General features: G+C 41.3%; 2 protein-coding genes across 5 annotated transcripts; one reads left to right on the plus strand and one right to left on the minus strand.

Moving 5' to 3' along the window:
- Positions 1–700: 700 nt before the first annotated feature.
- On the minus strand, positions 701–204,689 carry OSBPL3 (oxysterol binding protein like 3). Of its 4 annotated transcripts, none has more exons than XM_081244979.1 (24): positions 204,383–204,689; positions 102,834–102,945; positions 90,071–90,308; positions 67,574–67,690; positions 67,068–67,121; positions 65,413–65,526; positions 62,879–63,046; positions 62,166–62,289; positions 60,232–60,335; positions 59,939–60,031; positions 58,719–58,875; positions 51,408–51,538; positions 47,955–48,062; positions 41,085–41,219; positions 40,139–40,232; positions 36,330–36,580; positions 32,557–32,694; positions 17,399–17,462; positions 14,074–14,152; positions 12,499–12,643; positions 8,930–9,074; positions 5,498–5,624; positions 4,063–4,185; positions 701–1,058 (listed from the first exon to the last, which is right to left on the minus strand). In XM_081244979.1, exons 3-24 carry the CDS (start codon positions 90,164–90,166, stop codon positions 962–964), a joined length of 2,664 nt encoding a protein of 887 aa, XP_081101105.1. In that variant the 5' UTR covers positions 90,167–90,308; positions 102,834–102,945; positions 204,383–204,689; the 3' UTR covers positions 701–961. The 4 variants fall into 4 exon arrangements, with proteins under 4 accessions (XP_081101105.1, XP_081101104.1, XP_081101103.1 ...); XM_081244978.1 differs by lacking the exon at positions 102,834–102,945 and adding an exon at positions 124,637–124,687; XM_081244977.1 differs by lacking the exon at positions 102,834–102,945.
- LOC308623093 (alcohol dehydrogenase class-3-like) lies at positions 70,993–74,507 on the plus strand. Its single transcript, XM_081244981.1, has one exon. It carries the CDS (start codon positions 72,861–72,863, stop codon positions 73,983–73,985), a length of 1,125 nt encoding a protein of 374 aa, XP_081101107.1. The 5' UTR covers positions 70,993–72,860; the 3' UTR covers positions 73,986–74,507.
- Positions 204,690–288,358: the final 83,669 nt, after the last annotated feature.

Consider the following 288,358-nt stretch of genomic DNA (forward strand, 5'->3'; position numbering starts at 1 on the left):
GCCTGGGATTTCATTTTGACATTTAATTAACAGGGGTTTCTCGGATTATCAACAATTTTTCTGAGTAACGGTACAATTGCACATAAGGCAATGAAACTATAGGGAGGGATGAGTTCGAGTGCTTCCTCTTTGAGAAGCTGCCATATCCATCTTATATAAAAGCATACATCCCACTAATCGTATACCATTCCCCCAAGCACTAAAACGCAAATGCAAATATTCTTCAGACTCCAGTACCAGCAGAATTGTTCTGTGTGAGCAATTCAAAAGCTGTCTGAGGCAAAAAGATATCTGAGCTACCAAATTAAACCTGGGTAGTGGGGCTTCCCTGGTGGCGCAGTGGTTGAGAGTCCGCCTGCCTGATGCAGGGGACACGGGTTCGTGCCCCAGTCTGGGAAGATCCCACATGCCGCGGAGCGGCTGGGCCCGTGAGCCATGGCCGCTGAGCCTGCGCGTCCGGAGCCTGTGCTCCACAATGGGAGAGGCCACAACAGTGAGAGGCCCGCGTACCACAAAAAAAAAAAAAAAAAAAACACCTGGGTAGCTTGCACACAGGTGAGTAACCCTTCGTATTCTTATTTCTTAACGCACCTGGGAAAGATGGATTTTTTTCCAACATAATTTTATAAGGCATACATTTAATTAGAATTTTCCTAACCTTTGGAAAATTAGTGTTAAAGCTTCTTTTGTAACCCACATGTTAACATTCAATCTTTCATTTTTATTAAATAGTTTATATATAAAAAGAAATATCAAGGTGTTCTACATTCATATAAACAATTGCGATAACATTTGAAATTGTAAAGAAACCTACTGAAGAAAATATATACTTAAATACAACACTAAGCTAAGAAGCACAAGTGATTGTTCTAGATGATATTGTTTAAATATACAGACACAGGTTTGTGGCTTCAGAAAGCAAACACGGGAGAAGTACAAAGGTGTATCGCTCTTTCCTCTTTTACCACAAGACAGGATGGTCCAGTTTGGAAAAACCAAGATCTTTCCTAAGTTCCAAATAGGTGCCACTGCTCACCCAAGAGTCATCGCTGGATTTCCTGTGAAAGTGAAAGAATTTGCTGAAGGCTTGTGACAAGACTGTCATAGTCTCTGTCTCCTTTTCACCCCGTTCCTCCCGCGCCCGCCCTCCCCAGCTTATCACTGGCACCTGCTCCCCTGTCCCTGTGGTCCAGTACTGGACCAGCAAGGGAGCAGGAAGCCTGGAAACCGTTTTGCTACTTCTGACTTTGACTTCTCCAACTTAGAGGCTGTGAGAAATGGGTGCTTCTGAGAGAAGTGGGTGAGGGTAGAGTCTGTCGTACAGAAAACAGGGCTGGGATGACAGCCACCACCTGGGGTATGGCCACGTAAAAGTTACAAATCAATCACGTTGTTCAAATCAAGTGATCAATTAACAGTAAAAAGGAAAGGTACTGGAAGGAATTGGAATCACAGCCTGGAGTGAATAGCCTTGGTTCACTATTCTATGCATAGATAATATATTACATAGATCTAAATTCAAAAGGTACCAAAGAGTGGAGAGCTGAATGTTTTCTTCCTACTCCCAGCCTCCCAGTTCTCTTCAGAGACAATGATCTTAGCAGCTTCACTCAGAGAAATTCCACGTGTGTGAGCATGCACGCATGCACACTCACACTCCACTCCTCTCCTATTTTTCATTCAATGGTAGCCCTGGATGGTCTCCCACCCCTTGAGTTTTTGATATAACATATATATTAGAGATCCTTTTCCACTGTCACAATAAGGTCAGCACACTACAGCCCAAGGGCCAAATCCAGCCTTCGGCCTATCTCTGTAATACCATTTTACTGGAACACATCATGCCCATTCATTTAAGTATTGTCTATGGCTGCTTGCACATTGCACAGCAGGGTTGAGTCATTACTACTGAGGCCTCATGGCCTGCAAAGCTCACAATATTCACCATTTGCCCTTTGCAGGAGAAGTTCGGTGACTCTGGCAAAAAGGGCTTCCTTTTTTTCTTTTTAAACAGGTGCGTGATAGTCCATTGTGGGGATGGACCATGATTTAATAAGTACCCTACTGGTGGGCCCTGAGGATGTTGTTTTCAACCTCTAGCTATTATAAACAAAACATATGTTATTTTGTATGTGCAAGAGATGAGTTATATTAAAAACTCCTATAAATTGAACTTCTGAGTCAAAGAGTATGCGCACTTGTAATGTGGACTGATACTGTCATATGTTTTAGAAACAAAAGGGAGGAGTGCCTATTTTTCCACATTCGCAGGAACATAGATTTTTATCACAATTGTTTTTCTATTCCAATAAAGGGATGTGTTTAAAATAAATCGATCTGCATATCAGATACTGTACTATGAAACAAAGACGACTATCGCTGCCAGAGCTGTAGTTTCCCCTTGAAATTTCCAGTGATGTTTTCGTGGCTCCTCAGTGAGTGTCAACGGAAACGTCCAAGTCCCCATGCTCCTCTGTCATCTCTGCCAGCGTCTAATTGGAACAGTTCCCGGACTGCTACTGCTGAACAATTCTCACCTTTTCTCACAGTTTTACTTGCCACATCTAATACTCTGATAATTTTACAGACAATCAAAAGGAGAAAGAACTGCAGCTGTGTTCAGTCCTTGTCCATTCCAGATGTAATTCTTACATGGTTCACTGACAGCCCAGATAACATTTTATATTTCGCATTTACATGTTAGTTCACTTCCCACAGAGATCCACAGACTATGTGAAGTCATTTTTGAGGTTTTTACATCAGATCAAGTTGATAAATCTCCTTATCTAGTTCCTGAGACAGTCTGGTTATCCACAATGTTTAATGATCCTAAAAATACTTTAATGAACCTCTTTAACAGATATTACCAAAATCAATTGATCAGTCTGTTGGTCTATCCATTTACCTATCCCTTGCCTTTATAAAAAAATAATAATTTAAGGTGTCTTATTTTTTAAATGTTTAAATGAAGTTATGAATATTCTGGGATAAAACTCTGGCCTACTGATCTTCAATCACTCATATTCTAAGTTTGTGAAATGATCAAAATCCACATCAACTTTAGGGGAAAGGACATAAGACTTTGGGGATAAAACATAACTTGTTGCTATTTTGCTGTTTTGGAAATATATAATTTTATTGATGCAGCTGATAGATTAGTTGCTAAATCCTCCTAAAAGTGTTTCTGTTGCCCATTAAAAAATAATAACAACCAAAAAATCCCTGCAAACAACAACAAAATCCTGAAAAGAAGACTTGGGGGAATAGGTAGGGCAGGAGCTGGCTGCTTTTCTACCTGTGATTGTTCCGTTGCTGATTTTTAAAAAAATGAACAAACTAAAAACCCCTAAAACCATATCAAGCCCTGGCCTGTAGTCAAGAGAGCCAGCCCCAGTCTGGTACATTCCACTGGGTCTTTCCACAGATCACCTATGTCCCCTGGGCCTTCATTTCTTTGCAGTTAAAATAAAAGAGGGGGTGAAGGGCGGATGATCTCTGATGCCCCTTCTAAATCTTTCAGTCTGTTCTTAACGAGACCCTCCTAGCAAGCTATTTTTAAAATAATACTAAGTGTTCCAAATTCAAGCCCCAGTATATTGGAACTTCTGCAATTCAAGAATTAGATTACTTGGAAGTTCTAGTTTGGTGAAGAACAGGGTGATAGCTAATTATCTCCATCACTGTGTAGAATCTACCCGTTTGGGGGACCAACCTTAGACAAGGCTTGAATAAGCCGGCCTGGTACTGGGAGCTGGGTTTGGTTGGTCTCGTTGCTTCTCCCACAAGCACTTACTGAGCACCTCTCTGCAAAGTCCTGGGAGAGGCCCTGGGAGAGACCAAGGAATGCAACAAAGGAGGGCTGAGCGGGGCAGCCTGGGGGCAGTGTCCCCACAAAGTCGGGCCTTCACAGAGGAGGGATGTCACCACTCTGAAGCAGGAAAAGGGCTGAGAACACTCTCTCGTGGGGAGAGGACACCCCTGTCTGTTCTCTTCACATCAGAAGCATCAGGCATCGCCAGTGCCTGCCAACAATGACCCACACGACCCCAGCTGCACACATACCTGAAAAACCGAGGCTGGTGCTCCACCTTATTTTCTTCCAAGACCCGCCGCCTTTCTCTCTGCAGCTGTTCAATCCTCTGCTTTTGTATTTCGGCCTCTTCTAAGCTCCCTTCTTCTAGAAACCTGAGGCATTGAGGAAAAAGATAAAGGAATAGGAACACCAAGGAAATGTAACAATCATTACTATTAGAACTGCATGTGCGCAAGACTGGATATTCAGAATACTCTCCTATACATAAGCCCCCTCCTCAACCCTTAAAACATTATTTGGAGGTAATGAGGGAAAATATTGTATTCTGAATTGGTGATACAGACATGGTTCAAAAAATTGTATCTATGAAAAGGAATTTGGGGTAAAATCTTGCTCTCTCATTCCCGTCTCCAGTTCTACCTGTTTCCTCCCCATCCCACCGACATTCAGGCCCCCCACCGCAGGTAATCCACCGTTACCGGTTTCTTGTGCATCCTTCTAGAGATTCCTGATTTGTATATAAACACACATTAATATATATTTTTACCCCCCTCCCTTTTAAGAACATAAACGGAAGCAGGTGACACATACTGTCTATACTTTGGTATCTTGTTTTGTTTTACTTTTTACTTAACCATATATCTTGGAGCTGATTCTTGGTAGTATACAGAACTTTTCACTTTTAATAGATATATAATATTCAATTGTGTGGATATACCTGCATTTATTTAAACAATTCCCTATTGATAGACACTTGGGATGTTCCCAATTTTTTACTGTTAAAATTAATGCAGCAGTGAAGGACTGTATATATCTGTCATTTTGCACATGTGTTAGTATATTTCTAAGGAGACAGTTCTAGAAGTGGAATTGCTGGGTTAAAGGGTGAGTCTGTAATATATCTATTACCAAACTGTCCTTTATGGGGATTATAGCAATTTACATTTCCACCAGCAATGTTACTGAAGTGCCTCTTCCCCGTAGCCTCAGAGTGAATCAAACTTTTGAGTCTTTGCCATCTGATAGGTAAAGAAATGGTACGACAGCGTGGTTTTAAAATTTTGTGGGTTTTTTTGAGTAAGACTGAGCAGCTTTTCATATGTTTAAGGGCTACCTGCATCTCCTATTTTGTGAACTGTTCATTTCCCTATGTCTATTTTTTTTTAATGGATTGATCTTGATTTCTAGAACCAATTCATGACGTGAGCTGCAAGTATAGAGTTCTCAGTCGCTCATCTTTTGACTCCGGGTATACATTTTATTTACTTTACCATGAAGAAGGGTGCTGGGTTTTTTAAAAATAAAGTCAAATTCTATCAATTTGATTTTATTTTTTGCCTTCTTGGTTTTGAGTCTTAATTAGAAAGGCCTCTTAGGCTCCTTTGGTGGCCTGGGAGATGTTACCAAGACTTTTTACAAAGAGTTTCACATCTCTGGAGATAAAGATCTGAAAAAAATCCTTACCTTTGGTCTGGCCTGAATCGAGTGTCAGTAGGTGGTAATAAAGACTTTAACAATGGATCCATTTCATTTAATTCCAGTGCAAACTGTGTGAAGCCATAATATTGCTCATAGCCTTTTGGCATGGGATCTAAAAGGAAAAGAAATCATTCATCTCTGACTTGCATTGCATTCACATTACATCTTAATTCCTTCACCTTTTTCATCTCAGACCAGCTACAATTTTTCTCTCTCAGCTCTAAACCCTTCCATTTCTATTAAAATATTCTGGCTCACAAAGACGTGCTGAATTTTTCTCTATAAATTTTCTTCTCTATAAGCTTCCTTCTACCTACAAGCATAAGGTCTTCTTTGTGTGGTCCTATAGCAAATATATTAAATACCAAGAAGTTTCTATAGAATTTAAGTTATAAAAATAATTTGTTACTAAAATAAACATGTTAAAAAGAACTCTAGGTCCATTTTTCCTGACTAACAAGACTTTCACTCTAGAGAATCAGTTTTTCATTTAAGAGATGTCAAATTCTCCTGAAACTCTGTCTAGTACCTAGAATAGTGTTGGACCCATACCAAGAGGTCAATAAATATTATTCTTTACTTCCAGTCCTGCTCTTCTTTTCACCAATACTTGGCCCCTCCAAATCTTACATATTTTAATTTTAAACCACCTCAGCAGAAGCCAGGAATAGAGATGGGATTATAATGGCAGAAACACTGCCAGCTGGAACCAAAGGGGACAGAGAAAATGGGACTGAATGAAGCAAGGCTGCTGGACTACTGTTATTTTACAGATGGAACCAGAGAGCTACGCAGCTGGAAACATGCATTGCCTTCAAGAAAAGGGAGGAATTCTCTGAAGGTGATTCAGAGATCATCAGGCTGCCACTCCCACCACAGGCCCAGACTACACAGATTCAGGGGGCAAGGCTGCCTCTACCGCTCAAATGGCCCGGCCGCTGTGCAGCTTCAACATGCCCGGCTGCCACCACCCAGAGCCTTGCGGGGCTTGGGAGCCAGGCAAAGTCCCAGTGGTCCCGGAGGGTGGGGCATCGAGCCAATGAGGATGATCTCCAGTTTTTAGATCAACAGCATTTGCCGTGCTAGGTCTTGGACTCACTTAGGACCTGTCATCCCTTTCTTCTTTCCTCTTTCTCCCTTTGGAATGGGAATGTCTATCCTATGCCCATCCCACCACTGTGTTTTGGAAGCACATTTTGGTTTCACAGACTCACAGCTGGAGAGGATGAATCATACCTCAAATCTCACCCGTACCTGATTTAGATGATATTTGGATGAGACTTTGGACTTTAGAGTTGATGCAGGAATGAGTCAAGACTTCTGGGGCTGCTGGGGTGGAATACACACATTTTGCACGTAAGAAGGACATGATTTTGGGAGGCCAGGGGCGGAATGTTATGGACTGGATGTTTATGTTCTCTCAAAGTTCATATGTTAAAGCCCCACCCCCAGAGTGCTGTCTTTGGAGATGAGGCCTCTGGAGGAACGAAGGTTAAACGGGGTCAGAAGGGTCGGCCCTGATCTAGCAGCCAAGCCACGAAGAAGACTCCCACCAGAATGCGAATGTGCCAGCACCCAGCCTCCAGAACTGTGAGCAAATGAATTTCTGCTGTTTAAGCCACCCAGTCTGTGGTGTTTGTTACAGCAGCCCCAGCAGATTAATGCAGGCATATTGCCCTAACTTTAATTGTTAACTTTAATTTAATTGTTAAGTGCATAGCACATATCCTAATGCTTTAAGCCATTATGAAGGTTTGACTTCCTTCCCCCTTTTCCCCCCAGCTGCTTCAAGCACTTAGCATCACTGTACACTCCCCAGGGGATGAATCCAGCTAAAAGTCAAGCTAAAAATACCCAAATTTACGTATTGGATAAATCAAATGTAGACTAAGCCAATCCACTTGTAGCCTTAGCTCTAGCTGTCCAAATATACAAATGCTTTCCACGACTTTTCTGAAGATCCATTTTCTGAAGATTCAGAAGTCCACTTTGTCTAATTCTAATTCTCTGGGGATCCTAAGCATAAAAATAATAGCAAACTTCCTACTATGCCTTCAAAAATCCAGCCCAGTCTCCCAATCACCAGAGTGGAGACAGTGGTTTTTCTTGCAGACAGGCCAGTGATGCTCACAGCCAAGGCAGAGACATAAAGTCAATGAATAACAACAACAGCAACAAGAATAACAGCTTACACACTGTTGTCAAGGTACTACTTTAACTCCCAGAGCCGATGGTAGCTCTCATCTGTGATACCTTCTTTAAGCAAAGGAGAGCAAGGGTCTCATTCATAAAATGCCATGCGTGCCTCTGAACCTCTGAAGCTAGGAAGGCGGCCATGGTGCTAAGTCATTCTAGCTTCGTGGCAACCTCTGCGACGGTGGAAGATGTGGCTGCTACCCATTGAAAGAGACATTTTTGCTTGCCCACTCTACAGTCATCTCCCTTTCTTACTTGCTAATAGCAAACTCATCTGTTTGGGTGTCACTGTACACTCCCTAGGGGATGAATCTAAACTCATCTGAATCTCTCCTGCCGACCCAGTTGCCCAGGATCGGTTAAGGGATGGGTTTGGACCCACTTCAGGTTGATGAGATATGAAGACACATTTACTGCAGGATCCTAGGAAGTATTTCATTCCTGAGAAAAGACAGTTACAACTGAAGAAAGCTCTTCTGTCCTCCCTTCTCCCCTGCTTAGTGAGCTGTCACAGGGGGATAAGATATTGAATCGAGGCAACCATTTTGCATCCATGGGAAGAAACACCACCACCATATTGGAAGTGGCAGATGGGCCCTCAATGACCTGTGTTCTTGACACAGGTAACCTGCCTGTGTAACAACCCTGGGGCCACCCCCTGCCATTTGTTGTTAAGTGCATAGCACATATCCTAATGCTTTAAGCCATTATAAAGGTTTGACTTCCTTCCCCCTTTTCCCCTCAGCTGCTTCAAGCACTTAGTATCCTTCTAGAATTACAGGAGAGACTGGAGTGGCTTATGGTATTGGGAGAGTCTAGGGGACCCCTAACTCTTGTAGGTCATTCTACTTTTCCAGTAAGAATTTTCCCTGTATCTTTACTCTAGAATGACTTCTTGTACCTCACTGATACTCTTTCATAGTGCCCAGTATAGGCGAAGGAATGATGTGTGTTGACTGGAAGGCAGAGTGACCACAGATTAGCAATGGCTTTGTTCTGGAATTAAGAACCCAGGACCTATCAACCCAACAGAGGTGTTGTTAAGCTTGAGGATGAGTCTGAGATATAACTAGGTGAATGAAAGATGGGCCAGTAGCTCCAACATAGTTCAAAGCAGGTAGAGGCTAGATACATCGAATGGACACTGACGCCCACCCATGTGCGGTTCCTCTGGCCACGTCCCGCCTCCTTTTGCTTGGGGCTGATTAACCAGATACTAACTTGCTCTCCAGATACAAGTGGATGAGGAGGAACCACCGCAGTAGATGCTCTCATGCCATTTCCCAAATAGCCGATGCACTGCTTTTCCACTCTTGTCAAATACTGTACCTTCAATCTCATGGGCATTAGTGCTCCAGTATTTTGCCTAGGAGTCAAATGAGAGTCATCTGTTTAGTGTTTTGGGGTCAATTTATTACAGATATTAAGAGGAAACAAAAGAGGAGAGAAAAAGTACCATAAGAATGATTCTATGCTACATATGGTTTGCTGGTTCTGTTTTTTTTTTTATCATACTTTTAATTATTTAATGAAAAGTAAAAAGCTAGCACTTTATTTACAGTTTGTAACTCAACCACCAACATTTGTGTAAGACAATTTTCTTCGACTTTCACTACATGCATAGTAGAAAGGAAAGGCTCAGTTCTCACACATCCACCAAGCAGGGGCTGGCCCTTAGCACCCCCTCCGGAACAGCTATTTCCTGGCTGTCACTGTGGCTCTGACTACTGCAGTTTAAAAGAAATGTAACTCATGTAATTTTTTCTCTGAAGGAACTAGACAATTCTTTGTAAACCAACGAATTTTTTTTTTTTTTTTTTTTTTTTTTTTTGAGGTACGCGGGCCTCTCACTGGTGTGGCCTCTCCCATTGCGGAGCACAGGCTCCAGATGCGCAGGCTCAGCGGCCATGGCTCACGGGCCCAGCGGCTCCGCGGCATGAACCCGTGTCCCCTGCCTCGGCAGGCGGACCCTCAACCACTGCGACACCAGGGAAGCCCACCAACGAATTTTTTTAACCAAGCTTGTAAACCCATCAATTTTCAGTTCCTCCTATTAGTTTCCGCCCCCCACCCCCGACCAGATCTGTTCACCTAACTTACAGGAACCTTATACAACCCGTATTCCCACTATGAATTGGTCCTGTTCTGAGACCAACTCATTTTGGCTCAGCCTTGTGCGTTTTACATATACAGTACCACACTGCAGCCAGCAGAGGGAGCTCTAACTCCCTAGTGTTGATTTTTTAAATTCTCCCAATTACCTGGCTGCCCTAAAAATCTCTGCAAAAGACCAGAAGGCATTACTCCATAAATCAAAAAATCCTACTACTATTTTCAGCCAAAACAGAATCCACATTTGGAAACCAATAAAGTTGAGTGACATTTCCAGGCCATATCTGGTAGACTGGCTTCCCCATGCCAACCAAGTCTGTGGTAAAAACAGGAGCAAGGGCAGAGTACAGCAGTACCCCAGAGCTGAATCGGAAAGGTAACAGTGAGTTCTCTAGTCAGGTAAAGATGGGGGACAGGGAGACAAACACTGCCCAGGCTCTTCAGTTTATCCTAAAGCAGGAGTCAGACTTCCTCTTTAGAGATATTTGCCAACAAGTCCAATGATGGGAAGCCACAGAGGGAGGCAGTCATGTTCCACAGGCAACGGCTGCCTCTGCTTTCAGATTCTCTTTCAACATCAGAGGCACGTCCAGTGTTCTAATTCTGTTCATCTCTCATCGCTATGAAAATTTGTTCGCTGGTCCTCAGTGGACGAGCACCAAGTGGTTGGTAGAAATGGGAGTGGAGCACACTTCCTTGGGGAAAATTCTGAGAACAAGGCAGCTCTCACCTGGATTATCTATCATCTATCTATCTATCTATCTATCTGTCTGTCTGTCTATTTACCTATCTATCTATCTCCCAGTTATATATGTCCCTGCCCCAGGTTGCCTTTGCTTCTTTTTTTTTTTTTTTCTTTTTTTTGCTGTACGCGGGCCTCTCACTGCTGTGGCCTCTCCCGTTGCGGAGCACAGGCTCCGGACACACAGGCTCCGCGGCCATGGCTCGCGGGCCCAGCCGCTGCGCGGCATGTGGGATCTTCCGGGATAGGGGCACGAACCCGTGTCCCCTGCATCGGCAGGCGGACTCTCAACCACTGCGCCACCAGGGAAGCCCGCCTTTGCTTCTTTTTGTAGAGAGCTTAGATGAAGCTTTCACGGCAGGGTCATTTGTATTTTACGCCAAATCACTACCAGCTTTATGTCTATCTACAACCCAGTTTGACTTATAGGATATAATAAAGATCCCCATCCACCTCTCCATAATGTCCCCCACCTGCTACAAGTGGTGCAGAGAGGTACCGTGTGACATTCCACAGTTAGAACCTAATCTTTTGGCTTATGATTTTGATCTTAATTAAATGCAAATATTCCTTGAGGAGGGTAGCACTTGAAGGCCATTTTGTAACATGAGAATTTTAAGGACATGAGGAAATTTCAGGAGGAAGAGAAGTTGGGGAGAGGGCTCAAGTCAAGGAATTTGGAAAGCTGGAAAGGTAAGCAGACTATTCCAGGCTCTCTGCCCCAGGAGAATCTGTGAATGTCCATGAGCCTCTGCTGTGTGCCGGGCACCACTGCCAGGCATTGGCCACAGCAGTGGGCAAGACAGACCAGGCTTCTGCTTTTCTGGAGTCAGGAATGGCAAGGAGGGTGTGGGGAACAGAAAAGAAGCAAGTAAAGCAACAGCGAGCAAGCTACCTGCAGATGGTAATGAACACTTTGAAGAAAATGGAGTATGATAGAGGGTGACTAACAAGGTGGATGGAAGGATCTGGGGAGAGGGGCCCGAGCAGAAGGAAATGGAGAGAGAAAAAGAAGGACAGTGCAGCTCGAGGATGGTGAGCCAAAAAGGGAACGTGGGGTGGCAGGAGTTGAGGTTGGAGAGGAGTGTGTGTGTGTGTGTGTGTGTGTGTGTGTGTGTGTGTGTGTGTGTGTGTGTGTGTGTGTGTGTGTGTGTGTGTGTGTGTGTGTGTGTGTGTGTGTGTGTGTGTGTGTGTGTGTGTGTGTGTGTGAGAGGGGTGGTGGGGGTGAGGAGTGCAGACTCTGTAGGGTCTCGTGGGCCATTGGAACGATGCAGGCTTCTGCTCTGAGAAAGATGGAAATTGTCAGAGAATTTTGGTCAAAAATGGCATGACTTGCATTTTTAAAAATTGTGGTTAAACATATATAACATAATATTTACTGTTTTAACCATTTCTAAGTGTATAATGGAGTGGGTTTAAGTACATTCACAATGTTGTGTAACCACTGCCTTATTATCTCCAGAACTTTTCATCTTCCCAAACTGAAACTCTATACCCATTAAGTAATGACTCCCCATTCCCTCCAGTCCCCAGCCCTTGGCAACCACCATTCTACTTTGTCTTTATGGATTTGGCTGCTCCAGGTACCTTATATAAATGGAATCATATCTGTCCTTTTGTGTCTGGCTTATTTCACTTAGCATAATGTGTTCAAGGCTCATCCGTACTGTAACATGATGACATGTTTCAACAGGGTCCCTCTGGCTGCCACACTGAAGACAGACCATAGGGGAGTAAAGGTGGAAGGAAGGAGGCCAGGAGGGGCCATGGCCCTGGTCCAGGTGAGAGAGGTGGGGCTGGGACCAGGGAGCACCTGGCATTGCTTGTCTACTGGAACAAAAGTGAAGGTGACAAACTTCCCAAGACACCCTGTGCCCTGAGGCCCAGCTCTGCTGAGGCCTGTCCAGCGCCACAGCTCACAGGCCACCCAGGTTACCTTTATAAAGTTCACTTTGCAGTGGCAGGAATCATCATTCAGGTTCTTGATAACAATCTCTCCATAGTGCTCGATCCACCTCTGCCCACTTAAGATGTTATGGATGCAAGAGGTCACTTTGTTCCACTGAAAATGATCTCCAAAACTAAAGGAAGAAGCAGTGAAAGTAACAAAACTACCAGAGCAGCCAGCAGCAAATGCAAACAAGCACTGCTATTGAAAAAACAAGTCCTGTAATGAATTACTCATTCCTTCATTAATGGAACCAACACCGATTGAGCCGTGCTGGGCAGTCTAAGAGCTTTCACCCTCTCAGGAGGCTGGGAGGTGGGTGAAGGTCAGACCCTGGAGGCTGCCAGAGGCTCCACTAGAAGCTGGGGGTCTCCTGGAACTACCCACTCTGTCCTTTGCCAGAGGAGATGTGTCGAAAGTCACCAAACTATGAAAGGAGAGTGGCAAGGGGAGGGTAGAGGGGTTTTCCACAGTGTGCTCTCTACACACATACATATATGTGCACACACATGAATGTGTACATACAGGCACACACATGCACATATATACTTATGTATATACACGTGTAGGTGTGTATATTTAGGGACATATGTATACAGGCAGATCTCACTTTATTGTGTTCTTTACAAGTTGAAGGTCTGTGGCAACCCTGTGTAGAGCAAGTCTATTGGCAGCATTTTTCCAACAGCATTTGCTCCCTTCATGTCTGTGAAGTATATAAAACATAACTTTCATAAGCAATGGGAAACCAAAAATTTCATGTGGCTCACTATATTGTAATATTTGCTTTATTGCAGTGGTCTAGAACCAAACCCGCAATATCTCTGAGGTGTGTCTGTATACATACACACACACATATATGTTTTACACATTAATCTTAAGATACATATATCTTAAAACTTTTACAATGAGAAGGTATTCAGATATGACTTATGGAGTTAAATAATAATTATGAGGATAATGGTAACAAGACCAAACACTTAAATGACACGTAACATGTGCCAATTACTATTTTAAGTGCTTTCCGTAACTGCTTAACCTTCACAACAGTCTTATGAAGTAGATGGTTCATTATCCCTGTTTCATAGATGAGAGAACTGGTGATCAGAAAGGTTAAGTAACCTGCCCAAGGATTTGCAACTAGTAAGTAGTGGTGTGAGCACATGAGTCCCAGTAGCCCAGTTCCAGAGGCCATAATGATTACCATTTTGCTTTATGAATAAGTATCAATAATCCCTGAAGATCAAGGCCATAGCTTTCTTAAAAAAATTTTTTGACAGTGAGGCAGGACAACAGTGCTAAAGAAATATTATCATTCTTAATTGTGTTAGAAAGTAGAAATGTATTTTTTAAAGCCCCTACTCGGGAACTTTGCTGTCCAGGAAGCATTTCCATTAGAGAGAACAAAAATGTGAGACTGTCAAAATGAAGAACATTTGAAGCTACTGTCAAACACATTAACAGAAAAAAACACACTCAGCACCACGGGGGACAATGGGCATCCTGTTCCTAAACCTTGGCCCTAAATTCTATAAAGTTCCTAACCATAGAAGGAGAACTTACGCTGGCAGAGTCACATGGGTTGTGCCAATGGGAACAATTTCCATGGATTTGCCCCAGAATTTGTTCTTCCATCTCATGTCTGAAATGAAATAATACCAAATATTACATATTTAGCAGGAGAGCTAGGTAGATCAAAGCGTTCTTAGACTGGATAAATGATCAACCACAATATAGGACAATCTCTTCATAATAAAATTCATTATTATTCAATATAAGTAGCAACTGAGTATCTGGAACAGAATCAGAGAAACTAAAATTATAAAGTCCCTCCCTTGGAAGAACTCACAGTGGGAAAGGCATACAGAAGTGAAAACAAGTAAGGCCCCCCAGAGAGGCACGGGCCATAACTGGGTATGTTGTAAGGTGAAATGGAACCAGAGAAGGAAAGCCCAACATGCTTGGGGAAGGCATCAGAAGAGGCTTGTCTAAAGGGGCCGCTTAAACTGGGCTTGAAGAATAAACAGTTCACTAGGTAGAGAAAAAGCAGTTTAAGGCAGAAGACATGAGAAGACACGAGAGAACAGGGTGTGGTTCTGTCCTCTGGGTCTCAGACTGTTTAGAGAGAAGAGTAGAAAAACAGCTTGAGTGCAAAAAACAGCAGGCTCTACAAGCTTGGCTAAGAAGTCTGATTTGGGTGCACTGGGGGAAATAAGGTTTTGTTTAGACAGAGAATTGATGTGATGAGATACAGACTTTGCCAACATAATTGGCAGCAGTATGGAGAATGGAACAGGAACAGGAGAGATGAGAAGCAGGTGACCTGTATGCTCAAGGGATAAATGAGGATGAAGTGAACCAGGACAGGGGTGGTAGGGATGGAGTAGAAGGGAATGATCCTGGAACCATTAAAGAAGCAGAGATAAAACTGGGTGACAAATTAGATGCAGATTGTGAAAGATGGGGAGAATTTGTGGATGACCTCAGATTCTTCCAACTTGCATGAATGGTAGTGCCATCAGGGAGACAGGGAATAGAAAAAGAAGGGCAGAGGCAGACGATCCCTCTGGCTGCTGGGTGACAATACACAGACCATAGGGGAGCAAAGGTGAATGCAGGGAGGACAGTAGGGGGTCATGGCTGTGGTCCAGGAGAGAGGTGGGCTGGGACCAGGAAGCTCTTGAGCACATATTACATGATTCTATTTATATGACATGTCCAGACTAGACAAACCCATAGGGACAGAAAGAATATCAGTGGTTGCCTAAGGATGGAAGAGCTTGACAGAAATTGGAAGGCGGGGGTGGGGTGGGGGTGGGGAGCCATTAAAAGGTGGGAAAAGAGGTTTCTTTTTGGAGTGATGAAAATGTTCTAAAATTGATTGTAGTGATGATCGTACAGCTCTGTGAATATATGAAAAACCACTGACTTGTACCTTTTAATTAGGTGAGTTGTATAGCATATGAATTATATCTCAATAAGCTATTACCCCCCAAAAGATAATTGGTTGTTTAAAGCAAATTAGTAACAATGTATGACAGGGTTTATAACATATGTAAGTAAAATGTTTGTCCACAATAGCAAAGGTTGGGGAAGGGGAAACAGAAGTACACTTTTGTAAGCTTCCTTTGTTATATGTTAAGTAGCATAATATCACTTGAAAAGAGACTGTGATATGTTAAAGATATACAATATGAATCTTAAAGTAACAACTAAAAAATGAAACAAAGAAGTACAGCTAATAAGGCAACAAAGGATATACAATGGAATCACAGAAAATAATTAATCCAAAAGAATGTAAAAAAAGAAGAAAAGAGGAACAAAGAACAGATGCAACAAACAGAAAACAAATAACAAGAGGCCGGATTTAAATCCAACTATGTTGATAATCACAATAAATGTAAGTGATCTAAACAACCTAATCAAAAGGCAGAAAAATGTCAAAGTGGATTAAAAAAAGCAAGATTTGGCAGTCGTGGGCTTATGGAGACATGGGATTGCCCAGGAAGAAGCTAATGAAGAAGAAGCAAAGGGAGTGGAGGAGAAAACTCTGACTGATGTAAGGAGCACACAGGACGTACTTGAAGAAGACCCCTCCCATTACCTAATACCTAACTTAAAAAAAAAATAATAAAGTGCTAACAAGGTCAATGACACAGCAATTAGGAGGTTAGAGATCTTATGGGAATTATTTCCAGAGGGTTTTGGTGAAAGAGAAGTCTCCAGTCAAGCTTCAATTTTAAACTTTAGTAGCAAAGACTCAGAAAGGAAACCATGGTACTTGTAACCTAAACTGGTAATATTGCGTCCAGAGAGAGAAACTGGATGGCTACGAACTGGAATGGGGGAAGGAAATTTTTTCACAAAATACTCTTTCTTATCTTTTAAATTTTATAGATGCATTAAAAAAAGGCAGTGTGGGGCTTCCCTGGTGGCGCAGTGGTTGAGAGTCCGCCTGCCAATGCAGGGGTCACGGGTTCATGCCCTGGTCCGGGAAGAATCCCACATGCCGCTGAGCGGCTAGGCCTGTGAGCCGTGGCCGCTGAGCCTGCGCGTCCTGAGCCTGTGCTCTGCAACGGGAGAGGCCACAACAGTGAGAGGCCCGCGTACCGCAAAAAAAAAAAAAAAAAAAGGCAGTGTGGCAAATCAGGTGTTAACCAGTTAGCAGAGAAAAATCTTTAAAAAAACTGACATGTAAAACAAAAATAAATTAAAAAATAAATAAATAAATAAATAAATAAACTGACGTGCTCATTGTTCAAAAACCTGGGATGCTCAAATTTTCTTTCTATAGCACCTTCTGATTTTGGAATAAATAATTTAACAAAATTAATTAATCCATTTAGGAAATATTTGCAGCCTTATTTATTCTTCAGAGCAAGCCATCCCTTCCCAAATTCAAAATATAATGAACTGAATACAGGAACAACCCCAAACTGAAAAAAAGTCAGCAACGTAAAATTTCAGAAATAAAATTTAAAGCTTTCAAAGGCAAAAGAACCCTCTGCTGTCTAGAATCTGATAAATAACTGTAAATATTTAATGTCTTGAAATACATGAGGCATTTCAAATGGCCATGGAATGCACCATGGAATGCGATAAAGGAAAAATTATAGCAATAAACAATGGTGGTGGCCCAGACAAAGACTGAGGATTTTTAAGGAAGAGAACAACTAAATTATCCTCCAGAATCTTGAATTATGAAGTCGACAAATGGCAGTTATTGTTCAGAGGTGAGAGGCAAGAACATCAAGTGGTACAGTTTCTTCCAATAAGGCCCAAGTCCAGGGCCCACTTTTGATCTTAACAAGCATTTACAGTAGTTCCTGAATAAAATAAATTATACCATTACACAAAATGACAGAAGTCAAATATATGAGCACATTACCTTGCCAGAAAACAAAATTTCCAGACTCGGCGTGACATGCAGAAATAGGTGGATGGTGGCTGACCTGATGGAAACAAAGGCAAAAAAACAAAAAATTAACTTTTGTGTCTCATGAAATCCATTCTTTCTCCCTTGCACTGAGATGTAATAAAATTGCAGCGTCTTAACTGAATGGAAACTTGTTTAGTTTCCCTTCAATAAGTCTGTCCTCAGGAGGGTGCTCCTGACATAGTCAGCTCTGTCTTGCTCAAATTTGTCAGGAAAACCCTGTGAATGGAAGCCTCCAGAAGCCTGGGGAAAAAGCAGCCAAGTGATGAGTGATGAGGGTAGAGACGTGTTTTGAAAGACATGAAAACAAAAGCAGAGATGCAAGCGCTGCCCACTTATAAATCATCTAATCTGACATTAGCTACCAAGGTCAAAATCAGTGCTATTCTGAAAGTACCCACAAATGTTTTAATTAAGATGTCAAGTAGTAGAACCTTTTAAATGTTACGTAAATATTCCTAAGCAACACACAAATGCTCTTTGGCTCAGCAGATTTTACTCTTTTGAAAACTCTGCATCACATAGTCCAGCCACTTTTTAAATCACTGACGAGAAGACGAATCCAAGAGAGTTTTTTTAAAAAAAGAATGTTTTTATAAAAAACAAGAGCTAAACAATTATGGAAGAAATGTTAGTCAACTGCTAAGAAAAAATTTTTGTTCATTCTTTGTTCATAAAAATATCTTGAGTAAATATGCAATTACATTCTAGAAAAGAGAGTCACGTGTACAGTAGCTCATTTCCCTGCCTTTTATCACTGAGGTCATTACTTCTGTTTTATTCACTAATGAAAAAGCTAAAGAGAAAATGACTCCTCAGTTAATTTCCTCATTATCTCAGTAACATGCAAGGCACGAGAGCAGTATATGTGCTGTTATCATAATTCGGTATTAGTAAAACCAGAGTAATGCTGCTAGTGGCGTTTACAGAAATTTCTCTGACTTAGCTGGTTCTTAGCAAAGGTATCTTACATTTAGGGCATTTGGGCCAAAGCCATCATATTACACATGAAGAGACTGAAACTAGAAAGACTAAGTAACAGTAATGTTTCCCAAACACACTGATAGGGAAGAAGTAGAGGTGAAACCCAGCATTTTTGGTTTACAGATGGTTTTCAAAAAAGTTTCACACACAAAAAATCCTTAAGCAGCCACACCCTGTTTTCAAACATATTTTATGAAGAACTCAATATACTCAGAGCCCGGTTTGAGGTGAACAGGTGTGGCAGGAAGTGGGGATGACCAATCCACAACCACTCGCCTTGCTCTGGACCCTGGACTGCAGTGAACACAGAACAGTTTAAGAACCACTTCTGTGGCCCTCCTCCAGGTGGAGAACGGCAGGGACAGGATAATCGTGAGTCACGCCACACACACGTTCAACTGATGGGAGTGCAATGGTACCAGCCTGGCTCAGAGAAAAGTAGGGACAAAGATGTCAACAGGGCAGGCATCTTTCAGGTCTTGATGAACATAAATCCCAGATCCAATATGAGGTGGGAGGTCCACATTTACCGTCCCTTGATGGTCTTAATTCTCAGAGGTCTCTTGAGAATGTGAGCCCCCTCCCCGTGCCTATGGGCTTTTCAGCTCAAACACTGACTTAGAAACCTCACTCCTAAAATGCAACTCTCTGCTTTCCTTCATCGTCTTCTTTTTCAATCCAACCCCCTGAAGATACTTTATATCACAAACCGCTACACCCCTGTTTTCCCTTCTTTTCCCACTAGCTCTCAACAAAAACAGTGGAGTTAACTTTTAAACCTCAGGATCATATAAAACTAAACTAGGGCAACACAATACCAACCCCTCACTTCTTCACTCAACCTGCCCTATCCACCCCCCAGTGGAGGGGAGAGGAGCTATGGAATGTTCCCCTGCCCCATAATGTAGGCATGTTTTAAAGTAGATTATTATAAAGTAGATCATATTCATCCCCACAGAAATTATGTAGTAAAAAACGTAAAGATCACAGTCTTTATCAAGAATTTGGCATTTTATAAGTCTGGCTAAATATAAACATCAAAGCAAAATACAATATATAAAAACTATAAACTCTTCTGTAATAATTTAAAATCCCATAATACAAGGATAAATATACTGTCCATATGAATTATAAAAAGCCTATCATACCATAAAGTATACATATGTCCCATAAAATGCTAATTTGACCTTTTAAAATGATTGTGTCAGGTTAATGAATCAATGCTTAACAAAGTGCCTTTAGATGGGGTCCAAGGGATGTTTTCTGAATGCATTAGTCTCAACATTGAAATATCAGTGATTTCGCTTCTTTCTTTCTGGCTTAAAAAGGCCTTTGGGAGTGATTTATTTGGTGCACATAGCTTTTTGGAAGTTTACAGAGCTTTCCAGGGAAATTAAATTGATGCCTTATTTTTCTTTGATATATTTCCTTACAACAGGTTATTTATTCATGAAACATTTCTGAAGCCTCTGCCATGTGCCGCATGAGTGTCAGAGAGTGAGGGAGAGCTTCTGGAGTCCCACAGATCTAGAACCTAACTGTGCAATATCATCTACTGGCTGTATGACCTTGAGTGTGTTTTAAAACCTTCTGGGCCCCAATTACCTCATCTGCAAAATAGGGCTAGTACCACTGACTTTGCAAACCCAAAAAGATAACACATGGAAAGTGCCAGGGTCATATGCTGGTATGGAGTAAGCAGAGATTAAATTTTAACTTTTTGTCATGAGTGGTATTTCCACTTAGCTCTCACGGTCACCTTGTGCCTTCACTACCCTTATTTTATAAATCAGGAAACGGGTTCTTTCCAGTGAAGAGCCTGCCCAGTGTTACACAGTTAATCAGTGATGAGGGTAGTGTTTTAAACCCAGGTCCTCTGACTTCAAATCCAATGCTGTTTCCTGCGATGCCTCAGCTGCTCCTCAATGACTGCTCTCAAAGTTGGGCTCTGGTCCCTCCCCAGAGCCTCGGCACACCATTAAGGTCCCATCTCATGGATACTTGGAGAAGGAATCTTCTGAGTCTGACCTTTCCAACCTCTCATTTATTTCTTTGTAAAATGAGGTCTGAGAATCCCTCTGGCTTCAAAATGCTATCATTCTAACATCTGTTTTCTTTGAATCCTAGCATCAGAGGCGGCAGTGGATGCCAGCCGACTGGAGAAGATTCTGTTAAGTCTTTGATTAATTTTAATACCCATGGAAAGGGGTAATTCACAGTTAATCATTTAATCTTTGTTGACGGTAATCTCTCTAAAATCTACTGGAATAGAGAATGTGCACAATCGAACCTGTGTTTGCTTGTATGGGATTTGGTTGAGTTTCTCTTCTCATTACATTGTAACCCAGGCATAGAAAGGCACTAGATTTTGAGTCTGAACTGATTCAGCCCCGCAGTAGACACTGTCTGTTAGCCTGCTAGCTAAAGCCACTTTAGACTAGTCCTTTAGTATCTCTCTCCATCACTTCCTCTCCATTCCAATCAAATAAGAGCAATTTCTGACTGGTAAGGAATCTCAAACATTCAGGAAATTAGTTTACATGGTTTTTATTGTGCAAATATTTATATGTATCTTTTTTTCTACAATCCCAAAGTCAATGAGTTCCCATGGTAGTTAAGAATTCTTGTAATTTATTTGTATATCTGAGGTCTTTCTTCACCCTGACCTAATCATTTGTGATTTATGCTTTGAGAATGCACTTTATAGGAAGTGGGTGGTAAGGAGAGGAGAATATGGATCAAGAGTGTATTTCAATATGTGTGTATTTTGTAGGTTTTTCTTCTTCAGATTTAGAAAAATAAACCCTTAAATACATCAATTCTGCAGCTGTCCAGAGACATAACTATAGAGTCCTCCTAGTTCTGGATGGGTCTCTAACCATGAAGCACTGCTTGTGGAAAAGAGAACAAGTGGCAGGTCAAAAATCACCCACAGAGGGGACCAAGGCATTCATCAAACATTTGCTGATTGCCTGTGATGTGTCAGGCACTGTCTTAGTCACTGTGGATACAATGAGAAACAAAAGAAACAAAAATCTTTACCCTCCTGGAGTTGACATTTTAGTGCAGAAGTGGGTGAGACAGACTATTAAACAAATAAGCACAGAATTTGTCAGTAGTAAAGGAGAATAAAGCAAGGATGAGGATGGAGGATGGCAGATGGTGAGTGGAAGTATCATATCAGACAGGGTGGTAGGGGCAGGACTCTGTGATAGAAACCTCTGAGACTAAGAGAAATAAGGCAGTTAACCACACGGATAGCTGAGGGAAGTATGTCCAGGTCAGAGGACACAGCCACTACCCAGGGCTGACAAATGCCCGATATGTTTTAGGAGAAGCAAAAAGGCCAGCATGGGGCTTCCGTGGTGGCGCAGTGGTTGAGAGTCTGCCTGCCGATGCAGGGGACACAGGTTCGTGCCCCGGTCCGGGAAGATCCCACATGCCGCGGAGCGGCTGGGCCCGTGAGCCATGGCCACTGAGCCTGCGCATCCGGAGCCTGTGCTCTGCAACGGGAGAGGCCACAGCAGTGAGAGGCCCGTGTACAGCAGAAAAAAAAAAAAAGGCCAGCATGGCTAAAGCTAAATGAGTCAAAGTGGGAGGAGGCATGATATCTGGGGGTGGCATCTTGCAGGGCTTTGTAGGCCACAGCCAGGACTTGGGATTTGATTCCAAGTGACTGGGGAAATCGTGAGAGCAATCACTCTGGCTGCTGAGTGCAGAATTGGCTATGGAAACAAGGGACCAGTTGATGAGTCTATCGCAACAAGCCCAGTCATTGAGGCTGATGGCTTGGGCTTGGTGGCCAGCACCAGTGGGGTGGCAGTGAAAATGGCTGGTTTTGGAAGGAAGATCCTAGGATTTGCTGATGAATAGGACGTGGATTATAAGAGAAAGCTATTAAGGAGGATGCCAAGGATACTGGCCTGATTTGGGGGAAAATACAGTTGCCAATTATTTTCTCTTTCCCTAAGTTCAGAGTTAAGCATTTATTTGATAAATACATGGTTTCTTAAAAAAAAACAAAACAAAACCAAAAACTACATTAAATAATGACTTGACCTAGAAATGCAGAAGTACTGGTTTAGTCACCTTACAATTGATTTACTGCTTATTTTATTTGAACAGCTTGAATTTCCCCTGATAATGTCTTTAAACAAGCTGCCACTTTAATCAGAAGTAAATAACCCTGACTACTAGTACATGAAAGAACTATTCAGACGGGTGATGTGGGTGTGCAACAGTGGGGGTGGGGAGTGATAAGTATGGTATTTTTAAATCCAGCCAAGAATAATGTTCGTTCAGAGTTCTGATGAGTAACAGAAAAGGAAGAAGGGCTGAACCCATGAAGCAAAAGATAAAAGACTTCAATTGAATCTCTTACATTTTAGTAACTCAATAACTGCTCAGCTTTTCTGTCAGAAACTCAACAGTAGTGGCTGGGTGGGTAAATGGTGAAAAGGGCTTGAACAGTGACCTGACAACTGAAGTTCCAGGTAATTAGGAAAAGCCACTTTTAGACAATAGCTTAACTGCTTATCCTTTATAGACACCAACTTTTGTACTTTTGTTCCCAAAGGTACAAAACAAAGAAGCAAAGCAAACTGGAATGAGTTTTCTGACCCGTCCTGTCCCTGATGAAGCTCCACCCAGGCTGCCCGAGAACCAAGGAAGAAGAAACTACCGGCAGGATCCTCGGTCCCTGACAAGGGAAAGAAGTCCTTTCCTTCTGGATTCCCTTGGAAAAAAAGGAAACTCCTCCCCTGAGAAGGTGGAACAGTCACAGGTTAGCACATATGACGGGAATGTTTATGATTGATTCCTGAATATTCCTTGTTCACAAAGGCCACTGCCCAGCCCACAATGGGAGTTGAGAACAAAGTCCTACGTGAGTTTGGAGGATGGAAGGTTTATGTGACAATGAGAGGCAAAACCCCAGTCTGAACAGTGTACAAAAGGCTGTTTTCACTCCGGCAGCTGATGACTCCGGCAGCTCTGAGCACTAAACCCACACAAGAGACACCAAAAAAAGGTGAGGGAGACAGGATGCTGGAATAGAAACAGAGGGTGCAGCTGAGGGCCACTGGAAGGTGCTGATGGGCCTAGGCATCAGTTTCCTCACCTGTAACTGATCCTCACCCCACTTGCCACACAGGGGTATTGTGAAGATCAAATAAGGGCCTGCACAAGTTTGAAAAGCATAAAGCACCCTGCAAGCATAATACTAGTTAATTGTTAGGAGGAAAACTTGAACAGCAAATGCTTTCTCTCGTTTCTGACTGCACGAGTCATTTTGCTCCTGCATTTTTGGGTCTTCTACATGAGATACAAGGTAAAGGGGGCAAGCTTCCACATAGCTGAACTCTGCGCAGTAGTACTTACTTCAACTTCCTTAATCACCGACGACTCCAAACATCCCCATACCCACCAAAACCACAAGCCACAAAACCTAAGGGCTTGGAGGAAAGGGATAGACATCACTTTCCAAATCACCTGACTCTGCTGTCTAGAAATCTCAGTAGAAAAGCTGAGTTAGTTTTGTTTCTTTCCAGGTCCTTTCACTTGGAGATACGATTTCCATCAATGTCCTCCTCAGAATGAAATTCCACCCCAAAATCTTAATTCAGGGTCCTGTTCAGTTTATTACATTAATCATTCAGCAAGCTCTACTTATTGTAGAGAGATACAAGAAACCAAAGAAGCCCCAAATTCTGAAAGCGGAAGTCCATCACCTACACCTAATAGACAAGGGTAGAGTCATGCTGTCTCTGTAACAGAACATCTCCTGGGTCAGAAGCGGAAGGAGCCAGACTGGCAGGTACCAGCATGAAACAGAATAAATGCTCTGGCACTCTCTTTAGATGTGTTAAATTAGAAAGCCTTCATGCACAACGGGTCGCCAGGCCAGCATAACCAACAGGGGCGAGAGAGGGAGTGGGGGAGGCTGAATTGATGTTTCTCCTGCTGGCCGGGAAAGGAGGGCCCCGGTCAAAACCCTTTTCACTTCTGTGGCAGTGGACAGCCTGCCACACTGAATTAAACAGCCACCTCTCCTTCTCACTGTACACTTACGTGATGACTACAATTCTGTCTTCCTAAGTAGTCTATGGGGAAAGCATCACTGTCAGGCTGACCAAAGGCATCTGGTCCCCATGGCAGGTCTACTTTTCATGCTAAAGGCATATAGTAGCATTCTGGTTTACATATGTCTCTTATAACCTTAGCTAGTGTGATTCTGTCCCTGAGAGGCTCATCCATTCTCAGGTATATTTAAAGAATCAACTATCTAGCCCATAAGGCTAAATTCAAGACAGATGAAGTGGCTCCCTCATGATCAGGACTGGTGGTATCCCCATGGTGAAGCCAGCTGTGAGGACTCCTGGGTGCCTCATGGCTGGCTTTGTGTCAGAGACTCACCAGTGACATTATGCCACCTTCAAACCACTTGAATCAGTGCAGTAGATATAGCACATCTTATTTCAACACTCCTCTAAGTGTTCTTAACACTGTGTATTAAAAAGCATTTTAGGGCTTCCCTGGTGGCGCAGTGGTTGAGAGTCTGCCTGCCGATGCAGGGGGCATGGGTTCGTGCCCCAGTCCAGGAAGATCCCACATGCCGCGGAGCGGCTAGGCCCGTGAGCCATGGCCACTGAGCCTGCGTGTCTGGAGCCTGTGCTCCGCAACGGGGGAGGCCACAACAGTGAGAGGCCCGCGTACCGCAAAAAAAAAAAAAAAAAAAAAAGCATTTTAAAAGTTGCCTCTAAATATAAGAGCAATAACCAGGTACTGAATGTGCTTTATATATCAATGTGTTATTTCACTTAGCCTTCCTGCAACCTATGAGCTAAGCATGATCATTCCTATTTTACAGATAAAGAAACAACTGAGTTTCAGAAAGTTTAAGTAGCTCATACAAGGCCACACACAAAGTGGCGGGGTTAGGATTTTAAAGCAGGTCCATATTACACCCAGCACGCCCTATGCTACTAACAAAGACCAGACCTCTTTCTTGCTTATTTCCCTGAGATCCATTTCATGGAACTAAAGACTAACTTGTGTAATGCTCTTTCTGTCTCTGTGCACATGCGCCCAGGAGCTCTGCTTTCTCTCTCCCGGCCACCACAGTGGAACGACATGCAGATCCTGAATCAGCCCTGCCCCATCAAGGGCTTGTGGGATTGAAGCTCAGCTTTACACAAGCTCACGTTACTACTCTTTTCTTCTACCTATTCATCCTGTCCTGATCGTCTGCTGTAGTTTGGAGCTATTTTTGGCCTTTGTTTTTTCACATGAGTGCATGTAATACCATGGTAACCAAATTATATTTTCATTTATTCACATTCCATTTTAGATTTAGTATTTAAATAACCCAGTTGAATTTGAATCAGATTATCTTACCCTTTAACTACTGATTTAATCCCCTACCGCCCCAATATCAGTGTTTAATTTCTTGTTTTAGCTGCTAACTGGAAAGCGATTGAAAATGTGCTTTGGGATTATTGTATAGTCATTTTCCTTTGAGTTTCAGAGAATGGTGCTCATAATTCACAGTTAACACAACCACCATCTTCATAAGTCTCTCAGCCACACCACCCTCCCCTTCCTACTCCCATAATACCAGTCCACTGATAAAGAAGGCAGCAAGATAACAGAAGGAAAATAATGTTTTAGCAACCCATCCCTTCTTCCTCAGTTTTCTAAGAATTGAGAGGCGAGAAATGTATCAATGATGTTTCATGTTCCCAGGCTGACATTTAGGGATATACAGAGGGTAGACATAATCAGGTGCTGCCTTAACCAGATGGGAGAGAAATGCTCTTTATTTTCAGGCAGGATGCACTCTATTTTAGCTAAACAATTCCTTACTGACAGAGGTTTTTGATGTCCCCAACATCCCACTAGGGCAAACCATGCTGTCATACGTCAATAATGACAACAAACCTTCATATAACACTTTATACTTCAAGTATAAGTGCTCTAAGTGCTAGTGAGAGGGAGAGCTGAGATTTGAATCTAGGCTGGCTGACTCCAGAGATACTGTACTTGAATATTATTCTCTGTTAACTCAGGTGGGAAGGGTCTTGTGGAACTTCCTCAGGGAACTCAAGCTGCGTAAGCATAAGGTATGTCCATCCACTGGATGAGGGACAGGCGTTCTTGTCTGCCCCCAGTTCCCACCCACTGCAGTATCCCAGCACCAGGAACAGTGACAGGCAGGTGGTATCGTCTCAAGAAATATTTATGGATGGAATGAATAAAAACACGAATGAAGGATTCCTCTTAAATCAAAATCAAGAATAATGTGTTTACTTGGTGCTGCCCCTCCTGATGGGGGTGCTCCTGCTCTAAAAGGATGATTCAGCAAGCTAGGGTGCACACTTCCAATCTCTAAGTTGCAGTTGGGCAAATGCTTCATGCTTTAAAAGTCCCTCCCCACACACTAATACCACAGAAATCCACCCACTGGAGTGAAGGTTCTGAGCCCCACATCAGGCTTCCCAACCTGGGGATCGGGCAACGGGAGGAGGAATTCCTAGAGAATCAGACGTTGAAGGCTAGCGGGATTTGACTGCAGGACTTCGACAGGACTGGGAGAAACAGAGACTCCACTCTTGGAGGGAACACACAAAGTAGTGTGAGCATCGGGACCCAAGGGAAGGAGCAGTGACCCCATAGGACACTGGACCAGACCTACCTGCTAGTGTTGGAGGGTCTCCTGCAGAGGTGGGGGTGGCTCTGTCTCACCGTAAGGACAAGAACACTGGCAGCAGAAGTTCTGGGAAATACTCCTTGACGTGAGCCCTCCCAGAGTCCCCCATCAGCCTCACCAAAGAGCTCGGGTAGGCTCCAGTTTGGGGTCGCCTCAGGCCAAACAACCAACAGGGAGGGAACCCAGCCCCACCCATCAGCAGTCAAGCGGATTAAAGGTTTACTAAGCTCTGCCCACCAGAGCAACAGCCAGCTCTACCCACTACCAGTCCCTCCCATGAGGAAACTTGCACAAGCCTCTTACATAGCCTCACTGATCAGAGGGCAGACAGCAGAAGCAAGAAGAAATACAATCCTGCAGAAGGTGGAAAAAAAAAAAACCTCATTCACAGAAAGATAGACAAGATGAGAAGGCAGAGGACTATGTACCAGATGAAGGAAAAACATAAAACCCCAGAGAAAGAACTAAATGAAGTGGAGACAGGTAACCTCCCAGAAAAAGAAATCAGAATACGGATAGTGAAGATGATCCAGGACCTCAGAAAAAGAAGGGAGATCAAGATTGAGAAGATGCAAGAAATGTTTAACGAAGACCTAGAAGAATTAAAGAACAAACAAACACAGATGAACAATACAATAAGTGAAATGAAAAATACACTAGAAGGAATCAACAGCAGAATAACTGAGGCAGAAGAACGAGTAAGTGACCTGGAAGACAGAATGGTGGAATTCACTGCTGCAGAACAGATTAGAGAAAAAAGAATGAAAAGAAATGAAGACAGCCTAACAGACCTCTGGGACAACATTAAATGCAACAACATTCGCATTATAGGGGTCCCAGAAGGAGAAGAGAGACAAAAAGGACCCAAGAAAATATTTGAAGAGATTATAGTCAAAAACTTCCCTAACATAGGAAAGGAAATAGCCACCCAAGTCCAGAAAGGGCAGAGAGTCCCATACAGGATAAATCCAAGGAGAAACACACTGAGACACATGGTAATCAAACTGGCAAAAATTAAAGACAAACAAAAATTATTGAAAGCAGCAAGGGAAAAATGACAAATAACATACACGGGAACTCCCATAAGGTGAACAGCTGATTTCTCAGCAGAAACTACACAAGCCAGAAGGGAGTGGCATGATATACTTAAATGATGAAAGGGAAGAACTTACAACCAAGATTACTCTACCCAGCAAGGATCTCATTCAGATTCCATGGAGAAATCAAAAGGTTTACAGACAAGCAAAAGCTAAGAGAATTCAGCACCACAAAACCAGCTCTACAACAAATGCTAAAGGAACTTCTCTAAGTGTGAAACACAAGAGAAGAAAAGGACCTACAAAAACAAAGCAAAAACAATTAAGAAAATGGTCATAGTAACATATATATCAATAATTACCTTAAATGTGAATGGATTAAATGCTCCAACCAAAAGACACAGGCTTGCTGAATGGATACAAAAACAAGACCCATATATATGCTGACTACAAGAGACCCACTTCAGACCTAGGGACACAATCAGACTGAAAGTGAGGGGATAGAAAAATATATTCCATGCAAATGGAAATCAAAAGAAAGCGGGAGTAGCAATACTCATATCAGACAAAATAGACTTTAACATAACGAATGTTACAAGAGATAAGGAAGGACACTATATAATGATCAAGGGATCAATCCAAGAAGAAGATATAAAAATTATAAATGTACATGCACCCAACATAGGAGCACCTCAATACATAAGGCAACTGCTAACTGCTATAAAAGAGGAAATCGACAGTAACACAGTAATAGTGAGGGACTTTAACACCTCACTTAACACCAATTGACAGATCAACCAAACAGAAAATGAATAAGGAAATACAAGCTTTAAATGACACAGTAGACCAGATGGATTTAATTGATATTTATAGGACATTCCATCCAAAAACAGCAGATTACACTTTCTTCTCAAGTGCGCATGGAACATTCTCCAGGATAGATCATATCTTGGGTCACAAATCAAGCCTCAGTAAATTTAAGAACACTGAAATCATATCAAGCATCTTTTCTGACCACAACACTATGAGATTAGAAATCAATTACAGGGGAAAAAACATAAAAAACACAAACACATGGAGGCTACACAATACGTTACTAAATAACCAAGAGATCACTGAAGAAACCAAAGAGGAAATCAAAAAATACCTAGAGAAAAGTGACAATGAAAACACGACGATCCAAAACCTATGGGATGCAGCAAAAGCAGTTCTAACAGGGAAGCTTATAGCTATACAAGCCTACCTCAGGAAACAAGAAAAATCTCACATAAACAATCTAACCGTACACCTAAAAGAACTAGAGAAAGAAGAACAAACAAAACCGAAAGTTATCAGAAGGAAAGAAATCATAAAGATCAGAGCAGAAATAAATGAAATAGAAATAAAGAAAACAACAGCAAAGATCAATAAAACTAAGAGCTGGTTCTTTGAGTAGATAAACAGAATTCATAAACCATTAGCCAGACTCATCAAGAAAAAGAGGGAGAGGACTCAAATCCATAAAATTAGAAATGAAAAAGGAGAAGTTACAACAGACACCGCAGAAATACAAAGCATCCTAAGAGATGACTACAAACAACTCTATGCCAATAAAATGGACAATCTGGAAGAAATGGACAAATTCTTAGAAAGGTATAACCTTCCAAGACTGAACCAGGAAGAAATAGAAAATATGAACAGACCAATTACAAGTAATGAAATTGAAACTGTGATTAAAAATCTTCCAGCTAACAAAAGTCCAGGACCAGATGGCTTAATGTTCTATCAAACATTCAGAGAAGAGCTAACACCCATTCTTCTCAAACTCCTCCAAAAATTTGCAGAGGAAGGAACACTCCCAAACTCATTCTATGAGGCCACCATCACCCTGATACCAAAACCAGACAAAGATACTACAAAAAAAGAAAATTACAGACCAATATCACTGATGAATATAGATGTAAAAATCCTCAGCAAAATACTAGCAAACAGAATCCAACAACACATCAAAAGGATCATACACTAAGATCAAGGGGGATTTATCCCAGGGATGCAAGGATTCTACAATATACACAAATCAATCAATGTGATACACCGTATCAATAAATTGAAGAAGAAAAACCATATGATCATGTCAATAGATGCAGAAAAAGCTTTTGACAAAATTCAACACCCATTTATGATAGATAAAAACTCTACAGAAAGTGGGCATAGAGGGAACCTACCTCAACATAATAAAGGCCATATACAACAAACCCACATCAAAGATCATTCTCAATGGTGAAAAACTGCAAGCATTTCCTCTAATATAGCATTCCTATATACTAAAGATGAAAAATCTGAAAGAGAAATTAAGGAAACACTCCCATTTATCATTGCAACAAAAAGAATAAAATACCTAGGAATAAACCTATCTAGGGAGACAACAGACCTGTATGCAGAAAACTGTAAGACACTGCTGAAAGAAATTAAAGATGATACCAACATATGGAGAGATATGCCATGTTCTTGGATTGGAAGAATCAATATTATGAAAATGACTATAATACCCAAAGCAATATACAGATTCAATGCAATCCCTATCAAATTACCAATGGCATTTTTTACAGAACTAGAACAAAAAATCTTAAAATTTGTATGGAGACACAAAAGACCCCGAATAGCCAAAGCAGCCTTGAGGGAAAAAAAACAGAGCTGGGGGAATTAGACTCCCTGACTTCAGACTATACTACAAAGCTACAGTAATCAAGACAATATGGTACTTGCATAAAAACAGAAATATAGAACAATGGAACAAGATAGAAAGCCCAGAGATAAAGCCACACACCTATGGTCAACTAATCTATGACAAAGGAGGCAAGGATATACAATAGAGAAAAGACAGTCTTTTCAATAAGTGGTGATGGGAAAACTGGACAGCTACATGTAAAAGAATGAAATTAGAACACTTCCTAACACCATACACAAAAATAAACTCAAAATGGATTAGAGACCTAAATGTAAGACTGGACACTATAAAACTCTTAGAGGAAAACTTAGGAAGAACACTCTTTGACATAAATCACATCAAGATCTTTTTTGATCCACATCCTAGAATAATGGAAATAAAAACAAAAATCAACAAATGGGACCTAATGAAACTTCAAAGCTTTTGCACAGCAAAGGAAACCATAAACAAGACGAAAAGACAACCCTCAGAAGGGGAGGAAATATTTGCAAATGAATCAACGGACAAAGGATTAATCTCCAAAACATACAAGCAACTCATGCAGCTCAGTATCAAAAGAAAAAACAACCCAATCCAAAAATGGGCAGAAGACCTAAATAGACATTTCTACAAAGAACACATACAGATGGCCAACAGGCACATGAAAAGCTGCTCAACATCACTAATTATTAAAGAAATGCAAATCAAAACTACAATGAGGTATCACCTCACACCAGTTAGAATGGGCATCATCAGAAAATCTACAAACAACAAATGCTGGAGAGGGTGTGGAGAAAAGGGAACCCTCTTGCACTGTTGGTGGGAATGTAAATTGGTACAGCCACTATGGAGAACAGTATGGAGGTTCCTTAAAAAACTAAAAATAGAACTACCATATGATCCAGCAATCCCACTACTGGGCATATACCCTGAGAAAACCATAATTCAAAAAGACACATGCACCCCAATGTTCATTGCAGCACTATTTACAATAGCCAGGTCATGGAAGCAACATAAATGCCCATTGACAGGCGAATGGATAAAGAAGATGTGGTACATATATACAACGGAATATTACTCAGCCATAAAAAGGAACAAAATTGGGTCAGTTGTAGAGACGTGGATGGATCTAGAGGCTGTCATAGAGAGTGAAGTAAGTCAGAAAGAGAAAAACAAATATCGTATATTAGCGCATATATGTGGAACCTAGAAAAATGGTACAGATGAACCGGTTTGTAGGGCAGAAATTGAGAGACAGATGTATACAACCAATGTATGGACACCACGGGGGGAAAGCGGCGGGGGTTGGGGATGGTGGTGTGCTGAACTGGGCAGGTGATTGGGATTGACATGTATACGCTGATGTGTATAAAATTGATGACTAATAACAACCTGCTGTATAAAAAAATAAATAAAATTCAAAAAAAAAAGTCCCTCTCCACTACAACTTTCAACAGAAAGGGCTCTGACGATGCATATGGCCAAACAAGCCTCAGCCTGGCTAGCGCATTTATGCCCATGTGTGGCGGAGATGTTTCAGTAGAAGGAAACTGATCCCTCTCTTTATGTGTAAAGGCACTGTAATTATCTCAGTTGCTTTGAAGCCAGTGAAAGGTGGAATATAAATATTTCAAAAGCACATTTAATGGGAGGCATAAGCAACTTCTCCCAACAAACAAAAAGGGTGTATACCCACCTGTTCTGAAAAAAACTGGAAGCCCTTGTCCTCACGAATACACTCATACGTTTCTCCAAGAACTGGATTAAAGGGCTTGCTCCCAGCGCGGAAGTAGCTAGATGCATATGCGGACACGGCGAAGGCTGCCACGTACACCTAGCGAGAGCGGAGAGAACCTGGTTATTTCTCCATCACCAAGAAATTTATTTTTACGAACAAAGACATGAACAAAATAAAACCTCTCTTTCTCTCTTTACAGTTTATCTCAAAAAGCCAAAGATTTGTCCCTGGTTTAAAGACACCCAAACCGACTTTGGTTTCAAGTTGTAGGTTTAAATAGTGTTCATTTTGGCCCAGGACGAAGTGGACCAGACCTTTTCAGATTGTCCATTTGGTCTGATGCCTACAAGTGGGAAGAGGGTTTCAAGATGGTGAGTCAGTCCCTCTAAACCAGCCACTATCTGAGAATCCTGAGGTCGTGCTAAGGCTTTTGAGGAGGAGAGGGACGAAGAGTATGAAAAAAGCTAAACTTCTCTCAAAATTCAGGAATAAGCCACAGGGAACTCTGCTCAATACTCTGTAATAACCTAAATGGGAAAAGAACTTAAAAAAGAATTGATACATGTGTTATATGTATAACTGAATCACTTTGCTGACACCTGAAACTAACAGAACGTTGCTAATCAACGCTACTCCAATATAAAAAAAAAATTCAGGAATAGCACCCTAAGTTTAATCATTCACAATTTGATATTGTAGAAACCAAAAAACCCCCCTCATTTTGACCAAAGAAAATCTGTGGGAGTCATTTCCTGAGCCTGGAACAGAGCACAGTGCCTTTTAAGAAGTTCTGCTTTTCTGAGAGGAAAAATGAAAACTCAAAAAGGAAAAGGAAGGAAAACTATAGGTGAACACGAAATGAGAAAAATCCTTTAATGGCCCTGGCTGTGAGGGTCTCAGCATTTTCCACAGTTCCCCTTTCAGGGCACCAAAGAGCCACAGTACAGGCACACCTCGTTTTATTGTGCTTTGTAGAAACTTCGTTTTTAATAAATTGAAGGTTTGTGGCAACCTTGCATCAAGTAAGTCTATTGGCACCATTTTTCCAAGAGCATTTGCTCACTTCATGTCTCTGTGTCCCATTTTGATACTTCTCACATTATTTCAAACTTTTTCATTATTATTATACTTGTTATGGTGATCTGTGATCAGTGATGTTACTACCACCACTCAATGAAGGCTCTGGTGCATTGATGGTTAGCATTTTTTAGCAATAAAGTTTTTTTTTTTTTTTTTTTTCCGGTATGCAGGCCTATCACCGCTGTGGCCTCTCCTGTTGCGGAGCACAGGCTCCGGACGTGCAGGCTCAGCGGCCATGGTTCACGGGCCCAGCCGCTCCACGGCACATGGGATCTTCCCGGACCGGGGCACGAACCCATGTCCCCTGCATCGGCAGGCGGACTCTCAACCACTGCGCCACCAGGGAAGCCCCAATAAAGTATTTTTTTAAGTTAAGGTGTATACCTTGTTTTTTTAAGACATAATGCTATTGTACACTTAATAGACTATAGTATAGTGTAAACATAAATTTTATATGCACTGGGAAACCAAAAAATTCATGTGACCCACTTTATTGTAATATTTGCTTTATCGCAGTGGTCTAGAACCAAATTCGCAATATCTCTGAGGTGTGTCTGTATCCTTTTTGGTCTTTTGAGGGGCAAGGGCAAAAAATTAAACCTAAGTAGCAATAGCAAATTTTCCTTTCTAATACAGAAGAATAATCTCAATATTTCCTCTTCTCAGCTCATTTCATGAAGTTTCTTAGATTGGAAAAAAAAAAGCTGTGTGCCTTTCATAAATGTTCACCAGTCACATAACTTTCAACAGCCTTTTGAAAACTGGTCCCTCCTTACCACCTCACAACACTCTAGAGCAGCTGGAGAGCCTATAAAGATCAATTTGCTGTGCTCAATTCAGTCTGTTCTTGAAACTTGGGTATGTGTTCCTCTCTTTGCTTCCTCAGATGTCTGTTACCTGATAAACAGCAAGGTCACACGTCTACATGGAATGCTGAATCAACCCTGAATCACCTTCACAATTTAACATATAACACATTTATAAAAGAACCTGGTATCATTCATGATGTAGGGGGAGAAAGGAGGGAGGGAGCAGGCAAATCAAAGCATCCTCCTTGTGGGCTGACAATATGAGAGAGAATCTCTGCAGGGGTAGAGCTAACCTTCATACTCAGAGCAGTGAACACAATCCATGGGCTAGGTTCATCCTCAATTCTTACCTGAACTTTCCCTTCCTAATGTACTGATGCCTTTCCTCAAACTTCTTCTCAAGGTCAATGACACCACTCAATCAGCTGACATCCTAAGGGTCTCTAAATTGCTACAAGAATGAAACACCTTTTAAGAATGCTTTCATCTTCAGAGCCAATCACTTTCTTTAAAGAAAAGTACTGTCCACGAATGATAACTTTTAACACTTGCCTTGGCAGCTATTTGCCTCCCTTTGTTCACAGAAATTCTCTGGGGAAGAGTAACAAAGAAGACAAAAAATAAACAGCTTGTTTTTCTCTCCTACTCTGATTATCATTAGTATCAACAAAGAAAATCTCTTTGATGGGAGAAGTCCCAGGAGACACTATGGGATGAGACGGGATGTCTCTTTCAACCAGTAGTTAAGATTTTCCCTTAATCCTCAAATCACTGAAGAAATTGAAGTTTTAATGAGGGTTTAAACTGCAGAATGTGTACAATTTAGAAAACAATGGCGTCCTCCAACAGTGAGACAGTGATGTATAGCTGGGTCCCTGAGGCTGGGGGCGTGCTGTCCCACTTAGCCAATCAGCAAATGTCTAGGGCAGAGATGCTGCATTTGGCGGGAAGACACTCATGTCCCAGCATCCCACACAAACAATGACCTTTCTGTTGAGCAGGTAACATACCAGGAGGCAAAAAGAGGAAGAGACACTCAGTTTTGAAGAACAAATAGCCACAGTCACAGAAAGGGCTGATTTGGCCAGTCTTGCCACTAAGGTACCCCTAACCCCATCCCCACAAGACAGGGGAAGGATGAGAAATACTTGGAGACCCCTACATCAGAAGCCCCATCACTTGATTAGAATTGATACTGAGTAGAAAACAGAAGGTTAATCTTTCTAGGATGAGGTTTTTTTTAAAAAACTTATTCTATAAAATAAGAAGTGTATATGTGGGATCAACTATACTGATAAAAATTAATTCAAAAAAAAAAAGAAGCGCAGGGGGGAGAAGAATCTTTCTGATGTGAAACCTGTGAGTGAATGATATTTTCTAAAAATTTAGGGGCTGATAGGACAATTCCAAAAATAAACAAAAACGTTCTCAAGGGAAATTTACCCTGGATGAAACAAAACAAAACAAAACAAAACAAAACAACCAGCTCCAAAAATTAAGTTCTATCCACTCAGGGTAGTAAAATACTCAGACAGCCCTCAAGACATGTCTTCCAGCCAGGCAATATCAGAACAATCCCATGTAAGGTTCTGGAGAAAGAGGAAGCCCGAAACCACAGAGCAGAACTACCCCCAGGCCGCAGCTGTCACAGGGAAGCCGTGCCCAGTGGCAATTCCTGACCAGGTGACTGAAAACAGCCAGACGGAGGGGAAGTGGAGGTGGCTGGGAAATGAACCTATCTGACAGGCAATCCAGATGGGAACCGGAGGGACAGGAGCCCTGGCTGTGCCCATCTTGGCTCTGCTGGGTCCTGTGAGTGGCCACCGTGCCTGTGGTGCTCACCATCCTCTCCAGGGCACTGGGCGTCTGGGCAGCCTTGTCCAGGAGCTCACTGTACTCCAGCTCCTCACACAGCCTCTGCAGAGTGTTGAGGGGCTCATTGAGTTCCACTGGCATGGCCACCTTAGACAGGTCCTTCCCGATGTTAGTTCTCAGGATGTTCCACAAGCTGACGTTACCGGACTTGGGGCACGGGGCTGGCAAGCACGTTCTCCTTTTGGACTTGGCTTCCCCTCCACTTTGGAGAATAGGCCCTGAAAGGGAAATAAGCCTGGTTGCCTTATAAGGATTTTCATTTTATTTTACTATTAAAAAGGAAAAAAAAATCCACCTTACTGAGCAACTACGCCATGATACTATTAATCTCAGTTATCCAGATTATGGCTGAAGTCAGAAAATAAAAAGAATTCTGAGCAGCTAAATGAAGTACCAAAAATTATAAGCACTAAAACTCGCGGACTTTATTCATGGGGAGGTCTTCATACTCCTAATCAAAGGGTAGTTCCTCATAGCTTATATGCACTTAGAATAAAACTGGAAACTGGATTGCTATGCCCAGAGCAGTTTACTTTTAAACTCTTTACACTCTTTTTAAAAGCACTTCAAGTTCTGATAAAAACTTTTAAAGTCTTTTAAAAAAATCATTTCCAATTCTGGTAAAACAATTGTGTTTATTATAGGAAAATTATAAAGGAAACAAAAGTCATCAGTTATCCCACTACCCAGAAATAGTAGCCATTTATATTTTGGAGTATTTTCATTTAGTGTTTTCTCCATATAGCTGACAATGTTTGTATAGTTGAATGCTTTGCTTAAACAGTTAACATAAATATTTTTCCATGCTATTCAAAATTCTTCTAAAACATCATTTTTAATGACTGTAAAACAATTCCATGCTATGGCTAAGCCATAATTTATTGAATCATTCATCTGTTGTTGGACTTTTAGATTTGTTTCAATGTTTTGCTAAAAAAAAGTAGTGAATATTCATATTCTTAGATATTTAATTATATCTGATTATTTTCTTAGAATATACAGAAGTGGGAATCATATGATCATACTGCTCTTCAAAAAGGCTGTTATCAGTTTCCCATTTATCAGCAAGCATATACTAGTGTCCATGTTCTGAGACCATTCCAGGCTTGTCAGCATTCGTTCTGAATTCTTGGCAAATCGTTAGGTGGACAGCGCTATCTCCTTGTTTTAACCTACATTAAAAAAATTCCTAGTGTGTCTGGAATGCTTTCATGAACATTTCTTCTTTTCTGAATTGTCCGCTTTCCTATTTATATATTCAGACATAATCTTTTGTTTTTGTATTTGTTTTACAATTTAATCCCCATTTGACATTTATCTTTACATTTGGTCTATGCAGTTTTTTAATGAATGAAACATTTACATCTTAGGTTCTTACACCTATCAATCTTTTCCTTTGTGACAACTTCCATTACCTCATGCTCTGGAATTCTTTTCCCACCCCAACATAGCCTATTTTCAAATGAAATCTTTTGCATTACGTCAACATATGAGAAAGGGGTATTTTATTATAAAGCCAATCACTCTGAATAATGAGGTTGCTTTGATGAACAGGAGAATATGAAAGTGAGGTCATACTTTGAAGTCTCATGTTAATCTAAGCAACCAATTAAATTCTGAATTTGTTTTAATTGCTCAACACGGGCAAAAATCAAGTAAATAGCTGCAAATGATGACAGTCTTTAAAAACAGCATTCCATGTAATCTCAAAATACTTTCTTTGATTACACTAAATTTTGAAAGAATATTATACTACTACTACTAATAATGACTAATACATACATAGCTTTTACTTTGTGACAGCCTTTCAAGAATTTTACATATATTATCTCACTTATCCTTTGCAACAACCTCTTGAGATAAACAGAATTATTGTCCCCATTTTACAGATGAAGAAACTGAGGCACAGAGAAATTAAGTAACTTGCCCTAGAACACATAACCAGTGAGTGGCAGGGCTGGAGTTAACCGAGGAAATCTGGTCCTTGAATCTATATTCCTAACCACTGAACCTCCACACAGCACCTATCACAGTGACAGATCCTATTATGTGCCTACTGATTTGGGTGGGGGGGGTAAATTAATAGGAAACATTCTAAATACCTACCATTTACTAAGGGCTCAGAGAAATTCTAGTGTGGTAATTTATCAAGACCTGGATAAATCCTATTTCTTTCTGTAGGCAATACTGTGTCCTAAGATGCAAAGTTTATTTCTACATACAATCTTTTCAGTAGAGTACTGATGTGCAGAAATCTAATCTTCCAAATACTGCCAAAGAAAAAAGCTAGGCTTGGCCCAGTGTTTGTTCAAGCTAAGAAAATGTTGGTCAGTAATCTAGCAAAATGGCTGTGGAAGAAGATAGAGAGAACCAGCCTTCACCTCTTATATGCTTTTCCTGGCTGGTGTCAACTCAGCACAGCTGTGGTCTTAGGTTCGGGGACAAGTCCTCTGTTCCCAACTTCGACCTCTGAACCTCTATACCTCTGTTCCTCTTGGCCCCCTCCCTAAGGCCTCAAACAGAAGGAGGACTTCAGCATTTGTTCGTATTCTTCATCCACAATGAGAGTTCCCATTTAGTATGTGTGTGTGTGTTGTTTACCAAGGGAATAAGTGATGCCTCCTCATTTCTCTTTCAATTCGCCTCCTTATTTTTCTACAAAGACAAGGAGTGCATGAACTTGCTCCTATATTACTCTTTTTTGCCTTTAAATCACTGGTTCTCAGGCTTTTCCACCAAAGGATTAATCTCTCCAGAAACAATTCAAGGAAGATACAGAGCATAATGAGCTTCTGACTTCTAGCAGGTGTGATGCTGAAAGGATACTCTTTCAGAGAACAGTAAATTTACCTGCCTTTTTTGTAGTCCCCCAAAGAGTAGGCTCTTTGACATTCAGATAACAACTCATCATCATCGTATTTCACATACGTACTGAGCTGGCAAGCACTGATACATCAAAAAGGAACTGACATGGTCCTTGTCTTCCATGTTGATATAAAAATATGTGGTGTTTTGGCATAGATAAATCTAGAGACCTCAAGCATGCTGAGTACCAAGACTGGGAGTATTTGATGCTGCAGGACTCATACAGAGACCTGTCCAATGGGCAGATTCTTCTTAAGGATAGGTCATCTTCCTAAACAGGCTTCAGTCTGCTTACTGAACGCCTAAATCAGAGCTGTTTGGAGATAGCAGACATTCCAGGTACCCGCCACGGTTCCAACTAACATTTCCTGGGCATCATTTTCAGTCTTGGGATCAACCAGTAATAAAGGGACATCTCAGGGTACCTTAAGCCCTACCACCACAGGCGGAGCAATTTGTTACTCTCAAATGTGTTATCTTGAAGAATTGGAAGCTAAATTACCGCTTAGAGCAGACCTTTTACATTATAAGTGCTATTGAATTCCTAAACTATAAAAACCACTAGAAACCTAAAGGAAAAAAGCTATATTCTAATATGTTTGCAGAGAGAATGTTGAACCAAATAAGGAACATCTGTAGTATTAATTTTTGATATTTATATGATAATTGGTATAACCTTACTTTATAAAATAGAAATTTGCACTAGCCAACAAATGTATTTGAATGAATAAATTTTTCACATGTGAGTGCCATGTTCCACCTAGATTATAAAACTTTGAGGGTGGGGACCATGTCTTAAGTTTCTGATGTAGAACTTGCTAAGTTCTCTGTTTGCAGCAGGTACCCTATGTATGCTTACTAGTATTCTGTAAAGATCCAAACACTCAGAGGTCAAGCAATTTAAATCTTACCCAAAGTCTGTCTCTCATTATCTAAATCATTACTGAGATTATCTAAGGAAAGGTTGTCACTTATGTCACTGACATATGAATCATCTTCAGAAATCTATGGGAAAGAAGAAATAATATACATTAGAGTAGACAAGCCAGATTTCATAAAGCCTCTACTTCAAATGATCAAATATTTTAGACCACACATTATAAACCTATAGAAATGATTTTGGATGCTGTTTTCATAAAGGCCCATACACCAATCTGCCTAGGGGTTGTTCACAGAAAATATGTTATTAAAATTCTTATACATTCTTGATTCATTCTCACAAGGAAAACACATGTAAACCCCAGATTTTAGTTATTATAAAAATTCTTATTAATTCAGACTGCTTTTTCAGAATTTGTTAGCGTTTGACTAGAAAGAGTTACAAATTGTCTTTTAACTATTTGTGAATAAAAGTATCTTCTATGGAAATTAATAGATAAAAAATATTAGTATTTCTATACCGAAGGGGTAAAATGATCAGTACTCACACTCAGAACATAATTGTAAATTAATTATAACAACCATATTATAATAACTATAATAACCATAATTATATTATAAATTACTATAGAGCAAATTCAATGATGAGAAAATATACAAGGTGCTAACTTCTGACCCTGTAGTGGAAATAATACATTATCAAACAGCTAATAGTCAAAATCATTAACCTATAATTGAAAAAAGGTATAACGAATCAAGTAACAGAAACCAGGATGTGCCCAACACCTACTTTCATAATCTTTTTTCCCTAAGATCTTATATCTTTTTATGCTTTTTGAGGTATGAGTTATAAGAAGATCCTCAGAATGTAATGATAAAAAGGAGACATTGAGTTTAGTGTTTCTAAATATGGGTATTTACTGAATGGGTAAAGCAGCAAGAGATTTGGAGGCACCTAACTGAAAACAGTGGTCAAACCTCATTTTCTGAAGAGCTTGGAGACAACAGAACTTCCTGTGCATCAAAAAACTCTGAAAGAGAGTCAGTGATGGAGAGCCTGCTTTCGTTGGAAAGCTGATGGACCAGAGTTCGATTGTCATCTCTGGAGTTTTCCTATTTGAAACACAAAACCAAAAATGCATATATTTAGAAACAGTCTCAAGAGAAGCAAAATAAACAACTGATTTTGCTGCACAATACACATGGTCACAGGCCCAGGCAAACAAGCAGCTCAAAGCAGAGGGCAGGTTCAAAGTTGAGGAGAAGCAAACTTCACACAAAACACGGTGAAAAGCCTAGATCTCCCCCAAATGGGCACCTTGTTTACAGGCATTATCACAGCTAAGGCACACACAACAAACCTCAAAGCAAAAAAAGACTGTGCAGGTCAGTTTTTCTTCCACTTAAGACGGGAAAAATTCCAACACTCTCTGAATCATATCCTCTTATTCTCTACCACTGCAGGATGTTTCTTTTCATCCTAAAATTTCCTCTGAATTGTACTCAATGCATGTGCTTGCATGGCTGGTTCAGAGCAACACAGCTTTCTTCTGCCTCAATTCTCTCGCAGAGGCCTGTGTGCTGCTCATGAGGCATCCCTTGACAAACAAACAGTGTGTTTCGGTCCAGAAGTGCCCCTGGTGGTAGATCATTCATTATTCATGGATGAATGAGATAAATTCTCTTTGTCTGTCTCTCTCCAACCACACTGGCTGCAAGGGAAGGAAGTCCCCAATCCCCTTTCCACCCTCTCTGCAAACAACACAATAGAATATTGGGATTTTCTCCTCTTGCTGGCCCTCAGTCACTGAGTCTGGACTTTTCCTTTGGAAAGGACCTAAATACTTTGGGAATATGTTTTGTATGCTATTTGCAAGTGAAAATTCAATTTAACTCAAGAAATTGAGCAACTGCATTGTGCCAGTCATGGCGGGATAGGATGATGAATAAGACAAGGTTTTTGGCCCGAGTAAGTGGTGTAGAGGACACATCCAACACACGTGAGCCCAAGACTATGGAACAGAAAGCACTACAGAAGCGGACAGGAAGGAGAGGTTGGTTCTATTAGGGGGACTTTGGTCGGGGAGGGCTTCACAGAAGAGGTGATGCCTAACTAGACCTTGAGGAACGAGAACATACTGAGGACGACATGATTTGATTCCTTTGAATCAGAGAAGACTGTCACCTGAACTTCCTGACAGCTCACATTTCTCACGGGGCTGATAGAGGAGCTGCTTATATATCCTTATGTATTTGATAAATGAGTCACAGAATAATTTGGGAAACGAAAGTTAACGCATATTATGTCTTTCCCAGAAGTTTTATGAGTTCAGGACACACTCCTCAGCCTCATAAAACGGAGATGCTACAACAGGAGGGCCCCAGCAGATGTTCATAATTAATAAAGGTCAAATGGTCTCTTTATGGAATGTTTACTTCAGGAACACATTTAAATGTGTATCCCTTTCTCTTCTAGCCAAGGTATTCATTGAAAGATCCTACCCATTTTAATATCCCTACAGCCTTTTGAAAAGCAGGCTTCTTCTCCATGCTAACAAACAAGATAGATCACTTAGGATCTATAAATAAGCATCACATCTGTCATCTTTAAAGGAAAGGTCTCTCTCCTCAAAAGAGGAGACATGGTAATGAATAACTGAGCTCCCTTAATGTTCACTGAAACAACAGAACAGTCCTGTGTCTTTGCTGTGTCACTGACACATAAGACTCTAATGATTTATTTACTTGTTCTCCTCATTAATTTATTAATAGTCACTCCGGCTCTTTCTGTATTTCTTCTTCCTAGGCTGATGGGTCAGAAGGATTTCTTGCCTGATCAACACTGAAAATAGCACACCTGGCCCCAGCCCTTTCTGCTGTTCCATTACTCCAGCAACTTCCTATTGATAGTCACCGAAAACTTAACAGGACTGCAGGAGCCTCCAGCCCTCAGCCCAGTGTCCTGCACAGCCTAGGACCTCATGTATTAAAATATTAATCTAGTCAGTTCAATTCAATCATATCCCCTCAAGTTTGTAAGGTATAAGTGGTTGTTTATCTTTTTTTACACTACAAAAAGATAGAGAAAAAGGAGGGAAGGGAACACGCATAATCCCATCACACTAAATCAACCGCTACAGGCATTTTGACACATTTCTCTCCAATCCTTTTTATACATATAGCTTTGCTTTGTTTTGAAATAATTGTCATCTATCTATCTATCTAATTTTATAAATTTCCTCCAAACAACATTGCACTATAACTTCAGTGACATGGACATATATACACTACCAAATGTAAAATAGATAGCTAGTGGGAAGCAGCCACATAGGACAGGGATATCAGCTTTGTGACCACCTAGAGGGGTGGGATAGGGAGGGTGGGAGGGAGAAGAAAGAGGGAGGAGATCTGGGGATATATGTATATGTATAGCTGATTCACTTTGTTATAAAGCAGAAACTAACACACCATTGCAAAGCAATTATACTCCAGTAAAGATGTTAAAAAAAATTAAATTAACACTTGTTCTGAGGATAAAGGTAGTATATGCTCAAAATAGAAAATACAGAAAGATGTAAATAAAATAAATATCACTTAAAATCCATCACTCAGATGTGGCCCCTATTAACCTGTCAGTGTATTTTTTGTATTAAAATATTTGTATATAGATTTTTTTTTAGCTTGAAAAACTGGGATCACACTGTACATAGTCTTTATTTAGTCTGCCACATTCACTTAACATTATATTGTGAACTTTTCCCTAGGCTGCTAAAATTTCTCTGAGACAATGAACTTTACTTGATAGATTTACTATATATGTGTGTCACAGAGTAACCATGTCATTTATTGGAAATTAAGGGTGTTTCCAAATTTGTAAAGATGGTGAACACGTTTGCAAATGTGTCTTTGCTCGTATGTCATTATTTCTTAGAATCAGTTCTCAGAAGTAATTATTTAAAATGTTTAAGGCAAAATGTATATTACCTAATTACATCAAGTAAAAGAACCTCTATTTTCTCTATATCTTTACTGCTACAGAATACTATAATTTAGAAAATTTTTTTTACTCTAATTGTTTTAATTTGCATTTCTTAAGAATTAGGTTGAACTTTTAAAAAAAAAAAAAACTACCTCTATATGTATAAATGAATAGTTGTGCTGTACACCCAAAACTAACATGATATTGTAAATCAACTATACTTCAATTAAAAAAAACTAGTTTTAGAGATGGGGGAGGCTAGGTCAGGATGCATGGGACCTCCCTCTGCATTTCTTTGCACCTTCCTGTGAATTGATAAATATCACAAAATAAGAAGTTAAAAAAAAAAAACAATTTGTATTTTGTATTTTTTTGAGAATTGTGGTGTCTTTTTTCCCATTTATTTGTTGAGGACTTAAGTTGCCTGCTCTTACTCATTAATTATTTACATATTAAAGACATTACCACCTATTTAGCATTATCTAAGTCTGTCATTTTCACTGAAAATATTTTTTCCTAGTCTTATCATTTGCCTTATTTTTTCACCATCTTTTTTCCTTTCAAAAAAAAAATCGAAATCTAGTCAACGTTTCTTTTGTAATTTTTTCTATTGCTTCCACATTTAGAAAGTCCTGCCTACTCTAGCCATTTGTTAAACATTTAAATCAATATTTTTCAGTTTGAATTTAATTCATTAGTGATTCATTTTAGTGTGCAATGGAAAGATGGATTGATTGATTGATTGATTGACTGATTTTTAATTTTTTGGCTGCGTTCGGTCTTCCTTGCTGCCCACGGGCTTTCTCTAGTTGCAGCAAGCGGGGTCTACTCTTCATTGAGGTGCGTGGGCCTCTCATTGCGGTGGCTTCTCTTGCTGTGGAGCACGGGCTCTAGGCACGCAGGCTTCAGTAGTCGTGGCACGCAGGCTCAGTAGCTGTGGCTCACAGGCTCTAGAGCGCAGGCTCAGTAGTCGTGGAGCACGGGCTTAGTTGCTTCGCAGCATGTGGGATCTTCCCAGACCAGGGCTTGAACCCACGTCCCCTGAATTGGCAGGCGGATTATTAACTACTGCGCCACCAGAGAAGTCCCAATGGAAAGATTTAAACTGCTTTCCAAATTGTTTTTGAGCTGTGCCAGCCTAACTTATTGAAAAATTCATCTCTTTCCCATTGATTTTTCAGCGTCTTCTATCATACATTTATTTCACTCTTTTATATATAAAATGGTGCTATGCCTGAGATAGTTATTCTGTCCCATTCTTACCCCATCACTGCCATATTTTCACAACTGGAGCTTCACCATGTGTTTTATTTTCTGGCTTGACCTGTCTTTCCTCTCCATATAGCAGTATGATGCTGCTGAGAAAACAAGTGTTTGGGACTCATTAGAACTGGACTTAAATCCCAGCTCTACCTCTTACTTGCTGTGTGCCCTAGAGGAAGTTACTTAACCTCTCTGGGCTTTAGCTTCCTTGTCTGTAAAATGAAACTACCATCACCTACCTCATAGAGCTGTGGATAGGATTTTGTGAGACAATGCATTTAAGTGCACATGGAATATAGCAAACGAGCAATTAAAAGAATCAAAAGTCTTGTTTTAGAGTTTTCTTTCAAGTTCTTGCTTGTTTGGTCTCTTAAATGGACTTTAGATTTAGTAGGATATTATCCCCAAAGTCACTTGGCTTTTCATTTGGAATCTAAAATAACATAAAATAATCTAGGCACTCATAACCTGATAATAGTAAATGTTCAGATTCAGAAATTTAAAATAGAAGGACTTGATAGGATATGAGAGTAATTTTTGATAAGAGGGGAGATTTTAGAATCCAAGTAGATTTTAGAACACCAAAGATGGGTAATTTGTGCAGCTAAAAGGTAACAGAAGGGAAGCAAAGAAAGTAAGAGGGCCTAAAAACAGAGCACCCTGGGCTGACCCCAGTGTGGGAACTGTCATTCCCACAGTGTTTGAGGAGCCTGGGAGCTACCCAAGGAAAGGGCATTGGAGTTGAGCTTTCAGGCTCTGGGGCGGCCATTTCCACTCACTCTCTTATTTCCTGAGGGCAACAATGGCTTTTCCCATACTGGGAAAGTCAGCCTTTCCTTTTCACACTCTGTGAAAAGCAGGATAAAACAGGAAAACAGAAAATCACTGAAAGAGGAACTAGATCAGTGAGACAAGCAAATCATCAATTCAAGAGTCTAGCAGGTTGTTTTGGAAGCTGTGAGCTCGAGGGATGTTATCACTCCTCTTCGAAGACAATGTACAGCATTTAAGCCTTCAGGTGCATTACTTGTGAGATCAATTTAAAAACGTGCATTTTAAAAGACCTGTGATTTTGGTTTCCTTTCCCAAATGCAAATAGCCCCAAGGGTACGCATTGAATATAAATTTACAGAACCATAAATGAAGGGTCAACTTGCCATTTATCTATTTAATGGCTTGTTAAATAAACTAATGTAATTAGGTGATAATTTCAAAGGTAAGTGCTGCCTGGAAGCGGGCACCAAACCCCACAGAACGCCATGGCGTTGGCAGCAAGCCACCCTGAGTGACGGCTGGCCTCAGTGACTGAGCCCTGCTACAGCAAACCCGCAGATTCAGAGACAGCCCTCCTGGTAAGCATGTTTCTTTGCCCAGGCCTGAAATGAAGGCCCCTTTAGGTAATGTTTAGGTGCTCAGTCTTGGAGGGGACTCAGTTTGGGTCTGGGCTAAAGGATAGATGTATATGTACAACTGATTCACTTTGCTGTACACCTGAAACTAACACAGCATTGTAAATCAACTCTAATAAAAATTTAAAAAATAAATAAGGTGACTGAAAAGATCTCCTGGGGACAGGGAAGATGCAGAATTTCATGGTCAACCACTGACATGTATCTCAGAAGTAATAAGAGGCCCTCCAGTCCTGCTGAGAGAGGGTATCACCCTCATCAGAAGAGGGTCCCATCAGCTCAGGACACAGCCTGTGCTTCATGTGAAGGTGGGTGCCTGGGCCTTTCAGTCTGATTGATTCCAGCATCTAATCTTCCCGTCGCCCGACACAACAACTTTCCAAGGAGTAAAGGAATTGTGTCAGGGTTTTGTTTTCTTTGAGGACAGAAAAAGGAGGAGGACGAATTAAGATTAAACATTAGAAACTCCTTTAAAAAATTTACAATGCCCACCTCTTGTACCTGGCCTTCCTTTTTTTTTTTTAATGCACCAGTCTAATACATTTGTTAATGAAAAATTTAGCACAATCGAGGCAGGCATATAAACATAAGAGATTGCTAAAAACAATTTTGACCTTCATTACCCTTTTCCACTGATTTTTTCAAGTAATCCACTTGTATTTTTCTGAACTTTCTCATTTTAAACACAGTCAAAGAATATTTTGGATAAACATCCCAAGTCTTGAGAACAGACATTTTTAACATACTATGAACCGACCAAGACACTCAACTGTAATAGTTCTCCCCCTCTGAGGGTAATCACAGGAAAGGGAGAAGGAAATAGCCACATGGAAATAGGAGAGTGGTTCTCAGAGAGGGAGCAAAAGAAGCTGGCTGGGAACTGGGATGCTATAGGTTAGAGAAAGTGAGGTTTTTTTCAGAAGTAACAGGAGAAAACATTTGTCTCTGTACAGTCCCCACTCCAGTAATATCAAGAGAAAAGGGTGATCCTTAGGAGGAAAATGGGGTAAAGAAATACAAAGGGAGGAAGAGTTCCAGGGGGAAAAAGCAGTTTAGAAATGCAGCTAGCAGCATACTTTCAAGGAAGCCTTGGGAATCCTCAGCCGTCCATAGTGAGGGGAGCACCACTCCCAGGGGCAGCAGGGAGGCCTGCGGGGACAAGGCACGGCGACATCACCAGACGAGAACCTTACCCACCTCTGCCAGACGATCACCCGACTTGGTAGCAACTGGGCGGTCGAGGAGCAGAGACTCAGCATGGATTCTGCGTAAGCGTTCTTTAAGATCTGTGTTTTGTGCTAGGGCCTGGAACACGTTAAAAATAGTGGGGCTCCGTTAATAAATGGATGTTTCAGAAAAGCACAGCAGCGGGCCCAGTGTGGCGGAGCCCTTGGGGGCACTTCCTTGACTATTTTTCTTGAATGTTATCCAACAGGATACTCCTGAGATGCCTGGCAGATACAAGATGTTAAACACTGGAAACGGAGGCCCTTCTCGAATCTCATTTCCAGGGATGGAAGTGGGGTTAGTAAGGCTTTCCTTTCAGTGGAGAAGGACATCACAAATACCTACAGCTCTTATTACTCGAGGTTTCTCGGCCCCTCCTCCTTCCCAGCGGCCTTTAGACTCTGACTAGCTTCCTCTAAAGATCCCAAGCTTCTCTCTCTCATCTTCAATAAATATGATGCTCTTACCCCTTACGATTGGACATATTTTAATGTTATTTAATTATCACACTAGTTGAATTGGATCTTAGGAAGTGTGCTGAGAAGATTTTGTGGAGGATTAATTTTACTGTTTTACAATATAGGTATTGATTGCTTTATATTCATTCTTCATAACTAAGATAATTAAAAAAAAAAAGAGCTTACTTACGTGGGTAAGGGCTAAGGACCAGGGCCCTGGGAAGGGGGCTGTGAGATGTGACCTCATGTCAGCCCACCCAGATCTCTTATTTCTCCCTGGACAGGTGTGATTCCCTAGCCCATCCTCCCAACTAAGAAAGTAAAAGGTGTTTCTTTCATGCTGGTATCCCCTATGACCAACTGTTCTCCAAATGATCTGTTTTTAGAAAGGAACAACTTCACCTGATTCACCCACACACACTCCCACAGTCAGCTCCCCAGGTGCTTGTACACAGATCCATCCTGTCTGTCTGTCTTCCTGACCCTCTTCTGAGAAGCTCAGAGCCTTTCCCATCCATCAGGGCCCACAGGGTCTAGCTGCTGAGAGCATAGAATGATATCTATATTTAACCCACTGCCTAGATCTCGAACAAGAATTTTGGCTTTATTTTTTAGTACCCACAGATGGAAAGGGTTACCAGGAAATTCTCAAGGGTCATTTAGGAAACAATGAGTAGATGTTTCTTAAATCACACAACTACATCTAATAACCTCTACCAGGCACTCACTTTGGCCAATATGTTGCTGGTGTCTTAGTGTAAGCGGCTAGAATCTATACCACTGGCTAGAATTCCATATGGTCTGAAAAATGTGCTATTTTAGTAGCTTCTCTTTCCTTTGTAAGCCACAGGCAGAAGAAAGAAAAATACAAAGATTGCACATACGGCACAAACGTATTCATTCTGATGGCCCTGAGATAACTCTAAAATTCTTATTTTTAAAAAACAAGTCTTGAATCTAATCAGGAATCCAAGACAAAAAGGAAAGTATCATTCTGTTTTATCTTAAGTTTCCAAGATCCTTACCATGGATGAGGGAGAACTCCTTAAGAGAAGGTAATGACTCTGGACTAGGATACCATGGCCAGGTGGGTCTCATGGCCTCTCCCAGACCAGCAGATTAACAAAATGAGGCCAGACCTCCACAGGAGGAGGGCAGGGGACAGGAAGAGGACAGTGAAAAGGATTTGGGGTGCCCACCAGAGGTACCTTCTAAGTGCACTAAAGGCCACCCTACTGGGGACAATAAGAAATGCTTTTACCACTAAAAAATAAACTTAAAAAAAAAAAAAAAAAAACCACCTGCTTCCTTCAAACCAAAGCAGCACCCAGTGTGTGGCTGGCTGTCCATTACAATCCAAAAGGGGCGTTTCTATCTCTGGGTCTACAACATTAAGACTCTAAACATGGAGTAAATCTATGTTATTTTTAATTTCTTTCAAAGATAACATACTGGAAATATTCAACTGAGCGAATATTCCGTAAGTATCTTACAATGACAGTATGTACCACTGGTAATGTATTTACCATTAACGTTACACCAAAAGCATTGCTTTACTTTTCTCAGTAATACGATGAGTAGAAAACACGGGTGGGTATTTTCTAGTTCTCTCACTGCCTGAATTGGCTTCTGAAAACAAAATCCTAAAATTCACCTCCCCTACCTGACCCTACATAGAAAGTTCAGTATTGCTTCAGATGGTAGATGGTAATTTCACATGTGTGCACACACTCTCTCCCTTTTCGCAATAAGTGTTCCACATACAAGCAAAGAGTAGGAGCAGATAAGTATGTTCTTTTAAAAGTTCTCCAGATTTCTGATAGGTACAGAGATAACAGCCAGACATTGTCAGCTATTCAAAACAGAGTTCTAGGATATTGCACTTCAATGGAGTCCAGCTCCTCTGAGGAGTAAACGGGAATCGATGAAACAAAAGGAGAGAGAGTGAATGACAGGGCGGCTCACTGAAAAACGTTTGGGGCTTGGCAGTGATTCTTCGGTTGTTGGGAAGGCACAATAGATTGCCTGACACTCCTTAGGACATCTCTTTGCGCCCATGGGGGGAGCAGGTGGGAGCTGAATGTTTGTATTATCAGATCAAATCACTTTTCTGCCTTTGAAAGAGACGTGGTATAAACAGGTAGACAGGACCAATGCTGGGCAGCAGAGAAGAGTGTGAATTCAAAATTTCACTCTGTTGCCTGTACCTGTCAATTTGGAAAGTCAGTCTAAGCTTGTGAAGTCTTAGGTATGGAAATCTGCAAACTGTCAGACTTTGTAAGCATTAACAAACAAATGTCAACACAAACATATAATGGGAGCTTCCCTGGTGGCACAGTGGTTAAGAATCCGCCTGCCAATGCAGGGGAGATGGGTTCAAGTCCTGGTCAGGGAAGATCCCACAGGCCGCGGAGCAACTAAGCCCTGTGCCACAACTGCTGAGCCTGTGCTCTAGAGCCCGCAAGCCACAACTACTGAAGCTCGTGTGCCTAGAGCCCATGCTCCGCAACAAGAGAAGCCACCGCAATGGGAAGCCCGCGCACCGCAACAAAGAGTAGCCCCCGCTCACCGCAACTGGAGAGAAGCCCGCGCGCAGCAACAAAGACCCAATGCAGTCAAAAATAAATAAAATAAATAAATAAATTTAAAACAAAAACATATAACAAAAGCCTTACAGAAACAGAAAACTCAAGATAAATAGGAGGAAACCAAACAGAGTATCTAATGCTCAGTGAAAATACTAGCTACTAAGATTTCGAGTAGGCTCAGCTTTGGTGTTTAGAATAAGCAGATCTGATGAAAGGTTAGAATGTAATTTGGATAATGTGTTTGGTTTTCTCATGAATTTTCAACACAACCTTGGAAATCATGAATTTTCAACATAACAATGGCAATGGAAAATATAAAATGTTCATGAGCCTGGACAAACTGTCAGGCATTTCCATGACACAGACGTGTAACTTACAGATGACAGGGAGTGCTTCAGACCAAGGACCTGGGCAGAGGAGGAGACGGAGACATCCTGCTCCATCAGCTGCTTCAGTTTCTCTCTCTCCGTTAATATGGTATCAAAAGCTGACCTTAAAGTGAAGTAGACTATAAAGATATAATCATTATAAAAAGGAATAAAAGAAGACTCATAATTAAAAACAAGATATATAAGAGATGTATTTCTTGTAGAAGAACTTAGAAAAGTAACAGCCATGAATATTTTGTATCCAGCAAATGTGCACCTAATTGACTTTAAAAAAATACATCTGAAATGTAATACCAAGAGTGAACCCTAATGTAAACCATGGACTCAGGGTGATAATGATGTTTCAATGTAGGTTTATTGATGGTTAACAAATGGACCACTCTGGTGGGATGTTGATAGTGGGGGAGGTTATGTATGTATGTATGGGGGAGCGGGTATGGGAACACTGTACTTCTTGTTCAATTTGCTAAAACTACTAAACTAAACCTAGGTTTGCTAAACCTAAAACTACTCTAAAGAATAAGGTCTATTAAAAATTTGAAAATCACACATATTTGTCAATTCCAAAGTCCCTATCCACTATAAAATTCCATGATTTTATGACCTGTCACCAAGATATTTTGACACTTGAAAGGACTATACTTCTCAATTATCAACATTTAGTTTTGCTTGTATCTCCAAAGACTGGAAATGTTTGAAAACAGAACTTATTGGTTGTCAGAAGGAAAACGGTAACGATGCAGAGGAGAAACTAGAGAGCACCTTAACTAGGTGCCCAAAATTAATCACTAGTGAGAGTCAGATGGACTTCGTGTACCTTGGGACTTTGTGTGATACCCTGAAAAAGACACAGTATTGTTTTTGTGGTACACAAGCCAGAGACAGGCCATCTGAATCTGCTCAGGAGGAAACATCAGACAACCCCAAAATGAGGACCATCCTATTTTTTCAAATTGGCCTGTATTCTTCAAAAGTGTCAATTTCATCAAAAAGACAGACTCAGGAACTGTTCCTAATTATAGGAGACTAAAGAGGCATGATAACTAAATGCACTCTATGACCACGGACTAGAGCCTGTACTGAAGGGGAAAAGAGCTATTAAGGGATGTTAATTGGATAATTGACAACATTTGAATATGGAAGGCAGAATAGGTAAAAGTACTGTTTCAATGCTAAAATTCCTGAATTTCATAACTAAACTGTGGTTAAGTAACAGAATACCCCTATTCTTAGGAAATATACACTATAGCATAAAGGCATAAAAAAAGACATGATGTTTGATTCCTATTCTCACATGGATGAGAAAAAATAAATGCACACACATCTGCATGTGTGTATATGTGTGTGTGTGTGTGTGTGTGTGTGTGTGTGTGTGTGTGTGTGTGTAGAAAGAAAGAGATAAATGCAGCACAATATTAAAAATGGTGAATTTGGATAAAAGACATATGAGAGTTCTTTGTATTATTCTTGCAACTTGTCTATAAGTTTAAAATTATTTCAAAAAAGGTGTTACCTACCCTCTTCCTTGTTAGTCCTTCCAGCTGCCTGACCCAGAATCCCCCACCTCTCAACGTGGCATTCCACAACTGGTTCACTTTAGTGAGCGTTCAGGTACAATGAGAGCTCAGTGTTACTAGGCACTCAGATGCCTGAACTGAAGTTTTAAAAACCGTTATTAGGTGCAGCAAAACATTCACCAAGTTTCGATCACATAATGTACAAGTTGCCTCCTAGGGATAAGGCAATTGTCATCCGAATTACTGATCATGGAAATCACGTGTGAATATTTCCAATCTCCTTTAATTCTATTTTGTTTTAGAAAGGCAGGAAGAAGGAAGAGGCTGAGACATACTTCTCCTCCAATGGCCTGGCATAATACTGAACTGCCTGGCGCTGCACTTTTTGAGGTACTGTTACTCCAGAGTGGCCGATTCAGTATCACAGAAACTAAATATGCACGACTGAATTACTCCCTTCATTCCACAGCCACGCAGACAACTGAACCCCTCTCGATAGGCTGTCCCTAAATTGTCTGAGGTTGTGGTGTTAAGCCATAGACTTAGAGCATCTTCACAAAATCACAGGACAAATAAGCCATTTGTTTAAATGCACACACAAATGATGGGGCTTCTGTTGACAGAAGGCAGGGGTCAAGGGTCAATAGGTACTGAATTTTCTAATAGTGTCTATGGAACATGCTTAGCTCTTTGATTTAAACAATTCAATTGAGCACAATAACAGGCAGCACAACATAGCCACCAATAGTGTGAGTTCCCACATCAGCCCTGGATTCTTCCCAGCTCCATCACTTACTCACTGCAGGACTTCGGACAGGTATATTATGCACCTGGACCCCAGTTTCCTCACTTGTAAATAGGGATAATAATAGCATTTACTTCATAAGATCGTTATGGGGATTAAATCAGATAATGTAGGTAAAGCACTTAACCCAATGCATCGCATATAATAAATAATAAATGCTACTGCAATAATAATAGTGGTGGTGATGAAAGAAACATACGAGGCTGAAAGTGGTGATGACTGCAGTCTTTTGAAATATGGGCAGCAGTTTTAGGATACTTGAGTCTCTTGCTGGAACATCATTTATAAATAAATGCACAGGGTAGAAGTTCTATGATGGAGAGATTGACCAGAATCTACTGAGCAGTAGAAGCAGTGGAAGCTCTCACCCAGAAAGCAACAAGCCCTGCAGTTAACTCACTCACTGCATTTTAGGTCCTTTTAGATAGGCAACCCTACCCCTTGCTACTCCACAGGATACCCATGCCCATCTGAGTGGGTCCCTGGGGGAACACCTCGTCACTGTCATTTTTTGGTAAGTTTACTTAGTATCTTACTACAATTCTTTTCTTAATTGAGGTATAACTGACATACAACATTATACTGGTTTCAGGTATACAACATAATGATCCAATACTTGTATACATTTGGAGGTGAACACCACAATAAGTATAGTTAACATCTGTCACTTTACATAGTTACAAAAAAAATGTTTTTCATTGTCATATTTATTGCTCTAAATTAAACAGATATGGCACTCAGCTGGCTGCCACTTTACCAAATCAATTCCCGTGGCTTTCAGATGGCCTTCAGTAAAGCAAGGCATTCAACCAAACTAGAAGATTACTATTACTATTTGTAAATGAAGATTTCTCTCACTGCAAAGATTTTCCACAGGTTGCAGGAGGTGTATCCCTAAAACCTCACTTTTTCCCTTCCAAGGCAGAATGTGAATATCCACTTCTATCTGGAGTACCCTGACCCCAGTCCTATACTAGTCCTTGCTTTCCCATCCTAAATCTGCTCACCAAATATGGTAATTTTTGCTTGTATTACTAATAGAACACTCTCTCACAAAATCTCCTTGTAACAAGAAGCAGCAGCATGATTTCTGTTCAGTGGAAAACAATCATAGAAGATAATTACAGAATTTGAGAGGCCAAAGAGTCAGGACTACTTTAGGACATTTAACAAATGAGGCAACTGAGGCCCAGAGAAGTTAATCAATGAGGTGAAAGTCCCACAGCTAGTCATAACAGAGGTGGCCTAGTTGAATGCAAGTTTTCTGACTTAGCTTGTATAAAGGGTTAGCTCCAAAAAGGCTTATTATTTACAATGTTTGCTGACATATGTTTCCAGGAACTTTAGTTCCAGAGTGATAATAGCTGACAGCAGTTTGGGGACAAGGGAAGAGATTTTCCCTAACAACTTTGAAAATTTGAAAATCATTAAGTTAAACAAAGCTAACAGGCTTCTCTCCTGCAGGACTTCTCAGGGCCTTTAATATTTACTGCTTCTTGTGTAAATGCAAAGCAGACTATAGTCAGCAGTGTTTTCCAAACATTTTAAATCATGGAATTCTTCTGCTTTTTAAAGTGTTATATGGGCAAAGTGTTCCATGAAATACATTTTGGGATATGTAAAAGCCAATATATGTAAGGCAAATTACTTATGACTTTTAGACTTTAGTACATTTTGTTCTCTGTTTGCTTATATGTATGTCAACACAGACACAAAGCCAGACACATGAACCACTGAGAATTAGTTCAATGATACACCATAAAAATCAAATTTATAGCCTAAAATACACAACAAAGACTTTTTAGGATGGGTGTATATTAGTTGCCTACCATTTGATCCAACTTCTATGAGACAGGGAGAATTCAGATGCATTTAACAAGCTGAAGAAAAAGTAGGTAATGTAAGACTATTTACAACAACAGTGGAATTCTTGCCTTGAGCTCAGCTGCTCTGAAGTCATGGTCAATAGATTAGTGATGCAGTTAAGAAAGTACAATAAAAACTGTCAGTAACAAAATCAGGCTTACAAAGGAAGAAAAGTCAAGATGCTTCAAAAGTTTGAATGGAAGTGAGAAAGCAGGCAAGGTCACAGGACACAGGGAGAACCTGAGAACTGTCTTCATTGCATGAGGCCTCTGAATTACAGCCTCTGTCAAAGGGACTCCCCGAGATCTTTCAGTCTCTGCAAGTACGCTCTAAAACCACAGGAATGAAACCAAGCTTGTTGGGCTCCCTGTGGAATTCACTGTTCTGTTCGCAAGCCTGTGGGGCATGGGCTATAGTTGAATAGGTGTTCCTGGACTTTTCTCGGAGCACAAATCTTGACCTAGTCTAGGTATGTGGCAGCCCTGCAGCCAGCTGGTTTTCACAAAGCCCAAAAGACAGAACAGCTGGCTGAGGCCCATTATAAACATTGCACAATGTCAGGCCCTCTGCAGGAGGACAGGATCAGGGGATCAACTCAATATAGCAAACTCTGTCCTCGTGAGGAAGCAGCTTCTTCAAGGCAGGTAAAATCAGGATAGTTCCCTTCTGCAGGGAGGCACTATCTTCTCATTTTTAAAAAGACAGTGCATATTATTAAAAAGTAATGGCACTGTATAGGAATTTCCTCCCACGAAACCTAAAATGAAACAACCTAATTACAAGTGGTCCTTTAATACTAGGGAACCACACTGGGGTGTATGAAGATCTTTAAAGGGGTGGGGCAGGTAATTCTTCCCATTTTACAGATAAGTTGTACTGCCAAACATGGACAAGGTTCTAACGGTCACTTGGACAAGAGTTTGAGGTAAGAATCTGTAAAGAGCATAAAATGGTTTCCTCATAACCAACGTGTTTTATTTTAAGTTGATAGGGTAAGGGAAAAGAGCCAAAGGAATCAGTGATGTAAAGGAAGAAAAATACAGGGTGACGAGAGAAAAGCAAAATAGGAAACGTCTTCTCTCCTCCCACTTCAAGTACTGCCCTCCCATTTAAAAAATGTTAACTCATTTTATCCTTTAGAAAATGATAAATCTATGATACTTTTTTTAAAAAAGCAGAATAAGTACTCCCAGTCTCCATCACTAAAATGCTGGTTTGTATCATCTCAGACTTTTTTAATATACCTATATATGCCAGATTTATATAGTTTATTTTTTCTAAAAAGAAAAATGGGATCATACCTTATATTTTTTGCTCAATATGTTGTGTCAATCTTCCAATACCTATAAAAATAAAAATAACCCTGGCTACCCCATCTGTGCGGGCAGTGAGACAGCAAGTGAGGAGCACAGACTCTGGGGTCAGGCAGGTTAGAATTCAAGTCTCAGGTTGGCTACTTTCTACCATGTGACCCTCACAAAATTCTTTGGCTTCTCTAAGCCTCAGGTTTCTTACGTGTGCACAGAAAAGAGGTTACAGTCATACACACTCTGCGGGTTGCTGCTAGAATTCAATGAAATACTGCATGTTAAGTGCTTATTAGCAAATACCTGACATGACACTGTGTTCGATATAAGGTAGATATTATTATTGTAGCTGTTGAGTATTCTAGTATATGATTACATTGCATTTTAAAAATCCAATCCCTCTACTGTCAGGCATTTAGGTTATTTCTAATTTTGTTTTTAAACTTTCTATCGTGAAATTTTTATAGACTCACAGGAAGTTACAAGAACAGTACAGAGAAGCCCTGGGTGCCCTACATCCAGTTTCCCATGGTGGTAACGTCTTACATAACTCTGGTACAACATCAAACCTGGGAAATTAACATTGGTATAACCTACAGCTCTTATTCAGATTTCACCGGTTTGACAGGCTCTCACTTGTGAATGTGTGTACACGTATGGTGGTCAATGCAATTTTACTGTATGTCTAGATTCGTGGACCCACCACTAGAATCAGGATATAGAGCTTTCCATCACTACCAGGATTCCTCTTACTAACCCTTTATAATCATACTTGCCCTCCTCCTTGTCCCTGACCCCTGGCAGCCACTAATCATTTCTCCATCTCTATGCTTGTATCACTACAAAAGTGTTAATAAGTTCAATCATACACTATGACACCTTTTGAGATTGGCTATTTTAGGTCAACATGATGCCCTTGAGATCCCCTCCACCGTGGCGTGTATCCACAGTTCGTTCCTTTTTATTGCTGAGTAGTGTTCCACTGCATGGATGTACCACCTTTTGTTTAACCATTCATCTGCTGAAGGACATTTGGGTTGTTCCAGTCTTTGGTTGATACAAGTAAACCTGCTCTGAACAGTTGTGTATAGGATTTTCTGTGGACTTAAGTTTACATTTCTCTGTGATAAATGCCCAGGAATGTGAATGTTGGGTTGTATGGTAAGTACATGCTCGGTTTTATATAAAACTGCCAAACTCTTGTCCAGAGTGGCTGTACCATCTTGCATTGCCACCAGCAATGGATGAGAGATCCAGTTTCTCTGCATCCTTACCAGCTGTCAGTTTTTTAAAAAAATTTAGCTATTCTAATAGGTGCATGGTAATGTCTCACTATGCTTTTGACTTGCATTTTCCTAATGATGGTGAAAATCTATTTCTAATTTTTGATATGATAAACAATGCTATGATGGATATCTTTGTTTGGATAATTTTTAAATTAATTCCTATGAATGAATTCTTCAAAGTGGAATTGCTAGATAGGCAGACTTTTTAAAAACTTGAAACATGATGTCACATGCCCTCCAGAGAAGTAGCAATTTTACACTCTCATCAGCAGCATATAAATTGCTCAGCCTTTAAAGTATACTTAAGGCTCTCACCTTCTCCCCTACAGAGTTAAAAAGAAACTTCTTGCCAATACACTCTGTACTACCAGGGAAATAAAATAAAAATTAGATTGTCTGAAATCCTAATAGAGCAGAAAACGAACCAACTAAGATTCCCCTCTCCAAGGACATCCCACATTCGGACGAACATTTAACATTTTCATCAAACACATTAGGAAGAAAGAAAACTCATTTACCTTTATGGGCAATATGACACAGATCTTCTTGCATTTTAGAAAACTCTGATGAGGTTTCAGAGCCATCGGAATAATTTTTTTCTTCTCCAAAATCTAGTGTTGACAAATTAGGATTGGAGGAATGCAGTCTTACTGGGCCAGAAAAAGGTTTTGGGACCTGAAGTGACACCAAAGGGAGATATTTCTTTTTAGATACGAATCGCTTAGAATATTTACTTGTTTCTAGGACTGGAAAGTACTAAGAACATTCTATAGAAAAGTCTTTCTATTGAGTGATAACTTATATGAAAACTCAGGAAAACACTTGTCACAGAAACTTTCACTGGCTTCTTGCAAAATAAAAATGGGTGAGAAATCACATTTTCCTTTGGAGGTGATCACAGCATTAAAGCTACAGGTTGAAAATGATAGCTAAAGCAGTTGGGCTGTTTCTCGTTTATATTCATTTCCTTTCTCCTGGCAATAATCACCCAGCATCTAGGTTGCTAATAGTTAATGGGGTAGATTTAAAAATGTTTTCTTTACTTGCACCTGGTGCTTTTTACGAAACAAACCTCCTTCTCACATGTTTATATACAAATCACTCTTTGCTTTCAAAGTATTTAAGTTCAACCCATAAAGTGCTTTGAACCAGAGTTATTAATATATGAGTATAACAGTTTCTGTAAGTTTCTGATTTATTTTGACCCTGACAATGCTGCAATTTAATATGCAATGGCTGAGCTGCAAATCGTGGCTTCTGGCTTAGCCGCGCATTGGGAAAAGTCAGCGGCTAGCGTTATGCAGTGAACTTCTGATGGGGGATAGGAAGGTTGGAGACAAGAGGCAAGAGAGAGTCTGTACAATGTCCTGCTCCCAGAGACTCCAGCCAGTGGGCTCAGAGGGATGGTGAATCCACTGAGTTGCAGCAGAAGAGGTGAGTCAGAGCACACGACCACAGCAGCCACAAATCAACGCACACACCGAAGCAGGGAAGAGAGCACACAGGCTAAGCATTAAAGAAGGGGAAACCAAAACCCTTTACCCAATATTCATTACATGCTTATTCTAGTATTCAGAAAATCTTCCAGAAAACCTAAGTGACTGAATTCCTCTCTCTGCACAGGGTATTTGAGAGAATAACTACAGAATATTCACTTGTCTATTCTTCTCTTTGAGTCCAAGGAGTCCCCAGCATATGTCCATGAGGAAACCAGCCCGTGGAGGGAAGCAAGGGTTACCTGAAGCGTTCCTTTAGCGTCTTTGCCAACAGCTCTGGACCGCCACCTCCTATGTGATCTTTTTTCCTTTTTGGGACTTTCAAAAGCTCCACCCTTTGTTTCAAAACAGGAAAGAGAGCACAGACAGTAAGGTCTACCAAACCAATAGGGAAAGACACACCAAAGCGACCACCTCCATCCCCTTGAATCTGGCTGAAGCAACCAACAAGACAACTTCCCTGTTAGTGAAAGGCTGGGAGGAGAGAGGAAAGCGGAAGAGTGCCAGAATGAAACAGAAGCGGGATCTGGCTAACCTGGGTGACATTGATAGCTGGAGCCGAATATGTCCGATGCAGGACGTCCATACTTTGCAGGAGCTGGCTCATCTCCACCAGGCAGGCATGACAGTGTGCCAGGTCTGTGGGAGAAAAGCAAGAGGATGAGTCAAACACAGTTATCTTGCATTCAAGCTTCCCTATGCTAGTGCCAGCTACTTTTCTCATTTATCTCTATTTGCTTTTACATCTCAGAAGGATAGGAAACTTCCCTTCCCTTCTTACAGGAGAGGCAGTAGACCACTGTGGTTAAGGGCATACATCTGGAGAACCACGCTGCCGCAGTCTGAATGTACTTTACGAACTGTGAATCTTGGGCAAATTACATAACTTCTCTGTCTCAGTTTCCTCATCTGGAAAACGGGGGTAATTATATACCTATCTCACAGGATAATTGAGTTAAAAATGAGGTGATAAATGCAGAGTGCTTTTAGAGTACCCGGCATACATATGGTAAGCACTAAATAAATCAGTCTTCACCATCATCATCATCATTATCATCATCATCATCACCGTCACCATCATAATCACCACCACCATCATTGTTACTTCTAATCTTTCAGGAACAGGCTGTCACTATCCGATTGTAAGGACCCAACACAACTTAAATGAATGAAATTAAAATGAAGGGTGTATTGGTCTCTAAGGATAACGTTGTCAATCATGGACCTGCAAGAGGACCACGATGGTCCTCCACAGATTGACCTGAGAGGACCTACGAGCATCCTCAGTCCAGTTCCTGGGTCACTAACTCAAAAGCTAGTCCTCAAGGTGTTGTTCACTGGATGACGGTGGCTGTTTCTCCTGAGAAATCAAGGTCCAAAAGCCTAAAGACGGTGGCTCTCAAACTTTGGTATCATCAGAATCACCTGGAGAACTTGTTAAATCAGATTGCTGGGCTCCACCGCCCAGTTTCTGATTCAGTCTATCTGAGTTGAAGCTGAGAATTCGAATTTCTAATAGGTTCCCAGGCCAGGCCAATGCTGCTGGTCCAGGGAAAACACTTCAGGGAGTACTGTCCCAAAATGTCACTCAGTGAAGCTCATATTTATTGGGAGGGCAACACTTATATAGCTCCAGGTGTGATAATATCTGCATTCAACAGGTAAAAATGCAATTTTCAGGCATCTTTCTCTGATAGTGGTTCTCAATTGTGGCTACACTTTAAAAATCAACTGGTGAAATTTTTAAAATCACCTATGTCCAAGTCCCATCTCCAGGCAATTAAATTAGAACACCCCCAATCCCACTGGTGACTTTTTTTTTTAGTTCCTTGGGTGATTTTTAGCTAATTAAGGTTGAGAACACAGAGCTTCCATACGGTAAGCGTTCTCAACCCTGGCTCCTTATCAGAATCACTTGAGGAACTGTGGGAAAACTAGTGATGCCAGGGCCCCATCCCACACTAATTTAAAAAGATTCTTTGGGACAGGGGCCTGGGCACGCGTATCCTGCATTTTAAAAGCTCTCTTGGCGATTCTAACATGCAGCCAGAGTAGAGAACACCCGTTTGGTGGGGATCTCCATTTGGTTCACCCACCCACCTCTGGAACCGTGAGTTAAATTCTTGGATGTGCATCAGATGCATTTTTGGCACTTAAAAAAATATAGCGAACTGTGCAGACCCCATCCCTGGATTCTGTGATTTAGTAGGCCATATGGAAATCAGGCCTCGGTGCTTAAAGAACAGAAAAGGAAACCTGTCTGCACGCACACCCAGGGGAAGACATAAAACTCTAAAGGAAAGTGCCTTTTGTTGATCACGAGTGCAGACTTCATAAGCAAAATATGACAGGGAATGTAGACCAGTGAAGGGGGAGGATACAAATTCATCTGGGGTCTGAATACCAAACCAGTGTAATCTAAGGGCAGAGGTTTTGACAGAAAGAAGCAGAGGTTTCGAGTCACTCTACCTTTAGAGCATTTTTCCATGTCCTCTGAAGACTGTAACCATAATGGAACTCGAGTCTCACCACCACAAGAAAATGATAAACTGCTTCCGGTTTGAAATGAATTCTGCTTTGATATACCGCTATGCTGTTCCACAGATGACAAAAGCACATTGTAAATGAAAACAGAGCTCGGTGGGAACACTTTAGGGTAAAGGATAATAAAGTGGGCTCGTAGCTAATGGAAGCCATCTGCCCATAATAAGGAAGAAGCTTCTAGCAAAGCACTCCCCTGGAGACCCTGAGACCTCCAGCTGTTACCCGCATGGCCATACCATGCTACGGGCCCCTGATTTCTCTTCCTGTCAAATGATAACCACACTGAAATCATGGCACAAATGTTGGGAAGGATTTTGCAATTCTGTATGACTGTAAGTGCACCTCTTGCATGTTACAACCAGAAAGCCAACTGAAGTCAAACTGGTCAAGAGAAAGCTGGAGCTTTCAGGGATATTAAATCCCTCCGTACATGCTGTTCTCCAGTTACACTCTCAGCATTAATAGGTGCCCTTCTGGCCCTCGTTCTGACTGAGTGGACACACAGACTAATGAAGTCCCAGCTCAAGCTTACCCTGTTCCTCCCCACAAAACCTTCCTTCCTCAGACACGGCCCCCGAGAGCAGACTCCACCCCGACAAAGCCACCTTCCTTCAGATTCATTATCGGCAAATCATTACCTTACTACTGGAAATGGTGTCCAAGACCCCAGAACCAGAGTCTGTGACAGCAGATCCTGGGAAAAAGTGATTAACTTCGTGTGGAAACATGGCGATTTCATTCTGACGATACATTCTGTGGTGGCGAAGTTTGGATACCCACTCATCAAAGGCTTCCTCTGACTTTACCTAGATTATGTTGGGTTGAAAGGAGACGAGAATGTCAGTCACTCTAAGGAACAATTAGTCATCACATTGAGGTCACTCCTAGCACCTCTTCATGCTGTCATGTGCAGAAATGTGGAAATACCAGTTGATTGACTTCATCTACATTGATGTAGTCCATGGAACAAGCTGGAGAAGGAGATAGAGAGTAAAAATGGTCTTCATAAACTCTACATTTAGGCATTCTATGAAAGACTCCAATTGTTATGTTATTATTAGGAAATATTAAAGAACAAATAAGCTGAAATTTACATTTATCCATCTCTTAAAGTACTTCTAAGTTCTCTTGTCCCAGTTTCTACTAACCGTACTAAAAATATTAGCACCGTTTTTTTAAAAAACTCTTTTATAATTCAGACTTTTCACACCAATCTTCTCTGAACTGGAATGAATTAATAAATTCTTCCTAAAATATTTAATCTTGTTAATCTTCTCTGACAAAGAATATGTTGCTGAGGAATATATGTTAATGAATGTGAAGGTTACTTAAAAGAACATTTCTCCCACTCTTAGAAAACAAAAATCTGATAAAGTTTTATCAGTGATTTCCAGGATTTTTCAAACACACAAACACAAACTTCTAGCCATTCTCTCCAAGAGTGACTATCAATGTATAATTTCTATGAAAAGTAATGTTTGTATCTAGTAACTTTTATTATAAAGTATTTCAAATGTGCATAAAAGTACTACAAAGAATATAACAAGCACCTATGCACCATAGATATTTCTTAATAGTCAATATCTGTGTGTGTATGATGGTATATTAATACTTTCAAAATGAAAAATGATAGATATCTATATATGAGAACACAGAGACTCATGAAGTGGCAATTTAAAAGACCCCAAAAGGATGTATGGTAGGTTAACTTGCAAGAAGAAAAATCCAGGTCAATTCAGTTAAAATCTTTACTAATGCTGCTACTGAGAGCAAGGATGTGGAAATAAATGTCAGCAACATCCTTCACTTAGGAAGTGTTCGGTTGGCATTTATGTTTGTTATGTTGATTAGAAGTACACACAAGATTTAAAACCCCTCCAGGTGCTACTGGATGTGTCGTTTACAAGTAGAAGCAACACAGACTCACATCTATTTGTCTCCTTTAAATTATGTTCTTGAAATGTACTTCATTTCCCAGATGTTGTTAACTGACTGCCCAGGACAGTCAAATATATACTATTCCCCAGGCCTAAGCCCCTATGCCTGTGGCTGTAGGTAATTGCGTACAGCAGGGCTTCTCATCCTCGGCACATCGATAGGGTGGGCTGGAGATGTCTTTGCCGTGGGGGCAATCAAGCCAATGTATGTGCTAAGCATGTATTTGCCCAAGTACCACGACGTGCTATGGGGAGGACAGGGACACAATAAGATGGGGAGTTCATAATCTCATGCTTTTATTTTCCCAAAGCGCAGCCCCCATTCCCAATATTCCAAGTAATTTGTCCAAGTAAGAAAAGACTCTTAACATTTTCTCAATTAATTTCTAACACTCAGGTACCACCTAATAGTTATATATAATACATAAACATATTGAGCTTACTGTGAGTCAGGCATTACGTCAAGTTTTCTACATGCAGCCCTACAAGATGAGCACTAGAACTCCCATTGTCGGGGTGGGAGGGTGGTGAGAAAACTGAGACTTTCAGAGATTAAATAATTTGTCAAAGGCTGAAAGCTAGTAAGTAGCCAGGCAGTCAAGATCTGAACCAGATCTGTATCACCAAAGCTCTTGCTTCATGCTTTTAACTATCTATACCACCTGCAGGAGAAGGGGCAGGAGAGGGTAGTTAAGCAGCTTTCAGAGATACTATTTGGAGACCCATCCTTTAGGGGAAAAATTTTTGACATCACTGTGGTATGAGAATTTTAATGGAATCCCTATAAATTTAGTCGAAGTTATAAGATGGGGCTTCTCAGACTAAAGATCATATTTTATTTCAGGAAACATTTTAACCTATGGTAAATGGTTCTTCACTAAAGATGGTACTGCCTGGGGGTAGAGGGGGTTTGTATTTGGAAACATGAAGTTTTCTGTTTTTTGTTTTTTTGTTACTGATGTCACAATCACAAGGGAGGGGGGGATTTAGGGGATAAGAGACAAGGAGGCTAAACGTTCAGCAGTGTAAGAGACAGTCCTACACAATGAAGAACTGTCCCATCCAGATATCAATAGATATATCCTTAGAAAAACTTTGATAATGAAGATCTTCTACATGTTGGCTGGATGTTTTGAAATTCAAAAGGCATCACCAACGGTGCTATAACTGACAATCCCTTCACAACATAAAGGAACTCTGTGCAACAGGAGACAGCATCTGGGAAGCAGTGTCACCTTCAGATGATAAATGTGCTCCTCGGTGTCCAGATCTATGCACTTTGACGACTTCTTCACAGACATCACCGAGAGCCCAACATCAATGCAGCCATGCAGCTTCTCTCTCTCTATCTGCAGAGGCACAAAGGGGGCCCCCTTGAGAACCACAGTGTTAAAAACCATCGGAACATCCTTAACACTCTTTCCCTCTACCCTCCCCTTCCACACCCACTAACAGTAAACATAATAACTACTCTTCTCCAGTACTTAGCGTGAACTAGCACGGAGCTTAGTGCTATACACACATCATCCTATTTAACCTGTGAGGGAGGAAACATCTCCCCTTTTACAGACAGGAGACTGAATTACAGAGGGTTAAGTAACAAGCAGTTTGCACATTGCTAAGTGAGGAAGCAAGAAGGTGAGGAAACTAAAAAGTTAGCCCCATGACTCCTATGACAGTGAATTCACCTGTTAACTTCACCGCCTCCTGTAGAAATAGCTTCCGGTGTCTAAATTCATTTGGAAGTGACTTAAAAAGAGGAGTAAGTTTGTTTTCTATATCTGTGACTCCATTTCTCTTTGGTAAATAGGTTCATTCGTACCATTTTTTAGATTCCACATATAAGCGATATCAGATGATAGTTGTCTTTGTCTGACCTACTTCACTCCATATGACAATCTCTAGGTCCATCCATGTAGCTGCAAATCGCATTATTTCATTCATTTTTATGGCTGAGTAATATGGTTACCAAAGGGGAAGCGGGGGATAAATTGGGAGCCTGGGATTGACATATACACACTACTATATAAAATAGATAACTAATAAGGACCTACTGTATAGCACAGGGAACTCTACTCAATACTCTGTAATGACCCATATGGGAATGGAATCTAAAAAAGAATGGATATATGTATAACTGATTCACTTTGCTGTACAGCAGAAACTAACACATTATAAATCAACTATAATCCAATAAAAATTAATTTAAAAATTTCTTTAGAAGCTGAAGAAACCAAAAAAAAAATTTTTTTTAATAAAAATTAAAAGAGGAGTAAGGAAGCTAATACAGGCCACTGTGGGTCAGGCACTATGGCACGTTTCTGCATTCACCCCAACAAGGTAAGCACCGTGAGAGAGGCGAAGAGAGGAAGACAGGAGGAGAGAAGTGCTGGGTGAGAGAGGGACCCCTACGAGGGCAGGACCAGCAGTCATTCCGAGTCCTCAAGGGCTGTCTGCCTGGTGTCCACACACAGGGGAACCTCCCGTCACCTTCACCAAGGTCCTTCTCCACTAAAACCCTCAGTCCCCATAACAGTGGGAAGGACACACTCTCTGTTTTGTTCCTATTACCTCACTGTGAAGAGGTCTCCCTCACCCAGAGAACCCCACAGCACAACCCTAAGACCAGAACCCATGCCTGGATACCCAGTAGGGTGTTGATAGGGGCTCCTGCACCTCTACTTGGTGGGTGAACTGAGCCCACCCAAAACCCAGAGCAGGGACAGTGGGGAGCAGGCACCTCTGTTCCCTGAGAGGGAACCACCACCCCTCCCTGATTTCCAGTTTAGGGAAATGCAATTCCCAAATATGCACAATCTCATCCATGAGCTGACAACCACTAGCCTTTTAGAATTCTTCAATAGCATACTGGATTAACAAGACGACTTACATCACTTTGGTTCTTGGCATATTTCAAGATTCCTTTGTCCAGATAGAAGAATCTCTGTGGGGAATAAAGCAGAATTCATTAAGACATTCCCGGGACTTCCCTGGTGGTGCAGTGGTTAAGAATCCGCCTGCCAGTGTGGGGTACATGGTTTTGATCCCTGGTCTGGGAAGATTCCCACATGCCGCAGAGCAACTAAGCCCGTGCGCCACAACTACTGAAGCCCGTGCGCCTAGGGCCCGTGCTCCGCAACAAGAGAAGCCACCACAATGAGAAGCCTGCGCACCGCAACAGAGTAGCCCTCGCTCGCCGCAACTAGAGAAAGCCCACGCAAAGCAACGAAGCCCCAACGCAGCCAAAAAGAAATTAAAAAAAAAAAAGACATTCCATTTAAACATCCTTCTCTTGGTCTCCATGCTCAACTTCAAATTAAATATAAGTGCTTAAGAACCGGGTCCTGAGTGGGGAATGTAGGTGCAAACGAAGGTGCGTCCCAGGCCAGTTCTTACCTTGTGCCAGCCTTTCAAGGGCCATTTCCTTTTTTTCAGCAAAAATCCTTTCTGAATTGGTGGCTCCTGGGTGTAATTCATCTCTCCCCTCAGTCCTTCCACCACTTCCCAGCTGTCCTGTTCCAACAAAAGAGTTCAGGCTCAATGGCTATCTTTAAAAAAAATAGTAATGTTAAGAAGCACTCGATCCCATCAGTAAATCCATCCAAGTTGATGAGACTGGCTGGGTGTGCTGGGGAGAAGAAATTCAAATTTAATTTATGTACAGTTCTTTGACTTTACAGATTTAATGTTATAATTTAGTGGCATCAAATTTTTTGTTGTTGTTGTTTTTGAAAAGCTCTCTCTCAGAAGGGAATGTCTCTGTCTTTTTTGGTGCTTGAACCTTGACAACCACAACTAAAGGTAAAGACTTTCCTGTAAGTTCTATTTTTGTTCCCTTTGACATCATCAGTAATTTTCACTCACCACTAGACTTCGGTCTGAATTTGAACCCAAAGCTACAGACATCAGGATGGAGGCTGGGCAGGAGGGGTAGGGGTGGCTGGGAAAATTGGCTGAAAAGTGTGAGACTGCATGCAAGTTGGTAAACACAACACGTTGGTCAAAATGATGATTTAGTCACACTACCTCCAAATTCTAGGTATTTAAGTGTTGGAAATCTTGAAGCATCAAAAAGGTGGTTCTGCAACAAGTATTTTCATCCTCTTTCCCCAGAAGTTTTGTTTTCTCCTCCTTTCTTTTGTTTCACAAACTTTGGTGGGGGGAGGGTACAATTATTGCTCTACTAAGCTGTTTGCAATTTTGAGGTACAAGTAGTTATTACTATAAATCTTCCACTGTTAGCTATTTGGGTTATTTCAAGTAATTGACTAGAAAAGAATTTTTAAAGGAATACTAAAGAAAAACACTAAAAATTTATTTTTAAATGCTTGAAAATGCACATACCATTGCAAAATGACCCCCGGATGGACCAAAACTGGCAACACTTCAGTGGGTTTTATTATTATTATTTTTACATTTTTGGGGGATATAACATACATGAAATGCTCAAATCTTAAGACTGTAATTTGAAGAATCTATATACCTATACCTACCATCCAGATCAGAGAGAAAACATTTCCAACACAGGATAATTAAGTTTTGACAAACATGTCTTTCCCCTCCTCAGGTTTACTGAGATATTACTGGCAAATAACATACGCAAGTTTAAGATGTACAATGTGATGATTTGATACACCTCTATTCCCTCACAGAATATACTATTTTTGTGTGTGTGATGATAACATCTAAGATCTACTCTCTTACCAGCTTTCAAGTATATACCATTGTTAATTATAGTCACCATGCTATACATTAGATCCCCAGAGCTTATTCATCTTACAGCTGGGAATTTGTACCATTCGACCAACATTCTCTCCATTTCCCCCACCTTCTGCCCCTGGTAGCCACCATTCTACTCTCTCCTTCTATGAGTTTGGCTTCTTTAGATTCTGAATATAAGTGAGAACATACAGTATTTATCTTTCTCTGTCTGATTTGTTTCACTTAGCATAATATCCTCAAGATCCATCCATGTTGTCACAAAAGGCAGGATTTCTTTTTTTATGGCTGAATAATATTCCATTGTGTATATGTACATATATGGAATATATGGAATCTTACATTTCCAGGGGATACATATACATCTTACATTTTCTTTATCCATTTACCCATCCAATGGGCACTTGGATTGTTTCCACGTTGTGGCTATTGTAGATAATGCTACAACGAAAACTGGGGTGTGGATATCTCAAGAGACAAACATGTCATCTGGGCCAAATTTCATGTTGAATAACTTGCTCTTAGTCAAATCCCCAGCCTGCAGTAAGTGGTACAGGCAGAGGCCAGAGGGGCTGGGAGATGGACCTTAATAACCTGGGAGCAGAAGCAATTAGATCCAAGTCCCAGGAAGCAGACAGTCTAATGGGAAGAGCAGGGAACCACAGAGAGTCCTGGGTGCTCTGGCTCAGTGTCTGTGTTGTCCTCAAGTTCAATACATGGAAAACACCTGGTAGCAAGACCATTTTCCTACCTTAGTGGCTGAACGCTTTGTATAACCATCCTGACAGATCTGCCTTATGTCTGATTGCACCTTACTCTCAGTAAGGCTTAAGGTACATCCCGGAGTTTTCAAACATAGCACTGGTTGAAATCTGGAGTTGTAAAAGTTGAATTCTTCAATGGAAAAACCAAAGCTTAGATTCAGCTCCTAAATTAGAGGACTTTTTCAAAAAGGTAAAAATGTCAAACGAGATTCTTTGTAGCAATTATTACCAATTATTTAGTCACTTAATTACATCCAGACAATAAATGGAGAATGCATAATATTAAGTGATGGGAAGCCACACACACACACAAAAATTCTGCTCACATTTACTTCAGCTCAAAAAAACCAGTCCTCAAAGTGTCTTGCTTGTCAAGATTTTCATGAATCATTAAAATCATCAAGTTAAAAATTTCACCTCCTCCAGGAAGCCTTCTTCAGAGGAAAGTACTATTTCATCCCTAGAGACTCCATCAGTATTTCATCTCACCTTCTGCTTATGATTGTATATGTGAGGTTTTATCATCCCTAGACTGGATAATAGACTCCGTGAGGCTCTAAAGTGTCTGTTCACTTCTGATTTCCTCAATGTGCCTAATCTGTTATCCTGTGAATAGTATGCATCTGATTGACAAATGGATAAACTTGGTCCTGGAATAAGGCTGCAAACAGATTTATGTTCTTGGAATATCATTCACTGGCTTGCATTTGAAGTATGCCCAATATCTTTGGGCTAAATGACTATTTACAAATCAAATACAGCACATTCACACTTGTGAAAGAAGGTGTATGTGTGTTATCACTGTTAAATGAAAATCTAAGGCTCGAAATCTTCTAAAAAGTACTCTAAGAAAATCAAGCCCTTTTGATTTGTTTGATTTAAGACTCCCAAGCAAAAGGCAACAGGCAGAGTGCTAATACTAGACCATCGTGCACATCTGCTGAAGACATTCAATTGTGCAAAATGCAAATGCCAAGAGGGATTAGACGCTATTGCATACTTTACAAAATTGAAAAACAAATGGAGTGAGATCACACCTATAGTTTAAAGGATAACAAGGCTTAAATTTCAAAAATGTTTCAAGGATTCATGTTAGAACTAGATTTCTCCTGAACTCTTGGGACACAGTATATGCCTACCAATGAGCCAATGTGGAGGGCAGGGGATTAGGCTGGGTTTCTTGGCTCTTACGGTAAATAAGTCAAACAGGGTGTGCACTTATTACTATGAAATATCATCTTTTTCCCCTCACTTTATCTTCTATCTGGGCTCAGAACTTGGAACTCTTACGAGATTGGAAGAGCCAGATTTGAAGAATTTAAGAAAGTGAAGGCTCTCCTTGACTGAGGAAGAAAGCACTGCAGCCAACTCCTTTTCTGGCTCAACATCCAAATCTTCCCCCTCCCAACTTCCTTATCTGTCACTGTCCTTAAGTCATGAGGCTGAAACCTAAGAGCCAGCATCCAGCCAGTGGTTCTCAGTAGGTACTCTTCTCTCAGGCTGTGAAACCTTGGGGGCACTTTTAGTTGCCACAGTGATGGGGTGGGGGGTTGTTCTCTGGCATCTAATGGCTGGGGACCAGGAATGTTAGATGTCCTGAAATGTCTCAGTCTTGCACAATAAAGAAGCTGTCCCATATCCGCAAGATTTTCCAAAGTGCCAAGAGACATTTTCATAGGTGAAACCTGTTTATAATTATTCGAGCACAGAACTTAACTCTGTTTCACGTACTTACCAAAATATTTTTGCATGGTTTTTAACACACCCTGAATTCTTGGGAATGCAACTACTGAATAATTGAGATAAGACCGGACTTCTTCCTGTTAGGGACTTTAGCAAGAGTCACCCACCATTTTGCAGAATCGTGTCACTGAAGCCCGTGCCACTTGCAGTATGTGAGTTATTAACACATCTCTATGGGTCTGCATTAGTAGCCGTCACCCCACATATAGGTGTATCTGACCACTTCATTACGTCTTCTGGTATAGTCATGTCTGGGCTTTTACATATTATAATGTATTCTTTAACCACTTCTCTGAAGTTTCCTTTATTCACAGTGTTATGTTGATAATTTCAAAATTATGTGGGCAATTATATTAAATTAATAATGAATTTCATTTGAGGAGAGTAAAGGCTTCACTGAAATACTGGTCACAAAAAGGGGACACTGGTATGATGGAGTTAAGAGCCATTGCTGATCCTGACACCAATTCTGTGAGAAGGAATGCCAGACCAGGACACAATATAGTGAAATCACTTTGAAACTGTAAGGGCTTGATTATTATAAGTCAGTCCTGTTGGTTTCATCTTCAAAATGTGTATCTTCCATGTCCCTTCTCCTCTGTTTCCCCATCACCACATGCCGATCTCATCAAACCTGATGTCCCCAGACTCCCCACTTCTACAATCATTTATGGGACCTCACTAGGTCCTACTCTCCACGCAGTGTAAAAATGAATACAACATAATATTTGTCATTTCCACTGCTGTGGTTTACTTGTATTTTTCCAAGCTCCCAGAATCTTCTCTTGTTCTTTTCCACCCATACAAACACTTCAAGATTTTAGTTCAGTTTTCTCTTTCCATGAAATTCCTAAGTTACCCAAACGACATCAATCATGTATTCCTGTAAATGATAGTAGTATTGCTGTCCATTACCAGGGAATTTAGTAGTTTACGATTTTTTTTTCCATTTTTATCCCCAGTGCTTTGCTCTTCTGTCCCCAAACAGTCGTAGGGGGCCATCATTTTAAGTTGTTTAGAACCCCAGCAAAGAACTGAGTATATAGTAGGAAAGAAAAGAATTCTCCTGGGTTTATTAATTGTTGGGGTCTCAAACAAAGAACATAGATTAAGGTCTCAAACCAAGTAAATGGCACTGGGTGGTTGGTCAACAAGGAGACATTAAAATGTATCCACACTTCTAGGCAGCCTGCCATTCAAAACACAAAAGAATAGTGCCTCAGGAAACACTATCCAGTGGGGTAGATTGAAACAATATATAAATACAAAAATATAAACAACAAAAAGATAAAATGATTGAATACTTTCTAGCCCCATGAAAGCAGGAACCTTTTCTGTCTTGTTCACTACTTAATAGTGCATAGTATATGAAAGTGGTTAAGAATAAATCCTGGGATCTTTCATTGCGGTGGGGCCCCTCCCGAGTCCTCGCTTCGTGCTGACCGGAATCCGAGGAGATGGCGAGCCAGGTTATCAAATGCAAGGCTGCGGTTGCCTGGGAGGCTAGAAAGCCTCTCTCCATAGAGGAGATAGAGGTGGCACCCCCAAAGGCTCATGAAGTTCGAATTAAGATTATTGTCACTGCAGTTTGCCACACTGATGCCTATACCCTGAGTAGGGCTGATCCTGAAGGGAGTTTTCCAGTGATCTTGGGACATGAAGGTCCTGGAATTGTGGAAAGTGTTGGTGACGGAGTTACTAAGCTGAAGGCAGGTGATACTGTCATCCCACTTTACAGCCCCCAGTGTGGAGAGTGCAAGTTTTGTCTAAATCCTAAAACGAACCTTTGCCAGAAGATAAGAGTCACTCAAGGGAAAGGATTAATGCCAGATGGCACTAGCAGATTTACTTGTAAAGGAAAGACAATTTTACATTACATGGGAACCAGCACATTTTCTGAATACACAGTTGTGGCTGATATCTCTGTTGCTAAAATTGATCCTTTAGCCCCTTTGGATAAAGTCTGCCTTCTGGGTTGTGGCATTTCAACTGGTTATGGTGCTGCTGTGAACACTGCCAAGGTGGAGCCTGGCTCTACTTGTGCCACCTTTGGCCTGGGAGGAGTTGGATTGGCAGTTATCATGGGCTGTAAGGTGGCTGGTGCATCCCGGATCATTGGTGTGGACATCAATAAAGATAAGTTCACAAGGGCTAAGGAGTTTGGGGCCCCTGAGTGTATTAACCCCCAGGACTTCAGTAAACCTATCCAGGAAGTGCTCGTTGAGACAACAGATGGGGAAGTGGACAATTCCTTTGAGTGTACTGGTAACCTGAAAGTCATGAGAGCAGCGCTGGAGGCCTGCCACAAAGGCTGGGGCATCAGCGTGGTGGCTGGAATAGCTGCCTCAGGTGAAGAAGTTGCCACTCGTCCATTCCAGCTGGTAACAGGCCACACGTGGAAAGGCACTGCCTTTGGAGGATGGAAGAGTGTAGAAAGCGTCCCAAAGTTGGTGTCCGAATATATGTCCAAAAAAATAAAGATTGATGAATTTGTGACTCACAATTTGCCTTTTGACCAAATTAACGAAGCCTTTGAACTGATGCATGCAGGAAAGAGCATCCGAACTGTTGTAAAGCTTTAAATTCAAAAGAGAAAAATTCTTCCTTCCTTGTAACTAAGTCTTGTGGTCTGATTGGAGCAGCCAGACAAGCAGGAAGGAGCTCTTTCAAGTTCACAGCTTCTTAGACCTTCATTAACTGACTCTGGGGAATAATGTTTTGAGTATAAATTCATAAACGTCTAATCAAGGACAAGACTAATACTGTCATAAGTCTGTTTTCTGGACTCTTCACATAAATAATTGCTGGCTCATTAAGGAATATTTTTAACATAATAAAAGGAATTTCTGCAAAAAAAAAAAAAAAAAAGAATAAATCCTGGGCTTCCCTGGTGGCGCAGTGGTTGAGAATCTGCCTGCCAATGCAGGGGACATGGGTTCAAACCCTAGTCCGGGAAGATCTCACATGCCGTGGAGCAACTAAGCCCGTGCACCATAACTACTGAGCCTGCGCTCCAGAGCCTTCAAGCCACAGCTACTGAAGCAGGCGCAACTAGAGCCCGTGCTCCACAACAAGAGAAGCCACCGCAGTGAGAGGTCTGCGCACGGCAATGAAGAGGAGCCCCCACTCGCCGCAACTAGAGAAAACCCTCATGCAGCAACGAAGACACAACACAGCCAAAAATAAATAATAAGTAAAATAAATAAATTTTAAAAAAAAAGAATCAATCCTAAGAGTTCTCATCACGTGGAAGAAAATTTTTTTTTCTATTTCTTTAATTTTGAATCTATCTGAGATGATGGATGTTCACTAAACTTATTGTGATGATAATTTCATGACATATATAATAAGTCAAATCATTATGCTGTACACCTTAAACTTACACAGTGCTGTATGTCAATTATATCTCAATAAAACTGGAGGGAAAAAAATGGTCCATTGTAGATATGAATAAATATGTTGACCAAACTAATGAAGCAATTACAATAGCTAACATTATTAATAACGTTATTACTTATTATCTATCAGGAAGTGTTCTAAACACCATGTCTACATTGTTGCGCTTAATCTTTTCACAATCTTGCAAGGTTGGATTTATTAGTATATATTTTTAAATGTCTTTATTGCACCTTCATTGTTTTTTACATTTTTAAAACTAATAGACTATTTTTAGAGCAGTTTTAGGTTTATAGGAAAATTGAAATTACAAAAAGTTCCATACACTTCCTCTCTCGCCACACACAGTTTTCTCTGGTATTAACATCTTGCACTGATGTGGCACATTTTTTAAAAAATAGATGAACCAATATGATACATCATTATTAACTAAAGTCCATAGTTTACACTAGGGAGTCACTCTTTGTGGTATACAGTTCTATGAGTTTTGCCAAATGCATAATGTCATATATCCACCATTTCAGTAACATACAAAATAGTTTCACTTCCCTAAAAATACTCCTCCCTTAACTTTCATCCCCTCTCAGTCTTCCTGGAAAACAGTATTTTTGGAATGTGGAAAACAAGGAAGAGAGAATAGGTAACTTTCCCCATGCTATAAAGTCACCTGACTACAAAATCGATATTTTCAATCATTCTGCTACATATTATAGCACACTGTATATTCTACTGTAATTTAAATATGTACATTCTGATGATGAACAAAGAGTAAATGCCATGGGGCAGGGGGATGGAGGTGGGTAAGTCCAAGATGCGAAGCCATCTGAAGGAGTCAAGAAGCCCTGCCCTATAGATAGAGACAAGCAAGGCTGGGATCCTGAGCAGAGCTGCCACGTCTCCCATCCTGCATCCCCCTGAACTGGGGCGGGAGATCAGCCTGTGCATTTTAATGCTGCCAAGTCTTTGCTCATTCGCTGTCTTACATCTGGAACATCTGCCCCACCTACTTCTCAGCCTGATGAATTCTCACTTAGCCCCACACCACCTTCTCCTCAGGGCAGAAATTCTCTCCCTCCTCAGCCCTTGCACACCTCACTTGCACTCTCTGTCTCCCTAGCTAGAAGGTGGGTATCGTGAGGACAGAGACTGGGGTTTATTTCTTATCACCTCACTACCTGTGACATAGGCGCCCTAAATAAATATTTGCTGAACGAATGAGCCTGAGCAGCAAGAGGCTATAAAAGGGCCTCACAGAGCCCTGGGGGTCAGGGACTTTAATAATATGTGCTGGATTGGAGTGAACTGGTACTCAGGACAGAAAAAAGCAGAGATGCCACTTTCTCTCGGCTAAAGGCAGCGGGTGGCAGGAAGTGGCTTCTACTGTGCTTCACACACCAGTGACCCAGGAGGAGGACATGCACCCTGAGCTGAGTGCCCTGAGAAACACAGTGCAGGTGGACCTGGGCCCAGGGGAGATCAGGCCCTGCTGACTTAGCCCAACACAGCTGGGCTGATATCTGCTCTGGGGGCGTCAGGCTTAAAGCTCCCCATGAATATCAGGTGGAGAGAGAAATAGGACAGGGTAGGGGGAAGCGGCTTCTTAAGGTCTTTGTTTGAGTTTAAATGAAGACAGTCTGGCACTGTCATCTGGCATTAAATTCAGTCTGTTTCACTGAACATCTAAAAGTGCCAAATATAGAAAGCTGCTTTGTGGTGGGAAAGGCAACTAAGGATTTATTCATGCTCGTGAGCTGGCAAAGTTCATTTCCATATTGCTGAGTGCACAAATTGAAAGCACTTCCCTCCAGCACAGCTGTTGCCACAGCATACATCTCCTCTGCACCTTTCAAATGCTGGGTTTTCAGTCACTGCCCTTAGAGGGATGTCAGAAATAGAAAACGATTTAAAACTTTAATTTCTTCCTGCAGCTGAAAAGTGTTGTGAAAGGAAGTTCTGTGGTTGCCTCTGTCTGCCACGACTGGAAAGTGGGTTGTTCTGATTATTTATTTAGTCTGTTTATCAGGTTTTTAAAAATCACAAGGCAATCCCCAGCATTAAATCACATGGAACACAATTTAGCATGACTTTAAAGGCATGTGTAATCTTCTAAAGCCTCAGGATCATCAATATCATCTTTTATGACTGTATTATGAACACATGGAAATGCTTGCCAACAGATTTCCAGTTAATATAACGATAGCTTTAACTGTTGTCAGACCAATTCTGGACTTATATTTCAATCACTGACACTTGGAGTTGTTGCTTCTTGTCAATTGTTTCTTCCTCAACTCAGAGTTTTTGAACACCAACAAACCTGACAGAAAGAAAAACTAAAAGAACAGAGTGGGGGTGGGGTGGATATGCAATCTAACGCAGTGCTTCTCAACTGTAACGTACCGATCACTGAAGATCTTGTCCAAACACAGAGTTCAGGTTCGTAGGGCTGGGGCGAGGCCTGAGCTTCTGCACCTGCACAGGTGAGGCCACTGCTTTTGCTGGACCACAGAACCACTCCAAGCAGCCACACTCTAGGAGACCAGCCTGCCTTGAAGAACTGGGATTTGACTCAATAGGCTCTGAGGGTAAAACCAGGGCCAATGGGTGAGAATTACAAGGCCCTGGATTCCACCTCTGCATAAAGGATGCTTGTCTGATAATAATTAGTGCTGTGAAAAATAACAGAAACGACAAGGGCTATGAAAGAGTATGTGCCCTAGTCACTGGGGAGCTCTGTCAGAGGCTGGCATAGGTGCTGCAGATGGATTCCTAGACTAGGAAGGAGGTCAGGGTAAATGAGCTTGAGATCCCTTCGAAATCTTATATCATAACCTCATGTCTATTAACTGGGTATAAAGTCTCAGGTATGCAAGGTAAGTTCTAGAGATTTGCTTACGACATGTGCCAACAGTTAACAATACTATTGTACTGTGCACTTAAACATTTGTTAAGATAGTAGATCTCATGTTAAGTGTTATCATAATAAAAATAAATAAAATGAAATAAAAGGAAATAAAATATTGGCTGATAAAGTCTCCAAAAAAAAAAACAAATTAAAAATGAGTAGTATTAACTTCAGTCTAGTAACTTCAGGTTCAATCCCTGACCTTAGGGTCTAAATGAGAAGATTAAGGAAAACAGGAAGACTGAGCCGTGAAGAGCCTGCTCAGATCCTGAAGGCTCTGTGGGGAGCAGCACATGACCTGCCAACAGCCACTGTCCTTCCTCTCCCTTCACACACAGAGACGCAGTTCACCAACCCACACCGGGGTGGAAAGGTAAACACTCAGATGACTGAGGCCCCCAAATGTCTTAAGTCTTAATTACTTGGGTAGACCCAGACCAAAACCCTGGAGACTTAATAAGTTAGATAATAGAGAATATGCAATTGGTCTTTGGGGTAAACCCTTGAGAAAGCACCGGAGGTGAGGATAAGAAAAGGAGAGTCATTGGCAGCAGTAGATACTGACAACGGGGAGAAAAATCATGTGAGTTATCAGGTCTGTTGGTGACTCCACCTGAGGCCATTCCTATCTTGGGTACCAAATAAGAGAAAAATGCTTTCCAATTGTGTTGACCACAGGTGGATTTATAATTAAAATAGTATTAACAAAAAACTTTAATGCACATATAATGATGATTTCTATCCTGTTTATCACTCACTTAGCATTTATGGGTATAATTACATTGGTACTTTTTAAGATCCTCAAATAAATCTGTGGGTTATTAATATTTGTTAAATATCCCCCAATTGTATGCAAGACCTTCAAGACTACGGACTGCATCTTTTATGCACTTTTCTCTCTGTAATGCTCTGCTCTGTAAATAAGAGCCTCTTAAGAGCTGTAGCTACTGTTAAAGATGGAGGCACCCAACCCTAGAGATGTCATTCTGCTCTGGCCATGCAGCCCACCAGCGTGGTGGCAATGTTTTTATAGTTGCTATTGTGGTAGTGATTATAGTGATACAAGTAACAACTACTATTTGGTGGATAACTTCTATGTGTCTCAAAATGATTCTGTAGTGAAGGTATTATTATTCTCATTTTACAGATGAGGAAAATGAAGCTCCAAAGTAGTTTGCCCAGGATCACAAACTATTGAGTGGTGGACCCCATCTGTGGACTGGAGACCACACACAGAACTTCTCTGTTCAACATCAACTCTGGAAAGACGACCTACAAGTGTATTAGAGTCCATCCAAGGCCACTTACTCCCCTTACCCAGGACTACTTTCTCCCCAAGCAGAGTCTGTCTCTGACAGCATGTTCTGGCACTTAGTATGCATGTGTGTTAGCCAATGATGACAGGACAGCTCTCTCCACCCAAGGGACTCAAGAGTCTCTTCTGAGTTTTTTTTCCAGGGAATACAGTAATGATTTGTTTTATCCCATAGAGTCATGAAATACTTCTTTTAAATACCAGAGTTTGAGAGAGAATGTGGAAGTTACCCAGCTCTTTCATTTTAGAGATCAGGAATCTAACAGAAACGAGCTTAGTAGGGCCACAAGGAGTGAAGGACTTCTGAGGACCAGAACCCAGTCCTTTGACCCCAACTCAGTACCCTTTCCACTACCCCTTCCTAAGAATTACCATGTTTCCATAGTGGCAGATGGCCTTGTGTAGGAGATCCTGGGCTAACTCACCACATGGACACATACCATGCGATAACAGGGAAAATCTCTAATACAGACTCTTATGTGAGTGGGACTAGACCAGAGGCATGATGGTGGGAGACTTCCGCTTGGTTTTATACCTTCCAGCACTGTTCAGTGTTTTATCTTTATTACCTTTAAATTTAAAAAAAATCATACCTTTTTTGGCATATCATAGAGCTCTGCCCTTTGGCGTCTGAGCCCTGGTGAGAATCACTGACTCTCTGTATTCAGATATAACACTTTTGTAGTCCAAGCACAGGACAACCACAGCTCCTCAAGAAAACCCACCCCACTGCTGGATGACGCTAGCTGATGACAGTACTCTCTCTTACAGTGCACTCAAAGCTATTTTTTCAGAGCTAATTGAAATTTACAATCAAAGTAGAGGTACATTCTGGCCAATTAACGCATATACGATTTAAAAATCATAGGAGAAGCTGGCAGAAGTTTAGCACAATAAACGTCCTTATCCTTGATCCAAATCATCAGTGACTTTCTTTCACCTCTCTATAAGAATAACTGGTTCTCATCATGAGAACCTAGCAACAGATTAAGATCCCAGAGAGCCTCATGAATCAAAAAAGGAATGGCTTTTGTGTTACGTAGGTTATATTCTAGTTATAACTGAGCTTCTATTTAACAGGGTAGTCTCTAACTCAAAGGTCTAAGGCTTAGCACCAAATAGGTACTGGAGATGCAAAGATGTGAAACCAAATGTTGGCCTTCAAAAAGTTAACGTACATTAAAATTAGAGACACCACACGGTTGAAAACTTGTAAATGCCGAATGCGAGTCTCACATAAACCTGCTACAGACTCCGGTTCCAGGGTAGGCACAATCTCACGTAGGGCTGGATCCACCTTAGCGAAATGACTTGAACTGGGATATGAAGAAAAACTGACACAGTGTGAGAAGCAGGGTTTCTGAGGCTACCCTGACAAATTACCACAACGTTGGTGACTTAAAGCAACAGAAATTTATCCTCTAAGAGTTCTGCAAGCCAGAAGTCCAAGATTAAGGCATTAGCAGGGCTATGCTCCCTCCAGAGACTCTAAGGGAGAATGTGTTTGTCTTAACTTGGGTTGCTGTAATGAATACCACAGACTGGGAGGGTAGTCCAAGATAAAGGTGCCAGTAGATTCGGTTCCTGGTGAGAACCCGCTCCCTGACCTGTAAACAGCTGCCTTCTCACTGTCTGCTCTTCCTCCACACCTAAGAGCAAGAAGCTCTGTCATCTGTCCTCTTCTCATAAGGGCATTAATCCCAGGATGAAGGCACCACCCTCATGACCTCATCTGAACCTAACTATCCCCCAGAGGCCCCATCTCTAAATGTCATCATATTGGGGGTCGGGGTTTCAACATATGAACTGGAGTGGGGCGGGCACAGACACAAACATTCAGTCTATAATAGCGTTCCTTGCCCCTTCCGGTTTCTGGTGGCCTTGGCGTTCCTTGGCTTGTATTCCCATCACCCAGATCTCTGCCTCCGTCTTCACACACATCCCCTTCTCCTCCATGTCTGTCTTCTCTCTGTGTGTTTCTTATAAGGACACCGGTCACTGAACTTGGGGCTGACCTGGATAATCCAGGATGTTCTCATCTCAAGATTCTTAAATTAATTACATCTTTTACCAAATAAGGTAACCTTCACAGGTTCCAAGGACTAGGATGTAGATACATCTTTGGGGGTGGGGGGACCATTCAGCCTACTACACAGGGCAAGAGAGACCACTAGGCCAGAGACTGCCAGGAAAGTGACTCATCTGGAGTGAGAATAGAGAGGAGGTGATTTTGGTTGTGGTGGGAGCTTGTGTAGAGGTGCAGAGGGAGACACAGCTGGACTCGATGGTAGGGCCAGGGTGCAGAGGACCTTCGAGAGGTGTCAGATGATTCCAGGGAAGTCTCCTGTTTTGCCTAGGTCCTCCTTACACTGTCACTTCTCGGCCTTTAGTCTCAATATTTTAATAGCATCGCATCACTGAAGTAGACTCAGACTTTCCCCTCCCTGGGAAGGAACTGTTGAGTCACTTTGGTTCACATTTGCATCTACAGCTCCCAGAAGAACATCTAGTAACTGCAAAGCTAGTAAGCTGTGCTCTCAACAAAAGCATATGAATCGGTTCTGCCTTCCTGTATCCTGCACTGTGGCCAATGCCAACCGTGAATAAATACACTGATTCTCTTAAGGTACCCACGTAGTTTCTATCAAACTAGTGTTTCTAAAACCCACCAAAATCTATTTGCTATGTGTGTTATTCTGGAATTGCAGAACAGTTTGGATGGATCAGTAACTTCCAGAAGTGTTTTAAGAGTTTGGTTTCTTGTGCTCTTCAGAGTGTGGAAGGCAGCTGTCATTTGTAGACATGCAAAGTGACAAGGAAACCCTGACAATTCAAATACATCATTTTAGCGGAAGTTTTCATTTCTTCCTGTATCAAATGTTTGTTTTTTTCTTTACAAGACTTACTCAGAGTAGAAATATATTGAGAATTGAGTGCTGGGTCTTTGCCCTTCCTACTTTCAGCGCATAATGTCACAACCATAGGTGTGACCAAAAGGTAGGCAGTAAGGAGAAGTAAAAGGCTCAGAAAGGGGGGCGGGGATCTGAAAAACTAAGATGGAACTATATAGTTAATTATTTTTCTCTGTTGGAGCCACCAGAAAAATAACAGCTCTGGACAAACAGACCTGGGGGATCCTTATGGCTGCTTCCCTCATCTGTGTTACTCTTGCCCCTGCATTCACAGAGTGTTGGCTTCTGGAGGTTTGTTTGAACAACAACCATTTGTACATAGGGCACGTGGAACTTGAATTAACGTCTAAAGAAGCTTTCTAGCATCTAAAGAAACCTAGTGTTCTTCACATAGATGGCTGCCTGACCTCTACCACTTCTTAGCTGTGTGGCTCTAAACTGGCAGTTAATTGGGCCCTGTTTTCTTTCTAAAGTGTAGAAAAAATACAGACCTCGTTGGATTGTTTTGAGACTCCAAAGGAGAGTAGGAGAGGATCTTATGAGCTGTAAAGGTGCTATCAGATGCTTGTTAACTTCCAGAGTTCCTTGCTGACTCTTTTCAGAGCAGCCTAGACAGAAGCCAAGCCGTCTGCCTCTGCACAGTGCCACCAGCCTCGCAGCTGAAAGGATGAAACAGGGAAGCAGTCACCATGTGGTACTGCTTGAGGGCTCCTGCTTCTAACACTTACATAACACTACGTGCTGGCTCTCTTCTAACTGAAGCAACTGTCACAACCTAATGTGACACAAGGCACAGGGGGATTAAGGACCCTGCCCAAGGTCAAACAGCTTATAGACAGCCCAAGATTTAAACTCAGGCTATCTGGCTCTCAAGCAACTTCATGCTCGTTGCCTTTTATTTTCTGTGACCATCATAGAACAATGTGACACAGTCATGCCATTCCCAAGTCACTCTTCCTTGACGGGTCTTTATTGTGGTGTTTATTCAGCCCGTACTTACAAAAGGCAGCTGGTAAATCTCAGTGTCTAAAGACACAATGAATTAAAAGAAATAAATGGGACTACATATTTTCAATACCTAGAGAGCTGAAATTATAAACACCTGAACATTATAGCTTTAATTCACTCTTCTTGGCAAATTCTCTCCCATTCAACTCCTGTGTCTTACGGGTTCTGGCAGCAAGCCCAGAACCACCCTGGGCTCCCTGGAGTACAGCATAATCTAAGAGCCTGCATAAATAAATTCTCATCAGGTGACCCTGGGAGAGCTCAAAGGCCACCTCAGATTGCCCCAGGGACAAGAGGGTGACAAGAATAAATTACATAATTGTATGGAGACTTACATAGCAATAGATCTCTCCATTTCAAATCCCCTGCAATAATGAGAGAAGCACTTGTTAATTATTTTGGAAGGATTCAGTTCCAGATTTCTGACTTACACAGCAAATTAAAAAAAAAAGAATGGAAGCCATGCTCTCTTTACAATCCACAGTCTTCCCAAGCAAAGTTGATTTCTTATTTGTAGTGATGTGTTCAACTGTCCTATCCTTAGTAGCTTCACATCTCCCTGCTCATGGTCTCTTACTAATAGGTTCTCAATGGGTATTGGTTGAAGACATAAAAATTAGGGCATATAGAACTCTTTCAAAAAAGACAAAACCTATTCATTTATCTCTAGCACAATCTGGCTTCTGAAATGTGTTACTTGGAAAGTTCTAGGAAGGAAATGTAAGGGGCAGTGGGAAAAAAGACAAGAGGAAATTACTCATATTTTACAGGTTTTGAAATAGCAATTCTCTCTCCCACTTAGACATCCCTTAACCTACTTAATATACGTATAGAGCTTTGTGAATTGCAGTCTTTCTACCTAGCAACCACACGCTTATTCATTCATTCATTTAATCCACACTTACCGAATGTCTACCATGTGCAGCCTAGGTACTCTGTATTTATTATTTCATTTAGTTTTCAAAAGGAAGCAAAATTATCTACATTTCACGGCTGAAGAACCAAGACTGAGAGGTTTTCTATAACATGGCAAGGTCATCCCGCTAGCAAAAAGCAGAGCCAGTGTGAATACAGGTCAGTTAAAACAAAGACAGTCATTACTTCTGTTCCATACTTTCCAACAGAGCAGTCTGTCTGGAGACCCCAGGTTTAGAAAGTATTTAGGGATTTCATCATTTGCCAGGAAAAACTCAAATGGAGAGGTCTTTGTTCTTTTTTTGAAATCCTCATATGTCTGTCACCAGAGTGAGGGAGCTGGGGAATTTGTGGCTTTTTGCTCCCATTCCCCACATGTACCTGCCCATGCATTTCAACCTGCCCTCGATAGAGGGATATTTGCTGCTGGTGTGCAGTAAATTCAGCCCAGTAATTTGCATCTGCCATGTGCAAAGCCCCATGCCAGTGCCGTGAGAGCTCAAAAGATGTGTAAATAGGACCAGGACTCAAAGAACCACACACTCTTTCAAACCAATGAATTAATCAAAAGAGAGGAGAGAACAGGGCTGTGTTAGGCATGGCATTAGCCAACCTGAAGGTCCCCAAACAGAACTTTTGTGAAGGCCTCTCTCAACTCCTGTCTGGTGCCTGGCAGAACTGGGGTACCCTCTTCCTCTGTTCTTATTTTCTCATGAACGGACTTAAACCAGACTTTCATGCCCACCACTCCAAGGAAACTACTCGGCAATGTCACCAATGACCTCCACAACCAACGGGCATTCTCAGCTTCACTTTATTTGACCTATCAAGCAGCCACTTAAAACTAAAGTATTGCAATTCACATAGACTGCATGTATGTTGGAAATGATCTATAGAGAGCATATATTATTTTTTATAAAAGTTATTTTTAAAGGGCTAAAGCAATAAATAAAGATTCTTTTCAAGAAAATCACAAAATTCAAAAGGGCAGAACCATTTCATATGAGTTAATCTAGCTAAAGGGGATAGCTGAGCCAAAGCCTGGGATGGGGAAGAAAAGTGAAGCAAAGACTGACTTAGAACACTACAAGGAATGGGGTGTGATGAAGACAGTCAGAAGGGACCAACAACCTATTCTCTGTGTAAGCTGGGTTCCTTTAGTTGGAGATTTCCTGCAAGGAGAATAGATTCCTATCCAGTAAAGGTGCTATATCTAAAGGATGGTCTATTTCAAAGAGATCTACTTCTTGTGCAGAGTATCAGGGTTCTTGAAACAAGGACATCTCACTTCTGGCCCCAGAATTTGCCAAAGTAAAGGGAGCTCATCAGTAACTGTTTCTTAAATTTACAGAGGACCTTTCTCCAATGAGCTTCAATGGCTTTTAGCCAGTGAAAATACTAAAATTTCTCTCACGACATCCCTGCAAAGGAAGCAGAAGATGGAGAACTGAGGTGAATTTCACATGCCAGAAGTTCCTCCAACAGCAGAATATATAAAGACTGTAGCAGCTTTCTCTTTATTTCAGCCCTCTCATATCACTAAGGGGTGACAAATGTGGCACCCATGCTGCCACTCACCCTGTGTATGTCCATGAGCCGTTACTGAAAACATGGCACTCTTTCCCACTGAACCCAGACTCAACTGAAGAATCCTTCTCAACACAATGCTCTAAGCAGCTACTACCAATAGATAGGTGAATGCATGGGGAAAGGACATACAAGGACACTCATGCAAGGACAAAACCCAGCAGAACAGAATGGGATAAGAATTTAACGCCTGGGACTTCCCTGGTGGTGCAGTGGATAAGACTCCGCACCCCCAATGCAGGGGGTCCGGGTTCAATCCCTCGTCAGGGAACTAGATCCCACATGCATTCTGCAACTAAGAGTTTGTATGTCACAACTAAGGAGCACACGTGTCGCAACTAAGGAGCCAGTGAGCCGCAACTAAGGAGCCCACGTGCCACGACTAAGGAGATGCAAGCTGCAACTAAGATCTCACACAACAAAATAAACAAACAAACAAATAAATAAACAAATGTAACACTTTTTCCACTTGCTTTAGGTACAGGTTATGTCCTATGTTCAAGATATCAAATGTAGGGCTTCCCTGGTGGCGCAGTGGTTGAGAGTCCGCCTGCCGATGCAGGGGACACGGGTTCGTGCCCTGGTCCGGGAAGATCCCACGTGCCGCGGAGCAGCTAGGCCCGTGAGCCATGGCCAATGAGCCTGCACGCCCGGAGCCTGTGCTCCACGACGGGAGAGGCCACAACAGTGAGAGGCCCACATACCGCAAAAAAAAAAAAAAAAAAAGATATCAAATGTAGCTCATATATTAAACATTCTGTTACATTCTTCCCTAAAAGTACTTTGTTAATATGTATAAAGTAAGATACATTTTACAGTATACATTCATATATACATTGTATAGTTTTGTGGACCTTTGTACAACACTAACAAGGTATGGGTAGGTACACGTATGACGCCTGCAAAAGTTTCTGGGGGCAAAAAGTAGAACTACTCATTATGAAAATTTAGGTTTTCCACATATAGGAATGAAATTCAAATTAATGTTAACTATAATAATAAAAATAAACGTTAATATTAACTCAGCACCTACTATGAGTCTGACCCTACATTAAATACTTTAATTCTAATCCGCACAATAATCGTATGAGAAAAGAACTATTATTATTCCAATTTTATTGATGAGAAAACTGAGGCTTAGAGAGTTTAAGGTTACAAAATTAATTATTGAGTGGAAGCAAGGTTGGAGAGTTCAAGCTCTAATCACTAGGCATACCCTCCTCCTAAAATTATCTTGATAAAATTATACTTAAAGGCTGTTTCCACATTGACAAAATGAGGCATAGTGTATTTAAACCTTCAAAGGCCCTAGTATTGAAGTTACAAGATGACAGCACCCTTCTCCTTGGGTTTTCAAGGCTGTAAGTTGTAAACTTTGTCTTCGGTTCAATTTGTAGAAATGAAAAACACAGATCACACTTAACACCCAGGTCTCATCATTTTGTCCATTAAGGAAGCAAGCTCTTCTAACACAGATATTTGGAAAGGGGAGTATCCACACATAAATGAGGGCTTCTAGAGATTTACATGAGGAGGCTCTGGGACAGGAAAAACAAGTTCAAGTTCAGTTCAAGAAACAAGGACAAGGGCAAATTCAGTGGGAGGAAGTGAAAGAAAGCCAGTGTGGCTGGAGTCCAGAGAACCAATGTCACCTGGCAATGGTGGATGAGAATTTAAACAAAAAGGACTCCAGAAGACCAAGTCTTTCAGCCAAGGTTGTACCGTAAGCTTATGCATTTAGTGCCCCTTCCCTGTCACCTCACGAGCTCCAAACAGCAAAAATATATAAAAATATACACATGTAGGGGTTTTTTTTTGATATGTCTGTGTGATTTGGAAAAAAAAACAAAACAAGATTCAGTATCTCATGGATAAGACACAAAATAGAAATGCAAAGGATACTGCAGACAGAGGCGTCCAGGAGTCCTACTTCAGTGGGCTAATGAAGCTACAAATATCCCCAGGAAAAGGCTGGGACCTGAGCTAGCTTATTGTTGGAAATCAGAGAATGTGGAGGGGGAAGCCCCACACCATGATGAAAGGAGGCTTTAAAAATCTGCCTATCCGGGTTGATGCAGACAGTCTCACAACCAGGACCTGGCCATGCTGCACACTGGCCTGGTGGTGGCTCTTACATACTCCTGGTTGATGTGGAACAGAGGCTCCAGCTGCAAATATCAGACTTGGCTCTGGGCTGGGGTCATCAGAGGTAGGAAGTAGGTAATAGAAAATCATAGGTGAGTGCAGAGAAAGGACACAGGGAAAGCAAGCTCAAGATGGCCCCCTAAACTATAATTCCAAAGTGTGTGAGAAAAACTAGCATTAAGGAAGATGGCCAATAAACTTAACATCAGACTTATCTCCTCCAGACGGAATGCATAGAACAACCTAAAAATGACTTTAATCTGGAGCTTTAAAAACAAGTAGGTTTTTGCACAGATTATCTTCATTGGTTATATTTGAACGTTCCTCAAATTAAATAAATTATATAAATCTTGAAGTTTTAAATGGTGAACTTGTACTTTCCAGCAAAGTGACTGGAAACACAGCATGGTCGCTACATTTAGCATCCAAGAGACCCCTGGATATGGCTGTGTCCCCTAAGAGCCATGAAGTAAGAACTTCCAAGGTCCCTGTACCTCTGTGGCACGTTCAGAAACTAAAAGACAGTCTTGGGACAGTGTGTGACGTGGGATGGACATGGATTGCCAAGGTGGACAACACAGAGAGAAAAGCTGAGCCAGTCCTGCGACCGAACACTTTTCTTTGATAGAAGGATGGGAAAGTGGATTGAGTAAGAAAATGGTTCCTGAAAATTAGACTTGGCCTTATAACTAGACTCAGGCTAAAGCTGGAATGAACTTATTAAATTCTCCATCTTCTCTGGCACAGAGGGAAAATAAGTGTTTATGTGTATAAAGCAACATTACATGCAAATTAAAGTGAGAGATCCTAAATATAAAAGATGACCAATTGACGAATGAACGGCTGAATGACCAACCCATTCTAAGTCAGAAAAAAGGTGAGGCCTCAAGCACATTCCTCTTACTCTTTATGATGTAACCTCAAAAATAAAAGCTCTGTGAAAACCAAATCAATCAATTTCAAATAATACATCAAAAAAAAAAAGTTTGTACGGTATTCAGTCCTAGAATTTCATTCATTGCACTGCTCCAGTTGCTATGGTGTTATAAGCACTGGCTGTTTGAATGAATCATGTGTTCTCCCTTTATCCAAGGAGGACATGGCAATAGATGCTACTAAGTGCAAAGGGCTGGGGGAAGATCACATACTCGGCTCTAATCCCAACCAGATTTTTGGCTTAGGGAGAGAAACAGCCCCGTGGAAAGCTGACAAAGTGGGTGAGATTAACTACCCTCATGAAACTAGAAGTCCCACGGAGCCATGATATGTTAGCCAAGGAGTAACCTTAGTCATTTTGTTTTAATCCCAGAAGGAAGTGGTAGCAGTGATGAAAACATGGTTCTTCCCAACCCCTCAGGGGAGATCTTGGAGAGCTCCCCAAACGCCCCTATGGCAAAATCTAATTTGTCTAAAATTATAGATTCTAATGCCATGAAGCAGTATTGAGAGGTGGCAAGCTCCCTGTCCCAGGCAACGTTGGAAGCGGAAGACCCGTGGTGATGCGTCATAAATGTGTGGACTTGCCTGAGGTGGGAGGCTGCTTGACTGTTGCCTCCAATCTGGAACCAAGGACTCAGAGCCAATTTAGGCCAGTGCGTCCCATGGAGGAAAGGCAATGGCAACACAGCCAGCAGACACTGAAAAGGCTCCGAGACCACTTCGGTTGTAAACCCACAGCTTTTGGGCAGCCCACTCTCTTTTGACTTAACTGAAGATGAAAGAATTATAATAAGTAACGTGCATTTACTGCCATGGATCTAAACCCAGCAAATTCTGCTAACAGAGATTTTTTTAGAAAGGAAATCAAGGAGCAACGTATAATTAGCTGAGAGTTATTTAGGAGTTAATTATTCAGTCCTTTGTTTCACTTCTTTCTTCTTCCTACTTGACTCCTTTTGACCACTTCTCTGTTGACTTGCTTCCCTTGCCCATTAGAGAAGTAAAGCATGTGAGACCCAAAGTTATAACAGGGCATTCTGTGGTTGGAAGCTGTCATAAAAGGTTTGGTAAAGTGAAGGAAGAAGAGGGCGGGAGGATATTATAATTACTGGAAAAGTGATTGTTAGCTTTTTTGTTTTGGTTAGTAGGGTATAAAGGAAAGTGTGGGCTCTGGAGTCAAACAGAATGAGCTTTGTTTTCTTGTTTCTGCCACTTAATTGACCAGCCATGTGTCCTTGGGCAGATAACTCAGTTGGTCTGACTCAACTTCCTCACGGAGAAAACAGGAATATCGATACCTGTGTTGAAGGACAGTTGCAACGATTGAGTAAAATAATCCAAAGAGACAAATATATTTCTTCCCATCCAGTAGGCTCTTGAGCTGCATTATTAAAATTATCTAAAATTTACTCTTCTTAGATAATTAAGATATGACTAAAAGCAAATGCTCTTAAACTGAGAAGTAGGAGTTCCCAAGTAAATGTACAGATTTTAATCTGCAAACTTCTTGATTTAAATTTGCATCTTAAAATTTGCATTAAACTTTACCTGTCGACTTCCCTGCTTGGAAGAGCAACTACTTGTGCTCCTTGAAGGTGAGACCAATTTTGGGGACACCCCAAGGCTCTTCTCATCACTCATCATGAACAGCAGGTCCTTGACCCTGATGTAGTCAAAATGCCATAGAAGACAGTGGAGCACAGAGTATGGCAGTCCGACACAAGCAGGTGGCTCAGCTTTTATCCAGTATGTTTTAAAAGCATTTTGGATGACCCAGAGGAAATCCCTAAAACAAAAAGAAAAGAATTAGAGAGAAGGTACAAGGCATCAGATATCATCTATAATTAACACTGATTGCCCACAAGTGGTTTATCTACACTACAGATTACAGAGCCACAATGGTTACTCACATCAGGGGCTGTGAAGGAAAAGACACATTATACCTATCTCTTATTGGAAATTATGTATAGGCAGTTTTTCGTGTAACTTTGCAATATAATAGGCTTAAGAACGTGAGTAAGAAAATTTGAGTCCAGACACATACAAAATCTGTACTATAAAAACCATCCCAAACCACAAGATACCACTTCATACCAACCCTGATAGATACAATCAAAAAACTGAAAAATAACAAGTGTTGGAAGAAACTGCAACCTTTAGGCATTGCTGCTAGGAATGCAAAATAGTGTAGCCGTAGTTGAAAACAGTTTGGCAGTTTTTAAAAAGTTAAACATAGAATTATCATATGATTCAGCAGCTCCGCTCCTAGGTATATACCCGAAAGAACTGAAAACAAGTATTCTAACAAAAACTTGTACAAGTATGTTCACCACAATGCTATTTATTCACAATAGTCAAAGGTAGAAACAACCCAAATGTCCATCCACTGATGCATGGATAAACTACATATGGTATATGCTATGGTCTGGATGCTTACACCTCCCCCCTAACTGCCACCTCCACCCAGATTCATATGTTGAAATCCTAATGCCCAATGAGGTAGTATTAGGAGGTGGGGCCTTTGGGAGGTGTTAGGGCCTGAGGGCAGAGCCCTCATGAATGGCATTACTGCCCTTATGAAAGAGACCCCAGAGCTTCCTGGCCCCTCCCACCATGGGAGGGTACTGTGATAAGCCTGCCACCCGAAGAGGGCCCTCTGACCATGCTGGCATACTCATCTTGGACTTCTAGCCTCCAGCACTGTGAGGAATAAATTTCTGTTGCTTATAAGCCACCCAGACTGTGATATTTTGTTATAGCAGCCCAAACAGACTAAAACAGCATATTTACACAGTGGATTATTATTCATTCTGTTATACATGCTATAACATAAATGAACCTTGAAAACATTACGCTAAATGAAAGAAGCCAGACACAAAAAAAAACACATAGTGTATGTTTCTATTTATATGAAATATCCAGAGTGGGCAAATCCATAGAGACAGAAGGCCAATTAGTGGTTGCCAGGGGCTGGGGGATTTGAGGAATGGAGTCTAGCCATGGGGTTTCCTTTAATGGTGATTAAAATGTACTGGAACTAGATAATGGTGATGGTTGTACAGCACTGTGAAAGCACTAAATGTCACTGAATTGTACACTTGAAAGTGGTTAAAAAGTTAATTTTATGTTATGCATTTTACTACAATTAAAAAAAAATCCCTTTCTGGTTTTTTGGGGGATAGAGGTGTGTAATTTGTTCTACCAAAGGTTTCTGGAGACATCTTATAAAAAAAAAACTATAACATTATGTGACAAAAACTATGGGGGAAAGCAGAATTTTCCATGCCATCTATTAACATATTACTAATGAAATCAATGATCATTTGTTGAGTCCATACTACTTACTGCCAAGCACTATAATATGGGTTTCCCACACACAGTGTCTCATTTAGTCAAAGTCTGATGGGATGGGTATTATCTGCATTTCACAGAGGAAAAAGCCAAGTTTCTGAGAAGTTAAGTCAGTTGCCCAGTCATGCAGCTGGCAAGAGACTGAATCCAGGCTAGGTCCCAGGCCTTTAAGCTTGGTGCTGGAAATTAGCACGCTTTGATGGCCAGGTCTGGTGATAACAGCTACTGCCCCATCTTTAGGACCTAAGAGAACTCAGGAAGTGAACTAGGAAGACTCAGGAGGGAGCACATCATAAGCCAGCTTTGAAGAGGCAATGCTGCATTCTCTCTACAGCACAGTACAGATCTCCAAGATGGCAAGGATCTCTGGTGGAGAAGGGGATTGACCAGGGCATTGGCAGAGACCCCTTTATGAAACTGAGTCTCTCTGCTGACTTTATGATTAACCTCTCTATCCAAAACTTTATTCCCTTTCTTGTTTTGCAGCTGTGCCTCCTCGGCAGTGAGGAGCATCAAAGTAACAAAGCAAGAGCCTATGGAGCCTTCTCAGGACAGGCCCCACTCCCCATGTCCTCTGCCTGCCTCTTGTTTATACTGAAAAGCTTGGTCTCCCAGGTCTCCCCTGAGTCTCAAAAGGCTGGCTCAAGAGTTAGTGATTAGGAAATGTGAAGATGTAGAAACAAAGAATAGCTGCTGTGCCAGGAAACTGGTAACAATTTAGACCATAAATCAGCAGTCACTGCACTCCCAGTTCCTTGAAAGATATAAAGGCCTGACACACATTGCTGAGTTGTTTCTACAGGAAGCAGACCCTCACCAAATGAAAACTGCTGACCCCAAGCACGGAGACCCCAGGCCAGTTGAAACTGGAAGATGGATGATGCTCAAAACTTCACCTTGATGCCAACCAATCCGAGGATTTTGCACGAGCTGGTCATGTACCCTGCAGCCCCGTCACTCACACTGTCTTTAAGACCTTTGTCTCCTAACTGGCAACTTGGAGATGGTCTTAAGACATTAGTCCACCACCTTCCCAGACTGCCAGCCTCCTGAATAAAGCAAATTTTCCTTTTCCACCAACACTTATCTCTTGAGTTCTGGCCTTTCGAGCAGCGAGCAGCCAAACTTGGTACCTGCCTCATCTGGTTACATTTACAAGTAGTCGGCTGGGCTGCCACCCCTGTAGCTCTTTAGGGGTGAACCACTGCCTTTACCCACAGCCCCGAGTTAAGGGTGACTAACATGTTTAGGTTTTGCCTTCAGACTTTTATTTGACACACTAAGTAAATTCTACAACTTTCCCAAGCATGTTAACAACAATAAAATAAAAACTTTTATATCTAATTCATTTGGTTCTTAGTGTTCACATAGTCTAATTTTAAAAGAAGGATGTTATACAGCTGTCCAGGAACCAGCTAGTTAAATATTATATCAAACTTTTGGTTAATTATTAAGTACTTAAGTCTCCTATGCCTTTCACTAACACTTCTTAAATAATGAGCATGCTAAGGCCATAAACTAAAACCAAGACAATGCGGAGAAATAACAAAATTTCAGAAAATAAAATTAAGGTACCTGTAGGCATAGAACTCAATTCCCACGTTGCTTTCATAGAACCACCCCCCCTCCACCACACACACACACACAAAACTCTGTATTCATTATGTACTGAATCCAACAATAAATAAGACTAAAAGCAAACCAACACCAGCATCTTCCTAAAGTTAGCTTTACTTATGAGGCATGACTAACTGTACCTGAAATTAGAAGCAAATGCAGTCTAGTTAAAAACTGCCAAGAGAGGCTGTTAAGCTATATTCATAGTTTGTTTAATAGCAGTGTTGGCGGTTGCTGTTTAAGAAAGAGAAAAAAGGAAACACCTGATGGAAACCCCAAATGATGAAATGTCTGTGGGGACAGCCATTGCTATGACAATCGGTTCCACAGTGGATGAGGAATACCAACAAAGGGACTCTGCTTGTGTGTGGAAGGTTTTTGTTTTGTTTTGTTTCAAGGCTGAGATTCTGACAATGAGAGCATGGGTTGAGAGGTGGTGTGTGACATGTGCAGAAGGGACAAAAAAGAGCATTTGGGCCATAAAGTAAGAGTCACGGGAATTCTGAAACTGTGTCAGAACAGAAACACCATAATCCTCTCCTAGAGGCAGTTGATTAAAAGAATGATCGTCATCTTTTAACCCTGCCAAATTTCACATCACAGGCAACGGACACAAAGGCCAGGGCTGTGAATAGGCTAAATCCCATACTCATTTAAATTGGTACTTTGAGTTAAGGCCTCTGAAGGTACCACCTGCTGTGACCCTCACCCCTGTCTCTTCTTCTTCTTCTGGGAGAAGAAAGGGTGAGAATCTACAGCCCTTCCCACATCCATCCCCAGGTGAGTTTAAGATTATGCCTAGGGGACTTCCCTGGTGGCGCAGTGGTTGAGAGTCCGCCTGCCGATGCAGGGGACATGGGTTCGCGCCCCGGTCCGGGAAGATCCCACATTCCGCAGAGCAGCTGGGCCCGTGAGCCATGGCCGCTGAGCCTGCGCGTCTGGAGCCTGTGCTCTGCAACGGGAGAGGCCACAACAGTGAGTGGGCCGCGTACCACGAAAAAAAAAAAAAAAAAAAGATTATGCCTAGGGAAATATATCTGTTTTATCCCCCAGAACCTTCCTGCCTAGCTTTATCAGAAATTCAGTCAAAATTACCAGGGGCAGCTTAAAGGGCAAAAGAAGTCAAATTCTAGGGAAAAGATATGCTTAAAACAGGGCAGAATAAAGAATGAAGGCAGCAGTAGCCCAAGACTAAGGTACTGGAGAGGCAAGGCAGTCACGTGGAATGAGGCATCTATTGTGTCCAACCTAGGGGGCCCTGCAGGCTGGCCTGGGGGCGTCACCACAGGGAAGACCTTGACAAAGGGGCGTCACATGGAAGTCTGGTGTCGTCTACTCCAATTAGCTGACTAAGTAAAATGGCAAAGAGAAAGCCCTGCAGGGAGACAGACACTGGCCAGGGACCAGGTCATGGATCCAGGGGTGTAGTAGATGATGAAGCAGGTATACATGAAAGACCCTTGGTGCTTTCACCCCTCCCAGTGATCCTTCCACGGACAACCTCTAACTCGAGAGGATTACTGCTTTGAACAAAATACAATAGTTTCCCTGCTCACAGACTGTGAACAACCTAAGGACAATAATTTATTTCCTCCCTTATTTTTCACTGAGGCATAACTTACATACAGTAAAGTGAACAACTCTTTTTTTTTTTTGGTAACATCTTTATTGGAGTATAATTGCTTTACAATGGTGTGTTAGTTTCTGCTTTATAACAAAGTGAATCCGTTATACATATACATATGTCCCCATCTCTCTTCCCTCTTGCATCTCCCTCCCTCCCACCCTCCCTATCCCGCCGCTCTAGTTGGTCACAAAGCACCGAGCTGATCTCCCTGTGCTATGCTGCTGCTTGCCACTAGCTATTTATTTTACATTTGGTAGTGTATATATGTCCATGCCACTCTCTAACTTTGTCCCAGCTGACCCTTCCCCCTCCCCACATCCTCAGGTCCATTCTCTAGTAGGGCTGCGTCTTTATTCCCATCTTGGCCCTAGGTTCTTCATGACTTTTTTCTTTTTTTTTTTTTTTAGGTTCCATATGTACGTGTTAGCATACGGTATTTGTTTTTCTCTTTCTGACTTACTTCACTCTGTATGACTGACTCTAGGTCCATCCACCTCATACAAATAACTCAATTTCATTTCTTTATATGGCTGAGTAATATTCCATTGTATATACGTGCCACATCTTCTTTATCCATTCATCTGTCAGTGGACACATAGGTTGCTTCCATGTCCTGGCTATTGTAAATAGAGCTTCAATGAACACTGTGGTGCATGACTCTCTTTGACTTATGGTTTTCTCAGGATATATTCCCAGTAGTGGGATTGCTGGGTTGCATGGTAGTTCTATTTTCAGTTTTTTAAGGAACCTCCATACTATTCTCCATAGTGGCTGTATCAATTTACATTCCCACCAACAGTGCAAGAGGGTTCCCTTTTCTCCACACCCTCTCCAGCATTTATTATTTGTAGATTTTTGATGATGGCCATTCTGACTGGTGTGAGGTGATATCTCATTGTAGTTTTGATTTGCATTTCTCTAATGATTAATGATGTTGAGCATTCTTTCATGTGTTTGTTGGCACTCTGTATACCTTCTTTGGAGAAATGTCTATTTAGGTCTTCTGCCCATTTTTGGATTGGGTTGTGGTTTTTTTTTGATATTGAACCATATGAGCTGCTTGTAAATTTTGGAGATTAATGCTTGTCAGTTGCTTCATTCACAAATATTTTCTCCCATTCTGAGGGTTGCCTTTTCGTCTTGTTTATGGTTTCCTTTGCTGTGCAAAAGCTTTGAAGTTTCATTAGGTCCCATATGTTTATTTTTGTTTTTATTTCCATTTCTCTAGGAGGTGGGTCAAAAAGGATCTTGCTGTGATTTATGTCATAGAGTGTTCTGCCTATGTTTTCCTCTAAGAGTTTGATAGTGTCTGGCCTTACATTTAGGTCTTTAATCCATTTGGAGTTTATTTTTGTGTTTGGTGTTAGGAAGTGTTCTAATTTCATTCTTTTATAGGTAGCTGTCCAGTTTTCCAAGCACCACTTATTGAAGAGGCTGTCTTTTCTCCATTGTATATTCTTGCCTCCTTTATCATAGATAAGGTGACCATATGTTTGTGGGTTTATCTCTGGGCTTTCTATCCTGTTCCATTGATCTATATTTCTGTTTTTGTGCCAGTACTATACTATCTTCATTACTATAGCTTTGTAGTATAGTCTGAAGTCAGGGAGCCTGATTCCTCCAGCTCTGTTTTTCTTTCTCAAGATTGCTTTGGCTATTCGGGGTCTTTTGTGTTTCCATACAAATTGTGAAATTTTTTTGTTCTACTTCTATGAAAAATTCCAGTGGTAGTTTGAACAGGATTGCACTGAATCTGTAGGTCACTTTGGGTAGTACAGTCATTTTCGCAATGTTGATTCTTCCAATCCAAGAACATGGTATATCTCTCCATCTATTTGTATCATCTTTAATTTCTTTCATCAGTGTCTTATAATTTTCTGCATACAGGTCTTTTCTCTTCTTAAGTAGGTTTATTCCTAGGTATTTTATTCTTTTTGTTGCAATGGTAAATGGGAGTGTTTTCTTAATTTCACTTTCAGATTTCTCATCATTACTGTATAGGAATGCAAGAGATTTCTGTGCATTAATTTTATATTCTGCTACTTTACCAAAATTCATTGATTAGCTCTAGTAGCTTTCTGGTAGTATCTTTAGGATTCCCTACGTTTAGTATCATGTCATCTGCAAACAGTGACAGCTTTACTTCTTTTCCACTTTGGATTCCTTTTATTTCCTTTTCTTCTCTGACTGCTGTGGCTAAAACTTCCAAAACTATGTTGAATAATACTGGTGATAGTGCGCAACCTTGTCTTGTTTCTGATCTTAGTGGAAATGGTTTCAGTTTTTCACCACTGAGGACGATGTTGGCTGTGGGTTTGTCATATATGGCCTTTATTATGTTGAGAAAAGTTCCCTTTATGCCTACATTCTGGAGAGTTTTTATCATAAATGGGTGTTGAATTTTGTCGAAAGCTTTCTCTGCATCTATTGAGATGATCATATGGTTTTTCTCCTTCAATTTGTTAATATGGTGTATCACATTGATTGATTTGCATATATTGAAGAATCCTTGCATTCCTGGGATAAACCCCACTTGATCATGGTGTATGATCCTTTTAATGTGCTGTTGGATTCCGTTTGCTAGTATTTTGTTGAGGATTTTTGCATCTATGTTCATCAGTGATATTGGCCTGTAGTTTTCTTTCTTTGTGAAATCTTTGTCTGGTTTCGGTATCAGGGTGATGGTGGCCTCGTAGAATGAGTTGGGGAGTGTTCCTCCCTCTGCTATATTTTGGAAGAGTTTGAGAAGGATAGGTGTTAGCTCTTCTCTAAATGTTTGATAGAATTCTCCTGTGAAGCCATCTGGTCCTGGGCTTTTGTTTGTTGGAAGATTTTTAATCACAGTTTCAATTTCAGTGCTTGTCATTGGTCTGTTCCTATTTTCTATTTCTTCCTGGTTCAGTCTCGGAAGGTTGTGCGTTTCTAAGAATTTGTCCATTTTATTGGCATACAGTTGCTTGTAGTAATCTCTCATGATCCTTTGTATTTCTGCAGTGTCAGTTGTTACTTCTTCTTTTTCATTTGTAATTCTACTGATTTGAATCTTCTCCCTTTCTTTTTTTTTTTTGCAGTACACGGGCCTCTCACTGTTGGTGGCCTCTCCCATTGCGGACCACAGGCTCCGGACGCGCAGGCCCAGCGGCCATGGCCCCCGGGCCCAGCCGCTCCGCGGCATGTGGGATCCTCCCAGACCAGGGCACGAACTCGTGTCCCCTGTATCGGCAGGTGGACTCTCAACCACTGCGCCACCAGGGAAGCCCTTCTCCCTTTCTTTTTTGATGAGTTTGGCTAATGGTTTATCAATTTTGTTTATCTTCTCAAAGAACAAGCTTTTACTTTTATTGATCTTTGCTATTGTTTCCTTCATTTCTTTTTCATTTATTTCTGATCTGCCCTTTATGATTTCTTTCCTTCTGCTAACTTTGGGTTTTTTTATTCTTTCTGTAATTGCTTTAGGTGTAAGTTTAGGTTGTTTATTTGAGATGTTTCTTGTTTCTTGAGGTAGGATTGTATTGCTATAAACTTCCATCTTAGAACTGCTTTTGCTGCATCCCATAGGTTTTGGGCCATAATGTTTTCACTGTCATTTGTTTCTAGGTACTTTTTGATTTCCTCTTTGATTTTGTCAGTGCTCTCTTAGTTATTAAGTAGTGTGTTGTTTCGCCTCCATGTGTTTCTATTTTTTACAGATTTTTTTCCTGTAATTGATATCTAGTCTCATAGCGTTGTAGTCAGAAAAGATACTTGATAGGATTTCAATTTTCTTAAATTTACCAAGGCTTGATGTGAGACCCAAGATATGATCTGTCCTGGAGAATGTTCCATGAGCACTTGAGAAGAAAGTGTATTCTGTTGTTTTTGGATGGACTGTCCTATAAATATCAATTAAGTCCATCTTGTTTAATGTATCATTTAAAGCTTGTGTTTCCTTATTTATTTCCATTTTGGATGATCTGTCCATTGGTGAAAGTGGGGTGTTAAAGTCCCCTACTGTGACTGTGTTACTGTCGATTTCCCCTTTTATGGCTGTTAGTATTTGCCTTATGTATTGAGGTGCTCCTATGTTGGGTGCATAAATATTTACAATTGTTATATCTTTTTCTTGGATTGATCACTTGATCATTCGGTAGTGTCCTTTTTTGTCTCTTGTAATAGTCTTTGTTTTAAAGTCTATTTTGTCTGATATGAGAATTGCTACTCCAGCTTTCTTTTGATTTCCATTTGCATGGAATATCTTTTTCCATCCCCTCACTTTCAGTCTGTATGTGTCCCTAGAGCTGAAGTGGGTCTCTCGTAGACGGCATATATACAGGTCTTGGTTTTGTATCTATTCAGCCAGTCTATGTCTTTTGGTTGGAGCATTTAATCCAGTTACATTCAACGTGATTATCGATATGTATGTTCCTATTAGCATTTTCTTTATTGTTTTGGGTTTGTTATTGTAGGTCTTTTCCTTCTCTTGTGTTTCTTGCCTAGAAAAGTTCCTTTAGCATTTGTTGTAAAGCTGGTTTTGTGGTGCTGAATTCTCTTAGCTTTTGCTTGTCTGTAAGGGTTTTAATTTTTCCATCAAATCTGAATGAGTTCCTTGCTGGGTAGAGTAATCTTGGTTGTAGGTTTTTTCCCTTTCATCACTTTAAATATGTCCTGCCGCTCCCTTCTGGCTTGTAAAGTTTCTGCTGAAAGATCAGCTGTTAACCTTATGGGGATTCCATTGTATGTTATTTGTTGCTTTTCCCTTGCTGCTTTTAATATTTTTTCTTTGTATTTAATTTTTAATAGTTTGACTAATATGTGCCTTGGCGTGTTTCTCCTTGTATTTATCCTGTAAGGCACTCTCTGTGCTTCCTGGACTTGAATAACTATTTCGTTTCCCATATTAGGGAAGTTTTCAACTATAATCTCCTCAAATATTTTCTCAGTTCCTTTTTTTTTCTCTTCTTCTTCTGGGACCCCTATAATTCGAATGTTGGTGTGTTTAATGCTGTCCCTGAGGTGTCTGAGATTGTCCTCAATTCTTTACATTATTTTTTCTTTATTGTGCTCTGTGGTAGTTATTTCCACTATTTTATCTTCCAGGTCACATACTCGTTCTTCTGCCTCAGTTATTCTGCTATTGATCCCTTCTAGAGAATTTTTAAATTTATTGTGTTGTTCATCATTGTTTGTTTGCTCTTTAGTTCTTCTAGGTCCTTGTTAAACGTTTCTTGTATTTTCTCCATTCTATTTCCAAGATTTTGGATCATCTTTACTATCATTATTCTGAAGTCTTTTTCAGGTAGACTGCCTATTTCCTCTTCATTTGTTAGGTCTGGTGGGTTTTTATCTTGCTCCTTCATCTACTGTGTATTTCTCTGTCTTCTCATTTTGCTTAACTTACTGTGTTTGGGGTCTCCTTTTCGCAGGCTGCAGGGTCGTAGCTCCCGTTGTTTTTGGTGTCTGCCCCCAGTGGCTAAGGTTGGTTCAGTGGGTTGTGTAGGGTGCCTGGTGGAGGGGACTAGTGCCTGTGTTCTGGTGGATGAGGCTGGATCTTGTCTTTCTGGTGGGCAGGTCCACTTCTGGTGGTGTGTTTTGGGGTGTCTGTGACCTTATTATGATTTTAGGCAGCCTCTCTGCTAATGGGTAGGGTTGTGTTCCTTTCTTGCTAGTTGTTTGCCATAGGGTGTCCAGCACTGTAGCTTGCTGGTTGTTGAGTGGAGCTGAGTCTTGGCATTGAGATGGAGATCTGTGGGAGATTGTCGCCGTTTGATAGTACGTGGAGCTGGGAGGTCTCTGGTGGACCAATGTCCTGAACTTGGCTCTCCCACCTCAGAGGCACAGCCCTGATGGCTGGCTGGAGCACCAAGAGCCTGTCATCCACACAACTCAGAATAAAACGGAGAAAAAAAAGAAAGAAAGAAAGAAAAAGATAAAATAAAATAAAGTTATTAATATAAAAAATAATTATTAAAAAAATTTAAAAATAAAAAAAAGAAAGAGGAGAGCAACCAAACCAAAAAACAAATCCACCTATGATAACAAGTGCTAAAAACTATACTAAAAGAAAGAAAAAAAAAAAACAGACAGACAGGACCCTAGGACAAATGGTAAACACAACACTATACAGACAAAACCACACACAGAAGCATAAACATACACACTCACAAAAAGAGAAAAAGGAAAAAAATATATATATATATCTTTGCTCCTAAAGTCCACCTCCTCAATTTGGGATGATTCGTTTTCTATTCAGGTATTCCACAGATGCAGAGTACATCAAATTGATTGTGGAGATTTAATCTGCCACTCCTGAGGCTGCTGGGAAAGATTTCCCTTTCTCTTCTTTGTTCGCACAGTTCCTGGGATTCAGCCCTGTCTCTGCATGTAGGTTGCCTGAGGGCGTCTGTTCTTCGCTCAGATAGGACGGGGTTAAAGGAGCAGCTGATTCGGGGGCTCTGGCTCATTCAGGCCGTGGGGAGGGAGGGGTACGGATGCGGGGTGAGCCTGCAGCAGCAGAGGCCGGCGGGACGTTGCACCGACCTGAGGCACACCGTGTGTTCTCCCGGGGAAGTTGTCCCTGTTTCGCGGGACCCTGGCCGTGGCGGGCTGCACAGGCTCCCGGGAGGGGAGGTGTGGAGAGTCACCTGTGCTCGCACACAGGCTTCTTCGTGGCTGCAGCAGCAGCCTTAGCATCTCATGCCCGTCTCTGGTGTCCGCGCTGATAGCCGCGGTTCGTGCCCGTCTCTGGAACTCGTTTAGGCAGTGCTGTTAATCCCCTCTCCTCACACACCAGGAAACAAAGAGGCAAGAAAAAGTCTCTTGCCTCTTCGGCAGCTCCAGACTTTTTCCCGCATTCCCTCCCAGCTAGCCATGGTGCACTAGCCCCCTTCAGGCAGTGTTCACGCCGCCATCCCCAGTCCTCTCCCTGGGATCCGACCGAAGCCCGAGCCTCAGCTCCCAGCCCCCGCCCGCCCCGGCGGGTGAGCAAACAAGCCTCTCGGGCTGGTGAGTGCCGGTCAGCACCAATCCTCTGTGCAGGAATCTCTCCGCTTAGCCCTCCGCACCCCTGTTGCTGTGCTCTCCTTCGCGGCTCCGAAGCTTTCCCCCTCCGCCATCCGCGGTCTCCACCCGCGAAGGGGCTTCTAGTGTGTGGAAACCTTTCCTCCTTCACGGCTCCCTCCCACTGGTGCAGGTCCCATCCCTATTCTTTTGTCTCTGTTTTTCCTTTTTCTTTTGCCCTACCCAGGTACGTGGGGAGTTTCTTGCCTTTTGGGAGGTCTGAGGTCTTCTGCCAGCATTCATTAGGTGTTTTGTAGGAGTTGTTCCACACAGAGTTGTATTTCTGATATATTTGTGGAAAGGAAGGTGACCTCCACGTCTTACTCTTCCGCCATCTTGAAGCTCCCCCCAAATGAACAAATCTGAAGTGTACAGACAACTCTATGAAAGTTTACATTTTTCATTTGCAAATACTGACATAACCACCATGTGGATTAAGAAATAGAGCAGTTGCAGGCTCCCCAGAAGGTTCCTCCACCCCCTGACTATTGATCTGCCTGGTGGGGAGGTGGTCCTTCTGCTCCTGCAAGTACTTGTCAATGTGCCCCAGGGACAGAGAGCTGGGACCTCCCTGAGCTTTCAGGAACAGAAAGTATGACTGCTCTTGTGCCTTCTGCCTAATACAAGTGTTCGTTACACAGCAGAACTCACTCTGGGACCTGCTCTCACTTAACAACCCACCTGGTAGCCAAATCCAAATGGGATAAGAAGCTTGATGCATTTAGGTCAATTCAAAAATGCTCTTCTTGGGCCTCTGAGATGAGCTGGGTCCTCTCTCACCACTGTCACCCACCTGGAGAAACAGGAGGGTCAGGCTCAGGTGAAAATGGGGCTCTAGTTACAAGTCCAATGGGCATAAGATGTGCAAACATATGCCATCCTGAGGCTCAATTAGGGAAGAGAGAACTCCTATTTCTACCAAGAATGGGGAAGAATAAAAGACCAAGGCACTGCCAAACATTTGGCAACAAAGGCTATTTTAAGACCTATTTTAGAAATTTTCACTAAGAAAAGAATGCACAGTTGGGAAAAGACACAAAGAAGACTTACACATCAAGACCTATGTGCCTTCATGAAAAGATGGTCAACATCGCTAATTATTAGAGAAATGCAAATCGAAACTACAATGAGGTATCACCTCACACTGGTCAGAATGGCCATCATTAAAAAGTTACAAATAACAAATGCTGGAGAGGGTGTGGAGCAAAGGGAACCCTCCTACACCATTAGTGGTACTATAAACTGATGCAGCCACTATGGAAAACAGTATGGAGGTTTCTCAAAAAACTAAAAATAGAACTACCATATGATCCAGCAATCCCACTCCTGGGCATATATCCAGACAAAACTATAATTCAAAAAGATACATGCACCCCTGTTTATAACAGCACTGTTTACAATAGCCAAGACATGGAAAGAACCTAAATGTCCATCAACAGAGGAATGGATAAAGAAGATGTGGTACATATGTACAATGGAATATTACTCAGCCAACAAAAAAATGAAATAATGCCATTTGCAGCTACATGGATGCAACTAGAGATTGTCATACTAAGTGAAGTAAGTCAGAAAGAGAAAGACAAACATCATATGATATCACTTTTATATGGAATCTAAAATATGGCACAAAAGAACTTATCTATGCAACAAAAACAGACTCACAGACGTAGAGAACAGACATGGTTGCCAAGGTGGTGGAGGAGGGATGGACAAAAAAAATTTTTTTAAAGACCTATATGCCTTGGAAGGAGCAAGACTTAGGTTCCAACTGGCGCTCCTTAATTACAAACTCTGTGCACCTTGACCAATATATTAACCTCTCCAATCTTCATGGGGGTTTTTTTGTTTTTTTTTTAATGTAGGAAATGGGGAATTGTGAGGATTAAATGAGAAAATGAGGATAAAAGTCCTGCCTTAAAGGGAGTAGACACTCAACAGATCTTACTTCCATTTCCTCCTCTCCCAGCTTCCTGAAAGTGGCATACGCACCAAAGATAAGATCCTGTACTCCTCTTGCAACCAAAAACAAATAAGCAATCTACAGAATTTTGAAACATTTTTGTTTTTCAATATATTAAAATTTCCCCAAATCCATAACACAAGTGTGAACAGATTTTTTAACTGTCAAAGCAGCATGCTTACTTTGGGACAAGACATAAATGCAGAAAGATTAAAACCGTATAATTCACTGCCATTGGCTGCCCAAAAATGCAACTTAATATTGACGTGTAGGTTTGAAACAGCAGCATATAACATAGCTATTTATTGATCTGTTAGGCCTGGGGGTCTGCACTCACACACTCAGTTATGTTTTGCTTGAGAAACACGTTTTGCTTCCAGCCTTGGAAACAACTCACATGAAGACCAGAGAGCATACAGTTCCCGTTAGTTTAAAATTTCCCAGTAAGATATGTCAACTAAAGAAGGTCCCTTGCCACCCAGTTCAAGGATTAGCCACTGCAGTCATTGAGCTTCAACACACGCTGAAAGGATTCGGAACAGAATTAGGAATGAGTCACTCTGTGCTCTGGGAAAACTGGCAGAACAGGCCTTCAGATAGTTAGATATTTTATGCACTCAGTTTCTTGCATCTTCCCATAATTAGAAAAGTACTAAAACCATTAACTAAGACATATGTTCCTCATGACTGGCAGCAACTTTCTACCAAGGTGTGTGCTTGACTGCGTGTACCCCTTCTCCAAAATCACATACCTACTGACCTGTCCCCCAGCTCTTCAAAGCAGTTCCTCAGAGCTATCTGAGAGGCTGTCTCCCGGGCTACAGTCTTCAGTAAACCCCCACATAAAATTGAAACTCATAGCTTTCACGTTGTGCGTTTTTAATTCAGTCAACAAATATATAGGTAAATTATGTACTGAGGGGCTTCCGTGGTGGCGCAGTGGTGAAGAATCCACCTGCCAATGCAGGGGGCAAGGGTTTGAGCCCTGGTCCAGGAAGATCCCACATGCTGCAGAGCAACTAAGCCCATGCACCACAACTACTGAGCCTGCACTCTAGAGCCCGTGAGCCACAACTACTGAAGCCTGTGTGCCTAGAGCCCATGCTCTGCAACAAGAGAAGCCACCGCGATGAGAAGACTGTGCACCACAATGAAGAGTAGCCCCCACTCACCACAACTAGAGGAAGCCCAAGCACAGCAACCAAGACCAAAGGCAGCCAAAAATAAAATAAATAAATTTATTTTTTTTTAAATTATGTACTGAATTAACACGAAAATATGTATGATGGAATAACCATTTCTGGTCTTCTGGTCTTCTTTGGTAAAAGAAAATTATTCAAATCCTGGATATACATCTTTTTGGAAATGATGCCCTCTGAAACACCTTGATTTCCAAAATGTTACATGATCAAAAGTAGGGCTTCGGTTATTTGGCTATAAGCTCCAAAATGATCAGGGGTTTCTGGAAGCTAGTTCTAACCATGATGCCCTTGGACAGCTGGTCCTGGCCCTCTGTGTGAAATGCTGGCCAATCTGCATTAACAATCTGGACGGCTGGCCTGATCCAGGGGCTCTGACATCTGACTGTTCCTGGGGGATGAGTATGGAGGTTCAGAGGTAAAGGATTCCCCACCCCCTCTCCCCTAAGGGCAAACATAAACGATTTGTTGTTGTATTCTCTCCCCTCTGGGCAGATAGGGGTCAAGAGGCCTAAAGATTCAAATGCTTCCTCTGTCACACTGAAACAGAATATCCATTTCTACCCCCTCATGATCCATGCAAAGGGTGTTATATGCCCTTTGCAATCCATTTCTTCAGAGAGGAACAAGTTATTGCTCAGAGTTCAATCCAGCAACAGAAATGTATGGGAACACAGATTTGAAGTGTGGCAGCTTCCCTGAGACAAAAAACTTGACAGTGACACCAGATTGTAAATTTTGCTCAAACCATTTATTTGCCACCACTGAGTAAACAGAATGAAAAGCCCAAAAATACTAGTCAGTCATTGCACAGAATCATAGAACCTCAGAGTGAATTCTAGCCCAACTTCTCATCCAAAGCAAGAATCCCTTCGGTACATTGCTAGGTCATCCCTGCTTGACCATTTCCTATGACAGAAACAGGGCAAGCCATGTCATTTTTTGTTAAAGGTGGTTTTTCACTTAGAGTTGAACTTTGTCTCACTAGGACACATGGGTCCTAGATCTGCCCTCCATCACTACAGAGAACAAGATGAACCACTTCTTCCACCATAACCTGCATCAGAACTACCATCACTGCCACTTCCTACCCAGCAAATCTTTTCTTCTCCAGACCAAACAGTCACATTGTTCATCAGCCATTTCTTATTTGATCCTCATAATCACAGACATCCAACTCTGATTACACTTCAATTTGTCTATACTTCCCTGAAAACAGTGCCCAGATCTAAAGACAAGCTCCAGGTGTGGTCTGGGGATAGCAGGAAAGAAGGAAGCAATCCCCTTCCTTGCCTTATACACACTGCAGCTGTTAATACTGCCTCAGTTTGTCCTAGCTTTGGGGACACACACACCTCTTCCTAGCACTCACTGCCCTTACATCTAGGAATCTGATGTACATCTAGGACTCTGATGTACATCTAGGCCTGTGATGTGGTAGGAATTGTGGAGAAGCTGAGTTTCCTTCCTTCTGAGCAGGACTCCTTTACTTCCTTCAGCTGAAATTCAGGACTTCATGGTCCTCTATTATTATTGAATTACCTCCTACTAGTTTTGACCCATGATTCCAGCCTGTCAAGGTATTTCTGGGGAGTGACTGTCATTCTGTGTGTTTGGCTGACTTTTCCTTTGTTTGTGGCATTCAGAGACTGCATAGGCATGCGAATTCTGTCCTCACCCAAGTAAATCATACAGGGAGACTTACTAAGAAGAGTGTCAAGGGCACTGAGGTTTTCTCCATAGCTCGATGATAATTTGTTCATTACTTAGCATTTCTGGGACCAAATCTGCCAACCCACTGCAAATCCCCATAACCATACAGTCATGTCTAATTTCTCAAAGTGTCCAGATCCACCTTCTTCAAAGTCTCATGGATCCTTGTTGAAAAGGCAGATTTTGGAAGCTCCAAAACCTTCTTTTATTATCCTAGGCCTGTGGTTTTCAAAAAGTGGTCCTCAGACCAGCAGCATCAACATTACCTGGAAGCTTGTTAGAAATGCAAATTCTCAGACCCCACCACAGACCTGCGGAGTCCGGAACTGAGAGTGGGGCCCAGTAATCCATTTTTAACAAGTTCTTCAGGTGACCTGATGCACAGGTTTAAGGACCACTGCCACAGGTGAATACTTTATCTGGGCATAGAACCTTGAGGCATCTGGTATACCTTCCATCAGGGAATTGGAGTAGACCCTGAGCTCTTTTCTAAGGAAGACTCTGTCCCACTTCTTAGCTTCTCCTTTAAGCCACGGATGGCAAATGCCAGACACATGGGCTTCCAGTCCCCACTCCCATGCTTAATTATCACAGCAAGTTTTCTCTAACAGCTTTCCAGAAAACTAGAAGATAGTTGGTTGGACAGATCCCACCCTGCCAAGGTCCACATGGGTGTGGTGGGACAGGTGGAGGTCCAGGCATCCCCTCCTCCTGATCAGGAGCCTGGATTTCACAAGACATTCACAAGAGTCACAGATCTGTCCGTGACATTCACAAGGATACGGATCTATCCTTGATTCTCAACACAAAGCATCAACCCTCCAGGCTCTTACCAAACATTATAACCTTGAACATTGTACCGTCCGGACTTTATAGAGCAAGGGATCTCAACTCTGACTGAACATTAGAATTATGTGGGGAACTTTCTAAAATGCTGATGACCAAGCCCAGATCTATCACGTTGGAACCTGAGGTGGGGTCAGGATTTGAAAGTCCTAAAACCTCCACAGGTGATTCTGATGTGGAAACAGGGTTGAGAGCCACCAGCAAATGATCTAGAAATATAAGATATATATACACCTAGCCCAAGTCAGATCATCAGATGGATGAGCTGGTGGAACTGCACTGTTCTGATCTAGGAAAAACCGCTTTCCCCGCACTGTCCTCTGGACTTAATGCCCTTGACCTACAGGGAAAGAGATTTCGTGTGTGCGTGTGTGTGTGTGTGTGTGTGTGTGTAAATAACGAACCCACCAACCCACCTGAGGATATTGGGAAATTCTGTAGAGTAGTGTGATAATTAAGACTATAAGCTCTGGGTTCAAATGGCCTGGGTTCAAAGCCAGCCTTACTAGGTGGCTTTAGGCAAGTTTTCAGCTTCTCTAATCCTCAGTGTTTCATCTGACAGATGGCGATAATTAAAGGATTGCCCCAAAGGGGTTGTTGAGGTCACTGTCCTGCCAACATCACAGTGGCTGCTTTTCCCTTTTAATCAGAAAAATAAAAAGGATATATACAAATATCCAATACAAATATCCACAAGAATATCCATATTCCTACCACCCCAAATTAATAGGTCTCCATCCTTATTTATATAAATATATCTATCATCTTTCTGACTTTTAAAAAATTTTGCATAATAAATAGTATACCATAAATTTCTTTCTGCAACTGGCTTATTTTCACTCAAAATTATTACACACACATACACACATATACACTAGTTCATTCCCACCACATAGTTCCATGGTATGACTCTGCCTTGTTTAACGTATTCTTCCTTTAGGTTATTTCTGATTCTTTGTGCTTAAAAACAGTGCTGCAGGATCTGCTTCTTGTGACGCCATGGCCTGATTTTTTAAAATAAGTGGAACTGCCATATCATGAGGTAGAACTAGTTTTAGTTTCACCAGATATTCCAAATTGCTCCTCCAAATGGCCAAACCAATCAATTCATACAAGACAAAGGTTGCTTTACAGGACCTTTATAAGCAAATATTCAGGTCTCAGTATCAGAGTGCCTCTCCTAAGTTACTGGCTTGTTCTTGGCTTTTAGACACTGAGAATTTGTATATGAGAACATATCCCGTTTTGTCTGGGGCACTAGGATGGATGAGTCACATTCATGGCAGCACTGCTGGTAAACCTCAGTGGCAGAAGATGAGCCTTTCCGTGTGCCTGGCTTACCTTTATTGTCCCTGCACTTCAATTCTCTCAACTACCCACTATTTCTCGTGTAGTGTGTGTATTCTTGGAAACCATTTCAAAGACTTGGTGAAATAAGACGATGTTTAAATAAATTATCTTTTTTTTGAAGCTAGAAAGTTGTACAAGCTGCTCCTGGGCTGTTGGCAAGATGTTCTGACAGCGGGTAGTTTTCTACTTAGCTTCCTACTGTAGGCTGCCTTCCATTGTATCTACCTGGGTGAGCCCTAGCCTCCAACTGCCTCAAACATCCTTAGAACAAGCGAGAGGGAAGGAGGGACAGACACAAATACTAACCCCAGCACACAGAATCAGAAAGCAGCATGTCAGTGAAGAAAGGAGACGGAAGATTGGGAGAGACCCCCAAGGAGCTTACTAGTAGCCTTTCAGAAGTTTACGGATGGACATTCAGAGCTGGCAGGATTTCTAGGAGGCAGCTCTTGCAGGCAGATGTGGAGAAGGAGATACAGGTGATTTCCAAATGATTATTATGAAAATTCCATGTTCCACACCTAAACAAATCCTACTCTTCACCAGAAGAGAAGCCATTGACTTAGACCTTAATTTTCCACCTTGTTCACAAGGATATCACAAGACAGATTCCTTATCACATACTTCAAACAGACTTTTCAGAAGTCTGACATCCTTAAAAAATGGGAAGAGCTTGCTATGCATAAACACTCTCATCTTGCAATACTGGCTGGCTGCCTTGATGCCCAGGGCTTGGCTCCAAAGCTGAGCCCCTACTCTTGGTCACATGGGCTCCGCTTTGAGCACTTACACCCACATCCCATAGCACAGATGTCCCTCAAGACAGTGGCTTTTGCTGCTGGCTCGACTTCATCAGGCTGTGTCCTCCTCACCAGCTACCATATTCTCACTAAACATTCTGTATCCCATTGGTGCTTCCCAATGTTGAAGATCTCACCTATTCTTCCCACCCCCCGCCAGCCCTCCTGAGACAAGTTCCCAAGCTGGGGATGATTCCCCCCCAATCCTCAGGCGTCAACTAGTAGAAATAAGATCTACTGTGTCTGTGGTATTTTTATGATCTAGTAACCTAAACACAAGGGGAAACTAGAGAAATTCAGCATGTTTTGTCTTAAGTGAACCCAGACTGGTTCCTTTTCTAATGTGAGCTGTTCACCTCTTTAGTAACAGTACATTCAAGAATTTTGCAGTGGATGGACAGAACTCACCTATATGGAGTGGGATTTTTTTACCCTTGGATGCTTGTCAGAATGTCCTAAGGGGTGGCATAAAGTCCTTATGCCACTGTTATCACGAACTTTGGGGGTGGGGTGTGCCCGCAGTATTTTTAAGTGCTCCCCAATAGATTGCAATGTACTCCCAGGGTTGAGAATCACTGGTCTAGAGTTTTCTGAAATTTCCTTTCTCTTTCTAATAATATCTTGACAGCACCTGCCTGTCCTTAGGCTTGTGATCTCTTTCATCCGGCAGTTTACTCTCAGAGGTCCTGTGCAGACTGAAGTAATTCAGTCCCCTGGTGTGTTCTGGGCTGAACTGGCACCCAGAACCTGTTTAGCAGAGATAGGTACATGGTTTCCACCCCTTCACCTGTCTAAGGTTCCAATTCCCTCTCCTCTGTATGTATTCAGTTCTTTTCAGTTAGTACTTCTCCTCTAGGGAAAAAAAAAAAAAAAAAAAAAAGATGGAAAACAAGTAGAATTGGAACAATTCTTTTGACTCCTGATGTTTTGAGCAGAGAAAATTTCCACACCCAGAAGATTATCTTTTACTTATTCATGTAGTTCTGGACACACGTTTGCAAAGCTGTTTTATAGTTTTTCACCACCTTCTGCAAGCCTCAGCTCATTCCTGACGTTAGTTCTGCAGACTTTCTTCTATCATGTTTGTGTAACACTTAATACTCTTAACTAAAGTTCTTCCTAACTTTAAAGTGTGGCTTACTGGCTCCTCTTTCTCCCTCCCAGTTAATACATAGGTGTTTACCGGTGTTTTTCCCTCCATCCATTTCTCTCTATGAGCCTTAGCTCCTGATCATCGTACCCACACCCATACCTCCTAGTAAGATAGCTTTCGACTCATTCTGCTGTCCTCACCCTCCTCCAGCCCACAGCCTGGTGGGTGGCCCCTAGATTTATCACTAGAACAGGAAGCCTACTGCTTACTTCAAGAGCAAACCTATCGCTCCCTCATGCTGATAACCTGTGCTGACTGCCCTGACTCTGATTAAGACAACCACCCCTCTCCAGGTCCACCCCAACTTTCTCTCCCAGATCCCCCAATACAGCAGATCCTACCTCTGTCTTGACACTCATCTCCTCACCCCAAAACTTGTTTTCTGTTCTTCCACACCTACAACCAGCAATCCATTTTAGATCCCCATTAGGGGGTCTCCACCTTTTCTTTCCCATCACTTCAATCTACATTTCCTGGCCCAGTTCATCTTTCCAAAAAGATTCCAGTGTCTCTCCTCTACTCCAAATTCCCACTGGTCACTGAACTTCGTTAAAAATCCGAAGCCCTGGGGCCTCCCTGGTGGCGCAGTGGTTGAGAGTCCGCCTGCCGATGCAGGGGATACGGGTTCGTGCCCCGGTCTGGGAGGATCCCATATGCCGCGGAGCGGCTGGGCCCGTGAGCCATGGCCGCTGGGCCTGCGCATCCGGAGCCTGTGCTCCGCAACGGGAGAGGCCACAAGAGTGAGAGGCCCGCATACCGCAAAAAGAAAAAAAAAAAAAAAAAAAAATCCGAAGCCCTTTCACTTTGTTATAAAGCAGAACCTAAAAAAAAAAAAAAAAAAAAAAAAAAAAGTCCTAAGCCCTTCACAACGCAGTTAAATTTAAATGGCTTCAGACTCTGGTTCTATCTACCACTTACTGTGTGTTACTAAACTTCTGAGTTGTTTCCTCATCTGAAAAGAGGGTCAATTGATAGTACTCAGTTTTTGTAAAGATTGACTGAAATAATACAGGTCACATACTCAGCACGGTACTTGGCAGACATCAGTCAATTATATTTCAGTTGTTACTACTCAAACCTCAACTCTAAAAACTCACATATACATACCTTACATTGTACACTCTCCTGCAGTCACGTTGCTCTGCCTTGGTCCTTGTTAGTTCTTCTCTGCAAAGCACCCTCTAACACGGTGCCTCTCCTCCATCTGTGGAAATTCCCTCCACCCTCCAAAGAGCATTGCAAGCATCATCTGCTCCATGAAACCTTTTCTGAAACCACCCTGACCCCTGGTTTTGTTTCTCTTTTGAACCCCTGCTTTCCTTTTGTGCCTCAAAGTATGTCAGAAGTTGCCCACATTTTGAGGTTACTCTTTGTAACCTTACCACTAGATGTTAGGTCTACATCATGCTCAGTGACTGCATTTTACTCATCTTTACCTTCCTGTGGGAAAGCAACTTAAAGATTAGTAGTAATGATTGTTAACCCGGACTGAATATCTTCATTAATCTGAGTTAACAGGGGAAAAGTCCTCTGTGTAAGCACATTGATCTATTTCCAAGGAGCCATCCTCCTTCCCTCTTCACTGGAATTATTTGGGATTACATGTGTATTTTAGAACATTTTAAGTATCCCTTCCTTTTGAAGTCTCCTTACCATTTTCTTTGGCCACAAGAGAGATCATTTCTTTCTTTTCTCTGAACTGTTTGAAATGTTTCTAGTGTCCATAGCTATGCCCAAAGCATGCTTCTTTAGGGATTTCATCTCCTGGTTCCCATCACTTTATATCACTGGACAATGCTTTTTGTTGGGTCAGAAAGAAATCCAGAGATACCCTTCCTTGCATTATTTTCTCAGTCTTCTTAAAAATGAAATAATCAGCAAAACAAATCAAGAGTTTATAAGAAATTAGCAGAATAAAACTGCCAGTGGGTTTTATCAGCACATTTGGCATCCCTTCCAGAGGGATGGGGAGAAAGCATCATCTGTAACCAGTCTGGCAATCCATAATACTGACCCTACTACAACATACTTTCTGTGGTTTCTCTCTCCCCACGCCCCTTACCTAGAAATTTACCTTTAGGCCTGGATTTCCATAGGCCTGCTTCTTTAAAGCAAAATATTCCCTTCTAGAATCATATTTTCGTCATGAGAACCATCCTAACCTTCTTGGTGAGACAAACTGGATGATCAGATCTATGCCCCACTTTTTTTTTTTTTTTTTTTTTTTTTTAAAGGTTTTACTATTTATTACTATTTTTTTCACCCTCATTCTTTTTTTTTTTTTTTAAATTTATTTATTTATTTTTGGCTGCGTTGGGTCTTCGTTTCTGTGCGAGGGCTTTCTCTAGTTGCGGCGAGCGGGGGCCACTCTTCATCGCGGTGCGCGGGCCTCTCACTGTTGTGGCCTCTCTCGTTGCGGAGCACAGGCTCCGGACGCGCAGGCTCAGTAGCCGTGGCGCACGGGCCTAGTTGCTCCGCGGCATGTGGGATCTTCCCAGACCAGGGCTCGAACCCATGTCCCCTGCATTGGCAGGCAGACTCCAAACCACTGCGCCACCAGGGAAGCCCTATGCCCCACTTTTAATGTTTACTTTGCTTAGCCCTCATAAGCTGCACGATGGCAAACAGCTACAGGTATTACTATAAACTCCCTGCTTCCCAGGTGTTTTTAAATGAATTACTGAAGTTCTCCTCCTCGGCTACTGGTCTTCTCTTTGCTATGCATATTGTTCTCTATCCAATCAAGTTTCAATGATTTTTCCTTCCCATCAAATTTCAGTTGAACTCTCTTGATCAGGTTAGCAGATCTCTTGCCAAACACACTTGTCCTCAGAGACGCCAAGAGTCTTCCCCGCACACCAAACCCTGTTTGTCAACACTATCTGTGCGACAGTTATTTGTACACTTTCTGCATCCTCTTCCAGCTTGTAGTCTACCTTCCCCAGAAAGGTAGAAACACCACACATCCCCCTGGAGATCTTCAGTTTCCTACCATGATATCATAGCACCAGAGATACATTTGTGGTTTATTTTAGTGTATTTTTATGCAAACCAATGAACAGGGTGATGGTTTGTAGATCTGATATTTTGGCAGCTTATCATGTATGCCTTGGCTTGTTGTTCACCACTATCCATTTTCCTTCCTTTAATCATAGAACTCTCAAATTTAGTTGGGCACAAGCTCATCTAATTAGAGGCTACATTTCCAGCCTTCCTTGCAACTTGGTGGGGACCAATGAGATGTGAGTAGAAGCTGTGCTAAAAAGATGTGCACATTCCCTGTCCTTTCCCCATTCCTGAGGACTGAGAGATAGCAACAAGTAGACCCAGAAATGAAAGCCACTGGTTGAAGATGTCAGTGTCACTGTACAAACCCAGGAATAACCATATCTGGACAGTTACATGAGAGAGAAATAAACTTCAGTCTTGTTACAGCCACTTAATTTGGGGGTCTCTCAGTTACAGAGATTTAGTGCAAATAATGCAGGCCCTAAGAAGGTAGCATGTCTTACAATCAGGAATCTTGGGTCACCTCTGTACACTTCAACAGGAAGTTACCAACCATCTCTTCGATGGTCAGCTTGCTGGGCCCAGGAACAGGAACCCTTGAACCATTGGCAGTAAGAATCCTCACTGTTTGAAAAAGCAAAGGAAGCTACTGTTTCCAAGTTCCAGGAGTGTATTATCTTCTAAAACAACCCCCTATTCTTCAGTAGGCCTTACGGTAGAGATCCATCCTCAAATCATTTCACCTTCTCCAGCAGGACAGGCCCCCTGTATGCTGCATGCGTCACCCACGTGGTCCACGGTAGAGATCCATCCTCAAATCATTTCACCTTCTCCAGCAGGACGGGCCCCCTGTATGTTGCATGTGTCACCCACGTGGTCCTGAGAGCCACTCTAGAGCAGGAGCACTGAATGTTCTGGGTGGAGAGGGATGAGTCCACAGGGCATATGCCCATCCCTCCACTCTTGATTATGGTAAAATCAGAAACGGGCTGAGTTTGCTTCTCCTTCTGCAGTTTAGCCACCCTGACTTGTCTCTAGAGGAAGAAACACTGATGGACAAAGGTGGGCTAATAAAGGAAGCTATAGTGAAAGATAAGAGGATGAAAGAGAATAACTACACTGATGACAATTCAACTCAATTCATATCGATTAAGTCCCTATTAAGTGTCCATAGCTGTGCTAACCCTAAATGATAGAAACAAGTGACAACTAAGCAGTAGTTTAATCCAAGGAGTAAACTGCTCTGATCAAGGAGATAAGATGTGTGTAGATGAAATGAGTCAGAACACGGCTCAGGGTGGGCTATCTAGTAGGTTTGGTGGACAGTCACAGGGAAGAGTTCAGGGGGGCTGAAGCTGTGAACTTTGAAAGAAGTGGCCTGAGGGGAGCCTTAAAGATGTGGACAGGACTTGACTAGGTAGAGAGGAATGTGGAGGGTGGGGAGGGCACCTCACACAATATTTCCCAAGCCTGGCTGTATGACAGGATCACCCTAGGGAGCGTCTACAAAATACCAAAGTGTGGCCCCACTCCATACCAAGTCATCCAGATGCTCTGGGATGAGGCCTGGGCAAGCTCCCCAGGTGACTGTGATGAGACACGAGGGTTGAGAACCACTTCCTAATCTTGTATCCAGAAATGATAGATTTACTCCACAAAACTTCCCTCTTTCATTTTAGCATTTAATTTCATTTTAGTATCTAATGCCAGACCTATGTCTACTGCATCTAATTTGTACCCAATTAAAATGCAGAGCAGGATGTGACTTAGTTTAAAGGGTAAGAAGAGAAAGCGCCACCTCAAAACTTAAAATAACTTCTTGTGGTTTGAATTTTATCAGTGGGTGTTGCAATCCTCCCTTAACCGACAACTGAGGGCGGAAGCAGGGTAGATTTTAACAACTGGCAACCACAGACGGCATTTCATTACTGATCTAAAGAGACTATCCATTGAGTCACTGTAAAATGTGAATGTGATTTCTTAAAACTTCTCTATCTCCCATAAAAATCTACTGAAGTCTTTTCAGCAATGGAAACATTAAGCTAACAATGAATAATGCTCCATCAGCGGTACCTGAATGCTCTCAAATAACAAGAAACGAAATACCTAGTGGTTGTGGTTAAGGTATCAGATGTACACACTTCAAGTTGTTTGTCTCCTTAACTAAAAATAACCCTAGGACTGAGATGCTAAGTTTCAAACAAATTCTATAAAAGAATTCTCTGATATATATTTGGGGAATATTGCCAGGGCAATAGTAAACAATCCCTTGTAAGAGGCCCAAAAGAAAACAACAAGTCAGTAACTTAGCAAAGGTAGGTGGGAAGGAAAAAGGACATGGGGAGTTTTCCTCTCCTAGGGGATGGACTACTGCAAGAAAATGAGCATGAGACACTTTAAACCAGTACAAACTGAAAAACAGTTATAAGGAGAAACAGAATGAAAAGGCAGAGAAAACAGGTTTAAAAAAAAATGAAGTGGTTATTGGTAGACTAAAGCTAAAAAGGCAAGAAAAAGGTAAGAGCAACTCTGCCACTAGTGCTAACCATTCATGGCTGTTTTTTCCCTCCAGTAAAGCATGTAGGTCAGAAGCAATTTGAAGATTGTGTCTAACTTTTGCTTTGTTTTTCAATTTCCTACAACTAGCACGGAACCTGGCATGTGGCAGGTTATTTATCAAATTGATGCTCAACATCAAAAAAACAGAACAACCCAATTCAAAAATGGGCAGAAGACCTGAACAGACATTTTTCTAAAGAAGTCATGCAGATGGTCAACAGGCACATGAAAAGATGCTCAACCTCACTGATCATCAGAGAAATGCAAATCGAAACTACCATGAGGCATCACCTCACACCTGTCAGAATGGCTATCATCAAAAAGAACACAAATAACAAATGTTGGTGAGGATGTGGAGAAAAGGGAACCTTCATGCACTGTTGGTGGGAATGTAAATTGGTGTAGCCACCGTGGAAAACAGTATGGAGGTTTCTCAAAAAACTCACTATAGAACTACCATATGACCTACCAATTCCACTCCTGGGTATATATCTGAAAAAAACAAAAACACTAATTTGAAAAGATACATGCACCCCAATGTTCATAGCAGCATTATTTACAATTACCAAGATACTGAAGCAACCTCAGTGTCTATCAACAGATGAATCAATAAAGAAGAGGTTTTATATATATATATACACATACACACACATACACACAATGGAATACTACTCAGCCCTAAAAAAAGAATGAAATTTTGCCATTTGCAACTACATGGATGGACTTAGAGGGTATTATGTTAAGTGAAACAAGTCAGACAGAGAAAGATAAATACCGTATGATATCACTTATATGTAGAATCTAAAAAATAAAACCAGTGAATATAACAAAAAAGAAACAGACTCACAGATATAGAGAACGAGTGGTTACCAGTGGGGAGAGGGAAAGAAGGAGGGGAAAGATAGGGGTAAGGTATTAGGACGTATAAACTACTATATATAAAATAAGTAAGCTGCAAGGATATACTGTACAACACAGAGAATATAGCCAATATTTTATAACTATAAATGGAGTATAATGTTTAAAAATTGTGAATCACTATGCTGTATACCTTAAGCTTATATAATATTCTACATCAACTATACCTCAAAAAATAAATAAATATAAAAACAAAACCAAATTGATGGCCTGTGTCCCCTTCCCCTTCCACTAGCTTCTAGAAAATTTTATCTCAGAAATAGGAAAATAAATACTCTAAAGTATCCATTTATGAAACTGAAAAAATTTTGTAGAAAGATGGATCCTAATTGTTTAGGAGTTTGTATCTAATGAGAATGTAAGAAAAAAGTAATAAGTAACAGAAATTACAAATAAAATCTAAATCAAAAGTGAGATGTAAATTATCAGAACTCTAGCTGGATTCCATCAGGCTAATATTTGAAATAATTTTCAGCAACCAGGACTCTGCTCTTCACTCAATTCCCCTATTTGTGTATTCATTGTAGATATCAGTTGAAGGAGTGGGGTTAGCACATTTGAGGGTTTTTCAACACACCATTCTGTATTTAGACAGCATCTGTCATCAAAGAAGTTCTGGTGCTATGAGAATGGCAACTCCCCCACCTCACACCCAGAGGACGCCAGCAAGGCAATATGGAGAGCAGTGCTTCATCATTTGAGCTGGAGCAGAATGACTGAAAGCAGTAGGAGGGAGGGAGGAAAGACAGGAGAGCACTCATTACGGCTGTAATGAACCCTGAATGATCATGAAATAAAACTGCAGCATGTGAACTAGAGCTAGCCAACAGAACTTTGGGTGCCGTCTGACACTGCAGCCTCTAGCCACATGTGGTTACTGAGCACTTGAAATGTGGCCAGTGCACCTAAGAAACTGAAGTTTAAATCTTAATTTTAAATCGTTTATATTTTCATAGCCACATGTGGCTGGTAGCTACCATATCAGACATCACAGCTTTAGACCACACCATTCTAAACCACTTATTTTCTCCCTCCTTTCCCTAAGCACAAAGTGAGAACACCTCGGGATATTTCTGCCTCCTGAAATCCTCCAGGTGTGTTCTCACTCTTACCAACTCTGGAAAAGTCAATGGCTGGTAGACAGCTGAGTCATCATAGGTATGGTGGCCAAACTTAAATGTATTCAGTCATCTGGGAAAGTTTCTTCCCCACTCCTTCCATTGTTTGGAGACAATGAATTGAAGAGTGAAAGAGGCTACTAGTTTTCTACATGAGGTGAGCAGGGATTTTTAGTAATAAGCCCAACTGAAACTTCCAGGTACTTCAAACTGTGTCAGTACAGAGATTAGGTTCTCCAACAGACAGCTCCAATGGAAAACCACTAGGAATGTTATGAAAAAATATGTGAAGTTCACGTGTCATTTAGGAATGGCTTATAATGGCTGCTCAGTTTAAAGACAAGGGTTTGTGACATGAAGCACAAGATCATATTTCAGAACAAAAAAAAAGTATTATCAATTCAAACAATGATCAGATGCCAATTTTTTTAGTAGATGAACATATTTACCACTTTCTGCTATCTTCAGATGGCAAAAAAACCTCCATCTTCAGCCAACCAGGTGCCTTTTCACAGAGAGTGGGGAGGAAGGGGGAGAGCCTTTTAAAAGGGTTCCTGCACAATTTGAAAAGTCCTAGAAACAGCTCCACAAAGCTGCCCAGTAGTTGTCTTTTGGCCTGCAGGAAAGCTGTTGTTACTTTGGTGAGGAAATGAGATATCCACTAAGAAAACAGCCTATTTCCCAACATTCAAGTGTTTCCATAATCTGATATTTGATTACCAGCTCAAATGTACTGCCCAATGTAATTCCACCATTTCAGGCAAACAGATATTTTTAAGAGTTCCCCATTCAAAACAGGCATTCTCATAAATCGCTAATAAAATATAGATGGGTATAACCCCTTTAGGAGGCAATTTGGCAATAGAAAAGTTGTCTCTCAAAAATAAAGGCAATAAGCAACAATTCCCAAAGATAAAACAACTCAGGAAATATGGCTTCCAAAAGCCCTTGCCAAAAAACCCTTAATGATGATGAACCCCATCAAATGTTAAATTATCAAGAATGACAAAGCCATGGAAAAAAGACCAGTGGTTAACAGTGCATTGATTGGGATTAAATAAGTGGGGGAATAACCAGGGGAAGTAGAGCTACTAAGTGTTAAAAGTATAAATCCTAACAAAATGAAAATAAAACAAACGACAAACATCTGATATCAGGGGATTGCTGGGCAAAAGAGTCAGATTGTTACATCGTTACAGCTTGCCCAACCCATTCTCACTCCCAGGCCCTCAGAGGTTTTCATCTCTCCACTGAATTTAGAGAACTAATCCTCTTTGGATAAAGAATAACTTTTCAGCAGACTAGCCATTTTTTCCTTTTGTTAAATTCAAGTAAGATCAAATAGGATATTTTACTTTTAAACCTATGTTTAGCTTGAGCTCAGTCTTAGACAATTATTTCTGCCCCTCATTTATCTCTCTCTCCCTCTATGCATCCCTCCCATTATATGTACAGAGCCAAGCCTGAAATTAATGTTAACACTGGTTAGTTTATGGTTGAGATTTTTGGGTAATATTTTAATTTCTCCTTTGAGCTTTTTGTTTGTTTGTTTGTTTTGCTTGATCTTTAAAAGTAAGGAACACATATCATTGAAATAAATGTAAAATAGTAATTACTTTTCTGATTTGTATGGTTCATTTTCCTAAAATGGTCACCTGATCTGTGCTTCTCGTATTTCCCTGACACTCACCAATCTCAGATTCTGACTCAAATACCCTCACCAGTCCTCTTCAGCCTCTGACCCTCCTTTCTCTGGCTGTGTTTCAGTTTTTAGAGGAACACTACGCTTCAACATGAGAGATCTGTCCTTTGTCATACCTCCCCACAGTCGTCAGGCAAGGTAATGCAGGCCTCCCAAGAACGTGGAAAGTGTAGGTAAGAAAAAACAGCAGGTCTGGGGTCTTTTAACTGGAGGTGTGAATGGAAACTACTGACACTGGGAATCCCAACTGTGCTGTTGTTACACATCAGTGGTGACACACCAACACACACAAACTGGATTTACTGGAAGTGAAGGCAGTTATACCACTAAGACCTCTTCCAATACCTAGACAGGTTCTTTCTTTTCTTTTCTTCTTTCCTTTCTTTTCTTTCTTTCTTTCTTTTCTTTCTTTCCTTTCTTTTCTTTCTTTCTTTTCTTTCTTTCCTTTCTTCCTTCATTTTCTTTCCTTTCTTTCTTTCTTTCTTTCTTCCTTTTCTTTCTCTCTCTTTCCTTCCTTCTTCCCTCCCTCACTTCCTTCCCTCCCTTCCTTCTTATCTATCCATACGTCCTTCTCTCTCCCTTTCTATTTCTCTCACTCTCTCACACACACACTCTCTCCTTCTCTTTCTCTCTCTGCCCCCACCCCACCTTGAAAGAAACCCTTCCTCCCCTTAAAGGAAAGTCAAATAAACAAAGTCTATTAGGTGACTTGGAGAAAGAAGGAGGGAGGGTGTTTGGGTTGAGGGAGGGAAGATGGAAGAGCCATTAGGAGCATAGGGTAGCTGCATCCACATTTGTAATTGGATACAGTCTGCTCTACCACAGAACTCCAAGAATGCATTCCAGGCATGACAAGCTTATCTGACAACTCAGAACAAGGTAGCTGTTCACATTTTTGTTTATTCCATAGCAAAAGTCAGTGGTCGTGTTTGGTATGGGTCCTCCTCCTCCTGCCTCTTCCTGTCCTCTATCTTTTAAAAGGTGAATCAGAGCAAAAGCTGCAGAAATCAAATTTTACCAGTTTATTAGATCACAAATCATTAGGTACCACACAGACCAAGCTAAACAAGTAACATATTAAAAAAAAGTCAGATCCTGGAAGGTAGGGTATTTTATAAGTTATCTATACATATATGCAATGTTTCAGGAGTTTGATTTTAGCTTCTAATTTAAGCTTTCACTTTTTTGACAAGTGAGACAACAGACACAGTCAGCTTCTATGTAATATACCAGCAGTCATGACCCTTCCTAGAAACAGCAGCTCAAAAAGACTAAGAAATCAAATTTCATGACTGAAAAATAAAGTTGTTATCCTGGGTCATAATTATTCAAAATGTGCTCTGCCAAATAACAGTCTCACCGGGCTGTCACCGGGAGAAAAAGCAGGTCCTCACAGACCGGTCCCATTGGGAAATACTGCTCCTATATTCCCTCTTGAAGACACAGTGTAATATGTATTGGCACATTGAAGGTTCTGAGAGGTCCTGCAGTTAAAACAAGCAAACTATGATAAAAGCCAAATGGGTTAACTTTGTTCAACCCATTCCAAACCTTTCTGACTATGGTATCTATTCTCTGAGTTACCTCAGAGAATACTCACATTCCTTCAGCCTGATGATCCAGTTTAGCTTGAAAGCTCAATTATCCTATGAATCCATGAAATGAACTGAACTCTTAACCTTTAAAGGCTGGTTTATCTGTCACACAGATAATAGCCTAACACACACAGGCACCATTTCTTGGCTATGAATCAGGCTCATAACAGTCAGTAGTAACATTTGGATACTCTTTGCTTAAAGTTTCATGTCTAGACTTGAGAGGTCTAGAGAATCACGAAAAACCATGATTGTTGCATAAAAACCATAAGCAATGTTCAGAGACTGGGAACCTGCTTCCCTATTTGACCCAATCTTCCCTAAAAGTCCCTCCCTGGTCTCTCATTATCACTTATTGTCCTCCAAACCCAACTTCCCCACTCCCCTTCCTCCTTGCTTTCTGTAGTTTACTACTCAGACTCGATGCTTCCCATTTCAGTCTGAAATTACCCTGAAGAGAAAACATCAGCATAGGAAGTCCAACATCATTTGGAGGAAAGAAGTGCCACCCCAGGGAATGACATTCTCGGTTAACTGGACAAAGTGCTCAAAGAAATCTTGGGGAAAAGATCTCAGAAATTACTCACACAACTGTTGTGCAGGACTACCTAAACACGTATCTCCTCTCAATGTGCACTATATTTACCCAAGTACACAAGAAATGGGATCAACATTTAGTATTCACTTAACAGATGTTTATTCATCACTTACTATGGGTTAGGCACAATTCTAGGTATTGGAGATAAAGCAGTGAAGAAAGTCGAAAACACTATACTAGAAACAACACCACAGAACACACTAGCAAATTCAGTATTACCAATCCATACGATGACTTTGGGGAAAACAATGTCTAAATGGAAGAAGGCTGACTTTAAGAATTCAGAACCATCTTACAAGGTACAAGGGAAGTTTCTGCATCCATGAGGACGTGGGAAAGGCAACAGATATTTAGTTTTTATCTATCGTTTCTCAGGCATCATGCTAGATACTTTTATAAATGTTACATTTTTAAATTCTCAGGACTATCCTTTGACTTAGGTCCTAAGCTTTATATTACAGTGAGAAAAATGAGACGGAGCTAGTGGTCAAGCTTTTGTAATCTGCCTGACTCCAAATCCATACCTTCTATACAAGAATAGTGAGGTTAGACCTGAAACTGAATTCATGGCTACTTCAAAGTTACATGTCTAATGTGACCTCATGATGGCAGAGAAAGGATATCTCAAAGAACATGAGGTAGAAGAGTAAATATCAACATCACATCAAAAAATTATCTTCACAAATTTGTTGAACTCACACCTCCCAATTTTAAAGCTAACTACAAAGCTACAGGAATCAAGACAGTGTTTACTGACAGAAAGATAAACATATAGCTAAAAGGAGGGAAGTAAGAATGCAGAAATTAAACTCTCACTCTTATGGTCAATTCATTTTGACAAAGATACCAAGATGATTCAGTGGGGGAAAGAAGAGTCTTTTCAACAAATGGTGCTGGGAAAAGGAGATATTCACATGCAAAAGGATGAAGTTGGACCCTACTTCATACTACATACAAAAATTGACCCAAAATTGACCAAAGTCCTAAATGTAAAAGCTAAGACTATAAAACCTTTAAAAGAAAACACAGGGGTAAATTTTCCTGATCTTGGATTAGGTCAGAGTCTCAGATATGACACCTAAAGCAAAAGCAATAAAGAAAAAAAAATAGTAAGTTGGACTTTATTACAATTAAAAACTTTTATGCTTCAAAGGATAAAATCAAGAGAATGAAAAGACAAGCCAAGAACAGGAGAAAATACTTGCAAATCATATAGTTGATATGGGTCTATTATTTAGAGTATAGAAATAATTCTTACAACCGAACAATGAAAAAATAAGCCAATTTTTTAAGCAGGCAAAGAACTCAAATAGACATTTCTCCAAGGAAGACACCCAGGTGGTCAATCAGCAGATGAAAAATATGTTTAGCATCATTAACCATGAAAGAAATGCAAACCAAAATTACAAAAAAAAAAAAAAGAGAGAGAGAGAAGCAAACAAAAAGGCAGACAATAACAGTGGTTAGCAAGGATGTTGAGAAATTGAAACTCTCATGCTCTTTGGTGGCTATGTATACTTTGAAAAACAGTCTGGCAGTTCCTCAAAATATTAAACATAGTTACCATATGAGGCAGCAATACCACTCCTAGGTATATACCCAAGAAACTTGAAGATGTATGGCCACACAAAAACTTGCACAAGAATATCCATAGCAGCAGAATTCATAATAGTTAAAAGGTAGAAAAACCCCAATATCTATCAACTGATAAATGGATAAACAAAAATAAAATATCTATATGGTATGGACTGATTGATTGTGTAGTCCCAGAATTCATATATTGAAGCCTAATCCCCAATGTGATGGTATTTGGAGATGGGGCCACTGGGAGGTAATTAAGTCATGAGGGTGGAGCCCTCATGAATGGGATTAGTGGCCTTAGGCTTGCTTCCTGTCTCTGCTCTCAGCCATGTAAGGATACAACAAGAAGATAGCCACCTACAAACCAGGAAGGGGGTGCTCACCAGACAGCAGATCTGTAGGCACCTGGTCCTTGGACCTCCCAGACTCTAGAACTGTAAGAAATAAATGTTTGTTGTTTAAGTCACCTAATCTATGGTAATTTCTTATAGCAGCTTGGACTAAGATACTATACAATGAAATATTATTCAGCTACAAAAGGGAATGAAACATTGAGTCAAGCTACAATGTGGGTGAACCTTGAAAACATCATGCTAGGGACTTCCCTGGCAGTCCAGTGGTTAAGACTCCAAGCTTCCAATGCAGGGGGCTCAGGTTTGATCCCTGGTTGGGGAACTAAGATCCTACATGCTATGCAGTATGACCAAAAAAAAGAAAAAGAAAATATTATGCTAAGTGAAGGAAGCCAGATAAAAAAGGCCACACATTGTATGACTCTATTTACATGAAATGCCCAGAATAAGCAAATCTATAAAGACAGGAAGTAGATAAGTGTTTGCCATGGCTTGGGATTTGTTTTGGGGATGATGGAAATGTTCTGGAACTAATTCCAGTTGCATGATTTTGTGAATGTACTAAAAAATATATTACTGACTTATATACTCTGGATTCTACATATAAGTGATATCATATGATATTTGTCTTTGTCTGGCTTACTTCACTTAGTATGATAAACTTATATACTCTAAAAGGGTGAATTTTGTGGTATGTGAATAATATATCAATAAAAAATATCTTACCCTCCTAAAAATAATCTTTGAATTAAATAGAATCTGATATTAGTTATCTATTTTCTCCCACAAAAACCACTGGCATTGAGGTGAATGTACTTTTGCTGAATCAGATATGTAACACCGGGATCTAGTCCTAAGATTCAAAAAATAAAGAACTATTCTGTGCATTGAAAGATAAATAAACTTCAATAAGAAAGTTCTGAGAACTCCACCATGACTAAAATAGCATATTCAACTGAAAACAAATAAAATTATATCAACATGGGAGCCTATAACTTCAGATGGGGCTCTATGAAGTCTTCAGAATCCATATGCTCTAGTGACCTCATGGAAAGGAAAGAAGGAAATAGCAAGTCAAAGGTCAAAGTCAACTGCAACACATGGAAACACCAATATGAATTATGTCAAGACTTATCGGGCTTCCCTGGTGGCGCAGTGGTTGAGAGTCCGCCTGCCGATGTAGGGGACACAGGTTCGTGCCCCAGTCTGGGAAGGTCCCACATGCCGCGGAGCGGCTGGGCCCGTGAGCCATGGCCACTGAGCCTGCGCGTCCGGAGCCTGTGCACCGCAGTGGGAGAGGCCACAACAGTGAGAGGCCCGCGTACCGCAAAAAAAAAAAAAAAAAAAAAGACTTGTCAATCCTGGCTGCCACATTAGTCATCCTAGAACTCACAAATAGATTGTGGAGACTCCTCTTCTGAGAGGCTGTTGACAATCATATCCAAAAATGAAACATGGGTCCTCCAAGACCTCAAAGGCTTTCTTCTATCATGGTAGGCAGTACTGGCTTAGGTCACTGAGGGCCTATTTACAAGCAATCAGAGGTCTAATTAAAACCCTTACAGAATGACTAAAAGCCAAATCTGGACATGATGTTAAAATGATGACCTTCAAGCTCAAATCTGGATATGACGTTAAACTGACCTTGAAGCTCCAAAACAGTTGGTTGATTTTTGATCTGTATGCTTGCTTTACATTTAGCAATGGCTCAGGCCCACATTTAAAAAAAAAAAAAAAAAAAGAGCTACTACATCTCTAATTCTCAGAAATACCACCATGTAGGTTAAAATAGACATGCACGTGTACACACACTCACACAGACCATCCCATCACAAGTCAAAAGAAACACCCAAGCTAATGAAAAGCCTGCAATTCATTGTCTGCAGTCAAAAGAGCAAGATAGATGGAGCAATCACAGATAATTCCAAATTTTGAGAGGTTATATTCCCAAAAGGTAGTTATAAATCAGCTGTTTGAAACTTGAAACACATTTTCTCATAGAAATCTGTTAGCTTGTGGTCACATACCCAGGTGAGACCAGGGAGACCAACGCAATGCATGTGAAGCAGAAAGTTGATGGCACTTCCTAGAGGGGGAAAATGTCTTCCAAGTTCAACTCCTAACGTAGCTCAACAGTGGCAGTGCCCCGGCGGCAGCATGGGGAAATAGGGTGCACACTCTCTGGTCTTGTCCTTCCCCAGATATCCTAAACTGGTGAACAAACAGGCCCTGGGCCACATGGGAAACCCACCCCACTCCCATTCAGACATAGGAATCCTTCACAGGGGATCTCTCTGTGACTGCGAGGGCCTGTGGCTTTTTGCTGCTCTCCCAAAGTCTTAATTTCAGTAAGTGTCTGTTTATCCAGAAGTGAAAGTAAACAAGATATCTCATTACAGAATTTTTAAAAATATTTTTTGTTGAAATACAACATGCATACAGAAAGTCAAATTACTGGATTTTTTAAAAAATATATTTCATAGGGAAGATACAGGAAAAGTAGTGACTTTCAGCAACTTCTCAATGTCTCTTGTGGTCAGTACAAATTCTGTTTTTCATCACCCTTGTGTCCTACACCCAGCACAGAGGCTGTACATAGTGGGCACCTCAGAGACGTGTGGGATCTCTGTACCTTTAACTTCATTAGTATTGTGGATGTAATTTATTTTTAAAAATACCTTAGAATAACTTACATACACTGTGATAGTGACCTTGAGCAATTTGCCTCTTTGTGCCTCAATTTCCTTAACCAGGGAATCATTCTCGCCCAGGGAATTGTGTGGCTAAGTGACCAGAGTAGGAAGGACATTAAATTTTCAGTGGATACTTTGGTGCCTTCAGAATGTGGTTTCACAAATACATATCACCCATTAAACAATCGAAGAAACGGAATACATTATGTGAGTCATCATTACAGGAAACCCCAAATGAGAGTTGGGAGTGCGTAATAACTCGGGACGCCCTCCCTAGCCCCTCTCCCACCATCTCCTTGTCCCTCCTCCAGCCCTCCTCAGACTTACACTGAGCTGCTGGCTCAGGCCCCATCCTCAGTCTGACCTCATTCTAGCCTGACCACCTGGTTCTGATTCACAGCCTTGCTGTCAACCCTGCTATTTGTGCTTCATTCCCCAGTCCTGCTTCAGAATTTCAGGTCAAGGATCTCTGTTCCTCCTCTAACAACCAGCCACACTCTCACTGACCCAGAGTTTCTTGGGTGAAAGTGATGGATCATCCTCCTTACAGAAAACCACAGGGCTAATTCTGAATTCAAAGTTTGCTTATTACCTTAGGGTCAGTACAGAAAAGGGGGTGGGGTGGGGAAGGAAGGGTTGAGTGACAGTTTTAGAACCAGAAGAAAAGAAAAAGCAAACATATAAGTGTGACCATCAGGATACTCTGCAGTATTGCTCCACACCCACTTCACACACACAGTATCAGAGAAGGACCAATTGAGCCAATTCTTCACTTTAGGGACAGCAAGTACATTCCTAGAAGATAGTTTCTGTCAATTGTGATAGATTATCTATCAAGAGAGGGTCTTCACTAATCTCCCTTCTTTCTTTAATAGGCCCACAAAAGGACACAGGGCACACTTGCAGAAGGCAGCTCATCATGTCTGGGGGGTCAGGACTACAGTCTTAATACAGGCACTTACAACAGGGCTCCTCTCCTCAGCACCCTTCTCTCTGAGAACCAGCCCCGCCCCGTGCCCTGCCCCTCCCTGGCCAGTGGGATGACCCAAACCAAGGGCAGCCACTGCACGGACCAAGCTGAGTCAACCAGATTCTCTTTGTGCAGAATTCATAAGTAGACACAGGGACCAAGGCAGCCTCTGATGGCCACTGAACTTAAAGACAAGTGGGACCGCTGGGGACAGGGGTCGGGGGGCTGGGGGGAGGTGCTATTTTTCACCAGGTGCTGGGAAAGCAGAGATGAGAGGGGAAAAGCAGGGAAAGCAGAATGGCAGGGCCTGTAGACAGAGAGAGGGACTGACAGATGAGGAGAGACAGGCAGACCAGAGACACAGAGAAAGGCAGAGCGAGACACACAGGAAGACAGACAGACAACACACACATGCAGTGAGACAGAGCCAGAAGCAAAGTAACAGATGCACAGAGAGACAAATCAGACGGGGAGGCCAGCGGGGGCGGCGGTCTGGTGGGGAGGATGGAGGACCGGATGGATCTCTGCCGTGTCTGAGGCCCTGCCAAGTTCCAGCTGTGCCTCTAGCTTCCTGCCCAAGGGCTCTGTGAGCTACCCCTGCATCAGTCCAATAAAATCCCCGCTTTCCTGATCCAGTTTGAAACACTATTTTTCACATATGAAATAAGAAAGTAATTTTGAGTATCAAAACCCAGTGAGAGGAGGGATTGACAGAGTTTGACACATATTGCTGATAGCGGTATAAATAAATAAAAATGTTTGGGAAACCTATTTAATGACTGTTATCAAAATGCTATAAAATAGTCTTACCCTATTATGAATCTTACTCAAGATTCATAACAGGCGAGAAGTGGATACAACCTTAATGCCCAACATTAGAGGATAAGTTGAGCAAATTAGGACTAGAATATATTGTTTTATACAATGAATAATATTGCTTCTAAAGATATTTGTTAAGAATATAACATGTAAATGATTCGTGTTTAAAGAAAAATACTAAATATAAAAGTGCACATTGAAAATAAAAATCACAGGAAATGCTCAAAGAGATAATAGGGGCTACATTTGGATGGCAAATCAAAGGGGGTTTTTCCCTCTCTTTTGCTTATTCATTTTCTGTAGTTTCAACATTTTTATAATGAGAATATATTCAAGATGATATATTTAATCACTTAAAATCAAATGGTAGGGGGCTTCCCTGGTGGCGCAGTGGTTGAGAGTCCGCCTGCCGATGCAGGGGACACAGGTTCATGCCCCGGTCCAGGAAGAACCCACATGCTGTGGAGTGGCTGGGCCCGTGAGCCATGGCCGCTGAGCCTGCGCGTCCGGAGCCTGTGCTCCACGACGGGAGAGGCCACAACAGTGAGAGGCCCGCGTACCGCAAAAAAAAAAAAAAAAAAAAAAATCAAATGGTAGGGGGAGTAGTAAGAGTCTACCCCTTACACTTTGTACTTGTTTTTCTCGAGTTGTAACTTTCCTATTACTGTAATATCCAGTATGGATTCCTACACAGAACTGCCAACTTGAAGAACCAAGGTCACCCAGTTAAGCTCCTTGCTAATATTGTCACTCTGACATTAATTTCCTAACATTTGCTCAGTGCCCGCCTACCTTGTGTCAGACTGGGTTTAACTGGTGTGGATACTCTGCTGGGTAACTTATGACTTTCTGAGGCAGCCAATTCCATTTTTAAATGTTTTGATGATGTCAATGATCTCCAGCTTAATCAGCTGCCCCAGGGCCTATCTGAGCATTCACCAACCTGATGGTGGTCAGAAGACTGTTCCATGTCCAAAAAGATCCCCTTTCTCCCGGGATATTTAGATCTATGGCTGTGCTGCTCAAGGTTCTGCTTGGGAATCAGATTTGTCCTGTCGCAGGCTGGTTGGTTGTTTCCTTTCTTTAGGGATGATACAAATCAGCTATATAGATTCTCTTTCTCACTTCTTTTTTATGTGCATATGCATGTATATGCAAAGGGACAAGGGAGGGGGCATAAAAATTTATCACTTTTATATATGTCTTCGGATATTTATAACATAAGAGCACTGTGAACCCATACATATAATGAATATTCAAAAAATGTTCTTAAAGGGCTTCCCTGGTGGCGCAGTGGTTGAGAGCAGGGGACACGGGTTCGTGCCCGGGTCTGGGAAGATCCCACATGCCGCGGAGCGGCTGGGCCCGTGAGCCATGGCCGCTGAGCCTGCACGTCCGGAGCCCGTGCTCTGCAACGGAAGAGGCCACAGCAGTGAGAGGCCCGTGTACCGCAAAAAAAAAAACGTTATTAAAGATTACTAAATGGCATGAATACAGAGTGTGGTGTTTTAAATTCCATATATATGAACACAGGAACCAACAGCTGAATCAGAAATTATCCTCGTAGGCCTTTCACCGACCTATGGCTACCATAACAAACTCTCCTCGGTTTCCCCTTTTAACATAAACCCCAGAAGCATGTGGAGAAGGTGAGGTCAGTATATTTACCTGACTTTGTTAATTGCCGTCTGGACCTTGGAACACTAGGAAGGATGCCCACCTATAGTAATATGTGGCCAGACACCTTTTCAAGAACAGAAGAAATAGTCCAATTCCAGCCCAAATACTCTAAGACCCAAGATGGTTTCCACATCTCTCCTGGCCGGGCCTCTCAATTCATAACAAAAACTTTCTTCCTTCCAAATGGCCCGTAGGCAGGCCTGCTTGAAGGGAGAGGTACTGAATGTCTCAAATGAGTTCTACAAGGATGGCTTTCTTTCCAAGTTAAACTCCTGAGGAAGAAATCCCTCCCTGCAAGAGCGATCTCCAGCTTCTCAGAGCTACAAATGCATTCAGGGTCCCCATTCAGATGGGAACGTATCACTGCCTTTCTCTATCACTGTTTGTAGCAAACAGTATCACTGGATTACATCCAGGAGGAGAAAAGCGGGAAGAGAGGTGGGTTTCTCCTAACGGTGTGTTTAAGTCAGGCTTCCTCCTTTACACTTTACTGTGGTTAGAGTTCAGAGAGCTGGCTGGGTGGACAAGTCCAACTTCACAGCCATTACTGTATCCATCTTTGTGACATGGAAAGGTTGAGTAGAATAACTGTTTTGGTTTCTGTGGATCACTTTTAAGACAGGATGGCAGAGCTGGAGTTAGAAAGATAAAAAGCTTATTCTGTTTCATTAAAGTGATCCTTAAATAGCTCTGGAGGGAAACCTTATCAGCCCTCAGTTTTACACTTGGGTGATGAAGAGGAAGACACAATTACTAGATGTGCTCCTATAACAGGGATTGGTATGCAGTGGTAACTAGAACCTATTATTTCTTTATATCTAGAATAATTACCGCCTAAGTGTAATCTGAATTGAGGAAAATGACAGCGACCTATTTTCAGCTACAGAAGCAGTGGACAACAGTTCATAAAAAGCTCTCTAGCCTGCAGTTTGAACAAGTCGGGGCTTTTTCAGTGTTCACTTATTACCTACAAATAATAGATGTCTGGCTGCAAATTAGAATCATCCATAGACTTATATCATTTCATTTCATTTCATTTTAGGCTGTGCCACCACACAGAGCTTGTGGGATCTCAGTTCCCTGACCAGGGATTGAACCCAGGCCACAGCAGTGAAAGCCTGGAATCCTAACCACTGGACCACCAGGGAAGTCCCATCCATGGATATTTTAAAGAAAAATGCACACTCACGTCCTCTTCCTGAAGATGGCAATTCAACAGTCCTGGGATCTAGGTAAGAACATTTTTTAAAAATCCTTCCAGACAACTAAAATGCACAGGATTGAGAACTACTGACTTACAAAAGGAAGTCTCAGGTCTTCTGTGCTACACACGAGCCTTGATTCCCGTAACTATTTACCTCACATTTCACCTTCCAGCAACACTAATCCACTTGCAGTTCCCCACAAACCGCCCCTGAGCCTTTGCAGCAGCTGCCCTGCCCCCAATGTATACATGGCAGAGTAGTCCCTCTTGAGGTTGCAGCTCCAATGATGCTTTCTATCCACTTCTCCCTAACATTCCCAGACACACAAAAGAAAAAGAGAAAGGAGTACCAGCATACTACTACAGAAAATCATCAAATCACAAAGGAAGAGAGCAAGAGAAGAAAAAAGGAACAAAGGAATTACAGAACAGCCAGAAAAGAATTAACAAACTGGCAATAAGTACATACCTAGCAATAATTATTTTGAATGCAAATGGAATAAATTATCCAATCAAAAGACACAGAGTGGCATGGCACAATGAATTAAAAAAAAAAAAAAGACCCATCATTACTCTGCCTACAAGACACTCACTTCGTATGCAAGGACACACACAGACTGAAAGTGAAGGGATGGAAGAAGATACTCCACGCAAACAAACCAAAAGAAAGCTGGGGTAGCAATACTTATATCAGACAAAACAGACTTTAAGACAAAGGCTGTAATAAGAGACAAAGAAAATCATTATGCTATGATAAAGGGGTCAATCCAACAAGAGGATATGATATTTGTAAATGTTTATGCACCCAGCATAGGGACACCTAAATATATAAAGCAAGTATTAACAGACTTAAAGGGAAAAGAGACAGTAACACAATAACAGTAGGAGACTTTAATACCCCACTACATTAATGGATAAATCTTCTAAACAGAAACTCAATAAACACTGGCTTCAAATGACACATTAGATCAAATGGACTTAACATTCCCAGGCTGGCACACGCCAGGCTGCCCTTGCACATACTTTATTCTAGCAACTGTATTTAATACAAAGAAAAATTCTGTTTGCATGTCTGTCTCCTTACTGAATTGTAAGCTCCTGGAGGGAAGACACTGTTCTTTTTCATCTTCATACCCTGTAGCCTCACAAAATACTTGTCATACGGTAGGTACTTAATAAATTTCCAGTGAACTAACTAATAAGTGCACCATGTGAAGGCAATGTAGCCAAAACTATAACAAGGAATACTGATGACATTATCTTGTTTTAGTTGAGCAAAAGAAAACTTGAATAAATATAATCACTAATTTTTACTCAGTTAGATTCTCCATTGTGTGCCTTGGGTTCTAAGAGTTACTTAATAATCCTCAAGTACACTAAAGAGAAAGCTCTTGGGAATCTTTGATTCAGTTAGAAGCAATACTGCTCTCATCTTATGTCCAGAACTTATTTCAAGGGGAACCACATGACTTCAATTCCAGCCTTAGATATTGATGAAAGAAATCTCTGAAAGAAGCTGGCAGGGGAGTTGGCAAGACGAAGATATATTGTATATGCAGTTTAGAGTTTTCTGAATAGCATTTTGCAAAGCTACAGGCTTACAGGATTTAAAATATGACTCAGAACACCAACTGGGATGCCAACGTTTTTATTTTTAGATTTTTCTAGCAGAGAATATGGCTATAAATTCAACCTACTCAGTCTACAAATCCTCTAAACTTCCTCCTAGAGAACAGAAAAACACTTGGCATTTCTCTGGGTATTATTTTATTTGCATATATAGTTATGCTGGTAAGATTTTGGTAACTAAGGAAGAATTAATAATGGAAGCTCTAAATGATTCCCATGATTACTGCTTAAGTTGGCAAAATATCCTCAAGCACAGAAGAAACTCGCTCGTGGAAATGTGCATGGGCAAGTTGTTCAGTTTTTTCCACAATGGTATGCTGGCTTGTAGTTATATGTGTTCTCAGACAAGTGGCAAGGGGACAGTAACAGAAGGACCACAATTTTGAGAGAGAAAATGGGACCAGAGAAAATTCAATGGCATGGTAAAAATATTTTATGCTTTATACCATCTGTGCTTTGCTGTTCGGCACCTTAACTTCTCATTATCCTGTCCCTTTAAAAAATCATTTTATTGGGCTTCCCTGGTGGCGCAGTGGTTGTGAGTCCGCCTGCCGATGCAGGGGACACTGGTTCGTGCCCCAGTCCGGGAAGACCCCACATGCCGCGGAGTGGCTGGGCCCGTGAGCCACGGCCGCTGAGCCTGCGCATCTGAAGCCTGTGCTCCGCAACGGGAGAGGCCACAACAGTGAGTGGCCCGCGTACCGCAAAAAAAAAAAAAAATCATTTTATTGAGGTATAATTTACATACAATAAAATGCCCCCTTTTAATGTACACTTTGATGAGTTTGGACAAATGTATATGCCTATATGACCACCACTTCAAGCAACATATAGAATATTTCCCCCACCCAGGAAGTATCCTCATGCCCTTTTGCAGTCAACTCCCACACTCCCACCTCTGATTTCTATCACTAGGATTAATCTTGTCTGTTTCAGGACTTCATATAAATGGAATCATGCAGAATATGCTCTTTTTGTTTCTGCTTCTTTCTCTCAACAATGTTTCTGAGTTTCAGCCACCATGTTGCTTATATCAGTGGTCTCTTCTTTTTCACTGATGAGTAGTATTCCATGGAATACATAAATATACCACAATTTGTCTCTTTACCAGTTGATGAACATATGGGCTGTTTCCAGCTTTTAGTGGTTCTAACAAAGCTGCTATGAACAGTTATATATAGGTCTTTCTTGGGTAAATGCATAGGAGCAGAACTGTTAGGCTGAAGGGAAGTGTGTTTAATGTCAGAAACTGCCAAATTGCTCTCCATGTGGCTGTGCCTTTTTACACTCCCACCAGCCATCCCACCAGCCATGCTGACAGCTCCAGCTGCCCCATATCCAAGCCAACATATAATAAGTTTCAACCATGTTGGTGGGTGTGCAGGTATACCTCACTGTGGTTTCATTTACAAGATTATGAAATCTATGTCCTTCAACTTTCAACCTTCTCCTCTTTCTATAGAAAACAAACAATATGATATAATAAAAGATCACTGGGTCCGTTTCTGGAGTCTTGAATTTTATCACCAACTTTGTCACTAAATAGTTGCATAATGCTATAAAGACCATCTATCCTGACCTCAATGTTTTCCTATCAATAAAGTGGTTAAGTCAGGCCCAGTGAGACTTATATTCTTGTTCTTAACAAAAATGAACATAAATGAGTTCTATCGAAAGCAACATATTCCTAATAGTTAAGCATTATTTTTGCATAATGTCTCAAAGTTTTCAAAGAGGTTTTGTATATATCCTATTTAATGCCAAAGGAATAATTCTCTCAAAACATCACACATTAACAAACAAACAAAAAAAAAAAGGAAGAAGAACTCATCAAGAAAGGAGATTTTATTTAATGTAAGGTTCCCTCCTCTGCCTGGTACATCAGATCTGCTCTGCCAAATCAGTGAAGCTTAATGAACTCCCTTTCACAGTCATTGGAGCTTAATTCCAAATTGCACCTGTTTTTTAAAAACCTTTATGATTCAGGAAGCATAAATAATCCCCTTTGGTCATTTATGTTTTGCTCACTAAGCTTTAAATTGTATGGAGTGAATCAAACAGCAAATCATTGGGTTTCACTCACTATTTTGCTTTATGCATATACAATACTCCTTTACTCTTGTTAAGCTTCACATATCTAGCAATGTATGGAAACTAAGCAAATTCCAAGTTAGTCCACATCCTTTGGGTTCCCATAAGTCAAGGTGAGGCAAAGTTAATGATAAAGGTAGGAAAATACCACACATTCTTTATGAGGAAACTTAAGGAGTCAGAAGAAAGGGTAAATGGTGATCAAAGGTGAGAGGGAAAGGCATGGCAAGACATTAAAGGAAATTAGTTTTCAGTTCCAAAGAAATATGTGCTGAAAAAAAATGCCATAAAACATCTGGTGTTCAGGGGGGTTTGGGGGTGGTGGGGGGAGAACAACACTTTTTATCTTCAATTCCTGTCTAAACGAATTATATATTGCCTATCCAAGACACAGATTACACTTAACAAAGGTTGCCCGTATCTTGTTCCAAAGATATCTCAGTATATATATGCCAGCAGAAATAGAATAAAACTTTTATTGCTGACAGCAAAAAAGACATGGGCTTCAGTGGGATGTCTATTTCAATATGAATGGGAAAAGCTAAAAAAAGATCACATTACATATGAAAAAATATTTGCAGTGTACTTCCAAGGGCCTTTTACTTGTTGGGGAAATGGAAAGCAATCCACCCACCATCAATTCAGTTGGTCATTAACCTTTCCTGGGTCACTAACTTCTTTAAAAATCTAATGAGAGGTATGGTCCAGTCTTTCCAGAAAAACAATCATATGTTCACAGCCCCAAGAGATCTAGCTCCATGAAGGCCTTCCATGGAGCCTTTAAGGGACCCTAGGTTTAGAAGGACCCCTGATTAAACAAATTCACCAACAATATTTCTGCTAACAATAATTCAAATATGACCTATATCCAAACAGAGGCAGGCAAATCTCTCCTAATCCAAATCCCAAATACATACATGGTAGAATCTGAACTTGACTTTTGTAAATTCCAAAATTTATTTAACATTCTCACAGGAAGCACATGTTCAGAGGTACAAAGTGGGCTGTGGAAATGCTCCCAGAAATCCATTCCCCAACCACTGCTGAGAAGTATGAGCAGTCATCTGAGTGGGTGGTGTCAGTGCCTCCCATTTCTAGAATAGGTCTAGTCTAAAAGAAGAAATTCCTTATGGGACACAGAGAGAGGAGAGTAAATGGCTAGCAAAAATGTATGTGAGCAGACTGGCAAATGTGACTTAAGTTGGAAACATTCAGAACTAGAGGTGAAAAAGAAGGAGTTTGGGAATGCTGGGTCGTAAGGCAGGTGTCTGTCTGTAGTAGGTAGAAAAATGGCCCCCAAATACATCCACATCCTAATCCACGGAACCAGTGAATGTTACCTTTTATGGCGAAAAGGACTTTGCAGAGATATTATTAAGTTAAAGCCCTGGAGATGGATTATCCAGGATTACCCATGAGGGGCCAGTGTAATCACAGGGTCCTTATAAGAGAGAAGCAGGAGATCAGAGTTAGTAGAATGCAATGTAATGAGATGTGATGATGGAAAAGGAGATGTGATGTGGGAGCCTGAGCCAAGGAATGCAGGGAGCCTCGAGAAGGCAGAGAAAGCAAAGAAGAAGGTTTTCCACATGAGCCTCCAGGAAGAGTACAGCCCTGCTGATACTTTGATTTTAGACTCCTTAGACTTTTGACCTCCAGAATTGTAAGGGAATAAATACTTATTGTATTTAGTGGTTTTAAGCCACTAAACTTGAAACAGCCACATAGCACAGGGAGATCAGCTCAGGGCTTTCTGACCACCTAGAGGGGTGGGATAGGGAGGGAGGGAGGGAGACGCAAGGGGGAGGGGATATGGGGATATAGGTATATGTATAGCTGATTCACTTTGTTATACAGCAGAAACTAACACACCATTGTTAAGCAACTATACTCCAATAAAGACATTAAAACAAACAAAAAACAAAACAAAACAAAAAAAAAAACAATTTAGTTTGTAACAGCAGCAACAGGAAGCTAATACATTGTCTGCTACCTTTCTTTTTTAAGGGGTTAGGAAATGAAGAGAAGTACCAAACAGCAGCTTATGGAAAAAGTATTTTCTGATGAATGACAAATACCTCCATCAATAAGGCTGAGAACAGTTCAAATATGACCCTGAACCAATAACATATGGGGAAGTTATGTGGTATAATGGAAACACATTGGACTCAGGGTTAGAAAAGCTTGAGTTCTCACCCTTGCTTGTCCATGTAGAGCTATGTGCCATCAGGCAAGCACAACCTCCTTGGGTCTGAGTGACTGATCTTTAAAAGGAAACATTTAGACTACATGAATTATAATGTCTCCTTAACACAGGCCAGAGGACTTCCCCTGCTGACCAGTGGTCAGTTTTCCCATTAACCAGTTCTTACATGTCTTATCTTCATCCCTAAAACAAACAGCCTGTGAGGTTGGCCACACTTTGCCTATTTCAACCTAAAAGAGGTCATTTGCCCACCACTGCTGAGATTCAAAGGCAGGCGTGTCTAACTGGGGGCCTCCTCCTTATCCACTGTGTTATGCTGCCTTTCCTGGTCAAGGTTTGCCCTGTGGGTCTATGGATCTGAGGCAGTTTAGAATACAAGAGCAAGGAGACTACCAACCCAAACCAGGATCATGGACATGCTAGAGAAAGTGAAAGAAAAGGGGGTTGGGGGTAGGGAGACCAAACTGCCTTACAGTCAAGCAGTTTAAATGCTAGATATTCAAAAATAAAACTTTTCTTTTGAAAAACAAAAGAAAAATGTCAAGACACCAAGTGGCCTCAATGGGCAGACACCCTACTGTTTCGTAAAGTAGGATGCTGTATCACAAACCAGTGACCCTTCCTTCACATTCCGATTCCACACTGGAACTATGCTGCTGCAGCAGCTCCAGTCTTCATGGTTCATGGGAGGAGAATGGAAAGGCTGCTACCCAAAATAGTTTAATAAGGCCAGCAATGAGTCGTGGAGTAATAACAGGCCAGGCAGGCAGCTGCCTGCAGAATTGGGCCCAGTTGAGAGGGGGTTTCACAGCTCAAGTTTAAAATGGAGAATAAAAAGGACATTCATTACACGTGTTCAAGGAGGGAAAGCTCATTAGTACCATCTGCAAACTCCCAAAAAGGGAGTCAAATATGAGGCAATTCAGCTTGACAATTTATTAACACTGTCCCAGAGTTCAAAAGCAACAGACGTGTGAAGGCAAAAAGCAACCATGCAAACACAGACCTTTAGAACATTCTCTCTCTCAATGGACTCTGATTTACTCCCAAAATTTACTGAAAATTTTCATGGGCAAAACAGCATCTGAAGTTTATGAATAGTTTAAAAGAAGCAGAACATGTAAAGGAGAAGAAAAACATGAAGAAAACTATAAAGACACTGACAAGCGTAGGCCACTCTAAAAACCCAAACTAGTTTGACCCCACAATACAGAACACTTAGGTTGTCAATGATATTTCTGATTATACTTTTGTTCCCAAAGAAAACTAATAGTTGAGCAAAATTTTAAGGATGTTATGCAAAAGAAAATTTGCTTTTCCATAATTCATTTATTTTAAATTCCAGTTTAGGCAAGTATTTGCAAATGCTCCCAGTTCTTATCCGAGGTCAATGGTTACATAATTAGTTATGAGAAGAGAAAAGAAACAGATGGGTAATTCATAAAGTTAATAACTATCTGCTTTTGCTATCAAAATTTGGAATTTCAGCCAAAGATACCTATACAAAAATATATGTAAGAGTTACAAATGGCATAAATAGAAAGGGTAAAACAATAAATTCTAAGGTTTGTTGGCATTACATTGGTTTAGTCTGTAAATAACTCCACGGATAAAAGAAGAAAAGCAAAGTTTAAAAGAAGGAAAGGACAGAATGCAATGGGGCTGATGAGAAAAGGCAGATCATATGTGTAATTGCTCTAAAAGGAGAATATGAGAGTCCATTTTTCTCAGCTAGAATCAAAAGAAGAGTGTGAGGGCTTCCCTGGTGGCGCAGTGGTTGAGAGTCCGCCTGCCGATGAAAGGGACATGGGTTCGTGCCCCAGTCCGGGAAGATCCCACACGCCACAGAGCGGCTAGGCCCGTGAGCCATGGCCGCTGAGCCTGCGCATCCAGAGCCTGTGCTCCACAACGGGAGAGGCCACAACAGTGAGAGGCCCGCGTACCACACACACACACACACAAAAGTAAGAGTGTGAAAGTGATAGAAAATGAGGCCATGTGAGAGAAGTTTTTTGTGTGTAAAAAGTTAAATCTCACCATTTCAATGCAGGTCTCATTTGAAAAGCACCAATATCAATTACCTCAACAAATTTTTATTCAAATATTACACAAATAAACACAGCATGCTCATCACCAATCTTACTGACAAGTATAAGTCTTCTTTGCTGGATATGAGAAGCAATAATGTTTTCATTATATTCTTCTCATGTGTCTGAGTTAGAAGCTTTAATGACAAATAACCAAGTTCATTGGATCAAAGACAAAATTGTCAGTAATAAAATATAAGTGGGGCTTCCCTGGTGGCGCAGTGGTTGAGAGTCCGCCTGCCGATGCAGGGGACGCGGGTTCGTGCCCCGGTCCGGGAAGATCCCACGTGCCGCAGAGCGGCTAGGCCCGTGAGCCATGGCCGCTGAGCCTGTGCGTCCGGAGCCTGCGCTCTGCAAGGGGAGAGGCCACAACAGTGAGAGGCCCGCATAACGCAAAAAAAAAAAAAAAAAAAAAAAAAAAATATAAGTGAAATGAAAACTGTTGTCAAAAAACAGCAACAAGAAAAAATAACTTCAGCAACTATTAGAGTATAAGGTACCTGCAGCGCCCAAAAGGGAAACAATCTTCATTTAACATTTGCTTTGCCAAAAACATACCTATCTTTGCCCTTGACCACTGAGGAGTAACATAAAGTACATTATGGTTTCAAGAAGCCTGTGTCCATGCTGGTCTTCTCAAAATCAGATTAGAAATTTGGATGAACAATACAGGAAAACTTGGCATAACTACTCATATGGCTTTATCCTTGAAATAAAGACTGTAAAACTGAGTTTGCCAGGCAGCTTACCTTTGAATGAATCTTTTCTAGTAATATTTTACGCTTACATTGAGAAGCAATGTAAGGACCTGTGTTTGAATTAGGCAGCACTTTCATTTATATCTTCTATTCCTTGGAGCAGAGTTCAACACCCCTCATCCTTGGCAACAGGCAGATGGAAAAGCCAGAAATTACAATAGCTGAAATACCTTCTACCTAGGACACTTAATTATCCCCACTGGACAGGCTTGCCTCATTTTATTTAACGCATGATCTTGAAAATTGTATATAGTCATTGGAAAATGACTTAAAAGAACCTTATAGTGACTCTTTCTTTTTTAAGATAAGAAAATACGTAAAATATTTTTGGTAAATATGTACAAGGCTGCTCATCACAAAGTTGTTTGTACTAGTCAAAACTCTGGATATAGAATTGGTTAAATAAGTTATTGTATATTTAGACAATAACCTATAAGACATCCATTAAAAATAATAAAACAGGGGCTTCCCTGGTGGCTCAGTGGTTGAGAGTCCATCTGCCGATGCAGGGGACACAGGTTCGTGCCCTGATCTGGGAAGATCCAACATGCCACAGAGCGGCTGGGCCCATGAGCCATGGCCGCTGAGCCTGCACGTCTGGAGCCTGGGCTCCGCAATGGGAGAGGCCACAGTAGTGAGAGGCCCGCGTACCGCAAAAAATAATAATAATAAAACAGGAATAAGAGAATTTTTTTTCTAACTTAAAAAATCTACGGAGTCACAAGAAGTTGCCAAAATAGTGCAGATTGGTCAGTGTAAATTTCACCTAGCTCCTACCAATGGTAACGTGCTATATATAACTGTAGGCAAAAACAAGAAATTAACATTGGCACAATACAGTTAACTAGACTACAGAGTTTATTTGGATTTCACCAGTTTTTAGGTGCACTCATTTTGTGTACATGTGTACATGTGTGCATGTATGTGTATTGTGCATTGTTCTATAAAATTTTATCACATGTACCTTAATTCATGTAACCACCACCAGAACTGTTATATCATCACAAAGGAACTAAAAGAGAGCCTTCTGCAGTACTAGAAATGTTCTATAACTTGCTTTGGGTGGTGGTTATGCTGTGCACATGAGATTTATACAATTTAGAATATAAGTTATGCCTGAATTTAAGAAGAATGATAATGAAGCTCAATTGCTTGATATGGATACATGTTCAAGACAGATCAGGTTTTTTAAAAAGTTACAAAACAGTATTTATAACAGGATGATCCCATTTTTGTATAATTATATGTCTCTATGTGCCCAGAATAAAATTCCAAAAATGCCAAAGTTTAATATTCTTCTAAAAATTCTATTTCATTTTTCTGATGTTTATTTTGCAGTGAGTATGAATTGCTTTAATAACTCAGGGGGAAAGACCCCACAAAAGCATATATATTCTCAAGGAAGGAATTTTTTTTATCACCACCTAATTCACTCTTAGGTTTCTCCTCGCTGAAAAGTCAGCCTTGAAATCCCCAGTATAATACTTCCTATCACCCCCCTAAAACACAATATCAATCATCTTTATGGTTCTTGTAAAAGATGAACTTGAAAACGCCTTCCCCCTGAAGTTCAGTGTGTTAGAATATGTGTAAATTTTTCAAAGGAAGCTGAGACATGAGTACAAACTGTATTCAGGGCTAACTTTTCCTCTCACAATTTACAAAAAAAAAAAATTATTTTAATACAACCTTCAGTGACCACAGACCCTGTGCTAAAATTATGCAAAAGGGTTCCAGGGTCCTTGAGATGCACAAGACAAAGTTTCTGCTCTTAACAAGGTCAAAACTGTAATACGCCAAGCCACATCCATATACCACCGGTGAGCATAGAGTCCTGGGAGTAGATGCAGGAGTCAATAACAAATTCTGTCTAGGAGCGGGAAGATGGAAGGATTCTGGACAAAGAGTGACCCTGGATCTGGTGCTTGAAAGCTTATATTTGAGCTTCTGCCAAATGAAAAAGGGGAAGAGTTGAGGGTCACTTCAGTCAGAGAGACTGCCTGCAGGCACAGAAAATTTAAGGACCTGCTGGAGAACAAGTTCATACAGGACAGGGAAGAAATGAAGGGAGATGATTCTAGAAACATTCTTGAACACCATGCTAAAAGCTTGAACTGCATTATCCTATACACGGTAGGAAACCCAAGGGTTTTTGCAGAGCATTAGATTGGTGGCAGTGTTGAAGGTGAGCTGGAATGAAGAGAACGGAAAAGGAAGATAAATTATTGAGCTCTTAATAGTATATACCAGGTGAAAGATACTGAGACCCTGATTAGGGGCAGCAGAAGCAGCTGTAATAGAGAAGAATACTAATTAAATTTTTATTTCTATTTTTTCAAACTACATAAATGGCATCATGCTTTATTTAACTCACAACTTGATGTTTTTGTTCAACACTATTCTTGAGATTTACCCATAATGACACATGTATTTCTAGTTCTTTCATTTTAACAGCTCTATAGAATTTAGTTGACTGAATACACAATTATTCATTCATATCTTGTTCATGGACATTGAGGTCACTTCCGATTTTTTTTTTTTTTTTTTGGCTGCACCACATGGCTTGTGGGTTCTTAGTTCCCCAACCAGGGATCAAACCCGTGCCCCCAGCAGTGAAAGCACGGAGTCCTAACCACTGGACCGCCAGGGAATTCCCCTCACTTCCAAATTTTTGCTCTAACAAACAACAGAGCAGTGAATACAGCACACATACCTCCCAGTACACGTGTAGGAGACTTTTACATATCTGGAAATAGAACCGCTGGTTGTTGAAGTTATAAGGTTTGAACATTTTAAACCTAACTATTATACTTCTTGCCAAATTATTCTCTAAAGTGGTTGTTCCGAATGATATTCCCCATCAATAAAATATGAGTTTCCATCCGACATGTCCTTGCCCACAGCTGGTATAGTCAAACTGTTTACTTGGAACAAATGTATGAGTGTAGAATGGGTATACTTGTCCTGGTTTTATATTATGTTTGCAGGATCTAGAGCTATTTCCAAAGTATAATCTATGAATTAGGATATGGGTAGAAACGGACAGGGAGGAAAACTATGGAGTGTGTTGCTTAGGTAACAAGACTAGAAGTATCTGTTAGGAACTGTTAAAAACATTAAGCTACAATTAACAGAGAGCGACCCCCCCCAACACACACACACACACACACACACACACACACACACACACACACACACACACACACGTGGTGGCCTAAATAAACTAGGGCTTACTTGCCATTTAAAAATCCAGAAGAAGGCATTCCAAAGCTGATATGGCAGCTCTATGATTATAAAGAACCCAGCATCTTTTTGTCCTAGATTCCATCTTCATCACTGCAGGATCCAAGATGGCTTCTGAAATGCTAGACATCATTCAGATTTGAAGGCCAGAGGAAGGAAAGAGATATGAGCAAAAAGGGCATACCTGCCAGCTGAGGGAGATATGCCTTCCCTGGAAGTCCCACACAATACTCCTAAGTAACACTCACTAGCCAGATTTTAGTCAAATGACCATACCTAACTGCAAGGAAGACTGGATAATAAGGTTTTCTTGCTGTTGCCTTTGTGTTTGTTTTTTGAGATAATGTGCCTGGGGAGTGGGGGGTAGGATTCTGTTACTAATGGGAAAACATACAATGGGAGGAAACCTTCTTTGTCGTAGTAAATGATATGATTAATCAAGATACAGAACACAAGAAGAGATGAGAAGAAAGGAAACGGAGCTCAAGAGATAGAGGTCAGTGTGGATATAGATTTTAAAATGGTCAGCATACATGCATCAGATTAAATCATAGGAATAACTAAGCCCCAGGAAACACCGCTGATCAAGAAGAAGAGATGGTGAGGAAAGCCAAGATTTAAGAGGAAGAAAGAGGAAAAATCAATGAAGGAAACCAAGATGTAGAGAATATTCAGAGAAGGAAGATCGCTGCTCATACTTCAAGGAAGCAAAGCCTTTCCGCACTAAGGAGGTGGTTGTAGAAGCCACTAGTAATTGTCTCCCCAGTAGCTATTCTCTCTGTGCTTCATTGCTAACAGAATTCCAGTTTTGTTCAGCTACCGAGAAGTTATATACTTGAGGCGAGTCTGGGCTCTCTCCACCCCTAGGCTGCAAACCTTGACAATTCTAAACCTATCAGATAATCTCATTCCCCTGCGGTGGATTGGCTTAGGCAAGCGCATGTGATGTGATCCTGGACCCTAGGATGTTTGGAGAGAAAATAAAGTTAACATGCTGTGAACGGCAGGGAGGAAAGACTAAAGAAACTGGCTCCTTGATGAGGCTGTCAAGCCATAAATTAAGCAACTCTGGAACTGTCTTACTTCCAGACTTCTCTCATGTAGCCTCTTATTTAAGCCTCTTCAATTTGGGTTTTCTGTTATTTGCAGCCAAATCATCCCAACTGATAAAACAGTCAATAGTATCAAAAGTTATAGACAGGCCAGGAGGTCTTGAGGAGGTCCTGGGAAACAGTTAGGATTTAGAACGGAATGACACAGTTCCATCACTGAGCAGGGGCGGAATATCAAAAACTCTGGGGGCTGTATGTAAAGTTGGGAGGATTTCTTCCTAGTGACCTCTGTTGCCAGAAAAATGGAGGACAAGTTCAAACGATGAGAATGAGGTTGTGAAAGAAAGTTGTATCCTTGAAGAGACTAATAAATATTTGGAATCGCTGTTAAAGAAAATGGGAAAGGGTGTAGACAAATAGATCTCCAAGTAACATCAGAGGTTCTGTTAACCTGAAAATCATACATTCGTAAGGGAGTCAGTAATCAGTTATAGAGTTATGGAGTGAGCACGGAGATCGAAGTAGACTGTTGCATTGATTCAGAGTTGGAGAAAGAGGTGAGCACTTCTCTGAGAGAATCAAAGGGATGAGGAGGTGACTGGTACCAGTGACAGGTAACCAAAATGGTTCCAGGTACATCAGGGAAGAAGTGAAGTGAGTGGGGGAAGGAAAGGCCGGACAGACAGAAAACAGGGTGGGAATCAAGGGAACAAATTCAGAGTCAGAAGAACAGGTTTAGTGAGAGAAAGCAGACAGGAGAGAGGGGAGCTCTGACCAAGGGAAGGATGTTTCAGAGATACCATCTCAGAGGGAGAGAAGGAGGGTGTGGGCACTGAATGGGTTGCTGAGGTGTTATAGAAGGGAAGGTGGCTAAGACCAAGGAGATGAGGGGCAGTGAATGAGGATGTCAGGTTGGTCCGAAAATGGGCACCACACAGGCAGGAGCTCAAAGGAAAACCGGAGTCAGCTACAAACTGAGAACTGACGTCTCCCGAACTGAAACACTCTTCTTAATGTTCCTTATGGAAACGAACCCTTACAAAATCCAAAGATTGCTTAAGAAGGAGAACTCTGCTAGCATACGCAACGGTTTCAGGCAGATAGCCTTTTACGTATGTATTCAAAATGTAGCCCTGAACCCTGAGGAAATCCTAGAAAACCCGGTCTGTCATCAGACAACCCCTTCTAATTGGGTCTTCCTTATCATCAATTTAGAAGTGCCCTTGAGGAATAAAATAAGAAAAGTAGAGACAAATCAACTGCTTTAAAAATATTTCTTGGGGCTTCCCTGGTGGCGCAGTGGTTGAGAGTCCGCCTGCCGATGCAGGGGACACGGGTTCGTGCCCCGGTCTGGGAAGATCCCACATGCCGCGGAGCGGCTGGGCCCGTGAGCCATGGCCAATGAGCCTGCACGTCCGGAGCCTGTGCTCCGCAAGGGGAGAGGCCACAACAGTGAGAGGCCCACGTAACAAAAAAAAAAAAAAAATATTTCTTAAAGTTTCTGCTTCCAGCATTTCCCTTTTATTTTCTCTTCCTACCACAACCTGCCAGGTTCAGGTAGCAATTACTGCTTCTCACCTAGATAACTACAATAGCTCCTACCCAGCTTGCCAACTACTGGGCTCTCCCTGCTCAAGCCATGCATAAACAGTTTCCAAAATAATCCTCCTGGAGCATCTCTCCAATCACGTCACTCCTCTCTGCAAAGATCTGCAGTGACTCATCACCACCCAGAGCACTGGCTTTCAAGTCCAGCTCTTACAGCGCCTACATCCCATGAGATGGGTCACGGTGTTCCCACCACAAAAATCAAATGATGCAATCGGTTCTCGAATTGCAGAAAGAAAAAACATAGATGTAATAGATACTTCTCCTCCATTTTGTTTCTCTTCCTTCACATTTTCATAACTTTTGGCACCAACTTTCACTTGTCCATATCAGCATCTAGTAGAAGAGATACCTAATCTAACATAACACGTTTGGTTATTTGAAGTGTAACACATATCATCACATGGAATTCTTCTACATGCAAAACTTGTGTATATCATTTGATATACAAAATAAAGTCCAACTCTGCAGTAGCAACATTCGAGGCCCTCCCCAATTCTGACCCAACCTTCCTTTCCAACTTTCTTTCTCACACTTTATTCCACTTGTCGTAATTGCAAAGCTAGACTGCCTTAATAGTTACTTGTATCCACATCTATGGCTCTATGGACACTAGGATGTATCTTGCTCACACTTCTCTACGTAACACATAACACAACAAGAAGGAATAAGATTTGTTCCACAAGCCCATTGCTTATCTGCATGTACTTTGGGCACCACCAGAAACAGATGTCGAGTCCATCTGACCCAAGTAACCTTCCCTTTAAAATCTCAAGGTTTTTTTTTTTTTTATGTAACTTTATGAAGAAAATAATGAATCATTTGAAAAGAACAGAAATCACACAACGTGGAAAAAATTATACCAACTTTGCTAAGTAGTCAATCTAAGTATAGACATTCTTGTATACAACTAATATAGTGAATACATAGTTCTAAATAAAGCCAAGAGGCACCCATCCTGACCAAAGTACTAAGTCCACTTGAAGCTGAGGATGACTAGATCCATGGCTGCCAGCCCTATCCAGACACTTAGCTCCTTTCATTTCCTGGATTTATAATTTATAATGGGGTAGAAAGAGGCCATTATAATCCACATATTCCACACTGATAGTTATCAGAATAGGAACATCCCGATATCAGGTCTCATCTACTTAACAAGAGAGAATTCAGAGTCCCTGAAATATGAAATTAGGACAAATGCAAATTACAAACATTTCTGTGTTTCTAGGTTGATGGCCATTTTTCTTCCTGTTAGGTGCAAATTTTAAGTTCCTTTTCTGAAAAATTTGAGGCCAGAAATATTTAGAATTGGTTTTTTGTTGTTTTTAATTTTAGAAAGGTAATATGGTACATACATCATATAATAACAGCTCTAGCAGGACATGGAGCAGCATCTCATAGTTAAATACATCAATATTTTTGTATCAAAATGTATGAACATTCCTATTAACTTGAATAAAAACCATAAATAGCTTCACATCAGTTCAGATCACACTTAGCAATTAAATAAGCTACCAAAAAAAATTTTTTTAATTAAAATAAACAAAAAAAACCTCACCAAAACCCTGTTGCTACTCAGATTTCACAATTGTGGTAAGAGACTGAATTACAAATAACTACAATGCTGGAGCTTAAGGAGGTGACCACTGCTATCGCTCCTTTTGCAAAGATAAGAGGCTATGGCAATGCCTGCCTAGAAAGGCCGTCCTCTCTGTGGCTCACAAGCTAGAATAAACTTCTGGGTGAAATGTAACCTCAGAAAGTCTTCCCCCGTAACTCACCCAATTTCTTCAATTTATTGGTTATTTGAAATGCCACTAATTCCTTATCATAGTTTATCCCAGGTATGGCAGTATGGTAATGTACCATAGGGCCGCCCAGGGTTATGTGATTTAACCAATTTACGCCACTTCCACTGTTGCGTTCACACAGCCCACACCCAGTGTTCTACAGCAGTATTCACGCTGAGGAATCTGACCCTCTGGGTCCAACCACAGCAAGTCATGACACAGTGAGGGACACAAGAATGCTCATGACGTAGAGGCAACTTTACATATCTGCTTATTAACCTTACATAGGTTTAAAGGAAAAGACAGGATACATTTCAGTCTGTTCCTTCAGTCATTTCATACAAAAACAAAAGTAACACAAAAGGATTCTAGCTTCTAAATTGGGCCCCCTCTGCCCAAAGATTCTGAAGCAGGACAGGCCCACTCAGGATGTTCCTGAGACCCAGTTTCTTGGCCCTCTAGGAGTTGGTGTTTAGTAAACAGCAAGTTCATCAGCATCAAGTTAAAAAGAAAAAAAGGAAGTGAGCAAAAATGAGCCAGAAAAAAAATGGGGCATATGCATGCCCAGAGATGTAAATTAAGAAGTCTGGGGCTTCCCTGGTGGCGTAGTGGTTGAGGGTCCGCCTGCCGATGCACGGGACACGGGTTTGGGCCCCGGTCCGGGAAGATCCCACATGCCGGGGAGCGGCTGGGCCTGTGAGCCATGGCCGCTGAGCCTGCGTGTCCGGAGCCTGTGCTCCGCAACGGGAGAGGCCACAACAGTGAGAGGCCCACGTACCGCAAAAAAAAAAAAAGTCTGGGGCTTCCCTGGTGGCCCAGTGGTTAAGACTCTGTGCTTCTACTACAAGCGGCACGGGTTTGATCCCTGGTCAGGGAACTAAGATCCCACATGCTGTGAAGTGTGGCCAAAAATTTAAAAATAAATATTTTTAAAAAGAAGTCTGAGTACACATTTTTTGAAACGAACAACTAAAGAAAACAGCCTGAAAGCTGTAAAAATAAAGTGTTTATGTCAGATTGGTCCCATTATGATGTCAGTTTGCATTTCCAACTGATTAGGTTTCAGCATAACATAGCACACCTGTACTTGACTTAGTTTGGAGGAATCATAGCCCAATATTAAAAAAAACAAAAACACAAGCCAAGCTCAGTTCTTCTCTGAGCAAGATGTCACAAATTCGCTCCCAGGCTCCCTCTAAACTTCTCCAAAGTCTTCAAAGTTTTATAATTGAGAAAACAGAATCCTTTTTCTCTTATCAATAATTAGAAAATGTCAGTTATATGCTCACTGTCTTTCAACAGTCATGAATTCCTTAAGCTGCTGGGATGGAGACTGGGATTTACCAGGTACACTGATCCACATGGTCTGTTCCTTCTGGAAGACCTATCTGTAGTGACACCTAAAAATGCTGTTATTTCCCCTAGTCCTCACCTCCACCTTCAAAATCACCCCTGCAGCAAAGCAGGAATTCACAACCAGAAATTTATCACCTCAAATCTTATTTCCATAGCTTCTGTATTTGCTTTCGTGGAATCTTTTAATTACCTAAATAAGAACATACTTTTCTAAGAATTCCCTTAATCTAGATAAGATCAGGGATAACACTATAACTCTATATTCATGCATATATCCAAGGAAACCCATCTAATATTAGAGCCACGCTAAGAAACACATTCAATTTTGAAAGAAATCATGCCAGTAGAATTTAGTAAAATGGAAACTTGACTCTAAGAAGAGCTTTCACATTCCCTGATGCTGCCAATATCTTCACTATGACACAACTAAATTGGGATGGACTACTAAAAATGTCACTACCTAGAATAAATATCATAAACATATGTGACTTTGGTTGGTCCATTCTGAATCTTCCTTGACACTTATCACTGTACTCCAGGGAAGTCAATTTATGAAGTTTACCTTGTGTTTCAGGTTAAACACCAACTAAAAGAGATAATAATAGTTAAATTAATTCTTTACTCAATCAGTGTTCCCAGCATGGATAAAAGACAATAAATAGCCAATAATCTTCTTTAATACACAAAAAAACAAGGAAGAAATTAAAGATTCGTCAATATAAAGTCTAGAATAATTTAAGAATTTATTGGGGAGAAACCAGAGATTAAAAAGTGATCTTGACTTTGAGGGATGATCAGATTCTATATATTCTAAAATATGACACTCTGGTTACAAAAGTGGCTGTAACACCTCCTAAACTTATTATGAAACTTGGAGCAAGAGCTTCTGTTTTCTTATTTGCATTAAGCTTAACCTGACTCAATTACTGAGACTACGGTGGTGATGCTGAGAAGAAACTCCACATGTTAAAACTGCCATGACAACATTATAGAATTAAAAACCTCAATAAATCAAACCCTCTCCCTCCCAAAAGAGAAGGAATGCCAAGGGATCTTCTGTATGCTCTACTTTATCCAAAGGTTTGTACCACAAAATGGCATTTGTGTTCATGTTTTTCTCATCTGGCAAGGGTACCTAACCCCTCCATGTGGCCCTTCTTATTCTCTGTAATAGTGACATTTCAAATGAATTAACAACCTGCATCTACATCGTTGACAAAAATGTTTTAGAAACCATAAAACATGAAGCAGTAATTCTGGCACAATGAGTCAACGTCTGATTTTTTTTTTCCTGATGAATTCCATCATTAGCTTCTTTCTTGTATTTGAACAAGCAACATCCTTAAGCCAAAATAGCCACTTCCAAGTTATCTGATAAACCCCAACTAGGCACCATTCGATAAAAGACAAAAGAAAATCCACTTTATTTCAAATCTAGCACTATTTCTTTTCCACATGATAATCCTTCCCTCCTTCAAGCAACTCCTCTTTTTTCCAGGCTGAACATCTCCCTTTAATTCTCCTACTCTCCCACAACATGGTTTCCTGCCCCTTCTCCATCCTGGTCACTCCCCTAAGGACAGACTCCATTATGAGAACATGCTCTGACCATCCAACACAGTGTCCTGTATCTATTCATTCAACAAAGGCTTAGTGAGCACCAGGTATGATTCTAGGAACTGGGGATACATGATTGACAAAGTCATTGTCTCTTGAAGCTTAGCACCTTATCTTGTACCTAGAACAATGCCCAACACAAAGTAAACACTCACTAAATATTTGCTGAAAACATCCCTAATACAGTACCTGAATGTGAACACAATGATTCTAAATGTGATTTAACGTGTTAAAAGTGGCACATTCAGATGTGGTGAAATGATACTGGCAGCAAAGGAAAAGGAAAACCTTGAAGTATGCATAAGGCTTTACAAGCTGAGCAGTCTACAGCTTCTCTGCAACTCACTGTGCAGCTCAAAGACATAACTACATTAATCACAATGTAAGATATAAGATGTTCACTGTCCTGAAGATGTTCAAATTATGTCTACACTCTTTTTTAAAAAATGTAGATAGTACATTTTAGAGAGATGCAAGACCCAGTTGATTTATACTTTATGTCTTAGTACTTGTTCCAAGTACTAGTACTGTGTAACAAATCACAGTAGCAACTTTAAACAACTATTTTTTTTTTGGTTCACAATTTGGGGTGGCAAGAACTTAGGAAAGGCTTGGCTGAGAGGTTCTGGTTCAGGGTCTCTCAACTGCCTGCAATCAGATTCCAGGTGGTGCTGGAGTCATCTGAAGACCCAATTGGGTGGGTGTCAAAATGGCCCCCTCACAAGGCTGGCAGTTGATGCTGGGTGTCAGCTGGGAGCTTGGCTGGGGTTGTTGACTGGAGCACCTACACATGGCTTCTCCAACCCGGAAATCTCAGAGTAATCATATTCCTGTTTAGCAGTTCACTTTCCCATAACTAACATTCCAAGAGAAGCAGGCAGAAGTTGTATGCCTTTTATGACCTAGTATTAGAAGTCATAGAGTGTCATTTCTGCCATATTCTATTGGTTGAAGCAGTCACAAGCCCATAGACCCACACCTATCAATGTGAGGAGATTTCTGGCCATTATTTTAAAACTGCCTCAGTTTTTAAAGGGGTAAGTTTCAATTATTTAAAAAATATGTTTAGGTAGATTGCTGCATTCTAAATAAGAGTCGTTATGAGGGAAATATCTGTTACTTTGTTCAATCCAAATATCTTCTTTTGTTAAATAAACTAAGCTTAACTAATTGATTAGCTTAACAAGAGAGTCACAGAACAGCTTTTGGACTTCTAGACTCTTAAGCAACAAAAGGCCACGTAAGCACAGGAGTCCTGCCCGTTTCTTAAGGGAAGGCTCGAGGCCACCTTACCTACTCCAGGTTCGGTGATTTCCCCCTCTGCTGCTCTGCTCACTGGTCATCATACACCTTGAATGGGTGAGCTGTAGTAGCAGGTGAGGGGAGGGGGCGATGAGAGAGAGAGAAACTGACTCCATCTATATGGTTAGCTTTGTGAGGATAAGAACTGTCAATTCTGTCCCTTTCCCACAGAACCCAGCAGGGACCCAATAAAGGTTTGCTGTTTGGCTTGTGTAAAAGTAAAAAGGATGAGCCTTACTGTTCATTATTCTTGCCCCATTCATACCTTTAAATCATTAAAACAAAGAAGACAAGCTGTATCACAGGAAGCTGGACTGCTGAGTTCGAGGGAGACTCAGAGGTATCCAAAAACAAAGACAGAAGGTCCCCATCCCTGATGATGGTCAAGCCAAGGTGTTTAGGGAAGATTAAACCATTAGACAAAGGCTGGTCTTGAAGTTTTCTAAGGTCTCTTCCAAGTAAGACTTCCATAGTTCAATAATATAGGAGTTATAAAATAAAAGCAAAACTGAATTCCTATACATGTGTGAAATGTTATCATTCACTATCCTCCTTGCAAAAATGTATTAATATAGAGAAAAAGACACCTAGGAAACTCTGAATAAAGCCCTTCAGGTGTAATGCAATGGTCTACAGAAGGAATTCACCCACAGAATATATGCAACCTGGCTTTACCAGAAACCTCTGAAACAACCAACTGCTGCTCTCACTACCCCCGTGGCTACTCCTGAAAGTTAACATACTCTGATTTCACAGAAAATACCTTTCCACAGTTACTATCAAGGAATGAATCTCAAAGTCACATTTTACAACTAGGTTTTACCCCTAAATGTACGAACAACTTATTTATATGTGGAGGGAGGAGGTCAAGTATTGCCTAATCCATCTAGGATTTCCATCTAGGATCCACCTAATCCATCACAATTTCTGAGTAGATACAGAATGTTTCCCCATGCGAAGCAAACGATATTTCAAAACACAATTTGAACATTAAAAATAAGCTAGAAACTAAACCATGACCTGAACACAAGTAATACACCAGGTTCTGTGATGGGTGTTGGTGATTTGACAGTGGACAGGCAGACACTATAACGGCCCCAAAGAACTCTATCTACTCATGGTGCACCAAAGATGCAAGAGACTGTATCACAGATTAAACTTTAAGAATAACAAGGAATTTTTAAAAATCCAATGTTCACTCACTTCTAAATCTTTTACTGGAAATAAGAAAATCAAATGCCATACAGCAAACTCACAGACCTATAGAGAAATCCCTTGAGCCAGAGCTAGAAAACAAGGACGGATCACAGAGAAGCACAGTCTCCAATAACTACCAGAGAAACAGAAAACTCTCAAGTGGTTTCAAGTCTGGAAATGTCACCTAAAAAAGAAAGTCTTCAGAGAAGACAAGGTAGCTATTTTCAATTATTTGAAGCATTGTTGCACCAAAGACATCAAACTCACTCTACTTCAGGAGACCCAAGGCTTATGGGGAGAAGTTAAGCAGATTTACCTTAAAAAAAAAGACCCTTCAAACAATCTGACAGCTCATAGCTGGAATGGGTTTCACAAAATGGTGCTGAATTCTCTATCACTAAAGAACCTTTCAGAATCTAAATGGTGTCTGTCTGCAAAGTTGTATACATTACAGAATCTGATGATGTACTGGATTGGAGGATATTTAAGATCGTTTATTCCAACTCTAAGACTCTATTACCCATTTCGTGGAAGAGGAAGTCTCCATCTTTCTTTGAGTAGATAATGCCCAAATCATCTATTAAAAGTCTTGTGATCCTCAATTCTACATCTTTATCTGGATATTTGACTGCCTAGGTCAATACTAGGACGCTAACTAGTGTCACTGAGCCCTTATCAGCAAGGGTGGGGAAGGGGTCAGAAGCATTTTGATTAGGAGGGCATAAAGGGGACTCTCTGGGAAAAAGCTTTTCTGAGATGTGTATACAAAGCGTATGGTTGCATATGATGCAGCAAAGGAGACCAGTTGTTCCTAGTGGCAAAGCTGCTCCCCAGTCAGCAGAAACAGTTATTAATTGAGCAATATGCAGAAGAAGATTTTAGACCTGACTTTCATGATCTGTCAATGACTTACCAAGTCATGATTTCTGTGGGCCACTACGTCCTTATTTCTTTTTTGTCAGTTTCATGGTACCACATATATTCTCACCATGAAAATATCATCAGTCACCTCAACACACTGCGGAGAATTAATGTTATCAATTAGGTGTGAATCCACCTAGACTGTATTGATCTGTTTATTTACACATTAATGGAAGAGTCTACATATTGCTACATGTAATCTATTCTGCAGTTTTCACTTAAAACACATTCTGGAGAGGGCAGACAGCAGAAGCAAGAAGAACTACAATCCTGCAGCCTGTGGAACAAAAACCACATTCACAGAAAGATAGACAAGATGAAAAGGCAGAGGGCTATGTACCAGATGAAGGAACAAGATAAAACCCCAGAAAAACAACTAAATGAAGTGGACATAGACAACCTTCCAGAAAAATAATTCAGAATAATGAAAGTGAAGATGATCCAGGACCTCTGAAAAAGAATGGAGGCAAAGATCGAGAAGATGCAAGACATGCTTAACAAAGACCTAGAAGAATTAAAGAACAAACAGACATGAACGATACAATAACTGAAATGAAAACTACACTAGAAGGAATCAATAGCAGAATAACTGAGGCAGAAGAACGGATAAGTGACCTGGAAGACAGAATGGTGGAATTCACTGCTGCAGAAAAGAATAAAGAAAAAAGAATGAAAAGAATTGAAGACAGCCTAAGAGACTTCTGAGACAACATTAAATGCAACAACATTCGCTTTATAGGGGTCCCAGAAGGAGAAGAGAGAGAGAAAGGACCAGAGAAAATATTTGAAGAGATTATAGTCAAAAACTTCCCTAACATGGGAAAGGAAACAGCCACCCAAATCCAGGAAGCGCAGAGTCCCATAGAGGATAAACCCAAGGAGAAACACGCGGAGACACACAGTAATCAAACTGGCAAAAATTAAAGACAAAGAAAAATTATTTAAAGCAGCAAGGGAAAAACAACAAATAACATACAAGGGAACTCTCATAAGGTTAACAGCTGATTTCTCAGCAGAAACTATACAAGTCAGAAGGGAGTGGCATGATATACTTAAAGTGATGAAAGGGAAGAACCTACAACCAAGATTACTCTACCCGGCAAGGATCTCATTCAGATTCAATGGAGAAATCAAAAGCTTTACAGATAAGCAAAAGCTAAGAGAATTCAGCACCACAAAACCAGCTCTACAACAAATGATAAAGGAAATTCTCTGAAGTGTGAAACACAAGAGAAGAAAAGGGCCTACAAAAACAAACCCAAAACAATTAAGAAAATGGTCATAGGAACATACATATCAATAACTACCTTAAATGTAAATGGATTAAATGCTCCAACCAAAAGACACAGGCTTGCTGAACGGTTACAAAAACAAGACCCATATATATGCTGTCTACAAGAGACCCACTTCAGACCTAGGGACACATACAGACTGAATGTGAGGGGATGGAAAAAGATATTGTATGCAACTGGAAATAAAAGAAAGCTGGAGTAGCAATTCTCGTATCAGATAAAACAGACTTTAAAATAAAGAATGTGGGCTTCCCTGGTGGCGCAGTGGTTGAGAGTCCGCCTGCCGATGCAGGGGACATGGGTTCGTGCCCCTATCCCGGAAGATCCCACATGCCGCGCAGCGGCTGGGCCCGCGAGCCATGGCCGTGGAGCCTGTGTGTCCGGAGCCTGTGCTCCGCAACGGGAGAGGCCACAGCAGTGAGAGGCCCGCGTACAGCAAAAAAAATAAAATAAAATAAAATAAAATAAAATAAAGAATGTTACAAGAGATAAGGAAGGACACTACATAATGATCAAGGGATCAATCCAAGAAGCAGATATAACAATTATAAATATATATGCACCCAACATAGGAGCACCTCAAGATATAAGGCAGCTGCTAACAGCTATAAAAGAGGAAATCAGGGCTTCCCTGGTGGCGCAGTGGTTGAGAATCTGCCTGCTAATGCAGGGGACACGGGTTTGAGCCCTGGTCTGGGAGGATCCCACATGCCGCGGAGCAACTAGGCCCGTGAGCCACAACTACTGAGCCTGCGCGTCTGGAGCCTGTGCTCTGCAACAAGAGAGGCCGCGATAGCGAGAGGCCCGCACACCATGATGAAGAGTGGCCCCCGCTTGCCACAACTAGAGAAAGCCCTCGCACAGAAACAAAGACCCAACACAGCAAAAATAAATAAATTAAAAAAATAATAATAATAAAAAAATAAAAATAAATAAATAAATAAAAGAGGAAATCAACAGCAACACAATAAAGTGGGGGACTTTAACACCTCACACCAATCGACAGATCATCCAAAATGAAAATAAATAAGGAAACAGAAGCTTTAAATGAAACGATATACCAGATAAATTTAATTGATATTTATAGGACAATCTATCCAAAAACAGCAGATTACACTTTCTTCTCAAGTGCTCACAGAACATTCTCCAGGATAGATCACATCTTGGGTTACACATCAAGCCTCTGTAAATTTAAGAAAATTGAAATCATATCAAGCACCTTTTCTGACCACAACACTATGAGATTAGAAATCAATTACAGGGAATAAAACGTAAAAAACACAAACACATGGAAGCTAAGCAACACGTTACTAAATAACCAAAAGATCACTGAAGAAATCAAAGAGGAAATTAAAAAATACCTAGAGACAAATGACAACGTAAACACGACGATCCAAAACCTATGGGATGCAGCAAAAGCAGTTCTAAGAGAGAAGTTTATAGCTATACAAGCCTACCTCAAGAAACAAGAAAAATCTCAAATAAACAATCTAACCTTACACCTAAAGGAACTAGAGAAAGAACAAACAAAACCCAAAGTTAGCAGAAGGAAAGAAATCATAAAGATCAGAGCAGAAATAAATGAAATAGAAACAAAGAAGAAAATAGGAAAGATCAATAAAACTAAAAGCTGGTTCTTTGAGAAGATAAACAAAATTGATAAACCATTAGCCAGACTCATCAAGAAAAAGAGGGAGATTCTTTCATGTGTTTGTTGGCAGTCTGTATATCTTCTTTGGAGAAATGCCTATTTAAGTCTTCTGCCCATTTTTGGATTGGGTTGTCTGTTTTTTTGCTATTGAGCTGCATGAGCTGTTTATAAATTTTGGAGATTAATCCTTTGTCAGTTGCTTCATTTGCAAATATTTTCTCCCATTCTGAGGGTTGTCTTTTGGTCTTCTTTATGGTTTCCTTTGCTGTGCAAAAGCTTTGAAGTTTCATTAGGTCCCATTTGTTTATCTTTGTTTTTATTTCCATTTCTCTAGGAGGTGGGTCCAAAAGGATCTTGCTGTGATTTATGTCATAGAGTGTTCTACCTATGTTTTCCTCTAAGAGTTTGATAGTTTCTGGCCTTACATTTAAGTCTTTAATCCATTTTGAGCTTATTTTTGTGTATGGTGCTAGGGAATGATCTAATCTCAAACTTTTACATGTCCCTGTCCAGTTTTCCCAGCACCACTTATTGAAGAGGCTGTCCTTTCTCCACTGTACATTCCTGCCTCCTTTATCAAAGATAAGTTGGCCATATGTGCGTGGGTTTATCTCTGGGCTTTCTATCCTGATCCACTGATCTATCTTTCTGTTTTTATGCCAGTACCAGACTGTCTTAATTACTGTAGCTTTGTAGTATAGTCTGAAGTCAGGGAGCCTGATTCCTCCAGCTCCGTTTTTCGTTCTCAAGATTGCTTTAGCTATTCGGGGCCTTTTGTTTTTCCAAACAAATTTTGAAATTTTTTGTTCTAGTTCTGTGAAAAATGCCATTGGTAGTTTGATAGGGATTGCATTGAATCTGTAGATTGCTTTCGGTAGTAGAGTCATTTTCACAATATTGATTCTTCCAATCCAGGAGCATGGTATATCTCTCCATCTATTTGTATCATCTTTAATTTCTTTCATCAGTGTCTTATAGTTTTCTGCATACAGGTCTTTTGTCTCCTTAGGTAGGTTTATTCCTAGATATTTTATTCTTTTTGTTGCGATGGTAAATGGGAGTGTTTTCTTGATTTCATTTTCAGATTTTTCATCATTAGTGTACAGGAATGCCAGAGATTTCTGTACATTAATTTTATATCCTGCTACTTTACCAAATTCATTGATTAGCTCTAGCAAACACATGAAAGAATGCTCAACATCATTAATCATTAGAGAAATGCAAATCAAAACTACAATGAGATATCATCTCACACCAGTCAGAATGGCCATCATCAAGGAATCTAGAAACAATAAATGCTGGAGAGGGTGTGGAGAAAAGGGAACACTCTTGCACTGCTGGTGGGAATGTGAATTGGTACAGCCACTATGGAGAACGGTATGGAGGTTCCTTAAAAAACTACAAATAGAACTACCATATGACCCAGCAATCCCACTACTGGGCATATACCCTGAGAAAACCATAATTCCAAAAGAGACATGTACCAAAATGTTCATTGCAGCTCTATTCACAATAGCCCGGAGCTGGAAACAACCTAAGTGTCCATCATCGGATGAATGGATAAAGAAGATGTGGCACATATATACAATGGAATATTACTCAGCCATAAAAAGAAACGAAACTGAGCTATTTGTAATGAGGTGGATAGACCTAGAGTCTGTCATACAGAGTGAAGTTAGTCAGAAAGAGAAAGACAAATACCGTATGCTAACACATATATACGGAATTAAAAAAAAAATGTCATGAAGAACCTAGGGGCAAAACGAGAATAAAGACACAGACCTACTTGAGAATGGACTTGAGGATATGGGGAGGGGGAAGGGTAAGCTGTGACAAAGCGAAAGAGAGGCATGGACATATATACACTACCAAACGTAAGGTAGATAGATAGTGGGAAGCAGCCGCAGAGCACAGGGAGATCAGCTCGGTGCTTTGTGACCGCCTGGAGGGGTGGGATGGGGAGGGTGGGAGGGAGGGAGATGCATGAGGGAAGGGATGTGGGAACAGATGTATATGTATGACTGATTCACTTTGTTATAAAGCAGAAACTAATTAAAAAAAAAAAAAAAAAAAAAAAAAAGAAAAAGAGGGAGAGGACTCAAATCAATAAAATTAGAAATGAAAAAGGAGAAGTTACGACAGACACTGCAGAAATACAAAGCATCCTAAGAGACTACTACAAACAACTCTATGCCAATAAGATGGACAACCTGGAATAAATGGACAAATTCTTAGAAAGGTATAACCTTCCAAGACTGAACCAGGAAGAAATAGAAAATATGAACAGACCAATCACAAGTAATGAAATTGAAACTGATTAAAAATCTTCCAACAAACAAAAGTCCAGGACCAGATGGCTTCACAGGTGAATTCTACCAAACATTTAGAGAAGAACTGACACCCATCCTTCTCAAACTCTTCCAAAAAATTGCAGAGGAAAGAAAACTCCCAAACTCATTCTATGAGGCCACCATCACCCTGATACCAAAACCAGACAAAGATACTACAAAAAAAGAAAATTACAGACAAATATCACTGATGCATATAGATGCAAAAATCCTCAACAAAACACTAGCAAACAGGGACTTCCCTGGTGGTGCAGTGGTTAAGAATCCACCTGCCAATGCAGGGGACACAGGTTCAATCCCTGGTTAAGGAAGACCCCCACATGCCGTGAAGCAACTAAGCCTGTGCGCCACAACTACTGAGCCTTTGCTCTAGAGCCCGTGAGCCACAACTTCTGAGCTCACATGCCACAACTACTGAAGCCTGCATGCCTAGAGCCCGTGCTCTGCAACAAAGAGAAGCCACGGCAATGAGAAGCCCATGCACTGAACCTAGGAGTAGCCCCCGCTTGCCACAACTAGAGAAAGCCCGCACACAGCAACGAAGACTCAATGCAGGCAAAAATAAATAAATAAAGTTATTAAAAAAAAATACTAGCAAACAGAATCCAACAACACATTAAAAGGATCATACACCATGATCAAGTGGGATTTATCCCAGAGATGCAAGGATTCTTCACTATACACAAATCAATCAATGTGATACACCATATTAACAAATTGAAGAATAAAAACCATGTGATCATCTCAATAGATGCAGAAAAAGCTTTTGACAAAATTCAACACCCATTTATGATAAAAACTCTCCAGAAAGTGGGCATAGAGGGAACCTACCTCAACATAATAAAGGCCATATATGACAAACCCAGAGCAAACATCATTCTCAATGGTGAAAAACTGAAAGCATTTCCACTACGATCAGGAACAAGACAAGGATGTCCACTCTCACCACTATAATTCAACATAGTTTTGGAAGTCCTAGCCATGGCAATCAGAGAAGAAAAAGAAATAAAAGGAATACAAATTGGATTAGAAGAAGTAAAACTGTCACTGTTTGCAGATGACATGATATACTATACATAGAGGATCCTAAAGATGCCACCAGAAAACTACTAGAGCTAATCAATGAGTTTGGTGAAGTTGCAGGATACAAAATTAATGTACAGAAACCTCTTGCATTCCTATACACTAATGAGGAAAAATCTGAAAGAGAAATTAAGGAAACACTCCCATTTACCACTGCAACAAAAGGAGTAAAATACCTAGGAATAAAACTACCTAGGGAGACAAAAGACCTGTGAGCAGAAAACTATAAGACACTGATGAAAGAAATTAAAGATGATACCAACAGATGGAGAGATATACCATGTTCTTGGATTGGAAGAATCAATATTATGAAAATGACTATACTACCCAAAGCAATCTACAAATTCAGTGCAATCCCTATCAAATTATCAATGGCATTTTTTACAGAACTAGAACAAAAAATCTTAAAATTTGTATGGAGACACAAAAGACCCCAAATAGCCAAAGCAGTCTTGAGGGAAAAAAAACAGAGCTGGAGGAATTAGACTCCCTGACTTCAGACTATACTACAAAGCTACAGTAATCACAACAATATGATACTGGCACAAAACCAGAAACATAGATCAATGGAACAAGATAGAAAGCCCAGAGATAAACCCACGCACCTATGGTCAACTAATCTATGACAAAGGAGGCAAGGATATACAATGGAGAAAAGACAGTCTCTTCAATAAGTGGTGCTGGGAAAACTGGACAGCTGCATGTAAAAGAGTGAAATTAGAACACTCCCTAACACCATACACAAAAATAAACTCAAAATGGATTACAGACCTAAATGTAGACCGGACACTATAAAACTCTTAAAGGAAAACATAGAAAGAACACTCTTTGACATAAATCACAGCAAGATCTTTTTTCATCCACCTCCTAGAGTAACGGAAATAAAAACAAAAATCAACAAATGGGACCTAATGAAACTTAAAATCTTTTGCACAGCAAAGCAAACCATAAACAAGATGAAAAGACAACCCTCAGAATGGGAGAAAATATTTGCAAATGAATCAACAGACAAAGAATTTAATCTCCAAAATATATAAACAGCTCATGCAGCTCAATATTAAAGAAACAAACAACCTAATCCAAAAATGGGCAGAAGACCTAAATAGACATTTCTCCAAAGAAGACATACAGATGGCCAACAGGCACATGAAAAGCTGCTCAACATCACTAATTGTTAGAGAAATGCAAATCAAAACTACAATGAGGTATCACCTCACTCCAGTTAGAATGGGCATCATCAGAAAATCTACAAACAATAAATGCTGGAGAGGGTGTGGAGAAAAGGGAACCCTCTTGTACTGTTGGTGGGAATGTAAACTGATACAGCCACTATGGAGAACAGTATGGAGGTCCCTTAAAGAACTAAAAATAAAATTACTATATGAGCCAGCAATCCCACTACTGGGCATATACCCAGAGGAAACCATAATTTAAAAAGACACATGCACCCCAATGTTCATTGCAGCACTATTTACAATAGCCAGGTCACGGAAGCAACCTAAATGCCCATCAACAGTCTAATGGATAAAGAAGATGTGGTACATATATACAATGGAATATTACTCAGCCATAAGAAGGAACGAAATTGGGTCATTTGTTGAGACGTGGATGGATCTAGGGACTGTCATACAGAGTGAAGTAAGAAAGAGAAAAACAAATATTGTATATTAACGCATATATGTGGAACCTAGAAAAATGGTACAGATGAACCGGTTTGCAGGGCAGAAATTGAGAGACAGATGTAGAGAACAAACGTATGGACACCAAGGGGTGAAAGCGGGGTGTGTGTGTGTGTGTGTGTGTGTGTGATGAATTGGGTGATTGGGATTGACATGTATTCACTGATGTGTATTAAATTGATGACTAATAAGAAAAAAAAACACATTCAAAAACACATTCTGAATATCTTTCCATGATAAGACATATAGACCTACATCATGGCTTCATAGTATTAATTATATACTGTTTCATCAATTCTAGAAAATGTTTTTTCCAACATTTTAACGTCTCTGATATTAGGCATGTCTCACATTTAATGGCCATCACAGTTTACTTAGCAGCATATTTTTCTTCCTTGGTGGTACATTTTCTTTCTTAGTACTACATAAATTAATGGTGGATCTTCCAATTAATAGTCTTTGATTCAATGATACAGTTGGCTGTACTTTGTGTAATCAATCCACTTTTGGTGTTGGTGTTGGCAGCAGAAACTCTTTTTTTGTTTTAACTTTTTATTTTATATTGGAGTATAGCCAATTAACAATGTTGTGATACTTTCAGGTGCATAGCAAAGCGACTCAGCCATACATATACATGCACCCATTCTCCCCCAGACTCCCCTCCCATCCAGCCTGCCACATAACATTGAGCAGAGTTCCCTGTGCTATACAGTAGGTCCTTGTTGGTTATCCTTTTTAAATACAGCAGTGTGAACATGTCAATCCCAAACTCCCTAACTATCCCTTCCCTCCACCCTTCTCCCCCTGGTAATCATAAATTCATTCTCTAAGTCTGTGAGTCCGTTTCTGTTTTGCAAATACGTTCATTTGTATCATTTCTTTTTAGATTCCACATGTAAGCAATATTGTAGTATATTTCTCTTTTTCTGTCTGACTTACTTCACTCAGTATGACAATCTCTAGGTCCATCCATGTTGCTGCAAATGGCATTATTTCATTCTTTTTAGGGCTGAGTAATATTCCATTCTATATATGTACCACATCTTCCTTATCCATTCCTTTGTTAATGGACGTTTAGGTTGCTTCCATGTCTTAGCTATTGTAAACAGTGCTGCAATAAACACTGGGGTGCGTGTATCCTTTCGGACCATGTTTTTCTCCAGATATATGCCCAGGAGGGGGGTTGCAGGATCTTATCGTAGCTCTATTTTTAGTTTTTTAAGGAACCTCCATACTGTTCTCCATAGTGGCTGTATCAATTTACATTCCCACCAACAGTGCAGGAGGGTTCCCTTCTCTCCACACCCTCTCCACCATTTATTGTTTGTGGATTTTTTGATGATAGCCATTTTGACTGGTGTGAGGTGATATCTCACTGTAGTTTTGATTTGCATTTCTCTAATCATTAGCGATGTTGAACATTTTTCATGTGCCTCTTGGCCATCTGTATGTCTTCCTCGGAAAAATGTCTGTTTAGGTCTTCTGCCCATTTTTTGATTGGCTTGTTTGTTTTGATGATATTAAGCCACATGAGGGCAGCAGATAACTCTTGATGTCCCTTGTCACACTCCCTCAGCCCACCCCTGGTTTCAGGCTTAGCCATGGTGGGGAGTTCCAAGTAGGGTGAACTCAGGCTGACAGCTCCCACCACAGGCAACACAGGTGTCTCCTTTGTTCTCTGGGGTCTTTTCTGAAGCTAAGTGTCAACTCAGCCTAAAGCCAAGGGCAGCCCAGAAATGGGGAAGCATTAATGGCCAAGGTTACAATCTCAACCAGGGGGCTAAACAGGCAGCTCTATCCATGCTCTGGCCTCCTATCTTTCCAAAGGAGGAATCTGGGTGCAGAACGGAGCTCCAAGTGCCTACGGCACCAACCTTCATAACATACGTTTATATTGGATTTTCCTCCCTCCCTGCCTTTCTCCCTGCTCCCTCACCCCTGCTTCCTGGACCCTTCCCAAATAAACAACGTGCACTCAACTCCTTGCTTCAGGCTATGCTCTCAGGGGAACCTGAAATAATGCAGTGGTCATTTAGGTTATTTCTAGGTCTCAGTTTCTCTATCTTCAAAATGAGAAAATGGAAATAAAATCCTTTCAAGCTTCCACATTTTAGGACTCCAGGATATCTCTTCCTTTTATACATCACAATGAGGGTGACCTCTTCAACACAGAGAAGCAAACTGCCTCTTTTTCCTGAAGCTCGGTAATCTATCACACCAACAAGCTCTGATATTATAAGACTAAATCATTAAACTTTATGGTAAGTATAGAACCAGGCCTTTCAAGTGGGACAAAGAAGAAGAGAGAACCACTGAGAGATGCTATACTTGGTGGATGTTCTGCTTCAGAATGATAACACATTAATGAACTCAACTGACATGTCCTTATCACCAAGATACAGCCCCAACTGGAGGGCCCTGTCTTCTTGAACTATTTAAACAGCCTTCAATTTTCCAGTACTTTGGCACCCAAAGTATGTTTGTAAATCAACTGCTTGGTATTTCCAATTAGTTTTTCCCATAGAAATGCTACTAGAAATGGTTATGTTCCCAAGCCAGGCCATTAAGAGTATTTAGTCTATAAAAGCCCTAAGTACCAGCACAAAAGTTCCTAAGAAAATACATAACTTGACCACATTCATTTCTTTACCAGAGAAAATATTTAGTAATGCAGTCAAGACTCCAGGAACAAATATTCACCCACGCCAACACAAACACACAAAGATACATAAAAACACACACAAACACATATACTGGTGAAAAGGAATTTCTCAAGAACCAAAATGCCTGCACAGATGTTCACTTAAGTCCTTATAACTAGTCTTGATATCAACATAGACCAAAAGCAACGACGACAACAACAGAACCTTAAGCTCACCAAAGCGCTCAAAGGTTAAAGTAGAAACAACTGAGTTCAACATGCAAAGCATGTAAAATTTCTTGGCCAAGGATAAGAGTAAAAGGAGGGAAAGAGGGCCAATCAGAACAAGTTTGCTCAGAATTAAAGTGGTTATGTAATTTGGAACTCAGATCAACACAAAGGACAGTTTAAAACCTATGCCCAACAGCTAAAAGTCAAATTGCAAAATCACAAGAGACCAAACTTGAGCTGCAAAAAAAATTTGTTTCTTATTTATATAAAGCTAAGCCTTAAACCTTAATTAACAGATCAAAGTTGCATTTACATGAAGTTGTATCAAAGCCCCACAATTAATATTTGTTCATTTAATATTTAAATCAACCACCACTACCAACCCCCAATAAAAAGAAAGACTCCCCTAATATTTGCAAATCATATATCTCATGAAGGGTTAATATCCAAAATATATAAAGAACTCATACAACTCAATAGCAAAAAAACAAACACTCCAATTACAAATGGGCAGGGGAACTGAATACATATTTTTCCAAAGAAGACATATAGATGGCCAACACGTATATGAAAAGATGCTCAGTATCGCTAACCATCAGGGAAACACAAATCGAAACCACAATGAGATATCACCTCACATCTGTCAGAATGGCTATTATAAAAAAAGATGAGAAATAACAAGTGTTGGTGAGGATGTAGAGAAGAGGGAACCCTTGTGCATTGTTGGTGGCAATGTAGACTGGTACAGCCACTATAGAAAACTATGGTGGTTCCTCAAAAAACTAAAAATAGAACTATCATATGATACAGCAATTCTACTTCTGGGTATTTTTCCAGAAAAAATAAAAACACTAATTCAAAAAGATATATGCACCCCCATTATTTACAATAGCCAAGATACGGGAACAACCTAAGTGTCCATCAATGGATGAATGGATAAAGAAAATGTGGTATATGTACACAATGTAATATTATCCAGCCATAAAAATGAAGGAAATCTTGCCATTTGTGACAACACGAGTGGACCTGGAGGGCACTATACTTGTGAAATAAGTCAGAGAAAGACAAATACTGTATGAGCTCACTTTTATGTGGACTCTAAAAAAAAAAAAAAAGAAAGAAAGAAGAGAAAAAAGAAAAAACAAGAATAGATTAGTGGTTGCCAGAGGTGGAGAAGGGTGGGCAAATGGGTGAAGGGGGTCAAAAGGTACAAACTTCCTTCCAATTATAAAATAAATAAGTCATGGGGATGTAAATACAGCCTGGTGACTAGAGTTAATAATAGTGTATTGCATATTTGAAAGTTGCTAAGAGAGTAGATCTTAAGAGTTGAAAGAAAGAAAGAAAGAAAGAAAGAAAGAAAGAAAGAAAGAAAGAAAAAGAAAGAAAGAAAGAAAGGGGGGAAGGAGGGAGGGAGGAAGGGAGGAAGGAAGACTCTTCTAATACCAATTATTGATGATTGTGGCATCAAGGACTAGAAAGTGGGGAGGAGAAATGAAGAAATCTGGGATTGTAGAAATAACTGTCAAATAAATCAAATCAATAAAAACCTCATGTAAAAAATTTTAATGACCCAACATAAGTGGATCCATAGGTGATCTTTTTTGAAGTTTCCTAAAAATAAAAATGCCTTTAAATAAAAGCAGCTCTTTGCTCAAGTCAAAAGTAAATAATAATTACTTTTTCAATTGCGCATAGAGGGTTCATATGTAATTTCATATCCCTTCTGGTCAAAAAAGGGAAAAATGAAAAGTAAATGCAAACCAAAAAGGTCACTCTGTAATATTAAATATATAGAGAGAGTCCATGACCATGAATATGGATACCCATAAACACTTTTAGAGCCAGCTAAGAAATTTGGTTTACAAAAGCCAGAAGACTATTAATGTTTATGATCTGAACTTTAGTACTGTATACACACACACACAGAGGATTCTGTCATTTTCTTTTTCCCCAAGTTCCCTAGTTTACTGTCAAAGATGTACAAACTGAGATTAAAGAAAAATATTCTTTCACATTTTTCTCCATGGAAGGGCTGACAAAAAGCACCACAGGGGAAAAACCTGTATTAATGATCCTCACGGTTTGCAAGAAAAGCTCTTTATTAATTTCAGTCTAAACAAATATAAAGAAACAGACAAAACACTCTAGACATAAACTTGCTGCAAAAGCTCTCCAAAATCAGACATAACACCCATGGTACATCTTTCAGCTTGAATGAATAAACCCTTCCAGCGAGACCTCCAATGGTTTCATTTTTCTAAACATAAAAGGGAATCATTTCATTCAAGCATGAATGAGACTGGAGAGAGCTTTTGTATTGTTGATAGCAACACTTCTTGGGGATATGATTAACTGGATTATATCACCCAATAACTAAAAGGAAGAACAGGAGTGAATGTAGTGGGGCATTTCATGCTTTGAAAAAGGAGCTCAGACATGGTAAAGTTTTAGAATGCAATAGTCAAGAGGCACTTTAACTACCCAGGCACCAGTATGACACACAAAATTCTATTCGACAAGACTAATATTTGATTTGGGTTAGGATCAATAATCTAAACAGAATTAAAGAAAAGAATTTAAGTAGCTAAGCAAAACAGAAGTGTCCCTTTTATTTTAGGGACAAGGAAACTAAGGCCCATGGGCTCAAGATTTGCCCAGTGTCGTGTTATCACTAACGGTATACCCAGTTACTTAGGTCTACCTGGAGAATGCCTTGAGGCTCAATACCATGCACTGTAGCAGACTGAACCTCAGAAACTTCAGAAGGCATGGTCTAATCTTCTATATCTGAAAAATCATTTTTTTTTTTTTCTTTTTGCGGTATGCGGGCCTCTCACTGCTGTGGCCTCTCCCGTTGCGGAGCACAGGCTCCGGACGCGCAGGCCCAGCGGCCATGGCTCACGGGCCCAGCCGCTCCGCGGCATATGGGATCCTCCCAGACCGGGGCACGAACCCGTATCCCCTGCATCGGCAGGCGGACTCTCAACCACTGCGCCACCAGGGAGGCCCTGAAAAATCATTTTTAACATCCTTGAATAAAACATGAAATAGGATGAAATTTTAGGTGCTGCTCTACCAATAAGGAAAGCCTCATATGAGCCACCTAAAGAGATTAGGTACTAAATTTTTTCATCCAGTTTAATGTAATTCATGCCAGGCATTTGTATAATCATAGACAAAATCCTACTACATTCTTAACTCTGTGTATTACATCAGCCCTAGGGAGATTATGGTTAGGTAATTTCCAGGATGTCCCAGCCATTACAATCTGTAAACCATTAGCTGAATCTATTAACAAGAGTACCATCAGGATTCCCAGATTTAAAACATTTCTCCACCCAATTCCCTTACCCTCCTCCACCTCACCTAAAATAACTGAGGTTTTTCAAACGTAATACTGTATCTTAAAAGATGAAAACCTTCACTTAAGTAGTTTCATTTCATCCCTCTAATTGTACTGGCGACCCATCTACAGCTGGATTCCTGATAACCAACCATTTGTCAGCTTTGCCAGGGAGTTAGACCGTATCTTTCCAAACCAAGCAACTCTTCCCTGAGGTTTCTGTCAAGTAAGATTATACAAGCAGTTTCTAATTTCCTATCCCTGCAGGAAGGGTTGCTCAGAACTTGATTTTAAATATCTCTTATTAAAGTATTGCGTGGCTGCTGAATTATGACCAAATTTTCAATCTTCATCCTAAATGGGACTTTATTAATTGGGCACTTGTTATTATTCTCAGTATGAAAACCAAATAGATTAATAGAAAAAGGATTAGGCACATTAAAAAGCAGTCAGATTGTATTACTGATTAAGTAGTTCACAGCCAAGGAAGGAAGTTCACTTTAAACAGAAGCTGCAGATTTATATCCACTCCCTATTTCAGGACCTGGCACCAGAGATGCTCAATAAATGTTGAATGAAAGGCTTTTTCCCATCCAAGACCTTTCTTCCTCTTTCAGAGTATTCCACTCTTCTGCCTTCCGCAAGAATTACAGCTTTTATGTAAGCAAAAAAAGGAGCTATAATGTCCAAATATACAGTCTCTCAAGCCAAAACATTGTCCCAAACCCCAGGAGTCATCTAGCTGCTTCATTAAGTTATGAAAAGTCTTTCTAGTCAAACACTTGGATTAATTTATTTTGCAAATTAAGATATCTTTAGATATGAAGTTATTATTTATTCTCTGCACCAAGAGAGACTTACTTTTTAATCCTTTCTCCATAAGGATGTCAAAATTTTTCAGTCACAAGGTAAGACATCAAACCAAAATAGCTTTAAAAGTTCTGTATAATTATGAATGTCTTTACAGTTACTCTATGTCAAGAATCATTCATGCTATTTGAATTCATATGAACACATTCACTTGGAGACCCATTTAACTGGGGCATTTCTGACCCAAAGAAAGTATGTAGACAAACAGCACTCTTACCATTCCAACCATATTATTTTTCAGTACTGCCTGGACAATTCTCTTACACAGATCAGAAAAAAAAAAAAAAAAGCGTGGGGGGTGGTTGGCAGGAGCGAGGGGTTGGTACAAAGAGGCAAGTCCTACAAATAAACTTAGGTTCTGTCCAAATAATTAAAAGAATTAAAATTTGGACCCTAAGCAAGCAAAAAATCATTCTGCATTGATAACTCTTTTTAAATTCAAACCTAGAAATTTTTTTTAGCAGGAATATGGTGACCAAACTATGTTACCTAGAAATTATAAGGGTGGAAGACACTTTGACAGGTTTTTTTTTTTTTTAAAGAGTGTAAGAAATATCATACTGGGTCTGATAAGTGGTTTCTCTGGCCAAGGGTTCTTGCCAATGGTACTAAAGGGATGGATCGAAATAGAGTGAAGGATAAAACAATTGGGCTGTTAAGGAAAATGTAATCATGCCCTCCATAATCATGACTTCTAAGACCTATGATGTCCCTTGGTCACTAGAAGTTTCAAGAGAGCAGGGATTTTATTTTTTCACCGCTCTACATACCCCCAGTACTTGAACAGCATCTGGCACATAAGAGGCTCCAAACAAATTATTTTTGAATTAATACATTGTTACAACACGATCATTCAGGCATTTGCTTAAAGCTGATAGCACATTAAGTTACCAGTTAGTTCCCCACTAATAAAGCAAAAAACACTTAAACCTTCTCCATAATGAGACTGGGTGCTGCCTGTCATTCAGGGGCTCATTTATTCCAGCAACGAAAATTTACTGAGCACCTGCGATGTGCTAGGAATTTTGTTGGGGCTGGAGATGCAGTGGTGGACAAGACAGGGAGTTCCTGCCCGCAAAGGGCATCCATTCTAGTGACTCTCTCTGGCTGCTACGTGGAGGACAGGCTGTTGAGGCGGAGGAGAAAAGCAAAGAGGCTAGTTAGGGAACCTGTGCGGACTGAAGGTGAGATGATGGTGGCCTGCACCAGAGAGGAGTTGGTGAAAAGGAACTGGACTCAGGCTATATTTTGTACATTTATAGGTTGATGGAGATAATCCAGGAGGTGAAGAAATTAATGACATAGGAGAGAAGAGAGAAATCCATAGGCAAAGAAAGAGAGGTTGAGACCTGTGAGCGGGTGCATGGCCTCAGACAGGGGCAGGGGCAAGTGATTCACTGTAAGAGGACAGAAGGCAGAGTGTGGGTACAATAATTTCCTAGTACCTAAGTCTGCAATAAAGGAAATTCTCATCTAAACAAAACCCATTAGATTGCAGGGTAAGCCCATTCTCTTCCCTGATTAAGAAATGTAATACATGTTCACTGTAATTAGAAATTTTAGAAAATACAGAAAAGTATTAAAAACACCCATTGATATCACCTGGAATTTCACCATATAGTGATAACTATTACAAACTTCTGTTGCATCCCCAAATGTTTTCTACTTACCTATTTTATTTATTTTTGTAATTGGGTTCAAACTGTATAAAAATGATTTTACATCCTGGTTTTCTCAGAAGCATTTCCCATTTCACACTCATACATTTCTTGATTTAGTAGAAGGGCTGACCCAGAATCACAAGCATTGTTCTTGAGTCTCAGCTCTGCCGTGGACAAGCCTTTGACTCCACAAATGGCTTCACAGCTCTGGCCTTTGGGACAGCTCTGGTGACCTTTGGGACAGCTCTGGTGACCTCTGGGGTACATGGGCAGTCCTCACTCTTGTCCTCTTCCTACCACTCTGGAGGGAGGGTCAGTCTCCATTACCAAACTCTTTTCCTTCTGCACACACCTAAATGATTCTCAGTCATGTTCCCGTGCTACATACGCTCCCTGGGTCTCCTGCCCATCCCTCAGTTTAAAGATGCTTCCAGACAAGTACTCTCTTTCCGTGGACTAGACTCTTGTTCTGAGTGTGCCAGGGGATGTCTCTTTTCTCTACCTGTATGCACTTCTTCCCATAAACTGCCCCTGGATATATGATTACTCAAGCATCACCCATCTAATTACTCTGCCACTATTTTCTAATATATGATCTCTCACGTGCATTCTACTTGCTAAGTCTACTGTCTCTGGCCCCTCCTCATATTCAACATTCTACATTTCTTTTCATACTTCTTTTATCTCCTCTGCTACTTCTCCCCACTTCGTTCCAGAAAGTTACACTGGGCCCCTTGTTATTCTTCAAATATTCACGCACCCTTCTGCCCCGGGGCCTTTGCACATCCTGTTTCATCTACCTAGACCACTCTTTCCCCAGACATTTATGTAGTCTGTGCTCCCTCCGTCACTACAGGTCTCTGCTCAAATGTCATCTTATCAGAAAGGCCTTTGACTACCCTATATAAAATCAAATAGCAACCTGTCCTGAATACTCTCTAACCCCTTAGCCCTGCTCTCATGTTCTCCATGGCACTTAATATCACCTGGCATATATATATAATTTGTTTATAATGCAAACTCCTCAAAGGCAAGATTTTGTTCCCTGTCATATCCCCAGGACTCAACAAGGGTCCTGGTACATTCATGAGCGTTCAATAAATATCTACAGAATGAATGTTTTTGAAAACACACAATCATTAAGCTGCCTCAGCACATCCATTGCTGTGCAGCTTCATCACTGTGGCCTCACAGATCTTCTTCACTCAGACTAGCTCTTGGCCCTGCAGAGAAAAGCCTGCACTTGGAGCTTTGAGATCAGGCTGTTGCCCAACCTCCAACTTACCAACTGGATGCACCATGTGAAAACTCTAACAGCTGGATTCCCACTTCGTATCCCAGACCACTAATAAAAATGTCCGTTTCCTTGAGGACACAGAGAAGGGTAGGCTGGGGCGAAGTGAGAAAGTGGCATGGACATATATACACTGCCAAATGTAAAATAGATAGCTAGTGGGAAGCAGCCACATAGCACAGGGAGATCAGCTTGGTGCTTTGTGACAACCTAGAGGGGTGGGATAGGGAGGATGGGAGGGAGGGAGATGCAAGAGGTATGGGGATATATGTATATGTATAGCTGATTCATTTCGTTACACAGCAGAAGCTAACACACCACTGGAAAGCAATTATACTCCAATGAAGATGTAAAAAAAAAAAATCTATCCTTTAAAAAAAAAAATGTCCATTTCTACCAGGCCTTGAATCAATCTCCATGGAAAATACTGACTGACTCCCCCAGGGTGCCAGGGGCCTACAGCCAACACCTGAGTGTGAGCTCGGCACTGACTCCCATCATCCGGAAACCCACTCGGTCATATAAAGACTTTACTAAAACCGTTGTGTGACTGAAATACTGCAAAGCCTGTTCCAGGGAGACCCCTGACCCGGCCTGGAGGGTACCAACTGGGCTCCCAATTAACCAGCCCATTTTCTGTTCTTCTGAGCTATTTCTACCTCTGCACAAGATGCCAATGGGTAGATTATTTTATCAACTAAAGCATCTAGCCACTCAGATTTGAATATAGCTAATTTTTAAAAATATCCTTCATCAGTTTTCCCCGCTCCGGCTTTCCCACCTGCCCATTCCATGTGTTTGTCACTATGAAGAACAGACTGGTAAAAGCACTAGAATATCTATTGCCGTTTTCACGTCTTCTCTTAACCATCAAGTAAGCATCTTCCTTTATCTCTGTCTTGTGCACACAGTGCACACATTTCTCATAGAAGGTTTTTCTGTTTATAAAGTTGGTCTCATTATTAGAATTAAAACTGTTGGATTTTTTTTGCATTCTTCTTTGTGAATCTGGTCTTTTTCTACATTTGTGATTTCCCCACCTGTCTTTTAGCTCCTCATGTAATATCATGTTAACAATCAAATTTCAGTTTTCAATGAAGATACATTCTTTTGTTCCTCTATTGTTTTTTGTTTTTTTAACTTTCACCCCTCAGCCATTACTTTCTTCTCATGGATCTCCTTTGGTGTGGTAAAATTCCTTTTTAAAATAGGTTCCCTTTGTTTTACTGAATTTCTGGTTCCCGACTTCATGGTCAGCTCCACTGATTGTAGCGGGGAGATCTTGGGCCTATCTGTTCACGTCCTTTCACATTTTTTGTCTTTCCTCATTGACGCCTTGCCCCCAGCCCCCGCCAATATTAAATACTCAATAGAGTGTTCTAACTGCTCATCAATAGAAATGTAATAAGTCATATTCTAACTGCCTTGCCTGGTGCTTTGAAGGTCAGATAAGATTAAGTGGTAATCAAACCATTCTAGAAAGTTCCAGTCTGTATACTTGAATACGCCCTTTGCTTTTGTTAAAAGAGGAATTTAACACTGTGAAAGGAAAGGCTACTGAAGAAACATAATGCACTCATGTGGTCTTTGCCAAGATCCTGGCAGAACAGACACAAAAAGAAAAAATTCACCATCATCACCTAAGGTTTGTGAGACACAATCCTTCCCATCAATAAAAAAGATTACTTTTCTACACTTCCAAAACAAATCCAGTCTGCATTACGCAAAAACTTGTCAAGCCTTCCACCACCTCTTTATTGCACAGGCTACGGACGCGCAGGCTCAGCAGCCATGGCTCACGGGCTCAGCAGCTCCACAGCATGTGGGATCTTCCCGGACCGGGGCACGAACCTGCATCCCCTGCATTGGCAGGCAGACGCTCAACAACTGCGCCACCAGGGAAGCCCAACCACCTCTTTCTTAATGAATTTCACCTTTTTCACTCAGTGCTCGAGTTTGAAAACAAGCTCTAATCTAGATTGAACAGCTGAGCCTTATTACAGTGCTAATACAGTACGCAGGTAAAGATCTAGATAAAAATTGTTAATAAACACTTCTCAAATCACTAAGCTTCAAAGAATTTTAATCAGTACATATTCATTCATCCTAAAAATACTCTAGTATTTTGCCTTTTGTCCTTTAAATAAAATTCTAGTAAATGATGTTATTTCTTAAACAATACACTTGATGTTCTCAAATCTAATATCAGCCACTGAAAGATTTCGTGCAAATTGCTTAAATACCTGAGTCTCAGTTTTCTCATTTGAAAAACAGAAATACAAAATGCTTTGTGGGTTGGTTATTGCGAAGGTTAAAGGAGGGAAAGCACTTGAAAGAATTTATAAACCCTAACAGACTACACAAAAATATAACTGTTAGACGGCAATTCAAAGTCCTCTATGATCTCATTTCCTAATTTTTTTTTTTGGAGGGGAGCAATTTTATTTACTTTGATTAGGTAATACATTCACATGGCTCAAAATTCCAAAGTTGCAAAAGGGTATTCAGTAAAGTCTTTCATTCCTTTCCGCCAACCACCTAATTCTCTTCTCAGGAATGTAATCAACATCATATTTATTTTTCAGACGCATGTGGATTTTCCCTCAATTTTTATACAAATGCTATCATATTATTCACTGTTTTACATCTTCTTTTTTCTGATTTAACAATGTATCTTGGAGATTGTTTCATATTCATATATCAACAGAGAGGGAGCTCCTCCATTCTTTTCATTGGCTGCCTGAAACGCCATTGAGTGGGGGGACCATGATATATTTAACTGTCCTACATTTAGGTTATTTCCAATCTTTTACTGTTAATAGTCTTTGCTCATGTATAAGTATATTTGTAAGGTACATTTCTAAAAGAGAACTGCTGGGTCAAAAAGTATACACATTTTCAATTCTGAAAAAGATTGCCACATTGTCCGTCATAGAGGTTTATAGCAATTTATTCTCCTTCCAGCCATAAATGGAAACTATTTCTCCACAAAATTGTCCATATAATCTCTTGTCAAACATTGTTGTTAAATCTCAGCCAATAGGATAGCAAAAAATGACATCTCCATGTGTTTTAATTTGCTTTTTCTAGTGAGTTTTTGGGCCTTTTTTGCTTGATAGTCTCTCCTAAGTAGCAAGAAAAGTTAATTCACTCCCTTTTACTTTCTTCCCCTACACCCCTCTGCACATCCTATGATCCAGCCATCCTGAAATACCTACTATTCTCCAAATAGACCACATTTTGGAAAACGCCTATTCCTTCCACCTCTAGTCACAAAAATGTTTGACAGTCAAATTCAAAGGCATTTCAGTGTTTATGAAATGTTCCTTTATTCCTCTCATAGGACTTAATCCCTCCTTTTTCAGGGTGTCTTAATCCCTCCTTTTTCAGGGTGTCCAAGGCACACTGTTAAAGCTTCAGAATAGCATCATTTCATTCTGCCATGTATATATATGAGCTTCTTAAAGTCTGAAAACAAATTATCTATCTTAGCACCCTTTATGATATCCAACACATTCATTCAATTAACGTGGAATGGAAGACTGAATTAGAAATAAAAAACTGTGACTTTCTAATAATTGCATATGTGTCCTTAAACTTCCAAAATGCTGTAAATCTAGTGATGGGGATAATAAAATATAGTGAAGCTCTGGAGACTTGCTCTTTGGCCTAGAAGTTCATATTACAACTTAATGCTGATAAATCCTTCTTCTAAGTTTTTTGTTCAACGTTTGTTTTAACACTGAAATCCTGGTTGTGACTTAAATGACTAAAGAACATAACTAAGATCAAACCATTTTTTAAAGCAATGTACTAAGGTCTAGTAAACCCATGAAAAGGTGGTTGACTTTTTTACTAATCAAGGAAATGCAGTTTAAAAATCACAAGATACCATTAGACATCCAACAGAATGACTAAAATGGAAAAGACAGAAAATGTCAGGTGTACATGTAGATCAACAAGAATTCTCATAAACTGTTGGAGGAAAATAATATAAGCATTTTGGAAAACTGTTTGGGGGAACCAACTAAAGCCACACATATGCCAACCCTGTGACTCAGAAATTCTACTCCTAGGTATATATTCGATAAAAAAAAAAATACATTGTTCACACAAAGCTATGTACAAGAATGTTGGCAGTGGCATTAATTATAACAGCATAAAATGGGAAAAACCTAAATGTTTATCAGTAGTAGAATAGATAAAGTATGGTATCCATACAGTGGAATTCTAACAGCAATGGGAATGAACAAACTATATAACTTCACACCAAAATGTGAGAGAATCTCACAGACATTTACATAAATACAAAAAATAGCAAAGGTAACCGGATGGTGTTAAAAATCAAGAGACCCCTATGGAGTAGGCATGGGGACTGGGGACCACATGAGGAGGCTTCTAAGGAGCTGGTAATATTCTGTTTGGTTACACAGATGTGTTCATCTTGTGAAAACTCATTAAATCATACAACTGTGCTTTGTATACTTTTCTGCATGTATGTTACATTTCAATAAAAAGTTTACCTCAAATAAAAGAAAAGCAATAGGCTAAACCTTCAAAAGGGAATATATTCCTTTAAAAATACCTTTCATGAATAAATGTTTTTTAAATGTCATGGTGATTATTATTTTCCAAACCCAACTGACTTGCACTGGTTTGACCCAAGAGCCTACTATCAAAAAGAGATCCAAAGAAAGCAGTTTTCTATTTCTAAAACAATGCAGGAGCCACAAATGGTATTCAGGATAGTTTGATTAAGGAAAAAAATGAGGTGACCAGAGATCAGCTCTAGGGAATAAGCAAAGATTGCAGAAAAAGATGAAAAGAAACAAAACCTCCTTAAAATGGTACCAAAATATCAATCACTCTTAAATAAGCCTCTGTTGAGCTACTAAGGAAAAAAAAACTATTTATTCCAATGCAGATATGTGCCTCAGCACCCAGCTTCCCTCCCGATATTATTTTAAAACACTGCACAAGATGGGCTTCCCTGGTGGCGCAGTGGTTGAGCGTCCGCCTGCCGATTCAGGGGGACACGGGTTCGTGCTCCGGTCCGGGAGGATCCCACATGCCGCGGAGCGGCTGGGCGCGTGGAGCCATGGCCGCTGAGCCTGCGCGTCCGGAGCCTGTGCTCCGCAACGGGAGAGGCCACAACGGTGAGAGGCCCGCGTACCGCAAAAAAAAAAAAAAAAACACTGCACAAGAGACAAAGAGAGAGCACCATGGGAGTAGTAATTAATGGCACATGCAGGTGTCTGAAGAGAGGGAAACCAAGGGAAATGAAACACAAATTCTTCCGCCTCATTAGTCTTCTAAAAATACTGCCATAACACAAAGGCATGCCCTGCTTATGTAGTATATAAATGAATGAGAAACCTAATCAAAATGGTTTTTGTGAATCTTGACCATAGCCCAGATACAAATACTTTGGAGATTTAAAAAAGGAAAAGAAAAATGGATGGCACTGAACTAGTCGAGCATGCTTCAAATAAACACAGAGATGGACAAAATAAAATCAATGTATAGTAAATTCAACTATCAGTGTCAATGGAGACAGATGTTTAAAAAGCTCTTCTATTGGCAGGGCAATATAGAAATAACAGGCACTCCAGGGCTGATGACCAGACCCAAACACTTATTCTTTTCTGAACCTGGCATTAATTCGTTTTTAACTTGATCTCGATTGGACTCAAGAAGGCAGCAAAGGGAAAAGATCAGAAGTCAAGGCAACCACCAGAGAGAGGTGACTTTGCAGCCAACTTTCAACTTCCTGTTGTAAAAAGGTATACCAAAAAGATAATTAACTGAAATTCACAGATAATCCATCACATTTCACATTAGTCATGGTACAAAACTGGTTTTGCACAGAACTGTAGCCAAGTAGGCAGCCCCTCCAAAAAGAAACAAGAAAAAAAGGTGGGATGCTGTCAAGGTTTTAATTACAGCTCTTGATCTTACATTGTCCACCTTCAGGTAAAGATGCTAATAAGCAGTGAAATTTGCAGAAGGCAAGTAGCAAGAAGGAAAACAAGCAAGAGATTTGAATAATCAAATTTCAAGTAAATTTTTAAAATCTGGAACTAATAATTATTGGCTCATGTAGTGATTAAAAAAATTCTCTCCCCTTATAGAAGGTAGGATTAGAATTAACCACTAATGATCCGAGCTAGGAATGGCATCAAGGGAAAAAGAAAGATCAGAAGTTGCCTCCTTTCCCTTAATATTGCAAAGCAGATTTATTAAAGACATCTATGCAGACCATTCAGCCAAAACCAAACATAAGTTAACACTGACCTGGTTAAACAGGTTCAAAGAGAGTTTCAGGTTCATCTGAAATTAGACTTGAAATAAGCAATAGGGACAGCAAGAAGAGCATTTGTGGGCTTCCCTGGTGGCGCAGTGGTTAAGAGTCCGCCTGCAGACGCAGAGGACGCGGGTTCGTGCCCCGGTCCGGGAAGATCCCACATGCTGCAGAGCGGCTGGGCCCGTGAGCCATGGCCGCTGAGCCTGCGCATCCGGAGCCTGTGCTCCGCATCGGGAGAGGCCACAACAGTGAGAGGCCCGCGTACGGCCAAAAAAAAAAAAAAAAAAGAAGAGCATTTGCTGAGGGCCTAACAAGGGCTGGCAATTCAAGTGAGTACACTAATCAAGGAATGACTAGAAGGTCTCTCTAGAAGAACTCACAAGTCCAAGAAATAAATGAGTAGCTTGGGAAGGGGATAAGTAAACAAACCTATGGATAGCATCAGAGATGAGTATTTATTCATTCATTAAGCATTTACCCTGAGTGTTCACAACACTGCAAAAGACAGACAACCATTATTTTTGTTTGTCCATCCAACTCATCCTTCTGGTACCAGCACCTCATTCTTCAGAGGAAACATCCCTTCCCCTGGTTCTGCAGGGAACACCTGACCCACACCTAGCCAGTGACAGTCCTGATTAACTCTGGTCCCAGTAACTGGTTCAGGGTTAGGGGCATGACCAAAGGCAGGGACAATCAAAAGCAACAAGCATCTGCAGAATAGAGTTGTTTCGTGTAGGAAATAAGCCCTCTGCTCTTAAGAGGTTCTCACATGGAGAAAGTTGGCTTGAGAATGAAGCCAGATGAAAACAGACTAGGAAATGGCAAGAAACAGGGCCGTGATGACATGATTTGAGCCCCTAGATCCAGCCATGCCTGAAGCTAGCATTCCTCTTGGAGTTTTTAGCAACATAAGCCAATAAACTTTCTTTTAAATTGTCCTTAAACTGGATGGGTTTTTGCTGCTTGAAAACAAATTCTCTAATCCATGATTACTGCCTTATTCCCTTAAATCCCTTTATAGCAAGGGTCCCCAACTCCCCCACCCCTAGGCCGCACAGCAGGAGGTGAGCAGCAGGCAAGTCAGCATCCATCGGCGGCTTCCTACCACTCCCCATCGCTCGCATGACCTCCTGAACCATCCCCCCACCCCATCCCCGTCCGTGGAAAAACTGTCTTCCACGAAACCGGTCCCTGGTGCCAAAAAGGTTGGAGACTGCTGCTTTACAGGAATAATTCTTCAGCCAGAGTACCCACCCGTCAATTATTAAAAAATCACAAAATATCTTTTGAAGTGGGACACTCTGAGAAATTGATATGAAATAAGTTTGTCTTTATTACTCCCTGCATGTTAGGAACCTTTTGATGACAGAACTGTGTCTTCCCACAAAGGAAAATAAGTTTTGGTGTAATTGATTATTCACACCAGATCCTAATACAGGGTTGGTTGGGCCTTTAGAACACCAAAAACCTGTCTGCTCAGCTCTTTGTGGGTGCCAGGAGTTCATAGGACAAGGTGAAATTTGAGGGTTTTGCTGCTTGAATTCACTTCTTTCTGCCTCCCCCATGGAAAGGAGAACCCAAATGAAGAGTGTGTGGATTCTACAAGCCTCCCTCAGCCCCCACTTTCCCACAAAACAGAGGCCAGTCATGTGGTGAAAGCTCAGTTACAAAGTGCTGATAGCAGCAGTTACGTTCTGTGGGTTTGTACTTCTTCACCATTACAAAACCCCATCCTGTACATACGTAAAACAGATAGCTAGTGGGAAGCAGCCACATAGCACAGGGAGATCAGCTCGGTGCTTTGTGACCCCCTAGAGGGGTGGGATAGGGAGGGTGGGAGGGAGGGAGACGCAAGAGGGAAGAGATATGGAAACATATGTATATGTATATGTATAACTGATTCACTTTGTTATAAAGCAGAAACTAACACACCATTGTAAAGCAATTATACTCCAATAAAGATGTTCAAAAAAAAAGAGTTAAGAGAAGTCTGAGAATTTTGATTTAAGGTTGCTGAGGAACCAGTGCTACCATTATATGAGAAAAAAAAAAAAAAAACCATTCTGATGGGCAAACAGACTTGCTGAGGCCATCTCCACAAGGAATCTGGCCGGTACCTTTTGCCCCTTTTTGCTGATCTCTGTCCTGAGTAGGCAGTAGCACATCCAGGTGAGTTCACATCAGACTGCCTTCACCCAAGGATGTGGGTGAGGGGGAAGTGTGCTGACCCAGGTTCTGAATGTAGAATGTGCCAGCAAAGGATGGTCGAAAAGGCACAGCACTAGAAGTCCAGAGGACCTGGATCTGGTCCTGGCCCTGGCTTTGCTACCAACTACATGTGACCCCAGATAAACCATTTCACCTTTCAAGGTGCTGATTTCCTTACTGTGAAAGTGACGGGTGGAAATGGATCTGTGTTTTTCCACTGTGGGTGGTGACTCAGGTGGATGGTGAAACCAATTTAGTGGATCAAGACCGACATTAAAAACTTGATTCTAGGGCTGAGCAGGAATTATACAAGATGAATCTAGAGCATCCTGTAGTGCCAGAAAGTAAGAACATGCTCAAAAAAATCAACAATGATAGGCTTATGTCAAAGGGCCACGGGAGCCAAACTAAAGGGCTCCTACTGGCCAAAGCTGGAAAAATTTGAGCACTAAACTAGATAAAGTACTACTGGATTACAACCCACAGTATAAAATAAGAATCTGTGAATCCACACCAATATAAATATTAACTAACTGAATACATCAATAAATGGGGGAGGATAGACAGACCTGCCATACAGAACAATGCCAAATAATCTACGTAGGAGGTAGAACATAACTCCCCACTGCTTAGGTGTGGGCTGCACAGTGGGCAGTAGAAAGAGTAACTTTGCAGTGAACAAACCTAACACTACCTCAGCTAAAGGATCAAGGTCAACATGAACAATGATAAAACACATTGATAGTATGTACTTTCAACATAATGTGATAAATGGCACTTTACCTCTGTGGTCTTCTGCCCCAAAACCCATAACCCTAGTCTAATCATGAGAAAAACATCAGACAAATCCCAGTCGAGGGACATTCTACAAATGCTTGACCAGTATGCCTTGAAACTGTCAAGGTCAACAGAAACAAGGATAGTCTAAGAAACTGTGACAGCCAAGAGGAGCTGAACGAGACATGATGACTAAACATAATGTGGAACGCTGGATGGGATCCTGGAATAGAAGAGGGACATTAGGTAAAAACTAAGAAAACGTGGATAAAGTTTAGACTTTAGTTAACAAATCAGAATGTATTAGTATTGGTTCATTAATTGGGACCAATGTACCTTACTAATGTAAGATAGTAATAGTAGGGGAACTGAGTGTGGGGCATATGGGAACCCTCTGTACTATCTTCCCAGTTTTTCTGTAAATCTAAAAGTGTTCTCAAATGAAAAGCTGTTTTTGTCTTGGGGGGTGATTAAAACAAACTTTGTTACGGGAGAAGATGATCGCTAAGCTTTCACTAGCAACACAAAAGGAACACTAAAGCTACGCTAAGGAAATCTGAAATCTAGATGCAAAGGTCCGCTCTGCCATTTGCCCTTTGGGTAAGTCACTCACCTTACCGGGGGTCCTCAGTCTAATTTACAACAAGATAATACCTGTCCTGCTACATCACAGTGTTGTTTTCTTGTGAGAAGCAAAGTATGTTAAAGTAATTTACAAATGTGGGGCTTCCCTGATGGCGCAGTGGTTGAGAGTCCGCCTGCCGATGCAGGAGATGTGGGTTCGTGCCCCGGTCCAGGAAGATCCCACATGCTGCGGAGCGGCTGGGCCCGTGAGCCATGGCCGCTGAGCCTGCGCGTCCGGAGCCTGTGCTCCGCAACGGCAGAGGCCACAACAGTTAGAGGCCCGCGTACCGCAAAAAAAAAAAAAAAAAGTAATTTACAAACGTGGAAATGCTATTTAAAATATGGGGCTTATGATAAGCTAGTGTGAACCAGAATTCTCTGGTTCCTCCCCACGTCAGAGTGGGCTCAGGGCTGCTTGAGACTGAGTCTTTTGCCTGCTGCAGCAATGCTTGGGTTTTCAAAGGGGTCCCTGGAGCAGCAGCATCAGTATCACCTGAGAACTTGTTCGAAATGCAGAATCTCGGATCCCACCACAGATTCACTAAATCAGAAACTCTGGGGTGGGGCACACAATCTGTTTCAACAAGCCCTGCAGGTCATTCTGGTGCTGCTGAAGTTTAGAACCCCAGAGAAACTGACAGATAACTGTGAGTCCCATTCACACGGGCCACACTCCTCCAGCTGGTTTTCCGTGCAGGTAGCAGTCACGCAGCTCTCACTTCCTCCAGAACCCCCTTCACATCTATTGACACTTGGCTAATTCCCACACGACTCCTCTGGGGGCAGGGGGTGGAGGGGAACAGTACCATCCACAGGAATGTAGAGAAGTCCATGACACGCTAAACCTCAGCATGAGTTAACTAGCTAGAGCAAGACCCAAGAACATGGTTATTTTGCCCAACTCATCTGTGAAGTTCTCAGCAGTGGTTGTTGTATGTGACTACCAGTCACACTGATGAAAGCACATTCTCTAGCTCAAACACTTTTGGTGGGTCAAAGCCTCGCTCTATTAACATCCCTCCCAGAAGCTCTCTTCCATTTATTCTTTGGAATTGTCCCCCTTCCCCATTCACCAGCAATCGGGGAGTGGCTGTGAGAATTAAATCAGGTGCTGTTCTCTCAAAAAGGACTGAACATAGTGGCTCATTTTTTATAGACAATCCATAAAAGAAAGCTACTATGATTATCGTTATAAGGTCCTCCTACCTTTGTGACTACTTACCCTTCCCCTACCTACCTCTTGTTTGGCATTCCTCAAGGTACCACATGCATCCCCTTTCCTCTTCTGGGACCTGCCCAAAAGGTTGGACAGGTTGGGCCTCCCTTGGAAACCTCCTCAACTGCTATAATTTCAACTAAACTGCCAACTCCCAGGAGTGATCCCCAGTTTTGCCCTCTCTTCTGAGTTATCTGCTGGACATCACTGATATCACCCACACACTTCAAGCTCAGCATGTTCAAAACCAAAAGCATCCTTTTTCCCTAAGATCTATTCATCTTTCTATGTTCTTCCATGGCATGGTCAATGGCACCTTAAATAACAGTCACATAGGCCTGAAACTCTGGAGTTACTTCTTGGTTTGCTTTATATGTTTACTGCAGAATAAGGAACACCTTAACTTGGAACAAAATTTCAAAGATGCAGTTTAAATCTCACAACTGTCCTTTTATCTCCCATTCTCCCCTCCTTGGGGAATCTGATGTTACCCACTTCTTGTAGAGCCTTCAAGAGATATTTTATATTTATGATACACAGGGGGTACTAGTAAATGTTTATCAACGAGCTCTCTGGAAAAACAAAAACAAAAACCCCAATTTCTTTCCTTTGCCGACTGCCATGGTGTAAATACTCCCACCTTGGCCAATTTCAAACGACCACCACAAAGTCACTGACCAAGGAGTTGGGGAGAGATATACACAACTGGTCTCACAAGCCAGTGCGATCTGCCTTCAGCCCACCCCCTCCCCTAGTTTATGAGTATGTGTACCTATGCATAATATGTACATGTTTACGTATATAAACATATAAAATATATATTAGCTATGAATATATTTTTCTCACATGGAAGCATCCCATACATACCTTGGTATATATGGTATGTATGCCAAAAATCTATGTAGTCTACACTTTTTTTTTTTAACTTAACTCAGAGGTTGTTACAAATCAGTAGATGTAGAGATGTTTCATTTTTAACTGCTCCATTACTCATTAACCAGTTCCTACTGATGGACAATTAGGTTATTTGCAATCCTTTTATTCAAACAATGCTTCAATAAATAACTTTGCACATATATCACTGGCACGTTTACTTATCTGTAGGATTAAATTCACAGAACTGTTATGGCTGGTTCAAAGGGTGCATGTGTTTGCAGTTTTGATAGATACTGCCAAGGGCTCTACACAGAGCTTGGACCAATTTACATTTCCATCTACCATGAATACCTGTTTCCTCAAACCTCTGCCAACAGTTACCACATTTTCTGACATTTGCCCATCTGATAGGTGAAAAAATAGCATCTCACTGAAGTTTTAACTTACCTTTCTCTTTTTATGAGTGAGGTTAAAGTTTCACATGTTTAAGCATCATTTGTATGCAGTTTTGTGAACTATTTGTTCAAATTCTTTGCCTCTACAGTAACTGTTCTTTCTCTTCTTGATTTGCTGTGGTTCTTTATATATTGATGGAATTAGATCTTTGTGACATGAATTGCAATTACTTTTCTAAATTTACTGATCACCTTTTGACAGTTAAAAACATTTGGCCCTGCAAAAATCATATATAGTCAAATAAATCAATATTTTGTTTTATATCTCAAAAGGCTTTTCTATCTCCATTATTATTAAAATGGTATTCTGTTCTTTACTAGTTGTTTTAATGTTAAAGTTTTGACCCATGTGAAATTTGTTTTGAGGGAAGACATGGTGTGAGGCTCAAACTGTTTCACCTGAGTGTACCAACACCATTTATTATCTCCCATAGAATCATCTTTGCCTTCTCTCTCAACCCTGGACCCCAATTTCCTAGTGCCTAGGGGCTGTCCTTCTAACTTTCCAATATTTTTTGCTGTCTTTCCTTTCTTCTCCCACTGTGACCACCCTAGTTCAGGTCTCATTGTGCTTATACTCCCAGCCTCTGACCTTCTCTACCACCCCTAGAATACTTTCTCTAATTAGCTCCCACCACGTCACCTCCTTGTTCACTGTCCACAGGATAAAGTCCAAAACCCTTACTATAGGATTCAGGATCCACTCCATTTGCACCCCAACCTACCTCCCCATTCTCATATCCTGTCACTATTGCCATTTAAAACAGTCCTTCTCATCAAACTGGAAGGTTCGTCACTCCTCAAAATGCTACGCCTTGAGCAAAATAAATAAATGTATACAGCAAAACAGAAAGAGACTCACAGATACAGAAGACAAACTAGTGGATATCAGTGGGGAGACGGAAACGGGGAGGGGCAAGAAAGTACAGGATTAAGAGGTGCAAACTACTATGTATAAAATAGATAAGCAACAAGAATATATTGTACAGCACAGGGAATTACAGCCATTATTTTGTAATAACTGTAAAAGGAGTACAACCTACAAAAAGACTGAATCACAACAAAAAACCTGAATCACTATAACTTTAAAGGAGTATAACCTACAAAAAGACATCACACCTGAAACTAATACAATACTGTAAATCAACAATACCTCAATAAAAAAAATGCGGGGAGGAGCTTCAAGATTGCGGAAGAGTAAGACGTGGAGATCGCCTTCCTCCCCACAAATACATCAGAAATACATCTACACGTGGAACAACTCCTATAGAACACCTACTGAATGGTGGCAGACCTCAGACCTCCCAAAAGGCAAGAAACTCCCCCACGTACCTGGGTAGAGCAAAAGAAAAAAGAATAAACAGAGACAAAGAATAGGGACGGGACCTGCACCAGTGGGAGGGAGCCGTGAAGGAGGAAAGGTTTCCACACATTAGAAGCCCCTTCGCGGGCGGAGACTGCGGGTGGCAGAGGGGGGGAGCTTCGGAACCACGGAGCAGAGCACAGCAACAGGGGTGCGGAGGGCAAAGAGGAGAGATTCCCGCACAGAGGATCGGTGCCGACGGGCACTCACCAGCCCGAGAGGCTTGTCTGCTCACCTGCCTGGGTGGGCGGGGCTGGGAGCTGAGGCTCAGGCTTCGGTCGGATCGCAGGGAGAGAACTGGGGTTGGCGGCGTGAACACAGCCTGAAAGGGCTAGTGCACCACGGCTAGACGGGAGGGAGTCCGGGTAAAAGTCTGGAGCTGCCAAAGAGGCAAGAGACTGTTTCTTGCCTCTTTGTTTCCTGGTGCGCGCGGAGAGGGGATTAAGAGCGCCGCTTAAAGGAGCTCCACAGAAGGGCGCGAACCGCGACCATCAGCGCGGACCCCAGAGAGGGGCACGAGACGCTAAGGCTGCTGCTGTTGCCACCAAGAAGCCTGTGTACAAGCACAGGTCACGCTCCACACCTCCCGTCCCGGGAGCCTGTGCAGCCCGCCACTGCCAGAGTCCCACAACTTCCCCAGGAGAACACACGGCACGCCTCAGGCTGGTGCAACGTCACGCTGGCCGCTGCGGCTGCAGGCTCGCCCCACATCTGTACCCCTCCCTCCACCCGGCCTGAGTGAGCCAGAGCCCCCGAATCACCTGCTACTTTAACCCCGTCCTGTCTGGGCGTCGAACAGACGCCCTCAGGCGACTTACACGCAGAGGCGGGGACAAATCCAAAGCTGAACCCCAGGAGCTGTGCGAACAAAGAAGAGAAAGGGAAATTTCTCCCAGCAGCCTCAGGAGCAGCGGATTAAATCTCCACAGTCACCTTGATGTACCCTGCATCTGTGGAATACCTGAATAGACAATGAATAATCCCAAAAGAGAGAAGGTGGACTTTGGGAGCAACGATATATATATTTATATATATATTATATGCTTCTGTGTGTATGCGTATGCTTCTGTATGTGATTTTGTCTGTATAGCTTTGCTTTTACCATTTATCCTAGGGTTCTGTCTGTCCGGTTTTTGTTTGTTTGTTTTTTAATATACTTTTCAGCGCTTGTTATCATTAGTGGATTTGTTTTTTGGTTTGGTTGTTCTTTCTTTTTTTTAATTACTTTAAAAATTTTTTCTTAATACTTATTTTTTGTTTATATTAATAACTTTTTATTTTACTTTATTTTATTTTATCTTTTTCTTTCTTTCTTTCTTTCTCCCTTTTATTCTGAGCCATGTGGATGACAGGCTCTTGGTGCTCCAGCCAGGCATCAGGGCTGTGCCTCTGAGGTGGGAGAGCCAAGTTCAGGACACTGGTCCACCAGAGACCTCCCAGCTCCACGTAATATCAAATGGCGAAAATCTCCCAGATATCTCCATCTCAACGCCAAGACCCAGCTCCACTCAATGCTCAGCAAGCCACAGTGCTGGACACCCTATGCCAAACAACTAGCAAGACAGGAACACAACCCCACCCATTAGCAGAGAGGCTGCCTAAAATCATAATAAGGTAACAGACACCCCAAAATACACCACCAGACATGGACTTGCCCACCAGAAAGACAAGATCCAGCCTCGCCCACCAGAACACAGGCACTAGTCCCCTCCACCAGGAAGCCTACACAGCCCACTGAACCAACCTTAGCCACTGGGGACAGACACCAAAAACAACAGGAACTACAAACCTGCAGCCTGCGAAAAGGAGACCCCAAACACAGTAAGTTAAGCAAAATGAGAAGACGAAGAAAATCACAGCAGATGAAGGAGCAAGGTAAAAACCCACCAGACCTAACAAATGAAGAGAAAATAGGCAGTCTACCTGAAAAAGAATTCAGAGTAATGATAGTAAAGATGATCCAAAATCTGGAAATAGAATGGAGAAAATAGAAGAAACGTTTAACAAGGCCCTAGAAGAACTAAAGAGCAAACAAACAATGATGAACAACACAATAAATGAAATTTAAAATTCTCTAGAAGGGATCAATAGCAGAATAACTGAGGCAGAAGAACAGATAAGTGACCTGAAAAATAAAATAGTGGAAATAACTACTGCAGAGCAGAATAAACAAAAAAGAATGAAAAGAATGGAGGACAGTCTCAGAGACCTCTGGGACAATATTAAACTCACCAACGTTTGAATTATAGGGGTCCCAGAAGAAAAAAAGAGGGACTGAGAATATATTTGAAGAGATTATAGTTGAAAACTTCCCTAATATGGGAAAGGAAATAGTTAATCAGGTCCAGGAAGCACAGACAGTCCCATACAGGATAAATCCAAGAAGAAACACACCAAGGCACATATTAATCAAACTATTAAAAATTAAATACAAAGAAAAAATATAAAAGCAGCAAGGGAAAAACAACAAATAACATACAAGGGAATCCCCATAAAGTTAACAGCTGATCGTTCAGCAGAAACTCTGCAAGCCGGAAGTGAGTGGCAGGACATATTTAAAGTGATGAATGGAAAAAAACTATAACCAAGATTACTCTACCCAGCAAGGATCTCATTCAGATTTGACAGAGAAATTAAAACCTTTACAGACAAACAAAAGCTAAGAGAATTCAGCACCACAAAACCAGCTTTACAACAAATGTTAAAGGAACTTTTCTAGGCAAGAAACACAAGAGAAGGAAAAGACCTACAATAACAAACCCAAAACAATTAAGAAAATGAGAATACGAACATACATATCAATAATTACCTTAAATGTAAATGGTTTAAATGCTCCAACCAAAAGACATAGACTGGCTGAATAGATACAAAAACAAGACCCATATATATGCTGTCTACAAGATACCCACTTCAGACCTAGGGACACATACAGACAGAAAGTGAGGGGATGGAAAAAGATATTCCATGCAAATGGAAATCAAAAAGAAGCTGGAGTAGCAATTCTCATATCTGACAAAATAGACTTTAAAACAAAGACTATTACAAGAGACAAAAAAGGACACTACATTATGATCAAGGGATCAAACCAAGAAGAAGGTATAACAATTGTAAATATTTATGCACCCAACATAGGAGCACCTCAATACATAAGGCGAATACTAACAGCCATAAAAGGGGATATTGACAGTAACACATTCATAGTAGGGGACTTTAACACCCCACTTTCACCAACGGACAGATCATGCAAAATGAAAATAAATAAGAAAACACAAGCTTTAAATGATACATTAAACAAGATGGAATTAATTGATATTTATAGGACATTCCATCCAAAAACAACAGAATACATTTTCTTCTCACGTGCTCATGGAACATTCTCCAGGATAGATCATATCTTGGGTCACAAATCAAGCCTTGGTAAATTTAAGAAAATTGAAATCCTATCAAGTATCTTTTCTGACCACAACGCTATGAGACTAGATATCAATTACAGGAAAAAAATCTGTAAAAAATACAAACACATGGATGCTAAACAATACACTACTTAATAACAAAGAGATCACTGATGAAATCAGAGAGGAAATCAAAAAATACGTAGAAACAAATGACAATGAAAATACGACGACCCAAAACCCATGGGATGCAGCAAAAGCAGTTCTAAGAGGGAAGTTTGTAGCAGTACAGTCCTACCTCAAGAAACATCTCAAATAAACAATCTAACCTTACACCTAAAGCAATGAGAGAAAGAAGAACCAAAAAAAACCCAAATTTAGCAGAAGGAAAGAAATCATAAAGATCAGAGCAGAAATAAATGAAAAAGAAATGAAGGAAACGATAGCAAAGATCAATAAAACTAAAAGCTGGTTCCTTGAGAAGATAAACAAAATTGATAAACCATTAGCCAGACTCATCAAGGAAAAAAGGGAGAAGACTCAAATCAACAGAATTAGAAATGTAAAGGGAGAAGTAACAACTGACACTGCAAAAATACAAAGGATCATGAGAGATTACTACAAGCAACTGTATGCCAATAAAATGGACAACCTGGAAGAAATGGACAAATTCTTAGAAAAGCACAACCTTCTGAGACTGAACCAGGAAGAAATAGAAAATAGGAACAGACCAATCACAAGCACTGAAATTGTAACTGTGATTAAAAATCTTCCAACAAACAAAAGCCCAGGACCAGATGGCTTCACACGCGAATTCTATCAAACATTTAGAGAAGAGCTAACACCTATCCTTCTCAAACTCTTCCAAAATATAGCAGAGGGAGGAACACTCCCAAACTCATTCTATGAGGCCACCATCACCCTGATACTAAAACCAGACAACCATGTCACAAGAAAAGAAAACTACAGACCAATATCACTGATGAACATAGATGCAAAAATCCTCAACAAAATACTAGCAAACAGAGTCCAACAGCACATAAGGATCATACACCATGATCATACACCATGATCATACAACATGATTAACAAACTGAAGGAGAAAAACCATATGATCATCTCAATAGATGCAGAGAAAGCTTTCAACAAAATTCAACACCCATTTATGATAAAAACCCTCCATAAAGTATGCATAGAGGGAACTTACCTCAACACAATAAAGGCCATATATGACAAACCCACAGCCAACATCGTCCTCAATGATGAAAAACTGAAAGCATTTCCTCTAAGATCAGGAACAAGACAAGGTTGCCCACTCTCACCACTGTTTTCAACATAGCTTTGGAAGTTTTAGCCACAGCAATCAGAGAAGAAGAAGAAATAAAAGGAACCCAAATCGGAAAAGAAGAAGTAAAGCTGTCACTGTTTGCAGATGACATGACACTATACATACAGAATCCTAAAGATGCTACCAGAAAACTACTAGAGCTAATCAATGAATTTGGTAAAGTAGCAGGATACAAAATTAGCACAGAAATCTCTAGCATTCCTATACAGTAATGATGAAAAATCTGAAAGTGAAATTAAGAAAACACTCCCATTTACCATTGCAACAAAAAGAATAATATCTCTAGGAATAAACCTACCTAAGGAGACAAAAGGCCTGTATGCAGAAAATTATAAGACACTGATGAAAGAAATTAAAGATGATACAAATAGATGGAGAAATATACCATGTTCTTGGATTGGAAGAATCAACATTGTGAAAATGAGTATACTACCCAAAGCAATCTACAGATTTAATGCAATCCCTATCAAACTACCACTGCCATTTTTCACAGAACTAGAACAAAAAATTTCACAATTTGTATGGAAACACAAAAGACCCTGTATAGCCAAAGCAATCTTGAGAACAAAAAACGGAGCTGGAGGAATCAGGCTCCCTGACTTCAGACTATACTACAAAGCTACAGTAATGAAGATAGTACGGTACTGGCACAAAAACAGAAATTTAAATCAATGGAACAGGATAGAGAGCCCAGAGATAAACCCATGCACATATGGTCACCTTATCTTTGATAAAGGAAGCAAGAATATACAATGGAGAAAAGACAGCCTCTTCAATGAGTGGTGCTGGGAAAACTGGACAGCTATGTGCAAAAGTGTGAAATTAGAATACTCCCTAACACCATACACAAATATAGACTCAAAATGGATTAAAGACCTAAATGTAAGGCCAGACACTATCAAACTCTTAGAGGTAAACATAGGCAGAACACTCTATGACATAAATCACAGTAAGACCCTTTTTGACCCAGCTCCTAGAGAAATGGAAATAAAAACAAAAATAAACAAATGGGACCTAATGAAACTTCAAAGCTTTGCACAGCAAAGGAAACCATAAACAAGACAAAAAGACAACCCTCAAAATGGGAGAAATATTTGCAAATGAAGCAACTGAAAAAGGATTAATCTCCAAAATTTACAAGCAGCTCATGCAGCTCAATATCAAAAAAACAAACAACCCAATCCAAAAATGGGCAGAAGACCTAAATAGACATTTCTCCAAAGGAGATATACAGATTGCCAACAAACACATGAAAGAATGCTCAACATCATTAATCATTAGAGAAATGCAAATCAAAGCTACAATGAGATATCACCTCACACCAGTCAGAATGGCCATCATCAAAAAATCGAGAAACAATAAATGCTGGAGAGGGTGTGGAGAAAAGGGAACCCTCACACACTGCTGTGGGAATGTAAATTGATACAGCCACTATAGAGAACAGTATGGAAGTTCCTTAAAAAACTAAAAATAGGTCTTCCCTGGTGGCACAGTGGTTGAGAGTCTGCCTGCTGTTGCAGGGGACACGGGTTCGTGCGCCGGTCCGGGAAGATGCCACAGCGCGGAGTGGCTAGGCCCGTGGGCCATGGCCACCGAGCCTGCGCGTCCGGAGCCTGTGCTCCGCAACGGGAGAGGCCATAACAGTGAGAGGCCTGCGTACCACACAAAAAAAACAAACAAACAAAAAATAGAACTACCATACGACCCAGCAATCCCACCAATGGCATATACCCTGAGAAAACCATAATTCAAAGAGAGTCATGTACCACAATGTTCATTGCAGCTCTATTTACAATACCCAGGACATGGAAGCAACCTAAGTGTCCATGGACAGATGAATGGATAAAGAAGATGTGGCACATATGTACAATAGAATATTACTCAGCCATAAAAAGAAACGAAATTGAGTTATTTGTATTGAGGTGGATAAACCTAGAGTCTGTCATACAGAGTGAAGTGTGAAAAACAAATACCGTATGCTAACACATATATATGGAATCTAAAAAAAAAAAAATGGTCATGGAGAACCTATGGGCAAGACGGGAATAAAGACGCAGACCTACTAGAGAATGGACTTGAGGACACGGGGAGGGGCAAGTGTAAGCTGGGACAAAGTTAGAGAGTGGCATGGACATATATACACTACCAAATGTAAAATAGATAGCTAGTAGGAAGCAGTCGCATAGCACAGGGAGATCAGCTCGGTGCTTTGTGACCAGCTAGAAGGGTGGCATAGGAAGGGTGGGAGGGAGGGAGATGCAAGAGGCAAGAGATATGGAGATATATGTATATGTATAGCTGATTCACTTTGTTATAAAACAGAAACTGACACACCCTTGTAAAGCAATTATATTCCAATAAAAATGTTAAGGAAAAAAAAATGCTACACCTTGGCTCATCCTGCATTCTCTACCTGGAGTGTCCTTTCACCTAGCTCTCCATTCCCTTCCTTCGTCTCAATCCTACACGTCCTTCAAGGCTTGGCTCAGATGCCCCCTTCTCTGCAGAAGAGTCTCCCATGGCCTCTCTGTGCTCCCACCACACCTCAGCATCTTGTTACAGCAAGTGTTACACCTCTCCTTGTCTCTCACATTGTGTGTTTATAACTGTCCCTCCCAGCTGGGGGGAATGTTCCTTGAGAGCAGGGGTTGTGGCTAATCCATTATTATTATACATAATAAATAGTATGTAATAAAATGAAAATGCCTTAGCCTAGTGGTTCTCAAACTTTAGTGAGCATCAGAATCACCCGAAGGGCTTGTAAAAACAGATAGCTGGGCCCTCCCCTCAGTTTCTGATTCAATAGGTCTGCGGTGGGGCCCGAGAATTTGCATTTCTAACATGTTTCCAGGTGATGCTGATCAGCAACTTGTGGAACCACACTTTGAAAACCATTGCCTCAGACTACACCTCAAACCTCAAACTGCAAGCCTTTGAAAATGTGAACACAGTCACATGTCCAAAAATCTCCTGCAGGAGGAAATCCTCTGGAGCTGGGTGTCCTTTACATACGTGTAGATTTCATCTTGTCCAAACAGTTCAGCCTAAGAAGGCAGTGATCAGCTCAAGGCCACAGAGGCAGAAGCACTTCCGGGGCTGGATTCATCCTCTGATTCTCTGACTCCCACTTCTGTGCTCTCCACCACACAGAGGGGCCCTCGGGTCAATGACCCGACTACACCACAGCTCTGCCACCCAGTCCCTTTGTGACTGTGGGTAGACTATGTAAGCCCCCCTAGGCTTGTGATAGTCTGGGGTTCTTTGAGTGGAAGCAAGAGAAAATATTCCGGCAACTGAAACAAACAAAAAAATGTACTGGGAAAATATCAGTTTCAGGAAGTAAGGAGGGGCTGGAGGGGAAAGCATGGGCACAGCTTCATGGGACCTGGAGCCAGACTATAACAATGCCGTGCGGACAAGAATGGTTGGGTCAGGACACACCCTTGGCATCAGAATCTCCATGACCCTCGGCACTGGACCCAGATTCCAGCCAGAGGCATCTGACTGGTCTGGCTCCCAGGGCCACCGACAGCCAAGGAGAATGGGGCTCCTCGTTCTAGACCCTAAGGCAAGAAGTGATTCCTCAGATAGAAATCAGGAAGGGTAAATGGATGCTGAACAACCAAAGAGAAAGTAATTGCTCCCCAGCCTCTGTTCGGTCATTGGTAAACTGTTATGCTGACAGCCACCTCATACCTTATTGGAAGATCTAATGAGATAGTATAAGTACAGCACTAAACCTGGCACAGAGTAAGTGCTCCACAGTTACCAGCTGCCATTGCTATTATTACTGTTCTTTGCAATTACCATCACCCCCTTTAAAGTCAGGATGGTTCCCCATTCCCTAAAGACCCCAACAAGCTCCAAAGGACACTTCAGTTAATTCTATAGAAATCTGCTTGAAGCAGCTCTGAACCCATAAGAAAAACCCAAGTGGGTCTTCCCTGCATTCTTTGAGGTCAAGTACCCCTCGTCCACTTCATCTCAGATGCTAGACAACAGAACTACACTCGAATTGGAGCCAGCAAGTTATTGTAAGCTACTTCCATGGCCATGCTGGAGAACAGGTTGTTAGATCTCATTCGGTTTCAGTTACAAAGCTGGTAAAAACTCAACTTTGGATTCAGTTCCCAGTAGCAAATAAACACACCTGTGTGTATCATCACAGCAATTCAAAACCTCGGGAGAGGAATTAAACCCCTCCTCCTACTCAGTTCCACCTGGCCTCCGGCAATCGGCAGAAAGACACAGAAAGGGCAGGACTTCACTCCTGTCATCCCCCTCTGAGGATTCCCTTTCCTCCTCCTCCTTCAGACCATCAGCAGCCTGAATCATGACCTACAGAAAAATGGAATTTTTCTCTCCAGGGTCCCAGTTAAAATCCAGACTCATTCCCTTGGAGCTACAGATCCTCACTGTAATTAACAAATTCTCTGTGACTGTTTAGTATCTCCTTAAAGGGAGGTTCCACATCTGTCTCAGTCATCACCATATCCCCTCTACCCAGTCTGGTGTCTGGCACATAGTGCGTGCTCAACAAATACGCATTCAATGTATGGACAAAAATCATACTGCATGCTTTCCTTCTAGAGAGGCATTTACTTCAAGTTTAATCATGTTTGTGAGATTAATAAAATATATTATTTAGCTTTTGCTTCTAAACATTTCAGATCACTGCCCACCACAAATGATTCGGAGAGGGATATTTGTTTTATAAGACTTAAAGTATAACTTTAAATTTCTTGTATTACAGCATTTGATACCAAGATAGAAAACAAGTAAGGGAATCTTTCACAGTACTATCTTTTTTTTTTTTTTTTTTTTTTTTTGCAGTACGCGGGCCTCTCACTGTTGTGGCCTCTCCCGTTGTGGAGCACAGGCTCCGGACGCGCAGGCTCAGCAGCCATGGCTCACGGGCCCAGCCGCTCCACGGCATGTGGGATCCTCCCGGACCGGGGCACAAACCCGTGTCCCCTGCATCGGCAGGCGGACTCTCAACCACTGCGCCACCAGGGAAGCCCCCACAGTACTATCTTTCAATACACAAGTGGAGAAATGTTACATTGAGAAGTGTTTGACCCACACAACATTAAAAACAAACAGATTTTAATATTTTAACCATAGAGAGTAAACAAAAGAGTAAACTTGATTTTATACTGGCAGTCACAGATCCTCTGATGATCTCTTTTTGGGGTCTTCTCTGCAATTTAATTCTGTTCTGCTTTATATTCAAGCTATTTCTCAATTCAGGTCCACTGTCTCACGATCTCAGAAATAACAGATGAGGAAGAATATCCTCTGGTATTGTCCATCTAGCTTTACACCCCCTCAGAGAGCTGGGTTTATTACCTCGGCTATTCTTTTGTGAGTAAACACAGACACCTAGACAGCGACAGAACGCTCATCTAAAGAAATTTTATATGAAAGCAATTTGTTTCTCAGCTTTAAACCCACACATTATCATTATTATTTAAGAATCATTTTCCACTCATATTCCAGGGGTCTTGGGGTGTGTAGAAACAATCATATTCTGGCTCCCAAACAAACAGATTTAAGCAGAGTGATTATAAAGCAAGTCCAGCGAAAATTCAATTTCAGGGTATAAACAGTGTGACTAAGAACAATGAAATTACCAATGCACTTTCCATATTTTTCTAAGATGAAGGAAATATTTCATCAACTCCAAAACAAAAGAATCAGATAAATAACTAAAGGAGCAATTCTTCTACTCCTTCATGTTGCTTTTCCATTTATTATAAAAGAATTTTTAAATTTTCACATAGATGAAGTAAGCCCAGGAATGACACTGGAAGGCTACAGTCTGCCTGCTATAAGCTTCAACAAAGAATCATCTTGGAACAAATCAATATTTTCCGATCTTTTCATATAACAGGAATTCTTTGTGAAAAATATTTTGCTCCAGACTTTTAAGAAATTCAGATATCTTTCATTTTTTTAACTTACTATGAAAAAGTTCAAACGTATACAAAACTGTACAGCAGCACTGTCCAGGAGAAATGTAATATGAACCATATAAGCAATTTTAAGTCGCCAATTACAGAGTAAAAGAAAACAGGTGAAATTAGTTTTAATTATGTATTATAATAATCCAAAATGTTACCATTTCAGCATGTAAGCAAACAATAAAAAATTACTGAGATAATTTTACATCCTTTTTCAAACGAACTCTTGGAAACTCAGTGTGTATTTCATACCTACAGTACAGCTCACCAAGGATTAGCCACACCTCAAGTGCACCACCGCCACATGTAGCCAATGGCTGCCCCAGGGGCCAGCAGAGATGGGGAAAAGCATTAAAAAGCCCATGAACTCACCACTCCGCTTCAGTCAACTCACATACAGCCTGGTTTCCTCTATTCTCCCTCCCCACTCCCAGGATATTTTAAAGCAAATCCTAAAAATAGTACCATTGCATCCATGTTCAAATTTCCTTGATTGCCTCCTAATATTTTTTTACCAGTGGATTTGTTCAAATCGGGATCTAATCAATCAACTATGAGGATCTCTTTTTATTGGCAATGTTTTTTGATGACAGATGCATAACAGGAGTTATACTTTTAGTAAAATGCTTTATTCATTCAGATGTTTATTACACATCTATCTTGTGCCAGGTACTGTTCTAGCCCCAAGACACAGCAGTGAGCAAGACTCAAAGGAACTTCCGGTTTAACTCCTGCCTGCACAGTTGGATTGTTTGGGGAAGGTTTAAAAAAAAAATTCCAGTTCCATCTGGCAAATGGATAAATAAAGCGTGGTCTATACAAACAATGGGTTGTTATTAGGCAATAAAAAGGAATGAAGCACTGATTCATGCTACAACGGGGGTGAACCCAACTACAACATGCTAAGTGAAAGAAGCCAGACATAAAAGCATGATTCCATTTTCCTGAAACGTCCAGAATAGGCAAATACATACACACTTAAAGTAGACCAGTGGTTGCGAGGTGAGTAGGGAAACTGCTAACGGGTGCAGATTTCTTTTGGCGGTAATAAAATGTTCTAAAATTAATTACGACATGACAGTTGCACAACTGTGAATATACTAAAACCCACTAAATTGTATACTTTAAATGGGTGAATTGTATGAAATGTGAGTTAAAACTCAATAAGGCTTTTATTAAAAAAAATAAGTAACTGGATAAAGTATGTTACATGCACACAATGGAATACTATCCAGCTATAACACAGAATGAGAAAATGTCTTTAAAGAAAATTCCAGGGACCAGCCCTCTTCACCCCATGCCACTTGATTCAGAAACTCTGCGAGTTGGGCCTAGGTAGGGAAAAGCTTTTTAGATCCCTAAGTGATTCTAATGTAAGCCAAATGAGAGTCAGTGGTTCCACGGAAGATTCAGTCAAGTGACCAGCAGTTACACAACAGTACGGTAACTGCTCCCTCCAAAACAGACAGGCACAGAGTGCCATGCGTGTTTGCCAACTTCAGCTTGGAGGCAGCAGAGGAAGTCTTCCTATAAGTGACATTCAGGCTGAAATGTGATGGAGGAGTGGGAACCAGCCAGGTGAACATGGGTGAGAAGGAAGACGTTGTAAAGAGGACATAACTTCACGCGGAAACTGGGAGGCCAGAATACATTATTCATGGCCCTGGCGATACAGGTGGGGAGCTGAATTTAGTTCAGTGTGACTAGAACACCCAAGGCAGCCAAGTGATGAGCTATGAGCCAGAGATGATTCATAGAAGATCTAGTAAATCAGGTTTAAAAATGAGAAATATTCATTGATCAATAAAACATTGATGAAAATTTAGTTTCAATTCCATAACAGTTTTAATATACTTTTAATAACAACTTTACCACATATATGAAAAAATAGTGTATATAAGATGCAAGATATTTACCCTACAGACAATGCTTGTTTTTTTAATGGGTTTGAGATCTCCTTACAATATCTGCAAGGTGAAAACAGCCAGAATAAGTGCTTTTCATGGATTTAAATAATTAGGATTTCTATTGCTTCATCATAAATTGATGAAGGTATTACAGTATTGTGGATCAAAAAGTAGGAAACAAAATGTCACATTCCAATTACTTTTTTCACAAAATATTCTAACAGCATATAACCACATACAGTTGTTTCTACTCTCTTTTTAATTGTGCACCTACTATGGATAGCATATGAGGCTTAGCGACGTGGGGGTACAAACAGAAGGAATAGATACTAGTCCTGCCTTCAAGGCATCTACAATGTAGTAAGGGAGCCAATACATTTGAATAAATAACTAGGCCAGGAGGCACTGGGGTGGAGGAATGTGTGGGGTGGGTATGAAGAAAAGTGCTGAAGAGTGTGTGTGTTTTAATGCTATGAGAGACTGAGTTCAGAGAGATGATTCTGGCAGAACTGGTTTATGAGTTCAGCCTTGAAAGACCTGGGGTTTCACAGGTAGAGGCAATGAAAGAGCTTTCTAGGCAACAGCAGTATAAGAGCAAAGGCAAAATGCCCTGTTGCTGAATACAGTTCAGGCTGGGAACAATGGGTGAAGGCAGACACTGAGCCTAGGCTGCCGGATCCTGACTTTAGGCTAAGGAGTCTACCTTAAATGGGGAGAGAAAGGACCAGGGGTTTGAGTCTCAACTCCACCTTGTATTAGTTGTAAAGTAGTTGCAAACTTAACTTCTCCTGGTCTCATCCGGAGATTGGGGGTATAATAACAGTGCCTGCTTTGCTGTTGCTCTGAGGATTAAACACAATTTTAAATCCACGTAAGGTACTCATGACAGTACCTGGCACAAGAAGGTCAGCAGCTACTGCTGCTGTTATTAATGTTATAATTATTATTAACTATATAAGCCACTCAAGAATTTTTAGCAATATAATGACAGGATCTAGAGAATTTACCTGACTATGATATGAAGGCGGGGCTGAAGGAGACAATGTAAGCTATGTTAGGACACAGTAGAGAAGTCCCTAAGACTCTGAGCTGAGATGTTGCAGGGGCAACTGGAAGGCATGGATGTGAAAGACAAGAGGGAGGAGAGATACGAGCTGGGGTGAGTATAAACATGGTCTAAACAGTAGTGACTGGGAAGTTAAGAAGGACATTTCCAGAGAAGGGGGCTAAAAGTTGACGAATAAGATGTAGACAGGAGGGACTTCCCTGGTGGAGCAGTGGTTAAGAATCCGCCTGCCAATGCAGGGGACATGGGTTCGAGCCCTGGTTCAGGAAGATCCCACATGCCGTGGAGCAACTAAGCCCATGTGCCACAACTACTGAGCCTGCGCTCTAGAGCCCGTGAGCCACAACTACTAAGCCTGCGTGCCACAACTACTGAAACCCACGTGCCTAGAGCCCATGCTCCACAACAAGAGAAGCCACGACAGTGAGAAGCCCACACACCGCAATGAAGAGTAGCCCCCGTTCGCCGCAACCAGAGAAAGCCTGTGCCAGCAACGAAGACCCAACAGAGCCAAAAATAAATAAATTAATTAGTTAATTAATTAAAAATATATGTAGACAGGAAAGGAATTCACAGGCAACTACAAACAACTCTCAGTTCTGAAGCCTCCTTCAACTTAACAGCCTCCAGTTCCTCAGTGCCTTAGAGTTCCATCATTTCTGTGGGCGTTCTGGGTTGAAGGACTCTCCAACCCTCCCTGGAGTACTCTTTTTCTTTTTATAAATTTATTTATTTATTTATATTTATTTTTGGCCGCACTGGGTCTTCGTTGCTGCACAGGGCTTTCTCTAGTTGCAGTGAGCGGGGGCTACTCTTCATTGCGGTGGCTTCTCTTATTGCAGAGCATGGGCTCTAGGCACACGGGCTTCAGTAGCTGTGGCACGCGGGCTCAGTAGTTGTGGCTCGCAGGCTCTAGAGCACGGGCTCAGCAGATGTGGCTCGCAGGAACTAGAGCTCAGGCTCAGCAGTTGTGGCGCATGGGCTTAGTTGTTCCACGGCATGTGGGATCTTCCCAGATCAGGGCTCGAACCCGTGTCCCTTGCATTGGCAGGCAGATTCTTAACCACTGCGTCACCAGGGAAGTCCTAGAGAACTCTTGAAATGGAATTAACAATTAAGAAAATATAGTACTGCCAAGAGGCACAGTATAAATAAAACCGTGGATTATCCAGGTCATCATGCAAGGAAAAACATTATACTACCCCTAAAACTGGAATGAAGTAGAAGAAAAAAGGGATCTCTAATTTCTTCCCAACCTCTATTTTGCCATTAGCTCTTCAGGTGGTAACCATGACATACTTAGCTAACTTCTTGCTCTCAGTTTTACTACAAGAGAACAAAGAGTCGAAATGTAGTTATTTTGCCAAAAGGTTGCTGCAGAAGCTTCTGGAACTAGTAGTGGTTTCTAACTCTCCATTCTACATATGGGAACAGAGGTACTGGTCTTCCAGTACTTTCCTTAAGAGGCAGAAAGCATTACTGTGTTCAGAGTTCATTTACCACACTGGGTAAAACCCATCAGATTTCTCTTTAGATTTAGGTGAAAGTAAATTTAAATCCAGGTGAAAGGAGAATTTCCTTTCCTCCTACATTAAATGTGCCTCATCTGCCAGGCCCACAAACCATAAACTCATCCACAAATATCAATGGCAGTAAGAGTCTCAACAATTCAGAAAATAGTACAACTAGACTCTTGTTATTGGCAGTGGAAAGTTTATAGCTCAACCTCAGGTGGGTTTTTGTTTGTTTGTTTGTTTGTTTGTTTTTGCGGTACGTGGGCCTCTCACTGTTGTGGCCTCTCCCGTTGTGGAGCACAGGCTCCGGACGCGCAGGCTCAGCAGCCATGGCTCATGGACCCAGCCGCTCCGCGGCATGTGGGATCTTCCCGGACCGGGACACGAACTCGTGTCCCCTACATCGGCAGGCGGACTCTCAACCACTGCGCCACCAGGGAAGCCCTCAGGTGGTTTTAATATGCTGTAACATTGAACTCTATCATAATGAGTTAACATCTAATTAAATAGTGGGAGCAGGAGAAATTTCAGTCTAGTGGAAGGAGCTAAAGATTTACACTCAGAAAGACTATTAGTAAAAATGTAACTCAGCAATCTACTATTGACCCTGGGCAGATTCCCGAACCTAGGCTGCAGTTTCTTCATCTATAAAATGGAGATAACCTCACAGCACTGCCATCAAGATGGCGAAGATGAAAGAATACAGCCTATGGCAGCCTGGTAGTATCTGGTTTACAGCATAATTATTAGCTATTATTGAAATTAAATCTCAGTAATGATAAAATCTTTTGGTTAAGCAATAGCTTTTATTATAAATAAAGCTAAATGTCTACTGGCTGTAATAGTGGAAACCACATTTTAGTTTCTTGGAAGTAGCCCAGCACAATAGAGAGAAAATGAGCTGGAATTCTAGTTCTGCCAGGATAATCTTGGGAAAACTGGTTAACCTGCTGGAGCCTCAATTTGCATCTGGTTAGAAATACCTAGCTAATAAGACTATTGTAATGTTTAACGAGGTGATCTATATACAAAGTTCCTAGTACATATCCAGCTCTTAGTAGGTGCTGGATTAATAGTAGCTATTGGTATTTGTTCAATTTCCCAGTAGAAAAAAAAAAGATAAATAAACAGGAAAATCAAAACCAGCTATGAGATCACCATTCCTCATATTTCACAAAGAAGTTTTCATCATTCATTCCATAAATATTTCTTTTGTATCTACTGTGTGTCAGGCACTGTTGTTGACATTGGGGGTGGAATGATGGACAAGACAGATAAGGTCTGCTTTCTGGAACTTCCATTCTAGTGAGGGAAAGCAGACAGTAAACAGCCCAAGGAGATCACTTCAGAACGAGATGAGTGCTATGAGGAACACCAAACAGGGTGGTGTGCTAGTATGTTGGTGGAGGGGATGGTCATTTAGCTTGGGTGCATTTCAGCCCAGGCCTGCCTAGTTGGTCTCCTTGGGCCAGAAGGGGGACCTCACCTTGATGCTTGGAGGTAGAGTGTGGGTGATCAAAAGTTAGACCTACACCTTTACCTGTCTATGGATGGATCTCTTTTGCAGCTGCAGCTTAAAACATTTCTAGATGCCCTCATCCCAGTACTCAAACTCTGAGGGTCAGGGCAACATTGTTGGGGGGGCGGGGGGCGTTGGTCAGATGCACCTCAGCGCAATCCCGAGACACATCGAAAGCGACAACTTCACAGCTCCCCTCATCTTACAGTCCTGACTATAGAAGAGACTGGTAGTTCGTGAGAAGGAGGAGGGAGAGTACAAATGTGCATAGGGTGCCTGGCAAGTTGCATTACCGAAAGAGGGAGGCGCGCCCTGACCTAAGAACTATCTGGACGATCTAGAACAATGCCCATTAGTGACTCTAGAAGCTGCAAACGCTTCCCAGGCTGCTGGGAAGCCCGAAGGGACAAGTGCCCTCAGACCGCAGCCTGGGTGCCGGAGAGTGGAGCAGGCCGGGCGCGGGGAGGCGGGCGAGCCTGGAGCCTGCAAGGCGAGCGCCTCCCAGGTGCCCCCGGCGCGCCCCAGCCCGCGGATGTGGTGAAGTCTCGCGCTCGGCCCAATCAAGCTGGTTTCCTGTGCCTCCCGCCCCGGCGCCGCGCCTCCCAGAGGCCCAGGACAACCCCTCGGCGCCGTCAATCCCGGCCAAACCGCGCCTCTCAGGACAGCACTCCAGGGTGGGCAGCACTCCAGGCTGGGTAGCACTCCAGGGTGGGCAGCACTCGGGCCCTAACTCCCGGGAGGCCGGCACCGAGGGCGACTCGGGGCTGCCCCCACTGACCGGTTGTTCCTCGGCGACAGGAGGCAGACTCCAGGCTTGCTGAGACCGGCGGCACTCCCCATACCGCAGCCATTCCGAGCCCGCGCCACGGGCCGGGGCCCCACCACACCCCAGCGCCATCCTGGAGGGCGTCCCGACTCTTACCTGCACGCTCTGCCGCCACGGACGCCGCCTAGCTCTGGGGTTCGTCCACACACGGGGGAGGAGGCAAACCCGGCTTCTTCGGTCCCCCACCAACGCACAGCTGATAGTTCCCTCACCAGCCGCAGGAGACGGGGCGGGGAGGGCTACTCGCCTACGGCCGCCCGGGCCAAAACCCGTGCCGCGCACTGGCCGCCTGGCTCTTGGCTCCCCTTGTTCCGCCCGGCTCGCGTGCGCTGCTATCGCTCAGCCAGTTCCCAGTACTTTGCCCAGAACTTCTCCGCGCGCGCCGCCAGGCGATTAGCTGGAGTGGGGAGCTAGGGGCGGGAGCGATGAGGAGGAGCCAGAGCCCGCTCTGGGGCGGGGCCACGCGGGGAGGGCGGGAGGGACGGCAGAGTGACTCACACTCTCACCAACCAGAAGTCGCCCCCGGGGAAGGAGGTGGGGCCATGCACCTGGAAAAAGCACCGATTCCATGACGCAGTCAGGAGAGGTGGGAAGCCGGGTTCCCGACGGGTGCAAAGGGTGGAGGGAGGTGAGAGTTGCTTCTGGGCGGGGGTAGGAGTTCCCGGCGGCCCAGCGCGCTATATGCGTGCCCTTGACACTCAATAAATGTTCGTAGAGCGATGTTTCCGGGCCAGGGAGGGAGGAAGAAGTGAGGGCGGTGCATGAGGGGCTGGTTAAAGGACAAGTTTTCGGAGGACACACTGGTCGAACAGGCAAAGAGGATTCGACCTCTTGAGGAACTCAGACCGAGGCAAAGGGATGGAGAACGGAGAAAACACGTGGAGAAGGGAGGATTGCAGGCACGGGATGACGAAGGACAGAATCCCCATGGGATCCGGCGGGAGGCTGTGACCCCGACATCCAGAGGCAGTGATGCAGATTGGTGCCGGGTCCCAGGAGGAGACATGAGGGGAGCGTGGTTGTTTATTGTACGCAGTTCATGTGCGAAGGGAAGGGGAGAGAAAGCATCACAGTTACAATTAAAATGCAGGAGCTCCGTGATAGACGAGAAAGCCCACACTAAAGCTCCTAAACCGGGGAGCTACCACAGACGTTTCGGAAAGAGCGTTCCAGGCAGAGGGAGCGGCAAATGCAAGGTGTGTAACCTCGCTGAAGATCCTTCTAACCTACCTCACCGAGCTGGACCTTGAGTGTGGCTCTCTAGGCGCGCTGCCTGTCACAGGATAGGGGCTCCAGAATATTAAATTCCAGTGCCGCCCACCACCTGCGGCACTCGACACATTTCCAGCCTCCTAGACGACCCCAAATAAGGTTTCTGAGGTTATTGCCGGAGCCACGCTATCCGCATTTCATTCTTCGCTCTCGGTTCTCCGCTTTCTGGGGTCGCGGAATGTCTGGGATTGTCTGTCTTGGATTTGGCAGGCGACGAGCTAGGGCGGGAGGACCCCGACAAGCTGCCGAACAAACCCACCGTTATGCTGCCCGCACTGGCACTCGGAGAACCTTATTGGAGAAGATTTAAAATCCAATGATTTGGAGGTTCTTAAATCATCCCCCTGCACCCGGCCAACGCCCGGTGGATGAAAGCTTCTGGCAGGCGCCCGGACCATTCATTCTGAACTCATGGAGTCACCCTGCCCACGCCTGTTGTTTTCCAGCCCTCCTTCCATTTTTCGGTAATTCCTCTCAGAAGGAGAAGCTCAATTCCCCCCCCCGCCCACCCCCCGCTTCCAGCTCTTTTATTTCTCTTTATTTCTTTAACTTTCTCCATCACCCACCCTCACCCTGTTTCATGAGCATTGCTTTTTCTTCGGGAGACAAGCCTTAAATCCGAAAGGAAGTTATTTGCATAGGGCTTTATTGTTGAAACTACCATCCCGTTCTTCGCTTTTTCTTCAATTTCTTCCAAATAACCAAGTGTGTATTTTTTTTCTATTTGTACTTGAGGCAGTTAATTGGACAGCATGAGAATTATTCATATTCATATTGTGCCTTGCTTCCAAGAAAAAGAGGAATCTCACTGTGTCTTTTCAGTTTCATTTCCTCTTCCTAAATAAGCTTCCAGGCTCACCAGCTCCTAAAAACAAAAGGGAAAAAATTAAAGTTGAATACAACACAGAGCTAATTATTCTTGAAAAAGATTGTTATGTCCTAAAATTAGCTTTCTCTTCAGAGTTTTATTTTAAAGCAAGGATCTGAATGTCTACTCCAGCGAGATCAGTGGTTCTATAGTAAGAGCTTCTAAAGACCCTCTTGGAACTGTTGGAACAAATTCTTTTTATCTTTAGAGAAACACACACCACGGTGGAGATTGTTCACACTTGGCTGAATGTTCCTAGCTTCTGAAATTCGTAATAGGTGAGTAGGTGTTAAAAGAGTTGACGTGTTTTCATAGTAGAGGAAGATGATGATAAAGGAGTTTAATGGAGGCCTCTAGAATCTGACTACCTGGGTTCCTGTCTTATGGTGACCACTTCTTGATTCTGAGAGCACCTTTCTTTTTCTGCAAAAGAGAGGCAGTAATTGGCAGGACGAGTTTCATCCTCAGTCTGAAAAATGACTTTCACATGGCTTAACTCAGAGTTCTCAGTCTCAGCACTACTGACATTTGGGGCCAAATACTTCTTTGTTGCGGGGTTGTGTACTGTACTGTGTGGTTAGCAGCATCTCTGGCCTCTACCCAGTAAATTCAAGGAACCTCCTCTCCTCCCACAACCAAAAAATTTCCAGACATTGCCAGATGTCCCCTGGAGGGCAAAACCACTCCTGGCTGAGTAACATTAGCCTAGTACATAGTAAGTGCCCACAGATTAGGAGGCAGTATAAGGAAGTGCTTAAAGATATGGATTTCCAGAATGTAAACCTCAGGCAAATTTTGCTCCCATAAATCTCATCTTCAAAATAGGAATCATAATAATGCTAACTTCTGAAGACTGGCTAAGGATTAGATGAATGTGTGCATATAAAAGCAATTTGGATAATGCTTGTAACATGGTAAACTTAAGACATGAGCTTCTATTCTCATTTTCTTCCTGTGGAGTGAAGGCATTGGACTAGATCAGAGATGACATGGCTTATTTACTGACACTCCCCTCCCTGCCTCACACCAGACATCACAATGAAGTCAAGGCTGTGGTTCCACTTAGCCTAAATAAGGTAAATAAGCCCTCAGAATCCTTCTCAACACAATGCTTTAGGAAGCAGCTACTGATAGAGCAGGGTCAGCAGGTGATTCAGGTAATGCTGAATCACCATGCTGAAGCTACATAAACTTCAAGCCATTTTAAGAATAATCTTAAATCATCATAAGATTAGAGCATCAATCTTCTTGAATGGTGACTACAAGACAAATGTGATGAGAAGGAATTATCACCTCATCAATGCCTTTTATGAAGGAAGGGGAGAGAGTTCCAGTATCTTGACTATAATCATACAGCCTGTGAGTGATTAGATGTTGGGTCTCCTACCCTCTTAAAGTGTTCTCTTTTGCCACTGCTACCACTTGGGGAGCAAACACTTGTCTGAAGCGGTGACGTAAACCACCATCCTGTATACCCTTAATTCATTTTTGTTCTCCTTTGCTTTTATCTGGAAAATGGATCAAAGTATTTAGTTGCATAGGAACACCTTGTAAGCATTCTCTCAAAAGTGTTAGTCCTCATGACTGAGGAATGCACATGAATTCACCAATTCCTTCATTGAATAGAGAGAGACTCCTCCTTTGTGTAAGGGATCATTGTTAGCCGGCATTTTAAGAGATCCAAAGTTGAATCAGTGGGTGTCCCTGCCCTCAACGTTTTTACAGTTTCATATATTGGGCAGACCAGACATGGATATAAATAACTACAATACAAGCTAAAAAACAGAAAATGTCCTAAGAGAGGTACCAAAAATGTGTTCAGAGAAGGGAGAAATTATTTTGGGAATTAGGAGCAGAGAGTCACTTCTGCATTTCTTTGCTGACATTTTTAACTTTTTGATCAAAAATTATTTATTACAATCAAGTTGCAACATCATTAGGCTTCCTTAATCAGACACAGCTCCTGCTTAGTTTAAGTGGAAACTATCAGTGCAACTAAAGGTCACAGTTCATTCTAACAGTCATTTTTTATCAGATGTTTAAAATTTCTGGAATGTTCTAGAGGAAAATTGCTCACCTTTAGTGACAACAGACTGACCTTCTTCCAAGCATTGACAGAACCAGTTTTTAGCACATTATACTGTGGGAGCATAGGGCATACATATACCTTGTACATAAGGTATATATTTTATTAAAAAGGAACAAAATTGGGTGAAAGGACACCAACATCATATTCATTAAGCTATGAAACAATATTTCCTTCAGGACTGAACTACCTCAGAAGTCAGGCTGAGCACTCCATTATCTTTTAGCTGTACTCTCCATAGCACATGAGCATCCTAGTACTATTTGTGGTAAATACTAGGTATTATAATAGCAGCCCACACATATTAAGCATTTATGTGCCTGGCACTACCAAACTGGGCTGCCAAGATTACTGCCACTCTGCCACCATCAGGAGGCTGCCTGTTAAACCAGAAAGACTTGGCAGAACTGCCAGAACCACACCCCTCCTGCTACAAACCACCAGCAAAGTGTATGCCTTGAATCCGGATTCTCCTTCCTTACCATATTTCTGAGTTCACACCTTGCATGAATGCGTCTGATTGGTACATTCCAGATCACACCTGCAAATCTAGCTGCTAGGAAATGCGATTTTTAGCTTTCCAGCCTCTGCAGTAAGGCACATTAGAGAGAGGTTGGGTTAGAAGCTGAATGAGCCAAGCCACAGCATTCACCATATCTTTTCCTTCAAATCTCCAACAAGTATGTTGGCAGAAAAAGGTTTTATATGTTATATCCTCTTTGGTGTGTTTCAGTTTTTATAGGGTAAACCAGAAGGTCTTGTCCTTCATCAATTCTCCTAAATTCCCCTCTCAGTTTCCACCAGCAACACCACTATAGTCCAAGCTGCCACCATTTCTTGCCTGGAAAACTTCAGCTGACTTAAGACCAGTTCCCAGGAAATCACTCTTGCTCTCCTGAAAGCCATTGTCGACTCCGCAGCCAGAGCAATTTTTTAAAACCCATATCTGATCACTGCTCTTAGGATAACGACAAAACTGCTTACATGGTTTTCAAGGTCTGGTATGGTCTGGTGTCCACCAACTTCATCTTGTGTCATGTCGCCCGTCCCACTCACCCCTTTCTTTCTCTCACACTGACCCGCTTCCAGGCCTTTGCGCTTTCCTGACACAGGATATTAGGCTTGGAATGTGCGGTTCCCTTCTCTTCATTTAGTTTACATTTCATCTGTCATCTCTTCCTCAGGGAAGTCCTCCTTGACTTTCACAATTAGGTCATATTGTTCTATCTTACACTCTTGTTAGAACTGAATTGTGTGTGTGTGTGTGTGTGTGTGTGTTAGCACTTATCACAGCTGTAATTACATTTACTTTTGTGATTTTTCTGATTAATTTCTGTCTCTTAACTGGATTATAGATTCCACAAGGTGAGGACCATGTATGTTTTTAATCTCCCAGTGCCTGTCAATACCTAGCAGCCTTAGGCCTTCAAATATTTGTTGAATAAATAAAGGGAATCCCAAAGAAATGAACTTTAATGACAGTAGTGGGGTGGGGGTGAGGGGTGTGGGCACCATCACAGGCCCAGGAGGCAGAGACCGCTCAATTGCCCGGATCATACAGATGATCTTATAGCAACTTGACATCAGAAAGATGCTATCCCCTTAAGTTACCGTTTTGCCAAGATCATAAGTTAACTAATTTTATGTTACCTTCTTCTCCCTTATATTTCCCTATTCCTTAGAATGCCCACATCAACTCCACCAAAACACATCAAATGAAACTTTAGAGGAGGGCTTTGGCTGCTTCCACCCTGCCATAGCCCAATTCCCAAAGACCTTTCCCTATTTATAGAAATGAACACTAGGAAACCTCAATGGGTGTATATTTTTACCTTTTCTTAGAGTGGGTTTTTCACCTTTGTGTTAACCTCTTCATTTCTCCACAGTGTTGTTAGGACTTGTATTATGTGGCTTTCACCAAAGACAGTGCCCTGTTCACTGATCCTTGTTGTTTACATACGATTCCCTATTGATTCACAGCAACTAGGAATATCACACTCCGAGGAAATTAGCACTTCAGGGAAGAAACTGTAACTGTCTTGTGCTGTCTCTTATAGACTGTTAATTTAATGAACTGAATTCCTGAAACTGAAAATTAACTTGTCTGAAGAGTATGTATTTAGAATAAAGCATAGCAATACCTAGAGTCCATGTTTTTCCTGCAAGTGAGTGTGATTTGCTTGGATTATAAAATGGAGGACAAGAGAGGAAGAAAGTCAGATTCTGAAAGAATTTGCTCTACATCATTATCTCTTGCAAAAACAAAAGTAATAGAAGCTAAAGAAAGGGAATTAAATTGCCTATAATCCTACCTACAAATAATAACATCCCCAGCTTATACTATTATTATTGAACGATTCCTTCTAGTATTTTTTCATGCAGTTGTAATTTTGGGGTAAATACAAACTTAAATTGTATTTCTGACTTAAAACATTTAATAATATGTCTTCCTAATTGCTGCTTCGTAATTATCAACGGAATATTATTAATTCATTAAAATGATTATTGTGAAAACTGTGAAAAACCCTGAGAAATATGTATGATATCAATTAAACTTGGACCGTAACAGAAAGAGCTAAATTTTGAATGAATACAAAGAGCTAGATTTATATACTGCCCTTTCCATTAAGTAGTTCTTTCATCTTGGGCAAGTAATTTAAACTTTCTAAAATTTTGCTTCTTCATTTTTAAAGTGAAGTTCATAATACCTGCCTCATATCTATTATAGAGATTGAAAGTAATAATGTGTCAGCTGAAATAGGTCCCCAAGGAAAGGAAGATATTTATAAAAATTTACTTTTGAGTAATTTCCCTTTTAATAAACTTCTCCCGCCCCCAAAGAGATCTAATTTGATCTCTATTTTATTCATGTTGCAATGAAACATCTATCTTCCTCCTAGTTCCCTTTTAGGGAAATTCCTTTAATCCAGTGGAGTTACTGGGTTAAAGGACGTGACATAGCTATGGCTCTGAAAATTGCCTTCTCAAGCCTCATGCCAGTTGACGTTGCTGTAGCAATGTTGGAACCTGTCCCCTTCACCCTGTCTCCGCCCACACTGGATTCACATTTCTAAGGGAAATGTAGAATAATGATATACTGAACAAATAAGAACCAGAAAGCCTGCTTGTTTGTCCTGTAAGTGGAACCACATATTCATTGATTAGGATGGTACCTGGGCAACCTCTTCCCAACTAAGAGTAAGCTGAAAATCATAATACACCCACGTGCTCATCCACATGCAGAAGGAGCCTAAGCTCTAGGAGGCTGAACCGTCTTCACTGGATTGTCCATTTGTGTCTAGCTGCTAAGGCTGGAGTGTGTTTGAAGCACAAGTAGCTGTTACTTTAAGGAGACTGGAACAAGGGCATTCCTGATGCTACACTCCCCTCAGGGTGGGAAGCAGATCCATAAGACCTTGATTTTAAACCGTCTGTCCCGATTGCTCCCAGAGGCTCAAACTATGATGGTGGACATTTGCCTTTACTAGTGACAGCTTTAAGTATGAATAGGCATGTGTCCCAATTCTGGCAAATGAGACATGAAAGTAACCATCCTGGGGGCTTTGGAATAACTTGTATCCCAAATAAAGTGAACTGTGAATAACTTTGGTTATACAATGATCCACGTAACACCAGCATTGTGTTGTGGTATTTCAAGGGACTTAAGCCTTATATTCTATTTAGTTGGGTGCCCATCTTACATTCCGTTCTGGGTTATAAACTCTTTTTCTTATTCTTCTCAAATGTCTTCCCCTCACACAACACAGTGCTCTGCACATAAAAGACATTTCATCAGTTGTTTATTGAAAAAATGCATAAATATATTTTCCTCAAAACTATGATCTCAATTCACTTGTCAGGATAGTATACTTATATTCCTTTTGTCTGCTAGGATACTTTGGCTGCAAGTATGAGAAACCCAGTTAAATCTCACTTAAACAAGAGGATATATTATCTCACACAAGAAGTCTGCATATACAGTGACTTCAGTGTTGGTTCATTTAGTAGCTCAAACATGTCAGCAACAGACCCAGGTTCTTTCTGTCTTTCTGCTCCTCCAAGTTCACTGGGAGGGTTTCCTCCTCAGGCTGGATGTGATACAGATGGAACAGTTACCAATATCCTGTCTAGAAACAGAAAAGATTATCCCTTCCTGGAGTCATATTCTGTAAGTAAGGAAGCCTCTCCTGTAAGCCCCCCAGCCAGGTGACCTTCATGTTTCTTTGACCAGAGTTGGGGCACACGCCCATTCACACTTAAAGCAGTCACTGGCCGAGGCAAATTTCTGCCATGACTGATTTATACCACAAGTTCATACCTGAAAAACAAAACAAAAAACGAGTTCAGGGCTTCCCTGGTGGCGCAGTGGTTGAGAGTCCGCCTGCCGATGCAGGGGACACGGGTTCGTGCCCCGGTCCGAGAAGATCCCACATGCCGCAGAGCGGCTGGGCCCATGAGCCATGGCCACTGAGCCTGAGCGTCCGGAGCCTGTGCTCCGCAGCAGGAGAGGCCACAACAGTGAGAGGCCCGCATACCGCAAAAAAAAAAAAAAAAAAAAAAATCAAAAAACGAGTTCAATTAGCAAATGTGGTAGACTATTTTACATTTCACCCAATATTTACTTTTCTCCTAAGGGGGGATTTATACTCAGCCTTGGCTGTATGACCTACTTTGTCCAATAAAATGTCAGTAGAGGCTTTAAGGGCCAGTCCTTGCTTTGCTATGCTAACATCCCCTCTACCATAGTCACCAGCAGTATTCCAGTCAGAGGCTGCTCCAACTGCCTGGGTCCCAGGGTGAGAATGATGAAGATGCAGGAGTACAGACCCCAATGAATTGAAATGCACTCTTAGCACAAATGAGAAAAAAACTTTTGTTGTTACAATACAGAGATTTTGGAATTGTTTGTTACTGTGGCATATCTTAACCCATTCCAACTGATACAGCAAGGAAAAAATGGGAAATAGGTTTTGAGAATGCAACCAGGAGTGTTGCTGGGACTTCCCTGGTGGCGCAGTGGTTAAGAATCCGCCTGCCAATGCAGGGGACACAGGTTCGATCCCTGATCTGGGACAATCCCACCTGCCATGGAGCACCTAAGCTGGTGGGCCACAGCTACTGAGCCTGTGCTCTAGAGCCCGTGAGCCACAACTACTGAGCCTGTGTGCCACAACTACTGAAGCCCGCGTGCCTAGAGCCTGTGATCCGCAACAAGAGAAGCCACTGCAATGAGGCGCCTGCGCACCACAACAAAGGGTAGCCCCTGCTCACTGCAACTAGAGAAAGACCACATGTAGCCACAAAGACCCAATGCAGCCATAAATAAATAAATAAATAAATTTATTTTTTAAAAAAGAGTGTTGCTATGAGTGGGAATGAGTGTCCCTTCATTCATACATAGAAAGTAAAATCTGTATGAATATAGAGGTGAGTGACATGACACACCTGACATCACTGTGTCAAAGCAGTCCCTCCTGCCCTAACTCAGAGCAGCTCCCTTTCCAACTCTCCAATCAGCATTAATGGCATCACTGCCCTTTCCTTCACCAGAGCTCACAACATTTGCTCTGAATCTTCCCTTTTCTTGCCAATCTCTTCCCATTTACTATCAATTTTTCATACAAGGTGCGTCCCAGGAATGTTGCTTCTTCTTCATAAGCCCAGCCACCTCTCAAGGATAATACCTCAACCCCTGTACAAGTGTCCATTCTGGTCTTCCTGCTTCCACTCAAATCTCCTAGGCTCGGAAGTGCTGGCGTGCTCTTCTTCATCCTTAATTTTTATCACACAATTCTACTGCTTGAGAAATAGCACTCCAAGGCCCTTATTATCTGACTTACCCACTGCAAACTCATAGCTCATTATTTTTAAAAAGATATTCTGTTGCAGGTCCCTGTAAGGCTGTATTGTTTACCATACCTAATGCTAAGTTTTGATGGAAATCCATCAACATGGTATCATACTCATCCCTGCCTTCTTAACAGAAGCTAATGACCATAATTTCACCATTAACCTTTCACTTATGATTTGGGGTCACTATTTCTTACCTTAATTATTAAAGGGTTACAATGATGACCTCAAGCATTATTGAGATGTGTAAATTATCTGCCCTGATACAAACGGACTCTTGATGGTTTTTGAGTACTTATGTACTAAAAAAAATTAATAAAACAGTAATAACAAGCATTTATTGGCTTTGATCATGTTCTAGACACCATTCTAAAGGCTTCATCCTCATTTAATCCTAAGAGTCCTGTGGGATAGGGGCCATTATCATCTCCATTGTAGAGATGAGAAACTGAGGTGGCAAAAGTCAGGGAGGGGCTTCCCTGGTGGCACAGTGGTTGAGAGTCCTCCTGCCGATGCAGGGGACACGGATTCGTGCCCCGGTCTGGGAAGATCCCACATGCCATGGAGCGGCTAGGCCCGTGAGCCATGGCCGCTGAGCCTGCGCGTCCGGAGCCTGTGCTCCGCAACGGGAGAGGCCACAACAGTGAGAGGCCCACGTACCGAAAAAAAAAAAAAAAAAAAAATCAGGGAGTATACAAATTTTCAAAGCAGCACTATTCATCATAGCACCAAAGTGGAAAAAAACCAAATGTCCTTCAACCGATGAATGGATAAATAAAATTTGGAATATTTATACAATTGAATATTATTTAACCATAAAATGGAATGATGTACTGATAGTATGCTACAACATGGATGAACCTTGAAGAACTCTTATGCTAAGTGAAAGAAGCCATTCACAAAAGACTATATACTGTATGATTCCATTTATATGAAATGTCCAGAATAGATGAATTCATAGTGACAGAATGCAGATTTGTGATTGTCAGAGGCTAAGGGGAAAGGAGAATGGGTATTTACTAATGAATATGGAGATTTACTTTGGAGTAATGGAAATGTTTTAGAACTGTTACAGAACCTGGATTTGGGTCCACTCACCCGACGCACAGCAAAGCCAATCTACTGACACCGGGTTTGGTGAAGGAAAGTACAGCACTTATTGCAGAGTCAAGCAAGGAGGACAGGCAGCCAATGCTCAAAAGACCGGAGCTACCTGATGGCTTTCAGGGAAGGGTTTTTTTTTTTTTTTTTTTTTTGCGGTACTTGGGCCTCTCACTGTTGTGGCCTCTCCCGTTGCGGAGCACAGGCTCCGGACGTGCAGGCTCAGCAGCCATGGCTCACGGGCCCAGCCGCTCCGCGGCATGTGGGATCTTCCCGGACCGGGGCATGAACCCGTGTCCCACGTATCGGCAGGCAGACTCCCAACAACTGCGCCACCAGGAAAGCCCTAAATTCCTTTTTAAAATGAGGAATCAAATGGTATTTATGAGTGATGTAATGTCATGGAATGACTGTAGGCTTTAGAGCCAGAAAGACCCTGGGTTTAAATCAGTGCTTCTCCACCTGGTGCAAGACACCATTTTTTGTTCCCTGAGGACACTGGATGATGTCCAGAGACACTGTGGTTGTCACAGCTGGGATTGGGAGAGTGCTACTGGCATCTACTGAGCAGAGCCCAGGGATGCTGCTAAACATCCTTCAACGCACAGACAGCCACCACAACAGAGAGTTATTTGGTCCACAACATCAGTAGTGCTGAGGTTGAGAAACCCTGGTTTAAATGTTAGTTGCGTCATCAACTAAATACATGCCCTTGAGCTTAACCCCTCTGAACAGCACTCAGTCTTCCCATATGAAAAATGGGGAGAATAAAACCTATGGCACAGGATTAATATCTAAAACACTTAAGAAGTGCTTACTATGTGCCCAAGATATAGAAGTTGAAGTTCAGAGAAGTTAGTGACCAGCTCGTTTTCCACCTAATGAGTGGCTGAGTAGGATTAGGATCTAGTCCAAATATGATCCCTTACATCAAGGGGCTTCCAAACCTCCAGTTTGGGGGGTGTAGGGCTCGCTCAGCCATTCATTGGACAGGTCTCTTGTACTCCCATAGCCTCCTTTCTAAGAACTGATCAGAATAATGTACACTGATTGGCAACAATTTGCTCATCTGGATAAAGATGAGGTGCCAAAAAAAAAAAAAGGGGGGTGGGGTAGCAAGGAGCCAAGAATGTAATAGAACGTATGTGATGTCCAAATATCTCCAGGGGGTTGTAATGCATTGCAGTCAGCGGATAATAGTCTTACTGGATGTAAATGGATAAACAATCTAACATTACTTTTCCAGGAACAAAACCCTGATTCTGCTTTCCAGAATCACAGACTCCCAACACCATACCCTTACTGTTGCCAAAACATATAGCTAAAGTACTCTGGCTGGAAGCTTCTTACTCAAATGGGTTTCTTTAACAGAAAATGACAGCTCCATTAAAATAAACACTGAAGGTCCCATTTTTTTGTGTGTGGACATATATTTCCATTGCTTTTCTGTCTTCAAACATACAATGCTTCTTTCTTTTCTTTTCTTTTTTTTTTTTTTTTGGCCATGCTGTGTGGCATGTGAGATCTTAGTTCCCCAACCAGGGATCAAACCCGTGCCTGCTACAATGGAAGCACGGAGTCTTAACCACTGGACCACCAGGGAAGTCCCTACAGTGCTTATTTCTAATCTTGAGAAAGATTTCATGAACATAAGGTATAAAATTCTAATTTAGGCATCAGGTACAGCTCTAACTCTGGACAAACTGCCCAGTTTCCCTGGGTCCAGATTTACAGGCAGTAACATTCTCAGTTGTTAATAATAATAATAGTCAATTATTGCATGGATATTATGTCCCATGTGCTTGACATATACTATTATTCCCATTTTACGGTTGGGAAAGCTGAGGCTCAGAGAGGTCTAATGACTTGCCCGATGTCACAGAGATAGAAAGTGACAAAATGAGCATTTGGAACTGGGGCTCTCTGAACCTCAAGCCTGAAGTGGTTCTGCTACACACCAGCAGTGACAACTGTGATGCAAGTACAGTGAACTACCATGGCAGCTTCAACAAAGAAAAGGAAATTCCAGAAGCAGAATTAGCAATACAATCTTTAGGATGGTAGTTTGGCTACTTTGCAAAAGGCAAGAGTGGTTAGTAAGAGGAGCAGGGAATTTGGGGTCAATCTAGACTTGAATCCCAAGGTCAAGTTACATAGTCTCACAGCACTATATTGTTAACCTTTATAACATTATCAAAATTATAATTACATATTTTTGTATAATTATTTGATCTATCTCCCCTACACATGCCAAGATATTTGAGGGCCAGACTTTTTGCTAACCTTTTTATCCCCAGGACCTAGTACAGAGCTTGACACATAGTAAGCGCTAAATAAACATTGATTAAATGAATAGATGGATAGAGGGAGAAAGAAAGGAAGAGAAGGAAGGAAGGAGGAGGGAGGTCACTGTTTGATTTTAAGCAAGTCCCTTAATCTTTCTCCCCCCACCTCCATAGCAATCTTTATAATGGAAAGCTTATAAATGCCCAAATATCCTCATCGAGTTGATGTTATATGATGTGGTGCCTAGTTATTATCTGTTTTCTGTACCATGCAGTCTTATATTTTGACAGTGAGGAGATAGTCTCAGTACACCCACCGCTGTCACTCACTGTTTGCTGGGTGTGATTTCTCTCCTTGACCAGAGTTTAAGAACTGATGGGTGGGGATATATGCTGTAAGATGCTTGAATCCCTTGGCACAGTGCTAAACTCGAGGAAGGTACTCAGCAATAGTTACTGCACCATAGTAAACTAAGTGCTCCTGGGGGTTTGCATATGTTTCACAGGCAAAGGGTGACTGAGATGTTTGGGGAATGGGAGAGTGGGCATTTAGAAAGAGAATTATTTTCCTTCAGGTATTTTAAAAGCCAAACTACCCTCTACAAACTTGTTGTTTTTGCCTGTGTAACTGCTCACAAGCAGTATTTGAGCGTTCCCATTTCTCTGCACCCAGTAGCTGACCTGAGTTTCTGAGAGTCTTTTGCATAATATTGTTTAGGGGATGATTACAGTTGTCAATAATTTTATAGAAGCTTCATACTTATTCCCCCAGGTTTCACAATCACAGGGTTAAAACTGGGTCACAAGTCAGTCGAGAAACAGGATTTCTCAGACTCTCCCACAATCCACAATTGCTTCATCTTTGACACCTCTCAAAGTTCCTCCTAACGAATTCTGGGATGTTCTGAATGTATTCATTACAAAGCTTCTCAGTTACCCATGGTGCCACCTTTTCTTCTCTCTTTCTCTGTCTCATGTCACCACTGGGGCCACCAGCACCCATTTCTTACCTGTGTCATAGCTGTTGCTAAGAATTTGTCACATGTGTCTTGCACTGGCAACATCGCACAGATGTTTTAATGAAATAACTTCTTCAGATTTTTATCAATATAGCTTGCTATTAAATTTTCAAATACAGAAGAACAAATAATGAAAAATGAAAGCCTTTCACTGCTTCCTTATAAGGTTTTATGTACCAACATTTACCTATATACATACATAACCCTACTAAATTCTATTTTCCTCATAGCCCAGTCTCTGAATAATATTAGATTCAAAGAAAGTAGTTCATCCACAAAATATTAATGAAGAAGCATTTCCAATCCTTCTACCCATCTCTTGAAAACCCTAAAAGTGCCCCAGTTCAAACCCATACTATACTTTTCAAGCTAGGATCTCTGATATGTTAAATCACAAAACTTTGTCAAGCCCCAATTTCTGCATATTTTTCTCCTTTCTTTTCTCTTTAACCTCCAGTTCTTTATTTTGTACACTAGCTTGATTTTTCACTAAATCCTTCCTACTTTCAGGCAGATCTCTTTATACTCTTCTGATTTAGCATCTAAAAGAAGGGTAAGGAAGGAAAAGACTCACTTTAGTGTATGTAAGGAGAATAAAGGAGAAAGAAAAGACAGGAATAATCAATATATTAATAAATCTTATTCTGTCTACCTCTCACACATTTTAATTTTTGCATTTTTTTACATACGGGTTCATTCTACATGTACTAAACAGTAACTGGGGTTTTTTATACTTAATGTTAATATATAGCTACTGTGTTCATTATCTATTGCTGCATAACGTATTATCCCCCAACTTAAAGCAACAAACGTTTATTATCTCACAGTTTCTGTGGATGAGTTTCAGATGCAACTTAACTAGGCAACTCTGGCTCAAAGTCTCTCATGAGGCTGCGTCAAGCTATTGGCTGAGGCTGTGATCTCATCTGAATGCCTGACCTGGAGTGAGGTGGGAATCTTCTTTTAAGCTCATTCATGTGGTTTTTGGCAGGCCTCAGTCCTTTGCCACATGGACCTCTCAGCAAGGTTGCCTCGGGACACAGCAGTCGGCTTTCCCAAGGGTGAGTGATCTAAGAGAGAATGAGCGAGAGTGTGCACAAGACAGAAACCATATCCTTTTTATAATCTAATCTCGGAAGTGACATGTCATCAATTCTGTTGTATTCTGTTCATTAGGAGAGAGTCAGTAAATCCAGCCAAACTCAAGGAGAAGGCATTACACAGGGGCATTAACACTAGTAAGCAGAGATCACCAGGGGGAGGCCATCAGACACTGCCTACCTTATTCTTTTTAATTTTCGCACAGTATTCCAAAGTTTGGACCAAATGTAATCTTTTAAACTATCAGCCATGATTTCTTGTTTATTTTCTTTAATTTTCTTTTCACTTCCCGCCTTTTATTTGATTGGTTCTACTTTTTTTTCTCCAGTGTTTAGAACTTATGCATGGTATTTGCCTTGCCTAATTGACATTTTAGTCAGGATCTGTATTTTGCTGCCTACCCAACGCTGAGGACAAGATGAGACTCTGCATGCTTTTACTGCTCACCTATGTCTTCATTTTCTTAAAATCATTTGAAGTCTTAGGTCTAGATCTGTGCTGTCTGATATGGTCACAGTAGACACACGGAGCTTAAAATGTGGCTGGTCTGAGTTGAGATGTGCTTTAAGTATAAAATACATGCTGGATTTCAAAGACTTAGTATGAAGAAAAAGAAATATATTATTAATAATTTTAGAGTCATTATATATACATTTTTTTTGCTGTACGTGGGCCTCTCACTGTTGTGGCCTCTCCTGTTGCGGAGCACAGGCTCTGGATGCGCAGGCTCAGTGGCTATGGCTCACGGGCCCAGCTGCTCCGCGGCATGTGGGATCTTCCCAGACCGGGGCACAAACCCGTGTCCCCTGCATCGGCAGGCGGACTCTCAACCACTGCACCACAAGGAAAATCCGAGTCATTATATTTTGATTATGTTACTGATTCTCATGTGGAATCAGCATTGAGAACAGCAGATGGCTTTAAAGTACACAACAGAAGAGGAAATGAGAACCTCTTATCAATAGCAAACATGTCTATATTGTCCAAACCAGAGCAAGAGTGAATACGTATTTACCTTTTAAAAATAGGTCTAAAAAAAAAAAAAAAAAAACTAAAACGCAATAGATCCATAGACCTGTTGGTTGGTTGGTTAGAGCTTGTTTGTGCTCAGGAATGAAGATATAAGAAGTCTGCAACAGCTTTTTTAAATGATTTAACATCAAATTCTTGTCTCTTGCAGCAGCAACGTGAGTAGGAACACTGGGACTGTATGGGCTTGGAGCAGAACTTCTTGGATTGTTTTAAGAAAATGGCAGGTAAGCAGGACATGGGGGAAATCACCAGCTTCAATAAGGCCAAGCTGAAGAAGACAGAGGCACAGGAGAAGAACACCCTGCTGACCAAAGAGACCACTGAGCAGGAGAAGCAAGTGGAGTGAAATTTTCTAAGAACCTGGAGGATCCTCCACTCCCATCATCTTGGAGACCCTAGCTGTGATGTAGAGGAAGAGCCACCTGCAAGATGGACATGAGTGACAAGCTGCACTGTGAACCCAGGCACTCCTTGCTGATGCCACCAGCCCATGGGTCTCTGAGGGGACCCTCCAATGGGACTGCCAAATTCTCCAGTTTGCCCTGGAATACTATAGAAAATTATTTGTATGATTAATGAAAATAAAACACACCTCGTGGCATGGCAAAACAAAAACAAAAGCAAAAAAACAAACAAAAAAACCCATTAAATTCTAACCCATAGCAAAGATGAGCTCACAGAAACCTGGCCCCTTCTGACTTTTATAACCATGACTTTGGTCACAAGATTTCAAACCTTGAAGAAGATCGTTTTTTAGGAAGATGTCTCCTCCTCTTTGTCCATTCAATCGAAGCTGCTAAAAGAGTGAGGACGCTTGAGGTGAAAGGTTTTATAGCTTGAAGACCAAGTGTTAATAAAGCCTAACACAAACCCAGTGTTCAGAACATGCTTAGACAAACAAAACAAATTTAGACTCTAATTTTCAAGTGCTTGTAATTTTTCTGGAGGGAGGGGTCGATGAAGAGGAGTTCTATAGTGACTGTAATCATCAAAGGGGATTTAATAAAGAGCACTTGTTTATGTGCTAAGAGTTTGCGCAAACTAACTAACACCCCTTAGAGATGACAGAAGTGCTGGAAATCAGACCTCAGTACTACAGTGAGCTAGAAACTCAACCACCTACAGGACTGGGACAAATAATATACTGGTAATGACAAATGGCATACTGGTAATGAAATGTGTTGACAAAGAAAATCACACAAGGTAAAAGTTATGAGTTAAGTTATATTTGGGGACTTTATTGAGTACTATAGCCTAAGAGACAGTCTCTCAGATAGCTCAGAGGAACTCCAAGAGGTAAAGGGAGGAGTCAGGAGATATATGAACCTTTTTGTTGGGAAAAAACATGTAGTCAAGCATCAAAAGAGTATTGCTAATCACAAAGAACAGAGATAGCTCAAGTTAATGATTTTCGTGCTTTTCTATGTATGGGAAGATGCAACAATCTGGGGTCACTTGAAATTTTTCCATAGATATTCATCTTGAATACCTAAGGGCCAGTATATCCAAAGCAGAGAAAGTTTGCTGTTTTTCTCCATCCTGAATTTCCCTCAGAGTGCACTGTCAGTGGGCAACTGCAGTGGCTGATGATGGCTTGATCCTTGTAGAACTGAAAAGGCAGGTAACATTTTCTTTTCTTTACAAATTCAACAACAGTTAATTAAACCTTGTAGTATTGATCACTGTGTTTTAAAAATTGCATTCACTAAAGGCCTTTCTACTTGACCATTTTCCCTAAATTCCAATAGCCACTTTCCAGTTTACTGCAAATACCTGAGTAGGACTGTGTTTTGCAGTTTATTATTGAAACCATGCCCCATAGTTAACAGAAGCTGATAACTAATAGAAATGCTTGAATTTGTCTTACAGAACAACAGACAAGGGAACAGATTATTAAAACGCTTTTGCTTATAAAAATAACTTCATTGATTAAGGTTTGTTTTTTTTTTTTTTCTTTTTCTTTTTTTCCTCCCTTTAATTGCATCCCTTCCCAGCTTTACGCAGCCCAGTGGTTTTACAGGAATTTGGAGTCTGCTCCTGCCCAGTGCAGGCTGGCTGGGGGCTGATTGGGACCACCGACCCTAAAGCTGGGCCTGTGCAGATGTCCAGTGAATGGCCTTTTGATGTCAGAGGGACGGAAAACTCCACTCACAGATCATGCTAAGTGCCTGCATTTTGAATATGCAGAAACATGTAACCCAAATGCACAAGCACAGAACATCAATTACATCACCTTTTAACCTGTCTCCAATCACCTTTCCCCAGCCTAAGACCACCTGCTTATCCCTAAAATATCCCAACCCCCTTACCTTCAGGGAGGTGGATCTGAGACTTGTTCTCCTGTCTCCTCATTTGGCTGCCTTGTGAATAAACTCTTTCTGGACTGGAAACTTTGGTGTCTTAGCGTTTGGCTTGCTGTGTGTCAGGCAAACTGACATGGTTCGGTAACAGTATCAAAAGCAAAATCTGCAGCTATGTTAAAGCCTAGAGGGAGTGTATGTGAACTAATTTCCTTTCTAATTCTTGGACTCAAAGAAGAGGCTATAAAGCCTCCAGCCCCCTAAAGACCTATGCATCATACCTCCCATATACTCTACATCATCCTTTAGAACATGTATCCTCAAACACCTTTTAAAGTGCTTTCACAGGGCAATCCTGTGGGGGCAGGCAGGAAGTATTACTAACCCCAATTTATAAGGGATCTGTCAGTCAGGAGGGTCTTCCCTGCAAGTAATGGAAAACCCAATTTATACAATAAGAAACATTTATTATCTCACATAATTGCAGAGACAAAACTAGTTTTTCCACAGAGGGAAGTCAATTAAAATCACCAACTGACAAGATGAAATTTACATATCAGTTACCTACAATTTAGAAAGCATGGCAAAACAACTCAAAGACAATGAATAGGGCCAGAATCTGATAACTTGAAAGGGTATGCTGTAGACAATGCATGTTTTCCATTGAAATGCAAAAATTTTTTGTACACATCCCCAAGGAAGTCATATAGTAGGTATTTGTTTAGCCATTTGGAATTTAAAAAGAAAGCATCCATATTGAGAGTTACTTTTTTTAAAAGAAAAACTAAAGTATTTGGGTCATAAATCCTGAAAAATAAATAAATAAATAAAAGCTCAAGAACCAAAGAGAGTGTCAGCACCTCAGGCTCAAAGCAACACCTTTGCAGGGAAGATGTCCCAGGGTTGGAAGCTGGGTGACTTGAGGCTGGCACAGGAGTCCTCTGAGCTTGAGAGAAGCTGCAGAAAACAGATGGTGAGACCAAGTTCAGAGTTAGGATTCTGGGGAGCCCTCTTGCAGGTCTTGGAGATCTGAACAGAGCAGTTGGTAGAAGCCATAATGGTCAAGAGGAGTCAAAGAGCACTCTGAGGCCTAAAGTCAAGGAAAGGGGACATTTACTGATAACCTCCAGCATGACAAGCACTTAAACATACATCCATTGAATCCTCTAACAACTAAGAAAACTGAGCCAGATTTCTTCCATTTGCCTTTTCAGAGCCACTGCCCACCATTCTCCACCTTCTTTTGTGCCCAGGACTACATCAGTGGTTCTCCACATGTGGTCCCCAGACCAGCTGGATCAGCATCACCTGGGAGAGTGTTTGAAATGCAAAATCCAAGCCCCCTCCACCACCACTGAATCAGAACTCTGTATTTCAACAAGACCTGCAGGTGATTCTGATGCAGGCCCAAATCCCAGAACCACTGAACCTCTTTAAAAGGGCCCTCTTGCCCTCGGGATTCAAGTTGGGTTCATCAACAGGGAAGCCCCTGCAGAAGGTGAGAGGGAGGAGATGCGTAAGCCCAGGTTACTTGTTCCCCCAGCTTCCCACCTGCACAGTCACATCAGGGTCCACAAAAGGTGCTGCTCCTGTTGGGTTGGCCCTTTGACGTTACTCACTTCTAAGTTCTGGCAACCGACACTGTCCCTCCTGTCTTCAGGTCTGGGAGTGGAAATGACCCTCACTGTTTCTGGCCTTGAGACAATGCACTATCACTGTGACTTCCTTATAATTTGTCCACAGCTTTGTAAATTGTCCCTTTATTAAATTTTACTAAACTCTTTTCAAAGTAACCATTTTAAGTGTGTCATTGGTTTCCTGCTAGGACCCTGCCGTTTCTGCCATGACTCCCATTTTGAAGATAAGGAAATTTATCATCAGTGGACGAGCCCAAGCTAGCCCAGTAAGAAGCAAAGATGGGCTTGCAATCAAGGCTGTCAGGGCACAAAGCCCCAGCCCTCTAATAATAGAGTTGGTCTTTCTGATGTGTCCAGCTCCCCATCCTGAGTCCTCTCCTTAACGTAAACTATCAGTTTGCTGGCATCTGACAATAGGATGGGTCAGGAGCCAATCATCAATCAAATAATATCCAAATTTTCATTATAGTGGAGTCTATTTTATATAAGTATAGTATATAGATAATATATAAGATATAGAGATAAATATAATATATAACTATATACGTAACTTACATAATATATAACTATATAATATATAACTATAGTATATAACTGTATATAACATATATTATATATAATACGTATGTATCTTCAGGTAGAGTAAGCTTTGAATAAATCATAAAGAGGTATAAAAATACATTCTGGTATCAAAGACTAAACACTGAAGGAAAAAGAAAGAGTTCTTGGGACTTCCCTGGTGGTGCAGTGGTTAAGAATCTGCCTGCCAACGCAGGGGATATGGGTTCGAGCCCTGGTCGGGGAAGAACTCACGTGCAGCAGAGCAACTAAGCCCATGCGCCACAACAAGAGAAGCCACCACAATGAGAAGCCCACGCACCACAATGAAGAGTAGCCCTCAAGCGCCTCAACTAGAAAAGCCCGCACGCAGCAACAAAGACCCAACACAGCCAAAAATAAAAATAAATAAAATAAACAAATTTATAAAATAACAAACAACCTACAAGTTAACTTGTGAAGAACTCTTTTTTTAATGCAGTTTTTTTTTCTTTTTTATTTATTTATTTTTGGCTGCTTTGGGTCTTCACTGCTGCATGGGCTTTCTCTAGTTGCAGAGAGCAAGGGCTCCTCTTTGTTGCTGTGTGCAGGCTTCTCATTGTGGTGGTTTCTCTTGTTGCAGAGCACGGGCTCTAGGCGCACAGGCTCTAGAGTGCAGACTCAGTAGTTGTGGTGCACAGGCTTAGTTGCTGCGCGGCATGTGAGATCTTCCCGGACCAGGGCTCGAACCCGTGTCCCCTGCATTGGCAGGCGGATTCTTAACCACTGCGCCACCAGGGAAGCTCCTAACTTACAGCTTTAAAGTATTCTAATCTAGAATCTCAAAGGATTTCTTTGGAATTCAAAAGAAAAGAAAAAAAGAAAAGATTCTAAAATTTATCCCGAAGAGTAAACAGACAAGTATAGTCAAAATAATGTTTGAAAAAGATGAAAAATGAGGGGAGCTTTTCTAACCAAACCAAACCAAACCAAACCAAACATACACACACACAGACACACATACACACACACTTAAAATGAATATCACAGCGCTAGAACTGACATGCAAATAAATGGCTCAGAGTAACTAGAAACGCAAATTAAAGTATATAAGCTAACTCAACTTATTAAAAGGAAGCATTATAAGTCAACCAGAAAGAGAAGAATCATTCAGTTAATAAAAGGAAAATTGACTTAGGTATCAGGGGGAAATAAATCTATTTAGATTCTCACCTCACAATATTATCCCCATATGAATCAAAGGGCTAAATGTAGAAAAACAAAACAAAACAAAATAACAACAAAGCACCATAAAAATTAGAAGATATATTTTTCCTAACAGATTAAAAAGACTTTTTACACTTAAAATAAATGGGAAAAATTACAAAAGAAAATATGATTCTACCATCTTAAAATCTATTAAAAGTAATTACAAGGCTAACAAAGTTATGAAAATATCTAGAACCAAAAATGCAAATTTTTTCTTAATATATAAATATTTTAGAGAAATCAATAAGAAAAACACCAATATGTTTATAAAACAATGTGTAAAAGATAAAGACTGGCAATGAAGTTGCAAGCACCGAAAGAAATTTTTCTTAAATAGAAGAAAATTCAATCTCACTGAGCATTAAAGAAAGCAAATTTCACAAGAGGAGATTATGTTCAGGACCTTAGTGTAGACAAATTTTCTTTAAAAGGACACAATAAGCATTAACCATAAAGGGAAATAATGGATAAACTGGAGTCGGTTAAAAATGTATCTTTTGTTCATCAAAACACAGCTAAAGGGCTTCCCTGGTGGCGCAGTGGTTGAGAGTCCGCCTGCCGATGCAGGGGACACGGGTTCATGCCCCGGTCCGGGAAGATCCCACATGCCACAGAGCGGCTGGGCCCGTGAGCCATGGCCGCTGAGCCTGCGCGGCCAGAGCCTGTGCTCCGCAACGGGAGAGGCCACAACAGTGAGAGGTCCACGTACCGCAAAAAAAAAAAAAAAAAACACACACACACACACAGCTAAAGAGTAAGAAGGCAACCCAAAGAGTAGAAGAAGAAATTTGCTAACTGACAAAAGATTAAGATCTAGAATATAAAAATTTCTTATACAATTCAATAAGAGACAGACAACTTAATTTGAAAATGGGCGAAATACTTGAACAGTTTACTTACAAAAGAGGATATCTCCAAATGGCCAGTAAACATATGAAAAATCGTTCAAGCTCATTAATCACCAAGAAATGCAAATGGCATCAACAGTGATATATCAATACACAGCCCAGCCAACTTGCTAAAGTGAAAAAGACTGACATTATCAAGTGTTAAGCCAAATTTGGAGAAACTGAAACTCTTAGACACTCCTGGTAGGTATCTAAATTGATATAACCATTTTGGAAATTACTGTGGGGCAGTATTGAAGCTGAATATGGGCATAGCCTACCACCCAGCAATTCCACTTCTAAGGTGCATACCAACAAAAATGCATAAACATTGTCACCAAAAGAAATGTACAGAAATGCTTATAATCTACAACTGAAAACTAACCAAATGTCCATTAACAGCACAATGAACAAGTACAATGTGATATACTGTATTTATAAAATGGAACACTACACCAAAATGAGAAAATCGAACAGGGCTAGTTTATTGCTCTTAGAAGTCAGAATGGCAGTTATTCTTGTGGTAATAATGACTGGAAGGAGCATGAGGGGGATCCTGAGGATGGTGAATTTCTTCTCTTTCTTGTTATGAATGCCGACTCAAGTGTGTTTGCTTTGGGATAATCAGATACTTTCCTGTGTCTTTATCCTTCAATAAAAAGCTTAAAAATAATAATCAGGGCCTCCCTGGTGGCGCAGTGGTTGAGAGTCCGCCTGCCGATGCAGGGGATACGGGTTCGTGCCCCGGTCTGGGAGGATCCCATATGCCGCGGAGCGGCTGGGCCCGTGAGCCATGGCCGCTGGGCCTGCACGTCCGGAGCCTGTGCTCCGCGACGGGAGAGGCCACAACAGTGAGAGGCCCGCATACCGCAAAAAGAAAAAAAAAAAAATAATAATAATAATCAGATGACATTTTTTAATGATTTCTATATTTGTAATTCTCAGTGTTGGCAAGAGTACAGTAAAACAGATGCTTTCATATACTGTTGGCAGAACTTCAAATTGATCCAGCCAACCTTCCTGGAAAGCAAATTAGCAATACGCATAAAAATATTTAAAAGTCCATGCTCTTTGATCCATTAATTCCACCTACACGAATCTATCTTAAGGTAATAATTCACTCCAAAAAATGACAAGGAAAATTATGACAGTACACAAAACTATGTGTAAAACTATACATATAATACAATCCCAACTATTTTAAATATGTTTAGAAAAAAGAAAAGACTGAAAGGAAATATGCCAAAATATGACTGTATGGGCTGAATGCTTGTGCTCACTCCCCTTTTACCCTCCCTTCCCACTACAATTCATATCAAAGTCCTAAACCCCAGTTTGATGGTATTTGGAGATGGCCTTTGGGAGGTAATTAGGTTCAAAAGAGGTCAGAGTGGGGATGGGGGGACGACTCTCATCATGAGATTACTGCCCTTAGAAGAAGAAGAAGAGGGCTTCCCTGGTGGCGCAGTGGTTGAGAATCTGCCTGCCGATGCAGGGGACACAGGTTCAAGCCCTGGTCTGGGAAGATCCCACATGCCACAGAGCAACTGGGCCCGTGAGCCACAACTACTGAGCCTGCGTGTCTGGAGCCTGTGCTCCGCAACAAGAGAGGCCGCGACAGTGAGAGGCCTGCGCACCGCGATGAAGAGTGGCCCCCGCTCGCCGCAACTAGAGAAAGCCCTCGCACAGAAACGAAGACCCAACACAGCCAAAAAATTAATTAATTAATCAATTTTTTTAAAAAAAAGAAGAGGAAGAGATATGAGAGCTCTCTCTCTCTCTACCATGTGAGGATACAGTAAGAAGGTGGCCATCAACAAGCCACGAAGGACACCTCACCAGAACTGGACCATGCTGGCACACTGATCTAGGATTTCCTAGCCTCCAGGACTATGTAAAATAAATGTGTGGTGTTGAAGCAACCCAGTCTGAAACCATGCCCCACACAGTTAACAGAAGCTGATAACTAATAGAAATTCTTGAACTTATCTTACAGAATAACAGATGAAGGAACAGCTTGTTAAAGCCCCTTTACTTATAAACTGCCTCATTATTGATTAAGTTCGCTTTAGTATTTTTTTTTCTTTCTTTCTTTTCCTCTCTTTAATTGCATCCCTTCCCAGCTTCACGCAGCCCAGGGGTTTTACAGGAACTTGGAGTCTGCTCCTGCCCAGTGCAGGCTGGCTGGGGGCTGATTGGGACCACCGACCCTAAAGCTGGGCCTGTGCAGATGTCCAGTGAATGGCCTTTTGATGTCAGAGGGTCAGAAAACTCCACTCACAGATCATGCTAAGTGCCTCCATTTTGAATATGCAGAAGCATGTAACCCAGATGCACATGCACAGAACATCAATTACCTCACCTTTTAACCTGCCTCCAATCACCTTTCCCACCTTTCCCCAGCTTAAGACCACCTGCTTATCCCTAAAATATCCCAATCCCCTTGCCTTCTGGGAGGCGGATCTGAGACTTGTTCTCCTGTCTCCTCACTTGGCTGCCTTGTGAATAAACTCTTTCTGGGCTGGAAACCTTGGCGTCTCAGCATTTGGCTTGCTGTGCATCAGGCAAACGAACCTGGTTCAGTAACAAGTCTATGCTATTTTGCTATAGCAGTCCAAGCAGACTAAGACAATGATCAACAGTTGTATCTGAGATTATGGGTGACTTTTGTTATCTATTTATTCTTTTCCAAATTTTTTGTAATCTTATGAATTACTTTTTAATTTTTATAAAGCATAGTTACTCATTAATATATGACCACATCCCCATCATAAAAGTAAAACAATACAGAAATCAGAGAAACATAAAAACTATCCTTTAACATATTCTCTCACCAATCCGCCTTCCCCAAGTTTGGTTTCTCAAAGATAAGCACCAATAAAAGTTTATAAATATATGTAACTTTCCAGGTATTTTATTCTGCATTTACAAACATGCATACATATGTAAGGAAATACACATATACAGAGGTTTTTTAAAATTATTGCTTACAAACAGACTTAGGGGAGCTGGATACTCCCAGTTCAGTGTTGTCTTGTTTGACCCACACAATGATTTAAAAGGTTGCATAGTTACACAAGTCGTGCTCTTCTACAACATAAAGAGCTTGGTACCTATTGCCATACACCTGCCTGGCCTTAAAATTTTTGACACCTGCTCGGCCTCCCTAGGCCTCCTAGGTTTTTGTCTTTGTCACCCTGGATCTCTTTAACATACTGCTCTGTAAAGTGCTTTTTTAAAAAATCAAAACGCCAAATAATAAATACGTTAGCATGACAATATGTCTAGACCCACCTAATTCTTTTCTACATAGTGTTCCATTGTACGCATTACATTATAATCAACATTTTGAAAAGTGCATATTATTTTATTTTAAAGGAGTTTAGATGCACATTTTCAATTTGATTCACGTTTCCTGAATATGTTCCTGTCTGCTTGTGAGCTATGAAGCAGGAAGTCTTTAGTCTCTGTTTGATTTTTCATCAAAGATGGTTCATGAAAGGGTGCATTGCTGAACTGGAAGGCATTCTTATACTGAACAATTTATCAATAAAGACTCCTGTTTGCACAGTGGAAAAGCAATATTATTATTTAGAAACTCCCTTGAGGAAACGTGCTTTTCACACAGAATGGATTATTTGTCTGAATGTCAAAGGACTCTTCTTAATTTTTGTAAATATCCTTCATGCCCAGGAAACGGCAGTAGGTTGGATAGTTTGTGACTCATAATTGCCTCTATCACCCTAGATATAGCTTAAATCTTTGATTACACTCAGTTCCATACATTTCTGTATACTGTCTTATGATGCAATCATTTCATGCCTCCTTAGTTTAAGTATTCAAGCCTTGCATCCCTCAAATATGGTAACTTCCTGGAGAAAAGGTTTCTTTTATCTATATGTAGACAAAATAAAACCCAGGCACCCACCTGGCTCGGTCTCATCAGGGCACTGTAGACTGATTCTAGCAGTGGAGAGTAATTAGAATCTGAGTAACTAGAATCTTGCTGGCATCTCTCAAATATCATTAGAGAGGATCCGACACATAGCCTATGTCAACATTTCTCCAATGCTCTTTCCCTAGTCCTCTGCATCCCCTACCCTTCTCAAAAATCTGCCCGAAAACCTCTCTCCCTATAGCTCACTCTAGTCTCTCCCTTTTTTTTTTTTTTTTTTTTTTTTTGCGGTACGCGGGCCTCTCACTGTTGTGGCCTCTCCCGTTGCGGAGCACAGGCTCTGGACACGCAGGCTCAGGGGCCATGGCTCACGGGCCCAGCCGCTCCGCGGCATGTGGGATCTTCCCGGACTGGGGCACGAACCCATGTCCCCTGCGCTGGCAGGCAGACTCCCAACCACTGCGCCCCCAGGGACGTCCTAGTCTCTCCCTTTTAAAAGCCATTTCTCATCCTTGCTTCTTTGTTCTTCCCAACGGATTACCTCCAATCCATAGTACAGGACCCTGGAGTAGAGGCAGAGGCAGAAAGGAACGATCCCACCAGACAACACCAAAAGTGACCTAGCCGGAGGGAGGAAGACATGAGGGATGGGACAAGATCTAAATATTTTTGCTTAATAAAGTTTTATATTTGTGAAATATGCCTACCATGACTATATTTTTCAGGTGGACAATTTACATCTAACAATCTAGAACTGGGAAGCATAGTGAAGCTGGGATTATTTTGGAAAATCAAGAGAGAAGTTTTTTGCAGTTTGTTGGTTTGTTTCTTGAGAAGAGGAAGAAAGTCACATTTACTGAGCACAAGCTACTGTGGAATGCCCCTTTTGTTTAGGGGCATGTTATGTTGTTTAGCTAGCACAATACCCTGAAAGGGATGTATTATTGTCTCCATTTCACACGTGAGGAATGTAATGGACACTTTTGGTATATCTGTCCCTCTCCTAAGGAGCGCTGCATTCTCTAGGAATTGTCCCATCGAATTCCCCCATCCACAAAGGTAACTTCTTCTCTGGCTGCCACTGACTGGGCCAGAGGTGTGAGTATATGGCATGAGGCAGGCCAATCAGATATTCTCTCGCGGAAGTTGGGAATCAGGACTCAGAGAGAGCAGTGGCTGGAGCTGTAACTGGTCAAACAATTCATGCACTCTGAGAGTGGATCCTAGTGTCTGGAGAATCTTTGGGATGAGTGGTATGAAAATTCACATTCAGGGCTCCCCAGTGGCACAGTGGTTAGGAATCTGCCTGCCAGTGCAGGGGACATGGGTTCTAGTCCTGGCCCAGGAAGATCTCACATGCTGCGGAGCAACTAAAGCCGTGTGCCATGACTACTGAGCCTGCGCTCTAGAGCCCGCGAGCCACAACTACTGAGCCCACGTGCCACAACTACTGAAGCCCGCGTGCCTAGAGCCCATGCTCCGCAACAAGAGAAGCCACCGCAGTGAGAAGCCTGTGCACCACAATGAAGAATAACCCCTGCTCGCCGCAACTGGAGAAAGCCCGCGTGCAGCAACAAAGACCTAACACAACAAAAATAAATAAATAAATTAATTAATTTTTTAAAAAGAAAATTCACATTCAGCTGTGGAAACTATGAGAAAGTTAATGTCCCTGCTTAGAAAAAGGCTGAGAGATGGAGGATTCTGTTAGGGCTTGGATGGGGTGGGGAAGGGGAGACTCCAGAGCAAACTGGATAATGGGTTTGGGGTGAGGTGGAAGAGAAGAACCCTTGATTAGCGGGCTGCGGGGAAGTTTTGGGAGCAGAGTGGGGATCTGAAAAGCATGCCGGGCAGTGTGCAGGGTAACCTCTGCTCTGGCCTTCCTATGACCTCCTCAGTGAAATGGGGTGAGTGTCTCATGTTTTCAGAGAGCAGGCTGTTTCTGGAGCAGTGCTGAGCCCTGTGTCAGCGCTGGTGTGGGACAGGAGCAGCACTGGACATGGGATGGCTGGCTTTTGGGCTAAAGGAGTGAATGCAGGGGCTGTGGGAGGTCCATGTGGAGGACCAGCAGGTAAGCTGGGCCGTGCAGAGAGAAGAAAGCCGGCACGAAGAGAGAAATAAAGGTGAGCGACAGAGTAACTAAGAGTCTTGTTTTGTAGGTGGTGGTGGTGTTTTGTTATTCCCAGGTCCTGGTTCTACTTCTTTGCAGAAGCCCAGATTCTTTCTTGGCCTTGCTTTCTGGGAGATATTCTTATATACTTATTATAAATTCTCTTTTTTGGTTAGCCCAGCTCAAAGTTGGGTACTATTACTTGTGACCAAAAACCTTACTAAGTGCAAGAAATCTATGGTTCCTAGAGATTAAGCAAATTGAGAAAATTTCTGTGGCTTCTTATTGGTAGGAGTTGGGGTACCAGCCTGTCTCCTTGTGCCCTTTTCCTCACACTCTCTGTTCAGTCATGATGGCCACACTGCTATTCCACAAACACATCAACCTCACCCCCATCTTAGTGGGCTCTGTTTGCCCTGCTCAGAACAGGCCCAAAGGCCACTCCCTCGTCTCATCCAGGTCTCAATTCAAATGTCACTCAGAGATACCTGCCCTGACAACCTCATCTAAAATAGGCACTCTCTAACCTCTTTCTCTGCTTTTTTTCCTTCAGTTTTTCTGAAATATAACTGACATAGCACTGTATAAGGTTAAGGTGTACAGCATAATGACTTGACTTACATATATGTAAATATATTGTGAAATTATCACCACCACAAGTTTAGTTAACAGCCATCATCTCATATAGATACCAAGAAAAAGGAAACAGTTTTTTTCCTTGCGATGAGAACTTACTCTCTTAGCAACTTTTTTTTTCTTTCTTTTTTTTTTTGCGGTACACAGGCCTCTCACTGTTGTGCCTTCTCCCGTTGTGGAGCACAGGCTCCGGACGCGCAGGCTCAGTGGCCATGGCTCACGGGCCCAGCTGCTCCACGGCATGTGGGATCTTCCCGGACCGGGGCACAAACCCGTGTCCCCTGCATCAGCAGGCAGACTCTCAACCACTGTGCCACCAGGGAAGCCCTGTTAGCAACTTTTAAGTACACCATATGGCAGTGTTAACTATAGTCACCATGTTGTACATTACATCCCTAGTACTTATTTATCTTATAACTGAGGCTTTGCACCTTTTGACTCTCTTCACCCTATTTCTCCACCCTCGCCTCTGGCAACCACCAATGTATTCTCTGTCTCTATGAGTCTGGTTTTTTTTGGTTCCCACATGTAAGTGAGATCATCCAGTATTTGGCTTTCTCTGTCTGACTTGTTTCACTCAGCATAATGCCTTCCATGTCTATCCATGTTTTTGCAAATGTCAGAATTTCCTTCTTCTTTTATGGATGAATAATATTTATATAATATATATAATATATATATAGATAGATATCACATTTTCTTTATCCATTCATCTGTCAATAGACACTTAAGGTTGTTTCCGTGTCTTCACTATTGTAAATGATGCTGCAGTGAACGTGGGATGCAGATATCTCTTCAAGTTAGTGATTTCATTTCTTGCAGATAAATACCCAGAAGTGGAATTGCTGGAACTTATGGTAGTTCTATTTTTAACTTTTTGAGGACCCTCCATACCATTCTCCATAGTGGCTGCACCAATTTACATTCTCACCAACAGTGTACAAGGGTTGCCTTTTCTCCACATCCTCACCAGCATTTGTTATCTCTTGTCTTTTTGATAATAGCCATTCTAACAGGCATAAGGTGATATTTCATTGTGGTTTTAATTTGCATTTCCCTGATGATAAGTGGTATTGAGCACCTTTTCATGTACCTGTTGGCCATTTGTGTATCTTCTTTGGAAAAAAGCCTATTCAGTTTCTTTGTCCATGTTTAACTGGATTATCATTATTATTACTATATATTTTTGCTATTGAGATATATGAATTCTTTATATATTTTGGATGTCAACCTTTTATCAGATATGTGATTTGCAAATATTTTTTCCATTCCGTATGTTGTCTTTTCATTTTGTCCATCATTTCTTTCACTGTGCACAAGTTTTTTAGTTTGATGTAGGTTCTATACACTGACAATACATTCTTTTACTTAAAGTGGATTAGACAAATTTACTTTTTCTCCCTTCCTCTCTCCAATGCTCCCCGCTTCATTCATGTCTTTTTTCTTAGATTGATGAAACCTGGCCCCCGTCCTCAGCCTCTATCCTCACATGGTAGAAAGAAGCTATTATTATTATTAGTTTTAGTAAGTTATCACTACCTGGATTTATGTTACATATTTATTTGTGTACTTGTTTCTCTACCACCCCTCCCCAACTCCCCACCAGAACACAAGCTCCCGGAGGGCTGGGTTCAACCCTTGTTCACTGCTGTATTTTCAGCACACTGACCAGAACTGTATTTGACATATAGAAGACACTCAACAAATACTCATTTAATTAATCAATCCATTAAACCCTGACCTGTTTCTGACTTCCATGCTGTTTTCATGGTCTCTAAGTACCTGATGCAATTCTAGAAACACTCAGAAAAACCCTACTGGATTAAGGATGGAAATAATGTCTGAAGGACATCTGTGGAGCTTGGCTGATTAGCATGCAGGGAAGAGGGATGTCTGCTAGCTGCTCAGTACACTGAGGGGAGGTAGGAAGCTGGAGCAGCATGCTCCAGCGCAACCTCTACAAGAATAGAACTGAAAGCTGGTAAATTCATTTCTACTTGTTTTGCCTTAGTTAGTGCTTCTGGCCTGGGGAAACAAAGCTTCAGCGACAGTAAAAATGCTTTTGTTCCTGTGGTACCACACGTTAAATCACAAATGACATTTACTTTGTTCTTGGGTTAATGCTACTTTCTGGGTCTGTTCTGTAAGGTTGTTCCCTGTCCCCAGTTGGCCTGAGACAGGGTCTGGCTTGCTGAGGGCCCCCTGTCCCTATAACTATACAAGAGGAAAGCTGCTGGAGACTGACTTGGGATGTCTAAACACCATCAGGAAGGACCAGCTGAGGAAGGAGGCAGGAGGCAGGAGAAATGGGACATATTCTAATCCAAGCCTCCCTAGACACTTTCAGTGTATCATTTTGAAACCACATTATCAAACACAGGGTCACTTTGCTCATGGCTTTCAGATTCTGCCCCCAACACATATACCAATGTTGATGAGGCTCCTAACCAGTTACCACAACACGTGTGTTTAATCTGTTGCTTTTACCAGTGGGCTAATGAAAGGATGCAAGTAGCCGGAGAGGTCATACCAATCCACAACCAGTACTGGAAAAATAAAATTGAAAAAATGAATACTAATATTAGCATGTACCTATATGTAACTCTTTCATCTTAACTTCTTCACCTTCAGAGCACTTAATTTTAACAAGAAACTCACCAGGGTTAAATGGTTGATTTGGGTTATTTGGCTAATTAGTGGCAAGGCCAGGACTCAAATTCAGAACTCTTGACTCCAAGATAACAGTTCTTCCTGCTGCAACGGCCTCCCTATCTTTGCATTCAAAGAATGGCTTGCTGTAAAAATTATTTTTCATGACTATGTTACATTGCTAAATAAGCAGAGTCTTTAAGGGCCACACATTCAGAAAAAGCTAGAGGTAAATCAGCAGCCTTTAAAAAAACAGATAGTTTTAATTTGGTAAATGACAACAGGAAGCCAGACATTTACCCAAGTTTGGATGATCACCTGGTTTCTAATGAGAGCCAAGCCTGAGGCAATGAGAAGATGCAGAGACTGATTTACAGCAAGCCATGGCCACTGCCCAGGGAGGCAGGGCCTGGAGTGTTCCTACCAGCTGTGTGCAGTCAAGGTCACCAAGTGGTTCAGTCCCACAAAAGACAAAGACCACTTTGCTCCTTGACCGACTCCTACCGAAATTAAAAACCTGGCAGTTGAAATGGCTGAGCACCAGACACCTGACAGAAAATGAAGTGTTGAGTTCAGTAACTCTCTGCCTAATTCCAGAAATTTTGAAGATGTTAATAATTAATTCCAATTCTCCCTCCCTTCCACCACTCACTCATAATGGACAAAGGAGAGTCAATGTTTGCTTGAACTACCCAGATAATTGCTTAATTCTTTCCACTTGCCTGGGCATGTTCTGAAAGCACACATATCAATTATCACCAGGAAGTAGTGGCTTTCCCCCTTACCTCTTTGTTTTGTTTATCATTTTTTAAGAGTGTAATGTAGCCAAAGGGCTAGCCCAGTGCCCAAAGGCTGAGACATGTAAAAAGATGGTGTGGCAGAAGGAGAAAGGCCCTGACTGTGTACCGAGGACTACAGGTGGAGGAAAGGGCTTACGGGAGAGAAGGACAGCAGGAAGAAATGTCTTTAAACTTCAGTTTAAAGATCGTACAGATTTTGACCCAACAATTCTACTTCTGAGAATTTATCCTTATATTAGTTGGGGTCTAACCTGGAAAAGAGAAACCCCTCTGAGTATTTACAGCAGGGGTTCCCCAGAGCTCAGCACCATCAAGGAGCCCCTCCAGCTCCTTAAGGTTGATGGGACCTAGGTGAGAGGTAGCATTATCAAGCCACAGGCTAGGGTCACCTAACAGAAGCAGGACCTCGATGGACCTGTTGCAGCAGTGGGACCACTGAGGAGAGACATAGCCACAGTGGGCCATGAGCTTCCCTCTCCTTCCAACTCTAGTCTCCCAGTTCCACCTGCCACTGGACAAATCCATCAGGAAACGTGCTAACACAGGAGCCTGAGAAGCTCAGCCTGCAGGGGTCTGCCCATCCCATGATGCAGAGCAGAACCCAGGGAGGGCAGGAAGTGCATCTGAGGGCTTGCACACAGGCCCAGAAAAGCAACCTAGAGTGAGATAATGGGTACCAAATGCTGGCAAATGGATAGACGAAGTCATAGATGCTTCCACCCAATCACAAAGAGTAAGTTTGGATTTAAGAGAAATGAGATAATCAGAAGCATTCCAGGAAAAGAAGTCCTGGAAAATGTAACCGAAATATAGATAGAATAAAAGCGAACGTTAGGAAAAAAAAAAAAAAGCCAACATTAGGATAAATAAAAATAGACCATACAAATGTAAACGATAAGAGAAAGAGGGAAATAATCCTAGCTGAAATAGGGAAAGCATGCCAAGACACACTAAACATTACAGCTTATTTTCTCACAAATGAGCTGGGCCTTATTTATGAGTAGAGTGTCAAAATAATTCCTTGTGATATGAGATGGGATGGAGGCAGTGACAAAGAATCATAGAAAGTATACCATTTATCTTAGGGAATTAAGAGGTACAAATTATAATACTAGGTAGAAAATAAATATGATACAAGGGTGAAATGTACAGTACAGGGAATGTAGCCAACATTTTATAGCTATAAATGGAGTATAATCTATAAAAATTTTGAATCACTGTTGTACACCTGAAACTAATATAATATTGTAAATCAAATATTCCTCAATAAAAAATTAAAATAAAATAAAATGAACACCACACACACATGAAATTATCCTATGTATTTTGAGGTCCTAACACATGTCCAGGTACTTGTTCAGTGTCTTGAGATCCTGATAGATAGGGTATGAAGGATGAAACAGTAACACAAGTGTCATAGTGAAACTGTGGTATAGACCTTTAGGGGCATGACAGAATAGATTAAAAATCAACAGGTAGGGACTTCCCTGGTAGTGCAGTGGTTAGAATCTGCCTGCCAATGCAGGGGACATGGGTTTGAGCCCTGGTCCGGGAAAATCCCACATGCCGCGGAGCAGCTAAGCCCGTCTGCCACAACTTCTGAGCCTGTGCTCTAGAACCCACGAGCCACAACTACTGAGCCCGCGTGCCACAACTACTGAAGCCCGCGCACCTAGAGCCTGTGCTCCACAACAAGAGAAGCCACTGCAATGAGAAGCTCACGCACCACAACAAAGAGTAGCCCTCACTCGTAGCAACTACAGAAAGCCCGCATGCAACAATGAAGACCTAGCACAGCCAAAAATAAATAAATAAATAAAAATCAACAGGCGACTCAAAAGGAGGACAACAAAGGACAACCTAATTGTTATTTTGCCAAGGAAAACCTAAACAAAAAATAGCTATGAACTGCAAATACCGTCTATCACTAAAGAAATAGGAGGACAGGGCTTCCCTGGTGGCGCAGTGGTTGAGAGTCCGCCTGCCGATGCAGGGGACACGGGTTCGTGCCCCGGTCCGGGAGGATCCCACATGCCGCGGAGCGGCTGGGCCCGTGAGCCATAGCCGCTGAGCCTGCGCGTCCAGAGCCTGTGCTCCACAATGGGAGAGGCCACAACAGTGAGGGGCCCGCGTATCGCAAAAAAAAAAAAAAAAAAAAAAGAAATAGGAGGACAAAAAATGTCTTAAGCCAAGACTTTAAACTAAATACATTCAGATAAAATAAAGCTAACTAGGGCTTCCCTGGTGGCGCAGTGGTTGCGAGTCCGCCTGCCGATGCAGGGGACGCGGGTTCGTGCCCCGGTCCGGGAAGATCCCACATACCGTGGGGCGGCTGGGCTCGTGAGCCATGGCCGCTGAGCCTGTGCGTCTGGAGCCTGTGCTCCGTGACGGGAGAGGCCACAACAGTGAGAGGCCCGCGTACCGCAAAAAAAAAATAAAATAAAATAAAATAAAGCTAACTACATTATACTATGTTTCTCCTTTTACTACAAAGTGGTATTTGGTAACCACTGGACTTTATGACCCCTGAACGTCTTCCTATTCCCAAGATTCTGTGATCCTGCCCTATTTTGTTAAAGCAGTTTGTGTTTTGTGGGAGGCATAAGCTGAAGAAATTGTTAGGGTTAAGAGCAGATTTAAATTTAATTAATATCCAGCCAGGAGATTGATTTGCCATTGATCACCACTAAAGAATCCTATTAGTAGGGGGAAAATTGGTCTCCTCAGCAAAAAGAAAGAGTAAACATATTGGCTACACCCTCATCTGTAGCAGCCCCCTTCACCATGTTTGTGCCACATGAACTTAACTTCCTTTGGCAACAGCTCTTTAGACCACACTTAGCACCCGACCCCAGTGTAATCAATCTCCAGGCTAATCAGAAGTTTAGGGGGTGTCCTGGTGCGAGAAACATTGTCCAAACAGGGGTGGTGATGGCTCAACAGACTCTTGCTCTTTTTGAGAATTTGACTATGATATCTACATGGAGAGAATTTAGTTCCTGATTGTTCTGATGGTGGTACTGTCGTGAAGCTGGAGACTCCCCACTACCAAAAGAGGTAGCAGCTCTCTCAGTGGCCCAGTTCTGCAGTGTGGCTTTGTGAGTGGTTCCTGAAAGCCTCATCTTGAGTCTTTCTTTTTCCCTCCTAATGACTTAATCCCCCATTTAATATCTGTAATAAATCCTTTCCTGCTTTAACTGGTTAGAGTGGATTCTGTTCTCTGAAACTGGCCCCTGACTGATACAAATGTAAGTCCTGCATTAAAAGCATTATAACCTTTTGGGGATATAGGCATATAAACAAATCACTGAGGATAATGCTATGATTCATGTACATAGAGAGTATACCAGGTGCATAAGGAATGAGTGCCTAAACTTGAGGGTGCCAAGGAAAGATTCACAGGGAAGGTAGCACTGTAACTTGAAAACTATGTATGGGAGGTTAGCAGAAGGACAAGAAGAGGAGGGCATTCTACACCAAGGAAATGGCAAAGGTACAGAAGATGAGAGAGTAGGGTAGAGAGTTGAGTTTAGGGACAAGAACAATGAGAACAGAGGCTGGTCAGGCTGCAGGTGCAGGTGTGTTAGAGCTGTGAGAAGCTTCAAAAATGATCTAGTGTAGTCCATTTATTTTACACATCCAAAAACTGAAGCCAGAGAAATGAAATGACCAGCTCAAGACCAAACACTAACTTTATTATCCATGCTAGAGCACAGGACTTCTAACTCCCAGGCCAGCGTCTTTCCAGGTAGTATACATGGATTCCTAAATTATCCTGTGATGGTGAATCTTAAAAAACAACAGAATTTAGAAAGTAGGTGAGTGACAAAATGTCTACAGATCAGGAAAGATAAGGGAGTTGAGAAGGGTGAGTGTCTCTGTGAGCACCCCGAGCCACAGCGGCAAGAGCTGTGTCTGACTTCACTGCCCGACGTGCCCCACAGCCCATCTCAGGGGACGCCTGTGTGGCACATTGCTGTCACAGCAGCCCTTTGCCTACTGCATGCTTCCAGTGGTCCCATGTGGGTCAGTAGTCGTGGCTCTGTCTCATAAACCAAAGACCACTTGGTACCCTGATCACTGGACATAAAGAAAGAAGAAGAGTGTAGGTAGATTTGCTCCAATCTGTGACTGCTCTTGGAAAAATATTCCAGGGATCATGCTCTCTCCTTAATCCTCCACATCCAATATCCATCTATCTCTCTCTTTACCATCTATCCATCTGTCCATCCATCCACCCCTCCCACCACTTATCTGTCAGTATTTCTACATATCTGTTTATTCATGTATCTATAGCTATAAGGTCAAATACTCATCCAGGGCTTACCCTATGTCAGGCAGTGCTCCTAGTGCGTTACAGAAATTAATTCAGTTCTTGTAATCCTGACAACAGCCCTGTGATGCGGGTATTTTCTCCCCATTTTACAGATGAGGAAATTAGAGAGGTTAAGTAACTTGCCCAAGTTAACATAACTTATATCTGTCTGCCTACCTTCGTGTTCACACCCCTTCTCCTTCCTTGAAGGGTAACTTCCCGTCCTATTGATGACCAAGTTTGTTGGTTCTATTTCCTAATTATCTCTCAATCTGTCTCCTTTTAATTTAGTTCCAGCTTCCTCCCCAGCCACCCAGCCAGCCCCGATTTTGGATGATTGTCAGTCTCCCCGCGAATCACTCTGATTTCAACCTCCACTTCCTTTTCCTCCGTACCTCACAAATGTTTCCCCGGCACAGGCAGAGGGATCTTTCTAAATGATGTTTCTCAAGACCCTAGACATGTTCAAACATCATAGTTGAGAACCTCTGTTAGAAAAAACATGCAGGGACTTCCCTGGTGGTCCAGTGGTTAAGACTCCATGCTTCCACTGCAGGGGGCCCGGGTTTGATCCCTGGTAGAGGAACTAAGATCCCTCGTGCCATAAGGCGTGGCCAAAAACCAACAACAACAAACATACATATGATCATCTCTCTCAAACCTGCTTAAAACCCTAAAATGAGTTTGTGAATTCAACAAACATTTGGTACGCCTTCCCATGTCAGGCACTGGGCTAGGTGGCGGGGAGGTAGCAATAAATAAGCCCCATCCTCATGACGCTTTCTGTCTAGAGGGGATGACAGATGTGGAACAAATACTCACAGAAGTGTTCAGTGCTTCACAGAAGTGCGGGCAGGGGTCCAGAAACCGCCCCCTGCAGGATCTGAAATTTCAGCCACAACGTGAAGGACGAGTGGGAGTCAGCTGGGCCGTGTGGCTGAGTAGGCAGCAGAGAGAGGCTGAGCATCCTGGTCAGAAAGGATGGGCACGGTTCTCAGTGAGGAGAAGGGCACGGCGAGTCCTGCAATCAGGAGAAGCAGGTGAGGCCGGGCCGGGGCGGCGAGGAGGCTGGGGAAAGCGGCAGGCGTTGGGGTCTGGTGTGCCACGGGGCAGGGTACTGGTCTTCCTCCCGGGGCAAATAAAGGTTGTTTTTTTTTTAGAAATCAACTTTATTGAGGTATAATTTAAAAACAGTAAAATGCCCCCATGTTCAAAGTGTACAGTTCAATGAGCAGCCAGCACCACCATCAAGACACAGCATGTTTCTGTCCCTCAGAAAGCTGCCCCGTGCTCCTTTGCAGTGAGCCCCCCTCCTCTGGCAACCCCCGCTCTGCTTTCTCTTTTAGTCTGGATTAGTTTCACCTGTTCTGGAACGCAAATGAAGAGATTTAAGAACAGCCGTGATCCCTCAGGACAGACTGGAGGCAGCAAGAATGGATGAGAGAGAGCCATTAGCAGGCTTCGGTAGTATCCAGGCAGGAGCTGGACTGTGAGGGTGTCAGCAGGCATGGAGAAGAGGGGAAGACACGACACGTTACTGAGGCAGTTAGGATGGAACCCAGTTCCTCGGCCTGTCCTCCAAGCCCCTGGACCCCTGAGCCCAAGCCTGTCCTTCCTACCATAAAGGCCACACATACTGTGCTCCAGCCACAGAGGACTACTCCCCACTCCCAGGGCCAGCCAAGGTCCTGCACACATCCAGGCCTTTGCACGTGCTGTCACCGTTCCTTGAAAGCCTCCTTTCTCCCTTCTGGTATAGTTCCAATACCCATTCATGACCTAGCCTGACCTCTTCTGGGAAACATTTCCTAGCTCCACCTGGTAGACTGATTATCCCTTTCTCTACCATCTCTAAGATCTTGTTATAATTTGTACAAGTACTTGTGTGTCTTAATCCCCCACTAGACTGGAAGCTCCTTAAAGATAGGAGCTCTGTCCTCATCATCTTGGGGCGGCCCATCAAAAAGTATCTGTCAAGTGGATGGGTGCTCTGCTTAGCGACTCAGCGTGGTTTTCCCCTCCCTCCCTCCCTCCCTCCCTCCCTCTCTCTCTCTCTTTCTCTCCAGAGGCTGCTGTGAAATGAAAATGAGCACTGGGTGATAACTATAAGAAAACAGGTAGAAATTTATTCCCACAACCAAGCAGATTGGAAACAAAAGTAGTGATTCAAGTTAACTGATGCGTTTAAATTCTACTTGTCTGTGGCAGGGCTCTGCCCTCTGATCAGAAGCACCATTTTTGCTTCACTGTCATATTTATAGCATAGAGAAGACGCAGGCACATAACTCTGGGGAGTTTGCTTCTTGCACTCCTGTTCCAGTAGGAGCCCGCTCAGTCTGACCCAGTCTCGCATTCTGGATTAAACCTTGCAATGACCAGCTGACGGTTTCTTGTAAGACTCTCCCTGTAAGGTCTTACGTGGCCATGCTTGGGGCATCTCTGGCTCCTGGTTCCTGACTGGGTCTGGAAGTGACTGCAAGAGTGGACCTGCTATCTGATGCAGTGCTCCAGGTCCTCTGGGTGGGGGGATACAGTTCCATAAGGAGAGCATCTGTGATCACTTACTTGAGATGGTAGAAGGAAATGACACTCTCTTTTGCTAATTTCCCCCCCACTTATGCTGACTTTTAAGCAAATCCCATTATTTTCTTAGAACAGAGTTGCCAGGCTGAGTTAGGAAGTAGATTATTGCAAGTCATGTTTTGAATAACTGGTGCCTCCTTTTTTCTAATTATTAAAGTGTCCTTCAAAATAAAAGAAAACCAAAAGCTGATTTATTTATGTGATGAAGAAGCCCCCCAGTATATCATATTTCAGCCTTTTTGACTTTCATTGTTTTAATCAAAAAAAGGTAAAACTTTTAGCACCAACGCCATTTGAAATCAGTGTCCATATTTTCTACATAAAGTATGCCCGTTGCTGAGGAATAACAATAAATAAGACTGTTAACATGTCCTAACAAAATGGTGAGACAGAAAAGTAAATAATTTCCACATCACGTCATATATATATATATATATATATATATATATATATATATATATGTAAGGAACCAAGTAATAACAAAATGGACAACGGTCTATGGAGAAAGCGGACAGCGAATCTTCATAAGAGAACTGATATTAAAGTAGGGTTTTGAAGGCTAAACAAAGTTCAGGCAAATAAGAGGCAGAAATGTATTCCAAGAGGGAAAATAACACATGCAAATCATGAAACAGTATTTTGAGTGTGTGCAAACACTGATCATTCAGGTTTGCTGGTGTGTATATGTTGAGGTTGGGGGCTGGAGGAGAGAGGTGACATCAGGGCTTGTGGCCAAGAGCAGACTCTGACCCCAGGACACCTGGATTCAAGTCCCAGCTCTGCCACTTAAAATCATGTAAAGTGGAGCAAAATTCTTAACCTCTCTTTGCTTCACTTCTATTATCTGTGAAGAAGTGGATAAAAAAATAATACCTCCACCAAAGGATTTTTATGAACATTAAATGAAATAACTAACAAAACACGAAGTACTACATCTTCTAGAATGAGGGAAGCTTTTCATAAATATCGCTTCTTATGAAGGTAGGAAATGAGAATTTGAGGTTGGCAAGGGCCAGATCAAGAAAAGCTGTGGATGTAGAGAACAGACTGGTGGTTGCCAGTGGGGAGAGGGAAGGGGGGAAGGGTAATATGGCAGTGGGGGATTAAGAGGTACAAACTATTATGTATAAAATAAACTGTGGGGATGTATTGTGCAGCACAGACAGTATAGCCAGTGTTTTGTGATGGCTATGAATGGGGTATAACCTTTAAAGGTCGTGAATCACTGTGTGCATACCTGTAACTTACATAATATTGTACATAAGTTATGCTTCTATTTAAAAAAAGAAAAGAAAAGAAAATCTGTGCAAACCACACTAAGGGAAACACTGAAATGTTTCAATCCAGGGTGTGGGGAGGTAGATCTGCACCTAGGCAGCTGTGTGGACAGATAGAAGGTGGAGTGAGAGCAGAGTGGAGGCTATTTCAATGGTTCAGGCAAGACTGAGAAGGCCTGAGTCCACACGGCGGCAGTGGGGATGGGGGCACGGGGGAAAGGAATGGATTTGAAAGATATTAAGGGGGTAAAATTGATGGAAATTGCTGACCTCTTAGATGTCAGAAGAAAGAGATTGGTAAATGTCTAGGATCATATATAGGATCTGGCGTGGGTGACTTGGGTGATGGAGAAGCCACCAACCAAGGTCATGAAAGAGAAGGGAACTGTGGTTTGGGGGGTTGTTAGTTTGCCAGCATGGAGATAAACAATGGGTTCAGTGTTTGGCCCAATGACTTTAAGGCACCAAAGACTCTGAGATGGGAAAGAGATAGACAGGGGAGTGGCTAAAGGTGGGTAAAGTGTCAAAGGAAGATATTTATTCATTTATTTGCTGCCTTTATTTGTGTATTTGGGCAGAGTAAAATATTTCCTTACTGCCCTCAGCCATGCACCTTTTGTTCAAGGAGAGCATCGTCACACTATGGAAGTAGGGGAGAGAGACCCCCCCACATGTTTCCAGCAGGAAGGAAGAAGCCAGAAAAGAGGAAGCTGAAGATGAGGAGTGAGGGTGATCGTTGGGGGCAGTGTGAGCCGGGAGACTGAGATCCATCCCTGCCATCCTCAGCAGGGCCTTGGGTCCTCATAGGCTTCTGGGGACAGAATCGACAGGAAAGTCTCGCAGAGAAATGAATGTGCCAATTATTCAATTACCTGCGGTTATGAAAATTGATGTGATAGGTGGTACTTCCGAGAGGAGGTTCGGGGAGGCTGTAAGTCAGAAATGAGACAAATTAGTTGAGCTCTTAGGTGAGAATCTGATTGACCTCTTCCTTCATGAAACTGAGCTCTGGCCCTCCCATACGTCTCCTTTTAGGAGAACTGATTTGCAACTGATGGGCTCGGAACAGCAAATGCATGGTCTGCAATTGCAGAGCTGGGAGGCTGGAGCCCTCTTCCCTCTGCAGAGGAAGTCTTCCAACCTCCTTGATCTGCTCTTGCCTGCTGACCCCAAGGAAACTTGTGGAAATGTCTTCTTCCCTGAAAAGTGGGAAGAGCTCCCATATATCCAACACTTCTGTTCCCATTAGAGAATAGCCTGGCCAACTGCAGTATATTACATTATGGATGATTGTATGTTCTTTAAACATAATTATGCAGATTATGTCAATATGTTAGACTCTGAATTCTTTTTAAAAAGAAAAAGACAGTGGCATCTTTGTATCTCACAGTTATTTGCTTATCTACCTTTATGAAGCTTGTCATATCATATTGATTTCTTTTCTTTTCACATTTATTATCCCTACTATTCAGTAAATTTTTCAAAAGCAAAAACCGAGTGCTGTTCACCTTCTTGTTCTCAGTGCCCAGCATGGGACCACCCATACTGACAAAGTCAAATTATTCCATGAGTACACAGAGAACAGACTTGTGGTTGCCAAGGGGGAGAGGATTGGGGGAGGGATGGAGTGGGAGTTTGGGATTAGCAGATGTAAGTTATTACATACAGAATGGATAAACAACAAGGTCCTCCTGTATAGCACAAAGAACTATATTCAATATCCTGTGATAAACCATAATGGAAAGGAATATTAAAAAGAATGCATATATATGTATAAGTGAATCACTTTTCTCTATAGGAAAAATTAACACAACACTGTAAATCAACTATACTTCAATAAAAGAATTATTTTAAAAAAATTATTCCATGAGTGCAATTACTTGGGGTGGGAGGGAGTGGAGGAGAACACCAGTATGTAAACACAGGCTATAACTATACACTGAGAAACATGTATATCAGCAAAATATCAGAAGTGCATTTGCAGTTAAATCATAAAAAATGAAATGTATTATATTTTTTCATCACCATAAAGTTATGTCCATTAGGAACTTTTAAACTTTTTATTTTGAAATAATTTTAGACATACAGAAAATATAGTTGCAAAAACAGTACAGAGAGTTCACATATAGCATTCAAACTGTTTTTCCAAATGTTAACATCCTATGTAACCATGGTACCATTATAAAAATCAGGAAATTAGCATTGGTATAATACTATTAACTAAATTAAACATTGTATTTGAATTCCACCCATTCCTTTTTCTGACCCAAGGTCCAATCCAAGACCCCACATTGCATTTAGTCGTCATGTCTTCTTAGTCTCCTCCAATCTGTGATCATTCCATAGTCTTTCCTTATCTTTCATGACCTTAACACTATTGAAGAGTACTGGTCAGTAGTTTTGTAGAATGCCTCTCATTTTGATGTGTAATGTGATTAGATCGAGGTTACACACTTTGGGGAAGACTACCACAGAAGTGAAGTACCTTTCTTGGTGCATAGAATCAGGGACACATCATGTCCAGGTGTCTTATGGCCAGTGATGTTAACCTTTGATTGCTTCGTTAAGAGGATGTCTGCTCAATTTTTCTACTGTAAAGTTACCCGATATCTTGGATGAGATACTTTGAGACTATGCTTATATACTGTTTTTCCTCAAGTTTTCACTCACCAATTTTAGCATCCCTTGGTGGATCTTTCCTCCAATGTTGATTTTTTCTATTTCCTTAATTTCTTTTACCTTTTAAACTGGTATTCTCTGTAAGAAAGACTTGTCCATTCTCCTTTTAAAAGTCAATTATGGGACTTCCCTGGTGGCTCAGTAGTTAAGAATCCACCTGACAATGCAAGGGGACAGGGTTTGAGCCCTGGTCCGGGAAGATCCCACATCCCACATGCCACGGAGCAACTAAGCCCGTGCACCACAACTACTGAGCCCATGTGCCATAACTGCTGAAGGCTGCGTGCCTAGAGCCCGAGCTCTGCAACAAGAGAAGCCACCGCAATGAGAAGCCCACGCACCTCAAGGAAGAGTAGCCTCTGCTCACCGCAACTAGAGAAAGGCCGCGCGCAGCAATGAAGACCCAACTCAGCCAAAAATAAATACATTAAAAAAAAAGTTAATTACTTAATTAATATCAGCAAAAACTCATTTTATTTTATAGATTTTTATCAATTCTAGCATGATTTAGTTTACTCAAATTGTTCCATCTTTGCTCTCTGGGAACCTCTTCTAGCTGGCTTTTGTATCTTTTTGAGAAGCCCCCCATCCTTTTTCAAGCAGTTCCTTAATTTTTCACAGTATAAAATATTCCAAACTCATTTTGAATTTTTCCTGCAAAAGCCCTGGAATCAACCACTTCTCCAAGAAAGCTTGGCTCCTTACATTGGAAAATGGTTATTGATAAACTAAGACCTGGGTGTTAAGTTTTGATGGAAGTTTTTACATGCCTCCTTAACCAGAAAATTGTGACTGTATATTAAATTTTAACCTTTTCGTTATGATCCAGGGTCATTATTGCCTATATCAATTGTTGAAGTGATAAAATATTGACCTCAAGAATTATTGATGTTGGCAGGAATGTAAATTGGTGCAACTACTATGGAAAACAGTAAGGCAGTTCCTTAAAGAACTAAAAATAGAGGTACTATATGATCCAGTAATCCCACTCCTGGGCATATATCTGGAAAAGACAAACACTCTAATTGGAAAAGAGACATGCACCCCAATGTTCATAGCAACACTATTTATAATAGGCAAGATATGGAAGCAACCTAAGTGTCTATCAACAGATGAATAGATAAAGAAGATATGGTGTATATATATATACATACAATGGAATATCACTCAGCCATAAAAAAAGAAAGAAATATTGTCATTTGCAACAACATGGATGGACCTAGAGATTATCATACTAAGTGAAGTCCTAGAAGAACAAATATTATATGATTCCACCCTCATACGTGGAATCTAAAAAATAATACAAATGGGGCTTCCCTGGTGGCGCAGTAGTTAAGAATCCGCCTGCCAATGCAGGGGACACGGGTTTGAGCCCTGGTCCGGGAAGATCCCACATGCCGCTGAGCAGCCGGGCCAGTGTGCCGCAACTACTGAGCCTGTGCTCTAGAACCCGAGAACCACAACTACTGAAGTCCGCATGCCTAGAGCCTGTGCTCCGCTACAAGAAAAGCCACCGCAATGAGAAGCCTGTGCACTGCAACGAAGAGTAGCCCCCGCTCGCCGCAACTAGAGAAGGCCCGTGCGAGGCAATGAAGACCCAATGCAGCCAAAAGTAAATAAATTAAATAAATAATTTAAAAAAAATAATAATAATAATACAAATGAATCCATTTATAAAACAGAAACAGACCCATGAACATCGAAGACAAAGTTATGGTTACCAAAGGTGGAAGGGATAGGGGGAGGGATAAGTCAGGAGTATGGGATTAACAGATACACACCACTATATATAAAATAGATAAGCTACAAGGATTTACTGTATAACATACAGAACAATATTCAATATCTTGTAATAACCTATAATGGAAAATAATCTGAAATATATATATATATATAACATATATAACTGAATCACTTTGATGTATACCTGAAACTAACACAGTATTGTCAATCAACTATACTCCAATAAAAAAGAAAAATTATTGAAATATATAAGGCTATTGGCCTTGACAGTAAGTGACTCCTGAGCCTTTTTGGCTACTACGATGTCATTGCTCCTAGGCCCTCTCAGCAGACAGAGACAGAAAATGTATGTATATAGGTACATACATAGTGTTCAGTTTGGTAGCATTAAATATAGTCACATTGTTGTGAAACAGATGTCCAGAAATTTTCCATCTTGCCAAATTGAAACTCTGCACACACTAAACAATAATTGTCCATTCCCCCTCCCTCCAGCCCCTGGTAGCCATCATTCTACTTTCTGTTTCTATGAATTTGAATACTTTAGATCCCTTATATAAGTAGTATCATACAGTATTTGTCTTCTTGTGACCAGCTTATTTCACAGAGCATAATGTCCTCAAGGTTCATCTGTGTTGTATCATGTGACAGGATTTCCTTTTCAAGGCATAACATCCCATTTTAAGGAACAATATTCTGCTGTATATATACAGCACATTTTCTTTTTCATTTATCTGTTGATGGACATTTGGGTTGCCTCCATTTCTTGGCTCTTATGAATACTGCTGCTGTGAACACGGGTGTACGATTTCTCCTCAAGACCCCGCTCTTGATTCTTTTGGATAAATACCCAGGAGTGGAATTGCTGGATCATGTGGTAGTTCTATTTTTATTTTTTGAGGAACCTCCATAAGGTTTTCCAAGATGAAATTCTTGATTCCTCTCTTTCCCTTATCTCTGTATCCCATCAGCCACCCACTGCTGTGAATTTTATTACTTATTATTATTAGAAAATTTGTTCTTTTATGCCAGGATGACATGCTACATCTTTCACACATGCTAATGGATAAAGTTTGGCTGGAATCAGGGTTGGGACTAGGGTGAGTAAAGCACTCAGATGCAAAAATTTTAAGAGAGTAGTCAAAAAACTCAGTCATCAAGACAAAACTTAATGCAATATTTAAAAAATCAAAATCAGTGCCAAAAAATCCGTTATGAACAAATGTCAAAATTTAAAATAAAGAAGTGCCTTGCAGAGGCGTATTGGAGCTTGAGGCAAAAGGAAAACTCAGTAACGCTGATCCTATCTTTACCTAAAATTTTGTGTTGAAATATTATCTATCTTTGCACCCAAGATGAGTCCCTCACTTGCCTCACCCTAGTCCTGGCCCTGGCTGGGATACTTCTCAATTGTTTATGATAATTATCCCAGATTTGCTTTTATGTTTACAAAATGCTGAGGACAGTAAGCTGCCTTTTGTTTATTACACCATCTTTGCCACTTTTCACACTCCTCTTTTAGTGAATGCTTTAGTCATACTTAACCATTGGGAGGTCGCTAAATATTCTTTGCTTTTTCATGCTTCAGCCTTGTGCCTGCTGCTTGGTATGTCCTTCTCCCACTTAATAAATTCCTAGTCATTCATCTGACCCAGCTTACCACCTCCTCTTTGAGCTATCTTTCACATCCCCAGTTAGAATTTACTAATCACTTCCTCCTTCTGCTTATGTAACAGCATCAAGCACATTCCATTGTTTCTATTTATTTACTGGTGTTTAAGAAGAACAAAAACGTTTGGTTTAAATTGACTCCAGGACACCATTAGGGAGAGAATTGTCATTACATCCTCTTTGAAGACACAGCCATTTTTACTTAGATGTTAAAGGCAGGGTGACTCCATGATGTTGGAGGACTGGGGGACAGACACATTTTATGTCCCAATGGACTGCAAGTTCCCTGAGAGCAGGAACCATGTCTTTTCCATCCTCAGTACTGAGTAGGCATGCAGTGGGCTTTCAATAGCATTTGAATAGAACTTGGACTCAGTGTGCTAACACTGTTTATATCAGCCTAATCCCACTGGTTGTTGGTGGTAGATGTTAGTCAGTGGAACAAAAGAAACAAAACATAGCTATTAAGAGCTGTTTCAAAGACAAATCCTTAAAACAAAACAAAACAAAAACCTAAGAACTATGTGGAAAAATGACCAAATGTAAACTCAGTGATAGAAATATAGTTAGTGGTGAGATATATGACCCTTGCAGCAGAGAGACAGGTCTGGAAGCCAAAGAGGTGAGAGGCTGCTTAAGGAGAAGCTGCCAGTCTGTGCTGGCTCTCCCTGGACAGCAGCAGAGTTCATTTGAGACGAAAGGCTTTGGGGGCACACGAAAGTAACCACTGCACTGTTTTCGGTGGAATTCTTAGGATCAGAAACCTATTCCTTGGAGGAAAAAAGGGGTTAGCAGGGCTATTTTTTCTCTTTTCCTGAGAAGCCACTGACTGAAAAGAAAGAGAAAGAAAGAAAGAAAGAGGAAGGAAGGAAGGAAAGAAAGAAAGAGGAAGGAAGGAAGGAAAGAAAGAAAGAGGAAGGAAGGAAGGAAGGAAGGGAGAAAGGGGGGGAGGGAGGGAGGGGTGGAAAAAGAAGTTAGTTGATTAAAGCTCCTTGTAAAAATGCTAATGATAGACCTCCTGGAAAGGAAACTAATGGGTATTACCACTGAGAGAGTTCTTACCTATGAAAAACTTTTTAGCAGGATATACCTGGTCAGTCTAGGATGGCTTATGATAAACACACCTGGAATCTATGGATTTACGGGACACGGCTCCTTGGAAAGTGACATATAAACTATGTAACTATATGAGTATAAAATTGAGATGTTTCATGACCCAAGTTGTTGTTTGTGCTTTAGTGATGACAGCATACATTGCTTAAAGGCCTCATATGTTAAATCTGTGCCAGAGCAAATCCTAATGTGGCAAGAAAAGAGCCAGAGAGCAGCTTTCATAGATCAGGGGCTCTAGGATTCGCCTGTATCTCAAAATCACCTGTATTCTTGAAATTATTAGAAACTATTTTTACTGGGAGAGATCTCTAACTCCTATGACTCTGATTTGACAATCTGACCATTTGTGATATTTCATCTTAAATATCCAAGTTTTATACACTGTTTATATTTTCTCTATTCCTATTGGTTTTTATAAATATTGCTTTAAGTGAGATAATATTTATAAAGTCCTTAGTGCCTGATGTGTAATAAAGCTATTACAATAGCTATTAGCTTAGCCTTCTTCTCATTCTCCAGAAGTGTAAGCTTGTCTTATTATGCTGATAGCATTTGGAGTAGGATGGAAAGATGCTACAAATATAAAAGCTCAAGATGAAAGACCTGTCGAATACTTACAACAGCCTTCCTTTCCTTTCTGGAGGTTTTTCCATCAAGAGCTCTTCTCTGTTTATTCCTAGAGAAGATCCTAAAAGAAGCCCAGGGGACACTCATGATAAGGCCATGAAGGTCATGAGTGGAAGGTCAAGGATCACTGAGGCAGGGTATCTTTCTTAATGAATGCTTCTCAGTGTGGATCACAGCTCTTAGATCTACAGGCTCAAATACCGGATTTGTTAGTGCCCTGAGAGACAATCCATCTTTTAGGGACAGATTCACATTAACCAAACCCACAGAGGCTAAGGTACATAAACTCAAGTATCCATGTATTTATTTATATGAAAAACAGAGCTGCTAGGGAATAGGACAGACATCCCTGTCCCCTGGCTGGCACGTTCTCTATAAGCAGTCTATTCAAAAAACTAAATTAGAGTCAAGAAGGCACTTGGTGAACAGGCATTCATTCGCAAAATTTTACTTAGTGCCTACTAGGTGCCACAAACATTTGAAAATAGAGGTCACAACAGTCAACAACACTTACAAATCCCTGCCCATGGAGGGAGCACATTCCTAAGGAAGAGGGGCCAAGAAACAAGTAAACAGCAGTTAAAAGTATCTCCAGATAGAGGTAAGTCCTGTAAAGAAAATAAAACAACATGAGGAGACAGGGCGTACAGGGTGACATGGGGAAGGCACGTTAGTTAGGAAAGGCTCTCTGAATGACAAGAAAATGCCAGCCACATAAGCTGGAGCTGTGGTAATAGCAGGTGCAGAGGTCCGGAGGCAGGCAGGCAATCTGGCAAGTTTGAGGAACAGAGGAAAGGTCAGTGTGGCTATAGGAAAGTGAGGAAGAGGCAGTGTGGTGCGTGACAAAGTAGAGAAGGAAAACGGAGGTCAATTCTCATAGGACTTTTTTTGTTGTTGTTTAATTTATTTATTTTTTATAGAGCAGGTTCTTATTAGTTATCTATTTTATACATATTAGTGTATGTATGTCAATCCTAATCTACCAATTCATCACTCATAGGGCTTTAAGCACTCTCATTAGTAGTTAGGACACTTTTAACAGTGCAGTGGTCCAGATGGCGGACGATGGAGCTTGGAGTAAGAGCGGTGGTGAAAACTGAAAGATTCAAAAAACATTTTGAGGGTGCTGCCCTTGGGGCTCCTCGACTGTAAAGGAAAGAATCAAGTATGCCTCGTGGATGTGGGTAATCATAAAAAGGGTATTAACAATGCATGATTTGATAGTTTAGATAGCTGGCTGCATTAGCCTGTTGAACCCTTCTCTATTCCTGCCTCCAAGACCAGAGAGATGGGCCAGGACTCTCCTACTCCTCCGGGCACAGTGGGGGTGGAAAGGCACTGCCAATGCTGCCTTTTGACCCTCTTTTACTATGCATCCATTCGGTTCATTCAACCAGTATTTATTAAGCACGTTCTGCATGGATAACATGGTCTTAGGTCCTGGGACTATAGCAGTGGGGAAATAACAGCATCAAAGAGTACGTCTGTTGGGAGAGTTTGTGCTCTGTGGAAGAGAGTCATTCTCCATGCCTCCCTTCTCCTCTACCCTGTGCGCTCCAACCTCCCCCCTCTGCTGTAACGTTACCTTCGTATCATCTGTCTACCCATCCACCCTCCCACCTCCATCCCTGCTCCACACTGGGCAGAGCCTTGGCAGTTTAACACTATCAGTTTCCCCAAGCACTCTCTGTGACTCCTCTCCCACCTCCAGCTATGGACACCAGGCTCCCGTGGGTCTTCCCAACCAGGCCTGGCAAAGCAAAGGTCAATCACCCTGCAGATGAGGGCCGGTTGGGCTTTATTCAGACACAAACTAGGGGGTGAGCTGAGAGACTGCTGGAAGCAGCAAAAATCGCCATTAGTCCAGTGCAACCAAGGGTATCCTTCTAAAATGCCTTTATCTCTGAGTCCTTAAAAAACTGTCCTCTCTCTCATTATCTCCTATATCGCATCAGAGCAGTAACTAGTACTGGCCAGACCTCAACTGTTGTTTGCAGAAGGATCCCCTCCTGGACACTTGCTCCTCCCCCTCTTCATTTTCAATAAAAACAAACCACTTTGTATTTGCACAACATTGTACCAGTTAAAACGTGCTTTACCTATTTGACAAGATCTCATTTCACCTTTAACCAGCACTGGGGAAGCAGATATTGATGTGTGCAGATACTGATGTGTCATCTGAACATGTCAATGGCTTGTCTCAGGACACAGAGCCTATCAGGCTGGTGGTATTTTGACTGTGTCACATTACCCTTTTTTTTTTTTTTTTCTTTTTGTGGTATGCGGGCCTCTCACTGTTGTGGCCTCTCCCGTTGCGGAGCACAGGCTCCGGACGCGCAGGCCCAGCGGCCACGGCTCACGGGCCCAGCCGCTCCGCGGCATATGGGATCCTCCCAGACCGGGGCACGAACCCGTATCCCCTGCATCGGCAGGCGGACTCTCAACCACTGCGCCACCAGGGAGGCCCCTCACATTACCCTTTTGCTCAAAGCTTTTTTTTTTTTTTTTTTTTTTTTTTTTTCTTTTTGCGGTATGCGGGCCTCTCACTGTTGTGGCCTCTCCCGTTGCGGAGCACAGGCTCCGGACGCGCAGGCCCAGAGGCCATGGCTCACGGGCCCAGCCGCTCCGCGGCATGTGGGATCCTCCCGGACCGGGGCACGAACCCGTGTCCCCTGCATCGGCAGGCGGACTCTCAACCACTGCGCCACCAGGGAAGCCCTGCTCAAAGCTTTTTAAAGAGCATGTTCTTACTAATCCTCATGTCTCTATTAATATATACATATATGCTGTATCTGAATATGGAAAATGCCCATAATCTGAATGTATGTGGCCCACACTTGCTTTTCTCAAAGATATGCTCCTGGAAACTAATTGATAAAGTGGCTTCAAGTTTCCCATAGGAAAATGTCATCTCCTAGAGTCATGTTGGTAACTGATGACCCAGTATGAACTGAATCACAGATTAGAATCAGAGTGTGTTGGGAAAACAGTGCTCTATCAACTAGAAGCTTCTAAAGTAATTTGATTTACCACTTGAACCTGTGGAAAAAAATGGACTTTTAGAGTTAGAAGAAAACTGTGAGGTCACTTAATGCAGATCATTTATTTTGCAGATGATGATCTGGGACCCAGGAAGGTGGAATACATCCCACAAGGTCACATGGATGAGTCAAAGAAGGGACTGAGACCAGAAGGAAGCTTCTGGCTCCTGCCTGGTGCTCTTTCCACTCACTTCCCTTTTAAAAGTCCTAACTCTGTGCACACTGATTATTCCAAGAACCCCAGTGTGTGAGGAGTCTTTTATTTTTTTTCTTGTTTCAACTCCTGTTTCTTTTTTCAAGACTTAAGATATAAATTACCTACAGAGGTTGTAAGTGAACAGTTTGATGAGTGTTGATAAATGTATACACCTTAAAAGACACATCTAGGAGTGGAAGTGATGGATAATAGGGTAAATGTATATTTAATTTTATAAGAAACTGCCAAACAGTTTTTTAGAGTAGCTGTACTGTTTTATATCCTACAAGCAATTTATGAGGATCTCAGTTTCTCCACGTCCTCACCAACACTTGTGTGCTCAGTCTTTCAAATTTTAACAGTTCTAGTGGATGTATAGTGCTATCTCATTATGGTTTTAATTTATATTTCCCTGATGATTAATGATGTTGTGCATCTTTTTATGGCCAGTGTACTACTAAGTGTACCTAGGATACATTACCAATTCAACCAAGTGAATAGACAAGCTAAAGAGTGATGATTTTGTTAATCCCCTTAAAATTAAGTGCTTTAGAAGTTTAGATATTCTGGTTTTCTTTTCATGAATCTCCAGGCAAGATTTAACTGATGCTTTCTTTTCTCTCAATAAATTACCTGTGGCAAGCAGATTTATTCAGAAGCATGCCATTAGTGATTCTTTCTAAAATATTTGTTCCAGCAATTAAATATTTGATGATTTCAGTAAGGACATTAGTTATACAAATTTAAGAGGGGCAGCAATGGAGTCTAAGGGAAAGTGTGGCCTTTGAAGTCATAGAGAATTAGATTTCAATTGTGGCTCAGGTTCTTACAAGTTTCAGGTTTTTTGCCTATAAAATGGAGACAAGGATACCTACTGTGTTAGTTTTTTATTGGTGTGCTAACAAATTGCCACAAATGTGGTGGCTTAAAACAAACAAATTTACTTTACAGTTCTGGAGGTTAGAAGTCCAAAATGGGTCTCACTGGGCTAAAATCAAGATAGCGGCAGGGCTGCATCCCCCAGGGTTTCCTTGCCTTTTCCAGCTTCTAGAGGCTGCCCATATTCCTTGGCTGGTGGCCCCTTCCACCTTCAAAGCAGCAATGGCAGGTTGAGCCTTTTTCATGTCACATCACTCTGACTCTGCTCTCACTGTCACATCTCCTTCTCTGACCCTGACTCTCCCACTTCCCACTTTCATTAATAAGGGTCCTGTGTTGACACTGGACCCACCTGGATAATCCAGGAAATCTCCCCACTCAAGGTCCTTAACTCAATCACACCTGCAAAGTCCCTTTCATCAGGTAAAATAACATGTTCATGGTTTCTGGGGATTAGGATGAAGACAACTTTCGGGGGCCATTATTATTCTGTGAACTGCACCTACTTTACAAGGTTGTTGTGAGGATTAAAAGAAAAGATATATAAACTATCTGGGTAATGGAGACTGTTCAGTGATGAAATCCAATGTTAAAAGACATGCAAACATGAAAAGATGCTCAATATTGCTCATTATTAGAGAGATGCAAATCAAGACTACAATGAGTTCATCACCTCACACCAGTCAGAATGGCCATCATTAAAAAGTCTACAGGCTCTTTGGTGGAGCTAATGGCAGACTCCAGGAGGGCTCACACCAAGGAGTACTTCCCAGAACTTCTGCTGCCAGTGTCCTTGTCCCCGCGGTGAGCCACAGCCACCCCCTGCCTCTGCAGGAGACCCTCCAACACTAGCAGATCACTGATCAGAAGAGACTCTATTCCTGGGTCAGCAATGGGAAGAGAGAGCCCAAGAGAGCTACACCAGTGGAACTTCTCCCATAGAAATAGGAGAGGAGCAATTAAAATAACGTCTTCAACCCCAGTGCCTGTTCCAGGAAGACCTACAATAGGAAGAAGAGGGCTTTATTCAGCCTTAAAGGTGCACAGTAGTTCATTGCTATTCTCCAGGAGAGTAGAAAAAGCCTCCTACCGACGTGGTTACAAAGGAATTTGACAACGCCCAGCCCCATTTCGACACTTGAGGTGGTCCTTTCCCAGGCATGATGCACAGCAAATCTTGGCAGAAGCCCAAAGCTCTAAACAATAAAGAGCAAATACTTGCAAATTCTGCAAAGAGGCGCTGGACACATCAACGAAGTAGCTAAGAAGTGGCCAAATCCCTTCCTGAATCCTTTAGCCCATCACCCACCTCCATTCTTCACAAACGAGAAGCCTAGAGATTTGTTCCAGAGAGATTTCTTTGCAGAACATTGTTGAGAACATAGGGAAAAGTCTTCCCTGCCAAGCCAAGAAGGCGAACTCCAGTGGCCTCCAGGATCAACAGCGGTCCAGAGTAGTGAGAAAATTCTTGAAAGGATGTAACAGGTATATCTTAGAGTTTGGCAGGACAGAATAAGTTGTCTCGTTCTTACTCTGGCAGAGGGCTGGCTGAAGCTGCCAGCAGAGCTACAAGCTACAGCAGGAGAGGCCTGGAACTTCAGAGTTCACGAAGACGTCGACTGCCTCCATGGGTTGAGAGGCAGCCTGCCTGGGCTGCAGTTTCCCAGGAGGAAGAGGCTAGAATTGTGCTGAGAGTAGGGGTTCAACATTATAGTGAGAGAGGACTGGTGAATAGTGCAGCATGAGAGTGCCTTGAAGGGAGGGGGGTGTGTGCAGAAAAGATTAACATAGCAGACCTGACTGCTCTCCTGTGAAAGACCTGCTTACAAGGTTGGCCCTTGACTGGCCTTGACTGTGTCTCAGAACGCAGAGTGTTCCCACTGTTCCCAGAACTGATAACAGTTCTGGCTCCCTCTCTTAAATTGTTTGTACAAACCATTTGGTTTATTTATTTATTTAATAGATCTTTATTGGAGTATAGCTGCTTCACAATACTGTGTTAGTTCCTGTTGCACAACAAAGCTAATCAGCCATATGCATACACATGTCCCCATATCTCCTCCCTCTTGAGCCTCCCTCCCATCCTCCCTATCCCACCCCTCTAGGTCATCGCAAAGCCGATCTCCTTGTGCTATGCTGCTGCTTCCCACCAGCCCACTATTTTACATTCCGCAGTGTATATGTGTCAATGCTACTCTCACTTTGGTTTATACTGAACACTTGCTTTCCTTCTGCGAATCTAGAACTTGGTATGTGCCAGGCAGAGGCTGCCTACCAACCAGCCCTCTATAAACATTCTGGGTGCGTAGTCTCCAATGAACTTCCCTAGTTGTCAACATTTCATACATGTCACAGCTCCTTGCTGGAGAATGGTGTCCTCTGTGACTCCACTGGGAAGGATTTTTGGAAGCTTGTGCCTGGTTTCCCCGACTTTGCCCCATGTGTCTTTTCCCTCTGCTGATCTTACTCTGTATCATTTTGCCATAATAAAGTATAGTTGTGGGTGCCACTAAAAAAAAAAAAAAGTTTACAAATAATAAATACTGGAGAGGGTGTGGAGAAAAAGGAACTCTCCTACACTGTTGGTGGGAATGTAAATTGGTGTAGCCACAGTATGGAGGTCACTTAAAAAACTAAACACAGAGCTACCATATGGTCCTGCAATCCCATTCCTGGGCATATATCCAGAGAAAACTCTAACTCAAAAAATACATGCACCCCGATGTCCATAGCAGTACTATTTACAATAGGCAAGACATGGAAGCAACCTAAATGTCCATTGACACATGAATGGATAAAGACGATGTGGTATATATATACACAATGGAATATTACTCAGCTATAAAAAAAGAATGAAATAATGTCATTTGCAGCAACATGGATGGACCTAGAGATTATCATACTAAGTGAAGTAAGTCAGACAGAGAAAGACAAATATCATATGATATCACTTACACATGGAGTCTAAAAATATGATATAAATGAACTTATTTATAAAATAGAAATAGACTCAGAGACATAGAAAACAAACTTATGGTTACCAAAGGGGATAGTGGGGCGGGGGATAAATTAGGAGTTTGGAATTAACATATACACACCACTATATATAAAATAGATAACCAACAAAGACCTACTGTATAGCACAGGGAACTCTATTCAACATCTTGTAATAATCTAATGAAAAAGATCTAATGTAATAATGTAATAATCTAATTAAATAATGTAATATTTCATAATAATATTACATGTAATAATCTAATGTAATAATGTAATGTAATAATCTAATGAAAAAGAATCTGAAAAAGAATATATATATGTATATATCTGAATCACTTTGCTGTACACCTGAAGCTAACACAACATTGTAAATTATACTTCAATTTTTAAAAAATGATTTTAAAAAAAGTAAGAAAAAAGTTATACTTTTAAATTCCAAAGGGTGGGGGGAAAGACTTGCAAAGTCCAGCATACTAGGCCTAAAGCTCAACAATTTCTGTTCCCTTCCCCTCCCCGCTTGGAGGATCTAGAGAAGAGTGGTCTCTTGAATTGTATTCTCTTGCCAGTCTATTCTCTACTCTTTTTACAGCAGTAAGGTAGCCTTGGCTGGAGGAAAGAGGTCCAGATGGGCAAGTAGCAGTGGTCTAGAGGAGGGAGAGAAAAATGGTCAAACTAGTTTACTTTGGGGATGATAAAGCAGCAGTTAAGGATATGGCAGGCGTTTGTGGTTTAACAAGCGTTTTCCCAGGTCAGGGTCCTGGGAGCATAACTGACCACAATAATGGCAACCAAACATCATTTCTCCAGCTTAAGTCCCAGCCTGCAGCATTGCAGGACACCTAACCCTCACCTCCACCTCCTCAAGAGCCTCCTGGTTCCAGCAGAGACCTAGGGCAACTGTATCCCTGCTGCACACTATGTTCCTCATTGCTGCTCCCCAGCAGTGGGCCTCACCTGTGCTGTCCGGCCCATGGCACCTTCCTCCCCGCTCTGCTGATGTGCTGTCAGTCTCAGAGAAGCCTGACACTAGGGCCAAGTTCTGAGCCAGGCCACTGTCAGGCCCACGCACACCTAACCTCCTCTACTTCTCCACTTCTGTTATCTGCTCCGGGTCTCAGGCCTGAGTTTACATTTTACTGCCAGCACCCACATGCCAGTTCTGCAGGATTGTGTGGCCCATCCAGGCCTGTTCTCCACTGAAGTCACCAAAACCGTGCCTCCCTATGTCCACCTCCTCCCACCACACTGCGCATGGCTCAAGAGCACCTTTCTTGTCCTCGTTGTATATGTGCATGTCTATTACAACAACATTCCAACAGATGGCAGTCTAGAGCCTTGAGGAAGGGGTGCGTTTTCTAATTCACAAAAAGCTGCCATAAGAACTAGCAGCAGCGTCCCTGCCATGGTGGGACCTTGAGAGCTTATTATCCCTTTTCTGGTACATGTGAGGCAAATTCAGCCCCGCGGACCCTGTTCTCTGAACTTCTGATACCATCCGCAGCACAAAGGAACCAGAGAGCAAGTGCTAGCCTTGATCAGCACAGAGATGCTCAGCATTGTCCCCCACCCAGGCTAAAGGAGAGAAGTACCCCTTCTGAGCTGCCCGGCAGGGGTGGGGAGATGAGGGGTAGTACCAGCCCTCCTTTCGAGGTCCCTGGCACCTTCGTTGGAGAAGATCTCTCTCACTGGAATGTAGGAGGGATGAAGACTCCCACTCTCCCTTTCTGCCCTGCCCCCAGCTGTGGAAGCTACTACCCCTCAGATGTATTAAGGTCCAGGGTTAGAAAGCATATGTTTCTCCTTTTCTGGCTCCATGACTCCCTAAGGCGTTGCAAACAAGAGGGTGCCTATACAGGCCTTGATGAGTGACATACAAGTATCCACTGGTGGCCTTGAATGTGCTCAAAGTAAAATGAAAGGCATGAGAAAGCTCAGGCTGTCTATTCTTATAGAATGAGTCACACTGAGCAGAGCGTGTGAAATATTAACAGTGCAGCCCAGAGCACTCTGAAAGCTTAAATCCTCTGACAGTTTAAAAGCAGGGGATATGCTGTATGATGTGGCAGGAAGTCACAGGCCCTAAGGCTTGGGCACCAAGGGAATGGCCAGAGTGTCATAACAGAGAACAAGTTGTCAGCCACCAATTACATCAATTAGTGGCCGCATGGGTCAGTGGAAGGAGTGACACCAGAGAAAGAGATGATTTCTATGAAGGACCAGTCTGTGTGGCGAATGAGCTAGTTGGTGGCTGACAAAGAAATCAATGGTGAAATTAACGATGAAACTAATGAGAAAATGGCCACAAGCGGGAACTCAGCAAATATTAGCAAAGAGATTCCTGCAATGGAAAAACCTTCCAGACCCTCTTTCTCCTTTCTTCCTACGACTGTGAGCTGATAAAGGTGCACTTGTGTACACACAGGCATATGTACATGCTCAATGGAAGTAGGGATCCTAGGAGATTCTTCAGTCTTAGGTCATATACATCATTGTCAGAGAGCAGTTTCGGGAAGATGCTGTGTTCTCTATTTCTTAGCTTTTTCTCTGAAATGGAGCAAGTCTCAGCTATTCCACTGCTTTCCAACCACTGCTCTCTGGAAAGATTAGTAGCTGTAACAGTGTTATAGAGAAGAATAGAAGTATAATAATAGTCATAATGATAATTGAATAATATCCTCTGACTTTCTGTACTTTAAACTCGTTCCTATATATTATCCCATCTGAAGCTATCAATATTGGGGTGCTGTGGAGAAAAACAAATGAAAGTGGTGGCAAAGAACTCTGTCAATAATTAAATACCAATCATTCATCCTGGCAGCATTCTAAAGGAAAATAACCTCAGGCAATTTGCAGGGCTTTCTCCATAAATAAGCCACCATAAAACCTGTTAACAAACACCAGTCCTCCTTTCAAATTGTTGTTCTGTCTTCTAAAAATGTTGCTGTGCTAAACTGAAAGGAGCAGAGCAAAGGTTTCAAAACGCGTGGCTGGAAAGGGCTCGGAACAGGCTCCTGAGGCAGGAACAAAGAGTGCAATATTCACATGTAACTGCACCAGCCCCTTCACAAAGTCATTGTATGACATTGGGTTTTTCCTTAACCTTTTAGTCAATATGCAGAGTCACGCTTGTCCTGGGGAGACCTCCCCTACCCCGCAGCCTCATGCCATCTCACCCCCGCAGGAAATTTTACCCAAGAGAACTTTTCCTTATCCTTTTAACAATGGGGATAATTAGCACATCATCTAAAAGGTAAAAAACCACCTACATTTTGACTTGTTTTCCAAAAGAAGAAGTTAGGTACAGTGGTTAATTTTTGTTGCTTGCCTTCTGTCTATGAGTTAATCTTACCTTACTTTACAGTTACAAATTTGCAGGTTGGTGGTAGTCGATTGCACTTTTTGTCACTTTGATGTTTAGCTTATTTAATAATGCCTAAAGACAACTAATGCATCTGCCTCCCTCCCTCAAGGAATGTCACATCCTTCGACAGGAAATGGGCTAAGTCTTGAGGCTCAGAAGAAAGGAAGAGATTCCCCTTACTGCCAACCCCAAGATGTATAGGTCAGGGTGGAGGGGTGACTCCTCAGGACGTCTGGGGCTGCAGTCTGTAACCTTCTGTGATCTGGCCACCTTGGCCCTGAGGGGTTGTCTTGGGGAAAATCACTTTCTTTATGTGTGTTTACACTCCAAGAGCTATGTCATGAAAGGGCGATAGTGTTGGCCTGGAAACCCATAGTAAGCCAAGGGACAGAGATTTCCTTTTTGGTGTGATCCAGGACCCCGAGGCACAATGGCAAACCAGTGATGGTGAATATATCAGTGATTCCAGGTCATCAAATCCTCTTCCTTGGGTGGCCAGAGATCGTGTCAGATGGGTGATGGGTGCTATAAAGAGAAATAAAGCAGGGGGTGGGGGAAAATGTCATCTTAAATAGCATTACGGGCAAGGCCTCCCTAATGAGGCTATATATGAGCCAGGCCATGAAGGTAGAAAAGAATTCTAAGCAGAAGGAGTGACCAAGTCACCACAGATGATCTGACAATGAATGGAAGAGGGCATCAGTGAATTCCCTAGCGGTCCAGTGGTTAGGACTGCACGCTTCCACTGCAGGGGGCATGGGTTGTATCCCTGGTTGGGGAACTAAGATTCTGCACGCTGTGCGGGGCAGCCAAAAAAAAAAAAAAAAAAAAAGAAGGAGGACATCAGATGGGTGGATAGCCCATTTGTAGTGATCACTTTTGCTCCTGGAAGGAAATTTTGAAAATGTTTGAGGTGATAGTTTAGGGATGTTATTAGTGACTTTGGAAATCATACAAAAACTATTGTGAATTTATAAGGAAATCACTCTGAATTGCTTTCAATTGACTATTAACAAGGACTAAGTAGTTAAACGCAATGAATGTCATTGATTTCTTGAGAATGTTTTTGTAAGTTGCTGTCATAACCATGGCTGCTGGTTGGCTGTTGTAACTGTCAGTCTGTGAGAGGATGTAAATACCGGAAGTATTTGTGTGTGGTGCTGAGAGAGTACATGGGGAGTACTTGGAATGATGGGCTGGCTTTAGAGGCCCAGGCACAGCATAGGTCACTCTCAAGTAATGTTCTGGTTAATGGCCCAGAAAACCAAAAGCAGAATCAGTATATCCTGACAGGACCTTAAGTGTTCATTCCTGCAGTAAATAAATACCTATTGACTGTCCTTTACATCTCAGCTATTGGTCTAGAGCGCTCACCAAAGGCCTGTCCTCATGAAACTTATATTTGTAGCAGAAGAAAACAAACAATAAACAAATTTGTCAACATATAACCCAATCTCAGGCAGTGATGGATGCTATAAAGAGAAATAAGGTGTGTGTGTTGGGGGGAATGTCATCTTAAATAGCATGATCAGAGGAGGCCTCCCTAATTAGGCCATACATGAGCCAGGCCATGAAAGAGGCAGAGAATTCTAAGCAGAAGGAGTGATCAGTGAAAGGCTCCATAGCGGTTCACACAACTGTTAGGAAACCACTGTGACTGGATGAGTTGAGTGGATTAAAGAGTCATAGAAGATAAAGTAGGAGAGATAACCAGGAGCCAGTAGGGTCTAGAGTGGTAAGACATTTGGATGTCATTTTCAGTGAAATAGATGCCATTGGAGTGTTTTGATCAGGAGAGCAACCTGATCTGATTAATTTTGTTAAAAGTTCCCTCTGTTTGCCATGTGAAGAATGGGTTGTAAGTGGTGGACAAGGTCAGAGTAGGGGGGCCAGTATAAGCAGTGAGATGGTGGTGATATGTATTGTGGAGGTGTGATAGTGAAGATGGTGAGAAAGGATCTGTTCAATATACATTTTGAAGCTGGAGCCAAAAGGAGTTGCTTTTGGATGGGATTTGATGATGAAATCTGGGAGAAAAGAGTCTATGATAATTCTACAGTATTTGGCTTGAGCAGCTGGCCAACAGAGACACTATGGACTGAAATAGGTAAGGCTTGAGGAACAGGTTTTGAGCGGAAATTAAGAGTTAGGTTGTTGGTATGTTAAGCTTGAGACACCTGTCAGATGACCAAGTAGTGTTGTCAAACAGGAGCTGGACAGGGAGGCTGGAGTTGAGGGGAGAGGTCAGGAAGGAGACATTAATTTGGGAGTCATAGTGTAGAGATGGTATCCAAAGCCACAGGGCTGGATGAGATCACTGAGGGAGTGGGCATGGTCCACTGAGAGACCATGGAGGCAAGGAGGATTCAGCCAAGACTAAGAAGGAGAAGCCGGGGGGGGGTCGAAGGTAAATCAGAAAAGTGCAACAGGAGATGAGACGGTTTCAGCAGAAGTAAGTCAAATCAACTGTGGCAATGACAGTCAAGGTGGATGAAGACTGTGACTCAGTTGGACACTGGATTTGGCAACATGGAGAAAAGAGTGTTTGTCAGGGGACAGGGTGGGAATAAAAGACCGATTGGAAAGAAAATGGGAGGAGAAGAAGTAGAGACAGTGAGTATAGTCAACTCTTGAATTTTTCTGTGAATGGAAATAGAGAAATCAGGCAGAAACTGGAGGTGATGTTGGGTCTAAGGAGGATTTTTTTTAAAAATGCGAACTACTGAAGCAGGTTCATTTGTTAACAGGAATGATTCAGTAGAACAGAAAAAAAAAAAAAAGTAATGATGCAGGAGTCCAAACTAATCCCAAAACAAATAACACAGTTTCTCAAAGCTCTTGTATTCCAAGATGTGTGCTCCCCATTCTTCCCCTCCTGCTTCACTAAAACCTGTAATATAAATTGGTAAGGGTCCCAGATTTAGAGCAGGTAGGTGGCAGAAGCAGGCAATATATGTACTCACACCTACAAGTTTCTCTTGTAAATTATTACCTTATTATATCATGATGTTTTGCAACAGTATTTTACATTTAAGTTTTGTGTACGTTCTTCAACCCATTTCTTAAAAAAAGAAAAATCTGCTAAAACAACAGGAAAATGACTGAATTGGACCAGCGACCAGTGGATAACTCAGATTTCAATAGCAACACCTAGTGGCAGTAAATATCACTAGCTGAAAAGAATCTAATTCCTGACTGAGCCAATTTTTCATTTTTTTTCTTCCTCAGGTGATATCTAGACTGACATTTTCTATTGAATAAACATCCCTAAAGTGTCTTAGAGTTATCTGAGGAGGGACGTCCCCAGAGAAGGCAAAAAGTCATTTTCCTGGTGGGTAGGATGGGGGTCCAGAGTCACAATTTGAGTAAAAAGATAAACTATTCATCCTCTGAGCATAAATGCTCTTCGGGTAATTTGGGGAGCTGGGTTCTCCTCTGACCTGAATTTTCTGAGGAGTGCCTTGGGCTGTTACTAACAATTCTTTTGCTACATAAACTGAGAGGAGGGTCAGAAGGGACTCTGGCCAACAGAAGGTCTTACTTTATGACTTTGAACCATAGAATAAGGGCCGTAGTACGTGTTCACGTCCAGTGAATTTTGGTCGGCTTTTAATTTATAGGTTCTCCCAAGGCCCCTAAATGAGTACTACAGTCAATTTTGAAGACAGCTTTAAATTTCATTTTTTTCTGCCAATAGCTTGATGCTATAGAAGGTCCTCAAGAATCTACAATTCTCCAGATATGACAACTCACGCAATCCCATTAGTGTCACAATACATCATATTTCAGCCTTTAATTTAAATAATGAAAGGAATAAACTGTGTAAATAGATGAAAACATCCAAAATGATAAAGGGAGAAACTCATACTACTGAAAAAATATTTCTACCCTGAAGTATTAACCATAATAATATCATTAAAGATAATCACACATATGGGAATACTACAAGGATTGGAAACAAATAAAATTCACGGGTTGGCCTTGCAAATCAACTTCCCAGTTGGATTCTTGAGGTAAATAAAACATGAAGCACAGTGCTGGTAACCCATTAAATCTGCAGTAGTTTGGTTTTCAAGTTATTTGGGAAAACAGAATTCTTCTCATCCTATTCCAACCTGGTATGTATTTTTGTGTTAGCTTTAATTTCAGCTTTGTTTAATGTGTCGGATAAAATTTATGATTGGTTGGAAACTGTGCATTGTCTGTACTCTAGAGGATGCCCCTCTGGGGGTTATCGGATTCCAATTATATGGGACCCATTTTGTAACTCTGTAAACTGTAGATTACTGATAGCAATGCAAAATAATTATTGTTTATAGGCAAGCAAATTCTGTCCTGTCTGGTAGAGGTTTAATTGACTACCTTCTCCCACAGTGAAAGGGGACAGTTTTGCCTCCATTTGTACATTCATTTCAACATTCCTGGTCTCCAATATGTTTTTCAACTTTTCCCTTAATCTAGTTGTCAGATGCTTACGAGTTTCCTCATTAATAAAATCTTTAATACATTTTCACTTGTATGTCTATATTTATGTCATGATTCTACTGTATTTTGAAAATTATCTTCTAAAAATTATTTTTTAAATAATCTTTTTGAAAATTATTGTTGTTTCTGTCTTTTCAAAAGTTTTACTATTTCTATTTTATATTGCCTTACTATATTTTATATAGCTTTTAACTTGCATTACATTCTTTCTGAAATAAGTTGGAGTATAAATGAATAAATAGTAAGTAATAATATTTAATAATCAAAATGTTCAGGTGATCGCTAAACTTCTTTCCTTGATATTCTATGCACCTGGGAATAGGAAGCTCAGAAGTAAAGCTTCTTCTCTCATACAACTATTTTATTGTAGTAAAATATACCTAACATAAAATTTACCATTTTAATCATCTTTTAAGGCATATGCTTTTTTTAAAGCATAATATGAGAGTTCCCTGAGAAAACACAACTGATCCAGGAAACAGTGGTATCTTAGTCATGTCCCAAGTTCAGAATTTAACCCACCTGGGAATCAATTTTCTGATGGGGTTCTCCATCAGCTAGCCCATTTTCACAATTTGGAACAAAGTTCATTAATATGTTGCACATGGATTACCCCACTTCCTACTGTCACTGTTGGAAATCACAAATCCTTGATTTAAGTAAATTTTTGAAAAGGGAGTTCAAAAATGAAATTCCTTGTAACTACCATGCGATCTGTAACTATAGTTAAGCAGGGAAGAAAAACAATCAGAGGAATCAACTTAATCCAGGGGACTTGTGATATATGCTGATTTTGATAGCTTTTGCTTTAGGAAGTTGAAGAAAAAAAAAAAAAACAGGGGAAAGGACTAGTTTAAAATTGGCCAGGGGGGACGTCCCTGGTGGCGCAGTGGTTGAGAGTCCGCCTGCTGATGCAGGGGACACGGGTTCGTGCCTCGGTCCAGGAAGATCCCACATGCCACGGAGTTGCTGGGCCCGTGAGCCATGGCTGCTGAGCCTGCGCGTCCGGAGCCTGTGCTCCACAACGGGAGAGGCCACAACAGTGAGAGGCCCGCGTACCGCAAAAAAAAAAAAAAAAAAAATGGCCAGGGGTCTTAATCATCTGTATAACTCAAGACAGAAAGAAGTCTGAGTGGTTTTATAAAAGAGCTTAGAGAGGGCTTCCCTGGTGGCGCAGTGGTTGAGAGTCCGCCTGCCGATGCAGGGGACACGGGTTCGTGCCCCTATCCCGGAAGATCCCACATGCCGCGGAGCGGCTGGGCCCGCGAGCCATGGCCGCGGAGCCTGAGTGTCCGGAGCCTGTGCTCCGCAACGGGAGAGGCCACAGCAGTGAGAGGCCCGCGTACAGCAAAAAAAAAAAAAAAAAAAAAAAAAAAGAGCTTAGAGAGGTTGTTCTCTTTTTCACTCAAGAGCAATGAAAAGAAAGCTTCTTTTTCATTCATTTAGCAATCCCACTACTGGGAATATACCCTGAGAAAACAATAATTCAAAAAGATACATGTACCACAATGTTCACTGCAGCACTATTTACAATAGCCAGGAAGACATGGAAGCAATTTAAATGTCCATCTACAGATGAATGGATAAAGAAGATGTGGCACATATATACAATGGAATATTACTCAGCCATAAAAAGGAATAAAATTGAGTTATTTGTAATGAGGTGGACGGACCTAGAGTCTGTCATACAGAGTGAAGTAAGTCAGAAAGAGAAAAATAAATACCATATGCTAACGTACATATATGGAATCTAAAAAAACGGTACTGATGAACCTAGGGGCAGGGCAGGAATAAAGAGGCGGACATAGAGAACGGACTTGAGGACACCGTGGAGGAAGGGGAAGCTGGGACGAAGTGAGAGAGTAGCATTGGCATATGTACACTACCAAATGTAAAATAGATAGCTAGTGGGAAGCAGCTGCATGGCACAGGGAGATCAGTTTGGTGCTTTGTGACCACCTAGAGGGGTGGGATAGGGAGGGTGGGAGGGAGGCTCAAGAGCTAGGGGATATGGGGATATACGTATACATAAAGCTGATTCACTTTGTTGTACAGCAGAAACTAACACAACATTGTAAAGCAATTATACTCCAATAAAGACATTCTGCTCTGACCTACTAGAGAATGGACTTGAGGATATGGGGAGGGGGAAGGGTAAGCTGGGACAAAGTGAGAGAGTGGCATGGACATATATACACTACCAAATGTAAAATAGATAGCTAGTGGGAAGCAGCCGCATAGCACAGGGAGATCAGCTCGGTGCTTTGTGACCCCCTAGAGGGGTGGGGTAGGGAGGGTGGGAGGCAGGGAGACACAAGAGGGAAGAGATATGGGAACATATGTATATGTATAACTGATTCACTTTGTTATAAAGCAGAAACTAACACACCATTGTAAAGCAATTATACTCCAATAAAGATGTTAAAAAAAAAAAGATATTCTGCTCCAAAAAATCCCAACCCTACAAACAAAAACTAAAAACAAAAAAAAAATTTGTCAGCAATACTAAAAAAAAAAAAAAACCAACCAACAAAAATACACATTTAAATGGCTCCCTGGAGGTAAACACAAGACTGCTCTTGGCTGGAGGCAAACAGCATGAGAGCACCTTGGGCCTGACTAGTCTTGGAGTGCGCAGGACGTTGGTTTGTCAGCACACGTGTAACTGTTCACAGCACCTGAGTCAGGAAGCCCTATCTGGGCAATGCAGCATGGTTGAGAGGGTACAGCCTTTAGAATTTCCAGATATACAGCACACTATATTCTTTTCTCCTCCTGCTCAACCACCAAGACAATGCCACATATTTTTGGTCTCTTTTTATGGCAGTACCCTTTTTCAAGGTATCAATTTTCACATCATTTAGGGTAGGTTCAACTTTTGTAATAACTAGAACCAAGATGTAATAGCTTAAATACAATACGTTTCCTCTGACTCCTGTATCAGTCCAGCAAGGTAGGCATTCCAGGATGGTGGTGTTCTCCTTCATGTGGTGACTCTAGGACTCGGCTTCTTCTATCCGCTCCTCCACCATTGAGTCTGATCAACAACTGAACCCTCTAAACTGTCTTCTGCACAGCGCCAGTTTCCTTCCTAAGGCATACTTTGATCACGACTCTTGTAGGGATTGCAGGTAATGATATAAAGGTTATGTAATTGTATAGAAAAATGTTTATGATAATGGAGTAAGATTATGGGTGCTTTTCTCTTCAAAATGTTCTTTTCCAATCAAAATCAAACTAAGAGAAAAATTAAAATTTGCAACAAGAAAGTGAGCATTTCATAACATCTTTTCAGCCTAAGTTCTTCAAAAAGTCTTCTTTTCCCTGTGAGATATTATATACCAAATAATCAATCTAAAAATCAAAAATTAGTGCTCAGATGGCCAACAGATACATGAAAAGATGCTCAACATTGCTAATTATTAGAGAAATGTAAATCAGAAGTACAATGAGATATCACCCCACACCAGTCAGAATGGCCATCATCAAAATGTCAACAAATAATAACTGCTGGAGAGGGTGTGGAGAAAAGGGAACCCTCCTACATTGTTGGTGGGAATGTAAGTTGGTGTAGCCACTATGGAAACAGTATGGAGATTTCTTAAAAAAATAAAAATAGAGTTACCATACGATCCGGCAATCCCACTCCTGGGCATATATTTGGAAAAGATGAAAACTCTTAATTTGAAAAGATACATGTGCCCCTATGTTCATAGCAGCACTGTTTATAATGCCAAGACATGGAAGCAACCTAAATGCCCATCAACAGATGACTGGATTAAGAAGATGTGGTATGTATGTATACACACACACACACACACACACAATGGAATATTACTCAGACATTTAAAAGAATGAAATACTGCAGCAACATGGATGGACCTAGAGATTATCACACTAAGTGAAGTAACTCAGACAAAGACAAATATCATATGATATCACTTACATGTAGGATCTAAAAAAATGACACAAATGAACTAATTTACAAAATAGAAATAGACTGACAGACATAGTAAATGAACTTATGTTACCAAAGGGGAAAGGGCGGGGGAAGGGATAAATTAGGAGTTTGGGGTTAACAGATACATACTACTATATATAAAATAGATAAGCAACAAGGATTTACTATATAACACAGGGAACAATATTCAATATTTTGTAATGACATATAATAGAAAAGAATCTGAAAAAGAATATATATGTGTATGTATATATATATACACGCACATACATATGTAACTGAATCACTTTGCTGTACACCTGAAACTATCACAACACTGTAAATCAACTAAACTTCAATTTTTTAAAGTTATTTAATAAAAAAAGAGTTAGTATGTACTTACTCTATGCTTTACATTGTACTTGGTGCTATGATGGAAGCAGAAGTATAAGATGGGGTCCTTGGCCCAGATGAATTTAATACAGAAATCTATTAGCTCAAAGGGTGGGTTCTCCAAGTTTGATTGATGAGGAACAACTTCCATGTGGAGAAAGGGTATCAAAACTTCAGAGCCCCCATTTTGCCCATCTACTCCCTAATTCACCTTCCCCTAGTAGAGATTCCCAGCTTCACCCTACACTGGCTTGAGGAAGGAGACCTCCCTGACCTATCTCTAATGCTTTGGCCCAATCATGGACACAATTGGTTCCTTGATTTCTGATAAGCCTGGTAAAATCTAGCTGGAACAAACACAGAAATAAATATACAACTAGATAGGACATAAAAATATAAAGTTAGGGAAGAGTCCACAAGACCACTTTTACTTCTTACACCAATTGCAAGTCTGGGGGCTCCCAAGACTACCATCAGTTTCAATAATTCACCAGGACTCACAGGACTCAATGAACTCTGTGATATTCACTGTGATAGTTATTTTTAATAAAGAAAGGATAGAGATTTAAATCAGCAAAGGGAAGAGATGCAGGAGGCAGAGTCCAGGAAAGTTGTTCTCTTTCAGTGGAGCTGTGGACAGCACTAATTTTCCTGGCAACAATGTGTGACAACATGCACAGAGTATTGCCAAGCAGGGAAGTTCACTGAGCCCTGATGGCCACAGTTATTATTGGGTCTATGAACATACTTGACTGCCCAGGTGGCTGACCTTTAGTCTCCAACCCCTCTGGAGGCAGAACAGATACTGCATGGCCTAGAGCCCTCACTGGAAATCATAGTGTTAGACTATCTGGTGTGATCCAAGACTCCCTGGTAAACAGAAACACTCTTATCAGGTAGCACACTCCAAGGGCCTAGAGATCAGGAGCTAAGGGCAAAGGCCAGGCCTCTGTGGGTAAGGTTAGTTCTTTACCATATACACAGGCAGAAGCTCTCTATCCTTCACCAAGCAGAAACTACTCCGAGCTATTAGTAGGAAAATGAATCCAGACAGAGATACAAATCCCCTTTTATCACCATTAAAGCTTGACTTGTCATTTGAGACAGAAGCCTATAGTTCTACCTCTTCCCATGAATGTCCATCCCCCTGTAGGGGAGGCTTGACTCACTGCCCTGGGGTTTGGACTTATTCTAAGAATTCAGCAGAACAATGCATATGATATTGCTCCCATGTCCACTGAAAGAATTCATACACATGAGGAGAAAACACATTTTGTTGCAGCATATGATGGAAACCAAGAGTAACAGTGACTGTGGGTCCATTACAGTCCCACTCATAGGGAAACCCTTCTACTGCTTCTGGTCACTCCACTTTAGTCCTAGCTTCCATCCCTCTGTTTGTTGGATTTATAAATGTTCAGACTGTTGAACAGTAGATCTCCTCAGTTAATGAGTAGCCTGAGCTAAGTCACTGTGGTGGACTCAGGGCCAGGGTGGTTCTGGCATGGAAAACACAGACAGAAAAAATGACCGACATTTTCTGCTGACCTCTTTGGTGTGGGGCTTGAGGACCAAAAACTGTTATAGCCTTTCTGATGCTATCAGACCCTTAGAGAATCCACCCTTTATCTCTTTATTATCCATGACCTTCTTCATGGGGGCCTTACTTGTAGAGCACATTGAGACTTAAAAAAAATTTTTAATATGTTTTAATTATTTAAAAATTACTAAATACTAATTATAATAAAGAATAATTGCTAATTAATAATTATAATTAAATACAAAATTTTAAAGTTTAATTTGATTATAAAAGGTAACATTTGCTCATTTCAAGTGAAACAACCCAGATATATAAAAACAAATATTAACCTCCAGTTTCTTTCCATTTTTCACACCTGAGGTAACTGAAGCTAATAGCTGATGTATAGCCTTATGAATATACACAAATATGTATAGGTTATTTTGTGGTTTGATGTTTACAAATATAGGATCATAGTGTACATATTGCTCAGCAATTTGTTTTTTTCACTTGATAATATTGAATGTATCTCTCCAGGTCAATGGATATATTTGTTAGGATATAAGCTCGGCTGCTATATCAAAGATACTATAAAATACAGAAACTTAAATGAGACAAAGGTTTCTATATCTGTGATGGTTATTTTATTTATTTATTTTTTTTGCAGTATGCGGGCCTCTCACTGCTGTGGCCTCTCCCATTGTGGAGCACAGGCTCCAGACACGCAGGCTCAGCAGCCATGGCTCACAGGCCCAGCCACTCCGTGGCATGTGAGATCCTCCCGGACCGGGGCACGAACCTGTGTCTCCTGCATTGGCAGGCGGACTCCCAACCGCTGTGCCACCAGGGAAGCCCCTGTGATGGTTATTTTTATGTTTCAACTTGACTGGGCTAAGAGATGTCCAGATAGCTGGTAAAACATTATTTCTGGATGTGTCTCTGAGAGTATTTCCAGGAAAGATTAGCAGTTGAATTGGTGAATTGAGTAAAACAGATGGCCATCCCCAGTGTAGGTGGGCATCACCCAATCTGTTGAAGGCCCAAACGCCCACAGTCCCCACTCTTGCTATACTGCCTTCCCTTCCCTCTCCCAGCCTGCACCTACAGCCCCATGGGGAGTCCTCTATGATTTTAGCTGACAGAGGAGGAGAAAACTCAGGCCTGGTTTACAGTTCTCTGCATGATATGCAAGTACCACCCTAAAGTGAATGGCCACAGCATTCCAGCCCTTTCTGGGGCATCCCTGAGGGACAGTGATGAAGGGAAGTCCTCCCAATGTACAGAACTTGAGACAGGGCACTTGGTTGTTCACTATGCTTAGAAGGAAAAATGGCCAGACATGTGATTATATTTCAATTCATGGGCTGTGGCCAATAGTTTGGAGGGATGGTCAGGGAACAGTGAACTTGAAGATATATCAACAGAAATCATCTAAAGAGTAGAGAAAAAAAAAAAGGTTGGAAAAAAAACCCAACCCAAACAGAGACAGGAACCTGTGAGGCACTATTAAAAGGTTGGAAATACGTGTCATTGGAATCCCAAAAGAAGAGGTGAAAAACTTGGCAGAGAAGAAAATTTTGAAAAGGAAATGGCTGAAAACTTCTTGGATTTGGTGAAAAACATAAATTTAGAGATTCAATAAGCTTAGCCAACCAAAAACAGAATAAATTTTGTTTAAATGCCTAAGCACTTCATAATCAAATTGCCAAAAAGAGGAAGGAGAAGGAGAGGGAGAGGTAGGGGCGGGGGATGGGGAGAGGGAGAAGGAAAAGAAGAAGGAGGAGGAGGAGAAAGGGATAAAAAAAAACCCTTAAAAGCAGCTGGAGATCGGGCTTCCCTCGTGGCGCAGCGGTTGGGAGTCTGCCTGCTAATGCAGGGGACACGGGTTCAAGCCCTGGTTTGGGAGGATCCCACATGCTGCGGAGCAACTAGGCCCGTGAGCCACAACTACTGAGCCTGCGTGTCTGGAGCTTGTGCTCTGCAACGAGAGAGGCCGCGACAGTGAGAGGCCCGCACACCGTGATGAAGAGTGGCCCCCACTCACCACAACTAGAGAAAGCCCTCGCACAGAAGCGAAGACCCAACACAGCCAAAAAAAAAAAAAAAAAAAAAAAAAAAAGCAGCTGGAGAAAAATGACACCTTACATATGGGGGACTCAGCATGGAATTCTTGTTAGAAACCAAAAGATTTTCTCATCAGAAAACATAGACAATGGGATCAGAACCAAGATGGCAGAGTACAAGGACGTGCTCTCACTCCCTCTTGCGAGAACACCAGAATCACAGCTAGCTGCTGGAAATCATCGACAGGAAGACACTGGAACTCACCAAAAAAGATACCCCACATCCAAAGACAAAGGAGAAGCCACAATGAGACGGTAGGACGGGTGCAATCAGTAAAATCATATCCCATAACTGCTGGTGGGTGACTCACAGACTAGAGAACACTTATACCACAAAAGTGCACCCACTGGAGTGAAGGTTCTGAGCCCCACGTCAGGCTTCCCAACCTGGGGGTCTGGCAACAGAAGGAGGAATTCCAAGAAAATCAGACTTTGAAGGCTAGTGGGATTTCATTGCAGGACTTCGACAGAACTAGGGGAAACAGAGACTCTACTCTTGGAGGGCACACACAAAGTAGTGTGCGCATCGGGACCCAGGGAAAGGAGCAGTGGCCCCAGGGGAGATTGAACCAGACCTACCTGCTAGTGTTGGAGGGTCTCCTGCAGAGGCAGGGGTGACTGTAGCTCACTGTGGGAACAAGGATGCTAGCAGCAGAGGTTCTGGGAAGTACTCCTTGGAGTGAGCCCTCCCAGAGTCTGCCATTAGCCCCACCAAAGAGCCCAGGTAGGCTCCTGTGTTGGGTTGCCTCAGGCCAAAAACCCAACAGGGAGGGTACCCAGCCCCACCCATCAGCAGTCAACCAGATTAAAGTTTTATTGAGCTCTGCCCACCAGAGCAACAGTCAGCTCTACCCACCACCACTCCCTCCCATCAGGAAACTTGCATAAGCCTTTTAGATAGCCTCATCCACCAGAGGGCAGACAGCAGAAGCAGGAAGAACTACAATCCTGCAGCCTGTGGAACAAAAACCACATTCACAGAAAGATAGACAAGATGAAAAGGCAGAGGGCTATGTACCAGATGAAGAAACAAGATAAAACCCCAGAAAAACAACTAAATGAAGTGGAGATAGGCAACCTTCCAGAAAAATTCAGAATAATGATAGTGAAGATGATCCAGGACCTCAGAAAAAGAATGGAGGCAAAGATGGAGAAGATGTAAGAAATGTTTAACAAAAACGTAGAAGAATTAAAAAACAAACAAACAGAGATGACCAATACAATAAGTGAAATGAAAACTACACTAGAAGGAATCAATAGCAGAATAACTGAGGCAGAAGAACGGATAAGTGACCTGGAAGACAGAATAGTGGAATTCACTGCTGCAGAAAAGAATAAAGAAAAAAGAATGAAAAGAAATGAAGACAGCCTAAGAGACCTCTGGGACAACATTAAATGCAACAACATTCAAATTATAGGGGTCCCAGAAGGAGAAGAGAAAGCGAAAGGACCAGAGAAAATATTTGAAGAGATTATAGTCGAAAACGTCCCTAACATGGTAAAGGAAACAGCCACCCAAATCCAGGAAGCGCAGAGAGTCCCATACAGGATAAACCCAAGGAGAAACATGCCGAGACACATAGTAATCAAATTGGCAAAAATTAAAGACAAAGAAAAATTATTGAAAGCAGCAAGGGAAGAATGACAAATAACACATAAGGGAACTCCCATAAGGTTAACAGCTGATTTCTCAGCAGAAACTCTACAAGTCAGAAGGGAGTGGCACAATATACTTAAAGTGATGAAAGGAAAGAACCTACAACCAAGATTACTCTACCCAGCAAGGATCTCATTCAGATTTGTTGGAGAAATCAAAAGCTTTACAGACAAGCAAAAGCTAAGAGAATTCAGCACCAAAAAACCAGCTCTACAGCAAATGCTAAAGGAACTTCTCTAAGTGGGAAACACAAGGGAAGAAAAAGACCTACAAAAACAAACCCAAAACTTTTAAGAAAATGGTCATAGGAACATGCATATCGATAATTAACTTAAACGTGAATGGATTAAATGCTCCAACCAAAAGACACAGGCTTGCTGAATGGATACAAAAACAAGACCCATATATATGCTGTCTACAAGAGACCCACTTCAGACATACAGACTGAAAGTGAGGGGATGGAAAAAGATATTCCATGTAAGTGGAAATCAAAGGAAAGCTGGAGTAGCAATACTCATTTCAGATAAAATAGACTTTAAAATAAAGAATGTTACAAGAGACAAGGAAGGACACTACATAATGATCAAGGGATCAATCCATGAAGAAGATATAACAATTATAAATATATATGCACCCAACATAGGAGCACCTCAATACATAAGGCAATTGCTAACAGCTCTAAAAGAGGAAATCAACAGTAACACAATAATAGTGGGGGACTTTAACACCTCACTTACACCAATGGACAGATCATCCAAAATGAAAATAAATAAGGAAAAGGAAGCCTGAAATGACACAATAGGCCAGATAGGTTTAATTGATATTTATAGGACATTCCATCCAAAAACAGCAGATTACACTTTCTTCTCAAGTGCGCATGGAACATTCTCCAGGATAGATCACATCTTGGGTCACACATCAAGCCTCAGTAAATTTAAGAAAACTGAAATCATTTCAAGCATCTTTTCTGACCACAATGCTATGAAATTAGAAATGAATTACAGGGAAAATACCGTAAAAAACACAAACACATGGAGGCTAAACAATATGTTACTAAATAACCAAGAGATCACTGAAGAAATCAAAGAGGAAATTTTAAAAAAAAACCTAGAGACAAATTACAACAAAAACACGATGATCCAAAACCTATGGGATGCAGCAAAAGCAGTTCTAAGCGGGAAGTTTATAGCTATACAAGCCTACCTCAAGAAACAAGAAAAATCTCAAATAAACAATCTAACCTTACACCTAAAGGAACTAGAGAAAGAAGAACAAAACCCAAAGTTAGCAGAAGGAGAGAAATCATAAAGATCAGAGCAGAGATAAATGAAATAGAAACAAAGAAAATAATAGCAAAGGGGCTTCGCTGGTGGTGCAGTGGTTAAGAATCCGCCTGCCAATGTGGGGGACACGGGTTCAACCCCTGGTCTGGGATGATCCCACATGCCGCGGAGCAGCTAAGCCCCTGTGCCACAACTACTGAGCCTGTGCTCTAGAGCCCGCAAGTCACAACTACCGAGCACACATGCCACAACTACTGAAACCCACATGCCTAGAGTCCCGTGCTCCGCAACAAGAGAAGCCACCGCAGTGAGAAGCCCGCGCACCGCAATGAAGAGTAGCCTCCGCTCGCCGCAACTAGAGAAAGCCCACATGCAGCAACGAAGACCCAATGCAGCTAAAAGTACATAAATAAATAAAATAAATAAATTTTTAAAAATAATTTTAAAAAACAATAGTAAAGATCAATAAAACTAAAAGCTGGTTCTTTGAGAAGATAAACAAAATTCAGAAACCATTAGCCAGACTCATCAAGAAAAAGAGGGAGAGGACTCAAATCAATAAAGTTAGAAATGAAAAAGAAGTTACAACAGACACCGCAGAAATACAAAGCATCCTAAGAGATGACTACAAGCAACTGTATGCCAATAAAATGGACACCCTGTTAGAAATGGACAAATTCTTAGAAAGGTATAACATTCCAAGACTGAACCAGGAAGAAATAGAAAATATGAACAGACCAATCACAAGTAATGAAATTGAAACTGTGATTAAAAATCTTCCAACATACAAAAGTCCAGGACCAGATGGCTTCACAGGTGAATTCTATCAAACATTTAGAGAAGAGCTAACACCCATCCTTCTCAAACTCTTCCAAAAAATTGCAGAGGAAGGAATACTCCCAAACTCATTCTATGAGGCCACCATCACCCTGATACCAAAACCAGACAAGGATACTACAAAAAAAGAAAATGACAGACCAATATCACTGATGAATATAGATGCAAAAAAGCTAAACAAAATGCTAGCAAACAGAATCCAACAATACATTAAAAGGATCATACACCATGATCAAGTGGGATTTATCCCAGAGATGCAAGGATTCTTCAATATACACAAATCAATCAATGTGATACACCATATTAACAAATTGAAGAATAAAAACCATATGATCAGCTCAATAGATGCAGAAAAAGCTTTTGACAAAATTCAACACCCATTTATGATAAAAACTCTCCAGAAAGTGGGCATAGAGGGAAACTACCTCAACATAATAAAGGCCACATATGACAAACCCACAGCAAAGATCATTCTCAATGGTGAAAAACTGAAAGCATTTCTTCTAAGATCAGGAACAAGACAAGGATGTCCACTCTCACCACTGTTATTCAACATAGTTTTGGAAGTCCTAGCCACGGCAATCAGAGAAGAAAAAGAAATAAAAGGAATACATATTGGAAAAGAAGAAGTAAAACTGTCACTGTTTGCAGATGACATGATATTATACATAGAGAATCCTAAAGATGCCACCAGAAAACTACTAGAGCTAATCAATGAATATGGTAAAGTTGCAGGATACAAAATTAATGCACAGAAATCTCTTGCATTCCTATACACTAATGATGAAAAATCTGAAAGAGAAATTAAGGAAACACTCCCATTTACCACTGCAACAAAAAGAATAAAATACCTAGGAATAAACCTACCTAGGGAGACAAAAGACCTGTATGCAGAAAACTATAAAACACTGATGAAAGAAATGAAAGATGATACCAACAGATGGAGAGATATACCATGTTCTTGGATTGGAAGAATCAATATTGTAACAATGACTATACTACACAAAGCAACCTACAGATTCAATGCAATCTCTATCAAATTACCAATGGCATTTTTTACAGAACTAGAACAAAAAATCTTAAAATTTGTATGGAGACACAAAAGACCCCGAATAGCCAAAGCAGTCTTGAGGGAAAAAAACAGAGCTGGAGGAATCAGACTCCCTGACTTCAGGCTATACTCCAAAGCTACAGTAATCAAGACAATATGGTACTAGCACAAAAATAGAAATATAGATCAATGGAACAAGATAGAAAGCCCAGAGATAAACCCACGCACCTATGGTCAACTAATCTATGACAAAGGAGGCAAGGATATACAATGGAGAAAAGACAGTCTCTTCAATAAGTGGTGCTGGGAAAACTGGACAGCTACATGTAAAAGAATGAAATTAGAACACTCCCTAACACCATACACAAAAATAAACTGAAAATGGATTAGAGACCTAAATGTAAGACCAGACACTATCAAACTCTTAGAGGAAAACATAGGAAGAACACTCTTTGACATAAATCACAGCAAGATCTTTTTTGATCCACTTCCTAGAGTAATGGAAATAAAAACAAAACTAAACAATAAACTTCAAAGCTTTTGCACAGCAAAGGAAACCATAAACAAGATGAAAAGACAACCCTCAGGATGGGAGAAAATATTTGCAAACGAATCAACAGACAAAGGATTAATCTCCAGAATATATAAACAGCTCATGCAGCTCAATATTAAAAAGACAAATCACCCAATCCAAAAATGGGCAGAAGACCTAAATAGACGTTTCTCCAAAGAAGACATACAGATGGCCAAGAAGCACACGAAAAGCTGCTCAACATCAATAATTATTAGAGAAATGCAAATCAAAACTACAATGAGGTATCACCTCACACCAGTTAGAATGGGCATCATCAGAAAATCTACAAACAACAAATGCTGGAGAGGGTGTGGAGAAAAGGGAACCCTCCTGCACTGTTGGTGGGAATGTAAATTGATACAGCCACTATGGAGAACAGTATGGAGGTTCCTTAAAAATCTAAAAATAGAATTACCATATGATCCAGCAATCCCACTACTGGGCATATACCCAGAGAAAACCATAATTCAAAAAGACACATGGACCCCAATGTTCACTGCAGCACTATTTACAATAGCCAGGTCATGGAAGCAACCTAAATGCCCATCGAGAGACAAATGGGTAAAGAAGATGTAGTACACATATACAATGGAATATTACTCAGCCATAAAAAGGATCGAAATTGGGTCATTTGTTGAGACATGGACGGATCTAGAGACTGTCATACAGAGTGAAGTAAGTCAGAAAGAGAAAACAAATATCATATATTAACGCATATATGTGGAACCTAGAAAAATGGTACAGATGAACCAGTTTGCAGGGCAGAAATTGAGAGACAGATGTAGAGAACAAACGTATGGACACCAAGGGGGAAAACCGCAGTGGGGTGAGGATGGTGGTGTGCTGAACTGGGTGATTGGGATTGACATGTATACACTGATGTGTATAAAATGGATGACTAATAAGAACCTGCAGTATAAAAAAATAAATAAAATAAAATTTAAAAATTTAAAAAAAAGAAAACATAGACAATGGAACAATATATTTAAAGTGATGAAAGAAAAGAATTGTCAACCTAGAATTTTATATCTTGAAGAAAAAAAAAACAACCTTCCAGAATAAGGTGAAATAAAAAACATTCTCAGAGGAAAAAAACTAATGGAATTTGTCTCCTGCAGACCTATTCTAAAAGAAATGTCAAAGGAAGTCCTTCAGGCTGAAGGGAAAGAATACCAGAAAGAAATCTGTATCTTTAGAGTGAAGAAAAAGCCACAAAGATAGTAACTGTCTGTTAATATAAATATAAAATATATATAAATATGGATTTTTTTTCTCTTGAGTTCTTTAAAACACTAAATAAATCGAAAGTTTAGAAATGTGAATGTAATCCTAAAGTAATCACTAACGGGAAAAAAACTACAAAGAGATATATTCAAAAAGCCAATAGATAAATGAAAATGTAATACAAAAAATTTTTCCAATAATCAAAAGAAGGCAGAAAAGGGGAACAGAGAAACAAAAAACAGAGAGAAGAAACAGATAACAAAATAATAAAATGGCAGACAAATCCAACCATACCAGTAACTACATTAAATAGAAATGGTCTGAACATAACAATTAAAAGATAGATATTGTCAAGTTGAATAAAAACAAGACCAAACTATGTGCTATTTATGAGAAACTCATTTTAAATATGAATACATACACAGGTTAAAAGTAAAGGATGGATGAAGATATACCATTAAAAGCACTAATCAAAAGAAAGCTTGGGTACTCATATTTATATCAAACAAAGTAGATTTCAGAACAAGGGATACTACCACGGATAGAAGTGATATTACATAATGATGAAAGGTTAATTGACTAAGACAACAGAATTATAATTGTATATGTACCTAATAACAGAACTTCAAACTGTGTGAAGCAAAAATTGATGGAATTGCAAATTCCGCAGAGACACATCCACAATTATAATCGACTTCAACACTCCTCTCAGTAATTGTTAGAATGAGTAGACAGAAACTGATAAAAAAAAAAATAGAAGACCTGAAGGACTCTTGTCAACCAGCTGGACTAATTGTTTTATAGAACTCTCCCACAACCCTAGCAGAACACATACTCTTTCCAAGTGCACATGAAACATTCACCAAGGTAAAACATTTTCTGGGCCCTCAAACAAACCTTAACACATTTAAAAGAATTGGAGTATGCTCTCTGACCATAATGGAACTAAACTAGAAACCAATAACAGAAAGCTAGCTTGAAATCCAAATATCTGTAACTCCAAATTTAATAAATATTGCCTGAGTGCTTCCCCAAAGGTTTTAGCAAAGCAAATTCCCATGTATAACAGTGTTTGCTTCCTCCCAAGTATGTCACCTGCAGCCTAGCTGTATCTAACCCTGTGTTTAAGGACCCTCCCACCCATCAACTACCAGGCTTCAACCGATTTGATTTCACCCATCACTGTTTCCCAACATTTATAAGCACAGCAGCATTTTATTTTCTAAGAGACTCCAAACATTTTCAATGGTTAATGCATGTGGGTCTAATTCAGGCTTTGCCAACCAAAACCAGACTATAATGACGAGCTTTATATGACATAATATATGCACACTGATGCACTTAGCAATGCTTCTTGCCTCACTCTCAACCTCTTGGAATGTGCAAAATGTGCCTATAAAAGATCATAATCCTTTTTCCTCTGAGTGCCTTTTTCCCTGGAGCCTTGCAAGTGCTCTCCACTAATGGCCTATTTTTAAGGGTCTTCTTGAGACCGAAGATGACACTTGGGCTTTACATCTAATGGCATCAGATTTAAATATTTTTGTCCCTGTTTTAAACATTCCTAATATGTTCAGAAAGAGGCCCTGAAAAATGTGAAAGCAGCTCTTTGCAGGAAACCGCCCTTAGCAGGAAGCCCCTTTTCTTGCCACTTTAGCAAAGCTATATTGTAACTAACTTTTAACCAGGTGCCCCCATGCTCTACTCATCTCCAGCCCAAGCACACCTTTCAAATCTTTTAATCACACAATACCCTTGCCTAACTTGTTGGTTCTTTCCATAGATCGAAGAAGTAGAAATGAAGAATAAGTAATTAACGGATGACCAGATCTCTTCCCTAGCTTCCCCTTCAGTAATCTCATGAACAAACTGTGCGACCAAACTGTGTGACTAAGATAGCATCTAGAGCAAGATCACAAGAAGTCGACGAATGAGCCTGCACACAGTGGAGGATGGCGACGACTCTGAGCCCCCATCTCGGTGATTAACTGAGTTTACTTCCCTTCTTCCCTTTAAAACTTTCATGGCCGAGCAGAATCTTGGGAGGTGGTTTCTGGGGAACGTTGAGTCCACCATCTCCCTAGATTGCTGGCATTCTGATTAAAGACACCTTTCCTTTCTGTCAACATCTGTGAGTACTGATTTTGTAAGCGGTGAGCAGTGGGACCTGATTCATTTGATAATAAATGGACCACTTTTACCCTTTCTTATGTGCCCCAGGGAAGTCCTGATTAAGAAGATGCCCCTCTAACTCCAGCTTAAGCTGCAACTGCTGATGACATATCTGACTTTGGGCTGATGTTTAATATCCCTGAAGCAGGCCATAAGACTTTGACCCATCTCTCAGTCTTCTCTGGATGAATGTGTTTTTTCACAGATCCAAAGGAGAAGAATAAAGAGAGTAGGCTGAAAATCTCAGAATTGTAAAGGGAGGAAGAATCATAGATGTTTTTCCTCTCTAAATAGTAATCATTTTATACACTCAATTTTAAGGTTGCATTGATCTTGCTTGACAGTCCTAGGAAAACTTCCTTTCCTTTCTTAATTCGGTTCCTGGACTTCCTTCCAGCTATTAGTTGAAGCCAGAACTGAAGTCCCATTGAGAATTTTGTGCACTGCTAGAAATCCTATGATTCACTCAGTGGGCAGTTCTGAATTGGTTTTTTGGCGTTTTTTAAAAATAGCTTTATTGGAGTATAATTGCTTTACAGTTTTGTGTTAGTTTCTGCTGTATAACAAAGTGAATCAGCTATATGTATACATATATCCCCATATCCCCTCCCTCTTGAGCCTCCCCCCCACCCTCCCTATCCCACCCCTCTAGGTCGTCACAAAGCATCGAGCTGATAATACCGTATGCTAATGCACATATATGGAATCTGAATTAATTGTTAATCTGCTGGTGGGTGCTACTTTTTCTATGGATTGTGACTTTCTAACTCTTAAGAGGCCAGGCAAAAACACTTGTGAGCGAAGGAAAAGGATAAATGAACAAAAAGTCTGAGAAAATGTGCTGTTTCCCTGGAAGTCCTTTCTGTCTTCATGCCATGGGGAATAGTCGAACCATCAAAAATCCACTTATAATTAGTGTTAGTGAAACCAGGAGCTTTGGGGAATATCCTGAACAAAGGCAAGAGTGGCAAATCTTGATACATTTTGCAAAAGGGAAGACACGGGATTTTTAAAAGTTGAAATACAGCATGTCATTTATTAGTTAATAAACTCATATGGTTCTTTTAAAAAAATAATTAATTAATTTAATTTTTGGCTGCAATGGGTCTTCATTGCTGCCTGTGGGCTTTCTCTAGTTGTGGCGAGCAGGGGCCACTCTTTGTTGTGGTGCGTGGACTTCTCACTGTGGTGGCTTCTCTTGTTGTGGAGCTCAGGTTCTAGACACACAGGCTTCAGTAGTTGTGGTGTGTGGGCTCAGTAGTTGTGGCTCACAGGCTCTAGGGCACAGGCTCAGTAGTTGTGGCACACGGGCTCAATTGCTCCGTAGCATGTGGGATCTTCCTGGACCAGGTATCGAACCAGTGTCCCCTGCACTGGCAGGCGGATTCTTAACCACTGCACCACCAGGGAAGTCCCCATATGGTTCTATTTAAGGTAATTTTAAAAACAAATATTATAAGGTTAAAGTCCTTTAAAAAAGAAAACAGAAATATTTTTTGTAGGAATGCCCTTTTTCTCTGGAAATTGCCAGAGCCACACACGTCACTGGTGTTTAGCATGCTGATTAATCAGTGGGAGAAATTCAAGGGTGAGATAGTCAATGTTGTCAGTCAACTGGCCACATTAGTCTCGACCATTTCCCTCAGGGGATTTATTTCTTACTGTCACCTGATGTAGTTGCCAAGGAGAAACTTCTACTGTCTCTGTGCTTTGCCAGGGGCAGAGAGGGCCCAATAAGAGTACTGGCAGAGCGGAGGCTGGAGCTGTGCATGGAAGGGGTTTGCTGGAGAGGAGCCAGCTCACGACCTCACAGAAACCTCCTCTGACTAGACTTGTTTTCCTCCTCTAGCTCCAGCGCGTCCAGTGATGCAATTTGGTTTTCCCCTTTGCAGTGAGACCCACCTAATTGGCCACAAGGTAGTCATTCTGCATTTACTGGTCAAATGCAGGAAAATCAGCTCTAAAAATACTGTCATCTAAGGTTGTATTAATAGAACATGTAAGAAAGCAAGACACATAGGACACGTGGAAGCTTCTAGGACTTCCTGGCATTAAGGAGCAGAGGAATAAGTCAGGCCATACTTAATAATCAGGTTTTCATTGTATCACCGTACTATTTACAACATTATTTTTTTGTGCTTGCTGCAGCAGTACTTATATGAAATTATTGGGCTAGCCAAAAAGTTCTTTCAGGATTTTCGCAACATGTTATAGAAAAACCCGAACCTTTTGGCCAACCCAATACTTTTACCAAGATCATATTAATTGGGAGGCAGGCTTGTTTGGTGGGAAACACATAGCTCTGGAGTAAAGCAGAGCTGTATTTTAACCCTTGTGCTTCTACTCAGCAACTCTGGGACCTCAGGAGCTGAGTACTTTACTCCTCTAACCTCCATTCCTCATTGGTAAGTATGGGTGATGATACCCAGCTATGAACAGTGAAAGAGACACCATAGGAACTTCCCTGGCGGTCCAGTGGTTAAGACTCTGTGCTTCCACTGCAGGGGCTGCGGGTTCGTTCCCTGGTCAGGGAAGATCCCACATGCCGCAGGGTGCAACCAAAAAAAAAAAAAAAAGAGTGACACCATATTCAAGTTCCTAATAAAATAGCTGGTCTGAGGAACACACTTTGAAAACCAGAGACCTATAGACTATTACCATGTCTGTATTTAGTCTTCTTAAACATGACACAAACTTTCCATGCATACTGATGTGACTTGCTGTTATTTTTTTTATCTCCACCAGGAGTTTAAAATTACTTCCTTGACAAAATCTCCTGTCTTGACTTATTAATGCTTTTTTTTTCTGTTATGAGTGGAAATTTTAGTCATTATAAAGTTTAACTTGGTGCACCAATGCAATTGATTTGTGTGGATTTCTCTTATATTCTGCAACTCTAGCTTTTTTACTTCCTTCATTTAGTTGTTTTATTTGTTGACTTCCTTGGGTATATGAATAATAGTGTAACAGGTATATTAGCCCAAAGCAAGTACAATCA

This window comes from Mesoplodon bidens (genome assembly GCF_964165515.1).
Source record: "Mesoplodon bidens genome assembly, chromosome: 9".
Lineage (NCBI taxonomy): Eukaryota > Metazoa > Chordata > Mammalia > Artiodactyla > Ziphiidae > Mesoplodon > Mesoplodon bidens.

Bases quoted from the DNA above. Each gene is read 5' to 3' on its own strand.
- LOC308623093 (XM_081244981.1), top strand. From the start codon at position 72,861: ATGGCGAGCCAGGTTATCAAATGCAAGGCTGCGGTTGCCTGGGAGGCT.
- OSBPL3 (XM_081244977.1), bottom strand. From the start codon at position 90,166: ATGATGAGTGATGAGAAGAGCCTTGGGGTGTCCCCAAAATTGGTCTCA. The intron at 60,336-62,165 runs GTAGAGTGACTC...TTTCTCCCACAG, and splicing joins CATGGAAAAATGCTCTAAAG to ACCTGGCACACTGTCATGCC. The intron at 32,695-36,329 runs GTGAGCACCACA...CGCTCTCGCTAG, and splicing joins CCAGTGCCCTGGAGAGGATG to GTGTACGTGGCAGCCTTCGC.